The sequence below is a fragment of the Ziziphus jujuba genome, chromosome 5, assembly GCF_031755915.1.
Source record: "Ziziphus jujuba cultivar Dongzao chromosome 5, ASM3175591v1".
Classification (NCBI taxonomy): Eukaryota; Viridiplantae; Streptophyta; class Magnoliopsida; order Rosales; family Rhamnaceae; genus Ziziphus; species Ziziphus jujuba.
Genome location: NC_083383.1, coordinates 10080103 through 10356517, shown reverse-complemented (window position 1 = coordinate 10356517; position 276415 = coordinate 10080103). Strand labels below are relative to the sequence as shown.

General features: G+C 32.3%; 41 protein-coding genes, 1 long non-coding RNA gene, 1 other non-coding gene and 1 pseudogene across 86 annotated transcripts in view; 23 read left to right on the top strand and 21 right to left on the bottom strand.

Annotated features, from left to right (window-relative positions):
• Positions 1-3026, bottom strand: part of LOC112490554 (uncharacterized) — a 5866-nt gene extending 2840 nt beyond the window's left edge. For 2 of the 3 annotated variants that reach the window (XR_007241625.2, XM_048476263.2), the window contains exons 1-3: positions 2798-3026; positions 2555-2705; positions 630-726 (exon numbers count right to left, since the gene is read on the bottom strand). Coding sequence is in view for 2 of the 3 variants with exons in the window: in XM_048476263.2 (XP_048332220.2) it covers positions 630-701 (72 nt within the window). In the remaining variant the exon portion in view is untranslated. The remainder of the gene's footprint in view (positions 1-629; positions 727-2554; positions 2706-2797) is intronic. The other variant, XM_048476264.2, reaches the window with a different exon arrangement.
• Positions 3027-5608: 2582 nt separating this feature from the next.
• LOC107420770 (uncharacterized) lies at positions 5609-7494 on the top strand. Of its 2 annotated transcripts, none has more exons than XM_016029817.4 (4): positions 5609-5728; positions 6361-6456; positions 6583-6797; positions 6974-7494. In XM_016029817.4, the coding sequence occupies exons 2-4, from the start codon at positions 6367-6369 to the stop codon at positions 7239-7241; spliced, it is 573 nt and encodes a 190-aa protein (XP_015885303.2). In that variant the 5' UTR covers positions 5609-5728; positions 6361-6366; the 3' UTR covers positions 7242-7494. The 2 variants fall into 2 exon arrangements, with proteins under 2 accessions (XP_015885303.2, XP_024930997.2); XM_025075229.3 differs by having other exon boundaries at positions 5652-5728; positions 6336-6456.
• A 1085-nt stretch (positions 7495-8579) lies between these two features.
• Positions 8580-11483, top strand: LOC107420778 (uncharacterized). Its single transcript, XM_016029824.4, has 4 exons — positions 8580-8739; positions 9326-9443; positions 9834-10048; positions 10928-11483. The coding sequence occupies exons 2-4, from the start codon at positions 9354-9356 to the stop codon at positions 11226-11228; spliced, it is 606 nt and encodes a 201-aa protein (XP_015885310.1). The 5' UTR covers positions 8580-8739; positions 9326-9353; the 3' UTR covers positions 11229-11483.
• Positions 11484-13347: 1864 nt separating this feature from the next.
• On the top strand, positions 13348-16299 carry LOC125423074 (uncharacterized; annotated as a pseudogene).
• Positions 16300-16699: 400 nt separating this feature from the next.
• Positions 16700-25473, top strand: LOC107420807 (protein arginine N-methyltransferase 1.5). Of its 2 annotated transcripts, XM_048476015.2 has the most exons (23): positions 16704-17055; positions 18035-18152; positions 18282-18391; positions 19056-19145; positions 19250-19315; positions 19658-19737; positions 19872-19947; positions 20061-20147; positions 20644-20728; positions 21010-21101; positions 21185-21220; positions 21391-21459; positions 21790-21858; positions 21977-22030; positions 22157-22231; positions 22421-22513; positions 22605-22708; positions 23510-23558; positions 23644-23730; positions 23957-24062; positions 24357-24444; positions 24665-24758; positions 25035-25473. In XM_048476015.2, exons 1-23 carry the CDS (start codon positions 16918-16920, stop codon positions 25116-25118), a joined length of 1950 nt encoding a protein of 649 aa, XP_048331972.1. In that variant the 5' UTR covers positions 16704-16917; the 3' UTR covers positions 25119-25473. The 2 variants fall into 2 exon arrangements, 1 of the variants encoding a protein (XP_048331972.1); XR_007241549.2 differs by lacking the exons at positions 24357-24444; positions 24665-24758; positions 25035-25473 and adding an exon at positions 22967-23129 and having other exon boundaries at positions 16700-17055; positions 23957-24010.
• Positions 25474-27133: 1660 nt separating this feature from the next.
• On the top strand, positions 27134-31627 carry LOC107420773 (uncharacterized). 2 transcript variants are annotated; one of them, XM_048475920.2, is made up of 3 exons: positions 27134-27802; positions 28232-30712; positions 31306-31627. In XM_048475920.2, exons 1-3 carry the CDS (start codon positions 27447-27449, stop codon positions 31340-31342), a joined length of 2874 nt encoding a protein of 957 aa, XP_048331877.2. In that variant the 5' UTR covers positions 27134-27446; the 3' UTR covers positions 31343-31627. The 2 variants fall into 2 exon arrangements, with proteins under 2 accessions (XP_048331877.2, XP_048331878.2); XM_048475921.2 differs by having other exon boundaries at positions 27136-27802; positions 28232-30750.
• Positions 31628-31938: 311 nt separating this feature from the next.
• On the bottom strand, positions 31939-36096 carry LOC107420795 (uncharacterized). 9 transcript variants are annotated; one of them, XR_003056343.3, is made up of 10 exons: positions 35648-36094; positions 35285-35524; positions 35034-35111; positions 34696-34804; positions 34299-34344; positions 33802-33887; positions 33657-33715; positions 32776-32899; positions 32417-32540; positions 31939-32306 (listed from the first exon to the last, which is right to left on the bottom strand). XR_003056343.3 is itself a non-coding variant. In XM_025074783.3 (9 exons), exons 1-8 carry the CDS (start codon positions 35731-35733, stop codon positions 32797-32799), a joined length of 807 nt encoding a protein of 268 aa, XP_024930551.2. In that variant the 5' UTR covers positions 35734-36093; the 3' UTR covers positions 31939-32306; positions 32776-32796. The 9 variants fall into 9 exon arrangements, 6 of the variants coding, with proteins under 6 accessions (XP_024930551.2, XP_024930556.2, XP_024930550.2 ...); XR_003056346.3 differs by lacking the exon at positions 32417-32540 and having other exon boundaries at positions 33653-33715; positions 35648-36095; XM_025074783.3 differs by lacking the exon at positions 32417-32540 and having other exon boundaries at positions 35648-36093.
• A 1130-nt stretch (positions 36097-37226) lies between these two features.
• On the top strand, positions 37227-38181 carry LOC107420794 (germin-like protein subfamily 3 member 4). The gene has a single exon (XM_016029843.4). It carries the CDS (start codon positions 37235-37237, stop codon positions 37955-37957), a length of 723 nt encoding a protein of 240 aa, XP_015885329.2. The 5' UTR covers positions 37227-37234; the 3' UTR covers positions 37958-38181.
• Positions 38182-38413: 232 nt separating this feature from the next.
• LOC107420793 (uncharacterized) lies at positions 38414-41543 on the bottom strand. Its single transcript, XM_016029842.4, has 5 exons — positions 40799-41543; positions 40420-40674; positions 40062-40130; positions 39196-39391; positions 38414-38966 (listed from the first exon to the last, which is right to left on the bottom strand). Exons 1-5 carry the CDS (start codon positions 41219-41221, stop codon positions 38539-38541), a joined length of 1371 nt encoding a protein of 456 aa, XP_015885328.1. The 5' UTR covers positions 41222-41543; the 3' UTR covers positions 38414-38538.
• A 1180-nt stretch (positions 41544-42723) lies between these two features.
• LOC107420800 (guanine nucleotide-binding protein subunit gamma 1) lies at positions 42724-43865 on the top strand. Its single transcript, XM_016029859.4, has 4 exons — positions 42724-43193; positions 43319-43371; positions 43458-43502; positions 43593-43865. The coding sequence occupies exons 1-4, from the start codon at positions 42972-42974 to the stop codon at positions 43672-43674; spliced, it is 402 nt and encodes a 133-aa protein (XP_015885345.2). The 5' UTR covers positions 42724-42971; the 3' UTR covers positions 43675-43865.
• A 487-nt stretch (positions 43866-44352) lies between these two features.
• On the bottom strand, positions 44353-56581 carry LOC107420799 (ubiquitin carboxyl-terminal hydrolase 26). 3 transcript variants are annotated; one of them, XM_048475918.2, is made up of 17 exons: positions 56253-56581; positions 55215-55312; positions 54520-55116; positions 53780-54035; positions 52931-53679; positions 52701-52809; positions 51127-51305; positions 50571-50855; positions 50289-50496; positions 50101-50136; positions 49823-49894; positions 49331-49561; positions 48388-48651; positions 47683-47824; positions 46752-46949; positions 46231-46394; positions 44353-44750 (listed from the first exon to the last, which is right to left on the bottom strand). In XM_048475918.2, exons 2-15 carry the CDS (start codon positions 55292-55294, stop codon positions 46855-46857), a joined length of 3303 nt encoding a protein of 1100 aa, XP_048331875.1. In that variant the 5' UTR covers positions 55295-55312; positions 56253-56581; the 3' UTR covers positions 44353-44750; positions 46231-46394; positions 46752-46854. The 3 variants fall into 3 exon arrangements, with proteins under 3 accessions (XP_048331875.1, XP_048331874.1, XP_015885340.2); XM_048475917.2 differs by lacking the exon at positions 46231-46394; XM_016029854.4 differs by lacking the exons at positions 46231-46394; positions 50101-50136 and having other exon boundaries at positions 56253-56580.
• A 2103-nt stretch (positions 56582-58684) lies between these two features.
• On the bottom strand, positions 58685-64215 carry LOC107420798 (uncharacterized protein At2g24330). 2 transcript variants are annotated; one of them, XM_016029853.4, is made up of 6 exons: positions 63655-64215; positions 62916-63222; positions 62562-62706; positions 60952-61061; positions 59410-59827; positions 58685-59211 (listed from the first exon to the last, which is right to left on the bottom strand). In XM_016029853.4, the coding sequence occupies exons 2-6, from the start codon at positions 63180-63182 to the stop codon at positions 58898-58900; spliced, it is 1254 nt and encodes a 417-aa protein (XP_015885339.3). In that variant the 5' UTR covers positions 63183-63222; positions 63655-64215; the 3' UTR covers positions 58685-58897. The 2 variants fall into 2 exon arrangements, with proteins under 2 accessions (XP_015885339.3, XP_060673606.1); XM_060817623.1 differs by lacking the exon at positions 63655-64215 and having other exon boundaries at positions 62916-63636.
• A 654-nt stretch (positions 64216-64869) lies between these two features.
• Positions 64870-74652, bottom strand: LOC107420781 (cryptochrome DASH, chloroplastic/mitochondrial). Of its 5 annotated transcripts, none has more exons than XM_025075182.3 (17): positions 74188-74652; positions 73780-73919; positions 73464-73688; positions 73241-73366; positions 73074-73148; positions 72568-72684; positions 72422-72468; positions 72014-72090; positions 71739-71814; positions 71300-71369; positions 70970-71093; positions 70670-70719; positions 68654-68799; positions 67950-68144; positions 66031-67588; positions 65171-65312; positions 64870-65030 (listed from the first exon to the last, which is right to left on the bottom strand). In XM_025075182.3, the coding sequence occupies exons 1-15, from the start codon at positions 74633-74635 to the stop codon at positions 66160-66162; spliced, it is 3345 nt and encodes a 1114-aa protein (XP_024930950.3). In that variant the 5' UTR covers positions 74636-74652; the 3' UTR covers positions 64870-65030; positions 65171-65312; positions 66031-66159. The 5 variants fall into 5 exon arrangements, with proteins under 5 accessions (XP_024930950.3, XP_024930951.3, XP_048331872.2 ...); XM_025075183.3 differs by having other exon boundaries at positions 73241-73376; positions 73582-73688; XM_048475915.2 differs by having other exon boundaries at positions 74294-74432.
• Positions 74653-81638: 6986 nt separating this feature from the next.
• LOC107420787 (putative RNA methyltransferase At5g10620) lies at positions 81639-85130 on the bottom strand. 3 transcript variants are annotated; one of them, XM_048475993.2, is made up of 8 exons: positions 84933-85130; positions 84793-84824; positions 84517-84659; positions 84285-84351; positions 83781-83858; positions 83174-83319; positions 82608-82683; positions 81639-81994 (listed from the first exon to the last, which is right to left on the bottom strand). In XM_048475993.2, exons 1-7 carry the CDS (start codon positions 84991-84993, stop codon positions 82644-82646), a joined length of 567 nt encoding a protein of 188 aa, XP_048331950.2. In that variant the 5' UTR covers positions 84994-85130; the 3' UTR covers positions 81639-81994; positions 82608-82643. The 3 variants fall into 3 exon arrangements, with proteins under 3 accessions (XP_048331950.2, XP_015885321.3, XP_015885322.3); XM_016029835.4 differs by having other exon boundaries at positions 81639-81939; positions 84933-85129; XM_016029836.4 differs by having other exon boundaries at positions 81639-81926; positions 84933-85128.
• Positions 85131-85541: 411 nt separating this feature from the next.
• On the top strand, positions 85542-86469 carry LOC107420811 (uncharacterized). The gene is made up of 2 exons (XM_016029875.4): positions 85542-85837; positions 85944-86469. The coding sequence occupies exons 1-2, from the start codon at positions 85675-85677 to the stop codon at positions 86162-86164; spliced, it is 384 nt and encodes a 127-aa protein (XP_015885361.3). The 5' UTR covers positions 85542-85674; the 3' UTR covers positions 86165-86469.
• Positions 86322-88975, bottom strand: LOC107420810 (probable plastid-lipid-associated protein 8, chloroplastic). The gene is made up of 4 exons (XM_016029874.4): positions 88654-88975; positions 87519-87642; positions 86805-86984; positions 86322-86659 (listed from the first exon to the last, which is right to left on the bottom strand). The coding sequence occupies exons 1-4, from the start codon at positions 88888-88890 to the stop codon at positions 86460-86462; spliced, it is 741 nt and encodes a 246-aa protein (XP_015885360.3). The 5' UTR covers positions 88891-88975; the 3' UTR covers positions 86322-86459.
• Positions 88976-90284: 1309 nt separating this feature from the next.
• Positions 90285-95722, top strand: LOC107420809 (glycosyltransferase BC10). 2 transcript variants are annotated; one of them, XM_025075038.3, is made up of 12 exons: positions 90285-90564; positions 91432-91618; positions 91722-91912; positions 92308-92406; positions 92670-92770; positions 92882-92953; positions 93101-93191; positions 93825-93905; positions 94569-94628; positions 94724-94846; positions 94942-94980; positions 95133-95722. In XM_025075038.3, the coding sequence occupies exons 2-12, from the start codon at positions 91549-91551 to the stop codon at positions 95259-95261; spliced, it is 1056 nt and encodes a 351-aa protein (XP_024930806.1). In that variant the 5' UTR covers positions 90285-90564; positions 91432-91548; the 3' UTR covers positions 95262-95722. The 2 variants fall into 2 exon arrangements, with proteins under 2 accessions (XP_024930806.1, XP_015885359.3); XM_016029873.4 differs by having other exon boundaries at positions 90288-90564; positions 91432-91912.
• A 1564-nt stretch (positions 95723-97286) lies between these two features.
• Positions 97287-100608, top strand: LOC107420780 (uncharacterized). Its single transcript, XM_016029826.4, has 4 exons — positions 97287-97716; positions 98548-98644; positions 99147-99206; positions 100267-100608. The coding sequence occupies exons 1-4, from the start codon at positions 97436-97438 to the stop codon at positions 100348-100350; spliced, it is 522 nt and encodes a 173-aa protein (XP_015885312.1). The 5' UTR covers positions 97287-97435; the 3' UTR covers positions 100351-100608.
• Positions 100609-102861: 2253 nt separating this feature from the next.
• On the top strand, positions 102862-104222 carry LOC107420786 (fasciclin-like arabinogalactan protein 14). Its single transcript, XM_016029834.4, has one exon. The coding sequence runs from the start codon at positions 102950-102952 to the stop codon at positions 103868-103870; it is 921 nt and encodes a 306-aa protein (XP_015885320.3). The 5' UTR covers positions 102862-102949; the 3' UTR covers positions 103871-104222.
• An 8172-nt stretch (positions 104223-112394) lies between these two features.
• On the top strand, positions 112395-113165 carry LOC107420784 (flowering-promoting factor 1). The gene has a single exon (XM_016029831.4). The coding sequence runs from the start codon at positions 112529-112531 to the stop codon at positions 112835-112837; it is 309 nt and encodes a 102-aa protein (XP_015885317.1). The 5' UTR covers positions 112395-112528; the 3' UTR covers positions 112838-113165.
• Positions 113166-116071: 2906 nt separating this feature from the next.
• LOC107420782 (replication protein A 32 kDa subunit A) lies at positions 116072-120165 on the bottom strand. Of its 3 annotated transcripts, none has more exons than XM_016029828.4 (10): positions 119892-120161; positions 119425-119535; positions 119181-119278; positions 118842-118883; positions 118674-118751; positions 117528-117606; positions 117312-117413; positions 117140-117219; positions 116492-116560; positions 116072-116400 (listed from the first exon to the last, which is right to left on the bottom strand). In XM_016029828.4, the coding sequence occupies exons 1-10, from the start codon at positions 119985-119987 to the stop codon at positions 116316-116318; spliced, it is 840 nt and encodes a 279-aa protein (XP_015885314.1). In that variant the 5' UTR covers positions 119988-120161; the 3' UTR covers positions 116072-116315. The 3 variants fall into 3 exon arrangements, with proteins under 3 accessions (XP_015885314.1, XP_015885315.1, XP_048330941.1); XM_016029829.4 differs by having other exon boundaries at positions 117312-117410; positions 119892-120159; XM_048474984.2 differs by lacking the exon at positions 118842-118883 and having other exon boundaries at positions 119892-120165.
• A 6836-nt stretch (positions 120166-127001) lies between these two features.
• Positions 127002-133533, top strand: LOC107420803 (protein ACTIVITY OF BC1 COMPLEX KINASE 1, chloroplastic). Of its 3 annotated transcripts, XM_016029862.4 has the most exons (14): positions 127002-127532; positions 127907-128113; positions 128886-128975; positions 129091-129237; positions 129320-129484; positions 129829-129969; positions 130081-130260; positions 130811-131006; positions 131672-131799; positions 132104-132175; positions 132546-132658; positions 132748-132895; positions 132995-133064; positions 133191-133533. In XM_016029862.4, the coding sequence occupies exons 1-14, from the start codon at positions 127179-127181 to the stop codon at positions 133253-133255; spliced, it is 2076 nt and encodes a 691-aa protein (XP_015885348.1). In that variant the 5' UTR covers positions 127002-127178; the 3' UTR covers positions 133256-133533. The 3 variants fall into 3 exon arrangements, with proteins under 3 accessions (XP_015885348.1, XP_048331168.1, XP_048331169.1); XM_048475211.2 differs by lacking the exon at positions 132104-132175; XM_048475212.2 differs by lacking the exon at positions 127002-127532 and having other exon boundaries at positions 127973-128113; positions 128874-128975.
• An 850-nt stretch (positions 133534-134383) lies between these two features.
• LOC107420808 (uncharacterized) lies at positions 134384-141352 on the top strand. Of its 6 annotated transcripts, none has more exons than XM_025074882.3 (14): positions 134384-134642; positions 134902-134940; positions 135182-135375; positions 135483-135577; positions 136232-136390; positions 136725-136946; positions 137115-137195; positions 137990-138471; positions 138580-138690; positions 138774-139261; positions 139758-139926; positions 140429-140668; positions 140756-140890; positions 140997-141352. In XM_025074882.3, exons 4-14 carry the CDS (start codon positions 135487-135489, stop codon positions 141117-141119), a joined length of 2301 nt encoding a protein of 766 aa, XP_024930650.1. In that variant the 5' UTR covers positions 134384-134642; positions 134902-134940; positions 135182-135375; positions 135483-135486; the 3' UTR covers positions 141120-141352. The 6 variants fall into 6 exon arrangements, with proteins under 6 accessions (XP_024930650.1, XP_015885354.1, XP_015885355.1 ...); XM_016029868.4 differs by having other exon boundaries at positions 134902-135007; XM_016029869.4 differs by having other exon boundaries at positions 134823-134940.
• A 1780-nt stretch (positions 141353-143132) lies between these two features.
• On the bottom strand, positions 143133-144542 carry LOC132803749 (uncharacterized). Its single transcript, XM_060817261.1, has 3 exons — positions 144132-144542; positions 143395-143687; positions 143133-143226 (listed from the first exon to the last, which is right to left on the bottom strand). The coding sequence occupies exons 1-3, from the start codon at positions 144540-144542 to the stop codon at positions 143133-143135; spliced, it is 798 nt and encodes a 265-aa protein (XP_060673244.1).
• Positions 144543-145460: 918 nt separating this feature from the next.
• Positions 145461-147942, bottom strand: LOC132803869 (uncharacterized). The gene is made up of 3 exons (XR_009639115.1): positions 147187-147942; positions 145675-147092; positions 145461-145584 (listed from the first exon to the last, which is right to left on the bottom strand). It is a non-coding gene; the product is annotated as an uncharacterized LOC132803869 (long non-coding RNA).
• A 3922-nt stretch (positions 147943-151864) lies between these two features.
• LOC107420802 (uncharacterized) lies at positions 151865-155081 on the top strand. 3 transcript variants are annotated; one of them, XM_060817166.1, is made up of 4 exons: positions 151865-152035; positions 153083-154161; positions 154577-154613; positions 154734-155081. In XM_060817166.1, exons 2-3 carry the CDS (start codon positions 153263-153265, stop codon positions 154611-154613), a joined length of 936 nt encoding a protein of 311 aa, XP_060673149.1. In that variant the 5' UTR covers positions 151865-152035; positions 153083-153262; the 3' UTR covers positions 154734-155081. The 3 variants fall into 3 exon arrangements, with proteins under 3 accessions (XP_060673149.1, XP_048331380.2, XP_015885347.2); XM_048475423.2 differs by having other exon boundaries at positions 154706-155081; XM_016029861.4 differs by having other exon boundaries at positions 151867-152035; positions 154773-155081.
• Positions 155082-156029: 948 nt separating this feature from the next.
• Positions 156030-159168, bottom strand: LOC107420801 (cytoplasmic 60S subunit biogenesis factor REI1 homolog 1). Its single transcript, XM_016029860.4, has 5 exons — positions 158920-159168; positions 157138-157722; positions 156849-157018; positions 156504-156722; positions 156030-156422 (listed from the first exon to the last, which is right to left on the bottom strand). Exons 1-5 carry the CDS (start codon positions 159022-159024, stop codon positions 156263-156265), a joined length of 1239 nt encoding a protein of 412 aa, XP_015885346.1. The 5' UTR covers positions 159025-159168; the 3' UTR covers positions 156030-156262.
• A 1198-nt stretch (positions 159169-160366) lies between these two features.
• LOC107420805 (protein KAKU4) lies at positions 160367-166720 on the top strand. Of its 2 annotated transcripts, none has more exons than XM_016029864.4 (12): positions 160367-160837; positions 161768-161915; positions 162421-162533; positions 162618-162712; positions 163073-163255; positions 163862-164126; positions 164291-164370; positions 164583-164622; positions 164754-164835; positions 165245-165336; positions 165923-166013; positions 166138-166720. In XM_016029864.4, the coding sequence occupies exons 1-12, from the start codon at positions 160555-160557 to the stop codon at positions 166487-166489; spliced, it is 1824 nt and encodes a 607-aa protein (XP_015885350.3). In that variant the 5' UTR covers positions 160367-160554; the 3' UTR covers positions 166490-166720. The 2 variants fall into 2 exon arrangements, with proteins under 2 accessions (XP_015885350.3, XP_015885351.3); XM_016029865.4 differs by having other exon boundaries at positions 160369-160837; positions 164760-164835.
• A 521-nt stretch (positions 166721-167241) lies between these two features.
• On the top strand, positions 167242-171800 carry LOC107420777 (COP9 signalosome complex subunit 5a). The gene is made up of 6 exons (XM_016029823.4): positions 167242-167778; positions 168420-168701; positions 168795-168942; positions 169051-169133; positions 171361-171438; positions 171544-171800. Exons 1-6 carry the CDS (start codon positions 167365-167367, stop codon positions 171631-171633), a joined length of 1095 nt encoding a protein of 364 aa, XP_015885309.2. The 5' UTR covers positions 167242-167364; the 3' UTR covers positions 171634-171800.
• A 9970-nt stretch (positions 171801-181770) lies between these two features.
• Positions 181771-188955, top strand: LOC107420789 (plasma membrane ATPase 4). 2 transcript variants are annotated; one of them, XM_016029838.4, is made up of 16 exons: positions 181772-182161; positions 184271-184390; positions 184483-184719; positions 184811-185572; positions 185665-185787; positions 185875-185979; positions 186060-186204; positions 186316-186480; positions 186615-186853; positions 186960-186992; positions 187096-187177; positions 187271-187431; positions 187529-187702; positions 187916-188098; positions 188238-188419; positions 188572-188955. In XM_016029838.4, the coding sequence occupies exons 1-16, from the start codon at positions 182105-182107 to the stop codon at positions 188666-188668; spliced, it is 2865 nt and encodes a 954-aa protein (XP_015885324.2). In that variant the 5' UTR covers positions 181772-182104; the 3' UTR covers positions 188669-188955. The 2 variants fall into 2 exon arrangements, with proteins under 2 accessions (XP_048331084.1, XP_015885324.2); XM_048475127.2 differs by lacking the exon at positions 186960-186992 and having other exon boundaries at positions 181771-182161.
• Positions 188956-189219: 264 nt separating this feature from the next.
• On the bottom strand, positions 189220-191207 carry LOC107420792 (peroxidase 45). The gene is made up of 4 exons (XM_016029841.4): positions 190813-191207; positions 190504-190701; positions 190230-190395; positions 189220-189871 (listed from the first exon to the last, which is right to left on the bottom strand). The coding sequence occupies exons 1-4, from the start codon at positions 191065-191067 to the stop codon at positions 189465-189467; spliced, it is 1026 nt and encodes a 341-aa protein (XP_015885327.1). The 5' UTR covers positions 191068-191207; the 3' UTR covers positions 189220-189464.
• A 1456-nt stretch (positions 191208-192663) lies between these two features.
• LOC107420790 (uncharacterized) lies at positions 192664-198689 on the bottom strand. 3 transcript variants are annotated; one of them, XM_016029839.4, is made up of 13 exons: positions 198496-198689; positions 197985-198032; positions 197428-197476; positions 197275-197323; positions 196556-196626; positions 195858-195916; positions 195609-195707; positions 195352-195409; positions 194759-194895; positions 194609-194665; positions 193759-193856; positions 193382-193578; positions 192664-193077 (listed from the first exon to the last, which is right to left on the bottom strand). In XM_016029839.4, exons 1-13 carry the CDS (start codon positions 198568-198570, stop codon positions 193007-193009), a joined length of 1068 nt encoding a protein of 355 aa, XP_015885325.2. In that variant the 5' UTR covers positions 198571-198689; the 3' UTR covers positions 192664-193006. The 3 variants fall into 3 exon arrangements, with proteins under 3 accessions (XP_015885325.2, XP_015885326.2, XP_048331087.2); XM_016029840.4 differs by having other exon boundaries at positions 197985-198020; XM_048475130.2 differs by lacking the exon at positions 197985-198032.
• Positions 198690-201225: 2536 nt separating this feature from the next.
• Positions 201226-204188, top strand: LOC107420804 (uncharacterized). Its single transcript, XM_016029863.4, has 2 exons — positions 201226-201609; positions 201930-204188. Exon 2 carries the CDS (start codon positions 202414-202416, stop codon positions 203668-203670), a length of 1257 nt encoding a protein of 418 aa, XP_015885349.2. The 5' UTR covers positions 201226-201609; positions 201930-202413; the 3' UTR covers positions 203671-204188.
• Positions 204189-208354: 4166 nt separating this feature from the next.
• On the bottom strand, positions 208355-213165 carry LOC107420775 (probable E3 ubiquitin-protein ligase RHG1A). Of its 2 annotated transcripts, none has more exons than XM_048475128.2 (6): positions 212925-213165; positions 210037-211227; positions 209825-209875; positions 209634-209732; positions 209277-209441; positions 208355-208771 (listed from the first exon to the last, which is right to left on the bottom strand). In XM_048475128.2, the coding sequence occupies exons 2-6, from the start codon at positions 211198-211200 to the stop codon at positions 208610-208612; spliced, it is 1641 nt and encodes a 546-aa protein (XP_048331085.1). In that variant the 5' UTR covers positions 211201-211227; positions 212925-213165; the 3' UTR covers positions 208355-208609. The 2 variants fall into 2 exon arrangements, with proteins under 2 accessions (XP_048331085.1, XP_048331086.1); XM_048475129.2 differs by lacking the exon at positions 212925-213165 and adding an exon at positions 212346-212642.
• Positions 213166-218528: 5363 nt separating this feature from the next.
• LOC107420776 (protein SHORT ROOT IN SALT MEDIUM 1) lies at positions 218529-223014 on the top strand. The gene is made up of 2 exons (XM_048475311.2): positions 218529-218808; positions 221444-223014. Exon 2 carries the CDS (start codon positions 221464-221466, stop codon positions 222724-222726), a length of 1263 nt encoding a protein of 420 aa, XP_048331268.2. The 5' UTR covers positions 218529-218808; positions 221444-221463; the 3' UTR covers positions 222727-223014.
• A 476-nt stretch (positions 223015-223490) lies between these two features.
• LOC107420788 (uncharacterized) lies at positions 223491-224245 on the bottom strand. Its single transcript, XM_016029837.4, has one exon. It carries the CDS (start codon positions 224166-224168, stop codon positions 223731-223733), a length of 438 nt encoding a protein of 145 aa, XP_015885323.2. The 5' UTR covers positions 224169-224245; the 3' UTR covers positions 223491-223730.
• A 1492-nt stretch (positions 224246-225737) lies between these two features.
• LOC107420779 (large ribosomal subunit protein bL28m) lies at positions 225738-228258 on the bottom strand. Its single transcript, XM_016029825.4, has 2 exons — positions 227864-228258; positions 225738-226500 (listed from the first exon to the last, which is right to left on the bottom strand). The coding sequence occupies exons 1-2, from the start codon at positions 228058-228060 to the stop codon at positions 226023-226025; spliced, it is 675 nt and encodes a 224-aa protein (XP_015885311.1). The 5' UTR covers positions 228061-228258; the 3' UTR covers positions 225738-226022.
• Positions 228070-234440, bottom strand: LOC107408742 (pentatricopeptide repeat-containing protein At5g10690). Of its 2 annotated transcripts, none has more exons than XM_048476439.2 (12): positions 234116-234440; positions 233672-233854; positions 233425-233557; positions 233086-233183; positions 232796-232957; positions 232679-232690; positions 232356-232491; positions 231796-232025; positions 231390-231467; positions 230919-230987; positions 230400-230576; positions 228070-230110 (listed from the first exon to the last, which is right to left on the bottom strand). In XM_048476439.2, exons 1-12 carry the CDS (start codon positions 234317-234319, stop codon positions 229850-229852), a joined length of 1743 nt encoding a protein of 580 aa, XP_048332396.1. In that variant the 5' UTR covers positions 234320-234440; the 3' UTR covers positions 228070-229849. The 2 variants fall into 2 exon arrangements, with proteins under 2 accessions (XP_048332396.1, XP_048332395.1); XM_048476438.2 differs by having other exon boundaries at positions 232622-232690; positions 234116-234439.
• Positions 228822-228914, top strand: LOC112490045 (small nucleolar RNA Z161/Z228). The gene has a single exon (XR_003054334.1). It is a non-coding gene; the product is annotated as a small nucleolar RNA Z161/Z228 (small nucleolar RNA).
• Positions 234441-244655: 10215 nt separating the features above from the next.
• LOC107409357 (F-box protein AFR) lies at positions 244656-246726 on the top strand. The gene has a single exon (XM_016016793.4). It carries the CDS (start codon positions 245561-245563, stop codon positions 246674-246676), a length of 1116 nt encoding a protein of 371 aa, XP_015872279.3. The 5' UTR covers positions 244656-245560; the 3' UTR covers positions 246677-246726.
• Positions 246727-250177: 3451 nt separating this feature from the next.
• Positions 250178-251021, top strand: LOC107405842 (uncharacterized). Its single transcript, XM_016012935.4, has one exon. The coding sequence runs from the start codon at positions 250670-250672 to the stop codon at positions 250868-250870; it is 201 nt and encodes a 66-aa protein (XP_015868421.1). The 5' UTR covers positions 250178-250669; the 3' UTR covers positions 250871-251021.
• A 106-nt stretch (positions 251022-251127) lies between these two features.
• On the bottom strand, positions 251128-253592 carry LOC125422914 (uncharacterized). 2 transcript variants are annotated; one of them, XM_048475499.2, is made up of 3 exons: positions 253057-253592; positions 251718-251892; positions 251128-251326 (listed from the first exon to the last, which is right to left on the bottom strand). In XM_048475499.2, exons 1-3 carry the CDS (start codon positions 253465-253467, stop codon positions 251319-251321), a joined length of 594 nt encoding a protein of 197 aa, XP_048331456.2. In that variant the 5' UTR covers positions 253468-253592; the 3' UTR covers positions 251128-251318. The 2 variants fall into 2 exon arrangements, with proteins under 2 accessions (XP_048331456.2, XP_048331455.2); XM_048475498.2 differs by lacking the exon at positions 251128-251326 and having other exon boundaries at positions 251563-251892; positions 253057-253586.
• Positions 253593-255342: 1750 nt separating this feature from the next.
• LOC107404779 (protein OXIDATIVE STRESS 3 LIKE 4) lies at positions 255343-257085 on the bottom strand. Of its 2 annotated transcripts, none has more exons than XM_016011777.4 (2): positions 256249-257085; positions 255343-255970 (listed from the first exon to the last, which is right to left on the bottom strand). In XM_016011777.4, exons 1-2 carry the CDS (start codon positions 256611-256613, stop codon positions 255535-255537), a joined length of 801 nt encoding a protein of 266 aa, XP_015867263.2. In that variant the 5' UTR covers positions 256614-257085; the 3' UTR covers positions 255343-255534. The 2 variants fall into 2 exon arrangements, with proteins under 2 accessions (XP_015867263.2, XP_015867264.2); XM_016011778.3 differs by having other exon boundaries at positions 255343-255967; positions 256249-257082.
• Positions 257086-270275: 13190 nt separating this feature from the next.
• LOC107404777 (exocyst complex component EXO70A1) lies at positions 270276-273757 on the bottom strand. Of its 2 annotated transcripts, none has more exons than XM_016011775.4 (2): positions 273363-273757; positions 270276-272971 (listed from the first exon to the last, which is right to left on the bottom strand). In XM_016011775.4, the coding sequence occupies exon 2, from the start codon at positions 272961-272963 to the stop codon at positions 270927-270929; it is 2037 nt and encodes a 678-aa protein (XP_015867261.2). In that variant the 5' UTR covers positions 272964-272971; positions 273363-273757; the 3' UTR covers positions 270276-270926. The 2 variants fall into 2 exon arrangements, with proteins under 2 accessions (XP_015867261.2, XP_015867262.2); XM_016011776.4 differs by having other exon boundaries at positions 273537-273757.
• Between the last annotated feature and the right edge of the window lie 2658 nt (positions 273758-276415).

The following is a 276415-nucleotide window of genomic DNA, read 5'->3' as shown; positions in this document are numbered from 1 at the left end:
CATATTTAATATTTTTTTATATTTATGTTCTACTAATATTTTTCTTAACATTTGTTCATTTGTAATCATATAATATATTTCATAATTGTTATATTTAATATGTATTTTATATATTTTTATTTGTTTATAACATGTTTTAAATAAATAAGGCATCAATTTCATAACCTCATTTCCTGGATCGGCTCAATAGGGTGTGATTGATTTGTGTCAGAGAGGAGAATTTTTAGGTGACCTGGAATTAGTTTTATTAGGCCAACATATATAGATAGTATATTATTATATAAGGAATTTCATAAGAGTATTGTATAAGGTACAAACAACTAAATCCAATTTCAAATTAATGGCTCGAGTAGCATGCCAATGGAAAACTTCAACTGTAGCCAAACATCATCAATAGCAATCCAATGGAAAATACCAAATGAGCAAACATGAGAGATTTTCCCAAAGATAAACTGTAGCCAAACATCATCAATGAAAAATATCAAATGGAATTGTTTTCCACATCCAAGGAACACGAGATAGATTTTCTTCAACAAAATACAAAGAAAAAAGACTTAGCAGGAAAACCAACAAAGAGAAAATTAAAACATTTGATCAACACCACTTTAAATATGCACTTTTCGGCTAACCAAGTTTTTTTGGCTGTCAAGAACCGAAGTTTCCCAACCACTCGTAAGCTGCACTGCCTCATTGTTCAACATATCCAAATCACAAGATAAATCTAAACTACAGAAAAAGAAAGGCATTATTAATAACAGATAAGCTCTAAAGTACACAAAATAGAAAGGTCGTATGCATAAAAGATAAGCTCAATAATAATAATAATAATAAATGAACAAAAATAAAATAAAAAATTTAAACTACAAAGGAAAAGAATATCCATCCTAGGATGTATATATAAGAATCCCAAAAAGTTGCAATGACTATAAGAATCCCAAACACAATCATCTCAACATATCCTAAGCCACCCACCCACTACAATAACAAATATCCAGCACTTAAATAAAAGTGCCATCAAACAGTTAACTAAAAGCCACTCAGACACCAAGGTAAGCCCCAACTTCATCCTGTAATCCACGTGTCAGCTTAAGCATAATTTAGCATGCTAAAACTTAACAATAATGAAATCACAGGCAGCAGTTTCATTTCAAGCATATTGCACATTTGCACTACAGCATATTATAAGTAATAGCTGGAGGCATAAAGTTTATGTGATTGCTCATGCCATGTTGATGTAATCTTAAATATATATATATATATATATATATATAGATATATATTTCAACAGGGCAGGGCAAGGAAGTAAGAGAAGAGGATGAGGAGGGACGCTGGGAGAGAGTGTAGAAAAGAAATTTGACTAAAATAAAGATGGACAAATAATTGAAATTACGAACCTGCTCAGACAAGTTTTTCCTTACAACATTATGACCAAAAAACTTGCCTAATGCAACAATTAAACTAGTTTTCCCAACACTTGGGCTACCTTCCAATAGAACTGGAATGCATGAGCAAAATTAAGGGAGTCAAATATTGAGATTCAAGAATATATAAGCAGCAAAATTTTGAGCCAATTGAAACCATAGTATATGTTTTATGAACTGAAATAATATAGTAGTTGACATGAACAAAAAAGTAAAATAAAATCAATGGTTTTCTACTTTTTTGTTTTTTTTTCTTTTCCTATCTTCTCTATTTAACCTGAAAATTTGCTATAAAGGGTAATAAAAATTATGGGATCATATAATCTGTAAGGTTGAGATTGGACTTTTTACTTTTGAGGAATGACCATGATTGGATTATGATGGCCAAAAAACATGTATACAGGTTGAGTAATAGTAAACCATAAAGATATCCAAAGTGAGCCATACTGCCATATTTATCTTCTAATCAAGATCAGATAATTCTTTTTTTATTTTTTTCCCCCTTTAAACTTCGAATTATTGGATAAAGTGAATTTAATAAATAAAGATTTTTGAACGAAAGAATTTGCAACCAACTCTATGTTAACAAAGATTAGGCTTGTGTGCAACGACTACACACTTAAAACAAAATTCAACCCCAAATAAACGCAAAGACAAAAAAAGGAAGCGGAGTAAATGCATAAGAAGAGCAAGCCAATGAGAAATTTTATTGCGGGAAAGCTCAAGCACGCGAACCTTTTTGGCCTGAGAATCATCAGAGCAACCAATAACGGCTAGTATTCCACACATTTTGGTGGTTCAAAAACGATTCCAATAAAATATGATAGTTCCAAGTTGCAGAGCAGTGAGAAAAATAAATGGTTAGAGAAAGAAAGAAGGCATTTTTAAGGGTAATAAAAGAAAAAAAGAAAAAGAGATGGAGAGAAACATGCAGCAGAAAATTTGTTAAAATGTGTTCCATAGTAATACAAACTACAAAAATTGCCCAAACCGAAAGAACTAACATATTGCAAAAGAGCATATCAAACAAATTTTCCCATACCGTAATAAGTAAAAGGCACAGATCTAGTAAGATCGATTTTCATTTCAACAACAAAGACAAGAAGAAAGGTCAAGGAAGAAGAAGAATCTACAGATTCAGATATGCAGAGATGGAGGGTACTCATCGATCGTGTCTCTTTCTCCGAGAGATGCATATGTCTGGTGAGCTCCTTCAACTTTCCACCGCATTCCAGCGAGGTCCTTCGGCGAGAGAATAGAGTTATTTTCCAGATCTAGTCAAATCTGCTTTCATTTCAACAAATGACAAGAAGAACAGACAAGGAAGAAGTAGACTCAACAAATATAGAGATGCGAGATGGAGGGAACTCACGGACCGTATTTCTCTCTCCGAGAGATGCAGATGTCTGGCGAGCTCCTTCGATTTTCCACCAAGTTCCAACGAGCTCCTTCGGGCGAGAGAGTATATTAGGCTTTCGTTTTAGTTTGGGACAAAAATCACCCGGGGGGGACGGGTCAGATGAGTCCCAATCGTTTGAGATTAAATCACTGTTTGGGTTAAGTTGTCCCAAACTCAAAATTGCAAACCAAACACCATATTTGGGACACAATCCCATGAATCAAACACACACTAAGTGTTTGATTTGAACCTCAATATATATATATATATATATATATATATATATATATATATATATATATATATATGTATACATAATTGTCCCAAATCAATATTAGGCAGTTGTGTCTTGGGGAAAAAAGAAAAAGCAAACTATTTCTTTCTTTCTTAGGATCATTGCTACAAGGACAATAAATTAGGTAGTTTTTTTTTTTTTTCCTTCCTGTTAAATTATTGATAAATTAGGTAGTAATTTGTTTTTTTAAATGACTACCTTTTTTTTTTTTTTAATTGAATAAACCCATCCAAATTAACAATCTAACGTTATGTAGCTAATATTGCGAAGCAAAAAAGCAATTATATTCACTTTTACAACACTAGTTACACTACATTTTTAACAATTTGTTATATTCCAAAAATATCTATTGATAAAAGATCAAAAATATTTTTAAGCACTTAAAATAAATATAGTCCAGATTATACATGTTATATGTTTTATTGTTAATAACATATAAAAATATAAATCTTGGATTTTTTTAATAATAGATGAAAACATAAACTTAAATTGTATAAACCAAAATAATATATCTACTATATACTTGTGTCGAATGAGTCTATATTGTCCAGTTTATGTATACAATTTTCATAAGTAAAACTGACTTATTTTATTAATGTACGAAGCAAAAATAAAATTTAGTATGAGTGGTTCATAAAATATAAGAATAAAATAATCCAAAAAGTAAATGAAATTTTCTGTGGTATGTGCAAGACTAGTTTCGTCAACTTCATAAATTAAATTTGACTAGATTTCGTGGACAATAATTTTAAGTTCAAATCATTTATGTTGTCCAACCTAGACAATGTATACATGTACATATATATATATATATATATATATAAACTTCATTTAATTTGATCTTAAAGAATCATATAATTAACAAATTTGTTTTTTTTTTTTTTTGAAAAACAAAATTGTATGATATTAAGCTAAATTTTTATTTTAATTATTTTTATAGATTTAAAAAATAATTGGAAAACGTGGGATTTGAATTCACAATATAACATTTATTTATATCCACATAATCAATTTAAAATTGATAATTTTTACTAACAAATCAATTTACTTAATTCTAAGATGTTTTACATATTCAATTTCCTTTCAAGGAATATTTTTGTTTTAAGTTAAATATTTTTGAAAAACAATTAAGTTAAAAGCAAAAAGATGTAAAAAAAAAAATGTTAAAAACAAAAATGAAAATAAAAACAGATAAACATATATTAAAAAATTTATTTTGCATAACAGAAATATATATATATATATATATGTATTTTGTATAATACGTTTTTTTTTTTTTTGCTAGATGTATAATACCTACTTATGCGAAATAAAATTAACTTGGGCATTATATAATAAATATATTACATATATGTATTATATATAATACAAAAAGTTCAATTGTTATACAAAAAAACATGTATTTTATGCATGCAAAATATAATTTGATATAAATTTTTTATTTTAACTTTTTTTTTTCAACTCTTTAGTTTTTTTGTTTTTTTTTTGACAATAAAATGTTTAGATCAAAATAAAAGTGTTTCTTATAAGCAATTTTTTTTTGGGATAAAAATTCTTTATAAGGAAATTGAATATTGTAAACATATTAAAATTAAGCAAATTGATTTTTCAGTAAATTTTTTATCAATTTTAAATTAATTAGATAGATGATGTATTAAAACTTAATGAATTAAGTGGATCGGCCTATTATCTCAGTTATATTCCCGTTTTATTGAATAATTTTTCAGGAGAATATAAATTTTGGGTCATAATTATTCTTTCAATAGGCAAAAATACCATTTTCATTTAAAAAAAAAAAAAAAAACCTTAAATATCTTCCCTTTTGTCTTTCCCTACGAAAATGAATGCAGGGATAAACCAGCCTGGCGTAATTATGAACAAATATTGGAAAATATCCTTAAAAGGCTCTTTTTTATTTTCATAAACTGTGGTATCCAGCTGTCAAGATTTCTGTTTGAAGTAGCATTGAAGGGGAATGTTCATACCATAACCAACACACAAAAAAAAAATATATATATATATATATATATATAGAGAGAGAGAGAGAGAGAGAGAGAGATTGTCAAATTATTCGTCTAATACAAACTATTCAATAATTTTAAAAGTCAATTTTTTTTTCTTAGATTGATGATTTAATATTTAGGGAATATGACAGAGACTATGAATTTTCATCCAATTGGATCCTGGTAAGGTTGGTAACAAATAAAGCCTAAAATAGTTTTAAAAAAAAGAAAAGTTTAATTTATTCACCAAAGTCTAATTGATTTAGAAGGTTTAAACGTGATAACAATATGAATAATAAAGTCCCAAACAAGAATAAGCAAGCAAAAATAGAACTACAGAAGGAAACCAGAAGAAATTGCAGCAATAAAGAGTGAAATAATGGACTAACAGCTCAATGCCTAATGTACATATCCATTTTAGGACTTTTTTGCAACAAAATTCTGAATCTTTGCCACCAAAATGTCCAAATTCTTACCCACTCAATCCTCCAATCTCACAACTTCCCTCTTTGTTTCTATTATTTATATTTACTAACTCTTCTTCTACAATTTGCCCTACACAAACCCAAAAAGATTAAAAAAACAAAGAGCTGTTCTGCTCATAAACGAGGTTTGTGCTATTTTACAATTCCTTCTTTATTATTTGTTTAATCTTCGAGATTTAATTTGCCTTTTATGATTTGGATGTTCCTTTTTATTTTATTTTTTTCATTTGATTCTTGTAACTTATGTTTGAAGTTTGGTACCAATTAGGACCATGAGGAAATTTTAGCTTTTTTTTTTTTGGTCATCACTGTTGTATTGATTGGTTATAATGAAAAAATTGATAGAGAACGTAAAGCATTGAGCAAAATGAAAAGAACATGTATATATTTTTTAAAAATGATGTTTATCATAAAATTATTAATTTATATTTCTCCCCCTTGTATTTAAAAGTATTTTGCAGGCCAGATCATACCAATTTGACTTTTTGTGGAATCAGAAATCTTACCAAATTTTACTACTCATTTGATATATGAGTCACTTGCATCAAAAGAAATTCTAAAAAACTTGTACAAATTAGTATGATCAAACCTGCTTGGCTTATTTCTTGGATCAAATGAAATATATGAAATTTAAACCAAAAAAAAAAATCAAAATAATCAAAATTATGGATTCTGTTTCTGTCCAATGCAAAATTTATTCATTTCTGTACTTTTTTTTTTTTTCATTTGCAGATATTGAAATAATTTCCATTAGCAGGCAGCCATGGGTTTAACTGCCAAGCAGATGGCATTTGCGGTGGGTGCCTTTGGATTAGTGTCCTTCATACTTGGTATTCTAGCTGAAAATAAGAAGGTAAAAATATATTTTTTTTAAAAATAATATAGATTTTTATTTTTTAAATTATTATTCCATAACTAATATATATATATATATATATTTTTTTTTTTTAATAATTGGGTTTTATTCTTTTACGTGCAGCCTTCCTCTGGGACCCCAATTCCAGGAAAAGGTGTAGTGATATGCAACTATCCTTCGGATCCCACTGTTGTATTGGGTTCGCTGTCGATTGTGTTTCTTGCTGCTGCTACGGCAGTCGGTTTTATGTCGTTGTTTTACCCTTACAATGGCAGATCTATTCCACAGTACGTCATGTTCAAGGACAGCACTTTTGCTATCTTCTTCAACATTACTGTGTAAGTAATTCTCTCATATTCTTTAATTTCTCATTCTTTTATAAAACAAAAACAAACAACAACAAAAAAATGTTTCCAAATAATATGGACATATCAGATTCTGGATTCGATTTATTTTGTAATTCATTTATATATATATATATATATATTTTAATTGAGAATAAAATATTTTACAGGCTTGCTAGTGGACTTGGGGCAGCATTGCTATTGTGGTCGGTACTTCAAGAGCGACATCACCTAAACAACAAGGTTCATCACGATCCCAACACAACTTGCCCCACTGCCAAGACTGGTCTTCTTGGTGGTGGAGCTTTTGTTTCCCTTGATTCAGCGCTTATGTGGATTGTTAGCCTTATGTTAGCCACCAATGTTCGTGAAGACTACTTTGAAGATGCTCAATCAAATTACAATAATAAAGAAACCCAAGTTGTTACATTTGAGTGATACATTACAAAAAATAAAAATAAAAAAAATGTATCATTACTTTGGGATATGGATATTTATTATATTGATTGTGTATAAACTTTGTGATAAAATCAAGATTGATGAATTTATGTTGGATGGTTTTGTTCCAGAAGTACTTGGAATTCTTGGTATATCCCATAATGGAAGTTGTTCCAAGTTTCTCTTGTATTTATCAACAAAAAGAAAAAAAAAATTGTGAATATTGAACTTATTTGATTATGATTGCTTGTTTATTTAATTCTATTTGCTTATTATTATTATTATTTTTTGTTTCACTTAAGATTTATACCAAATATTATATGTTAATATTTTATTATTTAATATATTAATATCATATAGAGATGAGTAACTAAGAAGATTTTTTAACTAAATACTTGCAAATATCTTAAAATATTGACATATGATATAATATATATATTTTTTTGATCAAGATATTTTTCTTCATTAACATATGGCATTTGATATACATTTAGTATATTTTATTCGGTATTTTATCCTCTACAATATTAAAGTAGAATGCATACATTCACCTTTTTTTTTTTTTTTTTTTTTGATTTTCTAATCATTCACTTAAATTTTTTATTTGTTCATTTGTTCATGATGAATAAATAGAAATGATTCAATGCTTATAAAAAATCATCATTAGTGTTTTTTTTTTTTTTTTTTTTTTTTTTTTTTTTTTTTTGGTTCCGGTGAATATACTGCATACTTTTTCTTTGCTCAATTTAATGCTGTATAATATCATCGAGTAAGACGTATGTTCTGATAGTGACTTTTCCTTTATGGTTTTTGGTTAAAGTCAAATTTTGTATATCTACACAAAATAAAAAAGGACAAAATATAATTAATTAATTAATTGAACATATGATAACAGTATAATTGTAATTGTATTATATCTTAACTTCTTTTTCAATTTTTAATTTTAAAATAATAATAATGTTTTTAAATGGGGATCACATAGATAAAGGCCAAAAAAAAAAAAAAAAAAATATTGTATTGGAGTTTCAGACGGAGAGTATTGCATAGGGAATGAGTTTTTCACAAACTTCGTAAACGAAGCGGAATTTTTTGGTAAACAAAGCGCAATTGGTTGAATGATTGGTGGTGCAAAAATGTGACGGGTAATTATTGCCTGCGACTTTTTACAATACAATTTTTTTTTTCCCAAATAAATTAAATGTAGTGGGTCCCAAAAGCCCCTTGTCTCAATCCTACCATTGAATGGTAATTTGGCGGTTCAGATTAGCTAAATATAAAAGATAGCTTAACCAATAGCGAAGCAGAAAATTAATTGTTCAGCATCCAGCGGATAAGGAGAGATTCCAGGTTGACTTCCACGAATCCCGCACGTATCCACAAACCCGACCCGAATTCAAAGAAATTGCTGCATATACACTGTGAGAAACTGAAGAGAGAAAAAGCGAGGCGCATCGTCCATTTGGAAATTGGTTTAGAGCATATTCGTCTTGGAATCCAGGTAGATTTTTTTTTTTCTTTTTCTTTCTTTCTGTATTTTATTATTATTATTTTTTTCTGTTTGTTTTCAATTGAAAATATTGTTGTTTTCTGGAGAAATTCAGTAACGTTTAGTGAGTGCTTTAATTTTGGAATTTTTTTCAATTAACTTTTGATAAAACCGTATATGTACAAGGCTTTGTTTCAATAATATGATTTTTTTTTTTTCTTGAGAAAATTTCTGTATTTGTTTTAAGACTTTCCCGGGAATGTATTGCAGAGCCAGAGTTCTGTCTTATGACCTTGTTCAGGAAAACCTTGGACAGTTTTCTTCTTGTATGTGTGTGTGGAAATTATTGACTGAAATATTCGGAGCCTATACATTTTTTTTTTTTTTCCCGATCCGCGGCTTTGACTATTTGTGCTCTGTTTGATTATGGAGTCGAAGTAACTTCCTTACTTCTTCTTCTTCTTCTTCCTTTTTTTTTTTTTTTTTTTTTTCAAAAGAAATAATTATTTATAATCGGATTGAAAAAACATAGCATTTATTTTGTACGTTACTTTTTCTCTGGCAATAAACTCAGATGTTAAGGTTTTTATCTTTACAGGGAATTAGTAAAATTTTCTGCTGGGGCAATGGCCGTTACAGTGAAGCAGATGTCTTTGATAGTGGCCTTTTTTGGTGTATTGTCCTTCATATTTGGAGTTGTTGCTGAGAATAAGAAGGTGGTTTTACTTATACTATAGTCACTAATCAGTAGAAGATCTGAAACTACGTATTCGCTAAATTTATTCTTATGTTTTCAATTCATTATATAAAGAGATTGGCTGAAATAATAGAAGTATTATCATTAATTCTTATCAAGTTTCATACTCAATCCTGGTTCTTGCTTTTTGTAAGAGGTTGTTGATTAGAAAATTTTAATAGAAAGATTTTTGTAGAGTTTTCAAATAAAGGAAAAAAAAATTTATGTAAAAATTGAAGAAACAGTGACATGCAAATTTTTTTTTCCCTTTTCACGAGTTTCATTTATTGTAATATAAATCCCGATGAATCACGCAAAATTTTGTTCCTAGTACCTTGGTGTGTTAATTCAAGTTTGTTACTTTGTGCAGCCTGCTTCTGGAACTCCAATCACAGGAAAAGATGTTGTTATCTGCAAGTACCCTTCTGATCCAACAGTTGTTTTAGGATATCTGTCTTTTGCATTTCTCATTGCATCTTCACTGGCTGGATTTCTGTCATTGTTTTACCCCTACAAAGGAAAGTCCCTTCCACAAGGGGCTTTGTTCCGAAGCTCTAGCTTCATTGTATTCTTCAACATTTCTTTGTGAGTATTATTTATTATCTTTTCTTATGTTTCATTTGTTTCAATCTCTTGTTGATTCCAGCATTATCACGCTGGTAATTTTGCTGTTTTACTTTTCCTATCTGAAAACACTGATCCTTGCTGCAGTGATCTCTTATACTGGTAATCTATGTGTCACATTTTATGCATATATGGATGGTCTGTGTGAGATAGTTGAGAATAGAAGTGTACTTTGCAAGTCCAAACACCCTTAAAAGTATGGGGTTGTTGATATAGTAAGGGTGCAAAGCTGAGAGTTTTGGTAAAATAGATGCAATAAAATACCGAGGAAATTAAGATATAATGTTGAAGGTGCAAATTTGATATTTGCCAGTTTCGTCAACACTTAGTGTTTTTTTGTATGTGGTGATATTTTGTCATTGAAGTTAAATGTTAAGCTGGAAATGTGTTTATTTTGGAGACCTTAATCTACTAGAGTGTATTAAAGTAGAAAGCTATAGATCAAATTTTAGGAAAACTAGATGAGATTATTAGAACAAAGAACTGATGATCAACCAGCCAGTCCAATATTTAAATCGTAGTTGGACAGTTGAGAATCTCATGGTTTATGTGTAGATTAACTATTTAAAGAAACAGTAATACATAAAGGCGATCGTTTTTCTTCTTCTTCTTCTTTTTGTTCTTTTTTTTTTTTTTTTTTTTTTTTTTACTTCAAACAAGATAACTGCAATCCCATTGGCTAATCGGCTGCGAAATCTAATAAGATTGCTGCAATATTTTGTACTTAGTACTTTGTAGGCAATGTACAAGTATAGTTCTTAACTTGGTAGCCCATGGCTGTGCCCGTCTCCTTTCTAATTTTATTTTATTTTATTTTTTTGTGGTGGTGGAATTGGATAGGTTTACAGCCGGACTTGCTGCAGCACTGTTGTTGTGGCCAACAATTACAGAGCAACTCCACTTGAAAAACAACGTTCATCACAATCTTAAAACAGAATGTCCCACTGCTAAGACCGGTCTCCTTGGTGGTGGTGCTTTTGTGTCCCTTGATTCAGCCCTCTTCTGGTTGGTTGCCCTTATGTTGGCTGACAATGCTAGAGAGGACTACTTTGAGGAGGTAGAAAATGATACTAAGGGTGAATACGGGCAGATCACCACAGCTCAATATGATTCTCAGCTAAGTCTGAAGGGAAGTGCGTGAAGTTTATGATGTTCAGCAAGAACAACTTTAAAAGTTAAGATGTCTTTCTCTTTGCTGGTTCAGACTTCAAATTTTATACTTAAAAGTTATCAGCTACTGCTCTTTAAGTTTTTATGCAATGAAAATCGAATTTGTAATTAATATTCATGACCATTCTCTACTTTTCGTTTTCTTTGTTTAGGTGGTTTATTGGGTAAATGTAGCATGCTTAACACTTTAGTGTTGCCATTCAATAAGGCTACTTCATTTGACTTATTTCGCTTTGTTGTATGTTTGGCTCAGGTGTGCTATCTGATTGCTTTTTAAAATATGATGCTATGAAGCATATGATGCAAGAAAAACCATAAAGAGTGATCTTATTATGAGACTCGGTGTTGAAAACAGAATCAAAGGTTTTTTTTTTTTTTTTTTTTTAATTATATATAAATATTTTTTCTAGTCCTAAACTTTTTTTTTTAAAAAAAAAATTGGTACTTTATTCTAAAATTCTCTTTTGTGAATCAAATAGTGGTGATTGATCATGATTTTATGTTCTTTAAAACAAATCTATAAGAATATTTGAAACTTCAAATCGTATAGGATTTCTATTTATGGTGGTAGCTAAATCAAGTGGAGTGTCCATTTATCTCCTGAAATTTTCTCTCTAATTCTCACAAAATAAAAGTTGGAGTTGGCTTGATTAAGCATTTCTGTGGCAATAGATGTATTTTTCATTATGGTTTAATATTTGAGGAACTCTGTTATCGGTTAATACCTGAGCGTTGAGTTCTCATTTCATTAATGGCTGTGCTCTTTTTGCTTCTCATGCTGGTGCTCGCTGTATTATTAGACCAGACAAAAGTCCAGCCCAACTCGAAAGCGAAAAATTGCTCTGATTAAGAGCTTATATACTTTTCTCAAATGTGGGAGAAAATTGATTTTTGGGATTCAACTTTTTAGTAATCAGTTTAAAGTCTTGTTATTTGTAATGTTTGTTTAATGATAGAAACGTTAGGAGTAAGTAAATAAATAAAGTTTTGTGTAATAAATTAATTGTAAATTTGAATTTTTAAAAAATTTTAAAACTGGGTAGTCAGAATTTTTAAAATGACACTTTAATATAAGTGAGAATATAATTTTTTGGATTCATATATTTTCAATTCCTGATAAAGGTAAATTATGCATAACTTCTTCTGGTTTCAAGGGTTTTTATATACATCTTTAGTTTTTTAAAAATCGCACATATTCCCTTCGTAGTTTCATTTTATTTATATATTTATTTTTTATATATGCTTCTCTTTCTTTAGTTAAACTTTAAAATATGATGGTCAAGATGATTTAATATTTTATAATGAGAAAAACACCCTCAATGTAAAATATAAAAAATAAAAAATAATTATTCCATTTATTTTGAAGTTATTTTATAAACAAATTATTTTTTCAAAAAAAAGAGAATAAACTATAAATTGCCATTTGACAAAATAATATTTAAATTTATTTATTTTAAAATTTGTTTTTTTTGCATATTGTTAGACTTAAAAGCAAAGTACACAAATTTTATTGAATTTTTACTTTTAACATTTTATATTGAGGATGCTAAATCTGGTAATAAGTTGCGTTGAATTATATTACACCTTATCATATAGTACTTCTATGAAACTTGGTTTAAATACAATCTATTAAATTTTTGTATAAAACTAGATAAAAGAAATTTGTTTGTCAAATTAGATAAAATCAAATTCATTTATCAAATTATTGTGCAATCTGTTATCTAATTTGATAAATAATTAAAATTTTATAATTTATACTTAATTAATTAATTTTTGTTTAAAAATTGAGGGTAAAATTATTTTTTAATATAATACATAAATTAATTTTTTTAAAAATTCTAAAATGATATATTTTTTGAAAAAATTTATTTTCTACTACTTATTTTCCTGAAATTTAATTTTCTCTGCACTCACAATTTTATCTTTCTAAAAATCATTCAAATATAAAATATATGTATATATTTTCAAAAAATGTTAAATTTCCCATAATTTTAACACATTCCTAAAGTCTAAAAAAGAATATCTAAAGTCCAAACACATCATAATTTTCTAAAGAATTCACTGGGCCACTAACTTTACTGTTATCAAAGGGGCAGAGAGAGAAAGGGAAGGAGGGGCGGATCTTCCATTTGGAAATTGATTCAGAGCATATATTCCTTTTAGAATCCTTTTTCAAAAAAAAAAAAATATATATATATATATATATTCCTTTTAGAATCAATTTTGAGATCTTCCCCTGCCAGTAGATTTTTTTTTTTTTTTAATGGAAAATATCGTTGTTTTGCGGGGAAATTAAGTAACGCTTCGTGAGTGCTTGTAATTTTATATTTTATTCAGGAGTTTTTGTTAATTAATTTTTTCATAAAACAGTATCTCTTCAAGGCTATGTTTCCAGTATTGAAATTTTCTCGAGAAAATTTCCGTTAAGACTTTCCCAGGAATGTAACACAGAGTCGGGGCCCTGTCATGTTCATGAAATATGATGGGAACCTTGGACATTTTTATTTTTGTGTTTGTGTGTGTGTGTGTGGAATTATTGACTGGAATATTCGGTGCCTATACATTTTGATTATTTGTGCTCTGTTTATTATTATTATTATTATTAATTATTTATAATGGGATTGCATGGATCGTTTTCTATATGAATTGACATAGTATTTATTTTGTACATTATTTTCTCTCTGGCAATATATATCTCAGATGTTAACGTTTTTATTAGTAGAATTTTCAGCTGGGGCAATGGCTGTTACAGTGAAGCAGATGTCTTTGATAGTGGCCTTTTTTGGTGTCTTGTCTTTCACATTTGGAGTTGTTGCCGAAAATCAGAAGGTGGCTTTACTTATACTATAGTCCCTAGTCAGTAGAAAATTTGATACTAAGTATTCCGGTAATTTTATTCTTATGTTTTTAATTATTGGCTGAAATAATAAATTACTTGTATTTTTATTAATTCTTATCAAGTTGTATAATCCTGATTCTTGCTGTCTATAAGAGATTGTTGATTACTCGTTTTTTATGTCAAACTTGGAGAAATAGTGAAATGACAACTTTTTTGTTTTCTCATTTTTGTTTATTGCAATATAAATCCCGATGAATCATGCAAAAATTTTGTTTATATCTGTCTGTAGTCTGTACCGATAGATGAGATGAACACCTATAGGGTAACTCTTATAATTGGAGAAATAAAGCAGATATGAGTCTTAATTTTCTATGAAAACATATGTAGTGTACTTATGTTTGATGTGGAGAAATAAAAACGAATAGATTTCTATTCGCATACTGGCTAAATTCTAGTTTGTTCCTTTTTACAGCCTGCATCTGGAACTGCAATCACAGGAAAAGGTGTTGTTATCTGCAAGTACCCATCTGATCCAACAGTTGTTTTAGGATATCTGTCCTTGGCATTTCTAATCGTATTGGATTTCTATCATTGTTTTACCCATACAAAGGAAAGTCCCTTCCATAAGCGGCTTTGTTCCAAAGCTCTAGTTTCGTTGTATTCTTCAACATTTCTTTGTAAGTATGTATTTATCATCTTTTCTCATGTTTCATTTGTTTCAATCACTTGTCGGTTGCAGCATTATCAAGCTGTTAACTTTGCCGTTTACTTGTCGGTTTCAGCATTATCAAGCTGTTAAATTTGCCGTTTACTTTACCTATCTTAAAGCACTGAACCTTGTTACAGAGGTCTGTAATTCTGGTAATCTAGGTGTCATATTTTATGCATACATAGATGGTTTGTGGTTGATAGTTGAGAATATAAGCTTACCTATCTTAAAGTTTTATGTTTTAGCTAGTGGGCAGGAAATCATTGTCTATTTTGTATGTGGTGATATTTTGTTATTGAAGTTAAATGTTAAGGCTGGACGTGTGTGTTTATTTTTGGAGGCCTTATAAATGGGAGTGCACTGCACAAGATTGAGTAGAAAGCAATTAATCAAGTTTTAGGAAATCTAGATGTGATTAAAAGTTGTGTGGTTTCCATGAAGATAACTATTCTAAGACACACTGATACATTACGGACGCCTTTTTTTTTCTTTTTTTTCTTTTTATACTTCAAACTAGATATCTGCAATCTATTGGCTAAATGGCTAGCAATCTAATAATATTACTCGAGTACTTTGTACTTGTACCAACTTACAAGTATAATTCTTAACCTGGTAGCCACTCCTCTCACTAATTCTGTTTTTGTTCTTGTTTTTTTAATGGTGGAATTGTATAAGTTTACAGCCGGATTAGCTGGAGCACTGTTGTTATGGCCTGCAATTACAGAGCAACTCCACTTGAAAAACAACATCCATCACGATCTTGAAACAGGATGCCCACACTGCTGAGACCGGTCTCCTTGGTGGCGGTGCTTTTGTGTCGCTTGATTCAGCCCTCTTCTGGTTGGTTGCCCTTATGTTAGCTGACAATGCTCGAGAGGACCACTTTGAGGAGGTAGAAAATGATCCTAAGTGTGGGCAGGTCACCACAGCTCAATACGATTCTCAGCTAAGTGCGAAGGGTGGTGTGTGAAGTTTATAATGTTCGACAAGAATAACTTAGAAAGTTAAGGTGTCTTTCCCTTTGGTGGTTCAATTTCATACTTATCAGCTACTACTCTTTTAGGTATTTATGTAATGGAAGTTGAATCTGTAAGTAGCATTCCTGACCATTCTCCACTTTTCATGTTCTTTCTTTAGGTGGTTTGGTGGGTATTTTGTAGCATGCTTTAACATTTTCGGGTGGCCGTTCCTGTGGCTTCTTTATCTTTACCTATTTCCCTGTGTGATCTGTTTGGCTCAAGTGTGCTGTCTACTTGCTTTTGAAAACATGGTGCTATAATTTGATGATGCCTATGGAGCCTATGATGCAAGAAAAACCATAGCAGTGATCTCAATTTATGAGACTTAATGTTGAAAACAGAATTAAAGTTTTTATTTTTTTTATTTTTTTTCCTTTTTTCCTAAATCTATATTGTTTTGAAAAATTGTCGTACCAATGATACTCCTTATCAACAAAGAAATTAGATGTATCCCCGTTTCCAAAATTTTTGTGGTAGAAGATGTTGACCGCACCAAAAATACATACACATTTATTTATATATATATATATAATATTTATTAAATAATATATATTTATATATTGGTAGCTGATATATTTATACAATTTAAATATTAATAAATAAATTTTTAAACAGATAAATAAATAAGAAATAAATTAAATTTACTTAGTATTTTAGTAAATCTAATATTTATTAAAAATATATATATTATAGATAATCTTAAATTATTTTTATAAAATATCTATTTACTCTTGATTTTTAAAAAATATAAACTATTTTCGCACCTCCTTTTGATAATAAATGCTAAGAAAATGCCAATCTATAACCCATTCCATGAAAATTACCAGGAACCAGCGATTACTAATAAAAGAAAAAAAAAAAATTACAGAACAAATTTGGAATTAAAATGAAAAAAGGGCTATTCAAAACCCTAGTCATGCGCTCCTCAACTGGTATTTAAACAATGCAATCTTTGTTTCCGTTGATATCGATCAAAAACCCTCCCAAACCCCTGAACCATTCTCTCTCACTCTCAGAGCCAAAAAAATAGAAAGAAAAAAAAAAAAAAAACAAAAACAAAAAAAGGAAAAAGAAAGAAAAAGAAAAAACAAAAATGCCGCTTGGAGAAAGGCCGGGTGACAAAAGCGAATCTCGCTACTGCGGTGTTGAAACAGAGTTCGACGATGATATTCCTAACCTCTTGACTTCCAATCTCTCTTTCGGTGCATTCGATTTCGTCGTCGCTCCTATGGTTTGTTTCTAACATTTCTTTCTTTGTTGTTGTTGTTGTTGTTGTTGTTATTGGTTTCCTTCATTTCCCTTCGATCATTGCCCAATCGTGGTGGCCAATTAGCCAGTCACATATCAGCTCTGCGAGCTGTTGAATTTGTGTGAATGGTCAGTAAGCTCACCAATAGAAATGCTCTGTTCGTGGTCTTTAGTAGTGGAGCTGCTTCGACTATGTGGCTTCATTCGAGGGCTACTAACTACATTCATATGATATGAATTGGTTATGTTTGTTATCATTAATTCAAGTTATCCGAATTTCATCGGAAGTGGGTTCAGATGGGTTAGAGCTTTATCTCTCAGAAATGATTGATGCGGTGCTTCAATGGAGAAAAGTGTGATTTGAGCTGTATAGTATTAATGGCTAGAAATTACTTTATTTTGTTTTTTCGTTTGTTTGTTTGTTTGTCTGGGTTCTTTGTTGCGCTTTTTTTTTTTTTTTTTGGGGATTAATTTGTGGGCATGTCATGTATGGTTCAGTTCTGAAAATTTGTGCGTGTTGGAGAAGATCTTATGTTGGGTTTTGATGTTAGTGAATGTGATTTGATGCTATTGATTTTCCTTATATCTTGGTGTATTTTATTGCTATCTTAAATTGCTTATGTAAATAGGCTTCAGGTGGCTAATTAGCCAATCACATGTAGCCACGTGGCTGGTGCTTTATGTGAATGGTCAGTAAGCTCACCAAAAGTGTCCTAGTGTTGGCGGCCTCTAATAGTGAATTTACAATTCGTGTTTCACTTTGAGGCTGTTAACAACATTTTTAAATCTGAAATCACTATTCCATGGTTTTACCGTTAACCATTCAGTTTCCTTTCTGTTTTCTTTCACTTGAGGTCCGAATGCAATCTACTATATGATTGCAATTATATGTAGATCAATGTTAAAATAATGAAACATATAGCTGCATGTGTTAGTTATATTTTTTTAATCTTATGATGTAGATGGATCCTTCTTATCGGCCAAGCTTAGTACATAAAAACAGCAGCGGATCTGTTGCTTTGCCATTTGCTGGGTCAGACTTGGTTTTGAGCCCTTCTCAATGGAGCAGACATGTTGTAGGTGGGAAACTTTATGAATGTGGATTTTACAGAGTGGGCAGTAATATGCTTGCTTTACACTTGTATTTTGGGCTTTTTTTCGAACTCTCATTCCTGATTCCTCTTAGTTATTGGGTTTCAATTCATTCAGGAAAGATTAGCTCGTGGATTGACTTGGATTCAGAAGATGAAATTCTTCGGGCTGATTCTGAAACTACTTTGAAGCAAGAGATTTCATGGGCTTCTCATCTCTCCTTGCAGGTGTGCATTGGGTAGCATTGGAATGACTTTGCAGCTACATTTTGTTTTATAGTATTTTATATTTTTGGGACAATATAATATGTTCAAGTGAGCCTGTAATGAAATTTTGTGTATGAGTGAAATCACACTCAACAAAGTGGAACAGTGAATTTTGACTTTGTAATTAATACACTAGAAATTTATTTAGCTCATTGAATCTAAGTTGTTGTATTTTTGTCAGAAAACTTTCAAATTCTTTGTTAAAGAATACTTTTAAGCAGTTATGATTTATGATTAAATAATATTTTTAGCTAAATGTCTGCAGATAAAAACTTAGTGTCATTTAACCATTTTACAGTTTAAGGTTTTTTACCTCTCAATCTACTACCAATTGTGTACTAGGCTGAAAGGCTTAGCATCTACGACCTTTATCAATTTTTTTTCACTTTAAGAGCTCCTCTTGTTAAGCAGAAATACATCTAACATATTAGCTATTGATGAGTTCAGTTTTCTTTTGTCCAAATTAGCATTGACTGAATGTTGAGAAAGGACGAAAGAACTCTAACATGAAATATGTTGTTAAAGTGTCATATTCTATCTGTTTGTATGTAAAAGTCATTAGCGTTATTCATTTAAAGTTGCATTTGTTAAGATATGATGGTTTAAGTATGCACACATATTGCAGGCATGCCTTCTTCCTGCTCCTAAGGGAAAGTCCTGTGGAAATTATGCTAGATGTGTTAATCAGATCTTACAGAACCTAAACAATATGCAGGTACCATTCTTAGTTCAAATTCATAATCAGCAAACTATTCCACTTTTTGCCTTTTATACTTTTCCTTGCTCATTTATCTCCTTTGTCCTTATTTCATTGTTAAGTTGTGGCTTAGGATTCCATTGGTGAAGTCTGAGGATGACAGCATGGATGTAAACTCTGATAATTTGGTGAGCAAATCTTCTTTCACGTTTAGCTTTAATCTTAACTGTAGATGTATGCTTTTTATAGAATTCCAACTACTGAGGCATGTGACCTTCACTGACCCTGAAGAATGATGACCTTTCTGTTGTGATTCTTGTGTTTCCTTTATCGAGTTGTGAAGGAGTGGTTGGTAAATAAATGCTACGAAGCATATAGAGATATATTGGACGAGAGCTTCCCCTTTGCAAGTTGAAGAGTTTTCAAATTTTAATGCAATATTGTTTGGATAAACTTGAGGCTTTATGTGCACAAATTTCATGTCTTTGTGAACTAATCTAATTTTTTTTTTCTTTTTTTAATCAATGCAGATTGACTCTTGGGAGATTTGGAATTCATTCCGGTTACTTTGTGAACATCACAGTCATTTATCAATTGCCCTTGACATTCTGTGAGTTTGACAAACCTATGATTCATTCTCTTTTTTATAACTTAACTAATTCATAAGTATAGTTACTTTTGACAGCATCATATTCTTGAATTGCCATTTACAATCCTATTTTTTTTCAATAATTTTTTTATTAGGACTTCACTACCATCCGCAAACTCACTTGGACGTTGGTTTGGGGAGTCTGTTAGAGCAGCCATAATTAATACTGATGTAAGGAATAATATATAGGGGTGCATTGTGTGTTTTCAAAAGATTTAATTTGCTTGCTACATGATATTTCTGTCATTGCCTAAATTATGACATTGCTATTATCTATTTGCCAGGCCTTTCTAACAAATGCACGGGGTTATCCATGCTTGTCCAAGCGGCATCAGAAACTAATTACTGGTTTTTTCAATCATTCTGTACAGGTATTATTGGAGAAGTTTTTAGATGCATTATTATGTTTCTGATAACAGTTTCCCTTCCCTATACTTCTTTTACCCTCAAAAGTTTCCGTAAATAATTATTTTTGAATGTTATTGGCTACATTATACCAATTAAACTCTAGAGGTGTTCATATTGGCCTATCCTTATTTTTTCTGATGCAGAAGCCACTTTTTTTTTTCTTTTTTTTTTTTTTTTTTTTTTTTTGTGTGTCGTAAATTTTCCTTTGAACATTTTGTTTCTGTTCATTTGGTCATTGTGCCAAAGTTGAATATCATTAATGCTCTCTCTCTCCCTCTTTCTCTTTCTCTCCCTCCCTCTCTTTCTCTCTCTCTCTCTCTCTCTCTCCCTACAATTAAGTAATCGTTTTGGATTATGAAACTGTGTCTGCTTGTCATTATTATTTGGTGTTAATTTGGACATGATAGTTGCTCTTTACTTGAAAACTTTACCATTATTTGACACTGGAAATCTCTTCAGATTGTAATATCAGGAAAACTCGTACACAGGCTTCCCAAGGGAAACACAGCTGTAGCATCTAATTCTGATGGCAATAATGTTGATGGTAAGCAGGAATTTTTGGTTGAAATGCATGTCCATATTGCATAGGCAGTGATTGTTGCAAAAAAGTTTGCAATAGTTTGTCGAGAGGACTAAAACATTTATAAGTATTTTTGGTTCTTATTATAGATTTATGTGTCAATTGTGGTTCTGTATTTAACAACTTATTTTCTTATTAGCTGAAATGCTGAATCTCCTTTGATATATTTTCTTATTAGCTGAAATGCTGAATCTCTTTTGATACTTCTTTGTGTCGTTTTATATAGACTATCCTTGCCATTTCAGGTGGGCAGGGACATCCCTTGAGGCCATATTTGGATTACATTGCTTATCTCTATCAACGGATGGATCCTCTTCCTGAGCAAGAACGTTTTGAGGTAGGTTTTGTCTTCGTTATGTATCTCGCTGATAGTATGCTTATCCCTAGTACTCTTTTATAACCATCAGTCTTTTATGCCAGCTTGGTTACAGGGACTTTTTGCAGTCACCCTTACAGGTGCTTTCTCCAACCACTACCTTCTAATATAAACGTTTTAGTTGCAATTTTTCTCTGCAATTCTTCATCTTTGTTTGAATATTAAATGCTTTGTCGTTTCATTCTTGATACTGATTTCTTTCCTCTTTATCGTGATCACAAGTTGCATTGTTTTTGCAATTAAACTGCAGCCTCTCATGGATAATCTAGAGGCTCAAACCTACGAGACATTTGAGAAGGACACAGTGAAATACATTCAGGTATAAATATGCATCTGGTGAAATAGATGTGGAAGAGGATCGTTCTTCTTTTATCTACATTATATGTTTATCTGGGTTAAGTAATTTACACATCTTTTGTGTCAACCTTTATGAATGAAATGCATTTTTCTTTTCTTCTATATAAGGAAAAAGGAGTCAAATTGAAAGAATATTGTAATGTTATTTTATATTAATTTCTCTTGCTCATTTCTATTTTCCTCTTCCTACTGTGTTCATCATGAGGCACATTTTTTATCTAGTCCATTGATTCTCTAACGGTACTGATGTTCTTTATACATAAATTGTAATCACATGCTTTTATTTTGGTAGTACCAAAGAGCAGTTTGTAAAGCTTTACTGGACAAAGTTCCAGAGAAAGAGGCGTTGACAACAACTACTGTAAGCTGCTCAGTTTACTGTTGCCTTTTCCATCTATTTAACTGTTATTTAATAAGGTTAGACAAACTTTTTATATGAGGGATTGTAATTGTTTTTTTCTAAAATTTTATTTGGCTAGGTATTGATGGTTGTAGGAGCAGGACGTGGACCTCTTGTCAGGGCATCATTACAGGTCTATTCCTCTATCTTCTGCATGTTAAGTAGTAGACTGTATTATGCAACTTGAGGCAACAGTCTGCATGTTTTAGCACTGCAACTTTTTTTGCCTGCATTTCTAATCCCTCATGTTCTTTAATAGGCAGCTGAAGAAACAGGGCGCAAGCTTAGAGTCTATGCTGTTGAGAAAAATCCAAATGCTGTGGTTACCCTTCATGTGAGTACAGCTTCTTGTTATTATATTTGAAATGGTGAATCCATGGAAAGATATTTTGTTGAGAAGTAATGTTATATTTTCTTAAATAGTTTCATAAAGTGCTATATTGGTAACCGCTTGATTTTTGTCTTCTTGTTGGACTATCTTGCATATTTTAGAAATTAGCTAATGTTTTGTTTGTTGAAGCAGGGCTTGGTTAAACTAGAGGGGTGGGAAAACATTGTTACTATAATTTCCTGTGATATGCGTCATTGGGATGCTCCAGAGAAAGCTGACATTTTGGTATGATAGTACTCTTAGCATTAATTATTATTATTTTCTTGGGTACTTATATCCTGTAGTTTTCTGATTACTTTATTTCCTCTTGGTTTAGGTTAGTGAATTGTTGGGTTCTTTTGGTGACAATGAGCTGTCTCCAGAATGTCTTGATGGAGCCCAGAGATTTCTGAAGCAAGATGGAATCTCCATACCGTCGTCGTATGTGAATTTTTCCTTATTCAAGCATTTGTATGTTGTGCATATCTTCGGCCAAGTTTGAGTTGGCTACCTCTTGTGTCAACTGGAGGGTGGACCTTCTTATGTTGATGTGAGAGCTGTCTCTTTAGATAACTGAAGCGTTGAGATGTCTTGTGCCACTGGAATCTTGTCCATTTGATCTCTGAAATGAACGAGATTTACAATGTATCTTACTTTATAAAGTCTTCTTAAGGGTTGTTTGGTGACTACTGGTTTCAGGTTCGTTGAGGTCATTTCAATCCTTGAAGATTCTGTTAAACGCCAATTGCAGCCATTTAACCTAGTCCTATTTTTGATAATGGAAACTTTTGAAATGTCTTTTTGGCACAAGCCTTCATCTAATTTGCATGTCTCCTTACACATAGATTGCTTCAAAGATGAGGTTACTGAACTCTTTCCATATTCTGCAAGTCAAATCATATATCTATTAGTTCAATCCTTGGGTAATAGTTGCACCATAGTATCGCTTCATCAATTAGTAGCTGCTTCAAAGGTAGGGAGGTATTTACTGATGATCTAGACATCTGGTTGGGCACAACAAATTCCTTTTTGGGTAATTGTTGCACCATAGTGTTGCCCCATTAATTAGTATCTGTTCAAAGGTGAGGTGGTATTTGCTGATGATCTAGACATCTGGTTGGGCACCTCAAATTCCTTTGTAGTCTGGTCAACTATCATTCATGTATTGCTTTGGAAATCAGTTGTTTGATTTTAATTCCACATTAGTGGTTTTATTCAACATGTTAAATATGCTTTTTTCAGGTACACAAGTTTCATCCAACCAGTGACAGCTTCAAAGCTGTACAATGACGTATGTCTCTTGTGTTTTTTGGTGAAATCCACGGCTACATTCTGCTTCAAGCATTTCATAAGAACTTATCATGGTTATGTTACAGGTTAAGTCGCATAAAGATGTTGTACACTTTGAAACTGCATATGTTGTCAAACTACACAATGTTGCAAGGCTTGCCCCTACTCAACCTGTGAGTTCCCTCCTCTCCTATGGATGGTTTGTCCTAATTTGTTAAAATTACTAGGACTTTGCTTATCTGCTGATGCTAATTTTGCTTCATTTGTTAATACTGGCTGTATTTGCAAATCATCCTCATGGAACTATTATTTACAATTGCATATTCTGTCAAGGAATCTTGAGATTGAGATTAGTTGCTATCTGCAACTCATGTCTTTTTTTACTTTTTACTTGCACAGGTATTCACATTTACTCATCCAAACCACTCAACTGAGAGAAGCAATGACCGGCACAAGAAGCTGCGGTTTGAAATGCCTAATGATACTGGGTCAGCAATGGTTCATGGTATGTGCTGGGATGGTTATATTTTGCAAAATTTAATTGGAAATCTATCTGTAGCCTTTTTAATTTTGATGGTGCGAGGAAGGATCGAATTACCAGCTTTCTTTTCTTTCCTCACCCTATGCCATTCCTGATTTTCCATGTTTTCCACTTTTAAGTAATTTTCTGTGCATCAGAGATAGGGGTTTGGTAAGATTGTTTTAAATCAATGTCAGGCACAGCAATTAGAATCAGTAAGTCGTATAGTTAAGGGGTGAAAAATCAATCTTGTACTTAAACTCATTCATTCACTCGTAGGATTTGCTGGCTATTTTGATGCAACATTGTATAAAGACATACATCTTGGAATTGAACCATCAACAGCAACACCAAACATGTTCAGTTGGTAAGGCTTTTGATCTCCTTTTATTCTAAGCGTGCTGGTGAAGGCTTTTGTCCTTTATGTAAGATGCAGTCTCTCTGGTAGACGCTGCTTATGTGTTCAAAAACTTATTTGAGGTCCAGAGATTTTGTTCGGGTTTATTTCTGGCTTCTTCTTCCTGAACTATTAAAATGGGTCCTGTGTGTATTACTGAATTCCACTTCTGATTATTTATATCGGTCAGGTTTGCAATATTTTTCCCGCTAAGGACACCAATCTGTTTGCATCCTGGTTCTTCTCTTGAAGTACATTTTTGGCGTTGTTCTGGTCCTACTAAGGTAAACTTTTATCACTAAACCATTTGCTTTTTCCCATCAATTTCTTATTTAGCCTTTGCCAAAAAGGAAGATACCGTTGCAATGTTAATAAACAAAGGAAACATGGGAAATGAAGAGATTTCTTGCTTTCCATGAACGCACGCGGTGTGTCACAGTTTTTGAAATCCTACTCTTATCTCTGTGTCAACATTTTTGAGGTTCTTTCGCTTGCTTATTTTCCTTGTCTTTTTTTATTTGTATGGACTTATGATGCGTTTGTATGGAATTACGATGCAGGTTTGGTACGAGTGGGGTGTAACATCGCCCACCGCATCGCCCATTCACAACAGCAACGGACGCTCGTATTGGGTTGGCCTCTAGTTAATTTTACACGGTTGGGTCGTCTGAAAATGGGAGAAAATGATATCATGCATTCCCTTATGCAAGAAAGACGTTTTAATTTATGATCTTCCTAGCAAATCCATTACACATGATAGTTCTCTTCCCCACAGGGCCACAAGTGATGTTGGTGAATAGTTGTGGTGGTCCAGAGAGCTCGGTAAACTGTACCTAGTCGTGTGCTTTTACAATGTCAACCAATAGTGATGATGTATTTTAAAATGTTGAAAGATCATTTTTCTGCTTTTTTGTAGCCATAAAATGAAATTTTTGACACGGGATTTTGTACTTGCATTTACCACAGAAAAGGGTTAAAATGACCTCAGTTTTTTGTCAACCGGAGCTCGTTATTTATTTATTTATTTTTTTTAATCGGGGATTGGAGATTAGTTGGACTTTTTCCAATTTGGGCCTTGCATTTGGATGTAGTCATTATTTAACGAGCCTATTTGGGCGTGATGTTGCTACCCAATTGTATTAGGCTAAATGGTTTTTTTTTTTTTAGGTGAACGCTAAATCGGCTTCTATGATAGTAGCAATTAAAATGACAATCAATTTTAATGGGTTGAAAGTACTTTTAAGAATGTTTTTAATTTAGCAAATTAAAAAATTGATTGAAAATGCGTTCTTAAACGTGATTTGAAATTATAGTCGAGAAAAAACGAAAAAAGGTCATTTGAAATTTAAAATTATAGGATGATTGATTTATGGAATAAATATAGGAATAAAATGCATGTTTAATAGATATATTTTTTTTAATATTTAGTATGGTAAATATATTTACATTTAGAGAATAATAATTTTTTTTAATAAAATTTTAGAGTTTTTGTTTTTATATTTTAATTTAGTTAAACTTTAAAATATGTTATTATGTTTAAATTTATATTTATTATCATATATTAAAAATATATAAATAAATATAAAATTTAATTTTTGATTAATTTATATCAAATTTAAATATTTTTAAAAAAATATTTATAAAGGTTAAACTTTTATTTTAAATTAATATTTTCATTATATATATTTTCTTTTCCATTTTCTATTCCCTGTTTTTAAGAATTTTTATTAATTAATTTTTCTTTTCTTATTTAATTAGGTTTTTTATTATTTTAATTTTTTAATATTGTTTGGTATTGTTTTAGTTTATTAATATTGTTAGGTAGTTTTATTACAAATAAATGTATTGTAACTCTTTCAAATAATTAATTAATAATATAAGTATTTTTATGAAAGATATTTTTTTGATTTTATATTATGTCACTCTTGGAGTTTTTTTTTTTCTCCAGTCCAATTGACGAAGCTCGCTTGATGAGTTAGTGTATCGATGTCGCTATCTGGATCACACCAAAGATGCTGTTCAAATATGGGTTTGTTGTGTGGTGTTTTTCAAAACTTTACACCATATATCCATTTTTTAGCATTAGCATATTCAGTGCAATCATACCAAGATTAAGATTAATGCATTGAGATCTCATTACAATTTCGAAATTAAACATACCTGAAAGAAATAGAGTTTATCTTTTAATGCTTAAAACTAAAGTTAGATATAATGCTTAAAATTTCAAAAGAAAATAATTTCTATAATTGCTAATATAATAATAGAGTTTATCTTTTAATTTTTATTTTTTTTTCTTACCCATCTATCTTATACCATATTTAAATATTCAATTTTTAAATATTTAATTTTTAATTTTTTAAAGAAACTCTTCATTCAAATTTAATGAAATATTTGATAAATATAAAAAAATTGAAGAAAATAGGATCACAAATAATTAAATAAATTTACACATAAAAACTAAAATAATAAAATTATATTTAAAAAAATATAAAATTAATTTTTTAAAATATAATTATTAGATCTATTTTCCCTTTTAATTTTTTATATTATAATCTTTATTTTCTATGAGGACACATAAATTTCTTCTTTTAAAAAAACGAACAAAATTTTTTTATTAATTTTTTTCTACCTTACTACGAACTTTTAAATTCGTTACCACTACACAAACGCCCCGTGAATATTTATCACAGTACGGGTATATGAAAGAAAAAGAAACTCGGAATCAGGGACATAAATAGCAGACTAGGGATTCTATCTATTTCTTGAATTTGCTTTCTCGTTTTTCTTCATTAATTCTCTATAAGAACCTTCCCGATACCGAAATCCAAAAAATTCAGACGGTTCGTTCAAATTTTCGGAGTCGAAGTTGGGTTGAGATCGGGATTTTGGTTTGGCTGGTTGTGTTGTTTTTTCTAATCGGGAATTGAACGTCGGCGGCGTGGAAGGGAAAAGAGAGCGAGAGCGAGAGCGAGATGTACAACGGGATAGGATTGCAAACCCCAAGAGGGTCTGGTACGAACGGCTACATCCAGACCAACAAGTTCTTCATCAAGCACAAGACCGGCAAGGTCGCCATCAACACCAAGGGTTTCGATGAGGACCAGGGCACCGCCGGCGTGTCGAAGAAGCCCAACAAGGAGATTCTCGAGCACGACCGCAAGCGTCAGATCGAGCTCAAGCTTGTCGTGCTTGAGGACAAGTTGATCGATCAGGGTTTTACGGATTCAGAGATTGCCCAGAAGCTTCAGGAGGCTCGCGCAACTTTGGAAGCCGCTGCGGCTTCTGAGGAAACCGGTGTACCCACTGCGATTTTCGTCGGTGATAAGAAGTAATTTCTCTCTTGGTTTCTCATAAATTATGGAATTTGAAAAAGAAGAAAAAAATTATTAGTAATTTATCTGCGATATTGTGCTTGTTGTGGTTTGAATTTTATGGATTGGAATAAAAATTTTATTATTATTATTATTATTATTTTTTATTGTTTTTGTTATCGAACATAGCGAACAACAAATAATCTGATGGAAATTGAAGAATATGACCTGGAAAAGTGAGACACAATTTGAAATTGTAAGAATTAAATTTGAGTGGGTAATATTTTATAATGAATTTGGCGATCACCTAGGTGATTATAGATTTAACCATCTTGATAGAATAGATGTTTTGAGTGCTTTTATTCATTGGCTTTTTTAGGTTTCCATGCCTTTTGTATGACTTTGGAATATTAATTTTAATACCATATGGGTTTTTGCTCGATCAGGGTTTCAGACACACAAACGCATCAAATTGCTGCTAGAAAGGAGAAGCAGATGGAGACATTAAGAGCTGCTCTTGGAATACGTTCGTCTGAACCTGATGAACAAAACACTGATGAGATTGAGGATGGACCAAACAATGGTCGGAAGAATGATTTGGATTATAATGGCAAGCATCATGAGAGGTCTGAGCATGCTTTTTTGGATAGGGGCTACTCTAGGAAGAAGGGCATGCTTGAGAATCAAAAAGCTGAAAAGGATGATAAGAAAAAGAGTTCTAGGGAAGAAAGCAGGAAGAGGAGGCATGGTGATGATTCTTCCGATACAGATGGCAGTGCTAAGCATTCAAAAGCAGTTAGAAAAAAACACCACAGAAGTAGCCGGTTGAGTGATGATGAAGATGATTCTGATATTAGCATTGACAGAAAGCGCAAGGTTACAAAGAAGAACAAGAAAAGTAGGAGTGAGAGCGAGACAGAGAGTGAGAGTGATGGTTCTGATTCTGCTGCCAGTGATAGCAGCATGAGTGAGGAGAGTCCCAGAAGGGAACGCACGAAGTACAAAAGATCTCATAGGAGGAATGATTCAGATGATGGTTCTGATTCTGATTCTGAAGATGGCTCATTGAAGAACAGGACTCAACGGGGGAAGCAGCGCTCTAGAACAAGCAGAAAGCATGGTTCTGGTGATGATTCTGATTCAGATGAAGGCTTGTTGAGAGATAGGACTCAAAAAGGGAAACAACACAGTAAAAAAAGACATGATTCAGATGATGATTCTGATTCTGATTCTGAGGAAGGCTTAATTGAAAATAGGTCTCAAAAGGGGAAGCAGAACAGTAGAACAAGCAGACAACATGATTCTGATTCAGATGAAGGCTCACTGAGAAATAGAACTCAAAAGGGAAAGGAACACACTAGAACAAGCAGAAGGCGTGATTCTGGGGATGAATCTGATTCTGAAGATGGCTCATTTAGGAATAGGACTCAAAAGGGGAAGCAGCACACAAAAACAAGCAGAAGGCATGATTCTGAGGATGAATCTGATTCTGAAGAAGGCTCATTTGAAAATAGGACCCAAAAGGGGAACCAGCATGCAAGAACAAGCAGAAGGCATGATTCTGGGGATGAATCTGATACTGATAATGATCTGAAAAAGAAGACCAGTCGAGTTGTGGAACAGAGGAAAGATCGTGGTAGTTGCAGGACGGTGAGTGATGATTCTGATGCTGAGGATGACAGTAGATATGGAAAAGGAAGCAGAAGTGAAAAGTTGAGGAAAACAGATACTGAAATAACTGAGAGAAGTCGAAGAAGTAATAAGAATAATACTAAGGATGGATTTGGGGCTTACAATGAAGAGGAGAAACATAGAAGTAGGAGGCATGATACTGATGATGAGGAACTTGATTATGGTAATGGTGGGAAAGCCCGGAAGATAGATATGGAAAGATATAAACCAAATGAACGAGGTTCAGTTTCTCCAACTAATAACAGTGATAGCTACGATAGTGATTCTCGTGGAGGAGATGACAAGTATGATTTCAGTACTGGTGACTGTGACAGGGACTATAAATACAAAAAGGCTTACAAGAATAAGCCTATTATTGATAGCAGGAGTGGACATGGAGATAATATGAACAAAAGAAGGGAGCGAAGTAGCCATGGATCAAGTCCAGAAGAAAAGCAAATTAGTTCTAGTAAAGTTGGAGGTGATGAAATAAGGAAGGAAAGAAGCGGTTTAAATGAAGATAATGTGTACCGAAACAAGAATGATAAATATGCTGGATTGGATAGATTTGGAGGAGGGCATGATGATGTGACTGCTGAACCAGGGGGCAGAATTTATAGCAGGGAGGATGATTCATGTCATGGCAGTAAGAGGATTGATAGGGATTATGAAGAGCGTGGAGAAGGCAAGAGGCAAATCAGGAGTGAAGAGGAGCATAGAGGAAGAAAGCATGGAAGAGATGAAGCGGAGCATGGAGTGAGAAAGCGTAGAAGAGATGATGAGGAGCATAGAGAGAGAAAGGATGGAAAAGATGACAAGGAGCATAGAGAGATAAAGAATAGGAAAGATGAAGCGGATGATAAAGGAAGAAGAGATAGAAGAGATGAAGAGGATTACAGAGGGAGAAGAGATCAAGAGTACAGGGGGAGAAGAGATCAAGAGGAGTACGGGGGGAGGAGAGATAGAACAGATGAAGAGGAGTACAGAGTGAGAAGAGATGGAAGAGATGAAGATGATTACAGAAGGAGAAGAGATGGAAGAGATGAAGAGGAGCAGAGAGGGAGAAAGCATGGAAGAGATGAAGAGGATGATAAGTATCGAAGACATGGAAAAGATGATGAAGAGCGAGAGGGTGGAAGTAGAAGCCATGGAAGAAGAGAGGGAGAAAGGGGGTATAGAGGCGATGAGAGGGATAGACAACTGGATTACTCCAAAAGAGCAAGATATGATGATTCCAGGTCAAGTCAGAGGAAAAGGTAATTCTGCTTTCATAATGTAGCCGCTACGTATCAAGGTATGATACTTGCCTCTGCTTACTAAACATGCAGTGTCAAAAATCGGTTATTCTTTGTTCTGTTTGTAAGTTGTTTTAGTGTTTTTCCCTGCTTTTTTTGGTTTTAAGTTCACTATGCTGGTTGTGTATTTATTATGGACCTCTGTTTTTTTTTTTTTTTTTTTGGGGTCCTGTTAAAGCAAGTTTCCTTGCATTTATTTCAACGTCTTAAGGTACATATTTATGAGGGAGAGCTGGTGGTCGTCACTTCTTGTTAGTTATTGCCAACTTATGTATTTATACGAAATATAAAATCCTATAAAGAAGAAACTAAGACCTTATTGTTTCAATCCTGCCAAATGTGAGCGGTGGCATCCTCTTAATTTTCTTTTTTGTTTTGATTAATTAGATAGCATGAGTATCTGTATTTGAATTTTGTCCGTTTAAGTTTCATTTATCTGCTATTCAACTTTTTCTGTCACGGTTTTCTGAATTGAACGAACTACCTTGTGTTATCTTTCTATTATTCGCCTCAGAAATTTGGTGACTTTGCTGAAATTGAATGTGTTCTTGCAGTGTTCATCATGTCAAGAAGTGGTCGAGGAAATCGTGAAGCTGAACCATTTATGCCTACTACACCTACCAAGGATGATAACGACTATGATGATTGTGTGTCAAATTTTTTTTAAGTTTTTTTAGTAGAATCTTGTTTTTCAGATTGTATTTCAGTATTTGTAATGTGTGTTTTGATTTTCTTATGGAAGATGTTATATTTTCTAGCCTTAAAATGGAATTACTGAGATTTGCAGTTTCTACTTTCTGGGCGAAATCCAATTTTGGATGTAATACTTTTTCGGAATTTTAAAAATTGGAAACTACCGAAATAGCTATTTTAGAATCCCTGGTTGAACGTTCTTATGGCATCATGGTTCTTGTGGATTCTGTAAAAGTTTTATTCCCAGATTCATTTTAGCAACATCGCTGGAAATATTGGTGTCACTTCTTTTTTCCTTTTTATTTTGTTCATGCAATTCCAATTTTTATGTTTACTATTATTATTATTTTTCCAAAAGTAGCTTTGTACAGGTAAGATTTTGGCAACAATCCAATCTTGTCAAACCCAACAATTCGATTTTGTTAATTTACCACGGTTCTTGGGCCATGGTCTATCTGGTCAACAATAAGTCAAAAACTCTTTCCGCGCGAATGGAAAAATAATAATAATAATAATAATAAATAAAGTTCGTCTTTTTTGAAGTAAATATAATGGGAGGTTTAATTACAATAATACAGACAAGAAGCTTTGTTCAAGAACCTAAAAGGATGCCAACTTGACTGCATGTTACAATCAATGGTTTAATATTTAAAGACAATCTATGAACCAAAAAATTATGATAAAAGAATGCTAAACCATACAATGCCAAAACATAAACCGGTAAGAATCAGTGGCTTCAAGAATGCAAAAACTCCATGGCAATCAAGAAATTTGGGCATGGAAGTCATTCAGTAAATTACACTTGGGAGGTTCACAATGGTGCATAAATTCAGAGTCACCCTCCAATCCGTTGGCACCATAACTGCTAACAAGGTAAGGAACACAGGAAAGATCTTTAGAGACGGTAAAATATATATATATATATATATAGAGAGAGAGAGAGAGAGAGAGAGAGAGAGAAAATATAATGACATTGAAACCAGCTAAAATTTCAGAATGGTTAATTTCTGTCCAAATGTAAGGTAAATGATCTTCTTTCTTAACATATAATAACATATCTTCTTTCTTCTAGAGAGGTAAGGGGTTGGGGGTGTTCCTGTCAACGAACAAGTAAATTTTCTTAGTAGGAGTTTTGGAGCAACAAATATGAATACAAGGAGGGGATATTAAGACCAACCGATCAGCAAAGAATGTAAAGTTTAATACACTCAGATTTTAAGCACTATGAATGAGTTTTTGTTGATTCTAACAGGAAAAAGTAAGGACATCGATTATAGTTTAAAGAGCTTGCTAGAAAAATGAAATGTCCATAGGCTGAAGAATTTACTTACCACTGTATAAATGAAGAACCATCATGCCAAATGATCTAACTGCTGGTGAACCCATTTGCCATAATCTTGCAGTAATTGTTGCATAAGCAATGGTACTAGCCTATCCACCAAAGCTTGCATCATTCTGTATATCATTACATATCCACAGCTTGAATGAAGGTGCTAGTAGTAATTCTGGTCAAAGAGAATCATAAAATTCTAGAGGAACAAAAAGATGCAGCTTTAATACAATGATTTAATTTTTAATTTTTCAATTTTTCAGGCTGTTTTCTTAATGAAAACTCAGAATGAAGAAGCTGCTACTTGACCTTGGGATAATCCAATTACTTCACTCGAACATCATAGACATCATCATTTAATGGGCATTGTTATGTGATATTTTGTTCATGGTCAAGTTTTAGTGCAACAATATCAAGAAATGTAAGTGTTGTGGTTATAGTTATTTCTTGACCATCTAATCCTAGCATAGTCTGAGTGCTGACCAAACTACAAAAATATTCTAATGTATTGCTTTATAAGATTTTAGTTTTCATGCATCTTCTAGGTATCTGGGGAGAAGCAGAGGAACCAATTTATGAAAATAGTGGATTTTCCACAACTAGTAGGCTTACATACCAGCTATTCAATCTAACACGCTACCTAACAATACAGCACTCCAAACTATTAGTTTAGATTTCAAATACATACCCATAACAGAACTACAAATATGCTGATTATGGGAAGAAATTATGTTATGCAAAAGATAGCTTATGAGCAAACTTTTATTGCAGAGAGCTGTATGGTAGGCTATTATCCTAGCAATGAGATACACAAGGCGTCAAAAGATAGAATTCAGAAATGAGCTAATAAAACACAATTAATACAGTTATCAACTTACTTACAAATTTCCGGGACGCTCAACTGCTGATGCCGGCATCATGGTAAAAGGGCGTGTGTAGATCTGCAAATGACAGGAAACATTTTTAATATACTTAAGACAGCCTCTTCCCAGGCTAACACATATTCCTTTAGGGGAAGTCTTACAACCTCTAATGTCAGATTCAGTTTTACGTCAACCTCCAAATATGATTCCAAATCATCTCTGTCCCATGTCATGTGATTTACCATGAATGCTGCAAATGTAAAGAGAAAACTAAAATAAACTTTTATAAATGATCATAACGTGGTTATCAACAACAAGCACAATGCTTTGCAATGCACAAGATCTTCCGGAAAACATGTTGAAGTTCCAACGAGACTGAGTAACAAGAGCATTTTCCTTTATTTTATAATTTATTCCTCAGTGTAAAGACAACACATAGGTAATAGGTCAAAAGGCACTCAATCTAACATATTATTAATTGCTGGGAACAATGTTTGAGGACTGAAAAATCTCAACAATCCATGAGCATCTATTAGGTAAGAAAGTCAGTTTTTACTTTCCAAACCCAGTTTTGTTCAGATAAAGGTCATCACTCTAAAATCTAGACAAAAGTACAGCTAGTTACTCCTTTAAAGAAGCTTTCCGCGAGACTTATATGTACCTGAGAAATGGTTGTTTTGTTGTTCCAAGATTTCTGAACCCTCAAACTGCATATCATATTGTCAAAATTTCAAGAAATAAATATGAGATTGATCATCTTGAGGAGATTTTACTACAGGGAGTATATTCTAAAGCAAATTATGCAGCCATAGCCTGCAATATTAGGAATCTAAAATGATGGATACATGAACAACTTAGACAAAACTGGAGTGCATGGAATACAGGATAGCTGATCAAAGTTGTGGATGACTTTAAAGTCACTTATATGCAAATCTTCGTTAAAATTCATTATCAATTTTATGAAACTAAGAATTTGCTGCATAATAGTTTATGTTTTTCCTGGAAACTTTTATCTTCTCCATGTTATTCAACAATTTGAACTAGAGATGGCACTTCACCTTACAAGAAAGCATCTCAACAGTACAATTTTCTATTGTTTGGGTTACTCGTAAGTCCAGCACTGGGGCTGCTTCAAAGTTTAAAAATTGAACTTTTTGCAGAGTGCACCTACACAAGCAAGAAGTTCATGCTTTTAAACGAGATAACTTAATAAAAATGTATACTCACAAAACTCTCCCGAATAGAAGGCATTCTTCCCATGGAAACAAAGAAAAGGCCCCAGTAAAATCCCTTTCACTAAACACATCAAAATGAATCAAAGACTCAAACAGGAAATATTTTGGCATTTTCATTCAGTTTGTTGAAGAATAACAACAGCAATATTCATCCTACTTACATGGAAATCCAACAAAGAAGTAGGAAAGTACGAGGATCTGTAAGTGTTGGTATCCATGGAAAGCATTCTTCACATTTCCTTGTATTTAGTCAAGCAGGGAATTATTTTGGTATTTTCATCCAATTCCTTAAGGAATAACAACAACAATATTCATCCCACTTGCATGGATAACTAAAATATCGATACCTAATGATTAAATTAAGCAAAAAATAAACCAGAAACGAAACAAACGAGAAGGAAAATAGTAGGACCTGTAATTGTTAGCATCAATGGATTGGAAACTTTTCAAGGCACTAGTATTTAACATGGCCTCGATGCCAGATGGTTGGCTTAGAAATTCTCTAATATGAAATGTCTTATCCCCAAACCCATCTCCATAATTTGGCAGCTTAATCCTTTCTTTCCTTGCAGCTGAAAGATTTGCTTTCTTTGTTTTAGAATCTGAGACTGAATTTGTTGCCTTTTCTACTCTTATCACTTGTATTTTCTTCCTAGAAAAACAAAACCAACAACATTCTAAGCAAAAGGGCATTCTGTCACTCTCATATCAAATGCTTTCAGAATTCCGAAAACAAAAACAAAATTTGCAAAACAAAAAACAAAATGAAATCAACCTGGGTTTAAAAGTTGAAGTAGCAGAGGATGGAAAAGAAGCACACCCATGTCCTCCTCCACTCAAATTGATACTCAGAATCATCATTGTGCTTTAAAGATGTATAATTTTCTCAAAAAGGAAAGAACTTTTGTTTAAAAAAAAAAAAAAAACTTAAAGAAGAAAAGAAAAACCCATGAGCAAAAAAAAAAAAAAAAAAAACATATACTCTCAGTAACCAAACAATTCTTCTTCTTTTCCTTTCAGAGAAGGAAAAGAAAAGGCAAGGCACTGTAATTGACCGGCGTGGGTAAATTTATAGGCAGAAGGATAACCGGAGGAAGTTGGTGGTGGTTGAAGAAGAAGAAGAAGGATGAATGATGACGGTGAAAAGTGATGAGTAACGCAAGCATTGTCTGATTCATTTATTACGGAAATGCCACTGCCTTTTTGTTTGAGTATTGGAATGTCATCCTCCATCTTATCAAATACTAAATTATTTACGATAAGGTGGGCTTTCAAACATTGCCAAATAAGCGCCCACTGCCACCTGTACGCTCTTTTGCCCTTTCTCATTACAACATCAACAAGCAAAATATATATATATATGTATACATATTTTTTTATATTATGTAAAATTGAAAATTGAAATATATATATATATATATATATGTATTTTTTTTATATTATGTAAAATTGGACAGGTTTAGGTAGCAAAGTTACTTGATATATGATACGACTTTCTGGAAGAAACTATGGTAACTCCTTAACGTAGTCTTTTATCCTTTTTTGATTAACCATTTTAACATAATATGTTTTTTTTTTCTTTTGTCATTTTATTTCTTTCTACCATGATATGTAACTCTCTACCCAATTAAACTTCATCAAACATGTACTTATAATCATATATCATAACTACTAATTAAGATTTTGGTGAAAGAGGAAGGATCACAAAAAATTAAAGTGTTTTTTTTTTTTTTTTTTCCAAGCATCCCAGATCTTTCTTCTCCACACAAATGATTATTTCCTTATAATAAATGGATGGGACAAATAGATGATCATATTTACAGGTAAACTAAATTCGCGGTTTTGATGCAGAAGTGAGAGGCAAGAAAAAAGAGAAATTGGGAATAAGAAAATTGAGTGAGTCTTACGGGTGGTTCATATGAAAGTGGATCAGTAATGGCCCCTACAGCCCCTAATAATTGACAGCATACCATAAAAAAACTTTTTCTTGATGTTGGTCGTTAATTTAATGTGTTTTCAGGCTACACACACACACACAAAAACAAAAAAGAAAAAAAAAAAAAAAATCTGAAAGCCGTAATGCCAAGTTTGTCTGCGGGACCGCCAATCGAATTATAGGTTGCCAACCTGAGAAAATGTAGGATACTAAAATTCCTGGCAAATTCGGATGATCTTTCTTTTAAGCAATGCACAATTCTTACAATATAATCTATTTTCTATTCCAGCAGTGAACTCCAAGCCTCACTACTTACTTCCATTTCTTGCAACCTCAATTGGGTATTTACATTTATATAATATTTTCTCATTTATATATATATATATATATATATATATATATATATATATATATATATATATATACATGTATAAGTGTGACATTCATAAGTGGACTACCCCAAGACTCAGAGAGCAATTCAAGATGAATTCATCACCACCCTTCTGCATTTTCTTCTTGCTTGTCAACCTCGCTTGCATGAAAATCTGCTTGGCAGACCCTGATAATCTGCAGGACCTATGCCCTACATCACCCGAAAAACAAACCATCTTCATCAATGGATTCCCCTGCAAGGATCCAGCCACAGTCAATGCTTCTGATTTCAAGAATTCGAAAATGGGTGAACAAGGTGATACAGACAAGTTCTTCGGCTCCTCGGTGAATATTGTCACTGCTGCAGAATTTCTAGGACTGAACACACTTAGTCTCTCAGTTGCTAGAACAGACTTAGCTGTGGATGGCCTGGTAGCCCCTCATTCCCACCCAAGAGCTTCAGAAATATTTTTCCTAAGCAAAGGTAGAGTGTTTGTTGGATTCATTGATACCAACAACCAGCTGTTCCAAAAGGTTCTTTCGCCTGGAGATGTGTTTGTGTTCCCCCGAGGTCTTCTCCATTTCAGCTTGAATAATGGTTTCGATCTCGCTACTGGCTTCTCGGTGTTCAATAGTCAGAATCCAGGAAAGGTGAGCATCAATGGTGCCATGTTCCAACCTAATATTGAAATGATAGATAAGCTGAAGAAGACCATTATCTCTCTTTCCAAAATAGAGGCTAATCGCTTTAAAAATTTGACTTTGCCCTGGTTTTAAGTGCTCTAAAGTAAGCATTTGGTTTGTGTTTAGGGGTATATATCTAAATGAATTCAACTAGGTTTATCGGAGTCTGAATTCTACGATAAGTATTATACTTGTTTGATTTATATATTTTACATATATAAAGTAACTGAAAGGCTTTGTAGCCGCTTTTGTGGCATAAATAATATTCTATTTTCGCCATACATAATAGTTTGCAGTATGCATTTTGACTTTTGAGATATGCCTAGCCCTGGCAAATAAATGCCAGATTTTTGACACTGCTCTGACATGCATTTTTGTTACACATTTGACCTACATTATGAAAGCGAGTGCTCCTTTTCTTCAATGGTATAGATTCAAACCAAATCCAGAAGGTCCTGAAAAACTGCAGCAAAAACGAAGATCATTATACATGCGGCATAAGTTAGTTTTCCATTCTGTATCCCTTTTCATATTTCGCAAGTCAAAGCATTTCACAAAAATGATATGTTGTATTCTAAACTCCAACTCAATAAATATATGATGAATCAATGATAGATGGAAAATTAGAGATACACATATACAAAGATTACTGCTATAATTCTTGGACATAATTTTTAGTTCTTTTGAATCACCCTTAGCTTAGCACTCCTACTCCGCCTATTCAATTTCTCTTCCTCTTCGGATGGTGTTATTGGTCTCTTTGTGAGAATTGTTCCTTTGCATCCTTGTATTATCTGTTTGATCCATGCCTCCTTTTCATCATTATGGTCTTGGATCTTTGATAGATCTTTCTTACACTTGTCTTCATCCTCCACATCAATGGCTCCATCTATGTTGTCGCTGTCAATGATGTTGAGAAATGTTTGTTTCACAATTCTGTCCTCCAAACTGTGGAAAGATATGACAGCAAGCCTACCCCCAGGTGCAAGGCACTCGAAACAAGCATAGAGGGAATCCTCCAGTGTCTTCAGCTCATCGTTAACAGCTATCCTCAGAGCTTGGAACACCCTGGTTGCGGTTTTAATCCATCCTTGCCTCCCTCCTGTCGCAATTTAAGTCGCGTCATACATCGAGCAAGTACTTAATACATGCAAAACAACAATTTTCTAGTAACTAAAATTCCATGCAACAGTAATAATGATGTGATTGAAACCCTCCATGCAGAAAGATAAACATGGTAGGAAATCACTTGTGTGAGGACATCAACATCTAGAAGAAATATTAAAGCAAACGTAAAGTAAAACCTCAATGAGGAATTGAGGAAAACCTACCTCTATAATTCCCAGAGGTTGAATTTCGAATAAGATCTACAAGCTCCCCAGTGTAATGCAACCCACCATGTAATCGGGCTTTAACAATTTTGTTCTGAAGAGACCGCCAGTTACTTTCCTCTCCATACTCTCGCAGGATTCGTCCTACTTCAGTATCTGGCCAAGAATTTAAAATGTCTTCTGCTCTCAGACTTGCCTGTCATAGGCCTGCTCCAATCAGTGAAATAAAACAAAAACTTAAAATGATTCTGCAGCAAGTTAAAATGAGACGTCAATTTGCCTACAGAAGTTTCATTCACCCTACAAACTACTATATAAGATGCACTGAATAATATGTTGGCAGGGGTAAAAACCAGACTGATTTATATGTATTTAAAAAGATTACTGTCAAGGAGAATACTATTATATTGAGAGCGCAATCATGGATATTCTACCACTCAGGAATAATAAGGATTGAAATATGACCAACTTCTATGCAACTGGATATGTCTTCATCCATGGAAAATCCACTTAATAATTACTCACTTTTACCACTGTCTTCATCATACTTCCTTAGAATCAATTATTTTCTTTGTCATCTCTATCCTCTATTTCAACTAATAAGAGTACTTGGGTCTTGGTAACTTCCCGATTTTTGAAGTAAGACATGTGTCCAAATTGCTAAATATCAGTCATACGAACAAGACAAAAGTAGAAAATAAATATGATGGTCCTTAGTCACTAAATCAAGTGCATAAATAGAAAACAAATATGATGGTCCATAGTCACTGAATCAAGTGTTCTTCTTTTACAAGACTGGATTAATAGTCCAGCAACTAGAAGATAAAGAACAAAGAAACTTTTGAAAAGCCGAAAACAACTTTTACCTGAGGATCCATCCGCATATCAAGAGGTCCATGAGCAAGAACACTGAACCCTCTTTCAGGATTGTTAACCTGTAAAGTTTAAAAATGAGGCACTCGAATTAGGAAACCAATCCAAGATATCTACATATATATATATATATATTGAATTTCTTTCGGTGGATCATTCAATTGCAATTAGGCTGTCTAGCATTGCCTTCAGAAAGAATTCCATCATCAAGAAGCTATCATATGAATTTCACAACACAAGCGGATGACAAAATCACTCCCCTCCAAATGTTTATACTTCTTCTTTATAATCAACAATTGGCACAAATCACAAAGACTCGTGCCTTAAAGGGTATTTATTCAAAAAGCAAACCTGCATAGACGACATTCCCAGGTCCATCAAAATGCCATCAACTCCATTGCGTGGTAGCTCCTCATCAACCTCACTAAGCGCAGATTTGATGTATCTGAAATTCTTGACAAAGGTATGAACTTTGAGGTCAGAAGTAGAGCTACAACAAGAATCAGCATGCAACAGAGAATATATCTGAGCTCGAGCCTTCTGATGTGCCACTGGGTCGATATCCATTCCTATGTAAAGTCTCAATTCTGGGTGGCCCTGAATTATCTGTTGCCCAAAAAAATTTTAAAAAAGAAATTCACAATATTTCACAGCGAAACTCAAACTTCAATGCCAAAACGAAAAAAAAAAAAAAAAAAAAAAAAACACAACAACAACAACAGCAGCGGACCGCAGAAGAGTGTCCAGCAGCCCCGACGGTGCAATCGACAAATGAGCGAAGCGGCTTCGGCTTCGACGCCGAGAAAACGTCGACCACTTCACCGAGCATCACCGGAACGTGGGTGGCCATGTCTCCGAAACGCTGAATGGCGTCCATTTCAAACTCTCTATCCGAACGAGTCCGCCGCTTCTCCTTCACCGTCGCTGCTTTCGACTCCGACAATGCCTTTTTCTCTTCTTCCTCCTTCTTCTTCTTCCTCTTCGTCGTCTTCTTTATCTTCTTCTTATCATTGAACTTTGTGGAGGTAGTAATGGTGGAGAGAGCGAGAGTTCGTGGATTGGTGAAGCCTCGAAGACGGGATGAGAAAGAGAACGGAGAAATCGAGAAGAAGAGCTTCGCTCCTGAATCTGAAACTGCTGGTAATATTCTCATTTTGCTCTGATTTCCCTCCCTCCCTCCCTCCCTCCCTATCCTTGAGATTCAACTGCTAAAACCCTAACTTTCAGATTTGCAGGGGTTCTGCATTTTCTGGGGTACCAAACAGACTCAGTAGAGCTTGGTCCATCCAAGTCCAACCATTTTGCTTTGCAAGGTTCGGGTCATCCTCAATACGACATTTGTTTTGGTAGATTATCATTTTGTCACCATACGACGTGTCGTTTGCATGGCAAGGTAAAAAAAAATTAAAAAGGTATTTATTTGCATGATTCGTATTGTATGGGTTTTTATTATTTCTTAATGTTTCCTAAATAGCAAAGGCTGTCATGGTATGGTCCTTGATTGCCTTTTTGCTTCAAATCCAAACAAACACAAAATGTGTAAATAATACTACTAATAAAGAATGAATAATTGCTTCTCTTTTTTTTTTTTTTTTTTTTTTTGCTTTATTTTATTTGAAATGAATAGTTGGTCTTAATAATGCAAAAAGCAAGTGATGGGCCATTGATGTTTTTGCTTTTGATGAGGAAAGTTCAATTAAGCGCCCAAAACTCAATTTCCTTGATGATGTCCACGGTTTTTCTGTGCTCAAATTGGTACATTTCTTATGTCGACATCATTCTCAACCTTTTAATTTCAGCCATTCTTTTCGAAGAAAATATTTATGTCATGGATTATAATTTGGTCCAGAGATTCTTATCATATTTTGGTAGCACATGTTTCCATATCCATCATGTGCTTTGGGTTTGAGTGTAAAGATGTCCTAAATCCCTTTATTTTCAAAAGAAAAAAAAATTAAATAAATAAATAAAGCGTTGAAGATATAAATTATATTATCTCACTGTTACAAGAACAATTCGAATGAAGCTATAATAAAAGTAGCTTCAATGGACTTCAAAGTTCACACTCACCCAAAAAAACTCCATATAACTACAGATAAACACCCTTGAATCTTTTTATTATATTTTTTATTTATTCTATGTTTGATTAAAATTGCACGATACGAACAACCACAATAAATGGTATTTTATGGTCATTATGGTACATCTTTATATATAAAAATGTAGTATAATTTGAATGGGTGGTTAGGTTGTGAGCCCAAAAAGAAAAAAGGACATGAGCTAGCTGTTATGTCAAGGCATGCCAGTTCACATTTGAGTGAGATTTTTGACTTAGGAAGATCCATTAGGTATTCCACACCCTCAAAACACCTAATTGGGTCTTTACCCATTATGGTATTTGGCATTCTTTTTCTATATATAATATAATTAAGTATATTTTTTGTTAAATATGTAATATATATTTTTTTGGATAGAGATACAGAAGGGAACTCAAACCAATTACGCAAATGGAAATGGAGGTATGTGCTTTGGTATGCTTTTGCAAAGTTTTGATCTCATAGGCTGATAGTGATTGGCTGGCTGGCTGTCTGAGTCTCATAAAATCCTATATTCATTTTGGTGGTCTTTTTTGACTGACTACTTTTCTCTCTCTCTCTCTCTCTCTCTCTCAGTTTTATTTTAAAAAATACGTACTTTCGCTTTGGTGCACTTGGTTTTCATCATTTGTTTAATACTTGGTCCACTGCTTGCTGCTTTTAATCATGTTGGCAAGCCAGGTCCACTTTCTCATCCCCAACCTCCAACCTCTCTCCCTCTCTCTCTCTTCTTTTTTGACATAACTGAAAATATGGGTTTTTGAAAGCAGCTTGATGGGTCTGTGACTGTGAATGTGTTGAAAAGATATGGAACATCATGATCAAAATCAATCAAAGCCATCTTCTTCCTCCTCCTCATCATCTCCGGGAAGTGGAGGAGGAACAAAGAGGGAAGATGAAGAAGTGCCTCTTCCTCTCAAGTCTGAAGATAAAGCAAAAGCAGCTGCCGCAACATATCCCACTTTCTTTGGGAAGCATAGGATGACTGCTGCCATTTCTCATCTCCAAAACCAGATCAACATCATCCAGGTCCTCTCTCTTTCTATCTTTGGTTTCTTTGTTTCTTTCTTTTTATCTCTGTTTGTTTTTTGTTTGCCTGTCGGTTTTCCTGGAAAAGAAAAGGAAAGATAAATAAGAGTGAGGATGTGATGCAGGATGAACTGAATCAACTTGAAACCTTGGGAGTATCCTCCATTGTCTGCAAAGAGTAAGCAGACTTAGCTCTTTCATTAGTTTTTACACCTCACAATCCAAACCACCATCATTCTCTTTATCTTTCTTCATCTTTTACAGACTTGTCTCAAGCGTTGGAAATGTTCCGGATCCACTACTTCCAATGTAAGACTCAATTACGATTCTTAGTATTGTTAACGTTGTCAATATTATTTTGGTGCTGACAAATAGGTCAACTGTTGGCATATAACACAGGACTAAAGGACCACTAGATGTGGGTTGGGATCGTTGGTTCCGAGGATCCCATAACTCCCGGAACAACAAACGCTGGATCTAACTCCAAAATTTCCCACGAAATTTCTACCATTTCAATACGCAAAGAATCAAGAGAGACACAGAGAGAAGAGGAGAGGAGCTTATTGGTGTATTTTCATTTAACCATCATGGTTTGAATTCTTAAACCAATGTACTTATAATGCCTTAAAGAGCAAATGCATAAAAGACACACAAGGAAATTCATATTGGTTATTGCCCTTGATTCTTCTATTCGCTTTATCGTCTTCTAAGAATACATTGGTAGTGTTGTTTATTAACTAAATAAACCGCCCATCACACACAATATAATTTGCCTTCTTCAAAAGGTAACCTCTAGCTCAGTTGCCTTTGCCACAATATTTCCCCTAAGAAATAAAGCATATATATATAAAGACAGAAAAAAGAAAAATACATTTAACAACGTTTAGGGAACCATCGATGATTCATATTGTAGTGCTTATGATGATCCAATTCGCTAAATGAAAACCATTGGGTTTGTAAAGCATCCAACCTGTCATTTGCCCTTCCAGTCTTTCCAGTCGGAATGGGCAACGGAAACCATTACAAAAGGACATAACATTTCTCTAGCAACCAAGAAGAATATAACATAGAAATATTATCAAGAGCTTCAACTGTGCAAAATGGAGCCAAAATTGATAACATGATAACTCATTTAGGTGTTCCATTAGAAGCCTGTCGATAAAATATGAAAGAGGGAGAGAGATGTAAAATTTCATACATGTAACAATGTACATTGATTAACCACGCAAGTCATCAGGCCAAAGCATCACCTATTGAACTCTCAAAAACATCTACAACATACCACTGCCCTGATACAAAAACATGGTTAGACAAAAAAGAGTAAGCTATAACACCCCCATCAACTGCAACATGACCTGAAATGGTTGGATAAAAAAACAAAAGTTTTGACATGTCAGGACAGACATGCATCTCATTTCTCTATGAGTTAATCATAGCAATCCAAAACGTCACAAAATCGCATTTTGCCTCCGTGGGGTTGGTCTACATTACACACTGAACCAGTCTTGTAAAATGAAGAGTGCTCAAAATACTAGATACAGCAGCAACCAGTTCTACCTACAAGCAAAAAGAAACGCCGAGTAAATATTGCAATTGGCAGAATAAAATGTACATGCATACAAATGCATATAATCCCTGCAATAGGAAATTGATCTTCGGTTACCATGATGTACATACATAAAACCGTTGAGTGCTTTAGAAAATAGATTTGCCAACATTTCAAGAACATGCATTATAGGTCACTACCTAAAACTATGATGCAACAACAATGGAAGCTTTCATAACAAGTTATTACTTCTTTATGGTTCTCTGGGAAAATATATATATATATATATACATCCCTCCCCGAATTAGCAAAATCCCATAAAAATAATAATAATAATAATAACTAAATGGAAATGTGAACTATCAACAGGCTCTACAACATTAGGAACTAAGAATTGATGAGATGTTTGAGCTGTCATACTACATGTTTAATGCTATACCACACCTCATTTTTGGAGTGAGTGCGCAGTTGCACATTCAGCAAGCTACAAATTACATCCTATTAAATTAGCTGAAGGAATATATGCCGATAGAAGATTTGTGCACCAAGCATGACTTCAACAAAAAACTTTTAACATCCTCAAGAGTTATTTGGACATGAAGTGCATGAAAACAAGAAAACGAAAAAAGGAACATAACCATAAAGATCTAGTATTTATTCTCTCAGAAAATTTAATTGGTAGGTTACCAAATTGCAAAAATATACATTGAACAGTAAATTCATGTTCTCTACAAAAAAACTATACGGAAGTTACATTTGGTATTACATTTCACCTAAATCCAAGGGCACTAAGCAAGGAAATAGACATTTATCTTACAGCAGTTTTCTTTACCCTTTTATTTTTTTTAATTTTATTTGTTATTTTACAATGAGGCTTCTGGAAGGTTCAATAGTTTGCCACTTTTTTAACCCCAAAGGAAAGACATTTGTGTAATTTTAAAATGGACTTCACCTATTTTACTGATAATAAGCTTTTGTAATCGTGTGCCAGAGACAGAGCAAAAGAACTGTGGTTCAAGCAACAGTAGTGAAGGCAGTCAATCCAACTAAGAACTGTGGTTCAAGCAACAGTAGTGAAGGCAGTCAATCCAACTGAGAACTGTGGTTCAAGCAACAACTAGTGAAGGCAATCAATCTAACTGCAACTAGAAAAGGGAGAGGAAAAAAGAACCTCCACAATGTCTTAACGTCCAATCTAGAACAGTATCCTACTTGAATGAATTTTCTGGGAATTTTTACAAATGTACAAAAATGTCTCCCCAAAAAAAAAAAAAAAATCTTAAATTATTTTCAGAAGACAAATTATATAGCATTACAAGCACATTCCATTAAGACTATCCACTATGTATAACTTCTCTATCATCCACAGGCAATGACCAATTTTACCATCAAGAAAATGCCCATAATGATAAACCACTTCTACGGCAGACTGATACCTTAAAAGTTGACAGTCAAACAATGCATCGGAATATTAACTGCATCAACTCTTACCATATTCCACTAAGCTATCAGGAAGAAGGTAAGTGGCAGTTAATTTTTCTTTCAAGACTGCCTGTCTTTTCAAAACCAGCAGACACAATTATATAACTACGAGCCAATCTATCAGGTACTGGACTTGCCTTCTTCCCCATAAAAGGCAATCTTTCCATGGTGTCCTAACAACATAATAGTATCCAAAGTGGTCATCAGACAATTTTCCTTTTCATATTTTAAACAGCTCTTACATTTATAGCCATATTAGACATTAGAAACGAAATTGTGAATATTTAACATACCACATCAAAAGAATACATAAATACAATCCATTAGATTTTCTACTACATTACCAACAATTAATCACATTATATAATAGTCTCATAACTTTACCTAACTTATGAATAGATTAAAGGCCAAAATAAATAAATAAATACATAAAATTAATTGCACAAGTCAAGCATAAAGACCAACCTAGAACTTACAAATATAAAATACAAGAAGACAAAAACACGTAAGATAATGCAATAGCCACATACCTCCAAAATACAGGTTGCCAATGCAGTTGAAGACTGAAGTTTATACACTATCTACATAAGCCTGGATGTTAGAAGCAGATTTTAATTAGTGAAAAAATGCTTCTTAAACAGGTTCAGAAGACATATTCGCTGTCAAAAGTGTTCCACGAAACCCTTCCTCGGTATGTTGTATGTCCATCTTTTGGTCAGAAATCTCATCTGCGAAACATTGCCATATAAACTTCCATTATGGCTGTATTTTCCCAACCGATCAATGCATAAAAAATCATATCTCTAACCAAAATTTATTAAAACTTTTGATAGAACAATTTCAACCTCAAATTACGCAGAACTAAAGATTTTCATTTTTTTAAAAAATATAAGTCATAGTCAATACTCTATTTTGTTATCTCTATTTCATTAGAATCTTAAAACTATTTTCAAGGGCAAAAATAATTTTGTTTGAAACAAACATGAATTAGAGCTATTGCATTAGTCTTCAATTGATTTACCTTCTTTATTTCAAGCAAAGCAGAAAATATACATATAAATAAACTTTATATACGTTTTTGAGCAGCATGTAGTATCATGTATTTAAAGCATTTTTATTCCATTGTAAATTTTGTTGAGACACAAGGAAGGGGGAATTATGGATTTATCACCAACTTCAAAATTATGGAGGTGTTTATTGATTGCCAAACAAAAAATCTCTCCATATCTGAAAGCTTTGAAGTATTTTAAGAGGATATATTAATACATAATTTATGCCCTTCACTTTTATTTCAGAAGCCTGTAATGTAAATCCCACAGTTCCCTAGAGGCAGAACTGTCCAACATAATAGGTTTTAGAGAAGTGGAATTCTTCACCACAATATGCAGCTAGGAAAAACCAACGAGTAGAAGACAAGTCCTATTTATTTATATTATCTTGTCAAGCACCAATAGTAATTACCAGCAATATCTCGATTCTCATGGATTTCAGAATCAACCACCCAAAGCGTATCTCCAGGGAATATATTCATGTCTGCAAGAGTAGCACATTCTTTATCGATTATCCGGGTACCTTTGTGAAGTATCTGATTTTCCTTAACAATCTGCATACATCAAAACATTGTAGTGCATATTAAATATACATGAGAACCACATTTCACAAAGTGAATTCAAAAGTAAAGGCATTTGAAGGAAACTTAAAAAGAGGCATAGATAAGATCCAAAGACCTAATATGTCACTCAAATATATACTATTTGTGAGATAAGAGAGCAATTCTACTCTAGAAAATGCCCCAGATGAAATCTAGAGATTCCAATTTAAAATAAACAAAAGAAAAACACACTAAGGTCCAAAACTGTAGCATAGAAGGAAGCTATCTGATAAACTATTCTAACATATTGAAGTAGATACCACAAGGGATGCATATGTTACCCATTTTACATAAAATTAATGTACCATGAATCTAAATATTTTTATGTTCATTGCATTACCCAACATTTGCTCAACATTTCTGGGATAATTTCTATCTCAGAAAACAATTTATGTAAGATAAAAGTACAAGTCATAAAACACAACACATTCAAATCCAAAACTTATGCATGCCCATATTTGCATTAAAAACCCTGAAGTATGTATGCAGACAAGAATTTACTTCAAGCAGCATACCCCAAAGGATTCCCAAATCATCATCTTTAACTGGTATATTGAGGTGGAACCAGAAACTTTTAGACTCATTTGATTTCCAGAATTGGTCTTCCGAGAACGTTTCGAAACTCGACGATCTGGATCAAACGTGGTCTCAGATGCTTCTAAAACTGATTTTGGAGCTTCCTTTCCACGTACAAAATATACATATATGTCCTCATTACAATAATTCAGTTTCTGCATTAGCTCCAAGCTTTTTCGTTCCCCAATGCAATCTTCACACACCTAGCATAATTAAAACACCATGCTTGATGAAGAAATTTAAATAAAATGTTTTTCTTACAATTTTCACGGATTTATATATATAAGCACAACAGGGGAAAAAAAAAAAAAAAAAAAAAAAAAAGAAGAAGAAGAAAAAAGAAAAAAAAGAGTCATACCACCTTCACCATAGCAGGGTTACAAAAATCAACCAACATAGATCCTCATACATGAATAATACACATAGATAACAAACAAACAGACTATAAATGATACACATAAATAACAAACAAACTTATATTTATTTGGGAAATTCTGCACTCCTCATAGTATAAATATAAAATATCCACCACATGTTCCTGGCATCTCAGTTCATCATGAAGAATGCAGATTATGCAGACATGACCAACAAGTTCCAAACTTCAGAAGTATGAAAGAGGTAGTGATACCCACAATCTTTTATCTCTATCTCTCTTTTCATTTCTTCTTGTAATATATATACATCATATTAACATTTTTTAACTTAGATATCTCTTTTCAAAATCTATACAAAATGCATTTTCCAATATTACAAATCAGCAAAATAGTTTTTTAATTCAACATCGTTACTAACAAAAGGTCCTAAGGCAAAAGATAATCAATATGAATAGTGGTTGATGTGCACAAGCTTTAAACATTAAATAAATAAATAAAGTTCCAATACCTCTGGACAAGTCCTAATGTGAAGTTGTCTAGACTCAGCTTCATTATTAACTTCATCAAGAGCACCCATATCCTCCTCAGAAATTGGTATGTCTTCAGAGGATCCAACAAAATTACTTCCTCCAGTATTACTAAACTCAATCTCAGCAGATATGCCTTTATCCTCGACACCATCCCATTCTTCACAGAAGCATTTCCAATCAAACTCAGTAATAATTGTCAACCCATCTGTCTGAAAATTCATGAGAAAACATAAAGGGCAAAATTGTGGCATCAGGACAATATTACAAGCATAGATGACGAAATTTGCTTCCTGAACGGTTGTTTAAAATTAAAATTAATCACCTGATACTACAACTATTATTGTCATTTTCAAACAGAGATACCAACATAAATATAAAAGCAATAAGTGATTAAGAGGACTGCAAATAGTGTTCAACTCAAAACTAGCTGCAACTTCATCAGACTACATAGATTTCTTTCTTGTACTTACAGTAGAAGACTTTTGGAAAATGGAACCACGTTTGCAAACCAGATCAGGAGGCCTTTCTAACAGTCGTGAATGCTGTAGGAAAACATAATGACATAAGTATACTTACAAGATAAAGAGAGAAGTGCAGAAAGTCTTGAACATTGTAGAGGTAATGGAATAGGTCTAACGATGCCCATATCTTTGGCTTAGTTCTAATACATCAGTATAGGATTTGAACCAGTGGTCCGCATTTTTTTGTATTGAAACCAACGTTAAAAACAGAGGTCTTGATATCTTACAACACCAGTGCTAACTTCCCAAAACTCAACATACAACTGCATGCAATCCAAATTCATTTAAGCTAATGACAAGTAACAATTACTAAACATCATTAAATGAATTAAATTCATGGAAAGCACCAATGAATCTTTACGAGAGATTCAAGAACAAGATGTACATAAAAGAAGTGCCACAGATGAGCAAGTACCTTTTCACACTTCAGTGAACCAATGATGCTATCCAACATTTCGGGTTTCACCGATGATGAAACATTCTTGGCAGTTGCATTAATATAGTTTCTCCACTTTAAAATCCAGGAAGTAGGTACCAAGTAATATTTGCAATCTCGAAAAAGCGGATAACTCTTTCCAGTAGCTAATTTCTCATGATTCTGGCGCTGTTTGAGCCTGACCATTCTGCAGTAGGAATAATTGGAGTCAAGCTATTATACATGGATCAACTCTGCACTAATGAGGAATGTTAAATTGACCTTAGAGAATCCTCCATGCATGCCACTTCAGAGAGTTCATCGCTACATAGGGAACATTGTCTAGAGTCTGAAGGAAAAGTTGAACAACCCAAATCATCATCGGGTTTTACAGCAAAAGCATCTTCATAAAGGAAGAGCCACAGAGCCTCAGGAACAAGCAACCGCTTAGCTCCCACAGCTTGCTCAGGCATAAGTTCACCATGAGGACACCTAATTGAAGCTGTTGGCCCAGCATCAGCTTCAGTTGGGGCATCAAGTATTTTTCTTTTAAGCCACTGTTGCAACCTACAAACATGAATTAATTAGCATCAAATGTTCATTGGAAATATGCTATCATTCCAATTTTTAAAGAATGAAGGTGAACACATTTACATTTGAAATTTAATAACAGATGGAAACAGATATGAGGATAAGACAATCCAAAAAGGTTCAATGAAGATGAACCGGCTTTATTATTGGTTCATATAAAGGAAAGAGTAAAACAATCAACAAATTCCCAGCACAAGGATGTGGGGAAATGTTGGAGAGTTTAGAGCAATAAAAGTATTTATCATACCATGCCTTAGAAACATTATAGGTCCCATCTTGAGACCTCCCTGCAAGTGCATCTTCAGCAACTTGTTTCATTACTGTTCTGCGATCCCTATAGCTATCAGCAGAGACCAAATTGCGGGCTCCATCGATAAGGCAATCTACACAGTAGTCACTATTGGAAAGTTCCGGACCCCCATTATACTGAAATCACAAGCATTTAAGTTTTTTCTTAAGAAAATCATTAGTGATTTTGACAGCATACATGCATAGTAAAAAGGAAATAACATAAACAACTCATTTACCAGATAAAAACATGGACACACATAAGGTTGGCCAATCCCGGAAAGGAAAATCATTTAATTATACGGAAAATAATCTACAACACAGAAACGTATAAAACTGACAGAAGGATTGTCAAAGAACATTTCAGATAACATTTTGAGACATGCATCAAAAACATCGAGAAATGTATCCACCTTCTCTCCATAAACGGCACCCTTTCTTGCATTCCTCAGCTACTTAAACACAAACAAAGAGAAAGAGTACACTATTGTGCCAACTTTGCAGGTCATCGATTCACAGTAAGCATTCAAGAAAAATATCAGACTAACGTAGTACATTTTGACCAGCATCAGAATCAACCAAAATAAATAAAAAATAAAATAAATAAAAAATTGCACACACCAAGCAAGGAAGGCAGTTTAAAAGAACTGCCAACATCCATCAAGTGTCTCCCAGCAACTGAAAAATATAAGCATCTGGCAATATCAAATTTCCTCTTAATACAGTATTCCAGTCCATTCTACTTAAAAAATAATCAGAACTCCAATTTATAGTCTCCAACCTTTCATATACACATACAGGATAACACACTATTCATCTTCTCTAACAATCTGGGGTTGAACATCAAAAGCAGAAGCACATTTTAATTGAAATTTAGCAAATGTCTCACCATCAGATATTATATTCAAAGGATTCAACTAGAAAATAACTCCAATAGACAACATCTAGCAACAATGAAAAGTTTATTTTTCAATTAATACCAACATCTTCAAGGTGAAATCCTTTAGGTAAAGATTATCATCGTAACTCTAATTGTTCTGTAACTTCTGTTAACTTTTCAGTTCAGAAAAATGCTTTTCCATTCTGAAATTACTTAAAACTCTAATATTTCTGTAACTTCTGTTAACTTTTCAATTCAGAAAAATGCTTTTCCTCTAAAATTACCTAAGTTATTTACATCTGCGTCTCTTACAAACTTTTCTTGAGCGATTTCCCATCATCTAACTCCATATGAAAATGAATACAAATGTCTTAGTTTGCTATTCCCTTTCAATAAAGTTAACAGGTACTATCATAATAACAGCTCCTAACCTAGAGGTCTAATATTTCACAACATTCAACATAATGAAATCAAATGGCATACATTAAAGCAACAGGATAGGATAATAAAAAATTTCCAGTAAAATACTTCTGTGAAAATAGTTTAAACCCTCAAGAAATTTAATTAAAATCTGCAACAAAGTTAATGTCCAAAGACAAATAAAGCATGAGACAAAGTTAAGCAAAGTCAATACATATTACATGAATACGTACCTTAGAGAATAACATAGTCCAAGCTTTAGCTGACAACCGTTTCATGGAGGTAACCTTTGACACTGGTACTTTTCCATGCGGGCATTGGATGGAAGTGTTGTCAAGAACACTGCAGGTAAATACTATGTAAACCAATTGCAAAAAAGGAGAAAATAAATTAAAAACCAGTAGCCAAGATAGTATAGTTGCCAAGGGAAGCTAACATTGACGTTAACAAACTTTTTTCTTACGGTGGAGTAACATTGTCAGCCCACTGACGAAGCCAATCTGCCAAAATCCAATAAAAAGGATCTTCAAGTGATCGAACAGGAGCTTCAGACAAAACTGATCGTACTTCCTGTCTTCTTTCTGTGATACGTTTCAACTCCATTTCTTTCTTCAATGTGTATTTTTGGCAAGCATCAACATACGATTCATTAAAATTTTTCAACTCTTCTTCAAGATGAGAAGGTAGAGAAACATCATGTAAGGAAACCACATCACCTTCTATTTTCTTATTAACACATACTAAATTTCCTTTGGCATCATCTTTTCTGGAACCTCTGATATGATACATCAACATATATGCATCACTGGAAGAAAATATCTCTACATGGCTACAGGTACTAGGTTCTGAAAGGTGTTGCTGAACAGCATCTGTATGATCTCCATTGGCAACAACACCAATTGCTTCTATGCATGATGGGATAATATTTGACTCAGGTCTATCAGGTTTTGAAGTTGGACTTGAAGACCCTTCTCCAAATGGCTGAAAACCTAAGTTTGAAACATGCTCATCGTCAAATTCCCACCACTGCCCTGTATTCTCATCCTTAATATGAGCTATGTAATGGCCACTATTCACAGCAGTTCCCTTGTGAATCAGAACAGCTGACAAGTCATAGATTGATTCAACTTGAGAAGGCTCAGACAATCTCCTCCTCATATCTAGTTCTCCAGGGAAACAAAATGCAGAAGTAATTTTCTTCTTTGTAGTAGTCTACTGACACAAATTAATGCACAAATAAAAAATATTAGATAAATACAATACTCACACACACAACATAATATGGAACCTAGAAAATACAAGTTGATAGTACCTTTGGAAGGAACACACAACGCTTGAGCTGAAAATTAAGTACAGGTGGCAATGTGCGAAGCTTGATGCTCCTGGTAGCATCAACTCTAGTTTTACATGACTCACAGAAATATTGATTATCTCCATGAAGCTCTTCCACACTAAGATAATCGTCTAAACTCTCATCTAAACTTTTCAAGCCCTTTACATTCAGCTCCAGCTCATAAAAGTCTTCCATGTTTGAAGAAGCTTCAGAATCTTTTCCACATCGAGAGCACCTATATAACAGTCATAAAATAAAATTAGTGTATACACCATTCATCATGCAGACATCCAATTAAAAATAGGATAACAAACGCTGACATTCAGATTAGCTGAAAGCATGTTCTAAGAGTTACTTTGACAAGAAACATAGACATTTTCAATAAGTTGACACTTGATTGCAAAGCAAAATTTGAAACATTAAATGTAACTGATGACAAGTAACAATCTCCTATCCTACTTTTGCTTCACTCTCTCCACTTAAAAAATAAAAAATTAAAATTAAAAATAAAAAAGGGATTCACAGAAAACAAAAAAAAAAAACCTTTGTTTCATATATCAACTTTGACAGCACCAAGAATCCAATATCCGGGGGAAAAAAACGAAAGAAAAAAAAAAAAAAAAAAAAAAAAAAAAAAAAAGAAAGATTATAACAAGAATACTATTGAAACTACTAGTGCAACACACTAAATATTAGACTGTTACTGGATGCAAACTTACGTCGTCACATTAGACACACTTCCACGGAAAAGATCTTGGACAATAGTCCTTGCCTTTGAAACTTTAGAATGGCTCAGGCAATGCTCAAGCAAAGAAAGAAGCAATGTCAAAAACTCATGGCTATCCTGTTGAACTCCATTATCTAGCTCCAGGGTTTTTACAAAAGGAGATGAGTCTATAAAAGCCATTTTACTAGCATGCAACTGTGCAAAAAGGCGAGCAAGCTGATCCAAAACTGGCTGCTGTTTCAAAAGATCTGGTTCAACAGAAAAGATACCTCCACGAAAAGATTTATTCATGTACAATAACTGGAGTATGCTATTTGCATAGCATGTTGCACCTAAATTTGTAAGACCTGCAGGAGAGTCAGCAGAATCTCGAAGATCCTTTCCTGGATCTGGGCCAAGAGATTGTATAATATCTGATGTTTTCTGCCATAAGCCCGCTTTCCGGCTTCCACTGGGAGGTGGAGTTAACCCACAAAAGCAATTTGGATTATCTTTAGTATTCACACGGCATCCTTGACAAACAGGCTTACAGATTTTATAAAGCATATTAATATCATCATTGGTTATGTCACCGGTTGTATGGATTTTCCTACAGAAAAACAAAATAAAAGATAAATTAACAAATACAGACCATGCATAGCAAGCAAGAAAGGTTACTAAATCACAGAAAACAAAAAACAGATATACCTCAATATTTCAGAAGTGGTGTCACCGTTATCGCCTTGTTTGTGTCTTTTATTTTTACCACGTGTAGTTGGTCGGCTCATTTTAACAACCAACTGACCCTGCAGAGTGCCAGAATGAATATCCAGATTTCAAGGGCAATAAATGTAAAAGAAAATTGAACATATCAAATAGCAATGAATTAAAATTCTTAATCTCCAAGACCAAAGGATCAAAATTGTTGAAACTAATTTATACCTAATTTCCATTTGTTATTTATTTTTTTAACTCTATTTATATTGTTAAACAATATTCATTTAGGTCTGCTAGATTGTTTCACTAAAAGTAACCCACATCAAATATCTATGTCAAGGAAAGAATGAATAACTTCCAGTTCTTTGTTTAATGAATAACTTCCAGTTCTTTGTTTATTCCATTGACCTAAGGGCAAAAAAAAAAATGTAGTGATCCTGAGGAGAAACAAAATATAAGGTAGCATGAAGTTTTGCATAAATGACAAGAACGAAAAATAGATATAAAAGAGCACCCATAAATTTCAACCTCGAAGAGTATAGTAGATGGAGAAAACAAAAATACCAATAACTCGGAATTCCAAACAGCATTTGATACTGAATACTGAATGGAGAACAGACAAAAATGCCAACGTGCAAATCATGTCCATCCACCCAAAAAAAAAAAAAAAAATTCTGGGAAACTAAATATACAAAAGCGGCGCTGCTACAACCATGACAAAACACATTGCCCAACTTCTTTTTTCTCTTCTCTTTTGTTCCTTCAAAGAAAACTAAGCAATTAACACTAAACAACAACAAAAACCCCTCCACCCACACCCCCCAAAATAAAAACATTCAAAAAGAAAGCTACTTAATATAAATAAATAAATAAACAACGAAGCAAAACCCTAGAAACTCAAATCAAAATAAGGAATTACAACAATTGATATTCCGTACAGGCTATTAAAAAAATCACAAAAAAAAAAAAAAACAAACAAACAAACAAACAAAAAAACAAAAACAAAATGGATAGTGTCAAAAGCGATACCTGAGGAAGGAAGAAGCAAAACGAGAGCTTGGAAGATGGGGAAGAATAAGATCAAAACCAAGAAAGAAAGAAAAAAAAAAGAAATATATAGATATAAGAACTTGTTGTCACAAGTATTTCAACAATTACATTATACAATTCCTATGTGTATGTTCGTATAGATATTATACATATATATATATATATATATATAGCAATATAGGGATTTTTGTAATGATCGGAAATGAAGGGAAAGGTCAGAGAGAGAGAGAGTTAGGGAGGGAAAAGGGAGGAGAGAAGAGAGAGAGAAGTGTGGTCAGAGTCAGAGAGACAGACAGAGGGACACAACTTTTGATAGAAAATAAATAAAAATAAATAAAAAAATTACATATTTGATATTAATGGGTTTTAGTTTTTTAACCGAGATGATGAAGAGGAGGCCCGAAGTCGTCAAACATGGAGTCAGACCCTCTACAGTCTCCACATTTTTTTTATTTTTTATTTTTTATTTTTTAACTCGCCACGCTCTTTTTATTCTCTTTCTTTTATATATATATATATATATATATTTATATTTATATTTTTTTTCTTTATACTTACTAAATGTTAAAAATTACAATATTTGTTATGGAAAAAATTTCATTTATATATACTTTGTTATTATTTTATTTATATTTTATATTTTAAGAAATTATGATTTATTTTTTTATTTTTTAAATCTATCAAAACAAATTTACCTAATCTATTTTTATAGATATTTACTAATAAATATTAATAATTTACAATTAAAATTATATATTTATAATGTTATTCAATTATAAAAATTTTATTTTTAATTTATTTTTTATATTTAACTATTAAAATTATTTGATAAAAAATGATAAATAAGATTGTTTTAATAGATAAATAAAACTACAAAGAGGTGGAATTTTTTTTAAAAGAATATTGTCATTTGTTATTATTGATGGCGATTATTAATTTTTACGATACTTTTTTATTAAAATATTTATTTTTTTTATTTTTATACTAAAATTTTAATAATAAAGCGTTTAATAAAAATTATTTAAATTATTATATAATATGTAAGTTTTATGAGTAATTGTTCACAAATAATATTATTCTTTTGAAAAACATGAAATCTAACAAAGCACAAGTAGTATCGGAAAAGCTCTTATATTATTGAACAAAAATCAAGAATATATACACAATTACAGCCATAACAATCTTTACAGATAAGGGTTATAAGAATAGAGTTCGTTACACACACATCAACATAATAAATTATTAAATATTTAACATTATCTATAATATATTAAAATCTAAGTGAAATAATGACAAAACTAATAAGGTATAAACGAAATTTGTCCTCCATAATTTTGTAAATATATATATATATTTTTTTGGAGAGCCAATTTTCTGGAATATTTTCCACGCGAGACAGAAAATTAAAAATTTTATTTTAAATTATTTTTAAAAAAATTTAAAAATAAAATTATACTTTTCTATCCATTTAAATAAAACTTTTAAATCTTATTTTGTTATAAAAAGGTAATAAATATAGAGAGCAATGTTGTGCGCTGAGATTGCTTACCAAATTTTAGTTTCAATGCATTCTCACATTTATGTGACAGCAAAAGAAATATTAACACTTCGTTGTCGTTTTATCGATATTTTGATATTTATAATTAGTGATTTTATAGCAATACATCACTATCAATTTTAAATTGATGGTAACAAATTATATAATTTTTTGTTCGGTTATATTACTTGCAAAAGCAATAACCACATCAATAAAATTCCGCATTCGAAAAATAATAATAATAATAATAATAATAAAAGTTCTCTTTTCTAAATCAGGGAAAACTTATTCTGTATTGGACATGCTAATTAAATTTCAAATGTAATTTACCTTTTTGCTTAGCAATTTAATAAAAATGAAATTGCAAATACCAATCATATATTATTAGGCATTCTACCGCACAGTTATGATGAAAAGGAAGATGATAATGACGATCAAATTGTGGCAATTTACGTTCATATGCCTAATGGATCAAAGCTAATTTCAAAGTCATACAATGTTTTGGGCAAGAAATTGAAGAGGACCTAAGGCATATTTTGACAAAGAAGCTACTTCTCAGCAAATGTTGACAAAGACTAGCTTGGTAGGCCCTCAAATTCAATGTTGCACAAAGAAAACAATATGGGGTATGATTGTCCTCAACTCCAAATAGAAAACTCCCCCTCATCAATTTGGGTCAAAGAGCATTTCCATTTTACCAAAAACTAGCTAGGCTCTAGGCCCTCAAATTCAATGTTGCACAAAGAGAACGATATGGGGTATGATTGTCCTCAACTCCAAATAGAAAACTCCCCTTCATCAATTTGGATCAAAGAGGTTACTACAAAACCTTATCAACACAGATTGAAATTTCAAAATTCAAATAGCTGGCAAGTGAAACTCAATGACCCAACAAATTGGCCATTAATAAGATGATAAAATTGAATATTCAAACAAATGTACAGAGTAAAACAACAAGCCTTGTAATCTATGTATAAAGCACAAAAGTGATGAGTCTCAACATCTTGTTGTACAAACAAGCATGAAGCAAACCCATAAAATTCCATCCGGCACACTATAAGCTCCACACCGACACAGAGTCTGCTTCTCAACTATCTAAATCCGCCGATACAGGCCCTTCAGTTACTTCATGAATCTCTTTACCAGCTTCTGCAGAGCTGTTTCCTGTAAGTACACTATCACTTGCAGATCCACTAGGGCTGTTCGTTGGATCACCATTGCCCTCTGCTCTCACTGAGCCTGAGTTAGGGGCTTGATCACCATTGCCCCCTGCTCTGAAGGAGCCTGAGTTAGGGGTGCTAGAACCGGACATATGCTCTTCAGATTGTTTAGGTCTGTTTAGGGCATTGCAATGTGGGCAATAGTAAGTGATGTATGGGAAATCTTCCTTCCTAACAAGCCCTGTGCAGAGAAGAAAATAAAAAAACAATAATAATTAAAAAAAAAAAAAGTGAGTTCTTTCCCTTCACACCCACCACAAGAAATGAAAGTTTCAAACAGCTGAATGTCAGCAGATAATCATGTTACTGCAAGTCGGAACTTTCTTAGACTTTCTACACAGATAATGTATAACAAGGATGTTGAACCCAGATTACTCACCATTGTGCATGTGGCAGTTTCCACATATGAGTGCATATGACTGTGTCGGATCCTCACCGACAAGTAATGCTGCAATACGAGCAATCCATCCTCCGTCCTGGGTGGAAGATCCTTGAGGATAATGATTGACAGCCAATTGGTTATGCTCAGGAGTCTGAGGACCCTCACTCCCCAAAGAATGAGGTGTCCCTTCATTTGAATGATGCAAGGGAGTACTCCCTGCACTACTGGATGTGTGCTGTTGTTTCCTGTTTCGAAGTCCACCTGGTTGAACAACTTCAACATCATTGCTCTTCGCTATTGGGACATCAACCTTTGGCTCATCTCCCACAAACACTTTCAGACCTGAATCTGCACCCAACTTAGATGCTAGGACGGTTGCAGCAGCTGCCTTTGCTGCTGGGTCAGTGTCATATCTCTGCACAAAAGAGCTTAACCTAAGTACAAAAAACGGCAACATACAACTTTCTGTTTAACATCATGCAATTGCAAGATGCACTATTTTCTCTCAGGGGAGAGCTTGTGTGGAAACAATCATCTATTGTTTATAGCAACATTTAGGTATTTTCTCTCAGGGGAGAGCTCGTGTGGAAATAATCATCCATTGTTTATAGCAACACCTAGGTACAATATTTACCCAAAAAAAAAAAGGTATAACAGGAGCCTGTGTTTAAAAATCTCCAGCCCCTTTTTTAATAATTAATACATATCCAAGAAAAATGATCTAATGATAAGAAATACATAATGGAGTCAAGGCAAGGCTGTAAAGAAAAAAAAACAAACGAATTGAACAAGAAGGTCAACTTGAAGTATATCTACTTTTGTATTTAAAAAAAGAAGAAGCTGTTTTGGGGTCAACATATAAAATCATTAACATACCAGTTATCAATTCTAATTAAATCCTAAAAAAATCTATCTTCTGCAGACACTTCAATTTCTCAAAACCTTCACTTTTTATAACAGCATTCATAGTACTTCCTTTATTTCACTATAAGGAGTAATCCCGAACAAAAAATCATTTCATCAGAATTTTATTACTATTTAATGAAACAATTGAAGGTTGGAATTATGTTTTTTATTTTTTATTTTTTATGAAGGGTTATCTAAAACTTTATCACAACCAAGTCATAACCAAAATGTAGTGAATCCTTTGTTGGGCAGGCATTTTGTTGAACGGGACAGGATTGGATAACAGCACTGGATTGGGGTGGACAATTTTATGTATAACATAATTTGACTGGACAAGACTTGAAATAGTCCAGTCCATCCAGTCTAATCCCATTCAACAAATGGTTGTATGCTAAATGTTTATTGGAATGACTTCGTCTATTTTCTAAATAGTTGGGGCTAGCTTAAACTTTTGAATATAACTATAAACTAAAAGAAAAACAAAAAAGATATATGATGCATCAAGACCATGCATCAATCTTTCATATAATAAGATATGACAATCAACAGAATGCAAAAGTTCTATGTTAAGCAATGAGACATAGATTAGTATAATTAATGGACTTAAAAAACATGACTTGTTATCAACAATACCTGAATAAGCTGTTGAGTGCTGTAATAATTCGTTTTTTCTTTTAGCTCATCAATTTTTGCTTGCCTTTCAGCCCTTAGCCTTTCCAGAGTTTTTTGGTCTTTGCGATCACCTAAATAGTTGAGTAATACAATTTATATCAAAAAACACAATTAAATTTGCAATATGAATATTATGAGACACCTACAACAACAGGTTGAAGGGCTGGGAGACAAATTATTACGGAAGGGAATAAAGATAAGTTGGCCCCTCCACAATCTACAATGCTAGAAATGAAAACAAATTTCTACTTTAGCAAGGTTAAACTTTTTCATTCAAATTGTTTCTCAATAAATCAATAAAAAATCTCCAAAAATAAACCAATAATCCAAATATAATCAATCAGAATGCAATTTAAGATTTAGAAAGGTGAAAAACCAAAAAAGTAAACCTTACAAGTTAATCCATCTAGCAAACCTATCATCCATGACTAAGTTCTAGACACCTAAACCCTAGCCGTTAGGTCATTGTGTGTGAAGTGCACTTCCTAGAATATGGACAAGAACCGAAATCAAAAGCACAAGATCCCCAAAAAGAGAGGGAAAAAAAAAAAAAAAAAAGACACTTAATTATGATCAATAGTCTAAGAACTAGTACAACCACAAATTTTTACTGTTGTTCAAGAACGACTTGATAGAAACTAAGTTAAAAGGGCATCAACAACGATCAAAACATAAGAGCACTAAGAACTCTCGAGGAAATCACGAAAATATTGATCTTTGGCTATTTTTTTCCTATTAACACTGGCATGAAGTATGCACTCTTCCAAGAAACTTAGTTTCCAATTATTTGAAAATATTTATTCAACTTCTTCCACCTGACTTGAAAAGAGGAAAGTGGGTATTTCACATATCTTTACCTAATACAAATTTTCTTCTGCCCTAAAAGCATGGTCATATTTCCTGTATTTGCATAGAAAGGAAGGAAAAAGAAAAAAAAAAAAAATATATATATATATATATAGTGATGATTTTAAATTTCTCATGCAGAATAAGGAACCACAAGAATAAAATCAAACTCCAAGAATTTCTACAACACAGCCAGAAAATAACCGACCCTATTGATCTTTTGCTATTTTTTCCTATCAACATTGTGAAAGTGTGCACCACTCTCCAAGACATTTAATTTCCAATTATTTGAAAATATTTATCTTGAACTTCCTAAACCTGACTTGAAAAGAGGAAAATGGGTATTTCATATGTTTCCTCCACGATATTTTTCCTCTGTTCTTAAAAGCATCGTTTTGAATAGAGAAATAAAAAATAAAAAAATAAAAACAACAACAACAGGGATGAGCTTAAGTTTTTCAAGCAGAATACGGAAACACAAAAATAAAATCAAGCTCGGAAAATTCCTCCAACACAGCATGAAAAAACTGATCCGGTGACTAAAATAACATGTAAATAGATTCAAAACAAAAAATAGACTCAAAACAAAAGCACTCAGCCATATAAAGATAAAAGAAGGAAAAAGAAGGAGAGCAAGGAGAAATAGATCAACTGGAACTGCAACTTGAACATGAAAATATAAGCATATATCATTACAAGTTCAGCTATTGGATTGAAACACTTACACATCCTAATGAAGCTTACAGCTGTCGAATAAGCAAGAGAAGATAAAGCAGGCAAAAGAAACATTGGCAAAACCCGAAATGCTCTCGTCTTCCAATTCAAGTCTGTTGATCTTGTTGTCATGATAGCATAACCCACTGCGACAATCTGAAAATGGAAGCAACTTTCAGTAAAATCCCTAAGGAATAAATGAAGCTAAAACAAAAAACAAGGTGCAAAATACTAGCATCAGTTCAATTTTACCAATGCTAACAGGCATTTCTTAACCCATCCAAGAAAGTTACGCTAACAGTTCGCAACGCTTTCCACAGAATTATAATTATACAAGGGAATAGAAAAAGGAAAATAAAGGGTACCTCAAAAATGACAGAAAGTACAAGAAATTGCCTAATCGTACGCCTCCATGTTTGGGACCTGTTCTTCAATCTTGCTAGAACAGTGGCTTCTTCCTTAGAAATGTACTGAAGCCGCTTCTCAAAGTCATCACCATGTAATCTGAAGATCCCATTCCAAATTCGAGATATGAATCCCTTGCGCTTCTTCTTGGCAACCACAGTAGAAGTAGTAGCTGCTGTTGCACTGTCTTTCTTATCACCATCCCCAAAGCCTTTGTCATCGACCATTTCTCTCTCTCTCTCTCTCTCTCTCTCTCTCGCTCTCAACCTAAAATATACACAAGCAAAGAAAAACCATAATTTTAACAGCAAGATGAGAATTCGACACTCCATAAACAAACATACAAAATAGCTCTCTTCCTCTCGCCAATAATTCGCCATGCCTATAATTCCACACAATTTACCAGCAATCTCTACGTTTCCATACGATACCACATGACTTAAAGTTTCCAAAATGACCGATTGACAATCAATTCCCAATATATTGGAAAAAAAATAAAAAATTTAAAACCAATCTACCATGCACTGTACGGAAGAATCTCTAAGAGATTACAAATAAGAAAGAAGACAAAAACAAAAACACCCGCAAGCAGAAATCGTCGGAGAAAAGAGACAGAGAAATAAAAGGGCTGCGAAAATAACAGATCTAAGTAGGTCTAAAGAAAACGAAAATAGAAAGCGAAAGTGTAAAAATAACGACCTTTAAGAAGGAGAAGAAAAAAGAAAAATATGGCCGATCTTAGATGTTTCAATCAAATCAATCCCCCTCTTCTTGTTCTTCTACTCCACCTTTCGGATCTCAGTCAGAGACACAGAGAGAGCGAGAGAGAAGAAGAAAGCAATGATGAAAATAGAAAACGGAGTCCGTTGGGACAACGCAACAGCAGAAACAAACAGAGCTCGATTGGTTTTGAGAATACCAGAAAAGAGGAGTGAGAGTATATTCTAGATAGAGAAAGAGGGAAAAAAAAAAAAAATCAGAAACGGTGAAGAGGAAAACGAAAAAGTGAGGGTTTGGCTTCGAATTTGGGGTTTTTGGGGGCTTGTTTACTCCCAAAACACACGCAAAGCAAACGTAACACACGCCGCGACGTTCTTTGAACTTCACGTCCTCCCCAACCGCTTTTTCATTTCTTTCTTCTTCTTTTTTTCGTTTTTTCGGGGGTGTTGATTGACAAAATTCATGAACCCCCGCCCTTGTGTTTGCTTCGTTGTTACCGCGTCCAATTTCATTAAATTGTCTACATTTTTGTATTATTATTATTATTATTATGTTTTTATTTTTAATATTCTCGCCAATTTTGCAATTTGAATCATGCTTTAATAATATTTTTTTTTTTGGGTTTTGATGTAAAGAAACGATTCTATCTTTTTAGGAAAAGTTAAACAGAGAAACAAACATAAATTTTATCGCTTTGTACACTGTTATGTACGTTTCCGTTTTCACTTTACCTAAAGAAGGAGGAAAAGAAAAGAATATCCCACTATTCAGGTTTTCGCATCAAGTACAGAATCACTTGCATTCGTAATCCACTTTCTTAGTTTCCACTCTTTTTTCTCTTTTTCCACCTCAAAATCATCTTACTTTTTGGATGTAGAAAACTTGCGCGTTAAGGGGTCATTGTCCCTTTGACTTTGCCTCTGTGTTCGTATTCTATTATCTCTTCTAATTTTCTTTCTAAAACCAATGGCTCTCTTGAAAAAAATGTAAAATGGGGTCACAATTTTGTCAAACAATTATTGATGGCACTCAAAGCCATCCTATGTAACAGAAATATGACACGAGTGAGAATTTCTCCACCATTTTCCCTCAAATTTCCCCTTCCATTTGAAAGTTAAACAAACAGTCGGTTATTTAGGAAGTGTGAACCCAGTTTTGAACCTGCTTCTATGGAGGTTCAAGTAGGCAGTCATTCCAATTTGATGAACAGAACATGAAAGATGGGCAGTGTATCTCCCAGTTGCAAGTAGGCAGTCAATCCAATATCAACTATTGGCATACACGGTGTGTGGTGTTGGAATAAACTCCTGTTCAAAGGACCATCAAATTCTGACAACGATGGCCACAATCGACACCTGCCACGGCACAGTACATAAACCATACATAAGATGCCAAATGTCTACAAAATATGAAGAATAGAAAATTTTCACCGAAGAGCAGGAGAAAAATAGTCAGTTTATAGAAGATAATAAAACGACGAAAGTAATCTAGCAACCTGAATAATTTTAACCGGTGACCAACATCTCGTCATCCAGATTGTATGATACGTTCATCTGAGCTTCACAAGTATATTGAAGAATTCAACTTAGATGAATGGAATGACCAGATTCAAAAAGCACAGCTTTTATCTGCCCAAACTGCAAAAATCCAGCAAGATTTTAGCCTTTTACTTCCACAACTAATAAAGATAAAGTCAAATTTGAAGACCCAAATTGACAGTGAATATCAATAACTTCCTTCAGAATAACCAAAAGAAGACACCATTTTCGCATTTTCTAATCATGCTGAAAAGCTAACGAGCTAAATGGTATTCTTAAAAAATTAATAATAATAATAATGTAGCATAGCTTTCATGCTCATCTCCTCATGGAGATTAATTCCCATTCGTCAACTGATAAGGGTTCCATGGAATTAGAATTCATAGAAAAGGACTGCCACTACTAAGATCCTGTAGTCAATACAGTTATGCTACCAATAATTCAAGAAAGCTCAAGAATACAAGCTCACAAAATTGAAGTTATAACTATTTCTTCTAATTTCAAAACATAAAACAGGTAGAAACCATCTCATTTTACTGAAAAAACATATATATATATATATATATATAATAAGGATAACTGAGTTCAAGTTTCAGCACAAGAAGAAGAAGACATGTTTAGTATTTAGAATACATTGTCAATCTTAAGAATCAGCAAAAAACTACATCAAATATATCAGATACATATAACAAATGCAAGTTGGTTGCATCTCTACCTCTTACCTTGAACCCTAGAATTACCATAAGGTGCTAAATGATACTCAGATATTTTAGAAACCATCAAACAATGTAACACAGTTTTGGTAAGAAATAGATACCTCCTGGAAGAGTATATGAAAGATTCTCAGTTGCTACCAGCAGAAGAGTTTATCAAGTTCAGAAATAAGCAACATGTTATGCAACCAAGAACCAGCCCGGGCCTTCAAAAGGCGAAGATTCTGCTATGCTTATGCTCTTTTCCTTTCCATCCATTTATAGTAGAGGTCAAACACCTTGTCAGGCTTCCTCATTTTGCAGTATTTCTTGACAAGTATCTTATATGGAACATCATCAATTGGCATACCAGAATTATGCATCTTCCTAAGGAGCTCTTCCGCTTCCTTCATGTTATCTTTAATACAGTGCCCTCTGATCAATTCAGTGTAAGTTATTATATCCGGTTCACATCCCAGCATTAGCATTTCATCAAGTAAATGAAGTGCCCATTCAATATTCTGAGAGTTACAAGCAGCACCTATCAACAAATTATAAGTAACTACATCAGGAAGGAGACCATATGAATGCATCTCCTGTTTGAGGGAAACAGCGTTAGTGATATTCCCTTCTTTTACTTGTGCATAAATCAATGCATTGTAAGTATATACATTTGGCTTAACACCATAAATCAACATCTGATTCTTAGTGGAGAATGCCTTCCCAAGATTGCCACATCTTCCATAACAATCAATAATAAGGTTCCATATAAGGGGCTCAGGCACCATTGACTTCTCTAGCATACCAAGAAGAAGCTCATTAGCTCTGACAACAACTCCATTAATACACAGGCCTTGAATAAGCGATTTGTATGACATTTGATCAGGAATAATTCCAATTTTTGACATAATGCCATGGATATAAGAAGCCTCGTCGAATTTTCCTATTTTGCAAAGACCACTTATAAGTGTATTGTAAGTAAAAACATCAGGAAGCAACCCTCTCTTAATCATTTCACAAAAGTATCCAAAAGCAAGGTGTATCTCTTGACTTGAACAAAACCCATTGATAAGGACATTATATGCAACAACATCTACTTGGGTATCCATTTGGACCACGTTGTCCCAAACACTCTTAGCCTGAACCATTTTTCCATTTTTAAAATAACCATCCATGAGTATAGTTGAGGAGATAATTTTATCTGATGCTGTCTTATCATTATCATCATCTAATATCTCTTCCAGATGCTTCTTAGCATCCTCCAAATGGCCTTTCTTGCATAATGCATGCACAAGTATATTACAAGTAACTCTATTTGGTTTAATACCTTTGTTAGCCATAGTGGAGAACAGATCCAGAACTTTATCCACATTATTGATGAGGCAATAACCATTAATGAATGTGTTGTAAGTAGCACAGTTAGGAGAGGGACCCTGTTCTGACATCTCCTTTATAAGCTCATCTGCCTTGTCCAAGTCCCCAGTTTTGCATAGTCCATTTATTAGATAATTATGTGTAAATACATCAAAAACTACACCTTTCTGCATCAATTTTCTCCGAAGCCAAAGTGCGGTTCCCAATTTACCATACAAACATAAATCTTTAATTATTTCTGCAGTTTCTAGGTAATTAGCTTCAAAAGTCCACCCCTGACAGTTCATATTTGCCAAAGATATACTTTCCCTGTAAAATCATAATAAATAAAAGACATCATAATTTCAAAATTTATTCTTATCAATACGATTTCTGACTGTCAATATCAATGTTCATATAATACTTCAAATAGGTATGAACTAATGAAGAGCATCACTGAAAAATCCATGATGCTGTTTTTGAAAGAAGCAGTTACTAAATCCTCGTAAAGCACAAAAATTGACTCAGCCACTATATATAAGACAGAAAAGGAAGAAAATTCAAGTGTCAATAACCTATCATGCAGCATGCAAAATCATCCAACTAGCTCAATGCTCGATTATTACCCTCTCACTTATTAAAAAATATCGTGAACCTTCAAACTCAGAGGCATCAAAATAAAAGTGCTGACCTCATCATTTTCAAGCGCTCCAAATTGTCTTTCAGCATTACATCCAGCACATTGAAAACTGCATGTGGATCTTGCTTATCATTGAGATTCTTGTTTTCTGAGAACCAATCTTCAGCACTCAACTGGTATTTTTCCCCAAATTTTGTCATGAAATCTTCGAGCTTAAATGGGAGTAAATCCGCATTCCCACAAGTCCTAACACATATGTTATGAAGTAGATAAGCATATTAAACGAATTTCAAAGAAAAACTTAAAAAGAGAGCAAGCATAGGAAGAAGAGGGAAAATAACAAAATGAGAGATGCTATTCTAAATGATGCCTCCCTTTTGTTTCTTCAGTTTTAGCAACTAAACATGGGATAGATCAATACGCTACGGTTCTGCAGCCTCATTTGTGGTGCAGGCACATTAACTGAACTCTGATATCACCATGTCTATTGAGGTTTTCTAAATTTAGAGCAATAAATCATTCCAGTTTATAATACAAATGCATAATACATGCAAAAACGACATTACTTCAGCAAAAACAAATGGCATCTGAGCCTATCACCGTATTGACCCTTCATAAGTACATCACTAAATCATGACAAGATTTTCTTTTTCTTTTCTAATATCCTCAATTTTTCTCAGGAACGGGACAGCAACATAGAACAAAATTTTAAAGAATAATAAAAATAAAAATGAAAGAAAGCGAAAGAACATTACCTAGCGTCTACAGCATTGTTGGTTTGGGAACAGAAAACGTTAGCAAAGATCTGAGCAATATTGCGCTTGATGGAATCGAGGGTACGATTCACAAATCCAAGAAGAACAAGATGGGATGGCGATGATTCCCCACAAGCGATAGCCAACTGATTCACACAAAACACGAATAACAAAACAAATGTAAAGCCAACAAAAAAGGGGGAAAAAAATACCTAAAACAAAACGAGTTAGATTGGATAATAGACTCACCGCCATTGGAAGCTTTTCTCTAAGCTCTGATTTTAGATATAATACAAAACTGAAAGCTTTTGAAAAAGGAGTAGAAGAAGAATTAGGGGTTAGATTGAAGACTGAAGAGCTGTGAGAGTACTCGCAGTGGAGCGTCGGCGGGAGCGATGGGTTCTGGGGCTCCTTCGAGTTCTTCTTTCTTTATCACTCTCCGACTGCCTCCTCCCATCGCTCTGCCGTTCTAAAAATCATTTTCTTCACAGAGGAAATTTCCTTTCGATATGTAAACGACATGCCGTATATGTTTTCTGTCTCCTGTATTTTGTTAATTTATGTTTCATATTCGAGCAAACGTTGAGGGAAAATTTCAAATCGTTTGGAAATAAATCATTCTTTGAAGGTTATGTTAGTCTTTTTCTGTTAGTATGTAAATTTTATTTCATTTAGAATTTTAATAAATATGGGTGCATAGATGTGATAATAATATTATTATTATTATTTGATATTTGGGGTCGGGGGTTACTAATTGGCAATATTTTTTATAATTGTCTTCACAAATTATGATGATTACAATCATCGTTCCCATATTCTTAATTATAAAGTGACCTTGTAACATCAACAACAAAATGTAATAATAAAGTTTGAGAAACAAATAATATTTTCTCGTATTATGCCCTTAAAAAATTTTTAAAAAATAAATAAAAGAAAGAAGTTAGGGTATTGTGATTAAGCTATAGAATATTCTCACAAATGCCTGCTACCAGTGCAAAAGAGATGGCACTCAAACCATTATTACACCTCTTCCGTCATTAGCCAAACATTGCTTTTTGCCCAAAAGATTTTGTACCAACACCTCACAAAATCTTTGTTTACAGTTTCTGTATGTGTGCACCATTTGACCATAAAACAAGTCTCACATAAACTGGCATTACATGCAGAATTGCAAATAAAATGAGAAAAACAAAGTTTTCTTATATCGATGATTAACGGATGCTAAACATTTACTATGGAAACAAGATCATCATTAACTTAACCATTCCTCATTATCTCTTATCTATATAGTCTTATCTTCTTTGCCCTTTAGTTTGCCTATGGCCAAAATTGGTTTTTCTTGCAGGGAAGGCCCTCTGCTGATTCTGATTCCTATTAGTATTCCCAAACTTGAGAGGTACAACCTGCTCAATGTATGATTTTCCAGGGAAGTTCCTTTTATCCTTTGGAAGAGATTGCAGTTGCGGCAACCAATATGCTACATACTCGCCTTCGGGATCATATGTTTGTGCCTGGAAAATGTATAACAGTTATATTGAGTATTTTTTCAGTTCTAGTATTCTTTTCAAATCTCAAACTTTCTTTTCTACCAAGTTGTTTAAACTTCCATGCTCAAGGGAATATGCAACTGTCCTATAATCACAGTTTGCCAATTTCAAATTACAACATTTTGTTTCCATGTCAAGGCGCTTACTTGGATTTGTTAATCCTTTGGACAGAATATCACAGAGGAAGCTGGATGGTGCCTTCAATTTCAAATTTAGATTTTGGCAGCTAAAAATACGAAATGAGTTATATGCATGAGTAATGCGCATGAGTTAACAATATTATGTTTTTCCCGACTTGATCCATAAAAATCCAGATTATGTTTTTGTAATTGTTTTTAGTGCTCTTAATGTAAGAATCTCTTAGGTGAACATTTGTCAATCAAAGATGGATCCTACTACATTAATCTCTATGCCTAAGAGAAGTTCTTCACTTAAAAGATTAAAACAATAAAGGTATGAAAGTACTTACTTGTTTGGGGTTACTGAAATAACGATCTTCTCTAGGATCATTCCCAACTCCTAAATAGTGAAAAAAGACAATAAAATGTTGATTAATAAATTTGATTGACTGAAGATTATAAAGCAGCATATATATAGTTGTTCTATATTGCAAAAGTAAACAAATATTTCGAATTTGTTAATGTTTCGATAGGAATTTAAAAAATTTACTGTCAAATTGTCTATGGTTATGCTCAATGGTTGTCTATGTAAGCTAAATAGTACTCCAACCGCATCAATCTCAATGTAAATTAAACATAATGTGAATTACCTGCACCATATGTCCAATTCCCATAGTTGGAGCATGGATCATAATCCAAAAGGCATGTCTCAAACCATTCAGCTCCCATACGCCAGTCAATACCCATATCTCGAACAAGAAAGGAACATACAATCTGTATCAAAATGGGGGGAAAAAAAAAATCATCATTTTAAAATCCCCATGCAACATGCTGCAAGATCCATATGAGAAGAATGAGAAGATATGGGTTTACAAACTAACAAACAATATGATTTAAACAAGCAGTTTATAACGGTAATTGTTGAACCATAACATTTGCAATGAAACTAAAAGAAAGTGAAAGATTCACTTGGGGTTTACCTGCCGTCCTCGATTTGACATGAATCCAGTAGTTGACAACTCTATCATGTTGGCATCTATGAGAGGGTACCTAGATGTCCAACAAGTTTAGGTAAATTACAGACAATCAGTGACAGGAAAATGATTTATTTTCTTTAGGCTTCTGAAAAGTAGAAACTTATTATCATTCCTACAGTATGATCATCCACAATCATGCACATGAAAATCAAATCGAGAAAGGGTAAAGTTACGATTGAAGAAAAGAAAAGAAAAACCCAAATGAATAAAAAGGATGCTCCTATATCTAATACCTTGATATAAGTGAACAAAAATTATACAAAATTGTACCTAATGCTTATTTATATCCATGTGTCCATACTAAAATCACGCTGAAGAAACAAACAAATTATCACAGTACTGGAAAGAGACAAGGAGCAAAAAAACAAAAAAGAAGGTGTACCCTGTATGTCCATCTCTCCAGGATTCAAACAAATTCTTGTCTTGGCTCCATCTAAGCTCCACTTTTCTTGGGCCACCTAGGAAAATATAACCAAAAAGTTGACATGTCTACAATCAAAAGAAAAGAAATGTAAAGCAAAATCTTTAGATGGACTAAGTAAAACTCTGAAACACAAATCACCAGTCAACAACAAACTGTTCATACAACAAACCATAAATATCTTCTAATAATTAAAACATGACTGAACACAGTAATCAATCGAAATCGATACCTACCTAAATGAAAAAGGGAATTCCCATATTTGATTGACAAAAACCTGAAGTAGTCCCTCCATATCAGCTCGAACAAAACCCTGCCATGTTGAGCATTGATTAAAACATACTCTGTGATAAGTTTTACCCAGCTTGAAGATTGGTTTCTAACTAGTGCACTTGGATGAATCTAAGTCGCCAATGGCCCAAAACGAACTTATATTGACAATTCTGATAAACCCATACTATTTGTATCTCCAAATCCTTCAACTAAATTTAAATATACTATTAAAATGTTATCAACCACCAATGAATGAAAAGTTTACTGGAATTTCCTCATCCAAAATTTTCTCAATGCCACCCATGAAACTGGCAGAATATAGTAAATTGGAATTCTGCCAATGTGTCAATGTTGGAGTAAGAGAGCATTACCAGTATGTGGAATTATTTGCTAGCCTTTCACTTTCATATCTTTTTACCTGAAAATATCAATTGGACCCCTATCAGAAATTAGTCTCTTATTTCACTATCTCATGTTATCATGTAGTCAAGAAGCAAAATTTAAATAGCCATCCAACCTCTTCATGTATAAAACGAGGAGAGAGACTTCCTGATCCAAGCCATGTAGAAAATTTTGTAGAATAATCAGGTCCTAACATACCATTTCTGGTATCTTTATAAATCTTAAGCAAATCCTGAAAAAAAAAAAAAAAAAAAAACGTGGCATACTTTTCATAAACTATCAAATATGAAAAAAATGGTAGAATTGTATCAAATTTAATCTTAGATCAGCAGAGATAGGTTGATAAGCAATAGTGTCCTGGCCTGTTGGTTCTTCAACTGAATTCACATAGCTCTTTTTATTTGGTTTATGATTGTTTGCATGACATGTAATTAATTCAAAATTTAATGATGAAAGTTCTAAATTCCTGTCCAATTAACACTAGACTATCAAAAATTTTCAGCTGCTAAGAATATATATACATATTTTTTTCCCTTTCCAGTTGCAATATCTCTGGAACATCTCCAGCTTTATCTCCATACAAAATAAACAAATAATAATAATAAAAACAACAGAACATGCCTTCTTCCAGAAGTACTCATGTACTCTACTCAACGCAGCACTTTCCCCTCCGATGAACTTCATTCCTTTGCTTACCTGATCAAGACAAAAACAATTAATTCATAAGCTTGAGTTCAGAGTGTTTCTCATATTCAGTCAGAACATATAAGTTGTTCACAAATACCTACATTTTGCAAGTGAAGCCCAAACTGATCTACTGAAGGAATGCTCCCCCAATCATCAATGCTGGGAGGTGGCCCCAGAGATTTTGGAATTCTTACGCATCCACGGATCGTGCTCTTAGCTTCAACGGCCTGCAAGTTTCTGTTTCATTACAAAACATTGCTAACACATAAAAAAAGTACAAAATAAATCATCTAAACGAAGAAAAAGAAAGAGAGACCACCATGCCTTACGAAATTGAGTGAAGACATCGGGTAAGCTACTAGTATAAAATGGGAGGTCATCTATGTGATACAAAGTGGCACCCCAAATAAGTTGCAATTTTGGACTGAGAATTGAATTTGACCTGTTGGGTTGCTCTGGTGATGACTGTAAAACAACTTGTTTTAGACTTTTGCGGACCAACCTTTCAACATTCAGCTCCTCACTGCAAGTTTCTTTTTGGGCATATACCTGATTAGATTAGGATTAGAAAACCCACATTCTAATTGCTTTGAAAACTCAAAATACCACTGAAATCAAGTTAATAAGGAAATCACTTAACTGTATGGGCTCCAAAGGTTTTTGCTAGGGAAGGTAGAATTTCCTCAGGTTTCCCATGTTGAATGAGCAAGTTAAGACCATTTTTCATTAAATTCTTTTTCAAGTCAGCCAAGCATTCCATGAGAAATTGAGCTCTTAATGCTGCCATTAAAAAAAAAAATGTAAAATCCCAGTTCATACAATCCCAAGTTACAGAGATTAAAGAAACAGTATAAAACAGATCAAAAGGTTGAGATTTTTCTTAGAAGATCCTGAAATGTGCCAAATTATAAGTTACATTTTCCATGATATGTATGAAAAAAAAAATATATATATATATATATATATATGCAAAACAAAATCAATTCCAAATATATATATATATATATATGCAAAACAAAATCAATTCCAAATATATATATATATATACCTCCGGTTTTAGGGAAACCAAAGTAATAGGTAGTACCAAAAAGCCGAGGGTCGATGCAATACACAGGCAATACAGCCTGAGATGAAATCCACGCCTTATATAATACCTCATTGTCCAACACTCTCAGATCGTTCCTGAACCAAACAATGGCGACCCCATTGCCGCTCCGATTCGCAGACGACGAGGAGTACCTTTGAAATGCTTGCTCTGCAACGCGGTCCATTTGATCGGTTTCCATGTCCGGTACCTTGTAGACCGTAGAAGAGGCCGACCTGACCGGTTGTTGGGGTACGGAGCCAGAATTCATGGCTGGTAAACGGTTCAAATTCGCAGAGTAGATGAGGAAAGAAGAAAAAGAAGCAGAGGTGGGTTTTGGAGACGGGTTTATGAGCTTCTTCAGGGACAGAGAAAAGGAAGGGAAAGAGAAGGAAGAGTGGAGAGTGGCCATGAAGAAGAACCACGGTTTTGGATTTTGTAGGGAGAGAAATTATTAAGGCTGTTGGGAAGTTGACACGTGGCATTGTGGAGTTTGGTTTGCTACGTGGCAATTCGGTAGCCAAAGGACGCGAGTTTCTCCGATTTGTAAGAACTTGGGCCACTCAATGGAAAATTAGTAAGGAAAATTAAATAATTATCTATTTTCCTTAAACTTTTTGATGATCTGACAACAATGTAAATTATTTTGTGTGTTTTATTATATGCGAATTTTAAGTTAAATATAAATTCTTAAAAAAGAAATGAAATGAAAATTAATGGTTTAAGTGAATTTATTCGGTAACATAAAATTTTGTAACATCAGGTATAACTTATTTTATTTATTTTAATAGATAAAAAATTTCAACATTGATTTTGTAATTATTCAACTCTATCATTTTTTTTATAACAATTATGATTGTCTCATGTATAACTTTAACAGTTAAGCTTATTTTTATCATATACGTTTGAAATTATTTATTTTTTTAAAGAAAAAAAGTTAATTATAAATTTTATTATATTATTTTATTCATTAATTTTTATTATAATTTTATCTTTAAAATGGATTAAAAAAATCATTAAATAAAGGACAAATCAGTCAATTTTTAATGTTATTGTTATATGCAAATAAAATTGATATTTGAGAGGGTTATTATGATATTTTTCATAATGCAAATGTCATATTTAAAAAAATAATAAAATAAAAGAGCTATAATAATATTTAATAATAATAATAATAATAAAGGGTATAGTTAAAAGTTAACATGTGCGTATATAGAATCTTAAAAGTTAAAACATGCATACATAAATTAATATCCCCCACCAAAAAAATAAAAATAAAAAATACAAGTTATCAAGGAAAAAGGTACTTAATATACATTATAAACTTTTATATGTTATGTTTTATGCAATTAACCAATTATTAATCAATTAACCAATTATTAATTTAAATATTCATTAAATCCTAAAAGATTTTATAAAAAATTATTATCTTAAATTAAACAAAATTATTCATTTAATATATTAATCCAAATTAGAATCAAGAAATTTCATTATTTAAACGAAATTATTAATTTATCAAATATTCAATTATCGAAATTGTAAAGCATATCAATATGTATGTATGCATCAAATAAACAAGAAAAAGTATAATTATAACATATCAACAAATTATTCTTTTGACATAATTTTACATTTTCGAAATAATAAAACGAAGTGAGCTTATTTTATTTTATAGTTAGTGTCAATTTTAGTGTAACAAAATAAGAAATTGTGCATGTGAGATCATTTGAGAAAAAAAAAAAAAAGGTAAGAAATGTTCCTTGCGGGACTTAAGAGTTACTATTTTCTAGGAACATAACTTGAGTTTAAAAAAAAAAAAAAAAAAAAAAAAAAAGAGGAAGGTAAGAAGTATGTTTTTTGATTCTTGTGGAGTCCCGGTAATCAAAGTAATCCAAGGTTGAAATTCATACATTAATCATAGGCTACATGTATCATAATATGGCATATGGACGAGCGTAAAAACTTTTTCGAAAAGAACCAGTGAGCTATGACAAATCTACTATTAAAAATTTACAAAATAAGGGTAAGGACGGTGGACCAGTGAGCTATCACATATCTATTATTTAAAATTTACAAAGTCAGGGTATTTCAATAATGTTTTATTAAACAAATTTTGAAACAATTTTATGATAATGAAAATAATAAAATTGTATTTGGTATTTTTAATTATAATATATATCTTAATTAAAGAAAAAAGTTTGCAGTTAAAAATGATAAACATTATGCTATATATTTGTTTCTAAACTTTTCCAAATACATAGAATACATCTAATATGAGGGTGTATTCAATTAGGATTTTAATGTTTTTAAAAAATTTTAAAAATGTAAAGGTATTCGATTAAGATTTTTATAAAATCTATTAAAATTTTATGGTATTTAATTCAGAATTCTATAGAATCCATACAAGTTTGATGGTATTCAATTATGACTTTTTAAAAAGCTATAAAAGTATAGTAGTATTCAAAAAGCCATTAACTTAAAAGGATTTTACAAATTGATAGATTTGATTGGATTTTAAGATATTAGGTATAAATACTCGATGTTTTCACAAATCTAGCCTCCACCTTATAGATTTCATCGGACTTTAGAACCTAATACTGAAAGAGATACTGCATTGAAATAGAACGAACTGACAAACCCAACTCAACAGACGAACGGGCAGATGAAATAGATAGACCAATGGCAATCAAAACAGGCTCTCTCCATGTACTTCTTGCTTGATTTAGGCTTCTGAGTATGTTCAATTTTTTCTTCTTTTTTCTTTATGTTTTATATATGTCAGAACTTGTTGTTTTTCGGAAAAACATAAAGAAGAATAAACAAAAAATACGTGGTTTAACTTTATTTTAATATAATATATATACAAATTTGATTTGACTTCTTGGATATATGTAGAACATAAGTATAGGAAGCATTCAACCCATGTTAAAAGAAAAAGTAATTGATTAAATTTTATTTAATATAATATATATAAAAGATTGATTTGACTCATTATGCATAGAAAACGAAGATTATAGGAAGCCTCCAACCAGGTAGGATTCATTATTTGGTTGCTGCTGTGTAAGAAGAATATAGATTGGAAAAATGTTTTACTATATTCAGAATTTGAACCAAAATCAAAGTTTACTGTGCCTTCATATTCCACATCTATTATAACATCACCTGTAAAACCTTTTAGAAAACAAAAACATAAAAAAGCAAAAAGAAAAAATTGCATTATGGAAACTCTTCATTATTAATGATATTTCTCAAAAGCAAAATCCTAGTTCAAAATATACAATAATACTATTAATTGATATTATGCAAGAAATAATGAAAATAGAGTTCTCAACTTTCTAAAGAAATATGAATATTGTTGATATTGAAAATCAATTATCATTAATATCCTATAATACTATTTCTGCATACCAACAATTTATGAAATCTTGCAAAATAGTAAATGATTGAAAATTTTAGGATACCACCATACTAGCATCTTGAGACTCTGTTTATAAAAGATATTATATATGAAATTGAAACAAAATTTATTATTTATATCTCACACTTGGATTGCATTTTGTTCGAGATTGTTAAACAAAGAATAAAATATACATTAGGACTCCTCCTAGTAAGAACAAGGATGGTTCTATAAATATGGCTTCTAAGAAGCTATTTCTAATTTTTAAGGCTTAATACTATTTTTATAAATATTTGTTAATTTTTTGTAAATAGTACTTCAAGCCTCCTTCATAAAAGCTTTTAATAAAGATTAAAAAAAAATATAAAAATAAATAAAAGAAAGATAGTCAAAAAGCTCTTAACAGAACTATTTGAACCATTGCTTCGTGCAATCAACAATATGTATGTGTGGCTGCCAATATATATATATATATATATACAGACACACATTTAGATAGATATGTGTGACCACCAGTTACCCTTCAGACAATATAGCTAGATTAGTTGAGCTAACTTCCGTAGATACTTTTGGTGGGTACTTGGATTAGTTTGAGTTAGAATGTGAAGATCTTTATCTTATTTATTATATGCTTGATTTATAATATATATATAAACATGAGTTTCAACTATTCATGGGCTTTATATTTAGATATTCATTATTACAATCAGAGATTCACAACAAAAAATTAAAACTGCATATAACAGATGAACCTCGCAAGAAAGTAATATGTTGTTGGAACTGATAGTTGATGCTGCAAATTGTGGATGGCGTGACAGTAACGGTATACTTGGCAAGCTAACTGTGGAAAGTAAGATACTTCCTAAGCTTAATGAAGCACTTAGTGTAATAAGAATTATACTCAATAATAGAGTCAATTGAAATTGTTTAAAATGCGTTATCAAACATTTTTTCAACTTATGCGTTTCAACTCTGGTTTTGGATGGGACTAAGTCACACAAAGATTCACTACCATGGATGAAATATGGGATTGTATTGGAGCTATTAATAGCACACATATACCAGTAACAATAAAAGGTCGTGATGTAAGTAGCTACCGTAATCGCCATGGAAAAATTTCACAAAATGTACTAGCAGCTTGTAACTTTGATTTAGAGTTTATATACGTACTCAGTGGATGGGAGGATTTGGCTCATGATTCAAAATTGCTACATGATGCTTTATCAAGGAGGAATGAAATTAAAGTGCCATAAGGTATATATTATTTTATTTTATATATATATATATAATTTTTTTTTTCAATATGTACTAATTTTTACAAAAATAATATTTATGGATTAATTATTAATATCTTATATTTTTAGGTAAATATTTTCTTATGGATTGTGGATTTCCAAATCGTCAACAATTTTTAGCTCCATTATGAGAGGTTCGATATCATTTGTAAGATTTTTCTGGTCCAGGCCGTCATCCAGAAACTGCAGCTGAATTGTTCAATCTCTGTCACTCTTCATTAAGAAGTGTAATTGAGAAGATATTTGGTATATTCAAATCTAGATTCACAAATTTTAAGTCTACACCTCCAATTCCATTTAAGACACAAGCAGAACTAGTTTTAGCTTTTATAGGATTGCACAATTTTCTTCGCAAAGAATGTCACTTTAATGAGTTTTTGATAGAGCCAAATGATGAATCTCCATCACCATTACTAACACAAGAAACTAAAGGGAATAATTTTGAAGAGCTGTGTGAAAATCAAGAGCAATAACGAGGGAATGCTAACGAATGGAGAACTACAATTGCTTCAAATATGTGGATGGATGCCCAAAACGCAAGAAAACAAAGTAATGAGCAATGAGTTTTTTTTTTTTCCAAATAAAATTTTGCATATAATAATAAATAATAGAGATGATACAAGACTACTTGATATATTTATCTAATTTTATTATAATTTATCTTATCAGTGTTTTTCTTTTTTTTTTCTTTTTTTTTAATAATATTTCAAGAATGATATTATCAAATTTAATATTCATTTATATGTTGTTTACCTATTTATTAATATTTGTTAATTTGTCCGATATCATAAATGTTCAACGTTGCTAATGGTATGATAAAAATAAATAAATAAAAGTAATAAAAAAAAACTCTATTTATAGTATAATTGTTTTATTAAAATAAATTATATTATTAATCAAAGTAGTAAAATAAATTATATGAAAAATTAAAAATCATTATAATTCCATAAAAATCTGTTAAAGTTTATTATATAAATCTTATAAACTCTATTAAACTTCATATTGGATTATGATAAAATCCACATACAGTTTGTAGAAATCTATTAAAATTCATGAATTCCATCAAACATATTAATTCTTTTAAAATTCAATAAAATTATAATTGAATATACCTTTAGACTTTCATACTTTTTTTTTTTTAATAATTTTTATATCTATAAAATAAAAAAATATCTTTGGCCATTTTTTAATTTGCAAAAAAAATTAAAAACACGTTCATAAAATGGTACAAGATAGACCCTAACTTTTTTTTTTTTTAATGTTTTCTAGATGACATCTACATTTCATTACTGTTAAGCTCTAAATTTGTTTAATAGATGATAGATTTTGTTAAACTATAGTTTCCAAATTGAAATAATAAATGGCTCAAAAAAATAAGTATTAAAATTTCAAAGTTTTTTTTTTCATTTTTATTTTTTTAGAGAGAAGTATTTTAGTGCTAGAGAAGTTGAACCCAGAGCCTAAGAGTTACCAGTGGTAATAAATTTTAAAGGTTGCAAATTATATTAACAATACTTTTAGATTTAAAAATCATGATATATTTGGCACAAATTAAGAAAAGTAATACCATTTTAGTATAATTAAAATAATTTCCAAACTATAATTTGCATATATAGTAATTATCCCAATTAAATATATGACATAAGATAATCGAGCAAAATAAAATTATAATTCAATGGAAACAATAAAAAAATAATAATAATAATCTAGGTCTTAAAAAAAAAAAAAACAGTATACCTAAGCGAAAAAAAAGAAAAAAAAGAAAAAAGAAATAACTATACAGTTTTTAGAGTGATTCTTAAATTATAATATTAACACAAAATAAGAAATTTGAACCAGAGACCTTAACCCCAAAAAAAAAAAAAAAAAACAATTTCATGGAGTTTTTAACATTAACAATTAAATAAACTTAAATTTTGACACTCGGTTTAATTTTCACCCCAAAACTAAAACATGATTTTTACTTTGCCCTTAAACTTCAAATTTTATCACAATGCTTCCTAAACTATTAATTTTTATATCACTTTAGTACAATTAACCATTTTTACGGATAAAGTTGATGAAATTAAATATCCATAGCCCAAGTAACTTTGTTTATATAAAATTTTATCATACTTCATTTTGCTTTTGTGTACTGTTTAGGTGGATTTGACCCAATTCATTTGAGATGCATAGTTGACGAGATCCATCCCGAATTATCCTATCCCGAATCAAGGATGAATCTGCCTGTGTGATTAATATCAAGAAGTCAAGTTAGTTTACTGAACCAAACCAACTACAAAACCTCGAAGACCATTAACTAGATAATTAATTCAACAACAACTTAAATACAACAACAGCAAAAAACCATACAACTCTTCAACAACAGTTCAGAGTTCACAAATACATAAAAAATACTCCAAAAATTCACACAAGATCTAAGTACCTCGAATTAACCAAACTCTCCAAAACACACTCACAAATCTCCAGAATACACATTTTTAAGTCCAAGATAACTTAATACAACCACAAAATAAAAGTCACTAACATCTAGCACAAGTCGTCGGTGTCTTGTGATCCACCCTCAAAATACAACCCAGAACACAACAAAAACCTAAGGGAAAAAATAAATAGATAAACAAAAGGAGGAATGTATACAAAAATACTCGATGAGTGGGACATATACACATTTAGTAAATATAAATACATGATAATTACCAATAAAACTCAATAGTTCATCAAACTAAACTCAAATGAAAGAAATTGGATATCAATATTTGAAATCAATTTATCAAAGAATCATAAACCACAAAAATACTTTTAGTCTAGCCTTAATAAGAAAAGAATAATAGAAATTCAACAAAAAATATAAAATTAACAATAATGAAAACATATGTATATCCGCTAACAAAACTGGCTGCTCCTCAACCGAGCCCACAATGCCTTCCCCTTGAGGATTCTCAGACAACATCCTTTCCACGGAAGTAAGCAACCTAGCTTGGAACTGGCTTGGACCGACAGAGAATGTTATCCTGTTTTCAGTCACTACTATCAAAATATCAAGCACTTGGTGTATTCCAACAGATCATAGAGTACTAAACTGAAGAATATATGCACATAAGTTTGAAAGGAGAAAGAGAAAATAATAATAATCATTGGATATATAACTATATCTTCAATATCCAAAAGCCAGGTATGCGTTTTTAAGATTTTGCTAGAAATATCAGGCTTTCTCAAATTCGATAATCTCCAAATATGAACCCCATGCACAACTATAAAAATTCCCTTCCCTTAACCACCATACAAAAATTTTAAATATTCAAATAAAAAAAATGATGGAAGAATTGACCAACTTGCAACAACCTAGCTTTTCGGAAGGTTTCAAATTCTTAAGCATACAGTTACTATGTTTCTTATGAAGGTTAAGCTATCTAAAGCCTCTGCCTATAAGCAATAAAAAATTTCACCAAGCACTGACAAAGCTGCAAAAAATATATACAGAGCTAAACGAGAACAATCTTGGACAGACATGCCAAAACTTCTATTGGAAACAAATTCAGGCCTTGCATTATGTAATTACTGAAATCCATAGGTAAAATGATTTATCTAGTCTAAAAATTTCACATATGCAAACGATATCAAAAGCCTAAAAAGCATGTTAGCTCTCACATCTAACATAGATGATAGACAATCTATAAGAAAAGAAGAAATACCTGCATGGTGTGTTTCAGATTAGAAGGAAGAAAACGCTAATGATGGTACTTCTGTCCTTTCAGAATAGTCCATGACCTAAGTTGGAAAAAATCACATTACATTCCTAAAAGTGTAGAAAGCATCACAAAACAGCCTATGATGGTTATTAATGAAACTAGTTTTCACTGGTCATAGAAGCGAAAAATGCCAGCTGGCATCAACTGGGACGTTGATTTTGTTGCAAAAGCCATGACTGTAGTACTGTAACTGTTCAAACACTAAACGCAAAGCTCCACTTGGACCTGGGTATTCGCAAGAAGCAGTTCTTGAAACTCCTCCCAACAAAGGGTATGATACAGCCAAAAGTCCCAAAACCACCCCTCATAAGCATGCTCACTCTCATAAAGAAATGGCTGACAACTATATTCTTTTTATTTCCCTAAGCAGTATGCACTTGCAAAAGAAATGGCACACACATCATCACCCATCTAGACTGAATGCACTAAATACTTCAAAAGCCAACATTAAAGTAACCAAAACCTGCATCTTCTATGGAATTATTTGCAACAGGAATAAAAAATTATACCTATAAAGTTGTTCCACAAGCACAAGTAAAGCAATTTGATGGTTGAATACCATAGAAGACAACTTAATTGATTTGTTAGCACGTTCTCGCAACAGCCTTCCATGACCATAAGGCCCACCGATGCAAAAAGACAATCTTGAAGCCCCCTAAAAATTGAGTGAAACAAATGCAGGTAATGGTTAGAAACATTTAATTTGAAACATTTCAAACATTTGTCAGTAAGACTAATAAGTTTATAGAGCTAGCATGATATTGGTCATAAAAATGGTCCCAAGTTAAAGAGTTTGATTCAAAGTAACTCAAATGGGTTAGTTACCATTAGCAGCTAGCTGTTGATCATTGAGTCAACATTTGGTTAAGTTATTACCTTTATGGATGCAGAACCATGGTTTTAAAGTTTCCTCAAAGTCTCAAGTACATAAAGAAAGACACAATAATTAGATTTACCACCATAAATAGGTAGTCGGTATAAAAATTTGAATACTTCAAGTTTGTTAAATTAGACATTAAAAGGACATAAATGCATATATGTTCATACAAACTTAAAGAAGGAGAAGGAGAAGGATAATCCAAGTAAAAAAATAAACAAAATAGACATAGTTCATACTGTATTCCCAGCATCCCCCAACAATTCAGCCATCTGCTCAGATCTTATGTCTCGGCCCCCCTCATCCAGCAGCACAACCTACAAGCGCACGATTACAAAGTAGATGTAATTTACAACAGCTTTTAGATTTTCCATGGAAGACCTCTATGTACTTTGCTAATAAGAAAGCTACTTTTTACAAGTTCTTAATTAATGAATCCATGTATTAGATAGACCCATAATAGAAAGTAAAGCTGTCCAAATTATTATAGTATTTATAAGAATAAGAACAGGGATTATGATATTTCCCATGCAGCAAGGTATGAACATTTTAAGACCACAGGGTGTTTGAGCTCGAAATGTGTTTAGGTGATCCAATTTAGGCAGAGAAGCAGGTCCAGATTAAGAAAAGAATAACAAATAGCTAAAAAAAAAAAAAAGACGAAAAAATAAATAAATCAAGTAATACTTTCTTATTGAATGCTTTCGAGTATTGATAAAACCAAATGATGTTGGAGACTATACCCAATCATCAGACCTGATAAGATTCACGACAGCATTGTCTTCATCGTCAACCTGAGCTCTCCAATCACTATGCAACGATGGTTATATAACAGATTATCAATTTTCACCACGCCAAAACGAACCCACAAATTTTTTTTCCCCCCCAATTTTTAAGCTAAAGTTTTAATTTTTAAAAGCATGAAAATTACATGGAATAACCAAAAACCCAACAATAGCAGAAAAGAAACCATACCGTGCATTTTTGGGATTGGACCGAATTTGAACGTCTTCAACACTGCAATAGTGCTTGAGCTTGCCAATATATTCGTCGAACACCAATTGCACCCCTCGGGACCTCTTTTTCCCAACCCATAATATGCGTATGGGGACAGCTCTCTGCACAAATTACGAAAATCGCAAAATTTTGCTTCCAATTTCCAAAAATAATAACAAAATATATATATATATATATATTTATAAGAAAATTTTCATAAAAAAAAGAGATTAAAGCGGGGTGAAGATAGTTTACCACCGACTGACCGGCGTATTTACAGCGTCCACCTGAAAATTCAGAGCAAAAAATTAGGTTGAAGAAACTGGCATATTTAAGAATTGGAAAACTGTGACAGATTCGAAAGAGTTTTGATAAAGAAGAAGAAGAAGAAGAACCTGAGAGAGGAATAGGAGCGGAGCTATTGGCCAGCGAACTGACACTGAGTGTGAGAACCATTTTTACACAGAATAATGGCGCGCTTTAAACAGAATTAATTACTAATTTGTATTTGACCGTATTTGTTTTCTTTGCTATATTGTGCTGCCCTTCGAGGCTTTCACCCTTTTTACAGTTATGAAAATACCTTTATGGCCCCTATCCTCAAAATTGTATCATAGTGGCCTGAGATTTTTGACGCTTCCATCCTCTATGTTATAATTTTTCCCTTTAAAACTAAAGGGTAAAATGAGGAAAGCAACGCCGACGTTTCAAATTTTCCATTTTTGTCATATTTATTTTAATTTTGACAATTTTTATTTCAAATTTTTTGGTAACAAAAACAAAGAAATTAATACAAGGAGAAATATCTTCGAAATAACGGTCAGTATTCGCAAGAAAATTTATTAAAAAAAAAGGCAAAAAATAATAATAAAGCCACGTAGGCACCTGCTGAGTTGTACCACTCATCGAGTGTGCCAAATGGAATAGAGTGTTCCACTAGTTTCTAGAACATACGGAAAATAATAAAAATATTTATATATATTTTTAATTTTCTTTATTGATTTATACTATACTTCTCATCTCTCTGCAACCAAGATTCAAGCGAAGCTGAAAAATTTTGGGAACCAAAATCTCAATTCATTTTCTTTTGAAAAGATTAAGGTAGAATAGCAGCAGAATTGATTGGGGCCAGAGAAAATGTCGGACTACGAGAACGTCGTCGTTGGGAAGCTGAAGCTGAAAGGCAAACCTTTGAATGTAAAAGCTGCCGATGGAATTAATAAAAAGAAGAAAAAGAAACACAACAAGAAGAAGAACTCTTCTCATTTCTCACAATCCTTGACAACTCCCATCTCAAATGGTATGGTTTTGTTCATTGCCTCCCTGCAAATTTTCCTTCCAAACAAACAGTTTTCTAAACATGCTTAAAAGTTTGAAACTTTTTTTTTTTGTTTTTTCCATGGTAGGTGAAGAAACAATGGTGTCGATGGATCAAGCTGAGGATATGAAAAAAGACGATCATCTTACACCGGCAGAGAGGCGGTATCTCCAGCAGTGGGAGAAAATTGATCGCCAAAGGCTTGCAAAAATGGCCGCCAAGTCTCACCGAGTTCGGATTCAAGAATTCAATCAATACCTAGCCAATCTGAGTGAGCATTACGATATTCCTAAAGTTGGCCCTGGCTAGCGAAGCCTATGACTCTCTCTTTTCATTTTCATTCCTTTCTTGTAGAAGTTGGAAAAGCAGTTTTTTTTTTTTTTTTTTTTTTTTTTTTTTTTTTTTTTCCTTCGGCTAAAGGGCTAAGTGTATTGAAAATTAAAAAAACAATCTTCAAGAGTGGAGATTTGGAAATTTTCTGTTATGCTTTATTATTTACTTTTCTTTTCAGATGAAAATAGATTTAATCAAAGTAGAAGAAGAATATTTTACATAAGAGTACATAAACGTACATTGTCTTGAAATGACAAAGTGATAACTTTCTTTAAACAGAAGCGTTGCGTCTTTGGAAAACAAAGATAGAGCCTTTGGAGCCTTTCCCCAATCTGATCTTCTCGTCAATGTATGTGATCTGGAGTTTGACCTCACTTTCACCACCGTATCGAAATTCGAATGGACCAACCTTCAATTCGGGCGGTTCGAATATAACTTGAACCCATTCAGTATCCAGAACATTCAATTTCCCTGGCACAGGAACAAGATATTCAATACAAGCAAATATTCGATTCAACAGGGGAGATGTTATGTTACTCTGTAAAAACTGATAAAGTTGAAATTGGTGAACAAAGTTTTTAAACAATTCATACAGAAATATGCATGGTGGCTTCACCTTTCAGAATGACCTCTCCATCCAGGAACCCTAAAACCGAAAATGCAACCTTGTTTTTGACTGCATCGGGAGCTTCGATAACCTGAATCATTTCCTTCGTTTTAAAAACCAGCCGGCCTAGTGAACTCCGATAACCGCCTCCAGGTGATGTTGGTATGGAACAGTACAGCACATCCCATTCTGAAACAGCATTTGGATAAGTACTCATCATTTAAGGAACAATCATACTGAAAAGAATCAATGAGCAGAATATCATAAATGTTGCAGGAATGCGGAATGCTTAAAGGGTACATTCCAAATGAAGGATTACTGGTTATGATTATCTTCTGCACAACTTTGGTAAGTTTTAAACATCATGGCTTGGGATGGTGGAAACGGCAAATGTTAGTTCTTTCAAGGCTGAGATGGATTTCTTGGCATACCAACAGTAGGTGTTAACAACACACATGGCCATGCCTTGGCCACCAACTACAGCCTTCTCTCCCTAACTTAGAGAGCAGAGGAGCCATGAATAAGCATATCAAAGATGGCTAACCAAGAATTCATGGATGGAAAGCATACTTAACTTGATACTCGGGGGGAAAAAAAAAAGGCAAAAGTAATAAAATATCTCTATCCGAAAATTTTGTTGCAATCTCCATCTCTATGGTTGTAATTCATTCAGGTTCAAAGTGTTAACATCCAGAAAAACATGTTACTCCAGTAGGAGGTTACCTCCAAAAATAAGAGGGCACTTCACTGGCTCATTTACACAGTAGTTCTGCAATTCTTTAGCTGTATTAGCTACCTCTTCGTGTTCTTCCTTTTTCAGTAAAACTCCTCTATCTGTTTGTGTTACCTGATTTTGGAGTTACGAATCAGATTTCATATGGTCAAATGTCAAAAAGGGACAGCATGAAAATCCAAATAATATCATTCCCATATTATTCTCAGAGATAAAATAATAAAGGCTATATGAATTTGCAAACCCAAAAACATGACAGTTGAAAATATCAAGAATGAATCAATAGGATCAAGGCATGCCTAGATGGTATATAGGAATGGAAATCATCACTTGCCAAAACCAGTGACTGTTGGGTTTCAGGTTAATGCCACCAGTAACAGGCACTTTAAGGAATACCAAATGAATATTTCTATGGACCATAACTTAACAATAAAGAAAGGTTTTTACAACGCATGTACATAGTAAATCACAATATATCAAACTCCTTTCTTCAGCCCAAGTAATGCAGATTTTTCTCTGAGTCTTGGGCAGCTCTGATCCATCTAAGGTCTATCTTCCATAACATATAACTATTCTTGGATAAATTTAGTAGTACAAGCGATGTTTTCTAGTCTCCATTAGTTATCATGTTTTCTTGGTGCATACTACTCCTTTACTGGTCCCACTATGTCTAGGAATGGAAGGACAATAATAGCTGCACACTGGATTCCCACTTATTCATCTCAATCACTTCCTATTCTAAAAAACTGGTGGGTCTAGGAAACCAATCTCATTTGCATTTTGGTAAAATAGATATAGTATATTTTTTCCTTGTTCACTGAGAATGAGCCTGGTAATACTAATATCCAATTCCATTTTTTCTTGAAAAAGATAAACAAAAAAGACAGCTAAAAAGGCTTCATTTCCTCAATTATATATTCCTTTAAGATGCATCAATTGAGGTTAAAAAAAAAAAAAATGCAATACATCAAATCTTCCAATCCAACATTTAACTTTTATGCATTTTGTCACCAAACTAAAAATATTTACTAATTAAACTCTCTTCCCCACATTTTCTCAGCAACCAAACGCAGCCCACGTACCCAAACAAAAAAATAAATAAACAAATAAAAATTAAAAATTTACCTTCGAAAGAATAGATGCAACAAGATCATCAGGACCGGTCCGAACTTCAGGATTAGAAACCGAAACGGAAGCCAAAACTCTGAAGGTCTTGAGCTGACGACGGCACTGAGAAAGAGGCGAAACTGCTAATATGAAATTTGTGGGTTTTGGGCGGGAATTTAGGAGCTTTGGTTTGGAGGCCTCAGGGCCTCCTCTGAAACCAGAGGGCAATAGAGCTAATGGAGAAGTAGCAGCCATGGAAGTGGAAAATAAACCTTTTTTTTTATTTTTTTTTTTAAACTTGCGGAGAAAGATGACGAAGAAGTAGAAGAAAAAATCTGGATCTGCCTGGCAAATCTGTGCAAGTTATCGGATAATTGGTGATGGTGCCACGTAGAAGGAAAATCAATGTGGAGCCCGCTCGTTGTCTAACTATTGGCATTTCAGGTTCCACGTAGGGAAACTTTTTTTATTTGCCTTATCCTATAGGCTCATTGAGCTTAATATATTCTTTATATAATATAAATTTTTGATAAAATAAAAATAAAAATATTTACAATTGGCCAAGCCAGCCAAATTCTATAATCTATCTCAAATACGGTGCTCTTCAAGATTTCATAAGCAATGCACGTGGAAGATGGAGTTGCCAAAAAATGCACGTGGAAGATGGTGATACGTTTCTTAGTTTACACAAAAACATCAAAATATCCATAATTTTATTCATTTTATGAATACAAAAAAACTATATTGAATTAGTAATTAATATCAAAATCAACCTTTTAGTCTTTTTAGTCTTATAACTAAACTTAGATAATGAAAAAACATGTAAAATAAATATCATTTATAAATAATTAATAATTTCAGTGGAGTTTGGAGCACTAATATAATATATCATGTATTCAATTTCCTCTATCAATACTAAATTTTGTTTGTAGTTTCTACCTTTTTTTTTTTTTTTAAAAAAAAAAGAAGGAATATATACATTTTATGTTATAATTTTGTAATTCTTTTTTCATCTTCTTCATTAATCAATTTTAATCAAATATTATTTTTCTTCTCGGGTCTTAAAACTTATTTTATTTATGTGTATAACTAATATAAAATGTTATATACTGTATTCTGTATATGTTAAAACCAATAAAAATGATTTTCATGAAAATAAAAAATAAAAAAATGATAAAAATGTATAAGCTAACAGTAACTTGTTCAATGGAACACAAAGCTAATTCTTATTTCCTATATCAGCTCTTTATATCCAAGGGGTCAGGCTGTTCGTCGGTTTTTTACAGCCAAAAATAAATAAATAAATAAAAAGAAGAAAGGTACTGGTACATTTCTAGGGACATATATGTTGGATTGCTTGGTCAGTTTTGAAGTTGACATTATCAGCCAATCTCATTCTCTGGCTCCTTTTTCGTTCCCCTATTGATTATTCCATTTCCATTAATTGCATAAGAACAAAACAATGATAAATAATAACCATAATATAATTAGAAAAATTATATTATTTATTTCATTGCTTTACATGTAAACAAAGGAACAATGAGTTAAAAAAAAAAAAAAAAAGATCAGAACAAGAATAGATGCTAGAAAGTAAAAATAATAATCATAGATTATTTTATATCGATTATGGGTTATTTCTTATTTTCAAAATAAATGATTGACAATGGAAAAACACATAATATGTGCAAGAAGTTATAAATAAATAAATAAATAAAATGTGAAAAATTACGTGGGAATAATGCAGTGTTCTTCGCCAAAACCAGAGCCAAACCAACAAACCGAAAGCAAAGTCGTAAAGAGCCAGAGAGTGAACTCCACGTCCTTTTCCATTCTTTCATTTTTGCCCACTGCCCACACTCCCTTCTCTCTTCTCAGATCTCCCACTCATCTTCCTCTTTCACTTTCACTTCCTCTTTCCCATAACCACAGGTAAATCCCTCATTTTTCTCTGTTCTTCATTTTTAATTTTGATCGTTGATTCGTTTAAATTAAACAGAAACTAATTTCATAGCCTTCTTTTTTTCTTTTTTTTTTCTTTTTTTAATGGAGGTTGAATCGTCTTTGCTTGTGTTTGTTTTTCCCTTTTTTTTTTTTTTGTTTACTGCATTTTCTCTGTTTCCTCTGTTTTTCTGTTTCTGCCATTCAGTTGCGACATTTTTGCACATCTTGTATAATTTGAATTTTGTTTTTCGTTTTCATTTTTATCTGGTCATGTTTTCGCTTTGAAAAACTGTCTGTTTGTTTGGATGGTATAGTATAGAAGGTGGGGTCGATTGTTTATTATACAAGAATCAAGATATTGATGGATTTTTTATTATTACAATAATGCTTGGAAACTGCCAATGGAATGAGGATCACAAATCAAAGAGTGTTATACGGATTCTAATTCATAAAAAAAAAAAAAAAAAATTTACAGATTTTAATTTGTTCGAATTAATCAGAAATAAACCACAATGACATACACACACAAAGATTTACATTTACAAATGGGCTAAGCATTGGCGAAGTTGAAACTTTCTTAGATTTGTAGCTTTATATGGATTTGCCACTCTGGAGGACTTCGCCTTCGCTTTCCTATGCCTTTTACCTTAGTTCTATTTGTCTAATTTGGAATTTAAGCATTTTTTTTTAATTATGGATATTTAATCTGTCTGTTATTTCCATATTGCGTTGAAATATTAAAGTAGAGTTTAATTTTGTACGTAACGTGCTTTGAGATTTAATGCATGTAAATTTTGCTTTTTTTTTTTTTTTCTTTTTTTTTGGTTTGTTAAGTAATTTTTTTTGCTATGACAGACTAGGGTGGTACAGTACTAGTAGAAATCAAAAAGAGTTTTGTAAAAAAAGATGATTTGGGTGGTGATGCTATGATGCTGAAGAAAGTTGATCATCATAGATGAAGAAAGCTCGTGCATGGAGGCTAGGCATGAAAGATTTCCTTGTCATGCCTGGTCCTCGACAACGGCCTCAATTAAGAAGACCAGTATGGATAATTCTTTTGGTTTCATTTGTCAGCATTTTTCTCATTGGTGTCTATGTTTATCCTGCAAGCAGCTCTGCCTCTTGCTTTCTCTTTTCTTCAAAAGGTTGCAGGGCGTTTCGTCGGCCGCCACTTCTTCCTTCGAGGCCTTTAACAGATGATGAGATCGCATCCGAGGTTGTAATAAAGGAAATTCTCAAGTCACATCCTGTTCAGACAAAGACACCCAAAATTGCTTTCATGTTTTTGACTCCGGGTTCATTACCTTTCGAGAAGCTTTGGGAAAAGTTCTTTCATGTAAGCCCGCATTTCTTCTATTATTCACCAATTTATGCTTTTAGTATTGATATATTTGATAGATAGATATATGGACTATTTTGAATCTTAAAGTGAATGTTTGGGAGAGAATCTCAATGTGTAGCAAAAGGATTAGAAATTAAATATGTATCACTCACTAATGATACACTTTTGGTATCTAGTGCCTTTTCAGAGGCTGATTTTGTATATCTATTAGATACAATGATGGTTTTTCTAACATAAGATCATAAAGAATTATTTTAGATGTTAATTTGGATTTACATTGAGAAGAATAGAACCTGTGCTTCTTCTTAAATTTGTTTAAAACCTGTTTCAAATTGCCAGCTATTTCAAACTCTTAACCAAAAGCAGCATGGTATACTCTCTTCCTGCAGGGCCACGAGGACAGATTTACTGTTTATGTACATGCATCTAGGGAAAGACCAGGACATGTGAGCCGTTATTTTATCGGCCGAGATATACATAGTGAAAAGGTATATGAAACTTCTTATGGTATGTGCATATAGTTAGATATGAAATTTTGTCGGTTATTGCTTCATCTGTTTTACCTTTCAAAACGACACCATTCAAGTAAAATAGTGAAAATTTGATGTCTTATTTTATTAAGGTCCAATGTTGTGATTCAAATGGAGTGGTTTATGATCAAAGACTTTCTTTTTTTTCCTCTTTCACTGACCATATTAACGTTACTTTGTAAAGGGATCTGAGCTGAGGTTGTAAAATATTGTACTTGCAGGTTGGTTGGGGTAAGTTTAACATGGTTGAGGCAGAGAAGAGACTTTTGGCGAACGCACTAATAGACCCAGCAAACCAGCATTTTGTCTTGCTCTCTGATAGGTTATTTCCCACGATACCAAAGACGAATTTGCTTGATGTTTGTATGACGGGATTTCATTGGTGATATGCTGATACTTCCACTGATTGGTTGTATTCTATGTTTTGTCTCAGCTGTGTACCGGTGCATAACTTCGAATATGTGTATAATTATCTCATGTTTACAAATGTCAGCTTTATTGATTGGTAAGCATGCCATGCTTTGGAGAAGAAAAACCAATGCGAATTCATTGATTATTTTGCTGCTAGTTTTGTTAGAGCTCATACTCTGGGATGGTTGAAAATAGTATTATTACATTGTCCATCTAAATTAACCTTTTTCTTTGTCTCTAGTTTTGTCGACCCTGGTCCTCATGGAAATGGTCGGTATTCAGAGCATATGATGCCTGAGGTTAATAAACGGGATTTTCGGAAGGGTTCACAGGTAAAAATCCTTTTAATTTACTGATATAACATAAAAAGTAGAAACTTCAGAGGGGTTTGCAGCCATTAACACGTGGTGTCATCCTAGCTATCTTCTTACTCTGACATTGTCCAATAATATCCAGAATTACAAGTTCTTTTGTGTTTTTACCCATTTGAATTAAAGTATTCCTTATACAAAATTTCGCAAAAAGCTTCTAGATTCTTTGCCTTCTCCTAAAAGAGTTGGTGGATTTAATAAGGTGAACTTGATCTTCTCTAAGCCATTTCTATTTTTGAACGATATATGATGTCTTAGGTAGTTAACCATAATTGGTATATCGAATGGCACTTATGCCCCACAACGCTACACATCAAAGATATGATTTAGGTTGATGTTTTTCAGATTGGACTTATTTCAGATGTACATACATTTTCATCATCGATTTCACCTTAGTAACAAGGTGTTTCTATGAGTTTATGGCTTGGGAATGCGGGCTAGTCTTTTTGGTGCTTGGCTTTTTCCCAATTAAAACTCAGAAATGAAGCTGAATCGCTTGATAACATTCAGCATAATGAAAGTTGATAACCGTAGAGTGCAGAGACAATAGATGATTCTCAGCATATGGCTAATTCTTGTTCATGTTTAATGCAGTGGTTCTCTTTGAAACGGCAGCATGCAATTATCATTATGGCAGACAGTCTCTACCACACAAAGTTCAAGCTCTATTGCAAGGTAATCCATTCTAAATAATGATGTTCTTTGGATTTGATTTGTGGATGATATAATTTGTCTTGCTTTTCTGCGTGCTTTCTGGCTTCTTTCCCTATCCCCAGAACTCATATAACCTCAATGACATATCTTGTTCTTCCTGTACTTAAATTTTTTAAAATTCAGACGAGCACTAGACATTTCTTAAGGCTTTGCATTGCTTTGACACATAATGCAGCCACATTGGCACTTAATGTGATATCATTGCATGGTTGACTTGCAAAAAGTTTTTGGGACTTATCTGAAATGGAAGTTTGCCTTTTGGATTGGACAGTTGGTTCTGTTTTTTGGTAGTTTTCTTCGCCTTGGGATTATTCGACATCTTTGTTATGTTTAGTGTTTCATAGAGCTAGTTAATGGCATAGAAGTGTCTTCGATCTTTAGATCATGATGTGTTCAAACTGCAGATTCTGTAAGCAAAATTATTTCTTTTCCCTTATGCAAGAAGGCCTCCCTCTTGAAGCTTTAGAAGTTTTCTAAAGGAACAGTCGGTCTTACATGAAGTGTTTTTGAGCTCAAAATCTTAATCTTTCATAGATAATGAAATCTTAAGCTACCATAATAAAGGTATTAATTTATTGCATTTTGATATCACCATTACTGAGATAATGCATTCGACATTCTCAGCCAAACATGGATGGACGCAATTGCTACTCGGACGAGCATTATTTGCCAACATTTTTCCTGGTTAGTATATATATATATATATATTAAACCATGTCCTTCTAGTTTGCAAAATTTGTATGTAGATATCAACCATTGTTATCATTTGTGCTCTTCAGATGAAAGATCCTGAAGGAATCGCCAATTGGTCAGTGACTTATGTCGATTGGTCTGAAGGGAAGTGGCATCCAAGAGCATACAGAGCTCAAGATATCACTTATGATCTCCTCAAGAACATAACGGTATGCTGTAGAATCTAGCTGGTAATAAATATCACTTCATTTCCCTGGTGTTACATATTTACTCATTTGATGAGATTTTGGTATTGATTTTTCAGTCCATCGATGAGAGTGTGCATGTTACAAGCGATGCAGCGGTACATAAACATTTGCTTTCAATTTTTTTTTTCTTTTTTTTTTTTAAAAAAAGAAAAAAGTGGGCTTGAAGAAACTGGTTTGCTTTAAACATTGTTAATCTGTTTGATTCTTGGGAAAAAAGAAAGTGATTGATTTTCATTTACTGCTGCAGAAGATTACTGTGACCAAGCCTTGCATATGGAACGGGATGAAGAGACCCTGTTATTTATTTGCCAGAAAGTTTTATCCAGAAACTTTGAATAAACTGATTCACCTTTTTTCCAATTATACCACTGTTTAGCATTTTTTTTTTCCATATCATTATTTTTCTTTCCTGGTTGGATCAGCATAGCATTCTTGATTCACCACCAACCCACGTCTCAGTTCTCTTAGATATCGATTAGTAGATTATGCGATGACAATCAGAAACACCTGGAATTCTTAGCCGGATAAGAGCATTACCTGGCAGAGGGTGAGAAGGTTAAGGCAGTCAAGTTTCAGTTTTGGTATGGGGGCTTAAAAGTGCGGCCTTTTTTCCGAATGCTGCTTCCTCTGTTATCGTTACCAATTAGGTAGTTTTCTTGGTTTTTCTCTTTGTTGGGTTATATTATTATTTATGTATTCACATATATTTGAAACATAATCTTTTTGATTTTTTTTTTCATTGATTTTATGTAGAAAGATTGAAAATTTTGACACAGTTTTGATATGGATAGCAAGATCAAAAGGTCAATAAGCCATATTTTATTTTATTTTTTATCATTTACAGCAATCCACTTTTTCTTATGGTCTCCAAAGGGATATAATCTATCTCACTTGACAATAAACTTTTATATATATTTTTAAAATAATAATAATAATAATAATAAAATTCGAAAGTTTGGTTACTTTATTTTATTTTCCTTCTTCAAAATATGCTTGACACTTTTTCATGAAAAATAAATAGGTGGGAATATCCATACTTATGAGATTTTATAAATGTTTAACTGAATAAAATAAGGATTCTTGTATAGCAAGTACTAAAGGTTATCATATTTTATATGGAATTTTAAATTTAAATTCACATATTAATTATTATTTTATTTAATGGTTAAATTTTTACCATATAAACAGAATTGCTATTTTAATTAAATTAGGAATTTTTGATAAGAAACTTTACTACATATGCTCACACCTCCACCATGTTATAATAGGTAAAATTAATGGGAGTTTAAATCCTTAACAAATGTGTGTATGTGTGTTTGAATAGTTTTTAGTCAATGGGAAATGCGAGTTCATAAAATCAGATTCCAATTTTAAAGAAAATGAATAAGAATATATGTTATTTTAAAAAAAATTATGTATAATTAATTATGTGAATTTTATTAAAAAAATAACCTTAATTTATAATATAAAATTTAATTTAATTATTTTTAAACTATAAATTTTTTATTACAAATAAAAAATTGTAAAGAAAAACTATTAAAAATAAATTGACTATCAAAAAATTTTTTTTAATAAATTAATTTTTGAAAAACTAAATCATTAAAATCAATTTTCAAGAAACATTAAATACATTTTGGTAAATAAAACACGATATAAAACAACGTGAGAATGTTTTTTTAATCTCCAAGTTGAATATTAATAATATTCATAAAAAATGATAATCCGGTAATTAATGTTTTAGGTAAATAATAATAACTAGGTCCTTTCTTTTAAAAATGTAAAAAGATAATACAAATGATTAAATTCTATGCCGTAACCTTTTGGTCCTTTATTAAAAATTTTGTTTTGACATTTTATTCTTTAATTTAATTTATTTTAGATATTTCGCAAATTAAACTTTTGTTTATTTTGTTTGTTGTATTGAAAGGAGAATTTTAATTAATTTATGAAATGAACATACATATATATATATATATATATTTCTTTTTCCAATTTTAAATGAGCATTGACTTAGCATGCAGACAAATTCGTTCATGATTAAAAGGATAATATAAATGACACGGACATAATTTTTATGTAATAAAAATTATTATATTAATTTTGAAAATTTGAAATAGAGGTACAGTTTGGTAACAGTAGGCACATCTCACGGAGAATGGAGCCTAATTTGATGTTGATGGGCAATCACAATTCCACAAAGCTGGAAAAAAAGGCAGAATATGTGGACGTGGTACGAAAACCCATCATCCCCATTACACTCTCAATCAATCATGAGCGTCCTCCTAAAATCCACCGCCAATAAAAGCGCGGGAAATAAACAATTTTAGTAATGGATAAAAAACAAAATGAAGTAAAATAAATATTTTTTTTCCCCCTAAAAAAATATCTTTTAGTGGAAGTCAGCTACTAAAGAGACACGGACAGACAGATGGACAGACCAGCAAGAAGAAGCAGAGTGAGCGAGTGAGCGAGTTCATAAAACGCTATCGTTTTTGGCTGCTCTGCTCTGCTCTGCTTTTCGAAGCTTTTTTCTTTGTCTTCTTTTCTCAAATGGCTCCAAGGAAAAGATCTGCCAGCCAGGAAGAGCCGGCCAAGGCCACTACTGAGTCCGTCAGAGTCACTCGGAGCTCTACTCGACGGGTGGCGAATCCGAACTCGGCTGACTCGTTTCCGAATGAGTCGGTGAAGCCCGAGTTGCCTAAGAAGAAAAAGGTCAAAGTGGCTGAGACGAAGAAGAAGGAGAAAGTGAAGGAGGAGAGGAAGATGGAAGAGGAAACTTTGGAGATGGCCGATGGTGACGCGGCCCACAGAACTATTATCGTCGAGCACTGGTTGTTTTTTTTTTTTTTATATATACATATATATATTTTGCCTTATTTTCGTGTTTTTTGGTGTTTGGATGGCGAGAAAGTGTGGAAACAAGAAAGTAAAATATATATTTAGCAATATTGACTTTTTTTTTTCTTTTCTTGGAGAAAAAGGAAAATGAAAAATTGCTTAACGATTAGGGCAAGCTTTTTGCGGAAAGCATTTAGGTTTTGTCATTTACTGTATCTGGGTCTGTGTTTCATTTCAGGAAAGATAGTACAGTGGATTTTGGGGGAGTATAATCTTAAAAATGGGATATAGTTGACTGTTTTCTTGGGGTTTTGGTTGATTTTTCTTGTTTTTCATGGTTGTTGATTCTGTGGCTACTGCTATTTATACTCACAAGGGAATATTTCTTAATAATTAGGTAAAATGGAGGAAGAACTATGTTTTGACTTTTTGATTCAGTGTGCTATTGTAGGTTGTTTGGTATTGATGAGAGGGTTTCGTTGAAATTGTTTGCAAGAATAAAAGTAGTTGATGATGACTTTAATTGCATCTTTACGTGGATAGCAATACCTCGAAATTGAACTTTCGATTCTGGTTGAGCAAATTTCACTATTGCATTTGGACAAATTTTGACTTACTGCAGCTCTTCCAAATTCCAACCCCAAAGCTTCCTCTTTCCCTAAAAAGGGGGGGAAAAAAAGGGGAAAAAAAAGGAAAAGTGGATTACTTAAAATATGTTAGTTCATAAACGGTAATCCAATGTATTCCCTTGGCTACTGGTCATCGTTCTCTGCCGGCTTCTTTGCTAACAATTTGTCCTCTAACTGATTTGTTGTTTTCTCCAGCAAGCAGTGCAATTCATTCAAGACTAGGGCTTTGCAGGTGGAAAAGGGTTTACTCAAAGGTGTTCCTAACGTCAAAGTTGAGCTCAACCCTGATAAGGTATTATTTTTTCCCCCCTCCAAAAAGTCATAGCTTCCGCTTCGTGGGTTTAGTAAAATAATCATTCAGAGGCATGGGATACATTAAGTGGATTGTTCTTCATATTTGTTTCTCTGACTTCCTTTTGTCCTTTATGATAATATAATATTAAGTTGAGTTCTATATACATTTTACTGTTGGTGTTCTTGGAAAGCCAATGCACAAAACATAAACACTATGATCGTTGTCATCTAGATACAAACAGAGAACTATGTTGTCTAGATATATTCCAAATATAGAACAAACCTTTGCAAAAAGGGAATCTGTAGTAGCGATTCTTTGCTTGGGATCGATTCTATAAATTTTGAAGGCTAGGTTGCATGGTTAGTTTAATTTAAATGCTACTTTAATAGGATTTTTTCTTTGACAGAGATATATGTTTTATACATTTTGAGCATGCATTATGATTAGTGGTTTTGTACACCAAAGTGCTTATGAGATTTCATCTCTTTTCCTTCAACAGCCAAGAAGGGGTTGCTTTGAAATACGAGAGAAGGATGGCGAGATATTCATCAGTCTTTTGGTAATTCTCATTGTGTTATAGAATTTAAATTAACTGTAATTACATTTAATTATTTTTCAGTTTGTTGCTAAATTCTAAAGTCCTTGTACACCTTTTTCACATAGAGCCAATTTTTCATTGTGATCTGGTCTGTATGAAAATGGAGCCCCCTAAACTTGGCTTTTCTATAAATTAGAACTAACATTCAACATCTTAATGTGAATATCATGAATTGGGCCATGTACACCTTATATTACATTTTATAGAAAACTTTCATTCATTTTATTTTGTTTTTATGCCATGCACTTTAAAAAATTTCATCAAATTCATCTTATTGAAACTGTGTGATTGAACTATGCTTTTGTATTTAGCCCTGCATTCCATTTAATGTTGATCAAATGTTATTAATAATGGAACGTTTAAGTATTGGCAGGGGATTAAATGGAGAAACTAGAGTGGAGAGAGAAAATAGATGATAATATAGAAGACTAGGAAGCTTGGTTATATCAGGGCTGCTTTTATTATAGTTAGAGGTTATATATTTATTATGTATGTCAAGCTTATGTCTAACATACCCTTCACTTGTAGGCCATTCTGGTCCATACAAGTATCAATTCTTTAAATGTTAGGATTTTGAGCTTTGATACCATGTTAAATTATCACTGATTCCAAAAGCTTAAGCCATTAGGATGTGGTTTATAATGTATATCAAGCTTGTGTCCAACACCAATTTATCACGTGATTCTGTAATTCACCCCCAAAAAAAGTATAGGAGCTGTCTCATGGCCCCTTAATCATGTAGTTCAATTAGATCATATATATGCCATGCCATGGTACTCCTTGTATATACTTTAATTAAATTTATTTCAGTCTAGCATAAAAATGCCATATCTTATTGTAGACATCTTAGTCGGGCAATCAACTGTAAGAATATCGTAGTCTTTGAACTTCTGTTGCAACAACATTTTACTTTTTGCTACACACAAAATAACTGCACTAACAAGCATAAAATGAGTATGAATTATTCTTTTTCCCCTTTTTCCTTGTTGCATTCCCTCATATGCAAATCCGTTTTTTGCAGGACATGAAGCGGCCATTTAAGCCAATGAAAGATCTAGACATGGAGGAAGTCATTGCAGATATTATTAACAAGATCACAGGATAAACAGTTGCATGCAATTGGAGATTTATGATTGCATATTGTAACGGCCTTTTTGTAGCATTGACTAACATTGTCCAAGTTCAATTGCTTGCCTTTTGACGTAGAAATTTTGCATAGATCTCTTTGATGCTATTTGTAATTTTGTTGTTAGTTTTGATTTGACTATTAGGTATGGTAGTTAAAGATACCTGACGGTTGGGCAAGTCAATGTAGACATTTTGATAGGCATAAATGTGAGGGTCAAAACAATTGGATTCAGTATATTATGGCGTATTTTGATATTGTAGTACTATTAGCCCTTACGTTTGTTGGTTACAATGGCTGTATAAATTTGAAATTCCATTACCTTAATACTTGCATATCAAGGAGCTGGATTGATGAATGATTTCTGTTTCTCTGGATAACTAGAGGGTTTGCTAGTAGTGACAAATAGTAATTTTTTCGGTACTTAGTTAACATATATATATATATATATATATTTTAATTGGAATTAGAATTGGATGAGAGTTTTCTTGTTGTTAACCAGTCTATTGACATTCTTGGTGCCATGGTAGTCGAGCATTACATGGACCTTAAAAATATTAGTGATGGCGTCCAATGGTTTCCCAGAAATACTGAGACGGCATTTTTAAAGGGTGAGGATGGTGATGGTTTGGCCGTTATTGATTCAGTCGTAGATTTTGGTCTGGAATAGATAGCAGTTGAAAGTGCTGAACTATGGGAACTAGCCGAGGAGCTAGGTGATGTTGAGAGCCATGGTGTCAAGGTAAGAGGAGGAAGGTGGTGAATTAAAGCAAGGAAAAGGTTTTGACACTTTTTTAAAAATAAAATAAGAAATATAATAATAATAATAATAATAGTGAAAAGGTGGGGGTTGGGGGCTTAAAGAGGAAATTTTTGGATTACATGCAAATTTAGCATCACAAACCCTCCGGATGTTTCCAAAAGCAAAAAATTCTATAATACTTTGGGAGTATCAGAAATTTGTTGCAAGGATTCTTTAAGATATCAAAAAAAAAATATATAAATATATATATATATATATTTTTTTTTTTCATAATAAAAAATATTTTTTAAAATTGAGAGTGGAATTTCAAAAGCTTCTTCAATAACACTTTTTTTTATATATATATATATTTTTTTTTATTTTCAATCTATAAAAATTCTCTTTTCTTTTATCAAATTTTCTTTTAAATATTATAAGTGGTAGAAAATTTTTTAGTAGATTAAATTAAAATAATATAATATTGAAACAAAGAATATCAACATTTCACATAAAAATGCATTGTACAAAGCAATTTAGGTTGTGTGAAAATAAGCATTTCTATTTTATATCTAATCTAATCAGTTTTAAGAAATACCTGCTCTTTATTGGTTGAAATCTCCACTTCTTAAAAGACAAACTTTCCTTGGTTAATACGATTTTGCTTTGACATCTTACAATTCCCATTATGATGGAAATCTTCTAATTAAAGCATTTTTTCCATCTTAATTGAATAATTTGAATTTGATTCATGTATATTCACCAATCGTCATTAATCTTGTTAATAATATATTTGATTAAAAATGAATAATAAACCATTGTTACTCTAATTAATTACTTCAAGAACAATCTAGCTTTTTTTAAGCCTTCAATCACTCTAATTAATCAATACTAAACCATTGTTACTAAAAAAAAAATTGGTAAATTTATGGTCCAAACAGTTAATTTCTTACTTTTTTATTGTTCAAATACTTTTGTAAATAGAACACAGCTACTGTACTTTTTTTAATCAACTTTTGCGATGTTTTAAACTCACAACTTTATACATATGGGTGTATAAGATTAGCGAATGAATCAATATCACTTAATTATAAATTTCTCATATATATGCCACACAAAGGGTGTATATAAAACTAAACCTTTTTTTTTTTTTTTTTTCCACACATGGTTCTCTGTGCATATTTAGAAATGCATTTTAATAAGCGTTTATTTTTCAAAGCACTTATATTTTTTTTAGTGTTTTTATTAAGAAGTGCTTTATAAAATAAATGATAAAATATTTGGCTATGCATAATAAAATAATACTTTTAAATTTATTTTTGATATTTTAATTAATATATTTAATGACTATTTTTAAAAAAAAAAATCTTGAACATGTTTATTGATTATTTTGGTCAAAAAAGTACTTTAAATTGTTTTTTTTTTTTTAACTAAACACGATTACAAATCCAAACACGCCTTTTAAACTCAACTTATTAGAATTACACCAACACAACAAATTATAAAAAGTGTTTTAATTAATTAGTAATGCATTAACCAAAAAAAAAAAAAAAAACCATAGCTTTCATCATGTTTATCAACTAACAAAAAAAATCTATAATTAGAGAATAAAAATACCCGCAAGCACACAATGCAACAAAACGGATGGTAAAGAGAAATTTACTCCTATCCATCTAACTCTAACAATCCACGTTTAAAAACCCTCCAATTGCAAACACATGCTTTCCATTTCCTACCCTATATATATTCCCCTCCTAACCTCTCTTTTAAAACCAGGCTTTGCAACCATTTTATAAAAGCTAAGAAATACACAACACACTATTAAAATTTTTATAAAACATGGATCACAAAGCCTCTTCTCTCCTTTCCTTGGCGGTTTTCTTCCTCCTCTTCATCTCCTCTGCAACCGCCTTCAACATCACCAAGCTCCTCGGTACGTTCCCGGAATTCAGCAACCTCAACAGTCTCTTACTTCAAAACAAACTCAACGATGAGATCAACAGCCGCAGAACCATCACCGTCCTCGCCGTCGATAACAGCGCTCTCTCTTCTCTTTCCGGGAAGCCAAACGACCTCATCAAGAAAGTGTTGAGCGCTCACGTAATCCTCGATTACTACGACGTCGAGAAATTGACGAAGGCTGGAACCTCCAACAAGACGACGATGCTGACGACGCTTTTTCAGGCCTCCGGTCAAGCGGTCGCTCAGGAAGGTTTCATCAATGTAGGTTTGATTAACGAGGGCGAGATCGCTTTCGGATCGGCGGTTAAGGGCGCGAATCTTGATTCGAAGCTCGTGAAATCTGTGGCCGCTCAGCCTTTTAATATCTCTGTTCTTCAAATCACTAAACCGATTGCCATTCCTGGAATCGACTCTTCTGCCTCTCAGAGTCCCTCTTCTGCTCCTGTTCCAGCTCCCAAGAGTGCTCCTCCAGCGAAATCTCCAGTTCCGTCTACTCCTAAGAAGGCTCCGGCAGCTGCTCCTGTCCCGGCGAAGTCCAAAGCTCCTGCACCTTCAGCCGAAACTCCGGTGGCTGAGTCGCCTGCTGATACTCCGGTTGAGGCACCGGAGAGCGATGCACCATCTGCTGATGCGCCGACGAGCGATGCACCGGTGAGTGATGCACCGAGCGATGCCCCGGGGCCAGCAGGCTCCGACGTTGCTGATGGACCGAAAAAATCAGGTGGTTCTCGAACCGAGATGATGGTGGGTGCTGCTGGGGTTTTGACGGCTTTGGTATCTTACTTTGTGGCTTTGTAATATTGCTATTTTTTCCTTTTTTTTTAATAAATAAGTTGGATTATAATGCGTAAAATGGAGAAGGAATGAAGAAAACGAATAAGAAGAAGAAGAAGATCATGATTAGCAGATAATCGGGCGGGAAAATGAGGGTAAATTGAATTGGGTTGAAATGTGTGAATTTGATTGTTTAAAAAAAAAAAAAAAGGGACAAATTTGAATTTTGCAAATGTTATATATCATTATCATACACCCAATTAATATTTCTACGTATATAAATATATCTTATGTATGATATTATGATTCATTTCATAAACTAACTTCGAATTCTGTAGTGGCCATTTTATAATATGGGTTGATTTGAATATTCAAATTATTTTTTATAATTTACAGATTGATGAACTATTCGTATACATATTAAATTAACAGGGTTGCTAATAGTGTTGCCTATTTAATTTGTTATATTGTAACGTATAAAATTTCAAGTAACATTTATTTTGCTCGATTGCTGAATCACTCACTCATATTTATATCTGAATGGGAAGTGAAGGGGATTATTGTATCATAAGAAACATTTTTTATACTAAGTTTAAAAAATTAACATTAATTCATTGTATATAATATACTACATTTTTAAATTAATTTGATAATTTATTAGTATAATATTATTAGATCTACTCGGTAAAAGTATAAAAGAAAATATTTAACCAATCTTTGATAGAATGGATATAATAATATTACATTTTTATCACAATATTTAGATTTTTTTTAAAAAAATTTCTTTTGAATCTAAAGTCTTAGAATTGATCAATATAAACATATAATAATTCTCTCATTCATAAATCATTTAAATTCATATTTATTGGTAATTAAGATGCCTTTTAGTGTTCTATTACCCATGATAGGATGAATCTTATAGTCAGGAAAAAAAAAATTATATACATATATATTATATAATTTTATCATACTAATCGTGTCAAAGCTAATGATATATATATATATATATATATATTTATGTATGTATCTCAAAAGAACAAAAACATAAAAAAGCTGATCGACTAACATATGAGCTAAGCTCGGCATCCTTTGTCTTTTGATAGTTATGAATCATCAATGGAAGATAATCCCTGGTTGTCTCCATTTTTTACAAAATGATATATGTGCTTTTTTTCTTAATGAAAAATCCTACTTTCTTTTTCTTCCTCTCTAAAAAAATAAATAAATAAAAACTTTTATTGACTTGATATAATGGTAATATCATTCAAAAGACACTTCCAAATTCACTCTCGGGTTCTAGATTCAATTTTTGGTCTAGCTGAGATCTCTAATTACAATTGTTATGTTGACAAAAGAAAAAGAGAAAAAAAAAAAAAAAGAAAGAAAAAGTTAATGCAATTCTCTTTACATTGTTATTGCAATTCTCTCATTTACTATAAAACAAAAACAAAACAAAAACAAAAACAAAACAAAAAATCAAAACAAAACAACAATTTTTCCTCAGAATTCGGGCTCTGCCCGTATGCTACTGGTTTGAGTCCTCGAACCTGGACTCCGGCCGGGTAAATTTACTACGTGGATCATATTGGCCCAAACTTAAATAGCCCGAAGTCTGTCTAGGCCCAAATTTACAAACCTGCAAATACGTGAGGGTATATTATACATATATATATATATATATATACATATAAATATATATATATATATATATATGTATGTACTTCGTATTCTGTTTTTGGTAATGGTTAATAGATATGAATTATATATAATATATATTTTTAGAAAAAGAAACATCTCTATCCAAACCAATATAAATCAAACACGTGCTTGTTTGGCTTTGTCAGACCCCAAAAAAAAAAAAAAAAAAAAAAATAGGCTCTAATAGCTTCAAGAAGAAGGCCATCTATACCATAGGACTTGGTTAATATTTGACCCAAATCCAATTAATTATTAAGTGTTAGCAATAATTGTAAAGAAAAGCTTAACAAAGACACATTCTTCAATTAGGCTGCCAATATTTGTTATTTGCAATGTACGAAAATCCACCTGAAAGAGATGTTTTCAATTATTATAGCTGTAGTTATAAATAATTAGAGGAATTTATGCTGCTAATGCATGCTCATTTTTATTCTAATTACCATCTATTTGTTCTTTTTAATAGGAATAAGGCATCCCCAAAAACTAATCTATGAAAAAACAAATAAATATCTGGGTTAACAACTATTTATAGCCTTTTTGTTTTAACTTTTGCAATATTCTCGATTGATTAGGCTAATATTATCTTAAAGTATACACATATATAACTAAATTCCAACTTATGCCTAACTTAAAGCAAACTTAAGAAGTCTTAGCTAGTAATATTCCCTATCTTTACTTTGTTGGCACATAAAATACATATGGAGTATATATACCGCCATAAGGGTTTAATTTATAATTATGAAAAGCTATAATTTGTTTAGGGTTGCTTTTTCTGTTTTTTATAATTATGAAAAGCTATAATTTGTTTAGGGTTGCTTTTTCTGTTTAAAAATTAGGTAATTTTATCATTATGGGGAGCGTATCCCTTAAACAAAGGACAGATCAATAAAAAACTCAAAGGACGAAAATATAAATCAAACGCATAAAAAAAAAAAAAAAAAAAGAAGAAAGACAAACCAAAGATGTCAAATCTGTATATATATATATATATATATATATTTTTTTTTTCCACAATAAATCTAAGGTAGACAACTAAACATTGAAGCAACTTTTGCAACCTATCTCTATGTCGCTATAGACAGATTCAATCCATTTCTTGCATATTGTGTCTGTTCTATATAGTATATGAAATTGAACTAGAAAAATAAATGCATAAAGAAATAAAGCAAAATTAATTAATTAGAGCAAAAGGGGTTCTTGTGGTGATCTATTATATTTTTGAAGTTTTTTCTGCTTCTTCTTCTGTTTTTATTTATTTTTATTTTTACTTCTTCTTTTTTTTTTTTTTTTTTTTTTTTTGTTTGGGGCTTAGATAGATAGGGATGAACATGATGACACATTCTAGACTTCTAGTGGAGACTTACCTTTCCCTTGATTCTCAGCTTAAAGAAAATGAGATAAAAGCTAAAACCCTAGTGATAAAACTTTTATGGTGTATGATGGAGCTTGTGGTCGGTTTCCCCCTTTTTTTGGGCTGAGAAGAAAATATATTATATTTATTGTTATTATATAAAAATATTATATGTTTTGAGTATTGGATTTAAAAGAATAATTAAAAGAAGAAGAGGAAGAAAAGAAAAGGAAAATCATGCTGAGCTGGATTTGTCCTCCAAGATCCAAGCAAACCACTAGAAAATGACAAATTTAATCATTGGCATCCTACTTGGACAAAACAAGAGATGAATGAATTATTTTGGATTAAAAAAGAAAGGAATGAACAAAAATCGGGTGCCAGCTATGGACCTTTCACCATCATACACGTAAGAAGGTATTCCCATTCTGCTTCCAATATCCATACTGTTACTGCGAAGCTTCTAGTCTAGGAATTGTAAATATGCTTGGCTGTATGTCATAAACTTCACAGCAAAGGGGCTCATCACTCATATACTTGTCTTTTTGTCTACGCCAATAAAAAGGGGTTGAAGATTTTCAAACTTTTTAAAATATTTATTTTTTTATTTTTCTTATTTTTTGTTGGTTTCATGCAGAATGATTGAAACATGCTACAAGTTTGTTAATATTTTCATAATGTAATTCTCTGAAACAATAAACTCCCAATTATATAATTTCTGAAATTGAAAGAATTATCTAAAATTAATTACTACATGTGGATGAGTTGAGTGTATATATTTTTTGTATAATTGGAATTCAGGAATTGAAATGCGATGCAGATATGGTTTTGGAGACAATTTAATGGCAAGTATTTTATTTTCTTAAATAATAATTTGGAATTCAAATCTGTCAATTTCTAGCTAGGTATAACGTAAAGTTGATGTGTATGTGATCATCTTTTTCAGCAAGAAGATAATAAAAAATAAAAAAGAAGAAGTTATATTTGGAGGTTTTAAGAACTGGGGGAGTAAGAGATTGGTATGAAACTTAGTGGGTGGCTAGGAGATGGATTTCCCAAAATCCTAGGGTTTGTGAAGGGTCTGTGTCATTTGGACCCCTAAGGCATGCATAAAGAGGAACATGATGAAGCAGAACTGCAATTCTACTCGAGGCTTGGATGTTAAAAGGCATACATACCTTGTAACAACTTCATCCATTTGTGCCTTCTACATCCCACTATAGGGGACACTGGAATCAACTAATTCTCTCTACTCAGGACCACCACCATTGACTTGGATTTCTTCAACATTAGTTTTCCATTTTGGGGAAATCAAAATAAATTAGCTACTCATATGATTTCAATTTCAAATTATTGCTTTAATTAATTATATATGCTGTCTTTATATACAATGTCATAACTCTTTATTAAATAATATTTGAAAAATACAATTGGACATGAAATAAACCATGGTTTAGAATGAACTTTAAGTTGTACATATGCATCAAGTTTTTTTTATTAGGTTGACCTGATATATTACACTAAGATTTCTTATCATTACTGTTCGATTTTGTTGGACTTGTTTAATTGAGTTTGATCTATTTTTTTAAAATTCAATTTAAAAGATTTTTAGTATTTTATCTGACAAACGACTAACTACATATATATAATTTCATTATTATTATTATTATTATTTTAATTTTAGAACAAGATAGACATTTGGATTATAGAGTAGCTCGTGACTAGTGAGTGAAGTTGTGAATCATTGGTCCAAATTGGATTTGGGAATAGAAAGGGAACAATAATTGATGAAGAAGATGATATATATGATATGTTCATCAAAAAAGATGATATATATGAAAAAGAAATTGAGGCCCTAGTTTTCTTCCGCATTATATACAGGTGTCAAAAAATGGCTAAACAAAAATATCCCACAATTTTAGTTTGTAATCATGGATTTGACAAGACAGGGAGCTAAAAGAGCCTTAAAGTGCAGGACCATATAGCCCATGTGATATCATGTGGGCAATAAGGCATTTTGAAGCACATTTACCATTCAGAGTTTGTGTGCTGATTGTGGGAAGAGGTGGGGAAAGCTTAGTAGGGCATTGGGATAATTTTTTTCCTTCTTTCGATGACGACAATGATAATTGATGAAGTGATGTCAATATGGTCCTTAATTTTGAAAATTTACATGATTAGGACTCACTTTACATATATTTATTTATATATATTTGAATTGACCATGATATCAAGGAGATTTATGATTTCATTTTGTGTGGTTGGGAGACCTGGAGACCCACTCTCAATCATCAAATGTTTATTTACAATAATTGTATATGTGTCTCTCAACTATAAACATACTTTATTAGTAGTGAATGATTAAGATCCATTGTTTTGTAGCAAATATTTCACATCTTATCGATATTTATTTACATGATTAATTAGTGAGCAGTGTTCAAAATTATGATGAACGAACATGAATGATATATATTGATCCCATATCGTCAATTTCAAATATTTAACTAGGATTCTTCTATTCAGAGACACTTGAATTGCAAAATTCCAAATTTATCAAAAAACAAAAATAATAGAAAAAAAAATAGGTTTAATACGTTTATGTGGGTTACAAGTAGAATAACTTTTATAAATATGATAATAAATTAGGTTAATACTGGTTTGATGTGATAATTACTCAACTCATCTTACTCGAACTGCCTTAAAAGTGGACTAGCTAGCACAATTAACATTTCAGAGAAGCTCGATTGAAATTTTTGTGCAAAGAAAAAAGAAAAAAATCTAGACTAAAATTGTGTAATAAATAACAAAATATTTTACATAAAATTTGTTTATCATTCAAGGTGTTTGTAATTGGCATGTATACATAGGTGCATGGTTGGTACGTTATTCGTGGAATATTAGATAATTTCTCTCTTAAGAAATTGAACTAGGAAATTTCGTTTGATTTCCCAAGGAATAAATGTCCCTTGTCATTTTGACTCGACTTTACTACTACTATTATTATTATTATTATTATTATTTAACTTGCCAAGAAAATTTTAAATCAAAGTTCTGATATATTACTAAAGTAATGATTTTATCATTTGTCCTACGACTGGTATGAGGGTACTACATATTATTAATGCATGTAAATGTAATATTTACTAAATTTTATTTTCAAAATTTTTTGGGTCCAAAAAAAAATAAAAACAAGTATTTATTGAGAATAAATCCATGTACGGTCCAAAAAAAATAAAAATAAGTATTTATTGAGAATAAATCCATGTACTATAAACAAGTAACATCTTGACCAGTTTCGGACGTTCCTCTAAATTAAACATAATAAGAGTACCTTCTTGACAACCAGACAAAATATCTTACTAACACAAATATGTGATCATTTTTGTTTGGTACTCTATTAACATTGAATAAAATTAACTACATTTTCCATTCAACCGTCATATATAACTTTATCAAATGGTATAAATTAAATTAATGACGATAAGATTATTAGCTGATGATCAAGATGTGGCAATATTTTTGTTAGATAAAGTATATGCTAAAAAAATAATAAATTGTTTATTATACACTACATTTTCATTTCTTGATGGTGCTCTTCATTATATATGCACATTGTATATACAATAATTTTAGAATTATCAAAATACTTATCAAATTTAATTGTTTACTAAACTATATGATAAATGATGTGATAATATTTAACTGATTCATTTTTTTTTTATTTATCCATATTTAAGTTATACTAACATATTAACATATGTCACTTGGTAAATGTTTTTAATAAACAATTTGGTACATATAATACTACTATTTTATATAAGATTAATTACATTTTGATACCATTAACATTTAGAGTTTTACAATTTAGATCCTCAATTTTTTAATGTTTTACTATTTAGATATTGTTTAACTCTTAACTATTCGGTTTAACTGCCATTTCATGTGACCGATATTAAAATATATTAATTTTCAAATGAAATATATTAAAGTGATAAAATATTAAACCTATTTATGAAATTGTGCCTTTGGTATTGTTATAATTAATACTAACATATTAAAAAATATTAAAAATGTAAATTTTTATAATTAATTTTTGAAATATTATATTTTAAAATTTTTATAATTTAAATTTGATACAATTTAATATGGATCAGATAAAATAATTATTGAAGTATGTCTATTAAAAGTTAAAAAAATCTAAATTATAATAAATTAAAATTTTAAATTGCTGAAAAAAATTTAAATTATAAAATTTTAAATATTAAAAATATTAAAATACAATTAAATGATTTATATATATATATATATATATATGCATTTGAAAGTACACTGACTTAAAAATCCTTGTCCCACCTTTTTTTTTTTTTTTTTTCTCTTTTTCGGTAGAATCCTTGTCCCACTTCTTAATTGCACGCGTTTACTCTTTTTTTAATCTGATATGGAATCGATTCTTTTGATAATATATGAAGGGTAATTAAATTGATTAAGGATTTGACATTTTGATGTGACAATTAATTGATTCGTTCGTTAATCTTTTTTTCATGGAAATGATATAATTCTGGTACAAAACCACCTAACCAAACCGAGTATTACTACTCTATTATCAAATATTTTAAAAAAAAATAAAATCGAGTAGTATACTTTTCTTAAACTTTTAAAGAGGATGCACCAAATTAATTAGCCGCCAAAAAACAATACATAAAGGATTTGACAAATGCACACATGCAACTTTAAGGTTTCAATTTTTTTGGGTATATTTAAATCCCTCAAAATGATAGATGGAATAGGTATCCAACAAAAATAAAAAACAAAAAACAAATTAAAAACGAAGTTCCAACACAAAAAAAAAAAAAAAACAAAAAAGAAATTAAAAACGTAGTACTATGTGTCTAGCTAAACTGTATAGCTGCCCCTTTCAATTACCAAACCCACCAAAAGGCATATATAATTTTCAAGAACCTCAGACGACATATGTGACCCAATCTCTCACACTCCCTTCACGTGGACGTCTCGTGATGTAAGTGGGTACAACTTCTTTTAAACAAGAACACAATGCACACACATTCTTTCTCTCTCTCTCTCTCTCTCTCTAACATATTTGACTTTTTGAATCATTTTTTATTTGGATTCCCTTAGCATTAATATTTGCAAAAAATATATTATTTTTCACCCACAAAAACACAAATCAAAATAAAAATTAAAAAGGACCTTATGATTCCCCCTCCTAAACCCACAGCCCACGGATGGTACCTGTGCCCTAAAATCCATACCCTATCAGCATCCATGTAGGCTAATATTTAAACCTACATGGACCCACAATATCTAGATTCTTATACCGAAGCCAAAAACATGCTCTCATTTCTCATTCATCCTCTCCCTCCCTTCTTCCTTCCTGCCTTTGGCTTTTAACAAGTATTTTCAACTTGTTTTATCTGCCTTTCACATCCCTATAAATACCTCTCCTCCTATTCCCCAACACACCACCAAACCAAAAAACCATTAATATTTCTTCTACAGCACACACACATCCTATATCATTCCCTTTGTGATCAATCCCAAAACCCTACTTGAACTACAACTTCTAGGCTAAGTAGTGTAATTTTTTCAAAAAAAACAACTTAGAAAAGGTGAAAATGTCAGGTGTTTGGGTGTTCAATCCGAAAGGTGTAATGCGCCAGGCGGAGAGCAGTGGTTCACGTCGAAAGAGTCTGGTTTACCTGCCAACGGGTCAGGTGGTCTCGTCCTATTCGGCGCTCGAGCAGATACTGACTGGTTTAGGTTGGGAGAGGTATTACGGTGGTGGCCCGGACCTCTTCCAATTCCACAAGCATTCCTCCAATGACTTGATATCTCTTCCAAAAGATTTCTCCAAGTTCAACTCCGTTTACATGTACGACATCGTCATTAAAAACCCAAATGTCTTCCACGTCAAAGATATTTAGTGAGTGAATCATGATATTCCCCCACTCATATGTCTATCTCTATATTAATCTAATACATACATACATATATATATATATATATGTATGTATTTATGTATGTATGTGTTTCTAATTTATTTCCTTTCGTGTTTTTAGGGTGTCTGTATTGTTGGTCTTTTAGGTTTGGTACTGTCTCTTCCTAATCGATTTACTTGTTTGTTTTCTTTTAGAATAAAAGGGTAGGATTTAATTGTGGTGGTGTGTTTGATTTTATGTAGCTTTAATCGTGTACTATTGCTTTGTAAGCAGCTTTGTGAGTGAAAATATGGCTTTTGTTGTATCATGCAATGATAATAATAATAATGTTGCATATCCATTTGTCATATTGGTAATTTGCTCTTCAGCATATAAATATATAAATATATATCCGATCTAATCACATACTTAATTTAACCATAAATTTTTGCTACACATGCAATTGATCCTCTAACAACATGGATGACAAGAATCATCAGAATAAAGCTATATATATATAAATATATACATATATATGTGATATATATATATATATATATACCCATATATATTTATACCTTTGTCCCATGTAAGGTGAAGTTGGATATTAATTATTGAATAGAGGTTTCAAGTGGGAGACACAGTGGCAGTTTGGCAAATACATTCACTTTCTCTCACTCTCCCACACTCTCCCTCAGTATATATGACATTGGCAAGCTTTGATAGTTACTACTATATATAGCTTTTAAGGAAACAGAAGTCCATCGGGAAGGGTTGCCGTGCATGGCGTATATATATATATATATATATATATATATAAATATATCTTAATTTTAAATGTCTATGTAATACATAATTTTCATTTTTGATCCATTAATTATCTCTGGAAAATTACAGTAATCATGCAATAGAGAGAGTAAAAAATTAAAAAAATAGAAAGTAAAAAACAGAGACAGAGACTAAAAGCTTTCTGAGAGAGATCATTATGAGAAGGAAAGTCATGCATAGACTCTCTTTAATTTGTATATCCAATGATGTAGCACAGACACTTTATAAAAGGAAATATTACTATTTAAATATTATTAAATTTTGTCTATGTGACAGATTCTATTTATACATACATATATATATATATATATATAAAAAGAAAAGAAAAAACAATGTAGCTAGGGCATTATAAGCTGAAATGAGGTCCCCCAGTGAGAGGGTGAAGAGAAAACGAGAACAGATGGATTTCACGTGAAGCAGATTGTGACAGTAGATCATTGCCTAGGTGTGGAATGCCACTTGTCCAGATGGGATGCGTCAGTTCACCTAGATGTTTTAAATAAAATAAAAGGATATATATATATATATATATATATAACATGCAATATGTATATATAATATATATATATATATAGTCCTGCCAGCAACATCAGCATCGTCCAGCAAATGCTCCATTTGAAGTATGTGTAATCAGACTCATGTAATTAGACATCTATTATCAAGTTTATGTTGGACGACAATGTCTAGTAATATAAAATTTATTATAATATAATATGATGTTTTTATTTAAACAGCTCTGTTGAAATACATATTAAATATATATATCTTTGTTAGATAGTATGTTGTCTAATATTAGACATGCATATTATGTTACATAGATAGTATGCACTATGAAAGAATTATTAATTTATATAAAGATATATATATATATATATATATGTTATATATTGTTTATGTGAAGAATATTATTTTTGAACATATATGTACCAATCACCAAAGCTTTTGCTGGGTGACCACTTTCCTTTTTGTGTTTTTTGACATCTTGATAAGAACATCGACTAAAGTCGCTACAGGTTAGCAGTTTTATGAGTATTTCTTGCCTTGCCGACATCATTTCAGTGATATTTCAATTGTGGGCCTTTTATTATTATTATTATCTTGATGTGGGTTTCTCAACATACGTAGCAGAATAATAAAGTGATTCTGAAAGGAGACACGTAGCAGAATAATAAAGTGATTCTGAAAGGAGACACGTGGCAGAATAATAACAAAGTTTTGGTTTTCGACTATGAGGATGTCATGCAGTTGCAATATGTGAAGAAGAAGAAGAACAAAGAGGAAAGAAAGAAAGATGGCAAACAGAATTAGATGTGGAGAATGACAGATGTAAGTTCTTTCTCTAAGCTTTGCAAAAACCAACTACAATAGGATTTGGGAATCTGTTTTTGAAATTTTTAAAATCTATAATAAAAGGTTATCATGTCAAAAACTATGTTGAATTAAAAAGGGAAAAAAAATTTTAAAAAAAAAAAAAAAAAAACAGCCGTAGGATATGAGGGGTGAAAGAACTTGTAGTGTTGAATTATGGTCGTTCCATTTAGAAAAATAAATTATACATATATATATATAGATATATTTTTAAATTTATACATTTTCACATTTAAAATGATATGAAATTTAGATTTAATAGCTAATTATCTTCTAGGTGGAACAATCAAATTAATGTAAAATTAAGATTTACAACGTACATCTTCTTGTGGATTCTTTGCATAGGAATAATTTCTTTTTATTGTTTAGTTTTTTATGTGTTATTAACATTAGATTATACAAGTTATTTCTTAGCATTTATTGGACAAAACTTCGAGCTCTACCCGGTAGCCGGCAACCTTTTTGTAATTTTTTGAAATAATTAAATCTCAAATCAATGGGTTTGTAGTTTTTGATTTTCACTTTTTGAAGATTTTTTAAAAATCCTTGGGTTGTACGGATCCACTTTTTAAAACATGATTATCGTTTTCGCATCATCTTTATTCATTGCCAGAATATATATATATATATATTTCTCAAATGGTTGATGAATTATTATTCGTCCGTACAAATTTCAGTATACACCATTACAGTTGTACGGACTTCTCCAATTTTCATGAAAAGCATCAGAATTTGAAACCATATGAATGGGTCTGATATATCATGTTATTTTCTGATCAAACAAATAATATAGATAAGATCTTGAGGTAAAGATTCAATATTACTATGAGAAAAATCCTAACTGATATCTATTTAATAATAATAAATTACACATGAAAAACCGTTTTGGTAACAAAAAAATTGATTTCCAAACTCATTCTGAAATCTACCTATAACTAATGTCTTTAAAAATCACTTCTGACACAGAAAGAACTATCATGAAGCACAAAAATAAATAAATAAATAAATCTTCCAACAAAATTTATATATTTTAAAACTGTAAACTAATCCTTAGAACACCAAAAATTTACTTCATAAAAACTAGCAATACATGTAGGCGTAGCTTGTAAGTTTACCAAAGACATCAAATGAGTAATTGCAGCACTTCGCAAAATATCTACTACTAGAACAACCAAAACAAACTAAATACTGTAGAAGGTTGGGGGGGGGGGAAGGCAAACTTAATTTACACTAACAGCATTCCTATATATAGGTCTGTTTGTCTAGGTGAAGTTAAATTTTGAAATACTCAACCATATTGAGCTGACTTGTAGTGAAACTCATCGATTGTCGAATATATCAAACCTTCCTCTTCAAGTGCTCTGATGGCTTCCCTGTTATGGAAAAGTTAAGGATTTAGCATTTGAACATGAAATACAATGCATAAGTTCATGCACTTTTAACTGAAAAAGAAAAAACAATTACGTAATCTTTGCCATAGGAACTTTTAGCTGTTGGGAAAGTTCATCTTTATGAATCCCCTTTTCCTTCCCACTGCGATCAAAAACAGATTAGAAAAGTTAAAGACTAGGTGATAACAAGAAATAAAGATCAGCAAATTCCATGGTGCATAAACTCATTATAGACAACAATCCTGTGTAATTGTTATCACACGGTTCACACCACCTTAACCTAGAACTGAGTATTTTATGACTCCAGTCTAGCAGTAGAAAAATAGCTTATTAAGTGTTTTGTTCTTCATTTCCTAGTAAAACAATAAAATAATCCTCATCAGAACAAATTCCATGAGCATAACTGGCTAAACCCAACCCACCATTGCTAAAAGAAAGAAGTTTAATAGGGAGTTTTGAGCTAGAATTCTTAAAAGAACCTTAAGAAAAAAAAAAAAAAAAAAAAAACTGCAGCGTCTAGGACACAAGCTGCAGATGAATAGACAGATGAAAGATTATGCAAATGGCATATATTTCTTAATTATGAAACTACTTTATAGAAGAATACACAGCAAAGCCATGTTACCATGTACGTTTGAGGGCGCACTAACAGAACCAAAACTAAAGAGAGAGAGAGAGAGAGAGAGCACATAATAAAGGAAAAAGTTCATTATAAACTCACATGCTTGAAGGCTGCTGTAGATAGTCAAGAACCAACTGATCGCAGCTCTTTACTCCATCGGTATTAAATTGACCAGAGAACTATAAAATAAGGATATTAAATTTTTTTATGCCAAGCATATACATCAACAAGTACATTTTGACATGAAACTCTAATTGACTATATCTCATACTTGACTAGATGAGGCTGTCTGATATCCATTAGATCCACTACTCACAGGAGTGCTCAGAGATGAGTCTTTAGACTGAGAATGAGTTGTATCACTTCCTTGCTGCTTTTACCAGAACAAAGAAATCAATAAACAGAAGACAGTGTATATTATTCACATTTAAAGATAAGGAATACACATTAATCACACCAAAATTTCACCAGTCAAAATTATCAATACCCGTATTTTAGAACTCTGCAAATGGTTATGTATGCATTCAATAAAGTGAAACGCAATTTCATCAAAGTTTGTCACAGGCCTGTAATAAATGGAAAAATTCGTCATATATAATCCATTAATCCATCAACTATAAAAGGAAGTATAGGCAAGTAAGAAATGCAGAAAACATCCACTACTTAGACTGGATGCATCCATGATCCAACTACGCTATTATTTTGTGATTCTCTATGCACATCAACTGGGAAGTTATTACCCGGGAAGAAAAAAAAAAAAATATATATATATATATATATTTATATATATAAAATACACAGGGGATAACAATTATGCATAAAGATGCAGCATTAAAAAATAAATAAATACAAAATTAAACAATATCTTTTATCATAAAAATAAATTGTCACTTTCAAGAGTGTACTTCTCTGATTTTGGCCAAATATACAACTTCCATGTTTATCATCATCTTCTAGACAAATATGCTCCAAGTTTAAAGCTCAACAATTAGATTTAAGATCCTATCACTAACTATCAAATACTTGCTCTAAATAATTAAATTAATTATACACTACCCATGCACATTTTATCTATCTTCCATGGATCCATAGTAGAGCTACAAAGCCAAACATAGGTTGAAAAAAATTCAACATTTAATAACCCATCCATGCACAAAGCAAAGCAATTCTTCCAGCCTACTCTTGAGCGGGTTTCTCTCCACTTCAATGTTCTAAAAATGAGGACCAAAACAGAACATAAAAGACCAGTAGGCCAGTGAATCTACTACTGCTCCACGCAAGACTTCATGTGCATGCTAATATTATTATTATTATAGCTGACACATGTCAATAAATTATTAAATTTGTTTTCCACAAGTTAAAAATGTTATTGTGCCAGTTTCAAAGCTGAACCATTTGTAATTACAGAAAACCAAAAATTACATCGAACATGGACTGAATAATATACATGATCAGAAGTTCAATATCCCACTATCTATTTACTTATGGGAGGACCATTCATGAAATGACAATATATCTATCAAGACGTGAAGATACAACTTCATGACCTCATGCTTGCATAGCCAAACACAATGGAAGAAGAAATCTACATGGTTAACCTAATAATCAGTAAGGAAACTCTTATGTTCTTTACCTTACGGAGAAGGCAACCAGTTGGCGATTGCCTTGAAATATCTTCAAGTGCCCATTAACACGAACATACATGCCATCCCTGTTGCAAAATAATTTAAATAAAACCACATAACATTGTAATGCATCGTTAATTCAGTACATAAGAGACTAGAAATGACTGAAGACTTACTGTACTTCCTCCATTTCCCTTGTATCAAATACCTCATTCACCCTGATAAAGAATTAAAAATAGTTTGAAACTAATATAAAGTTGCAAATAGCCTAGGGGTGTAAATCGTAACTGAATGGTAAAAAATTTCTAGCCATTCACCTAGGTTAAGAAGATGTATTATTATAATTATGTATTTATGCATGTTTCTGATAACAGGTATGCCTGTCCATACAGAATCATTAGGTTATATAAGCATACTTTGCATTTTAAACACTAACAAACTAGGCAAAAAAAATCACTGCCATCATATTCTATAAAATTCTATAAATTGCATGCGAAAAGAAATTAAGAACATACCATCTTCTACATCCAATCCGTCCAGTTCCATCATCCAGAGTGAAATTGACGTCAGTGTTTCTTTCAGTCTTGTTAAACACCATTCCAACCAAAGTAACCTAAAAGCAACCATATACAAAATCCCAGTTAGGAATGCAACCATAACAAACAAACAAAGCGCCATATGTTAACCAAATCTAGTTTCTTATGTTGATATCACAATATTTGTGCATTGATCTCTAAGCAAATGCCGATGGAATTTTACATTGGAAATGTCAACACCGTTGATCTCGAAATTTGATTTTTCGTCGCCAGATTGATAAGCCTCGCTTATCTGCTTCACCGTCACGGGAACCAGGCCATGAGTTTCGCGACTCTACAAGAACAACGAAAACATTAATAAACCACAGAAAACCCCTAGTTTGCGATTAAAACAGAAGAAATTTTTTTTTTTTTTTTTCAGAACTCATTCGCAGAAGCCAAACACGGAAATGGGTCTTAAACAACAAAAGCCACCAAAAACCCAAAAAACTCACCAGTTGTACTCATAAGATTCTCACTCACGGCAATCGATTTCATCTATTTTTTTCCCCTTTAGACTCGTTTCGAACTAAAAATCAGATGGTATAAGACACCATCACAGTCCCTTTCTCATTTCTACCATTTTCAGAGACTATAAGTTTCCGAGAAGCCAAACAAGAGGTCAAAGAAGGGAGAAGATGAGGGGCTTACCTTTGCAGCAGAAGGGGTGGAATCGGTGAGCTGAGATGACATAAATCCACCCCCAGAAAATGCATTGGTGGCGTCGAATTGGCTCGCGGAGAACATCTCTAATCTGATAGATATCCCCAAGATCTATCGCTCTTTTTGGGTGGAGATTTTGATTTTAATTTGGGGATGAGCGGCCGTAGCAGATTTGATTTTATAGCCCCTCGCTTCGAACACTAAATGACTTCCCGCCATTAAGTTTCCTTTTCCCGCTATTGCTTTTTTTTTTTTTTTTTTTTCCCTCTTCCAGTCTAGTTTACCAGCGAACCAAATATTTTAAAAAATGCTTAAGAAGTTTTTATTCTCAAAATATTTAATTTAAATTTCTTTGTTTGTGATGTTGTAAATAAATAAATAAATAAATAAATAAAAATATATATATATATATATGTAACTGCAGTATTAATTACGGTTTTTTATAGTATTAACAATAATTTTTTAGAAAATTATCACCAATTATATAAAAAATTACCATCACTGTTATATCCGGTCCAAAAAATGTGCAAAACAATATTGCCCTTGGATGAAAACGGATGGTTCAGATTACACGCTTCCTTTTCTCCTCCCAAAACTCTCTCACGTGCCTTCCTTTCCTCTTCTCCTCGCCTTCCACCTTTCCCCTTCTCCTCGCTTCCACCCTTCCAGCAGCTGCTCTCTCATGTGCCTTCCCTTCCTAGAGATTTATGCAATTTTAAATTTTGGCACATGAAAATGCCGTTTAATGCTTAGAAAACGGAATCTCGATCGTCTTCCTCTGCTTGTCATCTTAACCTGGGGTCTAATGAAAAATCTCACTTCTCTATGTGTAGTCCGTTCAGATCTCTCGCTACTGGCTTATCAGAATTTATTTTTTTTTAAAACAATTTCAGATCTCTCTAGAAATTCTCCATTTGAAGTTGAAATCCCCATTGTTGAAGCTTGTTTTAGGTCATCTAATGTGCAGCGAGGTCGACAACAATAGACTTCCAAATTTTCAAAGTGCAGGCAACTTGGAGATAGAGGCTGACACAAATTCTACATTATTTCCAAAATCTTCCAATTAGTTTATTGTAATATGGGATGCTATATGATTGTCAGGGAATTTTCAATTTTCCTTTTTTTTATTTATTTATTATTTCTTTTATTTTTTGAAGTTGTGTAAAATATTCTAAACGTGATGAACAAATTGTTTTAGCACCTAAATGGCAATCGATGTAATGAATGAGCATCGCAAGCAAGACCACAATCTGAGTTGTTCTTTACATATGTAATTGATCTGGGCTCTTTTTCTTGCTTCTAGAAAATAAATCTTTTATAATACCAAAGAAACTGAAAAAAATAAAAAGCCCAGAGTGACTAGGCTCGTTTAAAGAAGTTATGGCATAAACCATGAAGCATCGTTACTACATTCAGAATCAAAAATTTTGAGAATAACAGGAATGAATTGTTAGCGTTAATGCTTTATTTCGAGAATCATTTTTTTTTCTTTTTTTTTTGTCCTTATGATTTCCGACGGCCAGGAGTACTGGAGTTTTTCCTCTTAGGCAGAGAGCGGCTGCTGGAAGGTGGATGGAGAGGAGAAGAGGAAGGGAAGGCACGTGATAGAGCTTTGGGAGGAGAAAAGGAAGGTGTAATCTGAGCCATCCGTTTTCATCTAAGGGCATATTTTTTTGCACATTTTTGGACCGTCCGACCTATATATATATATATATATATATATTCTATGTTCAAATCCACTCTGACAAAAAATGATCCGGTCCAAAAATGTGAAAAAATAATCCGATCATTAGATTTTAACTTATTTAATAGACAGTTTAGATATTTTCTTATCACACATAAGAAAATTAAAAAATTATAACTTCAAAAAAATTTTCTTCAACCTTCACGCTTCAAAATATTATTTCCTTTCCCACTCGCACCACTGTTTCACACAAACTTTACCATTTCAAATTTTCCAAATAAAATCTACCATCTCTCACCATTTCAAAATTTCCAAATAAAATCCACCATCTCCACCGTTTCAACCCTAGATATCCTTCTATTGCTTCCACCACCTGGATCTTCTTCTCGACAATCCACTATCTATTTAGAGCCTGGGTTAAAGGTTAGTATTTTTGAGCCATTGGTTTTTTTTTTTTTAAGCGCCTTTGGTGTTTTTTTTTTTCTTTTTAATAAGTGTAAAAAAAAACCAAAAAAAAAAAATGACATCGATAACCTGCAAAACGTCACCGGCTTATATACCAAACAAGTGTGCATTTTCCTTTAGATTAAAAGCTGCTATTTCTCGGTGGTCCAAAGTAGTCTCGACGTGGGCAAGAGCAAAGTCCCAACGGCGACTGCATCGCAATCCCAAGAAGAAAGGGCGTCTATGGCCTTGATAATCGAGTCTCGTTTGGCGGAGTTCTTTTGAGTCTTAGGGCTTCCATCTTAATCGAATATGAGATTGAGGAGTTTCTATTTTGAGAGTTTTGATTAAGCTGTGAGGGATGAGCAGGCGATCATAGAGGAGTTAGAGTGGTGGGGTTTCAGAGAACAATAATTCAAATGGTGCTGTTGTGGGTTGAATTAAATATTGGAAAGAAAGAGGTTTGAGGACGTAAGGTTTTAGAAATTTTATTTTTCTAATTCCTTTGTAACTTTTTTATATTTCTGCAAGTAAAATTCAAACTTAACAAAAAAATTTGAAAACCAATTGAAAAGATAATAACAAAATTTAGGGGATCAAAGCCAACACCATTACATCCCAGCAGCGTTAGCTTCGGTCTCTCAATTTTTTTTTTTTAATTCCTTTATAATTTTTTTATATTTTTGCAAGTATCATTCAAAATAATAAAATTCAAACTTAACAAAAATTATCAAAGACCAATTGAAAATTATAAAATTGAAAAGATAATTAAAAAAAAAATTCGAGGGACCAAAGCCAACGCTATTACATCCCAGCAGCATTGGCTTTATTCTTCCAATTTTTTATTATTATTATTTTTTAATTCCATTGTAATTTTTTTTCTATATTTTTACAAATATCATTCAAAGTAATAAAATTCAAACTTAACAAAAAAATTAAAGACCAATTGAAAATTACAAAATTGAAAAGATAATAAAAAAAAAATTAGGAGACCAAAGCTAACGCTATTACACCCCATCAGTGTTGGCTTTGGTCTCCCAATTTTTAAAATATTATTATTATTATTATTATTATTTTAATTTCTTTGGTAATTTTTTTATATTTTTGCAAGTATAATTCAAAATAATAAAATTCAAACATAATAAAAAAAATTGAGAACCAATTGAAAATTACAAAATTGAAAAAATAATAAAAAAAAATTGGGGGATCAATGCCAACGCTATTACATCCCTTCATTGTATTTTTTTTTTTAATATTTTTGCAAGTATCATTCAAAATAATCAAATTCAAACTTAACAAAAAAAATTAAGAACCAATTGAAAATTACAAAATTGTAAAAATAATAATAAAAAATTAGAGGACCAAAGCCAACACTATTACATCCCAACAACATTAGCTTTGGTCCCCAATTTTTTAAATTTTTTTATTATTTTCTATTTTTTAATTTCTTTTGTAATTTTTTTTTATATTTTTGCAAGTATCATTCAAAATAATAAAATTCAAACTTAACAAAACAAAATTGAAGACCAATTGATAATTACAAAATTGAAAAGATAATAAAAAAAATTTGGACACCAAAACCAACACTATTACATCCCAGCAGTGTTGGCTTTGGTCCCCTAATTTTTTTATTATTTTCTTTTTTATTTTTCTTTGTAATTTTTTTTATATTTTTGCAAATATCATTTAAAATAATAAAATTCAAACTTAACAAAAAAATTGAGGACTAATTGATAATTACAAAATTAAAAAAATAACAAAAATAAAATTGGGGAACCAAAGCCAATGCTTTTACATCTTAAAAGCCTTGGGTTTGGTCCTACAATTTTTAAAATTTGTTATTATTTTCTTTCTTTTAATTTCTTTAATGAAAATATGATAATGAAAAAACAAAAAAAAAGGGTTTGTGTTTAAAATTGGACCAAAAAAAAAAGAGGAAAAAAACTTTTGATAAAAATATGATAATGAACAAAAAAACAAAAGAGGGTTTGTCTTCAAAATTGTACCAAAAAAAAGAGGAAATTTATTTTGATGAAAATATGATAAAAAAAAAGAAAGTTTGTGCTTAAAATCGGACTAGAAATGAAGAAAAAAAAAAAACTGTCATAAAAGGAGCAAAACTGACGCTATTTTCAATTTTAAAGAGAATCCTTTTTTTTTTTTGCCCTCTTTTTTATTTTTTGTTCATTATCTTATTTTCTTCAAAAGTTTTTTTTCTCTTTTTTTTGTCCGATTTTCATCAGATGAATTAAAAAAAGAAATAAAAAATAAAATTATAAAATATTTTAAAAATTAGGAGACCAACGTCAAGGCTTATAGGATGTAAAGCATTGCCTTTGGTTCCTTTTTTTTTTTTTTTAATCTTTTCAATTTGTAACTTTCAATTGATTCTTAATTTTTTTTTATTAAGTTTGAATTTTATTATTTTGAATGATACTTGTAAAAATATAAAAAAATAAAAATTACAAAGGAATTAAAAAAATAAAAAAGAAAATAATAAAAAAACTTAAAAAATTAGGGGATCAAAGCCAACGCTGTTGGGATGTAATAGCGTTGGCTTTAGCTCCTCAATTATTTTTTATTATCTTTTCAATTTTGTAATTTTTAATTGGTTCTTAATTTATTTTATTAAGTTTGAATTTTATTATTTCAAATGATATTTGCAAAAATATAAAAAAATTACAAAGGAATTAAAAAATAAAAATAAAAAAGAAAATAGTAAAAAATTTGGGGATCAAAGCCAACTCTGCTAGTATGTAATAGTGTTGGCTTTGGTTCTCCAATTTTTTTTAATTATCTTTTCAATTTAGTAATTTTTATTTGATCTTCAATTTTTTTTTGTTAAATTTAAATTTTATTATTTTGAATGATACTTACAAAAATATAAAAAAATTAAAAATAATAATAAAAAAATTAAAAATTGAGGGACCAAAGCCAACGCTGCTAGAATGTAATAGCGTTGGCTTTGGTCCCCTAATTTTTTTTATTATCTTTTCAATTTAGTAGTTTTCAATTAGTCCTCGATTTTTTTTATTAAATTTGAATTTTATTATTTTGAATAATGCTTATAAAAATATAAAAAAATTATAAAGGAATTAAAAAAAAATAAAAAATAAAAATAAAAATTGAGGGACCAAAGCAAACGCTGCTTGAATGTAATAGCGTTGGCTTTGGTCCTTCATTTTTTTTTAATTATCTTTTCAATTTTATAATTCTCAATTGGTTCTCTATTTTTTTTGTTAGGTTTGAATTTTATTATTTTGAATGATACTTGTAAAAATATAAAAAAAAAATTACAAAAGAAATTAAAAAAAAGAAAATAATAAAAAAAATTTAAAAATTTGGGGACCAAAGCCAACGCTGCTGGGATTTAATAATGTTGGCTTTGGTCCTCCAATTTTTTTTATTATCTTTTTAATTTTGTAATTTTCAATTGGTTCTCAATTTTTTTTGTCAAGTTTGAATTTTATTATTTTGAATGATACTTGCAAAAATATAAAAATAAAAATAAAAATTACAATAGAATCAAAAAAAAGAAAATAATAAAAAAATTTAAAAAATTGAAGTACCAAAGCCAACACTGCTAGAATATAATAGCATTGGCTTTGGTCCCCCAATTTTTTTTTTTTTGGTTATCTTTTCAATTTTGTAATTTTCAATTGGTCCTCAATTTTTTTGGTTAAGTTTGAATTTTATTATTTTGAATGATATTTGTAAAAATATAAAAAAAATTACAAAGGAATTAAGAAAAGAAAATTTCCAAAACTCTACATCCTTAAACCGTCTTCTTTCCAATATTCATTTCAACCCACAACACCACTGTTTCAATTCTTGTTCTCTGAAACCCCACCATGCTAACTCTTCTGTGATCGCCTGCTCATCCCTCACAGCTCAATCAAAACTCTTCAGGTAGGAACTCCTCAACCTTATATTTGATCAAGATCAGAGCCTTAAGACTCAAAATAACTCAACCAAACGAGACTCAATTATCAAGGCCGTAGGCGCCCTTTCTTCCCTGGACAGCGATACACTCATTACCGGGACTTCGCTCTCGACCACGATAAGACTACTCTGGATCACCAAGAAAGAGCATCCCTTAATCTGCAGGAAAATGGCCATTTGTTTGGTACTTAAGCTGGTGATGTTTTGCAAGTCATCGATATTATTGTTTTTTTTTTAATCACACTTAAAAAAAAAAAAAAAAAAACAATGGCTCATAAATATTAACATTTAACCGAAGCTGGAACAATGAATTTTATTTGGGAATGTTGAAATGGTGAGAGATAGAGGATTTTATTTAAGAATTTTAAAATGGTAAAGTCTGTATGAAACAGTGATGCTAACGGGAAAGAAAATGATATTTTAAAGTGGAAAGGTTGAAGAAAATTTTTTAAAATTGTAATCTTCTTACGTGTAACAGAAAAATATCTGAGCCGTTAAATGGATAAGTTGAAATCTAATGACTGATTATTTTTTCATGTTTCTGGATCGCATCATTTTCATCAGATTGGTCATGATCATAGAAAAACTCTCTCTCTCTCTCTCTCTATATATATATAATATCCATCTGTTGTTTTTATTTTTTATTTTTTGAGTTTTTAAGTTAAATTTAATCAAATGCAATTTATTTTCACATCCTTACGTTAAAATGAAATTATCACTTAGTAAAATTGAAATTCTTTATAATTTCTTTAAAATTGTTTTTCTTTTCAAAATATAACCAAAATATATTTTTACTGTGAAACTGGGATTCTACCCCAAAAAAAAAAAAAAAAAAAATAACGAACATTTTGGGGCAAATATTGTAAAAATCATAATACGTAACGAAAGCATAGAAAAACGACAAAAGTCTACAGTGAAGAAGACCATTTGATAGAGCGCTTTTGAGTGTGTTGACCGAATTTCATCTACAAAATTGAGATGGTTTAGTGGCTCTCCATTTTCCATTTTATTTCCCCTTTTTTTTTTATTTTTTTTAAATATCAAAAACTGCTTTTTAAAAAAAATGGGTGCTTCTTTCTTCCAACAGCTCTTCTTTCCAGCTCCAAAATCCACCATCCAAAGCTCTTCCACGTCTCCTTCTTTCGTCTTTGTCACCTTCAATTTTTCTCTCTAGGGTTTCAACTTCCGGAAAATAGCAGAAATTCATGGACTTCGTATATGTAAATTGCACTTATACTTCTCCATGTCCCCTCCAAAATCTCAAACCCCACATAAGCCATAAGAAAAATGTGCCAATGCAAGCTCCAACTTCTTTGTATCCTATCTTACATAGAAGAAGAATAAAAAGAAGCAAGAAATGCTTGCCGGTACGAATCTCGAATTTCGCGGCTTCAGCAACCGAAAGGTCTGCTAATGGTACCGTAACGAGGAGAAGCTTGACAGCCACGGTTAGGGATGAGAGCCGTGCTTTGCCGGTTGGTAAGTCCAGCGATGCCATGGAACAGCTCGATATCGAGCGCGGAGTTTGCATACCGTTTCGCAAGTACACTCCTGATACAGTATGAAATTTATACATATTCTCTAGTGTTTTGATGAAAATACTAATTTTTTTTTTTTTTTTTTGTGCGCGTTTATTATCATGGTTAGCTATTGTTGATAATATCGATGTTGATTGAGATAGTGATACATATAGGTGTAAACTCTGTTTTGTTTGTCATGGTTTTCACTTGATTCTTTGGGAATTTCATTTCATAAAGGCATTGGCGATATACATGCACTTGAAGATGCTCGTACAATTTTATTAAAAATAAAATAAAATATGTGTTTTGACTTACTTTGGCATAGAATTCATAATTGGTTTCTATGACTAGGTGATTAATAGAGTGTTGGAATGATGAAATTCATATTGCTATAATTGTTTTATTGTAACTAGGTGAGAAATAGAGTTTTGGAATCAAGAGGGGCTATTTTATCACTGATTTTGCGAGGTGTTGAGATAGTGTGGAACTTGGGGTTGTACTGGTCTACCTTGATGTATGATTTCATGGTTGGAAGAGACGAAGAGGTTGTTCCATTTCGTGCTCGGCAGCTTAGGAACCTACTGTGTGATCTGGGGCCTTCTTTTATCAAAGCTGGTCAGGTGTGCCTTTCAATCATATTTTTGTTTTTTGTTTTTTGTTTTTTTTCTTTTTTTCCCCCCCATATCTGTAAGGGTGCTGTTAGGGTATTTAAATTTGTAAATTGGGTCATGAATCGTTTCTGAGATGTTATTATTATTTTTCTAGGATATGAATATATAGAACAGGTCTTAGAATGCCATGACTTTTTTCATGATTTTTCAATCTAGCATTGAAATTTAATTCTTTAGAATTTAAGAAGTCACTCTGATATGAAACTATGCTGTACACTTTTTTAAGGGTCAAAATGTATAGCGAAAAAGGAATAGCTTTTGACTAATTTGCATGGAGAAAACTTAGACATATCGGATTTGCTTGAAATTTAGCATACTAAATACATTAGGATTTTACCATACAACATGGTATAGAAGTTAATAAGTTTATTATATAGCCATTTGTGGTTGTCAAATATGGATCCATTTGATTTTGCCAATTTCTTCTTCTTTTTTTTTTTTTTTTTTTTTTTGGGGGGGGCTTTTTTGTTTTGTTTTTTGTTGTTTTAAAGAAGTAATAAATGAGTTTAATTTTTCTAGTATGAGTAAATTTTTGGAAAACCTTCAAATTCTGTGATGGCAAGTTTTGAGCGCATTGTAAAGGATCAAAAGAACTCTCCAAATTTGAATATAACAAATTGATTATAATCAGTCATTTTGTTTTTCCATTTGCATGTTGTACCTCTGGCATGCACATGCCTTAAATTTTGTGTTTGATTGGAATTCATAGAAGTGTTGACAGGTGCTTGCAAACAGACCTGATATCATCAGAGAAGATTATATGAATGAACTTTGCATTCTTCAAGATGATGTTCCTTCTTTTCCGAATCAGGTAAATACTCATCTGCCAAAACTTAACAATAGCCTAAACACTTGTGTTTGTGATCGTCCTTATTCTTTGTGCTTCAAATATACTAAAATGGCCTATGGCTTGACCAATTATTTAGGTTGCTTTCAACATCATAGAAGAGGAATTATGCCAACCCCTTGAAGCTGTTTTCAGTAAAATATCATCGCAGACAATAGCAGCTGCAAGTTTAGGCCAAGTTTACCGAGCTACATTACGTACTACTGGTGAGGATGTTGCTATCAAGGTATGAAGCTAATCTGATGGCTTTAAAAGATTGCTCTTGCTGGATGAATTTCCAAATCAGTCTATTTCTCTAATACTTTCAGGTGCAAAGGCCAGAAATAGAACCTATAATATATAGGGATCTTTTTCTTTTCCGTACTCTTGCTTCATTCTTGAATGGAATCAGTCTCCAGAAACTCGGGTGCAATGCTGAGCTTATAGTTGATGAATTTGGTGAGAAGCTTCTGGAGGAGCTCGATTACACTTTGGTAACTTTCAGATCAGCCCTTTGGTTAGCGTAAAAATTGATTTACATGATAATAGCCTGAACTTAAAAACTAAATAAATGTGTATAACCCGCACTTTTCCAAGTCACCTGGCATGTGCCTCAGCCTTCACCTGAAAGGACACCAATTATGCCTTGACTACATTAAAGGCAAATTGGGGCTGCTACCATATTAGGCCAAGAAAGATGAAACATTTTTGTCTGGCATGATTATATGCCCATGGCTGGTGGCTAAAGTGCTTGTGTACAGTTAAACTCCCAATATGGGTGCTTTTGATAAATTGATAATTGCATTTTAATAATTTGTTTTTGTTTCCTGCATTTCAGGAAGCTCGTAATATTGAAGATTTTATTGAGAACTTCAAAAATGATCCTACTGTCAAAATCCCTCGGGTATACAAAAACCTATCTGGTCCACGAGTTTTAGTAATGGAATGGATTGATGGTATCCGGTGCACTGACCCACAGGTATGCTTGTAACTTTTCACAATCGAAAGGTGCTATTTCAGTATTCATTTTTGGTGAAGCAACAGTATGAAAATCACCTTTGGTAATGATAATCTGTCCCTTGCATTTCAGGCTATCAAAGAAGCTGGCATTGACTTAGATGGGTTTTTAACAGTTGGAGTGAGTGCTGCTTTGCGGCAATTGCTAGAATTTGGGTTATTTCATGGAGATCCACATCCTGGAAACATTTTTGCTATGCGTGATGGACGCATTGCATATGTTGATTTTGGGAATGTTGCCGTGCTTAGTCAGGTAATAATATGCATTTGAAAGATATTCAATGTAAAGATGATACTCAGACAACGTCTCTATTATTATTATTATTATTATTTATTTATTTATTTTTGTATATACGAGGACTTTATTTTCTATGTTGTTTGATTATTTGTTAATGCTAGAAATCAATTTACTAGAAGTGGAAAGAGTTATCTTCATATTATTTCTTTCAAAGTATAAGAAGTATTGGAGAAACTGTTATACCAAGCTTATATTTGGCCAACATGATAATTTAAAATTCAGTTTATCAATTCTTGTAGTGTAGGTTTTTGTTTAATTGAAAATCTTCTGTGTAGTGTTCTCATAGGTCTAAAGGTTACCATGGTATGTTGTTATCGTGTTCGATTGTACAAGGACTACCCACTTGCCAAAACTAACAGTTTAATATACAAGAATAGCAATAGTTGTATTTTTGTTTTTTATAGTATAATTTATTTTGTTAATCTGACTTTACAAAGATAATCTTATTGTTTTCCTCTCTCTCACTCTCTCTGTGTCTCTCTCTGGGATACTTTCTATGTTTCAGCAAAACAAGCAGATTCTGATTGATGCTGTTGTCCATGCTGTAAATGAGGACTATGCTGAGATGGCAAATGATTTCACCCGGCTTGGCTTCTTGGCTCCTGGGACTGATGTCTCCCCTATCATCCCAGCTCTAGAGGCAATCTGGCAGAACTCTTCTGGAAAAGGACTGTCTGACTTCAATTTCCGAAGTGTTACTGGTAATCAAGTTCTACAATATTGGTACTCGTGAAATCTTTTTCTTTTTTAATGTCATAAGGTGTGCTTGAAAATGTCTGGTTTAAGAGAATAGTCATAGATTTCAAAGTAGAGTTATTGGGAGTTGGTACAGCAAGAATCACAAAAAGCAGTGGATTCATACTTGCGGAAATGCTTAGATTATTTCTTTGTTAAGTTATACACTCTGCTTGGAAATGTCTTCCAAATGCAACACTCAAAATCTCAAAGTACGATGCTTCGGAGCATAAGAATCACCAGAAGCAATTGATTTCTTTTATCAGCAATAGTAAGATGAACTAGATGGCTACCTTGCTCGTAAGGTGGCATTTGCAACGACCATGAGATTTCACAAATTGACAACCTTGCACATTCATGATAGAACATATTTTCTTCTCATGATAGAATATATTTTCTAAGTCATTGTGATTGTCAGATGACATAGGTATTCATGATATCAGAATCACTCCAATTAAAAATTACAACCTGTTTCAGGTCTGATTAGATTCCTAAATCTGTCTAAATTTTTAATCTTAGGTGGGAAAGAATAAATTCCATTGTGCTTTAATTAGGTCTGCAAATTAGTTCCAATTGCTCTAGACTTTCTTTTTTATGCATGTGCATAAAATGTATGCTATCTGTGCTGCAGGAAAATTTAATCAATTGGTATATAATTATCCCATCCGTATTCCAGAGAGGTTTTCCCTCGTTATACGTTCTTTATTGACTCAAGAGGGTATCTGTTTTACTCTGAAGCCAGACTTTAAATTTCTTGAGGTACGAACATATTTTTTCCTTTTTTTCGTTCACTTTGTGGTACCATATCTTCAATTTATGAAATTAGCCACATGGGAAAATTTTTTTAATACTAATAGTCATATTTATAGAAAGTTATAATTTAGGGTCTACCATGAAAATTGTTTACTAATTGCTTCAAGAAGGGTCCTACCATATTATTGTCTTCATGAATTAGAAATCATACAACCTCAAAGGTAAAAAGATTTTAGCTGTAATGATGTGTCCTATGATATATGATGTTTTTCCGGTTCCTTGCAATTACTGACATTGATTAATCAAATAGGTGGCTTACCCATATGTGGCAAAGCGTCTCCTGACAGATCCAAACCCTGCTTTGCGCGAACGCCTTATACAGGTCCATTCAAGACTGTTCTTCAAAAGCCCATCTAATCAATATTATCTAAAACTAGAGGATCCTGTCCACATCAATTTTTGTAGTAGAATGATTTGAGGACCTATATCTCTCTTTCATTCATTAGGAAGGCCATTAAATATTTTTATTTTAAAGCTATTATTTTTTCTTATTGTATGTTAATGTTTATTTTTATCATCACAATCTAACTCTGCAAGCCTTATCTGTTCTTTGATGATTGTACGTACATATTTTTTTGGTTGTGCTTCTGTCTTCATTTTTCCAGTTGGCCCTGTCCAAAGTCATCAATCATCACGCATAGATGGTTTCTCATGCCATATGTCTTAGTAGTGACTGACTGCCTATCTTGCAGGTTCTATTTAAAGATGGTCTTTTCCAATGGAAGCGGCTAGAAAACCTTATTGTTCTTGCAAAGGAAAATGTGGCCAAGATGAGCAGCAATCCTGCATTGCAGGCAAAGGACATGTCTGTACCTTGCTGTGACTTGCTAAATTTGTATATTATTCTGTTGGGAGTTTTGAAGAGCCTATATTTACTTAGGTCTTTTTGCGCAGGCAAAAGTCAAGAAGTTTGCAAGTTGAAAGAAAATTAGATCTCACAGACACCATTAAAGATGGAGCTCGTCTTTTCCTAATTGACGCAAGTATTCGTAGACAGCTTATTTTGGCTTTGACCGAAGATTCAAAGCTTCATGTTCGAGAGGTTAGAAAATCTTTTCCATTTTCCTCCTTTTGTTGGAGAGGGATGGGGTTGTTCAAAATACTTTATAAGACCACTAATTATCAAAAATGTTTTCTGTAGCTTGTGGATGTATATAGACTACTTGAAGATCAGATAGACATACCATCAGTAGCTTTAGAAGTAGCACGAGGTAAAAATCTTCATTGATCTCTTTTTTAACTCAAGGGACAAAGTTAACTTGATAACTCAAAATATTTATCTTGCTCTCCAACTTCTCTACCTTTTGCTTCACAAACTTTGATGCTGTGACTTGCAGACTTTCCAACTGTTGTTCGAGATCTCATGCTTTCTTGGAGCGAGTCAGTCTTATCGGATAGATAGTTTAAGCATCGGAAAAGCTGCAAAAAACAATACCGGTTTTACCACACAGGAATACTATACTATGCCTACCTCTCACTGAATTATCATCGAACCAGAGCCTGCTTTTTCAAATTGTCAATATTTATCAAGTTGTAAAATTAACAAAGATTCATTGCTTTTTGTATCGGAATGCTTGTTAGTTACACTCGTATATAAGAATGTATAGATAGAAGTGTAGATTTTTTGGGAAGAATTGTGAGGGAGATTAATCAAATTTGCATTACTATATTGGACTACAATACCATGCCTACCTTTCACTGAACCTGCCACCAAAAAAAAAAAAAGTTTCAAGTTGTCAAATCTATCAAATTGTAAATTTGACATCTATTGTTATACATGGACCATCGTTTTTGTTTTTTTCTTTTTTTAAAAATTATTTTAGTTAGGAAAATTCAAATTCAATATTATTGCACGAGAAAAGCCACTACAGAAGTTAGAAACCATTGTTTGTTACGCATAAGAGTGTAGAAGCGATTTTCAGCCAAAAAAACATAAAAAACTAAACAAAAAATGTATAGATGATATTTGTAGTTTTTTTTTTTTTTTTTTTTTTTTTTTGGGTCCCTTTACACATGACTACTATATATTTAATTTCAGGTAAAAATGTAGAGAAAATCGTATGACAATGATGCCAAACATGCTCATGATAACAGTCATACTCTGTTTTTGGAGGCTGTAGCTATCAATGCCACCATTTTTAATAAATAAATTTTCTGTCTGCATGCTTTATTCTAAATTTTCTTTCTTGTCTCTCAATGTCAAAATAAAACAAATTTTGTCTAACATTTTATCATAAAATATAATATATATATATATGTATGGAAATTCTATGCTGAGTACGGTCCGTATGAGAACCGCAGTATTAGTGACGATTTTTTATAATATTAACAATAATTTTTTAGAAAATCATCACCACTATTATGAAAAACCATCATCAATACTGTAATCCGTATAAAGACCGTCCGCACTATAAATGGATTATGTATATGTATATATATGCGCCACTTGTAATGAGCGTATAATTTATTTTTTATTTGTCTGCAATATTTTCTTTATTGAAATGTATTTCTTTATTTATTTTTTTCTCTAGCAAAGTTTAAACTCTAACCGCTAATTTCCTTCTTTTTTTTTTTCTTTTTTTTTTTCAGGGAATTTTTCTTTATAAAACATTTTCATTATTATCGTTGTGTTAAACAAAAACGTATAATAAACTGTCTATAAAAAGAAAAGTTTTCTGGCCACCGGCGAGGTCTAATCTTATTTACCGATTCACATCCTGTAGAGAGATAGAGAGAAAGGGAAGCAGAAAGAAGAAAGTAGAAGCATCGTCTTCGATGCTCGTGCCCTGGTAAACCCTAATTTCTTTTGCTTTTCTTAGTTTTCCGACGAAGTCTTGCATTTCCATTAGAATTCCTGCCTAGATACTGTTTTTCTGTTTATCATGCTTTCTGTTGGTTATGGAGAGGCATGTGGATTAACTGATTTTTTATTTTTTATTTTTTTGTATCTGTTGCTATATTCTGATTAGTCGGAAGTTGCATTTTCGCAAGCCTTTTGTCGGGAATTTCATCCTCTTATAGTGTTTCAATTGTTGTTTGGCTGCTCAGATGGCTTGGGCACAGAGAAGAAGAAAACTCTTCGTTTAGGTTATTAGCTAATTTTGGTCTTCATTAGATGACAATCTCTGATTAGTCTGTTAATTGGACTTTGCAGGTAGCTTATTTTTTTAAATTTTATTAATTGCCTGAATTACTCATTTTCGGTGCTGAACATTTAAATTCAAGAGTTTGGTTTATTTAAAATGAAGAACCTGAGCTTCAATTTGGTGCCGGTAGCTGCACTTTTGTTCAAAAACTGATTTGATCTATTTGCAATTTATGTTTGCAGCTATCTTAATTCGTGTGGAAGTCAGAGAAAGCGATAGATTCTGGAGCAAATAGTTATAACTACTACTGTTTCTTTTCAACTGTTAATGGCTATGATGTTGTGTTAAATTAAGGTCATTTAGTCAACTCCATAGGAGGGTTGATCGGGCTATTTGGTTGTTAAATTATTGACTCCGGATACGCCACATTTTCTGGGTATGTAGTTCTTCACACTGTTCCATTTCAGGTTCATTTGAGACGCTATATGTGAGTTTTATGCATTTGTGATTTAGCCATTTCTTTCCTGATTTATTGTCCATCAGAACCATGCCTCGCAAAGTAAACTATGGAGTTGATTATGATGAAGACTATGATGACTTTGAAGGTTATGATTATGATTATGAAGAGGAAGAGAGTGGTTAGTAGCTATACAAATTCTGAATTTATTGTTTATTGGTTCTTTCTTGCTCTTTCCTGTAACTAAGAATAGTATCAATAACAGATGACAGGTATCAGATGTGCATCCAAGCTCTATAATTGTATAATTTTACATTTAGGGAGACTATTTTGCCCACTCTAGATTGTAGTCATGTCTCCAAATATTTTTAACTTTTTCGTCTCACTGGGCTTTTCTTCTTCCTTTCTCTCCTTTTTGAGTCTTCACTTTTTTCCACCAAAGACTAGGAAGATATTATTCATCTGTAACGTGAAGGTGTTTATGAGCGGAGAATGGTATTGGGAGTGGTAGTGAATAATATATATAAAAATAATCCATTCTGAAAATACTGCATTCAACAATGCTAAGTTCTTTTTATTTCCTTTTTAATTTTGGTTATTTTATTTATTTATTCTTTTTGGGCATATGTTAAATTGGGGGAAGGGGATTATTTTAGCTCCAGGCCAGATCGAACTAGGACCTAGGGGTTAACAATGGTGATTATTGTCATTTTGGCTGTTTCCAAGGGGACATTTTGGTTATGTTATTGAATTGTTTTTCATTGATATTGGTTGTTGTGCTGATATACATTTAACATGATAGAATGACTTCTCAGTTTGCTTTTGCTATGGACAGTCGATACACCTCAATCAAGGCAAGAAACTGCAATACCTGGGATTTGGCGTTGTTCCATTTGCACATATGATAATGATGAGAGCATGACTGCTTGTGATATTTGTGGGGTTCTTCGCAATCCTTTGGTTAACAGTGGCAGCAATAGTGATAAGAAAGCAGGTAGTTACATGTAACTTATTGATTCAACTTTTTGTGATTTTCACTTCAAAGAATTCCTTTGTTGTATGGTTTGACCTCCATTGCATATTTTACATTGTGTGATGAGGACACTTTTTTTCAGCCCCCTCCCTTTTGCTGTTTTAAACAATTACCTAGCATTTCCGTTAGGCTCAATTTCTAGACAAGGGTGCCAAGTTTTATCTCATTTTATTTGAGATCAATTTGTAGGGAGACCTCATATGCTTTTGGCATCAACTTCCATGTTAGTGTCCTCGTCATACAGGTTTGATTTCAGGTTCATTGCCCTTTTACAGAGTAGATCTCTTTCATGCAGTTGAAGGCAAATGCAAAGATTCTGGAGTATCCATAACAGCCAAATCTCTTTTTGCATCACTGCCGCGTCAGATACCAAAAATAGCTGTGTTCATTCAACCGCAGAAAGATGGTTTTATAACTGAGGAGGGCAATAATTTCCACAAGCTTGGGAATATCCAAGGACATATTCATGAATTCCATAAGGCCTTTAATACTCATAAACATGATCAGATTAATATAGGTCTGCACATGTTTAATGGAGGATGTGGATCTGTAGAACTAGATAACCATCCCTTTTGTAGTCAGATGCTTCATATACAAGCAGTCAACATATTTATTCAAATTATTAACAGATATATGATTGTGATCTGTATTTGGAGTTCTAACCAAACTTAAACTGATGTAACAGCTCCCTTCAAGTTTGATGTTCCATCCCCAGATGATATGGTCTCAAACGGATTGAATCGTTCCTCCAAAACGGGCGCAAAAGGTATCCTTTTTTTTTTTTTTTTTTTTTTCCTTAATAAAAATAAGTAGTGGTTGTGAATTTGATCTGCCATCTATTTTTTATTGACAAAAATGCTGATGTTTTAATCATATCTAATCAAAGGAGCCAGTGTTGTGAAATGAAATTTTTTTCTTCCATGCTGTATGGACCAATACGATATTTACTTAAATGATGCTTTCTTGTTGGTCAAGTGATAAATTTCTTATGGTATCTTGTATCTTTTAGTTATGCATTAATACAGAGGCCATCATTCTGAAAAAGATATAGCAATTCTCACATAACATATCATTATTATCAAATTAACATCATCCCTAAAGTATAAGCTGTTATGAAGTGAACCCAACGATACATATAGGCATAACAGGCATAATAGACTCTTAATACTCCTATTCCTAACTTGTGGGCCATCTAAAAACTGAAAGTGTACCTTGTGCGTGCACAATAGTTAATTAACACGTTGGAGTTAGTAAGATTTATGAGCTGATTTTTGGTTCATCAAGTAATGTACCGGGTTTCAACCCTAGTTGACTAGTTATCCCCTTTTTGTTGGTTATTAAATACCTGTCAAATAAAAAATGAAAGGTGGTTGATTCTGAATTGAGATACCCAAACCAAGTTTCTATCTCTGAGTTGCAAATTGCCCTTTGTTTTTGGCACCTAGTAATCTCATTAATCATACATTTTGCCTAAAAGAAAAAAAAATGTAGCGATGTTAATTGGTTCTTTTATATATGCCTAGGCTTAAAAAGTTATCTTTGCTGTCTTGTGGCATGCAGCCAATTTTAGGGATTTGAAGTCTCAAAAAGTTTCGTCAAGCGTCACTGAGAAGAATGGTGCTGTTGATGTACAGTCAAGTAATGAAAGCTCAAGTAGCTTATCAACATTGACAGATAAGAGCAGTCAGTCAAAGAATGGGGCAGTTAATATACGAGGAAGTTCGGATGTCTCATCATCTAGGGTGCCAAAAAGTAGCCGTGATAAGGTGGAGCAGAGTAGCGGTCAAAGGTCAGATAGCTTATCAGCATCAGAACCAAAAGGCATACATGATGCTCTCGATGGGGCTACTAATTCTTCTGCAGCAAAGGGAAAGGCACAAAGTATTAGCAATAGTTTAAACAATATGGCTTTGGATGTTAGATATGGAAATCAAAATAATGTCAACAGTCAAAAAGCTAATTCAAAAGTACAGTATAAACATGAAAAATGGATGCTTCCTGATCAGGCTGAAGATACACTGATCCAACTGAGTCTTGCAATTGTGAGCCTTTTAGTTGTCATCTTATGATCCATGCACTAGGATATGTAGATCCTTCTTTTAGTTTATATTGTCTACACATTGTTGATGTCATTTAAAATGTCCTTATAGGTTGGTCATGTTGATTCTGGAAAATCCACCCTCTCAGGTAGATTGCTACATCTTTTGGGACGTATTTCTAAAAAGGAAATGCACAAATATGAAAAAGAGGCAAAGCAACAGGTAATGTGATTGCAATATTGCAGGTGAATGGTTGTGAAGTATGAATTTTGTTGTGATTTACTTCATGTTCATAATTCAATCAGGGAAAAGGATCCTTTTCTTATGCTTGGGCACTGGATGAGAGCACAGAAGAAAGGGAAAGGGGAATAACTATGACAGTGGCTGTTGCTTACTTTGATTCCAAAAGATATCATGTTGTCGTGCTTGACTCACCTGGTCATAAAGATTTTGTTCCAAATATGATATCTGGAGCAACACAAGCTGATGCTGCAATTCTTGTAATAGATGCCTCAGTTGGTGCATTTGAAGCTGGTATGGATGTTGCCAAGGGACAGACAAAAGAGCATGCACAACTTATTAGAAGTTTTGGTGTTGAACAAATTATAGTTGCTGTTAATAAAATGGATATTGTTGAGTACTCCAAGGAACGGTTTGATTTAATCAGGCAACAACTAGGAATATTTCTCCGTTCTTGTAGATTTAAAGACTCTTCCATTTGTTGGATTCCATTGAGTGCCATGGAAAATCAGAATTTGGTAGCAGCTCCTTCTGATGTTCGTCTTTTGTCCTGGTGAGTTTGTTCATTCATTTCAAGATCACGACACTCTTTTGCTATTCCAGGATTTTCACCTTTTCTACTTATGGCAACTTCTATAATTTGGAAGAAGAACCAAGTTTAGTTAGAATTTAATCAAAATATCCTAAAAGTAAGGTAAAACTAAAAATGATAACTAGAGGTCCAAATATACTGTGGTAAACCCAATGTTATTTGTCTTTTGCTATATGGTTTTGAATCCTTCTGGTGAAGCATAATTAGTACATGCTTAGGTTGACATTGTTGGTTGCATAATAAATATTTGTTACCCTTGGACTAAAAAATATTATCATCTGAAAAAGAAGACTACTTTTGTGCTCAAGATGAGTTTGGAAGTCATCATTGTTTACCCATTCATGTGTTTGATGTGTTAGCTGTTTTCTTTTGCTTTTTGGCTTCTGTTACCCTTTCTAGGAAATACACACATGGTATGACAAATAAAGTAAATTTACTGAACGTACCTGAACTGCAGGTACCAAGGACCTCACCTGTTGGATGCAATCGATTCCCTTCAACCTCCAGCAAGAGATTTTTCTAAGCCTCTTCTCATGCCAATATGTGATGTGGTTAAGTCAGCATCCCTTGGACAGGTTTCTGCGTGTGGTAAATTGGAAGCTGGAGCTCTTCGTAGTGGATTGAAGGTATGATTGGCTGACTATAGTGGTCTTTGACCAATAAATTTGGTTGATCGTGTCTTAATAATTTTTAAAATCGTTGTTTATTGTCATATAGCCATGCTAGGAGTCTTCTATACTTCTCTAGGAGCTATCATGTTTCTATTATACCATCTTTTCAGATGTAGTGCTGGCATCATTTTCATGTTTATTACACGAGAGAGAGATGGATTCAGAGCATTGAACATGTAGTAGTTGCTTTGGAAGTGATTGTTTATAAATGTGTATAATCTATAATCTAGTGTCCCCTTGCTGATTGGGTGTTGATTGACAGATTTAATAGGCACTCTGCATTTCTTTTTCTTTGTTTTTTCCTTTCCTGGACTAAGATTACCCTAATGGTTGGATAACAGGTGATGCATGTCTAGTCTTCATATGTATGTTTTATATGTAAATATGTAATAGATATTTCAGTTTTGTTCCTTAATCATGTTGTAATATGGGTGTAACTTTAATGGTCAAATTCTAGGTTATGGTTATGCCTTCAGGTGATGTAGGGACAGTACGCTCCTTGGAACGTGACTCTCAGGCTTGTGCCATTGCAAGATCTGGAGACAATGTGGCTGTTAGTCTTCAAGGCATTGATGGAAATAATGTCATGGCTGGAGGTGTGCTCTGTCACCCTGATTTTCCAGTGGCTTTTGCCAAACATTTAGAAGTGAAGGTGGTTGTTTTGGATATTACAACTCCGATTTTAATTGGCTCTCAGGTGAGTATTACATATGGATCACAATTCAGTTTCTTTTGCTCACTATTTTTATTTAATCAAAGTGTATTCGGTAACTGGAATGAGCAGTTGGAATTTCATATACACCATGCAAAAGAAGCTGCTAGAGTAGTAAAAATTGTGTCGTCGCTCGATCCAAAAACCGGAAAGGTGGCTAAAAAGGCTCCTCGCTGTCTGACTGCAAGGCAGAATGCTGTTATTGAGGTAAATTATGATAGTGACTGCTCTTACAAATTTGCAGATCAGGTTTTTACTGTTCAAGCATGGTACAGGATCAGTTTGTTCTAATATGTGCCTTCTCTAAATTCAGGTGATTTTGCAAGGACCAGTTTGTGTGGAAGAGTTTTCGAGTTGTAGAGCTCTTGGGAGGGTGTTTCTAAGAGCAATGGGAAGAACTGTGGCTGTTGGTATTGTAACCAAAGTTATGGAGTAAAGCAATAGTTCTTGTTACCATCCTGACATGTCTCAAAAATTCAACTCGGCATATTTTTGGTTTCGGAAAAGGGTTTGTTTTCCAAAGTGTTCAACAGTTGTGCTACAGAGAGTATCTACAGCAATTTTGTATAACGCTGGTGGGGATTTATTGTATATAAGTCCTCTGGGTTCATGTACATGTACATTAGAAGATTTGTAGTTTATATAATATTTTATTGATTCTTTTCTGCATACACACTTAGTTAGAAGCTCTAAATACGTAAGTTGAGTTAGGGTAATACTTCTAATACCAAATTTATTTGCCAAATTATGTGATTGTTTATTAATGATTAGAAATTAATAATAGTCTAAAATCAACAGTAGACAAATTGATAATAGTTTAAAATTAAGGTAAACCTGATAAAATTATGTCAAAAGTCTTTGGCAGCCAAAATTTTATTTTAAAATTTTGATTGGTTAGAATGGCTTAGGCAACCAAAATTTTATGCCAAAATTTTGATTGGTTTAGAATGGCTTAGGCAACCAAAATTTTATGCCAAAATTTTGATTGGTTTAGAGGTACTAGATGAGTTAATTAGATACAAATTTGGCATTTTTCTTAAAAAGCTAGCAATGACCATCTAAAGAAAGTATGTTGTTCTGTTCTTGAGTTATTTATGGGATTTATATGTCAGATGACCCTTAACCGCTACAAGAAGAGAAGTGTTTTCATGAGAGAATTTGGAGTTTTGAACTGATGATATAAGAAGAAATGGGTTCCATAATTTTTTTTATTTTTTGATTAATGGGTCCCATATGCTCTAGCGAATGCTAATGGCATATGTGGCAAAAGTTCAAATACTCTTGGCAGAAGTAGAGCAGGTACTAGGTGATAATGGGCTCTTAGGTTGCAAATGTGGATGTGGAATTAATGTAGATGTAAGCAAAAAGGTGTGCTAAACTTGGCTAAGTATGGGCATCTTTTAATCTACAATACATTTTATTTTATTTTTTTGGCTAATAAGGGTGTGTTATATTAACTAAAACAAGCAATCATATATAAATAATATGATGCTAGGGAATCAGTCTGTGGTGTGCACACCTCCACAGTCCTGTTCCAAAATGTTTAAAAAGTAAGAGGAATAAGACAAAGCAAACACAGACCTACTTGAAGACTCATACCCCATTTAGCTATGTAATAGGCCAACTTTTAGGTTTCTTAGGGTCCACGCAAAACACACATTAGGATAACTTGAGCAAAAATCTACAATTTTCCTAATAAAGTAAGAGGTGGTCTAATGAACTAAGGACATATTTGGATTTGTGATGCTTTGGATGACAGCTTTGGAGTCGCTTTCACACATGACATGTGGGTATCCCTCTTCAGCAGCAATATGTACAGCATGGAGAATCGCAACTGCCTCAACTGCTTTTGGGCTATGAATCTGTTCTCGCACCACTTTAACCTTTACTCACTTCCCTAAATGGTCTTTGGCAACCAATCCAAGGCTCGCTTCTCCATCTCGAAGTGCCACATCTATATTGATCTTGATGAAACCTTACAAGGGTGGAGACCAAGAATAGGAATTCAATGTTGGAGGGGAAAGGTGGTTGCCGTCAGACTGTAAGCATAAGAATTCCCAAAACCTGTTAAACAAAGCATTGACTTCATCCTCTAAAGCAAGAGGTTTACCTTCAAAGACAACCTTATTACGAATCTTCCACAGAGTGTCAAGAGTTAGGGAGGCAAAAAGAACTTGTGTTGATCTTCCTGGTGAATTGGAAGCTTCCCCACAGGTTTGGCTAGAATCTTAAGATAGTCTTCCAAGTTATGCAATTAAATAGTATCCCATCGGACAGACCAAGGAGAGGCTAACCAGATTGCCTTTGCAATGTGGCACTAAAAAAATAGGTGCATTTCTTCCTCCGTGACACCAATGGGGGTAAAATGGCATGTCAATTGGGCAATGACACTGGACTAAGGAAGCTCGGAGAGGTAGACCACGGACTGAGAGCTTCCACATGAAAAACTTTAGTCTGCTATGTAGGTTGCTAGCCCATAGATGCTTCCACTAGCTCGAGTTTTCCCTACCAGCTTCACACATGAATTTGTAAATAGATTTAACCTGAAAGGTGCCAGCAGTGCTACCTGTCCATATAAGTTCATCTTCGGCTTCACAATCAGCTTAGAAGATTCTCAGGATGTTTTTGACTGAGCCACTGTCAAAAAAAGTGTTCAACCGTGTCGTATCCCATCCCCCATTAGGAGAAAGCAACGACTCCACCATACCAACCTCAGAGAAGAAGGCGTTCGGATTGGGAAATGGCTTGAAGTTCGGATTATTAAGAATCCATGGGTCTTCCCAGAAGTTAATCTTGTTCCTTTGCCAACCCGAAAGCACATTTCTTTTGCCAACACAGGCCTTGTATCAAGAAGGCTCTTCCATTGCCAAGAGGCATTCTTCTTTTGGCCACACCTCATGAAGGAGGAGTGGGGGAAATATTTGCCTTTAACTGCCTTAACCCATAGCAGATCAATGTTAGTCTCCAGCGTCCATCCCAACTTGCATAACATAGCCTTGTTAACCTGTTCCAGTTTTCGAATACCCAGGCCTCCAAGATTTTTAGGTGCGCAAACTAAACTCCAAGAAAAGGTATTGAATTTAGATATTTGCTGGCTATTGTTTCTCCAAAGGAAATTGCTGGCCATTTTATCAATGGTCCTACACCAACTGAGAGGGAGTTTACAAGTCGATAAGGAGTAAACCAGCATGGCAGTGACAACAGATTTGACCAAAGTGTACCGGCCAACCTAAGACAATAGGTTAGCTTTCCAACTCTGAAGCCTTATTTCTATCTCCTTCCTTAGTTCTTCGTAAGACTTGGTCTTGCTTCTCCCTAAGAAAAACGGGTTACCCAAATATTTAGCATCTGCAGAGAGTTCTTTAAGATTTAGAACAGATTTGATGCTCGTTTTCATCCTTGAGGAAACATTTTTGGAGAAGAAGCATCCTGACTGGGCAAAATTTACCATCTGGCCGGTCCATTTGGAATAGTGTTCTAAGCAGCGGGCCACAGCAAGGGCTTCTTTCCTAGTCGCTCGACAGAAGATGAGGATGTCATCAGTGAAGAAAAGATGAGAGATTGTGGGGCTGATTCGACCAAGCCTTATGCCATGAATCTTTCCCTCCCTTTCCAATGAGAAGAGAAGTCTAGACAGAAATTCTACAAAGATAATAAAAAGGTACGGAGATATTGGATTGCCTTGCCTTAAGCGCCATTCCAATTTAACATTTCCATAAATGCTACCCTTGAGTAAAATTGAAGCTTGCCCTAGTGAATAACATTGGCTTAATAGACCCAACACTCTTGCAGAAAATCCAAACCTGATGAGGATTTCATTCAGCATATTCCAATTAACCCGATCATAGGCTTTGTGCATGTCTATTTTGATCCCTAGGAAATCGGTTGCATCCTTAGCCTTCTTCATTGAGTGAATGATTTCGTTGGCCAAAATGGAATGCTCTCCTATCCACCGCCACATTATGAAAGTCGTTTGGTTGGGTGAGATCAGTTTCGAGAGTAAAGGGCGAAGGTGATTGGCTAAAATTTTGGAGATGAGCTTGTACACCGTATTGCAGAGGCTAATTGGCCGGATGTGGTTAAAGTGAAAGATTGGATTTGTCTTCGGAACCAGCACAAGAGTTATCCTGCTAATCGCTACTGGTATGAATCCTGAGATGAAGGCATTTTGGATGGTACGTACTATATCATTCCCTATAACATGCCAATATCTTTGGAAAAATAAAACGGGCATTTCATCCAAATTGGAAGCTTTGGTCAGGTTTATATTTTTCAAAATTTCCATAATTTCCAATTCTGAAAGCAAAGCTGCAATGAAGTTGTTTTCCTCTCTCGTGACCACCAATTGAATTGAATCTTCTAAAAAAAGAACACGCAGCCAGGATATATGAGCATGTGGCTACAATACTCCTTTTTCTTATGAATAATTTATAATATTTCTCGGATGTAGATAGGGATGTCAACGGGGCGGGGCGGGGCCGGTTTTTAAAATTCCGTCCCCATCCCCGTATGGGATTTTTCATCCCATCCCCGCAATTTTCCCCGTTTTTTTAGAAGCGGGGCGGGGACGGGGATTCCCCAATCGGTGGCGGTGCGGGGACGGTTTCCCCATTTGTTTTTTTTCATATAATTGATATAATTTCTTTTGATAAATTTATATTAAAAAAATTTCTTCTATAAGCAAAATATAAATAAAATGACCAAAAATATAATAAAAATACAATAAAAGATATCAAAGTTCAAATTTATAATTTTAATAACATACATTCTCAAAAAATACAATATAATATAATCTAAATACATAAACATAAAATTTATAAAAATACACATGCACACATAATAAAGTTTTACTTCTCATTTCCTTAAGTCTCCATGAAAGAATGTTCCGTAAGAGTTGATTGCTACAAAAATAGACAAAAATATTAAATAATATCAAAAAATTTTAAACAATTTAATATAAACATTTTTTGTAATAAATAAATTCAATTTACCTCCTCATCAATTTCTATGTCACTCATAGTAGAAGAACAAGCTCCAACATACGGTGAAGAAGATGAAGCTAACAAAAATGAGATTAATTAGTTAACAATAAATACAAAAATTATTTAACACAAAAAAATATAAAATTTAATTTTTCATACCATTAATTTCAGCCCATAACCAATCTTGTGCACACATCAAAGCTTCTAAAGTTTTAGGATGAAGTCTACTTCAATGTGGACTCACAATTCTTCCACTGGTACTGAATGCAGACTCAGATGCAACAGTTGATACTGGAATGGCTAAAATATCTCTTGCAATATTATGCAAAGTAGGATACTTCATTGCATTTACTTTCCACCATGCCAATATGTCAAAGTCATTAGATCTAGGCAAAACCGGCTCCTCCAAATAACGATCAAGTTCAGATTTTACATTATCAAGATTAGTAGTGCTAGAAACAAACAAATCAAATTTTGCCAAACGATCTTTTTTTCCAGATGGAGTCATATTGGATTGAGAAGATAAAACATTTGGAACATTTGCACTCAAATTGCGTTTTGATTGATACTCCTTCACTAAATCATAGCAAATTTGACGTATAATGGCTATCTTATGCACACTTTCATCCCCATAAATCAAAGGAAAATAATATTCTATCACTTTCATTTTATACCTTGGATCTAAAAGAGTTGCTACAGCCATTATTCCATGTGTTTCACTCCAATATTTTTTAAATTTAGATATCATACCCGCGGCCATCAATCTAATTTCCTCACAAGAAGATGTTAGCCAATCACAAATTGACATCCTAATCTCACAAATGTGTGGGAAAAAAAGATTAGCTGTAGGATACTTTGTTCCTGAAAATATTTCAGTCATTTCATAAAACAACTCTAGCCTTTCACAAACCTCTTTGGCTAAATCCCAATCTTGATCACTAGGCAAACATTTATATAGTGACTCTCGTTGTTTCAAACGAGGAAAAACAGTCCTATATTTCAAAGCAGTAGCAAGCATCAAATATGTAGAATTTCACCTAGTTTTACAATCAAGAACCAACTTCTTATCACAAGAAATTTTCAATTGACGAACACATTCTAAGAATTTTTCCTCTCTTTTTGGTGTTGATGTCAAAAAATAAACACTTTCACGAATTTTTTCAATACTTCCACAAATTATTTCCAAACCATCTTTCACAATCAAATTCAATATATGTGCACCACACCGCATATGAAAAAATTGACCTTTTAACAAAAATGAAGAATTAGGAAGCTTATCCAAAAGAAGATTGACCAAAGCATCATTTGTGCTACAATTGTCTAAGGTCAAAGTAGAAAGCTTACCATCTATATTCCAATCCAATATGCAATCCATAAAAACATTGCAAAGAACCTCAGAAGTATGTGGACAAGGCACATATACAAACCTACAAAAAATAATAATAATAAATAGTTATAATAAACTAAATACATAAAACAATCCAATAAATATGAAATTTAATATATAAACTTATAAAGTACCTTATAATTCGACTTTGAAGTATCCAACCATCATCAATGAAATGTGCCGTAATAGCCATGAATCCTCTATTTTGGTTAGATGTCCACATATCCGTAGTAATTGCAACTCTACCATAATTCTTCTCTAACAACTCCATTGTTTTGGATTTTTCGTAATCATATAATTTAAAAATATCATTTCTAATTGTATTACGAGAAACCGCTTTAAACAATGGTTGAACCGTATTTATAAACCTCCTAAACCCATAATGTTCCACTATTGAAAGAGGGTATTCATGCAAAACAATCATGTTTGCAAGCTCTTTTCTGGCATTCTCTTGGTCAAACGTATATGTACTAACTTTAACTTTCCCACCGACATCTTTAGTAGGATTCAAAATTGCTTGCCTAATATCCTTTTGTGTTCGAAGAGGACACCTTTTAAAATGATCATGCAAATGTCTTGTTCCATTTCTCTTGTTCCATTTCTACTCCCTCCTCCTAGTTTCTTACTACAATAGTTACATACGGCCTTATCCACCCCATCTATCTTTACCTTTTTAAAATGATTCCACACAACCGAAATCAATTTTCTTTTTCCAATTACTTGACTACTATCCTCGTCACATACCTCTATCGAAGTTTGGTTTATATCTTCTTGACTAGGTATTTCTTGAGGAGTACTAATTGGAGTCGAATTGTCGCTAAAAGGTGTTGATGATGATTGATCCTTGTCATGTGGAGTGCTTCCAATTGTCGAACCACTAGCTTCTGCCATAATTTACCTTAAAAAAAATAAAAAAAGTAAAAAAAAACAAAAATTGAAAGACAAGACAATTAGATTAATGTGTTGATACCATTAAAATATAAATATATATATATATATATATATGTATATAAATAAATAGAAACAGAAGATGGTGAGAGTTAATCCATGTTTTCAGCAATTAATATCTACACATAGGGGAATGCCTTTAAAATAAGACCTTCAAAGGATGGAAGCAGAAACAAAAATATGTTTTAGTTTAATCTAAAGAAAAACTTTCAGAAACTTTCCATAATTTAAGTTAATTTGAAACTATGATTGAATAGCCTATTTAAGGAATTTTGTCCAAGTTTTCAATCCTTAAGATAATTGCTATATACAATGCAATAACGCAGAGGTTTTGTTCATAAGAGGCATGCAATAAAAGGCGTACGTGGGAGAGATGAAGACAAAAAGAAAGTCAATTTTTTTACATAAAAAATAAAGCTAAAGTTAAAATAGGAAAAAGTCAAATAAAATGCATTTTTGAAATTGAATGATGGGTATACGTGGTGATTTATTGCGGTGCCACATTTTATCCCATATAAATTTTTCTCATAATGCATGGCAATTTAATATGGTGTTTGTTTCTATTGGTGGGTCATCAGCTTCTTCACTTTTCATTTGCCAAAAACAATATACATATATATATATATAATATTATTATTAGGCTATTTCTGTATAGTTTTTTCTTAATTTTTTTTTAGCCAATAGCCATACAACATTTATCTTTTGTGTTTGCATTTGACCAGAACAAGATGACGAGAACGGAAGTCCTCCCAACTGACAAAATTTTGGAAGAATAATTAACTAGGGAAGTATCAGATTTTCATCTTATCCAGTGGGGAGCAGTATTTACAGAACAAAGCTTTTTTATGAACTGGTTGAAGAGAATGGGTGCTTATGTACCGCATACTCTTAAAAGCTGCGTGAAAGTAACAAGCCACTTAAGCAAGTTTGAGGGAAAAATTTTGCATCAATCCAAACAAAGGCTTTAGCAATGCAATTTCACCTTCTAAAATCACATCCATAACCAGCAAAAAGAAAATAAAAAAACCCATTGCAATTCATATCAGTTTCGACCTTTCTTCAATATTTCTCAGCAATAAAGCCTATGCAATTTCACCTTCTAAAATCACATCCATAACCAGCAAAAAGAAAATGGAAAAACCCATTGCAATTCATATCAGTTTCGACCTTTCCTCAATATTTCTCAGCAATAAAGCCTATGCAATTTCACCTTCTAAAATCACACCATAACCAGCAAAAAGAAAATGGAAAAACCCATTGCAATTCATATCAGTTTCGACCTTTCCTCAATATTTCTCAGCAATCAAACAACACGTAAGGAAGCAAAAAAAAAAAAATGGCAAACCTTCGGTGGTGGCCGTGGCTGTAAAGAAGAATCGGCTGAGAGAGCTGAGGGAGACCGGAGATGGTGGTGGCGGCACTGCTGGAGCTGACTGCTAAGGGAGATCGGAGATGGACTGTCGGCAGCACTACAACTACTGGAGCTGGACTAACTAAGCAGAGAGATGAGAGAGCTGAGGGAGATGGTGGTGGATGCTTGAGCTGAGTTTGTGTGAGACAGTGAGAGGAATGTGTTTGTGTGTGTTTAGGGTCGGCTCGGGCTAGGAGAAAGGAAGGAATAATTAAATGAGTTTAATTTTAATTTTCAAAATATTAAAAAAAAAAAGATAATATATACGGGCCGGGTTCGGGCCGGAGTCTTTAATACCCGGTCCCGGCCCATCCCCGCTTCGGGTCTAAGAGAGTAAGCCCAAATCCACCCCGTCACTCCGTTTTTGCGGGGAAAAACCGCCCCATTAGGGACGGTGCACCGCGATTTCGGGGATGGGCGGGACAAATTGACATCCCTAGATGTAGAGTATAAGAGCATAGATTTGGTCTTCTTGCTCGTGGAACACGTGGTCATGATATATCCACATAACTCACCACTTCGGGAACCATAAGAGTTCCACCTCTCTTTCTCTCTCTAAAAATCATGATTTTGGATCAAATATTTGAAGTTTGAAAAGTTCTTCGTACAGTAAAAATTCATCATTTTGAAGCAAAAAAAAAAAAAAAAAAAAAAAGTAAATATTCATCATTTTATTTTGGATATTTTAGATCAAACTTAGAGATCTGAACTATTAGAGTTTATGCTTTTTTTTTTTTTTTTTTCCTGGTTTTTCGATGACACGATTTTTCAGTGTATGATTAAACTAGTATGGTATATTAACTTTCTTTTTTTCCTTGTCTAAACAGAAGTGCAATTATTTAAGTAAAATAACAAGGAAAATCAGTAGTTGACATCATGCCAATAAAGTAACTTGACTTTTTTTTTTCTTTTTTTTTCTTTTTTTGACTTTTCCAAATAATCGGCTGTTTATTTTAATGTTACATTTAATGTAAGGAATAATTATTTCTAAAGAAATAAAAATAGTTATTTTAAAAAATAAAATATAAATAAAAGAAATCACTAATTATTTTTTATTTGCTTGGTTATGTTAATGACTTTGATTTAATGGTTAGAAAAAAAAAATTAATTATGTTTCTTTATATTTTATTTAAAAATTTTGTTTATGTTTAACTAAATATATAATTTATTATTTTAAAATTTAATCTATTATATATTTCTATTTTTATGTGATTTTTAAAATTTTGTTATTTACATATTTTAAATAGATAATACATCAAATTAAAGATTTTTAAGAATTAACAATTTTATAGTTACCATATTTACTTTACAATAAAACATTTACTATATTTGGATTCAGTAATGATTATTTCTTAAGTTTTGATAAGAAATAGAGATCCTTTAAAATAAAAAAATAATAATTGGTCTCTATAAAATATATATTATTTAATATATAATCTTATTAAATATAAATTTATTTAATCTTATGGAATAGTTATTACATTCCTTCTCCTATTTCTATCTACCAAATATACTTTAAAAGAAATTAAAAAAAAAATTTAAAAATAAAAGGTTGTATGACCAAAAACACTGTACTCAATTGACAATCACCCTTCATTTTATTTTTCATTGTTTAAACGGATATTTTTGTTTTGGCGGTAGATTAACTAATTTTTTTTTTCTGCTGAAAATTAATTAAAAATTATTTTATGCATAGCTCAGTCTATTTTATTCATTTATTATTCTGTACAACGATGATATCAGATATGAGGATCTGCTAACCAATTATATAGTTATATAATGATTTTCCTACCAAAATTTCATAACTTAAGATCTGCCGTCCAAATCATGATTTTCTCACTTTTAACACATTTATCAGATTATTTAAAAGTTTAATTTATTAATGTGCCATTAACTAAAAACTTATACAAACGATCCATTAGAAAAATAATAATAATAAAAGATAAAAAAAATAAAAAAACTAAATATTAATTATTTATTGTCAGAAATTATTATTTGATTCATGCTAATCAAACTCTATGCTTTCTCCAAAATGTGGCCTGTGGGATTGAGGGGTTCAGTGGGAGGGAAAAAAAAAAAAAAAAAAAATCCTGAATGTTGAATTTTAATAACATTCAATTTAAAAAAAATCTTTTTGACATAAAAAGTTACTAAAAAGCTCAATATCATAATTTTTATTCATGCAAAGGAACATAATAATGCAAAGTCCTGGAGGGAGGCATTGAAAGAATTTCTCGATCAAGCACAGCAAACCAGCCATGGCACTTCCCATTTCCCACATACCAGAAATGAAGGCTTTCTCACATACAGGCGTATGGTCAATGGTGAAGGGCATTTTAGTCATTTTGGGTATCACATAGTAGTCCTTAACCTTTTCTCTGTATCCTTTTTTGGAAAAGAAAAAAAGTAAAATAAAAGAAAAGAGTAGAGGTATATAGTGGACCTACCTACTCCTGAGAAACTGACCTCACCAATCCCCCATCACAAACACAAACATAACAAAGAGAGAGACCAAAAGTAAAAAACCTCTCTCAAACTCTCACAGCTAAAAGTCTCTCCTTTCTGTTAGGTCTTATCTTCCACCTGGGTTTACAATTGTTCCAGACCAAGATTTTCATATTTGGGTGAGCTAGACTCTGTTTTGCATACTTTCAGTTTGTGGGTTTTTGCTGGAAAGATTTGATCTTTGGTTGATTTATATGGTCTTTGTTGATTCTACAGAATACCCATGTTTGAAATTTCTTTCTTTTCGTTTTCTAAACCAATTTTTATTGTCTATATGTCGTTTATTAGGTGATGTCATGTATTAGATGTTTTACTGATTACTTTGATTTTTTTTACTTAATAACCAGGATTGTGAATTGATCAATTTTTTATTTTTTATTTTTTATTTTTTTTATGTTCTTGTCGATGTTGATGCACCTTTGCTCATAGTATGTATCTCTTGTATTCTTTAATGATGCTCCTTGGGGCTTAGGGTGATAATTTTTGGGACTAGAAATGATAGTTCTGAAGCAGCTAGAATCTATCGATTCTTGTATACAGTATATTTCTATATGATCCCTCTTTGTGTTTGTTGACTTTTTTTTTTTTCTTTTTTTTTTTCTCCATTCGTCTTAATCAAAAAGTTGACCAGATAACCCTAACATTTTTTTGGCTGCTGAAAACTAACTGTGAGAAGAGGAGGACATGGGACTCTGTATTTATGTTTTATGTTCTGTTCGTTTATTAGTTCATCCAAGTCATTAGTTATCTCCAGTAATCAAGCAGAACATCGAATTTTATTGTCCAATAAGGTATAAAGAGGATTGGAGGATAAGAGTTTTCATTAAATTGTTGGAGCAGCTTGATTAGACTTTCTTCTGATAATGGTAGCATTTCTTGTCTGGTCAATAAGAAAGAATGGGTTACTTCCTTGTTTACAGTTGAATAATGGATCTACTATTTACCTTTTTTATTATTATTATTTTTGTTTCTTTTCTTGGATTATGTTTTTCCTCTTAAGTGTACTATAATTGGCCCAAATATTGTATCTCTTTGGAAGTTTTGCTCTTGGTTTTCACGCTCTCGCAAAAGGTGTATCAAGAACAACAATTTATATTTTCTTTATTTATAACTTCTTTTCCATCATTTCTATACTTGACATTATTTTTATCTTCTACCATCTGCAGACTTGTGTGCTGTTGTGGAATGCTATACAGGATCAAAGGCTTGTTGCATCTCTTTCTAAACTAGAAGATTGGTTAGTTTGTGTATGGTATTAACAACTTTTAATTGGTGTTTCTAATCTAAGAATCTAAGTGCAAGGTGCATGCCATGTTCTTGTACTCTTTTTAAGTAACAGCCCTGTCATGGCCTTAGATCCTTTTGGTGAAAGAGGGCATCAAGCCAGTATATCCAACATGGATGATTTTGAATTGATTACCAATTGGGATGATGTAATCTGTCCTATATGTTTGGATTTCCCTCATAATGGTGTACTCCTTCAGTGCTCATCTTATGATAAAGGATGCCGTCCTTTTGTCTGCGATACAAATCACTTGCACTCAAATTGCTTGGATCGTTTCAGAAATGCATACAATTTATCATTATCCTCATCATCAGAAGTGAGTCATACGATAAACACTGAGCCAATGGCATCAGAAGACAACTGCAAACCAAGTTGTCCTTTATGTAGGGGAGACGTTACTGGTTGGGTTATAATTGACAACGCCCGAATACATCTGGATGAGAAGAAACGTTCTTGCGAGGAGGAACAGTGTACATTTATGGGAACCTACACGGAACTACAAAAGCATGCTCAAATAGAGCATCCACATGCACGTCCTTCAAAAATTGATCCTGCTCGGCAGCTTGACTGGGAGAATTTCCAGCAGTCCTCTGATATCATAGATGTTCTGAGCACTATTCACTCAGAAGTCCCACGTGGTGTGGTTTTGGGAGACTATGTTATAGAATACGGTGATGAGGAGACTGGAGATGAGTTTGAAGACTTCCCTGGTGATGAAGGTAACTGGTGGACATCTTGCATCTTGTATCAGATGTTTGATAATTTCAGAAATTCTAGAAACAGAAGACGGACAAGAGTTGGTGATACAAGAAGAGGAAGCCGCAGATCAAGTTATGATAATTCGAATTCTGATGAGGGTTCTGTGACATCTGTAGAATTTCCAGAATATAGGGTAGATGAAACTGATGATGAGTTTGTGGGCTCAAGTGGCCCATCGAGGGGTAGCTCCAGCCATCGAAGGTCTTAATTTTTCTTCTTGCATTTTATTTTCCTTGTGAAAAGCTATGTCTTTTGGCTTCTTCATTACTTTAATAGTTTTACTTTTTAAGTTTTCTATTTTCGGTTGCTTTTGTACATGAATTATTTCTGATGTTGATAACATCAAATAGGGTGCAACTGTGCAAGTGCAACCTTATTACCCAAAAAAAAAAAAAAGTCGAATATAACTTCCTTATGCCATAAAATCTGCTTCTATACCCTTATAGAGTAATGTGTTTAGATGAGAGCATTGGCTGAAGTATACCTATTTCACTTTGATTAACCTTAACAAGTGCCTATTCTTTATACTCAATGTGGTTTACAGTGCCGGTAAGAACCTGTTCACTGGTTTATTTACTTCAGCGATAATTTATTACTGATATCCTTGTGTTTTCAGTTCCCGAAGACGGCGTTCCCGCTTCTATGACAATTAGGTATGCTTTTTCCATGGACCGCCTGCATTCTTTCTATTTTGAGAAGGCTTTGTTATTCTGTACAGCAGTAAACGTTTTTTGAACTTGTATAGGTCTTAATATATAAAATTACATTTCAAGGTAATATATCTGCTCTCATCATTGAGTTTTCAACTGTAGTTCACCTTTGGAGAGCAGTGTCTTGAGACGATTTCTTCGTAATTTGTGCCAGCCAAATACAAGACATTGCATAAAATCTGCTGGCAGTGAATAGAAGTAGGGAAAGCAAGACATAGAAGAAGAAGAGTTCCTGTGGCAGTGAAGTAACTGGAATGTGTGCTTCAGATCTCTTAAAAGACATTTTAGAAGCTGACATCTGGATTATGACTTTGATAAGTCTGTACTTCAATGTCCAGATTAGACATGAATTTGTGGACTTGATATTCAGTGCCCCTGTGTTTTATATGGTGACTGCTTTGGTTCCTTGTACTTTTTTTTTTTTTTTTCATTTTTTATTTTTATATTTATGCTCACTATAAAAATGGTCTTGTTTTACCGCTTAGGGAAGATAGTTAACCATGAAAAATATTACAGCAATTTGAAATGCAGTTGTTAGATGGTGAAAGTTGCTGTTTTTCCTATTTGAGTATTTTCTTCATGGATCTCCTAATCTGCTCCTTAATGGGTATTGTCCTGGAAATCATACCAGGCTCTGCTTAAATTCGCCAAAATAGCATTTTTGTTGAAAAATGTTTTCATTGCCCTCGATTAGTTTTCAACCGATTGGATCACCAAAGTTAAAATTTTGTCAAGAAGACCACAAGAAGGGATCGTAAAGTCAAATGGGCAAACTAATGTTTATCTATCCTAGAGGGATTGTAAAGTCAAATGGGCAAACTAATGTTTATCTATCCTAGATGAACACAGTGCTAAAGCTATTACATGGGCGTTAAAGATCTGAATCATACATTCCACTGGTTTTCAATACCCGTTCAGGTTTGGCATATATATTTGTACTAGATATTTCTGCGGACTAGGATTTATATTTTATATGAAAAAAATATTTATTTGTTATCTGGGTCCTAAGTGGAATGGAAAAGACTGGCAGACAAATTCAATAGCATGTTGCCAATTTGCCATATTCTCTAATAGCAGATGCTTATGGATTGGATTTCTAAAATCTCATTTTGTCGAGTTCACACTTGGTTGACATTGCCTGAAACCCACTTCAGTTTTGTTGTTTAGTCCATGTTTCTTCACCCAAAAAGAACATTAGTTCATGTTTCCATCAAATTCCAATTCTTTGCATCTGATGTCAGAAGGGTTGTCAGACTCAGCCGACGTTCGTTGAATAGACTTTTCGATTGGACTGAAAGAGCCCATATAAAACCTAGAGCCCACCAGCCCAGCTCAACCTAGTCAGATTGATAGGCCAAGTTTAGATTGTAAGCCGCTTCAAAATATTATAATGTAGAAATACATAGCCTCAGTTCCAGGGTAAAGTAGGAATTTAACAAAGTTACAAAGGATAGCTAGAGATGAGTCCCGTCTCACACCAAAAGCATTTGCAAATTATCTATAGGATGCTAATGATGCTAGAAACCACCCCGGTGAAACATAAAACTAAAATTTCAGAAAATCACTTCCCTCTCATATACTAATATGGAGAACTAATATGGGACATTCTTGGGTAGATTCCTGATGACATTGCTCTTCATTCCTATCTTGGAGCGCATGGCCTCAACCCCTGTTCTATTCATTTCCTTGATCACTTTCATCCTTACCATCCGCTCCCTCGACTCAACAGTTGCCAACCCCATGCTCCTGTACCTGAAAATCAAAGATCCAGAGTTTCATTTTTGTTTATCTTTTATTACAAATTAAGCCTCTATGTAAGATTTAAATATATACCTCGAAGCCAATGCAGCTGTAATGGCTCCATTATTCATGGGTGATGGCCGCGGTTTCTGCCGGTAATAACGCAAGAATTCCCGGGAACCAAGCATTTTGGTTGATATTCCATTATTAGATCTTGTAGTGATTATGAGCTCAGACCCACCACTACCAAGTTCAACAGCACCAGTCATATCACCTGATACCACTAATTGTTTACCATCCTCATCCACATAACTGTAAGCAAAGATAAACAGTGCTCAGCTTTTGATACACTAACACGTATGTGATAACAAATTGTATTTTTTAGTACCAAGAAAACAAAGATATTAGCAGAACTGAATCCACATTAAGGAGAAAAACCTGCTGCTATAATCATAAAATTCTTCCAATTCTGCTTCCTCATCATCGTCACCATCACCATAGTGTACTTTACAATGGCTTTTTGCCACCATATGTTTCCTAACTGCCTCCAAGCTGCTAAAGGGGTGACACCTATAGTTGCAGTACAGACACATGAAATCCCTTTTAACCTGACAATAACAGATAGCAGTAAAATCAAACCATCTTTTAAGAAAATTATTTAAAAAAAAAAAAAAATTATAAGGAGAAACAAGTACATAACACTGAAAGATAGTGAAATTGACACTACCTTAAGGCCAAGAAAAGTAAGAAGGCCTTTTGGATCTTTCAAATACTCCACATCAGGAATGAAAAAACCATGCTGCTTATGCATGTGAACCATGCAGCTCTCAATGCTATCATGGTCTAGATCACACATAAAGCAGCAGGAAGGATCCAACTCCTCATAGTCGTCATCGTCGTCGTCATCCATGTCATCATTAGAAGCATGCCCATCCACATCTAAATTGGTCAAGGACTGTGTTGCCTCACTAACTAATTCTTCTTCAGGATCTACCTCCTCCCACTCATCTTCACTTTCTTCACTTTCTTCATTATCAGCCTCTCTTTGTGGGGGAACCCTATTCACATGACGTCGTGGAAGTGGCTTAATTATTGCTTTCTCATCCTCCTGACGATCTGTGCCTTGAGAAGCCCTAATAATGTGACTACGAGACTTGAGATGCTCAGCATGGGCCTTGGAACTTCTATATCCTTTCCCACAAAGACCACAGCTGTAAAGCATGGGAGTTTCACTAATCTTATTTTTATCCTGAGCAAGGGCAGATTGTCTAGCTAGAAATAATGCTTCTGTAACTCCAGGTACCCCAGCTACCTGATTATTTGAGGAGAACAATCACAAGTTATTCAAGCTCAACAAGCATCTATGTCAACATTACCCCAGTTACCCAATTTGTTAAGAAGAATAGTTCATAATTTATTCAAGCTCAACAAACATGTTGGAAAAAATTCAAGGAATGTTAAACAGATTACATAGAGCTCTAACATCAATTAATCATAAAAACAAACGAAGAAAAATAAATAACATCACAGGTATTCAATTTAAATTTAACATCATTAATGGTACAGAGAAGGGTCTGCAAAAGAATATTCAATAGATAATGAGATTTTTACTAGAGGGAAAGAAATGAAAAAGAAAATTATTCCGATTGTTCTCCACTTTTTTTACCTTCCCATTTCATTATCCAAACTTGTTTGAGACATCAAACGTTTTTCTCTACCAAAACATATACGATCTATAAAACTAATCTCTATTTCCATGGATCCATAAATTCAAAAATCAATCAGGATTCATATCATATTCAGATATCACAACATGTTGTTCACATCCTAATATATTATTCTGCAACAAAAAAGGTCATCATCAATGGTACCCTTGTCTATCGATATATCAAAGAAGTGCCCGAGCATAAAGAATTATCTCATGAGTACACATGGTGGTCTAGGACCTTAAATATACAGAAGGAACCAACTCAACTTCATTACAGATGCACATGAATAAGGATGCCCTCAAAGTATATATCTCACATTAAAACAAGCTCTTCTTTGAACTAAGGTATTGAGAAACAATGAAACCAGAAGATTTAAATCAGATATCAGACTTTCTATTTCTTTTTTCTATTTATTTATTTATTTTTTATTTTTTTATTTTTGGCCTGAGAAGGTTAAGTCTAACACAGGAGAGGATTAACAATTTTGTTATTTTAGAGCAGAACCATAACATCTTCTTGGCATAAAAAATCCAAGACCATCTTCTAACTTCCAAGATAATGGAATTCACAAATTTTATCAAAACTTAAAATTCATTAACTTTTCCAGGGAAACAAAACGAAAGCCCACAAGCCAAATAAATAAATAATAACCAGAAAATCGACCTAAAAACCTCGTCAAAATTAAGATCAAAGACACTGATAACTTCATAGAAATATCAAACCCTAACACCGAAAAATATCAAAAGCTGCTATTATTATGATTTTTTTTTAAAAAAAAAAAGGAAAAAAAAGAAAAAAACCTTGCGCTTGAGATTGTAACGGTGCCATTCGGACTTGTAATGGAGCTTTTGCTCCGAATCATCCTTGAACTCTTTGTTGCAAGCGTTACAGGTTAGCCCCGGCATTTTCTTTTATTATTGTTATTTTTCTTTTTCTTTTTGTGTCCTTGTTTTGAGCAAAATTAATTCAAAGAACCAAAAAGCTCCTTCGAATTTGGACGCAGAGAGAGGAGGCTAAACTCTGCGTTTCTTTCTTTTATATGGGAATGGAAAGGGAATATACGACGGCTCGTAGATTGTAGTCGGTTTGAAACGGCGTAAAATATATCGACCATCCAAAGGGCACTTCGAGCTTGCGCAAGCCAATGCGTCAGGCACGCTTTCCTTTCTCATGGGCCTCAAGGCCTAATGGGTTCTAATTAAAAGATCCACCACTCAATATAGGCCTTGGCTCAAGTATTACTGTGCTGGGCTTCAAAAGAAAAAAAAAAAAATTATGATTGGCTTAGAATAAATAACTTTCTGTTTTTTAAATTTAAAATTTGATTAATGCCTAAAATTATCAAACATGGAAAAAGTAGTGGCTACAATGATAGCAGCGTTTTAATGTGGCATTGGAAGGGAATGTGGAAAGAAGAAAAAGCGAGAGATTGTCTCATGTGATAAGTGTTTTACTTTCCCAATTATTGTTACTTTATCATAAAAGGTACCTACAAGATAATCCATGACAAACCTATTAATTGTTTGGATAATGTCTCAAATTTAAATGCCATTTGTTTAGGCAATTAATTTGTAATAGTTTTTTAAACATCTTGAATAATTATATATTTTCTCTAAGAAAAAAATAAAAACAACAACTAAAATTATAAATAAAAAAATTGTATTTAATTTGATGTTTATATCTATTTTTTAAAATTTATAATTATTTTACATGTTAATAAACTCTGATTATTACAAACTAAGCTTCCAAAAACTTAATTACCCAATTAGGTAGACAAAACTTAAAAACCAACCACATAACAAACAGAAACCCATATTTGCAATTTAATGTTAAAACAAAAGTTTATTTTGCAATTTGATGTTAAAAAAAAAAAAGTTAATAAAAAAGTAATTACAACGAGGGCAGCTCAAATAAATAAAGTTCCACTTTTGCAATATTTTAGCAAAATTTATGTTATTTTTATATTATTATTTTCCCCTCTCTTTTTTTAAGAAAGAATACTTTTTCGCAATTATTTGTAGTGTTATTATATTTTGAAAAATGATTTATCTAAATAATGCAAATGCTCCCTCAAAAAAGAAAAAAAAAATGCATGTTTGAATATTATATAAAAATAGTGAAATATATTTCCAGCTAAAAGAATTAGTTTATCATCAGAATATATGACGTATCACTAATCCAACGAGTTCGAGCCGTTTATTCCTCCGCTAAACGGAAAAAAAAATTAAATAAATAACCGCTAGACGCCCCAACGGATCTCTCTGGGCTCTCTCTCTCTCTCTCTCTCTCTCTCTCTCGTATAAATCCGCAGCCTCTTTTTCTCTCACTCTCTCTATTTCCAAACAGGACAGAGATGGGAAATACCCTGTTCCTTTGCAACTAACTCTCTTGCTTCTCTCTCTCTCTCTCTCTCGCACTTCCACTCGCAAATCGCCATGGACACCATTTCTAGATCCCGCCAAGCCATCGAACCCCGATCGGGTGGAAAAATTGTCCGAGCCAGGCGAACCGCCGCTGCAAGAACTCCGTACGACAGGCCCAGACGCCACAATCCGCCTCCTGAAAACCCTAATTGGCTCTCCAGGCTTATATTTTCTCCTACTCGAATGATTACTAGTGGTGCTGGGAAGCTTATGTCCTCTGTGTTCTCCGCTGATTCTTCTTCCGGTTCTTCTTCTTCTTCTTCTTCTTCTTCTTCGAGTGGTGATTCCGATTCAGGTTAGAACTCATTTATGCTCTCTGTTTTTTTTTTTTTTTTAATCAATTTCTTGTGCATGTGGAAGTACCTAGAGAAGGGTTGGAAAGGGGGAAAAAATAATAATAATAATAATAATAGCAGTGTTAGATGTGGTCGTTCTGAAAATTAGTGTTACCGCTTAGGGTAGACATAAAAGTGTACGAGAGAACGGTGAGTTTTGTTTAATCATTAATATGTATTGGAAATTTGGCAGAAGGAATGCTTATAGTAAAGTTACTCGGAGAATTTAGGGTTATGCTGCTGTTGTGAAGAGTAAATTAGAAACACTTTTTTTTTTTCTTTTTTGTGTGTATACAAAAAGCTGTCTTTACTTTTCTTGTTCCACCGAAATATTGGCTTTGTATTCAGTCCAGTATTTTTTAACTATGTCCATGAATCTTCGTATTCGATTAAAGGCTTAATTTTAGAAAATGTGCGTTCTGATATATATATATATATATATATATTTTAAAGGCTAGGAAAAATGGTATAGAAGTGGGTTCAAGCTCTAGTGAGAGAACATAATATAAAAGCAAACAAGATTGTCTTACTGCTCTAAGTAATTATTGTGTTTATATATGAGCTTACTTGGTTGTTTTTGTAGTTTACTGCTGCGTTGTATGCCATAATATCTTTATCCTGAAAATCGATATACTGGGAAAAATTTAAGTGTTCTCAATCCTTCCATCTAGTAGAACTTTTGGTTTGAGGCATTTCAACTTTTACAATACACAATCACATTTTCTTGATCGGAATCAATTCTTAACTATTGACGCATTAATGTCTTCTGTCGGTTTGGTAAAGTTATTTACTTTATAGTTTTTAGCACTTAAGTAAAGAGGACAAAAATATGGCTCTGCTTTCGAGTCTTACACACTTTTTTACAACATTATTCGTCTCCAATTCCACAGAGGATAATACTGATGACAACTGTAACAATAAGGAGATCTCAACTCAAGGCACTATCAATTGCTTTCAGAAGGACGCCCAACCAACTGTAGAGAAGAGTGAAACCAAGCGTCTAATTGAGCAGCTGGTTATGCAGGAGACGTTCACAAGGTAAGTGATGATTGCATACTTTAATTTTTATTTTAGGCTTTTGGCTTTATCCCTAGTTGTTACTTCCTTTCAATTCTTCAATTTTTGTTTTCCATGCTAGTTCTGTAATTTTTTGTTTATTATTTTCAATTTTTTGTCTCTTCTATGTCATTTTATGTGCTAAATATGAATTTGTAAAAGACTCTGCTATCTTCTTCTTCTCCCCCCTACCACACCCACACACACACACACCAAAAAAAAAAAAAAAAAACCACAGTTAGTTTGCTGAAAATTTCTTCTAGTTCCATGAAATGCCTTTTTTTTTTTTTTTTTTTTTTTTAATTCTGTGGACTTCAATTAATTCATATTAGGGAAAAACCTTCACTCTGAGACTCACAGTTCAAGCTTAGATGCGTAGTGATATTTTTAAAGCTTTCAATAAATGTTATTTGACTCTCTGCAGATGATTTTCATTATTTTCTTGGTAATGAATTCCTAGTTTTGAAGGGTTCTTTCCTTTTTTCAGGGAAGAATACATTAAGTTAACAAAGATTATTGAAGCAAGAGTTGTAGATTATTGCACCACTGAAGATGTGGAGAATCAAAGGCTAATTGAGACGCCTAAAAAAACCATTGGAGGTGGAGTTGATTACACCCAATTGATTTATTTAATGTGTTCACCCCCCATATTTGGCTAATGGTGGTAGCATGTTGCACATGCAGATAACGCTATTCTTTGCAGTACAGCCGTTATGGAGGCTAGAAAATGGTTAACGCAGAAGAAATTAGGTTCAGCTTCAAAATCAGATATAAATCATGTAATGTTCACTTTGAATTCCTGTATTTTTCTGCAAGTTAGTGGTTTTCATGCTATCACATGAATTCTCTCTCGTGATTATGATTAGATCAGGTAGACAATTTATATTAAAATTTTGATGTTATTATGCATTAATAATGTCAATTCCATTTCATTGATGAAAATATAATGTGTCAAGAGGTAAATGGTATTGCATCATTTGGTTGCCGTACTGAATTAATAATTCCAAACTCATAATGTGTTGTATTTTAGCTATTAAGTTTTACTATTAGTTTTCTCTAAAATAGGAAAGGCAATGTTTAGCATGTTTGTACCGTATAACACTGCTTGGGGCATTTGGAAACTGATTCTATTATTGCAGGTAACTGAAGATGAAGGGAGTTCGCCGGTGGATATGGCTAAATTGTACATGAAGGCACGCCCTTTGTGGGCATCTCCTTCATTTAAGCAAGAAGAACTCAAATCACCATCGTCAATAAATGCTCAGCTTTTCGTTGAAGAAACACCAGGTTCACTTGGTGGTAATGTTGTGTCCTCATCTAAGGTACCTTTCAAATATTTCAATACATTTTATATTTCTTAGAAGTTAGAAGAAAATGTACTCATTTCCATCAAATGGGGTGGGTCAAGGTTTCATAGATGGGATTTTTACTTCGATAAGGTTAATGTGGAAAGCTGTTACCCTAGTGGTCAGGAATTTTTTGATGGCCAGATTTTGACAGAGTCATGAGATACTAATAAATGTCAGAAAGTTAGGATAGCAGGTGTCATAGCTAAAATGATAAAACGAAGTAAGATTGGTTGGCCTCAGGTTATATGAATAGAAATGCTAGAATTAAATAGAAAATGATATAAGTTGGCCTGTGGTTGCTTTTTCCAGTGAGGATAGTTCAAAAGGTCTAGATTGTAAATGTGGCAAAACAATTTTATTATGGAAGTGAATATATTTTTTATGCAAACTTTATTTTGGAAGAACTGTGTGTATGAAGTGTAGCAGATGCATACTTACTCACCCATGTGTTAAGAGAGTGGCGTAAAACCAAATAACAGGAATCAAGACACGTGTAGAAATATTTAGGGCTTCCTTACATTTGGATGAAGAAGGACCTTTTCATTTTGGTTTCAATAACTTGTGCTGAATTGCATGCAGCTAAAAAAGGACACCCCATCCATTGGGTCTTGGAATATCCAGGAGGAGATACAAAGAGTGAGATCTAAGGCAACAGAAGAGATGCTAAGGACTTTACCTTCTAAAAGAATTGATTGGTCTGGCCTTGGTTTAGAAAATGAAGGTAGCCCAAATGCTTTTATGTCTGGAGACAGAGAGGCTAATATGGGAAATAAGATGCACAATTCTTTAGAATCTATAAATGCATCATTGGCCACAGGAAAATCTACTTCTCATGGATTCAAAGGTATGTTTCTTTAGTGCTATAACGTAAATCTGTTGGTTAAGTCTGGTAATTCATTTTCACTATATAGATTTTTTTTAATTGCCAATATCATTTTTATTTTCAGAATATAAAGAAATTAAATTGTAGAAATCTAAGACATGGAACCTCATTTTCTGCCCCTTCAGTTTTGGAGATGACACAAGATGGGTTGCAAATTGAAGCCTCATCCCCCGATCAAATCCATACGGATCCCGAGCAAAATCAGGTTCCTACTAGCAGAATTTGAGTGCAGAAAAAAATTATTTATTCTTTTGTCAAACTTATTTTGCAAATAGCAAATTCTTTGAAGGAAAAAAGAAAAAAAAGAAAAAAAAAAAAAAGAACTAGCAAATTTCTCTTAAGAGTGGAATTCTACTTGTTTGTGTTGTAAATTGAATCCATAATCATTCTAATATAGTTTGTGATTTTGTTGTGAAGGATTTGGAAGCCATTCAGACAAAGACAGTTGATGGAAAAGGTAGTGGTGCTTTAGTTTTATAGCTCAAGTGTGTTCAATTTTGTCCTAAACCACCCTAATGCACTTTGATAGTACTTAAATTATGTACTTCATTGTAGTGTTTTGCGCACAAACTAAAGTCAATCTGATAGTTTCAGATGATTGCCTGGTAGATACACTAAACACTCAACAAACGGTGAAGTTATCTCAGGATGCAAAGAATTTACCTCTCAGGTTTGTGGCTCTCTCTATAGTAGTCTTTATAGACAGCCAAAAGCGTCTGTAAGCTATCCTCTTTATTGTGTATGGAAAACTTCTTCTTGTTTATTCAGCATTTAGAAATCTCTCTCTCTGTGTTGTCATTTAACCTCACGTCACTGTCACCATGTAATATGATCTCTTTATATGAATGAGAATGTCACTGTATGAAAGGAGTGTATGATACTAGTTAAAAATATTATAACATGTATTTGTATTCTAGTACTCTGTATCTGTAATTGTTGATGATATTTGTGATGAAAGCCTAATTATGCCAAACTAATGATTAATATGTACCGATATAATTTAGGAGGTTTTTGTCCCTTTGTCCTGATGGGATCCATAGTTACATTTTGTCATGTTTTATTGTCATTGCATGCAATAGCGATGCTGCTGCTGCTGCTGGAGTTCATGGCCACAAGGACACTAGTGCCGATGACAAGCACCTAAGCCACATGGTGGAAGGAAACTTAGAAGGTAAGATTGTTTTAAACACCATTTCATGTATGGCTTTTTATCTTATCAGTTGGTGAAGATGATATATAGGTTAATGTGATACCTATATATGTCCTATACAAGTCGAGCTCATCTTTCACCCTACTAAATTGCTATCACTAGCGTGTCTTGTTTATAAACTGATGGACTCATATACATAATTGTACTGAGAATTTAGACACTGGATGACGAATCTGAGTGTGCATATAATGTGGCATTCAATTAGCATTAAACTTCTAAAATTTCAATTTTTGAAATATTGTAGGAGGTATTAAGTTGGTTATTTGTTATCTGAACTTTTGTACTTTTGATGTAGATGTGGCATTTGCCTGTTTTAATATGGTTCCTCTACTTTTGATGGGTTTTTCTGGATTAGAATTTTCACCACACACTCTCTTATGGATAGTGATTTTCTTCTGCACCTTAAAAAAGGAACACTATTATGCTCGTTCCTGTGTTGTTTCTCTCTCCTGTCATTTGTCTCATGTATGTATTTGTTAATAAGTATGCCCTATATTTCATATGCAAATTTTTATTACATATTTGCTTTCTGCATGCAAAATTCTAGAGCCAAGATCACAGGAGGAAAATTGTTCAACATCAAAAGAAGCTGCGGGAACAAGAAGTCATTACAAGACAAATGGTTTCCCACCACCAAGGTAGTATGGGTCAAAGAGTTTTAGTTGTCATTGTTTTTGGAGTTGCATATATGTATATATATATATATATTTTTTTTTTTTGGTATTATGTAAATCTTTTCAAATCTTGTTGTCTACTTTTCAGTTTGTCCGCAGAGGGGTTTACAGAACAAAATGTTATTTTAGAAGATGAGGGGCACAATGCCGTAAGTTCAAGTTTTGACAAGATAGTAACTGATGTGTTTGTGGATCAAACCTGTGAGATTTTGAGTGAAACTTCTATGGAGATCCCGAACAATGTAAATGATAGCATGAATGAGAATGATAGTGCCGTTGATGGCTCTCAAGGCAGTCTGGGCATATACAATGAGTCATCACCGAGCCAAACTCGGTCAAGCTCGAAACGCAGACCGGCAGCAAATACTGGTGTTGAGATTCAACAGCGGGGAAAGAGACTGACAAGATACAACAGGAGAGGCAGGGGACGTGATAAATGACCTAGTGTTGGCTTTTTTTTTTTTTTCTGTATAATGTACTGTAGTGTTAACCACCCTAGAGAGTTACTGAAGGGAATTTCTACGTATTGACACAATGACACTGCCTGCTTAAGGAGACCAATTGTTTTTATTTTTATTTATTTTTACTTATGTAATGTATTTTTTTGTTAAAAAAAGAAATTGCATTATGTAAACTTTCTACTGGAAATATAAGACTTATTTATTTTAGCATTTAGAAAACATAAAAACTAAATATTAATTTTTTATTGTTAAGGTTTTCAACAAAGTTTAAATCTTCTTTCTACTTTCTCTTTTTTTTTTTTTTTTTTTCTTTTTTTTTTAAATATAATAGTCAATTTTCATTTTTTTATTTTTTTTTTACTTTCATTCATCTTTCAGCGGTACTATATGCACCAACTAGGTTTCTCGTCGGAAGCCCCCTAGCATTATTTTTCATCTTTTAATTAACTGAAAATGCATTGATCATTTTTTATACTCTTATAAAGTTATTATGTATGATTTTTTTTTAAAAATCTAGTATTTATTTATTTCTACATAAATAATTGATCAATATGCTTATTATGTATAATTGGAATGGATATATGTAAAAAGGACTTCAATTTTTTCCAAATATTGTAGTCTTATATTAGGAAAATGAATACTCTAATAATATTATAATTTTAAATTTCAAAATTTTGTGAAAATTTTATGAAAAACCCCTTCGACTCGTATAACCCCATAAAAGGCTAAAAGCCCAACACCGCTGATTGCTTAGCTTTACTTCTCTTTTTCCTTGTTCCACCAGACTCCCAATTATATCAGAGAGTGGTTGTGTTGGTGCTCTTCTTTGCGAGTGAGACAAAGACACAAACACAATGGAGTCGTTTCCTTCATCAGCGCAAATAGCCCAGCAAACATGGGAGCTAGAGAACAACATCATGCCCGACTCGCCGTCGACGGCGACCACAAGGACGGACGCATCCTCCGACGCCATATTCTACTACGACGACGCTGCTCAGGCCAAGTCCCAGCAGGAGAAGCCTTGGGCCAATGATCCCCACTATTTCAAGCGCGTCAAAATCTCTGCCCTCGCTCTCCTCAAGATGGTCGTCCACGCCCGCTCCGGCGGCACCATTGAGGTCATGGGTCTCATGCAGGGCAAGACCGACGGCGATGCTATCATCGTCATGGATGCTTTCGCTTTGCCCGTTGAAGGGACTGAGACTAGGGTTAATGCCCAGGCTGATGCCTATGAGTATATGGTCGACTATTCTCAGATCAATAAGCAGGTTTTTCTTTTCTCGGATTCTTTATATATATATATATATATATAGATATATTTTTGCTTTTTTGTTTTTTAGGGAAAAAGGAAATTTCAATATCTGTTTTTTTGAATATATTCAATAACTGTAAGAGACAGTAATTGCAAACTTTGGGTTATTGCTTTGTGGAATTGCTGCATTTGCTGAAAATCTATTTTAACATTCTGAAAAACCCTAGTGTGACGTCATTCTCAGTTTATGTTTACTATGGCATTGAGGTTGTGATCTTTTAAATTTTAATTTTAGTTTATTCAAATCCTAATTCAAGCACCTTGTATTACTTAAATGATGGGATATGGTGTCTTTTGTGATGAAGATAGGATTATAGCGCTTTTTTTTCTTTTTTCTTTTTTCTGGTAGATAGGATTATAGTGCCTTAGATAGGATTATAGCGCTTTTTTTTTTTTTTTTTGGTAAATAGGATTATAGTGCCTTAGTTTAGAGAGTGAAAGTATTATGAATTACTAATGTTAGAAATTTTCGTGAGTTTTCTGACGCTGATGATTTGTGTTTCATAGTATTTTATGCTGCTTAAATTTTTATTTGCCATTTGTCTATTTAAATCGTCATTGAATTAATTCTGAACAATGAAGCATGTTGTGGTGTAGGCTGGGCGGTTGGAGAATGTGGTTGGGTGGTACCATTCTCATCCTGGTTATGGATGCTGGCTATCAGGTATTGATGTTTCAACACAAATGTTGAACCAGCAATATCAGGAGCCATTTTTAGCGGTTGTTATAGATCCAACAAGAACCGTTTCTGCTGGAAAAGTTGAGATTGGGGCATTCAGAACATATCCAGAAGGATATAAACCTACAGATGATCCTGTCTCTGAGTATCAGACCATCCCTCTGAATAAGATTGAAGACTTTGGTGTGCATTGTAAACAGGTTATCATTTTATATCCATGCTTCTTTAATATGCTTGTGGACTTGTGATTCATGGTTGTCTAACACTTCATATCTCCTTTTCTTTTTTGTCAGTATTATGCATTGGATATAACCTATTTCAAGTCTTCTCTGGACAGCCACCTATTGGATCTGCTTTGGAACAAGTATTGGGTAAATACCCTTTCATCCTCACCTCTATTGGGTAATGGGGATTATGTTGCTGGACAAATCTCAGATCTAGGTACTTTCCAAGTTGTTGGTGGTCAGATCTTTCAAAATTTGTTCTCATTTGTGATGTATAATGATTTAAAAGCACATATTAAGTAGGTATATCTTTTGCATCGTGCAGCTGAAAAGTTGGAGCAAGCAGAGAATCAATTGGCTCATTCCCGCCTTGGGCCACTACTAGCCCCCCCTCAAAGAAAGAAAGAGGTATGTGCTTTCTTTTCTTTTTTTCTTTTTTTCTTTTTCTTTTTTTTTTTTTTTTTTTGGTACTTTTGTACACAAGAAGAGTATGCTATATCTGATGCAGATACTTTGATCCTTGTATGGTGTATTGGCGTGTTTCTTATAAATTGGTTCAGAATCACAAACTATTTTAGTTATTTTTTGATTTCTTGCCTAGATAGAACTGCAGTTTCTTTAGTCAAGAAGGAAGCCACGAGCTATTATTCAATATATGTATATCTTTGTGTGTATCTGTTATAGTTAATGGTTATGCATGCTGTGTTCATGGAGAAGTTCACAGCTATTTTTCAGTACTAAAATTAGAGAAATTTCTATGATGTGCTTGCTCTGCTGCCTTTCTTCACTGGTTATTGATCTAAAATTTTATTATGGGGTCATGATATAAGGTTTGTCCCACTTAAACATGGTTCTTGGTGTGCGGATACAGATAGAGTTGTAACTTCAAATAAAGACACTTTCATTATCACTTCCATGGAAAGGATATTTTATGTGGTCATCATACATAAATTTTCAATAAATTTGCAGCATCTTCTTTTAGAAATGACAATATGCATATTTTCTTTGCTAATCCAGCGTAGTATATGATTTGTTAAGAACTTGACATTAAGTCAAGCAGTCATAAATTCTCAAATTTATTATGTCTAATAACCAGTGGAACGTTGGTGGCCCTCTTTCAAACAACATGACACTGAATGAGGATGTCAGAATGATATATCTATGAATTTTGTTAAGAGCATAGCATGTAATCATTCTAGAATGGGTTGAGCAAAAGATTTCATTGCCCAGCTAATCAAACACATATGATGAAACCTGAGTATCCTCCTACTTTTCATAGAAGTTCCCTAAACTTATAAATGTATTGGAAAATATTTGCACTTCTTCATATTACTGGTCTTTATGACGCGGAGAATGAATATGGTAATACTCCTACTTTTCAAAGAAGTTCCCTAAACTTATAAATGTATTGGAAAATATTTGCACTTCTTCATATTACTGATCTTTATGACGTGGAGAATGAATATGGTAATAGTTTTAGATAGGTTGCGACATCATTAGGAGATATGCTATTGAATTGCATTGACATAAGATATATTAGTCTGAAAGTTTAGTAATAACTGCTTGAGACATGTTAACCCCACGCATTGTCTTCATTTGCTTTGATAATGTCAGTCTACTTCACTAAATTTAGGATCTGCTACAGGCAGATTTATTGAGTATTTCAGTTTGCATTTTCATGGTTCATGCTGTATCGGTGGATGGAGATTGAATCTTTGTTTTGCTGGGTTGCTTACTTTTTCCTTACTTTTTACTTTGTATTTATTTTTAGTTTTCCATGGACTCTGTTGATTAAATAGGTTAAATCATTAGCATATACTTTATTGACACACACATGGAAAATTCCTTAGATATAGTGTGTCTAATAGTTTATTTATGTTGACTTGCCATCCTTTCCTAATTTAGATACATATGAATCATCATTCTGTTGATTGAATAGGATACATCATTAGCATATATTTTACGCACAAAAAAAGAATTCTTTACATGTAGGGTATCTAATTGTTTATATATATGTTGGCTTCATAACTAGCTAAGAGCTTTTTCTTTTTTTTAAGTACATTCATCCACCAACACCTGATCCTCTAGTTTGCGTGGTAACATGTACATAAACTTACAAGTAGTGTGGTATACAACGAAGGGATGAATAGATTGGAAATCTGCTTATTAAACTTGTAATTTAGCCAATTACGTGTTATGGTGTAGCTGTGTAGGTATATTTGGGCACTGGCCTTCTAGTTCGTTTAGATGGAATACGCCCTTCTTTTTCCTATTTGAAATTTAGCATACTGTATAACTTTCAGTACTCCATGAATTATTCTATTGGAAAAACTTTTATATTCTGAATTCTGATTGAGAGGGAAAATTTGAGAAGGCTTTCCCTGTCCGCCGGTCCCATTATCTCACTGGCTTATGTCTCTGAGACTCTGATTGTGCTTGACTCCAAAAAAAGTTAGCATTGTGCTTAAATTTTCCTTTTCCCCGTTTCAGAACTATACGAGAACGAAGAAAGTTAATAGTAGTATATATCCTGCTACGTGTGTTTAGTTTGGCTATCAGTTTAGTCACAAATCAACTCTCTATCTCTCTCTACTTGGACTCTTCTAACATAACTCTATATGTTCATGAAATGCAGGAAGAGTCACCCCTTGCTAAAATTACTCGTGACAGTGCAAAGATAACTGTGGAGCAGGTGCATGGTCTAATGTCACAGGTAATTATTAGCCAAGTCTAATACGTTTTTGGGTCTCTGTGTTTGTCTAGTAAAAAATTATTGGGGCATGATGATTTATGTATGCATATTATTGTTCATTCTCAGGTCATTAAGGACATCCTCTTCAACTCTGTCCGTCAAGCCAACGGATCTCGAACAGAGCCATCCGGCCCCGAACCAATGATCGAAAGTTGATTTTAATTTTTACCACTTTACCTTCTGGCGGTTTTGCTGTTGCTGTTATATGGGCTAAATCTAGGGCCGGCCCAACTTCATTTGTGGTCTTAGGGGAGATTTAAAAAAAAAAAAAGAATGATGGGCCTTTTAATTACACATATATATATTTTTTATTTTCTTGATTAGTGAGAATGTTTAAACGGTTTCCAGAACGCCTCTTCCCGGCTTGTACAATTCTTAAGAGGGATGTCGATAATTATGAATTTTTTTTTATTTTTTATTTTTAATGAAGGAATAGATTTTCATATGTAAAAAATTAAATTAAATTAAATTTAAAAAAAAAAAGCAAAGAAACAAACCTTTTTTTGGGCCCAAAAAATAAAAAAAATAAATAAAAACAAAGAGTGCAATATTTGAAGGTTTTTGATCATTTAAAATTTAAAAATAAGTGTTTGCATTGTTTTGAGTGTAGAAAAACTCTTTTAGTTTGTTTAAGAAAGGGCTTTAAAAGATATGACAAAAAATAATAAAAATTAAAAGAAGATAACAAATTTTAGAAGACTATGAAGACGCTTAAAACTTTGAAGTTGTAAACATTTTTGTCTTCATTATTTGAGTAGTCTTTTCACTTTCGTATTCCTTTAGCAAAGTAATACTATTGTTGTTCCACTTGTTTATTATCTTCATTTAAGCCTTGAGTCATGACTCACTTGGTTGAAAATCAAAGAGGGTAGTGACTAGTGAATAACTTAATTCCACAGGAGCTAGTTTTTTCCATAACTCGGAGGAAACATAGCGAAGATAGGCTTCTTGTAGATTTTGTTTATTTATTTATTTTATTTTTTTAATGTTAGGCTTCTAGTAGCTGGTAAATCAATTTGTCTTGAACACGTTTAGAAAATTTGAGGTAGGTTTTCTCAAGCTTTTTCCTCTACAACTTTCTTTCTTTCTATCACAATGACCTCTTGGGGTTTTTGTTTTCTTCTTTAGTGGGTATACTAAGACCAAACAAACCCAGATACCATTCGAGTCTGATGATGTTGAAAATCAGTAAATCAAATCAACAGTAATCATTGCAAGACTTGAAACAATAATTCCTGACATAAAGAATCATTAGGAGGCAGAAAGGAATATGATTTTGTGGATTCCTTCAACCACAGCATTTTTTTATTTTATTTTTTTTTTGTGGGAAAAAATTCAAACATGGAATTTTGCTTCGAAAGAATCTGCACGTCCGAAAGGATGGAATTAAAAGCATGTATATGATATATGAATTTGAAGGATGGTTGGGTTGGATGAATCATATAAAAAGGTAAAGTGCATCAATAAGAGTGGGAAGAATTAAATGAATGTAACATTTTGAAGTCTTTTTCAGTATGATATACAAACAGACACACACACACACACATATATATATATATATATATATGTATATATATTAGAAAAATGGGACCGTTTGTGCACCAGTGGTATTCACATGCAAAGAAGCAAAAACCTCGTGGGTCTTTTTCTTTTATAGGTATTTTACAGATTATAATCATGTAGATGCCGCAAAGGTGAAAGAGCTCTTAGAGGCCTTAGCCATCCCTTTCATCCATCACCACCCCCACTAAAGAAAATCTCCCGAAAAGTGTATATATATATATATATTATGATAAAATTATTTTAAAAAATATGAAAAAAAAAAAAAAAAAAAGCCAAAACAAATCTGAAATCTTCCACTTTTTTATATCTTTAGTGGGTTTTCTGTGGACTGTCTAAAAAATCATGTCTTTCCTGACTTTCCCAACTTCTCTTTCTTTCTCTCATCATTTTGCGAGATTAGATTCTTAGAAGATAACAAAAAGGGATGTTATCACAGGCAAAGGTCCTCTACGTAGGGCTTGACCTCTTGCACAATATGTAACTTTAAGCTGCTTGTGACAACTTCACATGGCATTAACCCTCCTCCACTATTCTCTCTCTCTCTCTCTCTCTCTCTCTCTCTCTCTTCCCGTGCAATTCATTTTTGTTCTTTATTTGGCTTCTTATGTGTTTTGTAGCATAATACTTGGAAACATACGAGAATAACTACTTGAAAAGCCAAGACTATTTCCATATACCAAGATGCTTTATCTATATCAGCTTCATATAACTTAGATGGTCTAAACATGACAACTTTTTTTTTTTATTAGTATTTGAATCGTTTTGAAAACTTAAATTTAAAAATGAATTAATCTTTTTATATGGATTTGATAAAATTGAAAATTTTATTTGTACAAAATGGAAAACTATATAATAATTAATATATTTTTAAATATCAAATTTTACAATGAGTCAAAAATTGATAAAAAAAATAATAATAAAAAATCGCAATGCTAGCTATTTGTATGTAATCTAACTTGATACATACATCGTAGTACCATTTGATATATATTATTTTCTTGGTAATTACATTGGATGTATATTATATTATGCAAATATCGTAAAGAATCTAATGACCACTTGCCGTGCTATTAGACAGATTACGGACATCTTATTCATCAATATCAGGAGCTGTGACCCATTATTCTAACCAATTTAAAAGCTTTTATGTATTTTTTTTTTCTGTGATTAATTTGCTTATTGACTTCATTATCTTCCCGTGATATATACTAGCAGTTCTATCTCCATGACCCTCTTTTATCTCCCAATTTAATGTCTTGCTTTCAGTCTATTCACGCTTCGAGTTTTCGAGAAATTACTTTTAGCTTTTCTTCTCTGCTTCTGGAAATCAAAACACCCTTTTTCTAATTGACTTTTTAGGCTATTAAACTAAGCAATTCGAGTATTGAAGCATTGACAATAATTTTACTCTATTGGGTTCCGTTTTCCATTGATTTATTACACTTTTAAATATTATAATAATATAACATATTATACATAAAAGAGTCTAATTTTGATATCAAGTGCATAAACAAGAAAAGTTACTAACAATATAAAACACTATTATCCAAACCCAGGTCCTAAATGGCAACTAAATTCAATAACTACCACTTATACTATGTTTTTACTATATAGACAGAACTTACAACATGTGAAATGGGAATTTAAAAAAATAATAAATAAATAAAAATGTACGAAAGCTGTTCAAACTGATCCGGGTCCTATTACAAGGTCAAAATTCAAGATATGCGGACCCAAATTGATTTTGCCTACTCTTCTCATGCTCCAATGAAAGGTCACAAAGTGTGTTTTAATTCTATGCATAATTTTCTATTCCTACCACCACCACAAAAAAATAACAAAAACAAAAACAGAAAAGCGAAAAACATTTATATAATAATAACAAAAATGAAAAATAGGGTCAATAAGATTTGCTTTTCAACAAGCCCATTCAATTTCTATGCACATATTTTCTCCTTTCAATTCAAAAAATAAAAATAAAAATAAATGAAAAGAGAAAAATATAAAAACAAAAAACTATATGTGATTATTACACAAATAACCAGTGGAACAAACTATTTATAATCAAACATTAAATAATTATTCATAAATTGTACAAATTTAAAAATTATTCACATATAGTTAATCAACGCTACGGATAATATTCTTTACATATAATTTTTCATGGAAGAGTAATTATCCGGCCCGGCTATATGTTGAAGAAGGACTTTACATCCTTCAGAAATGATAGATTGGAGATATTGTTCAAAGGGAATAAGCAAAATAAAATAAATAAATAAATAATGGTGAATCCACTTTCTTTAGTGGGTTGTCTACTCCACGATCAACTCTTGTAGGTTTTAAAACAAGTGGAATTGGCTCTTTCACTATTCCAACAAATGCCTAACCAAACACCATTGTTGGTGAAGGGATTTGAGGGAATTCTTAGGTTCACTTTTGGGTCTCACAAAACCCAATTGAAGACCCATGAAGTTTTAAGTACTCAAAGACAACAAACTACCCTATTCATTAAGAATCTTCTTCTTCCTTATGATGTAAAATAAAGCACTGGTACCTATAGATTTGGAGGTACAAGTGTTCATCTTTATCAACAATTATTCCCCCATAGGCATCTTTCTTATCTGCCTCTACTTCTTCCTTTTGTCTACTTTACACTTCTTATGTTAATTTAATTTATTTTATTTTTATTTTCCTTTTTTTAGTGGTTCAACGGGGTTATTTCTTTATAGGCCCCCCTAAATGAAGTAGGTGAGCCAAGTGGAAGCCTAATTATGGACCACTTTTTTTTTTTTTTTTTCCTTGGACATTGTATGTACAATAATAGTTCAACTTGAATAATAATAATAATAATAATAGTAGTAGTGTTTAACAGTACAAGTGTACGAATGTGAATTTATTTGCTTTAAATGTCAAAGAATAATATAATAAATATATTATCATCGATTAATTCGTTTTTCAGTGTATCTGGACAAGTGTGTTTCTGCTAATATTTTTGCATCCCTAAGACAAAACTTTTTTTTTATAAATATTATATTATTCTCAAACAGGTATTAATACCCATATTGTGTCAGTGCCTTTTGTATTGAACTTTAGCCACTAATTGTTAGTACCCAATTGAAATTCCATTTATGGGTATTACATTCTTGTGAGCGATAGAGAAGTTCAAGTACCAACTTCCTGTGGCTATAATTCAATGTCCAATGGATATCATTTGAGTTGGACTTGAAGAAATTTGAAATGTATACAACACCCATTGAAAAATAAAATATTTTTTATTTTAAAAAAAGAAGAAGATTATTTTGAGGCTTCATATGAAGGATCAAAATGCACAATTGGGTCAGTCTATTTGGGTGGTGGAAAGGACGAGGCAAACCAGTCCTTTGCTCCTGTTACAGAATATAACACTAAAAATTTTGTACACCTTAAGAGAATCTCCTTTTATAATCACAGTACTCTCCTCCAAAATTTATTCTGTTTTACTTGAACTCAAACACTTCTTATATTTGGAATTTTGTGGGATTCACAATTTATCCCCTACATTATGCGATGGAATAGAAGGGGGGGAAAAAAATTCAATTTGGATTTTTATAATTAGTGGATAGAAAAAGAAATGAGAGGATTAGATTATATCTATTTTAATGAATTTAACTTTCTACTCAAATTTAATAACCAAAAAAAAAAAAAAAAGTTCAATGAAACTTTTAAATATTTCAAATTATTTTTAGTAATTAGAAGCTAAATAATTGAGATATTTTTATATAAGTTATTTTTGAAAATAACATAAATTGCATTAGTTATTTTCTTTCATTTTCATGAAACAACAATTATTATAAATACTTATTTTTCTTTTCATTCGTTTCGCAATGTTTAATCATTCAAATAATAAATATTTTATTTTTTTTTCCATATTAAACTTATCATATCTTTTCCTTGTCTCTCTTCAATCAAAACATAGTGTTAGTTTCTTTTTCTTTTTTTTTTTCTTTTTTTTCTTTTTTAGATTTTATCCCTTAGGTTATGGACCAGTTGATGAGACATCCTTATTTCTTAGTCAAAAACCTCCACATAGTTGTATAATTTTGACCAAAAAAACCTTTTCAAATGTTTTTATTTAATTACAAAGAAAGAGTTATTTATTTGGTTAATAATTTCCTCCTTTCGGTTGGTCTGTCAGAATCTTACCTTAATTGCAGAATTGATACTATTGAAAAGGTAGGACTACAAAAATCTTTACCTTAATTTTCAGTATAGATGCTATTAGAAAGTTAGGACTACAAAACACTTACGCCAAGGCACTTCTCAGTTTTGGTAAAGAGGTCTATTTAAAAAAAAAAATATATAAGATTTGAGAAAGAAAAAAAAAATAATAATAATAATCTTGTCCAATAATTAAAAATCTAAAGTCAACACATTGGAAAAAAAAATTGTTATTTATTTTAAGGAGATAAAGAAATATTTTGCATTTAAAATTTTGATGGAGATATAATTCCTAATAAAATTCAATTAGAATTAGATTGGGAAATAATTAAAATTTGGTATGGTGATAGTCTCTAAATTGCCAACACCTCCGGGTTATAAGCCGAACATGTCGAGGAGGCAATCGAAGGATAGGCTGAAGATATTGAGGGGCAAAATCGAAGGGCTAAAAAGGATGAGATGGACCCACACACGTGTGATTGGCAAGAAGAGTCAGATGCTCCGACTTTTTTAGAGCGAAGACCGGCATTCGTTTTCTGTGGATGTGGGTCCCGCCACTTTCTGAGGTCAATTAGGCCTTGAAATCTCTTCCCACCTCCACCTCCACCTCCACCTCCGCATCCATCTCCACCACCCAGCATTTTTAACTTGAAAATCCAAACACGGCAATTATCCATTTGGTCCACCCCCTCTCTCTTCCTCTCTTTTCTTATTATTATACAGCTTTTTTTTTTTTCTTTTTTTTTTTCCAATTTTTGGATTTCTAATTATATTTCGAAAATAATATTGTACATAAATTATTAATAATATACAATACATCTATAAAATAAAATAAAAAAATCATTGTATAGTTTGATGTTTGAATTGTTTGGATCATTGTCTCTTTCAAACAGTTCAAAGGCGAAATTGCTATTTTTTTTAAACAATCGTCTCAGAAGTTGAATTTCATATCCCTAATGGTGGAAAAGTAGAAAACAACAAGCTACTTGATAATTCAACCCTTTGTCGTCCATCAAAAATTAATATAATATTTTAATCCTATTGCATTTGCCACGAGGCCTATTCATTATTTTTCTTGTTTTAAACATTTTGTTTTCTTGAAAAGAAAAAAAAAAAGCTTTCGTGTTCCGGACATCCTAATAGTAAAAAGTCTTTGATCCACCCTCAATATATTTTTCTAAAAAAATATATATTGGTTACCTTGAACCATATAGGAACAATTAGAAGATCACGGTCTGCTATTGAAAGTATCCCAAAAAGACAAAGTAGGACATTTTTTGGTGCCAAATTACCAATTTTTAATGTCAAATTGGTTCATAATTTATAAATTACGCATAATTTTATATATACATTTTTACAATTATTTTATTATTATGCAAATGATATTTTAATTTAACAATGGTCAAAATAAAACCATTTAAATTTCACGAGACAACATTCCTCAATGGAGATATTAATAAATTGCGACATAATAATCGATTAAACACCAACTTAGAATAAGATTTAATTTGTCATGTTATGTTAGTAGTATATCAAATTCGACATTAACACCACAATTGAATATTAAAGATTATTATTTAATATACGCAACAATAAATATATATTCAAAAAAGTCCTGAAACAACAAATTTTATATTAGTTATACATTTAATTTAAAAAACAAACTTAGGATAGTAAAAGTAAAACTATCAAATTAAAAAGCTGGACTTTAATCAATGCCTTTTTAATTCGTCCCCAATAACAAACTTTTTGTACCGATACAAAAGGACTGCTATAGCGAGAATTATTATACTTTAGTCAAACTTTTTTGCTTAAAAAATTTATATTTTTATTAAAAATAATACTATAATCACTTATTAAAAAAACATATGATATTGTTTAATTAATTTATATTTAATAATGTTTATTTTTTAAAAAGTTTATTTATCTATTTATAAATTATATAATCAATCAAATAATAATAAATATATTTTTAAAAATATATATTAATAGACTTTTTGGTAGTCGATTAAACTAATCTTTTATCAAATGTTGTGGGGACACAAAAAGCAAACACCCTCCTCCCTCCGTTAAGGACTTGGAGAGAGTACGGAAGAATCGTAACCTCGAGCCACCAGATTCTGACACGTAATCTTTTTAAAGACTAAAATAAGAAAGTTGTGATAAAGAAAGATTGCGATGCTCACCACCCCCCGTGAGCACGTTATGGCGCGTGCTTGTCAGTCTCCGGAATCTATTCCCCCTCTACTAAATTAAACATAGTAGCGGATTCAATTTTTGTTTTCACCATCATCCAATCACCGGACTACACGTCGGATATTACAGGTCAAATGCACTCTGCAATTGCAATTGCGTTTCGATTTTTATGGTTTTTTTTGGACGATCTGTATTTTTTATGTTTTTAATTGTTCAAAAAACGGGAAAAAAGTGATTTTATCGGTTTCTTCTTTTTTATTTTTTATGGTTCAACAATTATTGGTTTGTTTTCGTTTTCCTTTTTTTATTTTTAAAGACATTCTTCTTTTAGAATAGTATAATTCAGTTTTAAATTAAAATTAAATAGTAAAATAATTAAATATGATTTTGTCTCGTGGATGCTTAACTTAATAATTAGAACCATTATAAGGTGAGCTTTATTCTTGATACAAAACACGACGCGTCGTCTTTTAGATAATATAATTAATGAATTAAAATTTAAAACCCTAAACAAAGTATTATTTTATTTTATTTTTTTGAAATGAAAGAACCCAAAAAAAAAAAAAAACAAAACTAAAAAGTTTAGTGAAAATGAATAGGATAAAGTAAAGTACAATTTTGAAAAAGTACAGTTCCAAGACTCTGTGGTTACTTCCCAAGCTTTTCTAACCAAAACTAATAAAAGTATTATTCCACGAGCAGTTAAGTCAAAATTCCACCAAAAATAGACATATTAAATAACAATGTTTTCAGACAAATAAAATTGATTTAATTGGTATATTCATTTACATTATAAAAAATTGTAAGTTTAAATTATTAACGTAAAATTATTATAAATGATAAAAAAAAATATTTGAAAAGGTTAAAGAAAAAAGTGAAATAAAAAAAAAAATGATAACCCACTTAAAATACATGAAATATGCCATGAAAATAACCATGTAAGCCTGATCATGTTCTGTGAATGAGAAATTTAATAGAAATAGTTAATTGAATAGAATGGAAATACCAAACGCAACCAACACAAGGAGCGCTGATTGGCTGGTACGGCTACTCCTTTCATGACGATGGAAGTCTGGCTCTGGTTGACGTGGGATTGCCAAATTATGTAGGCCCTACTTGATAAGATTTTGGAAACCCTTTGGTTTTTGGTTCATATTTTTCCACATTCAATTTATGCTAAAATCACGTCCTCAATTTATTCACCCCAAAAAAAAAAAAATATATATATATATATATATATCGCGTCCTCAATTAAAGCTCAAAATGTTAACCAAACATCGGAGTAATTGCTAGTTTGACTCATAATTACGTTGTTTTGGTTCATTTAGTTCTGTGACCAACCTTCACAACATTCACTATATTAGGTTTGTCTCCCTTTTTAGTATGGTTCAAAAAGGGTAAAAAAATAAAAATAAAAAAAGCGTCCTTTTTTAAAAAAAAAAAAAATTCAGTGAAGAGTTTTTTTTTTTTTCTTTTGTTATTTTTATATACCAATGAGATATAAATATATAGGCCTACAGAATAGTTTCTCATAATTTTTTTTTCAATTTGAATTTTTTTTAATTTCCTAAATACATATAACAAAACTTCGGTTTTCTTACTTTTTTAATTCTACTTTAGGATTTTGCCTAATTACCTAAAACATTGCTGTATAGAAAGCATTATATTAGCATGCAAAAATGACATGATTCTAACCTTTTATTATGTTAGAGCTATATTTACCTTACAAAATTTTCTATTATTGCATTATACAGTTCGAGTAATACTAAGAAAAAGCTAAATTATATAGTTTTCCGAATTTTAGTAAATCAACTATGCCAGAAATATTTCTTCAAAAAAAAAAAAGAAAAAAAAGCCACAAAATATGACCGTAAAAGCAATAAAATAAATTGATTACTCTAAGTTACCCCAATTTATGATTATCAAATTGACTTTTGCACATATATCTATATATATTAAATGAAGTTTTGTCTCTATATACGAGAAAAAATTCAATTTGACAACGAAAGAATAAGAGACCCTTCTAAGTAATTTATTACCCCTTGCATGCATACGCAAAGGCAAATAAGAAAAATCAGAATGTCCCTATCCAATGAACAGAAATTCATAACAAAGAGTTATCTCCTTCGTTGTAATGCACCGGATCACCGCTCCCACCCAAAAAAAAAAAGCCAATCTGACGGCGTCTGTACACGAGTCGAGAGAGCATATTAAAAAGAGCGCGTGGCGGGTAAGAGAGCATATTAAAAACTGCCCAAGTCGACTGCGGGTCCCAACCAAACAGCGTCTAAGAGCTGCAGTCTTTGGTATAAAATAGAGTTTCCTTCCAATGCATTTACACACCCAGTTTTTCTCACGACCCAAACCAAAAAAACACACACACAAAAAAAAAAAAAAGAAAAAGAAAAAAAAGACCAAAACGATTTCTCACTCTCTCTCTCTTTTTTTATTTTATTATTATCTTTTGCGACTTTTCGTCACTATAATCTTTCTATCAAGTGGTTCGGTTTGGCGCTAAGTTTTCTTCGACCATGACTCTCTAGGGCTCCTTAATTTCTTAATCCTCTCTCTATTTTTATTGTTATATAAATCTTATATTTTCAGTAGGCACTCGCACAATTTTGGTTTCCTTCTTCTTCTTCTTCTTCATAGCTGAATTCAGCTCCCAACTATGGGGGGCGACAAAGGCATCAGTCTCGAGGAGATTAAAAACGAGTCCGTCGATCTGGTAAAAACCTTCTCTCTCTCTCTCTCTCTCTCTCTCTCTCTCTGTGTTTTGGACACTCTTTTATCTGTTTCTTGGCTGCTGAGGAAGGTGGACGGTAAAACATTGATGGAAAACAGAATGAAATTTGGATCTAAATTTTTCACGTTTTTCCAATTCCTTTTTTTTCTTTTTTTCCGATTTTTTTTTCTCGTTGTTAATAGAAATTCTGAGAATGATTAGTAAACAGTTCGTTCGAGTTCTTATTTGTTTTATTATTGTAAATTTTTTTTCGATTTGGAAGTCATATATTTTGTGTTTTAGCTTTAATTTTCTTTTTGAGTTTTCTCACTAACCAAACGTGTTCCGTAACGTTTGGTGTGTGTGTGTGTGTGGCCTTTGAAAGCAAAAGAGATCTCTCAATCGCCGTAATCACTACTACTACACCTTTAGCAGAAAAAAAAAAAAAAAAAAAAAAAAAACGTAAAAGCAATAAAATTGAAAATTTAAATTTGGATTTTTTGCAATGAGAATCGTCGTTTTATTTTACTATTATTATTTTTTTCATTTTTGTTGGATTGAAGTTTCCGAAAATTGTGAAAATACCGGTGTGTGTGTAACTTTTCGTATCTGTCATTTCGCCGATGATCATGATCATGTCAACGCTGGGACAGATAATTACCTTTTTGAGGCCACAGTAAATTGCAATCGAACCGCTTTGAGACATCTGGGCCCACAGAGTGGGTCCATGATTTTGCATTGACGGCCAAGATGCCATATTTTTTCTTTTCGCTTAAAATTTAAGCATTGGTATTGAAAATTTTAATTTTAATTTTTTTAAAAAAATTTGTATCATCCCTTTTCAACATTTTCGTAATTAAAACTTTTTTATTTTTATTATTATTATTATCTTTTGCGTGGAGTATATGAATAAAATACGCACTAAATCACATGGAATCAGCGGCTTGACAACGCACGCTTCTTTATAGAACGTGGCTGACAAGCGAATAATTAAAGACAAAAGGATTTTTTTATTTTTTTATTTATTTAATTTTTTTACTTCCCTTGATATCACGCCCCTTTTAAAGGGGTGAGTGAAACGTTTTTATTTTTTTATTTTTTCACCTATTCGTTTTTTTTATTTTTATTTTTTTGGAGAATTTTTTTTTATTTTTTTAAATATATAAAAAAAACTATTTCATTAAATTGACCTTCGTAAAATGTAAGCCATATTTCCATTTAAGACCTGATTTGGTGGTTTATTCATTTTCCTATTTTTTATTTGACAAATTTGCAGATTTTATTTTTTAATTTCTTTTCTTTATTTTGGGATTTGTGCGTGTGGAGTACTTTCCGTGGTACTTGATATTAATAATAAAAGATTCTTCAGCAGTTGTAAGTTGATGTTTAATCAACTGCGAAATTCTCTCTACATGTACTTAATATTGAATATTTATTTTTTAAAACAAAAAGTAATAACGTGTATATTACTCTATATATACATAATCTGCGAGTCAAACGCTATTAATTTTAAACATGCTTCTGTACTAATCAAATTAGATTGATTAATTTATTATCTGCACTTTATGTTGGAGACAGATAGAGAGTGACTATATAAAATAACATCACACATAATACATAAAATATGTTGTTAGTTACCAAATATATATATATATATATATACGTTGTCAGTTGTTGTCAAGTTAGATCTAATCTGTTGACGTAAGTATCCCGTGAATCTTCTAATGACTGTCCGGTGAAAATTAGGTAGTTTGCTGTGATATGGGTATGCTTAAATATTTCTATTTACCAGTAAAAATTAATAGATTTGATTTAACGTTGTGGCGGTTGCTAACATTAACAAGATTTCATGATTGAACTAATAATGAGTTAAGAGGCGAAGCATTGACTTGGTTTTGAGCTTTAATCGTACGAAAAACATATGCTTGACTATCATCTAGTGCATTGTAATCTTCCTCTGGAGTGAAGCCTTAGTGGGATCATTTCTTAATTTTAGCAGAAAAGAAGTTATATAATGTCATTTTTAACTAAACGTAATTCCTTGTATTGGTTGCATTAAATACGGAAAAAAGATTTTGATGGTTTACTCCACTGTAACTTCTTTGTTTGCAGGAACGGATTCCTATTGAGGAAGTGTTCGAGCAGTTGAAATGTTCGAGAGAAGGGCTAACAGCGGACGAAGGAGCCAACCGGCTTCAAGTTTTTGGACCAAACAAATTGGAAGAGAAAAAGGTTAATTTCATAGCTTGTTATAAAAATTTGTTCTTCCCCACTTCATTTCATGTTCGAATTACGTTATGAGGACTGTGTGTTTTGCGTAACAGGAAAGCAAAATTCTCAAGTTCCTAGGCTTTATGTGGAACCCTTTGTCCTGGGTCATGGAAGCTGCTGCTTTGATGGCTATTGCCTTGGCAAATGGTGGTGGAAGGCCTCCGGACTGGCAGGACTTCGTTGGAATTATAGTTCTGCTCCTTATCAACTCTACCATCAGTTTTATCGAAGAAAACAATGCTGGTAACGCAGCGGCAGCTCTCATGGCTGGTCTTGCTCCCAAGACCAAGGTGAGAGAACAGTCCCCGACTTTCTTGCTTAGTTTACTTTTGCCGCAACTATGTTGAATGCCTTCTTACGTTTAGCGGCCATATAATACAGGTTCTCAGAGATGGTCGATGGACTGAACAAGATGCTTCAATTTTGGTTCCAGGAGACATAATCAGCATTAAGTTGGGAGATATTATACCTGCCGATGCCCGACTTCTTGAGGGTGATCCTTTAAAAATTGATCAATCTGCTCTAACAGGGGAGTCTCTTCCTGTCACTAAGAATCCCTCAGATGAAGTATTTTCTGGCTCGACATGTAAACAGGGTGAAATTGAAGCAGTTGTGATTGCCACCGGTGTGCACACCTTTTTCGGCAAAGCTGCCCATCTGGTGGACAGTACCAACCAAGTTGGACACTTTCAGAAAGTTCTTACTGCTATTGGAAACTTCTGCATTTGTTCAATTGCTGTTGGGATAGTAATTGAGATTATAGTAATGTACCCAATACAACACCGCCAGTACAGGGATGGGATTGACAATTTGCTGGTTCTCTTGATTGGAGGAATTCCAATTGCCATGCCTACTGTTTTGTCCGTCACCATGGCTATTGGGTCCCATAGGCTTTCTCAACAAGGTGCTATTACCAAGAGAATGACTGCCATTGAGGAAATGGCTGGCATGGACGTCCTTTGCAGTGATAAGACAGGAACCCTGACCCTGAACAAGTTGACTGTAGACAGAAACCTGATTGAAGTGTTTGCCAAAGGTGTGGAGAAAGAACATGTAGTTCTACTAGCAGCTAGGGCTTCTAGGACTGAAAATCAGGATGCAATTGATGCTGCAATTGTAGGAATGCTTGCAGATCCAAAGGAGGTATAATTTATTACTTCATTTTTTTTTTTTTTTTTTGGCTAAATTTTGGTCTGCCCTTATGGATCATTTTCTATGGTTATTGACTTGGGCAGGCACGGGCCGGTGTAAGAGAGATCCATTTCTTACCATTCAACCCTGTGGACAAGAGGACTGCTCTGACCTACATTGATTCGGATGGAAACTGGCATAGAGCTAGCAAAGGGGCCCCTGAACAGGTAACCTAAACTACATAATTTGATTTGTGGAGTAGAAACCTTATCGAATAAAGGTAATTTATTTAATTTTATCGTTCTTTGGAACAGATACTAACCCTCTGCAACTGCAAAGAGGATGTTAAGAAAAAGGTCCATTCGGTGATTGACAAGTTTGCTGAACGTGGACTTCGTTCTTTGGCCGTTGCACGACAGGTTGGAACTCGTAAATCATCATGTACTTGGTGCAGAGTCAACTGATTACCTAACTATTATTACCTTGTTGATGTCTGTAGGTAATACCTGAGAAGTCGAAAGATAGTCCAGGAGCACCATGGCAATTTGTTGGTTTGTTGCCTCTATTTGATCCTCCTAGGCATGACAGTGCTGAAACCATTCGAAGAGCCCTTAATCTTGGTGTTAACGTGAAGATGATTACAGGTTAGTCCCACTAAACCAACATGCCCCTCAATGATATTATACTTTTCTTTGGCCAGGGACTTTTAACTCTTAGATTAAAGTGCAAGATCCATAACTTTTTCTCATTGACAGGGGATCAACTTGCCATTGCCAAGGAAACTGGCCGAAGGCTAGGAATGGGAACAAACATGTACCCATCTTCATCATTACTTGGTCAAGACAAGGATGCATCAATTGCAGCACTCCCTGTAGATGAGTTGATTGAGAAGGCTGATGGATTTGCTGGAGTGTTTCCAGGTGCATTGGAACTTCATCTCCCTAAATATTGCCCACCCATTTTTTTCCTTCCAAATTAAATACAGAATAATGAAAATTCCTGCCCCTTGTTTCTGATGTCTTTGTTGTTCTAACACACCTTTTCAATATGACAGAACACAAATATGAAATTGTGAAGAGGCTTCAGGAGAGGAAGCACATTTGTGGAATGACAGGAGATGGTGTTAATGATGCCCCTGCTTTAAAGAAGGCAGATATTGGAATTGCTGTTGCTGATGCTACTGATGCTGCTCGAAGTGCTTCAGACATTGTCCTTACTGAACCTGGGTTGAGTGTTATTATTAGTGCAGTGCTAACCAGCAGGGCCATCTTCCAAAGAATGAAGAACTATACTGTTAGTTAATTTTAAATTCATTCATTTGAAAGTTAAAAGTTTATATTCTCAGTTTGTAGAATGCCCAAGCTCACTCCATTTTTATTTATTTATTTTTATCTTGCAGATCTATGCTGTTTCTATTACTATTAGGATAGTGGTAAGTGTAGCATAAAGTGGTCTAAAGATGATATTGCTACTGATTATCCTTTCTTATATTTAGGATGCGTCTATCATGTTCTCATCTGTTTAATTTTTTGCAGTTTGGTTTCTTGTTCATTGCTTTAATATGGAAGTTTGACTTTGCGCCATTCATGGTTCTGATAATTGCCATCCTAAATGATGGTGAGACTATATTTACTAAACTTTGCGTTAATATCCACCTTTTGATTTTTTGGCCTTTACATAGTTTGAACACAAATCTGTTCGTGCTTCTAGGAACCATAATGACAATATCAAAGGATCGAGTGAAGCCATCTCCACAGCCAGATAGCTGGAAGCTAAAAGAGATTTTTGCTACTGGTGTTGTGCTTGGTGGTTACTTGGCTCTGATGACAGTAATATTCTTCTGGGCAATGAAAGATACTAACTTCTTCTCAGTATGTCTATTTCTTATGTATTGCTCTAATGTTAAAATTAGCTTTGTTGACCATATCTTACCCTTCAGCATTTATTTATCTACCCTTTCTAATGCAGGACACATTTCATGTAAAACCTTTGAGGGAGAGCCCTGAGGAAATGATGGCAGCCTTGTACCTACAAGTGAGTATTGTGAGCCAGGCCCTTATTTTTGTCACGAGATCTCGTAGCTGGTCCTTCATCGAACGTCCTGGACTTCTTTTAGTCAGTGCCTTCATAATTGCTCAGCTGGTAAGGAACATTTTTTTATTATTTTATTTTATAAATAGAATATAAAAACTAAAATGTTATAAATTGTCGTGATTTAAGTTGTTTAGTATTGCAGAGGTCTTAAGAGGTTATGGTTTTTATTATGAATGCAATGCCTGTTTATTTGTAGAAGGAATAATTACCTTTTAAATTATTAAAGAAGAAAAATGTAGTAACCCATCCTGTAATTAACAGGTAGCAACTCTCATAGCAGTCTATGCAAATTGGGGTTTTGCACGGATTAACGGAGCAGGATGGGGTTGGGCTGGTGTAATCTGGTTATACAGTGTGGTAACATATATCCCTCTTGATATCCTCAAATTTGCAATCCGCTATGCCCAGAGTGGGAAAGCTTGGGATACGCTTTTGGAGAACAAGGTATGCTTTTGTTTACCATTCTTCGTCTGATAATCATCTTTGGAAGGAGAGAAGAAGCATTGCAGTGTCAAGTCAATTGTTTGAACTTTTTACATGGGTCTAAATTTAATTGTGGTTTCTCTGCCATTCCTTGTGACAGACTGCCTTCACTACAAAGAAAGACTATGGAAAAGAAGAGAGGGAAGCACAATGGGCTGCTGCACAGAGGACTCTACATGGTCTTCAACCACCCGAAACATCTAACCTTTTCAATGACAAGAATAGCTACAGGGAGCTTTCTGAGATTGCAGAACAAGCCAAGAGGCGAGCTGAGGTTGCAAGGTAAGCAATTAAATAAGCATTACTCATCTACAATATAAAACAAAACCAACCTTAATATATAGCAAAATTGTTATGCAGTTACTCTCACTAGAGTCATAACTGATAGTCTCTTAGAATCTTTGTTAAGAAAATGTATATGATTATGATTGCAGGCTCCGTGAGCTGCATACGCTGAAAGGTCACGTGGAGTCGGTGGTGAAGCTGAAAGGGCTTGATATTGATACAATTCAACAACATTATACAGTTTAAAAGAGCAAGCTATATTTTCTTTTAAGTGGAGCAAACTAGGCTGATGTCCTACCCCTGAAGGAGAAGAGAAGGGCTTAAAATTATGATGACGATGAAGATCTTCGTAAAAAAACAACAAAAATAAACCGAAAGAAAAAAAAAAAATGTAGCTTTTTTAAATCTAGATTAGGGTTGGTATTACTCTTGTTGGAAATTTTATTTAGTTTTTTATCGTTACCAATTGGTAAAGTTACTGTTCTCTTTAATTAACAAACTATAGTAATTACATATCTTCTCCTTGTGCTGTACTTGTTGTCTTCTTGTGTTTCTTTCCCATGAAGCATTTATTGCCATATTAGGAACATACAGTTCTTATTTCGATTTGATGCTTTTTTTTCTTTTTCTTTTTTTACATTGATATTGGAAATTTGGGGATTTGGATTCCGGATTATTGTTCTTGGACGGTGCTTTGCAATGGTTCAAGATTGTAATTTGTAATCAATCCCAATCAATTTTGTAAATTTGAGTCAACAAAAGTCTTTAAAAAAAAAAAAAAAAAATTCCCCAATATCATTATACTAAAGGAAATAAAATAAATATTTTTAAGTTTCTGGCATACATAGCGAGATCCACAACACCCTTGTGAATCTTTTATTTATATGTATATTCCAACTCTGCTATCCAAATAGCTTTAGCTTGATTGTCAAACTCATGTCCAGCTGATAATTACTTTGTTTAATCCAACCCCTAATCTCCCACCCTCCCAAAGAAAAAAGAAAAGAAGAGACTCAATGTAAATAGTAGCTAGAATTATAACCTAATTAACAAGTGTGCAATCATGTCTAATCTCTCCCTCGTTGCCAGTTTTGACACCCACTCTACCAAGCTTAGTAATGGCAGCAACAAAAGCATGTTCAAAAGCAGTGGAGTTGGAAGCGAATCGGTTGACAATTTTTCTTGAAGTGGGGTCAATGAACAGAGCTTGGTCAGATGTAAAAAGGCCCTTCCCTTGCTGGAGGTTCTTGAAGTATGCATTGTCGAATGTATGAGGTGTCGTTGGGTCCATGTTTATTGCAATCCTTGGATCTACATTTCTCGGACACAATTGTTTGAGTTGCTTTGCGTATGCCAGATTCAATGTTGGATCTATTCTGGTTTTGCTTTGGAAATTGTATACCCGTTTGGAGAATCTGCTGCAGTGGGAGAATCCAATTGTATGTGCTCCTAAACTCAGATTAAATTATCCATCCTTGATTAGAATAATTATACCCCAGATTTAGGATAAAATATTAAACTTTATAGCAGTGTTTTCCGTCCTATATAAAGTGAATCTCACCTGGAAACCAAATGGAATCTAAGTGTGCATACAGTTTTTCTTTTTTTTTTCTTTTTTTTTCTTTTTTTTTTTTCCTTTTAATTTATGTTTAATCGTACAATATGCATATGCAGATATAATATAAAAACTTATATTGGTACAAAAGCAGACCACTTACTAAGGACTGTCATGGTGAACAACTGGAATAAAGTAATTAAAGTTAGTAATTAAAGTAAAACTAAGGAAAACAAAATAATAATAAGGTACCCGAGAGTGCAACGAGGTGGGTTAGAGTAAGACCATGGGAAGCAAACATCGTCTTAAGTTGGTTCAATCTATGATCAGGATGAGGAAGATGGTTTCCAACACTGGCTTTTGTAGAGATCCTCCCATCTAATCTTCCCAGCTCTACTGAATAAGATGGTCCTCCTGTCTGCATTACCACACTTAATTTTAGATTAATTACTACTTTTAATTAATTGTGAGCTAAGTTTTGTTTCTTTCTGATACATTTAAGAACTGGGTTATAGTGATTTTTTACCAAGGCAATGACATCCCTAGCGGCCATGGCCAAAATATCAGCACAAGAAACTTTGTTCCTGCAGCCAGAAACACTGTCCACAGCTTCTTTGGCTTTGATCACAGTGTCGAAACCGTCTCCGGCCAGTGAAAGATTATCTGAGTTCTCCTTTTCTGCTGTGTTCTTCCTTGAACTTAGCATTATTGAAGCATCGCATCCCTATATATATGTGTTTGTGTGTGTCAAATATCTAATTAGTATATGAATTTACATATAAAAAGCAAGCAAACAAGCATTGGATTATGAAGTATATATGTATATAAAACTAACCCTCACAAAACAGTCATGGAAGAAGAGCCTAAGAGTGGCTGGAGCTGTCACAAATGTCTGCCGGAACTTCTTCTCTACTGCAGCTCGAACGATGGACTCGACATTTGGGCATGTATTATGGTAATAATGCAGACGGAGTTTAGCATAAGTTGTACAAGGAAGAAGAAGAAGAAGAAGAAATAGGAAAAAAAGAGATACTAGAACACCCCTTGGAGAAGACATTGATTGTATTTTTTTTGTGTTGATCATCGGCATTTGTTTCCTGGTAATTCCATTATTAACTTATATAATCAAACTTGGAGATGATTGGTTTGCTTTTTCATTCTTAGCTGTCAAGAATCTGTATCTGGACCAAAAAGACAATTGAGAAGGAGATGATGGATAAAAAAACAAACCATATGAAGAATGCTGGGTTAAAAAGGTAAAGCACATTAGAGCAGATTGATAATGATGTTTGTTTTGGGTTTTGAGACTGTCACAGAATTATTATTAATATAATTTATTTATTTTTTTTTTATTAAAGAGAGATTGTACCAGAATTGGCTTATAAAATATGTGATATGATAAATAAATGCAACTAGTATAAAACAATAAAAAATGAAAAATAAAACCACTAATATGAAGTATTGGGACATGACAAAGAAGTAACTTCAACCACTCCCTCGGATTTATGGATGAATCCGACTTCTGTTCATGACTAATGTTATACTAATTAAGTTAAACTAGGCTCTCTCAGATCCTACCTCAAAAAGGAGAATATATATATATATATATACACAACTTTTTTTTTTTTTTTTCATTCCGAATATTCAAGATTACATGTAATCCAATGTGGATTACAGATAATCCAAGACCTCCGAATGATATTCATCTGGAATTTTCTTGATGAAAGAATTACTGTGTATACATATTATCTATATTTTTTTGGAAATCATTATCTATATTAACTTGGTCAGCCAAAGAGAATATATGTATACACGTGCGTTTGCAATGCCTTCAATAATTAATAATGCTAATGCTACTCTCTCTTTCTAGGCAAATTCTAGGCATCCTAAGTTGAAAAGTTCTCAATTATTTTGTTGGATCAACAGAACCCGCTCCATGTTAAACAATGAGTTTCTCATGCTTAGTTTTACTTTTCTAAATTGATATTATTATTCCATGTCTTACCTGCTTTTTTTTTTTTTTTTTTTTTTTGTTGCTTAAACCATGTATTAACTGCTTTGTTTGATATTATTGGGCAATGTGAATAGTAAAAATACCTTCACAAAGCGAAATCATATCATCCCAACAAGACAACTAGGATAGGCATGCCTTGTCAAATTCAAAAGGTAAAAGCTATTATCACACCAACCTCCTCAAAATCCAAATCTATAAAGCAAACAGTATAAAATCTGTGCGAATGTGATATCACAGTAAACTTATGAAAGACACTATATTTCGAGAAGGAAACTGATTGCAATTTAAAAAATAATAATAATAAAAAAATAAAAAAATCTTTACGTTAACCTTTTGATTTTCACTTGAATTTTGAGATTAAGAAAAAATATTAGTAGTTTCATAAATCATCAAATAATCTTTTGTAGTTTCAAATAAATAAACAGAATCATAAAAAAATAAATATAAGTGTGTTCTATGACTTATATAATTCAACCATCTATGAATAACATCATAAATCCAGAGTCCAAACAGAATATGTCAGACTCTTCATATAAAAAGACTCAGTAAGATCGAGAAGCATATGAGAATCAAGATTTCTTTATCCGCAGAATAACTTTTATGTACCAAATTCTGTAAATTTTAAATGTTCATTTTTTGCTAAAACATTTTTCAACATTTGCCATGTTGACATTGATTTCAAGCACTGTAATGTTATTCATTAATAAATAAATAAAATAGAAATAAAAATGTAGAACGCTATCAAGTAATATTTGAGCTCCACCAGATCTCTCTAATTGATTGAAGTGATAACATGATCTGAGAAGCTCCAACAGTAAAATACAAATCTTTCATGACAACTAGAAACTGACAAAAGAAACTACGGAAACTACGTATGCAATACTAATATACAAAATGATCAAAAGAAAATCTACTTCGGACTTTAGCTTTGTAACAATCAAAGCTAGAGCCACGGCAGCACCAACTCTGCAATACCTTTGTACAGATACAGATGTTTGTTATATGAGATGAAATGCTAAGTGGGGACCCTCTGCTGAAAAATTTGCTGAAGAGCTCGCGGCAAATTCAAAACAATCTCTGCATATGCTGGAACATGAAACCCAAAAAGGAAATCAGAAAGATTGTAAAATATCCGCAGAAAGTGAAAACAGACACAGATGAATTTGCAACATGAACAAAAAAGCCTTATTATTGTAGTCTTTATATTGATTTCAGCTACAAGATTTTCCCTCTATGCATGAAGGCATGGTTATCCCACTATCTGAAGCAAATTGATACATACTTTTGTTGTGAAAATGTAAGGAATTCAATATAGTTTAGGATTCGAATATCAATTTGTAATCTTAACCAAGATAACTAAACAAAGTCATCATTTAGAGAGAAAGAAGACCTTCAGGCAAGCTCATGGTTCGCAACGCATCCTCCGCATAGGTCAGGCGAGCTGGAATGGGTTGACCTGATGCATTTCCATTTTCCTTCCTGTTCATAGTAAATTTCTTGGATTGATGCACAGGCCATGCTAGCACTCTGATTCGAGTTGGAAGAACAGAGATCAGATCTGCGTATCTGAGTGTAACCGTTACTTTGCTGCAACAAGAAGACTACTTTTTTCAGCTTGGTGAAAACATAATACAAAGAAACCAATCAGAACTCGTACTACAGTGAAATCTGTGTGGACCAAGTTCTTATTACTAATTCCACATCCATCAGCAAAACTGAGAAAAGGATATCAAAGGTAATAATAAAAGAAAAAAAAAATGCACCAACCACTCAAAATCATCTAGCACAAATTCGATCATGTGGTAGGGAAGACTATGATACAATTCTCCAATCTGATTTCCGTACAACTCCTTGATAAGCCGAACCTGCAGAAGAATAAGAAAATTTGAAAAAGTGAACTTTAAGCATGTTAATATAGAATACATAATCAATAAAGAATGGGTGTAATCCAAGCCCCAGTAAGCACTAGGGAGAGCATAGTTAACAACAATTTTCACATATGTTCCTGTAAAACAGAACAGTAGAGAGTAGCGGAAAATATGCCTGAAATTTGAGAGATTGGTTCCTTGCAGTAATTAGTCCTAACAAAGAATGCCCAAAAGCTAGTTGGAATTAACCACATAGGAAATAGAAACCTCAATTCTAATTTCTACATTTCAATGGTCAAACTTAAAATGCAATCTTGTGAGGAAATTGGATGAAGAACTTTGGGTCCTATCTAACCCTGCTAAAAATAAGTATCTTCTGTAATGTCCCAAATATTAATGGTACATTATTTTTAATGGTGTTTGTATTTACTTTTGCTTTTGCTTTTCTTTTTATTTATTTATTTGGGGCTGTGGACAGAGATTGACATGAAACCAGATGGTGGTATGCAAGTGGCATCTAAGCCTTATATGCATAAGATTTTTTATAATCAATTATTGAGTTCATAGAAACTGCAACACATTTTAAATCACCTCTTTCTCCTGATATATATCTTCCTCCTTTGGTAACACTTATTGTAATTGTAAAACACATGGAACAGTCATGGAAAGGAAAGGGCCAAAAAAAAAAAAAAAAGAAAAAAAGGTACATCCTTGGATCTTAGTTATATTCACAAATGCTAGTATCGTACCTGCTCCCGCCTATCCACATAAGCCTGCAAAAGTTCTCCAACGTGATCTATAAATTTCTGAAAGGAGATAATTGAGGTACAATATTGAGAACTGGTTCAATATAATGGTAATAACAAGTTGACAAAGCCGATGCAGGAAACCAACCTTACCATAGCATTTGAGGAAAGAAGATCATTTTCTGCTTCTCGTACGGGCAGAAAAAATGGAATTGTGTGTTCACGGACAGTCATCTTTTCAAGAAATGACTTGCTTTCAAGCACACAATGGTACAGCTCACAAGGTTCTCCTATGACGTTACAAATATAGATTGGTCAGCCTCCCCATTGCTAAAGGTCATTATTATGCTCAGAACCTTAGGATTCTGTCTATATATGCAACAAAATAGACCCTATTAGGCCAAGAAAAAGCAGTATCAATACCCTTTAATCTGGTTTATCCCATCCTTAAACTGAGGACACAGAGACAATCACTGTGCCAAACAGACAGTTTTTGTTTACATTCAAGTGGTAAAACTAGTAAAATTATGCATAACTACTAATGAGTGACATCTCTTAGCAAAGAAAATGCCTCCAGATTCCACCCATTCAAATAAACTGCTACCATTAAACATATTTGTTCCAATGGAAGACCATATGCACAGTATTTAGTAGTTGTCAATGAGAAATAAGATGTAGAATTGTAAATATAGCACCATGACTTAAATATAAAGTAAATAACTTAAATTCAGTCACTTCAATTGTACCTGCAAAAGATGTCTCATACTGAATGCCAATCCTTGCCCCTTCCAAACAACAAATCACCTAACACAACAATTAAGCTGAGTAACAACACTTCTGTATCAACATACTTTTAGGCACAAAATAAGCCTAATATCATTTATACTAGCATCGAATAAGATCCCAAGTGGGGACTTCTCGATCTCTGTTCCATCCAGGCTATAGATATGGCATCATGGCATAACCATTTAATATTCATAAAACAAACATGTCCAAAAATTACCTTACTTCCAACTTTATATGTGATTTTTTCCTGAAAATGAGGGGCTGCCAGAATGTTTGCATCTCCAGGCATTGCCTTTCTGTCTGCCTCCATGTGCACCTGATGAAACAATAATCAACAATCTTAGGCCTTTACACATGTGCATCATGAAACATGGAATGTGAGACTCCACAATAGAAATGTTCCCATTAGATTTCAACAGCCCCAACAACTTAAACTGAATCACTTCAAAGAACTATAAAGCCATACCCGCTCTCTTATGGTAGCTAATAGCCCATCATTCCATTGTTCACCATCTAAAAAAATCTCTAAAATGAAAGAAAAATAAATATTAATCAAAACAGAAGAAAATCAGACTAAATCAACATAAATAAATGAGACATTAAACAAATCATAGCCGAATAGAAAAATATGGTAAGGCAATATTTAGAAAATAAAACATTTGAATATGCATTTCGGTTAATTTTATCTGGACAGTATCTACAGCATTGGCACCCAAAGAAATCCAAATCAGGTGAGCATCCGAAGCACAAGTAAAAATTTGAGCAATACATAGAGCAGCTTATATGACCTAGGGTATGGAAAGGGAAGTCTGGATGGGAGAACTGGTGATGTATTATTGATGCTCAAAAGTTCCTCAATAAATAAAATAAAATGAGCTAATGAGCAACAACCTTCCACTCTTGCTCAAATTTTATTTGTCCATATTCATTATTACTAGAAGAACATCAAGTGATTTCCAAATATAACTAGTATTATAATTCGAATTGGTTAATTTCTCCATATTTAACCAATTCAAAACACAGAAGACAAAAAAAGAAACTTGTGTATAGGAAAACTAGGATGTTATAGTTGCATATCACATGAAGCACTAAACAGAACATGTAACAGCCATATGACTGACCATAAAGAAAAATAAATCATTAAAGTACAATGTCCAAACCTACCTTGAGTTTGAGAAGCTCTCGCAGCATCAAATTCCTTTTGCAGGCGTTCAAAAACCATCTTGTCGGAGTCCCTATTGAGATATATAAATGATGAAAACAAGTATTAATAAAACATATACAAGCATTTGCATTGAGGATACAGCACTCCATAAATATATTACAGTTAGTGCACATTTTTAACATATGATCAGAATCTACACATTAAACACATGAATTAAGAAAAGTAGAGTAACAGAGATGAAATAACAGTGCGCAAATGGTCTTCGCCTTTCCCAGTGGGGGTACATGCACAGAATTCTCATTAAAGAGTTCAGCCTATCTAACGCATAAAGGTGAGCACACTACCAATCACCAAGCATTGACCACTATATATATATATATATATATATATATATACAAAGCTGCTTATGGATATTTAAGACATCTCTATGCAAATTCTAAAAAAGTATGCTGGAAAGTAAAAATATATATATTTGCATCCTTAACAAAGCTTTATCCATTATCTTAAGACTGAATATATTTAAATACGAATTTCAAATGGTTTTTCTAAACCACACATCATTCCAAGAAATCCTTTAACAAATTCTCAAAATGCAATTCACTTTGGGATACTAACATTCACAACTTGAAGAAAGAATGATAGAAAGAGAATACCATTTCTCCTAAATACCCAAAAACTAGTAAAATAAAAAGATAAAAATCCAACAAAATTGTTTTACCTGGAAAGACGCTCTGTTAACTCGCTATGCCTTTTAAGAACATTTGAAACTGTCAGGTACAAAAGACGATTTACTCCCTTTAAAAATAGTAAGCATTTATATATAGATGCAATCTAGGACAAAGATATAGAAGGATGGAAAGAGACTGGTTACATCTAGCTCGTGTGGTCTCTAACCGAATATCTTCCTCTTGCATAAAATTCTGTCACAAAACAAGACACAGTTACAATTAACAGAAAGAAACAAAATTGTCTAAAGAATTTATAAATGATAAAAAACAACAACGATAATAGTTGAGAGTAATGTTCTATATAATTTTCAATTTGTTGAAGTGGGTTTTAGTTAACTAATGAATATCAAGTCCAACTTTTCCTTTCAGCGCACCTGTAGTTGTAAACCATCTAACAGGATTAAAATATCCCTTTCAAATGCAATTATTGGCTCTTGAACATTTCACCTCCCTAAAGTTCACATACTAGACTTAGAAGTTTATGCCGCTTAAAATAAAATTTTTTTTCCCCCCATTTAGATCTAATATTTTGTGGAGCTGCTGCTCAAACTAAACCAGGTATTAAAAGAATAATAAATAAAATCTATAAAATTTTAGAGAAGTTAAAATAAATAAATAAATAAAAGATTAGCCCGTGATGATGCTTAACTTTTTATTTATCAAGAATAAGTACAGCACACATAAGAATACAAATAATTACCACTTCGCCCATTACAGCATATGCACGTCCAGAGAGCTGTTCAAGTTGCTGCATTAGTTCCAAAGATAAGTATATTTTATACCAAGTGCATAATAATTCGGATTAGCTTATTTACAAGTGCAAATAACACCAAACGAAGCAAAAGGTGAAGAAAAATTAAAATAACAAAAATAAATAAATAAATAAATAAATCCATCCATTTCACGATTAACAAGAAGCACCTCTTCTTAATGATTAATGATAAAGCAAAAAAATGCAAAATTTCCTTTAGCATAAGCATAATTAAGGTTTGGCAGCTAATTATTTTCCAGTTAATTAAACAAAAAATAAATAAAACAAAGAATTAACACTTATTCGCACGCATATATAAATTCATACGCAAGAGCATTGAAAAATAAATAAATAAATAGATAATTAATTAATTAATTCCAGTTTTTATTCAACAAAAATTAATAATAAATTTTTTTTTTTTTTTAAAGCAGGAATTTGAAAAATTAGGTAAGAAACTGACTTTACGCGAAGAGTCGAGGGGGAAATTGCTCTTTCTGAGCCTCTTCTTTAGCGATTCTTCAATGTCGCTTTCCATTGCTCAGCGATTGACGAAGAGAGAGAGAGAGAGAGAGAGAGAGAGTTGCAGAGGTAAAAAAGTGAAGCTAAGAGAGAGCGCTCTCTGTGTTGGTCCGCCGGTATACCCGAAATCAAATGATATAGGGCTCAAGTTTCTCGGGTTTTAAATTGCTCGGTCCAAACTCCGGATCCGGCTGTATTGACCCTCAAGTCCAAACACCATATTTGCTAAAAAAATAAAAATAAAAATAAAAATTATCCGAACACCATAATTTTGCGCATGTCAAAACATTCTACCCAAATTTATATATATATCAGAAAAATTATTTATTTTCAGATAACAAAAGAAAAATAATAGTATGCATATATACAAATTTATCATTATTGTAATCTATAAGCTCTCGTATGTATACTTATGTTTATAATTCATCGATTTATTATTATTATTATTTTTTTAGTATCATATTCATATCTAACATTTGAAATATAACATGGTGATTTTATATCTTTGTTGTATTCAATAATATTGATAATTCAATATCACAAAATCCATATAAAATGGATTAAATATAACATAGTGATTTTATATCTTTGTTGTATTCAATAATATTGATAATTCAACATAACAAAAGCCATATAAAATGGATTATTCAGCAATCTAGCGTAAAATGCAATATATGTAACATAGTAATGTATGTACTGATCACTTTAAATTTTTAACACTAATTAAGATAATAATTTAGTGTTTTGCTTAAAAAAACAAAATGATAAAAAGAGAGAGAAGAAGAAGAAGAAGATAAGCTTCTAGTTTTGATCCACATACAAAATCATTTTTTTCCACCAAAAATAACCCATACACAAAATAAATTAAATTAAATTAAATTAGTACCATAAAAATTAACTCTAAATATCGTGAACTTCACTATGGCCTAGTGGGAAATATTATCTTTCTTCTCACTCAACACCAATTAAATTAATGAAATCTTGATCGTGCAAAGTAAATATATTTACTGAATTGACAAAGTCAATTTGAGATTAATTTATATGAATCATATCTCATTTAGGAAGTGAATTTTTTTTTAAATTACTTAATGAATGTTTCTTCTAAAACATAGATATGTGATTTTCCAAAAGCAAACATCATAAATGATTTTACATATTTTTGAAAGTTGTACAATTTTAAAATTATCTTCAAATGGATAGTAATACAAATACATACATGAATTTATACATGTATATATTTATGAATGGAAATTTTATGGTGAGGACGGTCCGCATGAGGATCGCAGTATTAGTGATGGTTTTTCATAGTATTAACGACGATTTTTTAGAAAATCATCACCAATACTATAAAAAACTGTCATCAATATTGTAGTTCGCATAAGAACCATTCGCGCCATAGACGAACTGTATTTATGAATATGCGACTAATAATAAAGAATACAATTAATTGATAGACAAAACTATTAGAAACACTTCTTGTAATGGTATAAAATAGATGGAAAAAATAAAAATAAAATCAAGAGATGAAATTGCTTCTCAACTTTGAGAAAAAAGCTCTCTTTCTAAGATTTTTAGTTTTAGTCCAATTATTTTACAACTTGCGTTGACCAACCAATCAGTCAACTTGTTTGCTTTCTTTGGTTGGGATACATAACATTTGCGGATTGATTTTCAATATGTAAAAGCTGCATGACATGCTCAACAAAAATGGACATGTTCCAATTCACCCAAAAAATAAAAAAAAATGAATGAACATGTTCCATGAAAGAAAGTAGTTTGGAGAGCTTATGCTCTCTGTAAGTTCTTTGCAATCTCCATCAAAATTGACTTAGCTCCGGGTTTTTTATCAGCTACTCAATTACAAATACATTATAATTATAAGTTATTATATAAATTTAACAACACAGTTTAAAGTTTAAACGACATTTGAGTAATAAATTTATTATTTGTACGATAATTTTAAACTCTAACATATTCATTCTTAACATTAAAAAAAAAAGAAAAAAAAAAGAATTACTTAGATATTTTTAATAAATTTTAATGGCAAAAATATTTATTATATATATTTTCAACATAATTGCAAATCGAGTCCCTATTAAAGAATAAACCAAATCCTATTATTCCATGTTTATTTGAAAAAAACCTTTGAGCCCCATATCTTTGGGCACAGCAAAACACAAGTAGCACGGATGTCCTGTCTTATATTTACTAAATCTAGGATATTACACAAATTTCATAAAAGAATTCCTCACACACGTTTGTATTTTTTATTTTTTATTTTTTCAAAGAATTTTATCAACAAACATAAAAAATCATTCATATATGTTGATGTAAGTAAATCAAATTTTTATTATCAAACTAACAATAAAATCCATGAACTAACAAAATTTTCTTATTGTTACAAATCAAAAGTCTGACGTTATTATTACTAATAAATTTGCACTATAAATGTCAATGATATGGACGACACTAAATTTGAGGAAAGGAAAAAAAAAAAAAAAGCAATTGAATTTTGAAACAAAACATGTCAATTATTATTTTTATATCGAAATTTCAATAATTTTTAACCAACTAATAATAAAAATAAATAAATTAGCAAAAATTAAAAAATTGAAAACACGTTTGCACTTAAGAAAATAAAAAAATAAAAAAACACAAGGAAGCGAGAGGCGAGAGCAACCGAGAAAGAAAGAGAGCGAAGAGAGAGAGAGAGAGAGAGAGAGAGAGAGAGAGAGAGAGAGATATAAAAAAAAAGAAAAAAAAAAGAGCGAAGGAATTAGCAGCGATCGAGCTAACACACAGCAAAAGCTCAAATATTATATATCCGCAGCGCCCAAATAAAAAAAAGCCAAAAAAAAAAAATTGCACTGAAATATTTTTTTAAAAATAATAATAGTAAAAAGAAAAAAAAGGAAAGGAAAAGAGAGAGAAAGAGAGAGAGAGAGAGAGAGAGAGAGAAAGAGGTAGTGCGAAAGGCCAAGCTTCGAAGGCTTCGAAGGACCCAGTGAGTGAGGTTTTCGATTATCTCAGCGATTTTCCTCAACTTGGTTTTAAGGTCAGAGTTCAATCAATCTTAAACCCTCTCTCACACACACTTATAAAGTTGTAATTTTTTAATTTTTGTTGTCTTTTTTTTTTTTGGCGCTTTTCAATGGCGCTGATTTTTTTTTTTTTGCAATTCGATTTCTCTGAAATTCTTACTCTGCCTTCTAAAGCTTCAATCTTTTCAAACTCGCGGATCTCATTCCCTTCACTTTAAATTTTTAGTTTTTTAATTTTTTAAATTTTTTCAAAGTATAAGAGCTTTTGAATTTTGTGAATGAATGGGCGGGTTTTAATTGGCGTGGTGGTGTAATTTTTTGCGGGTTGTTGCAGTTTGGACGAAGAAAGCAACGGTGTGTTTTGGACCCGGGTTTTGTGATTCAAGCTTTAGGGTTTTGTGATTTATCATGGTTTCCAATAAATTGAGCTTGGCTTATGCGTTATTTTGGTGGGATTTAGCGAGCTCTTTGCTGGGTTTGATCGCTAGGGTTTTGGTTTCGAGAAGATGAGATTTGTGGTTTGCATTGTATGGTTTTTGGGTGTGGAGAATTTTTGCGGTTGTTTGGAAACAAGGGTGATTGCAATCTAAGTTCGAGATAAAAGGGGTTTTTGGGGGTTCTTGTGATTTTGGGTGCATGGTTTGCGTAGCCGTTCGTTTGGGTTTGTGCAAAAAAGATTCGCGAATTGATGTTGTAATGAATGATATGTGGGATTGTACGGTTGTCTGGAAACAGAAATAACTGTTATTTGGCTTTGACTTGGGGATTAGTGGGGGGGGTTTTGTGATTCTTGTGGATGGTTTGAATCTGTTTGAGAAATGCAACCACAGCAGTACTCTAGAATTGATTTGGCAGACTTGAAAGCTCAGATAGTGAAGAGAATTGGTGCAGAGAGGTCGAAGCGGTATTTTATTTACTTGAATAAGTTGTTAAGTCAGAAGCTGAGCAAGAAAGAATTCGATAAGTTCTGTTACAGAGTGTTCGGCAGCGAGAATATTTCATTGCACAATCAGTTGATACGATCAATCTTAAAGAATGCATGCCAGGCCAAGACCCCGCCACCGATTCATCTATCAGCTGTCCCAAAACTTGGGGTACAAGCAGCAAATAGTTCTCCTAGCAGAGAAGATGGACATGAACAAAGTGGAACTGTTTTCCAAAATCAAAATCAGAATGTACCCATCTGGTCAAATGGAGTTTTGCCAGTGTCCCCGCGTAAGGGTAGGTCTGCTATACGTGATCGGAAGCTCAAGGATAGACCAAGCCCACTTGGACCAAATGGAAAGGTGGATAGTGTCTTGCATGCATCCATGGGTTCAGAGGATAGTGGAAGTAAGGTTGTTATGGAAAATGGGGATGTGACTCCATGTGATTATCAGAGACCAGTGCAGCATCTTCAACCAGTTGCTGAGCTACCTGAGAGTGAAAGGGCAGTTCAGCGATCCATAGAAAAAATAAGGATGCACAATAAAGATCAGGCTGGAGTAGATGTCGTGGAAGATGGAGAAGAGATCGAGCAGTTAAATCGCTTGAGTTTCTCTAGAAGTCCTTTAGTTGCACCACTTGGGATTCCACTTTGCCCAGCTAGTGTTGGTGGGCCCCGCAAAGCTGCATCTTTAAGTAGCAGTGGTGATGTGGTTGGCTATTATGACAGTGGTGGGTTGTCTGACACCGAGACATTGAGAAAACGCATGGAGCAGATTGCTGCAGCACAGGGTCTAGGAAGCGTTTCTATGGAATGTGCCAATATGTTGAATAACATGTTGGATGTGTACCTGAAGCGATTGATCAGGTCTTGTGTTGAGTTGGTTGGAGCAAGGTCTACATATGAGCAAAAAAGGCAGCCCGTCCAGAAGCAGCAGATTCAAGGCAAGGTTATTAATGGCATGTGGCCAAGTAATCATATGCATATGTCAAGTGGCAACGGCCCCATGGAACCTATGCAAGAACAGAGACCGCGGTGTTCAATATCTATGCTTGATTTTAAGGTTGCCATGGAGCTAAATCCACAGCAACTTGGAGAAGATTGGCCATTGCTGCTTGAGAAGATTTGTATGCATGCGTTTGAGGAATGAAACATCCTACAAATATTTATTTTTCCCGGAGATGTGGTTGGGTCTTTAGATGGCCTGACAGATGCTCGAGGTCATTGATCCACATAGCTCTCTTCTCATTGCCAGGATGGACCAGATGGCTCCCAATTGGTAAAGATCCAGCCGTTAAGACAATACTGTTGTGACTTTGAGCATCAAAATGTCTGTATCTGTCAACTGCAGAGCCAGGCTCGGCTGGGAATTATTTAACTGCAACCGATTATGGGTTATTTCAAATTGAGTACTCATATTTGGTTGTTCTGTTGTACGTTTAGCGTTGACGTTGGCTGTATTGCTATTGCTTCGGTCTAAGTCTTGGTGTAACTGACAGCCAATGGAGGGAAAATATAAGAAAGTTTTGCAGGGACACTGTCATGTAACTTGGTCAAAGGTAAAATCACCTGTGTAAGAGCTGCAGTATTGCACTGTATGTATTTCTAAAATCTGATAATTAATTGGAATTCAGTATCAATAACACATTAACATCCATTGAACTGTCCTTCAATGTGAATTTACTGTTTCAATTAATAGGACTCTGAGATATCCACTGCTGTTCATATTATTAAGTTACTCATGTATTGAAGGAAATTTATGACTCTGATATGTAACTATTCATCACGCAAATAAGCTGTGGCTTTTATTCAAAGAAACTTAACATGTTCATATATTTGAAATTATATATTGTCATTTGGATTCTATAGGCTGCTTCTTTACTTAATTGTATTAAAACTATAGAAAGGAAATTCCTTTTTCCTTGGATTGCTGGAGCATAGTCTGATTCAGATTCCAAATACCATCTTCAGTGGCACACCCGAGCTTATTGAGGTCATGCTGATGGATGAGTTATGATATCTCAATTTGTCATCCAGGAAAATAATTGAATTCAAGAACCAGAGAGAAACAGACAAAAAATATGCGGAAAGAATTGTTGTTTTGATTAGTGCTATGTTTAATACTTTTACTGGTTTCTAAATCATGTGGTATTTAATCTGCTGTGGAATGATATTAGGCTGTATATAGGTGTATTTGCTTGACATATGTGAGTATTGATGCATAAATAAGCATCATATTATGTGCTCGTCGCGGAAAACTTGAAAACAAGTTGCATTATTCTAATAGTCGGGCTTGTCATGTCAAGTTTAACTAAGATAATTGTCTTCTTAATTTGTTATGGTATTAGTTTTACAAGGAACCTCCTATTATTTTCAACGACTGGTCTTTTCAATGTTTTAGTCTTATACTGTATGAGTTCCTATATGAAGATATAATCAATTCCCTTTCGTTTGGACAAAGATGTTGTGGTGAGTAGTGCATATAAGTTGATCATGTTAATTTGTAAACTTATTGATCTATGGCTGGCAGAACATTCATGTGCAAGTCTTATGCAGATGTTTAATTTGTTCATTTCCTTTGTGCTATACATCATAAATTTTGGTCATATCTATATTATATGTTTTGCTTTCATTGAAAAATATGTAAATTGTAATGTAAAAGCTTTAGGTCTTCCAGCAATATAGTCTTCCAAAATCTAGTTGTAAGACTCGTTTTTTTCCATGAACCTGTTTCAGGCTTTAGCCCTTTCATAGATATTGGGAGGCTCAGCTTTCTCCAGCTTCTGTATTCATCATTCCTCTCTACTTTCAATTTTCTAAAGGTCCCTGTAAAATAAAAGCTACCAAATATCTATTAGTTTGTTGTCCAAACACTGTTTGAGGTGAAGCTTCTGGTCTGCCAACATAGCCTGGTTAAGTGCTTTTATTCTCCTGGACTGTGAGAACGCATATTTATGCTCTTGCCATCCAATAGCAAATTAATGAACTTTCAATGTTGCATTTTAACGCTAGTGTAGCATAATAAGGATGTATGCTTGAGAATGAAAACAGTAGTTATTTGCAAATGGACTGTGTTCCTATAGTGAATTATATTCTTATTTCTAGAACTTGAATTTCTTTTGGAGAAGTGTTAGTAATGTCCACAAGGAGCAGAGTCATGACAAGCTTCTGTTGAAGTCAGGGATTTTAGAACTGGATGACTTCTAGTACCTGCAAAATTATGATTATACTAACACCAATGAGTCATGAGCTGGTGTCTTCTTTTATGTTTAACAAAGCATTTGTATTTGGTAATATCTTCTACAGTCCAGAGTTACCGTTCTTCTCCAGTCGTTTCCTGACCTTGAAGAGGTAATAATCTATGGTAGTTTGAAGTTAAACTGTCGTGTCATTTTTCAGGTGTATATATGTCTATAGAAATGAAAATTGATCTGTTACCATTATTAGCAACATTTTATTTATTTATATATTTATTTTTATGAATACCCAATAAACTGGACATCAAATGGCCAACCTTCTGGTCAGGAAATGGGTATTTGTGTGCTCTTCTTGTCCAATGGACGAGGCAGAGATAATAATCAGGATGTTTCGCTTTTGGGATCATAATCTGCAGTTTTTACTGACTAAAACAACATACTGAAGCAGCTTGTGACCCAGAGAAGGAAAACCAAGTACAAATAGAATTTGAAGTACTCTCTTATTCAATCTGAAAAAACCAAGATGTTTGCTTTTGGGGTCTTAGGATATTCTTCGTTGATCGATATTATATATGAATTCCACTTTATATCCTCTACAAGTCATGTAATCTTGTTTAACTATTTTGATGGTGGTAGGGGAAAAACATCTGGAGCAGATATAAGCAGTTCAATGCCTTCGTTGGCTCAATGGAAGGAGCAATGGTGGTATCACCAAAATTGCTTGATTATGCATACGAGCTTTCTTGGAGTTTCTTGTGGAGCCAAATCTCAATCTCTGCATTAACTTGAACAGGATGAGCTGCAAACTGCTGCGGGGAAAAATCTGTGTGTATACCGTGCCACGCTCTAAATCTTGGAAATGTTAAAATTTGCTCCAAGTTTAATTACAAAAATTGTGCTAAAGTTGGATGGTGCTTCATTAATGATCCAATTTTTTTTTAATAAAAAACAGCCCCAGTTCTTAACAAAAAGAAAGTGATATGTTCCGATGTGCCGTCTGTACATTTCTGTCAAAAGTAACGGGCAAAAATCTAATTGAATATTCAGGGGGTCAACTTAGACATTTATGAATTATGAATTTGGCAATGTGAATTGTATGATACAGAAATAGAAGCGCAATGTGAATGTGAAAACGATGCTTATGATCTATTTGAGTCCACCAACTTTATTGGTTTCTCATTTCGATTTTACCTTTTGCTTTTTGGCTTCATTGAAGTAATATATTGCCATAAATAACAATATCTAAAGAGAATAATAATAATATATAAAAAAATAAAAACGCGCACACACAGATTGCTAGCTATATAATGGAGGCTATGTTCTGCTTTCAAACTGGTTTCTTTAAAGGGGATTTGGTCAGCAATTCCAAGGATGCTATTCGCCCTGTACATGACCCTGGTTTTTATTTTGCGTGTGGAGTGTTTCTTGATGTAAGAAATTAAGATTAGATTAGCTTATCATAGTAATTTTGCTCCTAAGGAAGTAAACAAAGTGGCACATGTATTAGCTCTCTACTCTTTATCATTGTCTTCTTTTGAAACCTGGATGGAGGGAGGACCAAATTGATCCTATAATTCAAGGTGGGTAATGTTTGTAACTTTGTATTGTTGTTTTTTTCTTATTAAGTCTCAGATTTATTTGAAAAAGGGGAAAAAAAAAAAAAATCCTTCCTGATTTGATAGGAACAAAAGCAGGATGTGAGAAGTGAAGATAGGAAAGCTTAGAAATTGCTGATGGTATTTGGAATTTCAACAGTCCACTTTTCAAAATCTTGGTCAAAATTGGTAAGTAATGTATACATACCATATCATATTTTTACCCAAAAAAATAAAATACAATACCATTAGTAGAACCGTGATTAATTATTTCTAGATTAAAAAATAAAAATTATTCAAAAGTCAGAACTTTCTTGTTTCCAATAAGGCTTCGTCAAAGGGCAAGAGCTTGGTGTGCTCTCTATGGAATGGACAAGGAAGGTTATGGTTACAACTTATTCAAAACGATTTGGCGTGCCTTCGTTCCCTTCTTTTTGTCACTGAGATTTTTAGCTTTTTACCTTGCTTTAACGAATAATTCTATCTAGTCCTTTTTTTTTTTTCTTTTTTTTTTCCAGACAAAAGGAAAAACCGTCCTCTTTTTTTCATTAAAAAAAAATTAAAAAATGAAGGAATAACTATTTATACTATATTGAAACTAAAATTACAATTTTTTTTTTTTTTTTTAAACATTAAAAGGATTGGACCACTGCCGATTGTTTGCCTTACCACAAAAAGCCTATATGAACCTATTAATAACATTGCGGACCACTTCATCACCTCTCACATTCAATTTTAATACCGGATAAATAATAATACTAATCATGACATGAATATGGCAAAATAAAATTTGCTAGATTTAATTCCGCTTATATTTAGTTAAATATTAATTTTTTAACCGATATAAGTCAGGATAAACAATTTGAAGCGGAGAGAACCGCCCCTCAATTTTCTTTTGTGAATTTGTATGCAATACAAATTAACATGAATGCCAACAATAAATAACTGGTAAATGACCGACCAACACCAACAATCCCAAATTAACTCCATCGAAATCAAAAAGGAATTTCAAAAAGCACACATCAGAAGAAGAGGTAAAAGATATTCCAAAAGAACCAATTTGTGAGTATTCACAATTTTATAATCGACTTGACTGCAGAGTTTCCCGCTGTAGCACCAACAGCTACGGCTTATTAGTTAATTGGGATGAAGAGAATCGATATGTACATCAAAAGGGTAAGGAGTTAAAAGAAGAGAGAGAGAGAGAGAGAGAGAGAGAGAGAGAGAGAGAGAGATGAAGAGAAACCACTTAATTTGTACATAATGGAAGTGTTTCCACACAATTGAAGTGAATGAATTATGTGGTGGGTAGGGTTGTTGAAGGTGAGGCTGCTTCCGCTGCCGCCTTCTTGCATATCGGGCACCAATTCTTTAGGCATAGCCACTGATGTATGCAAACCACATGATATCTATGCTCACACTGCAATCTTCCAACTTCATCTCCAACCAAATATTCTTCCTGGCAAACACTCACCCATTAATACCAATAATAATCATCATCATCATAATTACAAAATGAAGCTAAATCAGTTTGTAAGTAAATCTGGTTAAACCCACACGGAATGACCCTTTTAAGAAGGTCATGAGCTACTTGGTAGTTTCACCAAGAACCTGACTTGGATTTGGGTGAACTTCTGGTAGCAATTTCATTTGTCTATTTTGGCATGATAAAGGCCCACCAAGTATAATTTTCATTAAAACGGTATGTACTCTCCATGCCTCTTAAAACTGAAACTAAAGATTTTTTTTGATGAAATAAAACTGAAACTAAACTTTTCCAACTTCAGTTGGAATCAGAAACTACCATGTACGGGGTAGCTTAATTTTGATGTTAACGCTGCCATTTGCTGACAGATTAAAACAGACCTCAAGTCTCTGCTTTTTCGAGCATAAAGCCAAGGCTTAAAAAAATGGTGATATAGAACTAATAATCAAGATAATGCTTTCAGAGTTATGGGCAGAACCTGGCAGATACTGCATTTGACATCATCACTGACCCCATCACTGCCTATGCACACATCTTCTGGAGGCACAGACTCATAAATGCTTCTCTTAATGCATTCCGCCAGTGCTTCTTCAGTCAGTGCAGTGCTCACAGATCCCATTCTTTCTTCTAGAGCCAATAATTCCTGTCATTATAGCAAAACACAATAAAAATCCCGGAACTTTTCTCTTATTTTTTGTTTGAACCACCACAGATTCATAACCTTACTAATTACTGTGTTGGATGGCTTTCATATCATTTTAAATATGCAGTATGAAGTAGACAACAAATTAGATGGTATTTACACAAACAGGAAGAAGGATATGAGGATAACAACCTCATATGACATGTTATCAATATCCAGTCTCATGTCTCTGTGCTGATCATAGACATTTAGGCCATTTAAAAACAAATTGGTCTCCAGGAGAAGTATTTGCTGCAATAAAAATGATTAAAAAAAAAAAAAAAAAAAAACTTTAAAACAAATAGAAATATTAAAAAAAAAAAAAAATTCACAAAATTAACTACCTCAAATGTTAGCTCCTCATCATGTTCAATCCTATCAAGCGCCAATAATACCTGAACAATTTAGCAAAACCCACATGAACAAATACCCAACATGAAAATTAGACTCAACAATTCCATTGTCATTTGGAAGCTTCTTCTCTTTCCCTTTCCAATCAATGTCGTCAGACCAAAGAGATGTACTAGAAAATTTTATATCAATAAAATCATAATACCTCTGCAATCCCATCCATGGTGTAGCGCCGCAGACTCTCCCGATTCATGCGGGTAAAGGCCCCATCTGCAGGACTGGATGGCAAAATTCTACGTAAATTCTCACCACTACTACCTGGTCTACTATGAGAATTTAGCCGAACCAAGGGAGCTTCAGTGGATAACTGCCGTGATGAACCAGAAGCATTTATGTCAATAGGTATTTCAGGTTGAGATGACCCTGGCATTACCTCAGAGGACTCGTTGCATGACAAACTGTTTACACTTCCTTGATTAGAAAGCCTTGCCCTTGAATGACCACTGATTGATCTACGAGTCCTAACTGATGCAACACCGTTATCCCTGTTAGGAGGTGCATTTCTAGCCCTTCTTGAATCTGAAATGGTGATTCCATGGTTGGAACTGGCATTGTGTACTGATGGTGACCCATTGATCTTCTTCCCTCTGGCAGAGGAGCTGCTTTCTCCTTCAGAATTTCTCTTTTTCACTGTTTCCCTCCTCCTACCAAGATCTGACGAACAATTTGATGGGACAACATCAGATATTGAATTGCACCTTAGATTTTTCAATCCATACCTGTTTGCACTAGCATTTGTTGCATTGCTTGTGCTTTTAGATCCCAAAGGAACAGAGGGACCCACTAAATTATTATCTTGGTTGCGCAATCCAGATTTCTGATGAAAATTCCTTCGAGATCTTGTATTTGCCGCCACACTAGAGCTTCCTGCGTCTACCACATTCGACTTGGCATTTTTTGATTCAATATGAAGCCCTCTTTGAATCTTTCCGGGTGGAGGTATGACTTCTGAAACTTCTGGCTCATCCTGAACACTACTAGTTTCAGATGAATCTGTTTCTAAATGAGTAGACAGCTTTTTACAAGGTTCTGTGAAAGATTTTCTTGGATTGCCTACTGTAGGGCAAGTCCTAGAGGAACTTCCATTCATCTCCTTGCTACTTGAAGGCGAATGCAATGAAGACCTTGAAGGTTTGCCTTTTTCAATTTGAGCACCTCTCACGGAGTTTAGTCTTCCATTGCATCCAATTCTGTTGCAGAATTGAGAGTTGTTATCCCTGCTGTTAGGTGTTTCTTTCAAAACAAGACTTGATGCCTTTCTAGAGACAACAAGCCCGTCAACAGCTCGTTTACCAGAATATTCATCCATTTAGATGGACGTATACTCTCTTCAAATCTGTAATGACAGTTTTATTAAAAAAGTATTAGAGAGAGAGAGAGAGAGAGAGAGAGAGAGAGAGAGAGGGAGAGAGTAAATAATATTGCAGAAATCTCACTATTACTTGTGTAAAAATGATAAGATTGTTATAACAATAGGTAATACACACACACACACACACACACACATATTTGGTTTCTAAGATGTATCAAGAATACTAAACAGTGCTAATTCCCCCCCCCCCCCCCCCCCCCCCCCCAATTAGAAGCCAATTTCAATACATGGAATCTTAACCAAGAAAATTCATAGTGCAGGACAATGACGAAGTATGAAAAGTCAAATACAAAATAGAAAAAGAGAAAGTCAAGAAGAAGGTTCTCATATGGGTAAAAACTTTGAATCTTCCACCTAGCCCATCGAACCAACCTGAATTATTGATCCAGTCACTTAGTAAGAACCAATCATGATCTATTTTCACAAGGCTGCTCCGATATATGCTTAGACTTAAAACTCTAAAACCTTTTAAAAAACCATGACATAGTTTTACTTTAATCAAAATATTTCTTCTATATTTCAGCCTCAAATTCCACTGTAAAGCCAGTAAAGTGCCCCAATTTCTCTTATATATATATTCTCCATTAAAGAGGGAAACCTCGTATGTTAATTATTTAAAAGATAGTTTCCTAAGACTGACCATGGATACAAACCCAATAGCAACAAAAAAAATAAAATAAAATTATAAAAAAATAAAAATCCCCTATTCCTCCAAAGTCAGAGACTCGTGAACATCAATTGCAGAGTTCAAAACAATACTAGCATACAATCAAGCCAAACAGAAGAAACCCAAATCCTAATAATCAAAACTCTAATTAGGAAATCAACATAAACACCTAGATAAGTGCAAGTACAATAATAGCAACAACAAACAAGAAAGGAACAATAACGAATTAGAAGCAAAGTTGTATGATAAATTCATCAAGGAAAGAATTACAGATGCACAAGGAAGTATTGGAACACCTTTGTTAACAATCGTTGAATCATTCCTAGAAAATACAAAAAAAGAGAACCCAACATTCTGATTCTCTGAAAACATAAAAAGGAAACAAATAAAGGAGGAAAAAAAGGATCTAAATCACCATTTGCCCATATTTCATCCCAAAAAAAGTGGGTCGCTCTTATTTATTTTCTTTTCTTTTTTGAGGATGAAGCTCTTTTGCTTGAATTAGTCTCCACACACGGTTCCTATTCTTCTCTATTTATAAGAGACTTTCTCCGTGATTTAAGGACATCAAAAGATTGAATTTCCTGATAAAGGAAAGACTGCCATTGCTCCTCCATATTTTCCAAGAAACCAAACAGAATTTCACTAAAAAATAATCGAAAATACACTAATATTTCGAGTTTAATCAACACCAGTCGATAGCGAACTAATCACAAACACCCAAAAAAAAAAAAAAAAAAAAAAAAAAAAACGTAGAAACAATCTACCAAAACCAAAATTCCAAAAATATGATAAGTCCTTTCTATTATCCTATAATCCAAAAAGAAAACTACTAGGACAGCAAAACCGATATTTGCCAAAACAAACTGATACCACAAAAAAAAAAAGTAATTCCCAGCTATCCCATACCAAAAGTGAAAAAAAAAAAAAAAAAAATCACGAAAGCTAATGTTCAAAAACATATTGAAATCAGAGAATAAAATCGTGATTCTACCTTTTTATTTTTTGTTTTTTTACTTTTTGCTCTCTCTCTCTCTCTCTCTCTCTCTGTGTTTTCTTCTTCCGTTGAATACAGACGAGTTGAGTTTCAGAGCTTTTTCAGAGAAAGCTTTAGAGAGAGAAAGGCGTTCTTCTTAAGAGAGAGAAAAAAAATTTAAAAAAAAAAACAACAACAACAACAAAGAGTCGCAAAACAACGTGTATGAAAGAAAGATCCGAGGGCGAGGTTCAGCCAAGTTTTATTGTTATCGAATTTGCCTTTTTTATTATTATTGTTATTATTTTAATCGGCCTTTTTTTTTTTTTTTTTTTTAAGCTTTAACTCTGAAAATTATAAATAAAAGTAATTAATTAAAAACGAGCTTATTAGAGCCGTCCCGATTGCAAAAGCGAGTTTTGATTCTGATAATACCTCAACCGTTGGATCGAAGAGCCTCAAATAGTATCAAAGATCGACGGATGCTGATGATTATGACGTCATGTTCAAATTTCCTTATATTTGTGGACCGAAAGGAATCCATTAGCTCCTACCCCACTTTACCAGCTTAGCCGCCTAACCTCTTCATTTTAACCCTTTTTTTTTTCCCATTAATTATTTTTATTTTTTATTTTTCAATAAAAAATAAAATAATCGTAATTGAAAATTTATTTTTGTGGTCGATCTGCTAGTCCGTAATTCTAGTCCACCGTTAGATTGAAGCGCGTGGAAATCATGTGCTTATAAAGATAGGATGTCTTTTACTTATTAATAGGTGCATTGACTTATGGCCTACAAAACATAAACAATGCGAAATTGCTTTTTCACTTTTGGGTTTTCCTTTTGTCTATTCTTTCTTGTAATGTATAAAATCTGTTTTATACATGTATACAGTCTCTACTCCTTAGAATTAAACAACTTCTTATTGTAGATTGGTCAACATTTTTTATTTATTGCGACCCACCTTGCAATATATATATATATATTATATTATAAATAATAATAATTTGAAATTGTATTAAGTTTTTTTTTTCTTCAATTAAATCAATTTCAAGAGAGAAAGGGATAATGAGTTGAATTTTGTATTTTTAATGTGAAATGTTAATCATCCTTAAGTAATGAGTGTCAATCATTCACCAAAATATAACATAGATGTTAATAGTGCATGTTCTTAGTTCGGTAATATTTAAAAAAAAAAAAAAGGGTTTAATTGGGTTGAATAGTAAAGATCTTTCTTCACAAAAAAAAAAAAAAAAAAAAATCAGGGGGACTTCAAATTTAATAATATGAGTTTACCTCAAATAATATATTATATCACTACTCGGTATTTTCCTACAGAATAGATAACAAAAAGTTTTCTTTTTTCATATAAATATATATTAAAAATGAAGAGATTCAAACATAGATAATTATTTCAAAATACAATAATTTTATAATTACAACAATAAATAACAAGAGTCAAGGAAAACATATTTTACAACTTTATATTATTTGAACTTATAAAATCTTCATGATTTGGCTAAAAATAAAAAATGTTCTCAATAAATATTAAAATTCAATTATACAAAATCATGTTTTATATGTCTAAATTATACAACCCCTACCATAAATATAAAGTAAACACATATGAATGAAAAAATGAATCAAATTTATGGATTAGATTTCTCAAAAGGAAAAAAAAAAAAAAAATTCATGAATTATCTCCACGTTCTATCCATGTGCATAAATTATGTGGATTTGGCAAGCCGTACGCTTGAGTTCATGAATTTGTAGGAAGGCCAACGGACAATTTGGAGTTGGTGAGGGCGACGAGCTTAAGGGGCGGGTTCACCGTCCCTTTCTTCATTAATCAAAAGAAAAATTACAAAAATCCTTCCATATTTTTATTTTTTTATTTTTTAATAAAATGTGTATAATAATAAAAAAATATATGTATTATATTTAATACCCGGTTAAAATCAAGACAACCGTCACAAAATCGTGATAGAAAGCAACCAAACCCCCCTCCCCCCCCCCCCCCCCCCCCCCCCAAAAAAAAAAAAAAAAAAATTGGGTTTTCGATTGGACGTTTTCATTGCATATGTCTCTCATTTTGCTTTTATCTCTTTTTCCATGGTAATAATTCTGGATTAATGGAAACACTTGTCTAATCGTGTATTGGTCATCAATCTCTATTACCTCAAAAATTCATATAATTTCATCTCAATTATCACCCTCCTCTTTATCTATTACATCATGTTTCAAAATTATTTATTTTATTGCAAAAAATCATGTCATGTTTACATCTACTAGTTAATATTTAAAGTTTTCAATCTTAGTGGGGATATTAATCCCTTATATAATGGTTAATAATTTGATTCTTCTATTTTCTTTTTTTTTTCTTTTTTTAAATTTTTGGTCGACAAAGTTGGAGTGCCAAATCATAAACCACCTAAGCTTTAACATATAATTACAATAATTCCTAACAAAATAGAAAAAAAAAAAAGAAAAGAAAGAAGAATAGTTATCATTTTCAGGTGCCATAAAAATGGCCCAAAAAGCTAATTTTGGGCTACTGGTGCACCCTACCTGTCCTACAGTTAAAGCATCACCGTTTCATATAAAATTAGGCAGAGGTTGTCATGTAATTGACCAAAAGTCTAATACATTTTTTTAAGAAAATAAACCAAATCCCATAAAAACAGGGATACTTTACCTTCAAAATCTCTATTAAATTTTTTGAGAGAAATATTTCCTAAACTATATATAAAAAAAAAAATTTGTTCCGATCATCATCATAAAATCTATTTATCAAAATTTTAATATAGAATGAAATAATATTCTGTCAAAATGAAGCTTTCATTAACCATATATAATACAATTATTACATTTGCTTGATGAATGGGATTTTAGAAAGGACATTTGTAGTGGTATCAAATTTTTCTTAGAAAACAAAAACGGATAATGATTTTAAAAAATACATTAAATAAAATAAGTATTTTTTAATTAATATTACATTTTTGAGCAGCTACACTTTTGCCACATGTAAACATAAAAAGAAAGGATGAAGATGCCAGAACCCACCACCACTATGGAACTTTTTGTGTACACCTCTTCTTTGTTTGTTAGTAATATATAATAAATAAAAACATAATTATTATCCATGAAAAAATATAAAATAAGTTTTTTGAAAAATAAATGTGGAGGGGTGGAAAGGAAAATGAAAGCAAAAAACTGAACCACAAAGTGTATTCTACAGCTTGGCTTCTACCACTAAAAGAGGCCAAATCATGTTTTTGATGACGTGTCGTTCGGGTAAAGCCTCATGAAACACAATAAATGGAGCCCACCAAAAGCTCTTTATCTACCTCAAAATAAATAAAATAATTCACAAAAAAAGTAATAAAATAAAACAATAATAGAAAAAGCTCTCTAACTAGTTTAAGCTAACCAGAAAGAACACCAACATGTTGTCCAAGTTGGTGTGTTCCAACACCAAAACTGCTCCACCACCACCACCACCACCGTCTAATTTTTTTTTAATATTTTTTTTATTAATTTTTGAAAGAAATTAAAGCTGACGATCCAAAAAGCCAAAATACTTTCCCAACTTAGGTATTAGTAATATAATATATCTTCAAACTCCGGCGAAGATGTGTTATATAGATATAGCTGGTATATATCCCCAAAAGTTTCTTTTATCTTTTATTATTGCACGAATGGCTCGCTTTTTATGATTATTTTGGGTTTTTTTTTCCCTAAATTTTTTACAATTATTTTGTTGAGCATATATTATTCGGAAGAATGGTACATTACTAATTAAAATATAGATCGAAGAGTAACCGAAATCCATTGATTGTTAGTAGGAATAATCGTGGTGATTCGGTTTCCTGCTCGATTGAGATTTGAGAATTGGTTTGAAATGGAATTTTAAAAGCTAATCGAAACAATTAAATATTTTTTTAATGATTTAAAAAAACAAATAATATGAGTAATTGTATAATATTTGCTTGATGGACAAATCATATATATTAAAATATTTAAATTTGCATATATTAGGTTTGTCATCATTATTATTAATTGGGAAGAGGGATTTATATGGCTGGTTGCCAAATGAGCTATCTCAAAGGGCAATTTGCATAAATGATTGTGTCTCAAAGGAAGGTTTTTAAACCTGTTTAATTTGTTTAGAATTAACTTATTTAATTAATTAATTATTAAATTATAATTTAAAAAATATTGAATGTGTATTTTATTTATCTTGGGTGATAGATTTATAGTTAGTGTTAATCAATATATATTTTTAATAAAAAATGCAAAAAAAAAAGAAGATATTTATTAAGATTATTTTTAATTAAGATATCTAATACGTCTATTATAATTATATTATGATTCATGAATACTATTTTAATACTACTTAAAAATCTTTGATTGTTAAAACTATTGCCTTCTTTATCATTTTCATCTCTAGATTTTGCAATATGAGAAGTAATCAGCAAAATACTATATCTCTTAATAATTAATTTTTATCAAAATATTATATTCTATCTTTTAAACTTTAGTAAAAGCATCTTTAATAGTTTTTTTTTTATTGTTCTTTTTTTACGATATTAAAAAAATAGACAGTTATTTGAAAAAAAAAAAACATTTTCAATAAGTTTGTCTAAATATTATATGAAACTAATATGACAAAAAAAATAGATACTACTAAAGTGATACTCTACTTCTAGAAATCTATTAGACATCATAAAATTTCATAAAATATAAAATTTTTCTTAAAATTTTAGTTCTTTCAAAAAAAAAAAAAGAAAATAAAATAAAGTATTAAAATATTAATTAATAAATAGCCATATATAATTTCTATGCACATCACCATTAAAGAACAATTTTAAAATTAACTATATATTTATGCCATCTATATTTAAATGACAATTTTAAAATTGTTTGTATATTTAGAGCATTTTTAATGGCTTTGTCTAGATAACCAATTACTTTTATTTTTTTTTCCAATAGATCTTTCTAAACACTATATTAAATTGATATAATAAATAGCCATATTAATTATTGGAGATGTTCTAAATATTAATAAAATTTCTAAATGTTTTGATTAAGAAAACAAATTTAATAAATATTTCTATGGAAATATTGTTGATTATTATGCAAATTTTGACCAAAATGTAAAGAAATGGATATGGACATCTATAATGGAAAGTTTTGGAAAAATATCAAAGGTTTTATTTGTTTTGTTTTAAAATCTAAATTATCTATCAATCTATTAAAAAAATTAAATATTGTCCAATTATTGATGTTTTTAAACCATAATTTGCACCGGATATGGGAAAAAAAAATATTATTACATATAACTGCGGTATTTGTTTTGTGCAATATTAAAATAAAATATGTGAAACTTATAAAAAAAATTTATTTCAAAAAAAAAAACAACTTACAAAATAATTACAACCAAAGATAATAACAGTTGTCATTCAAACTTTTTTAAACTCAAGACAAGAAGACGGTGATAAAATAATAATAATAATAATAATAAACATGGAGGAGAAAATATATTTTCACAAGAAAAAAACAAGGAGGAAAACATATATTTTTTATTTATATAATTGGTTGGGATTTATAAAGTAAATAATTAATCAGATTAGAAAAGGTCAACCAAAAACCAAAACCCTCTATCTCTCCAACAGAAATGGGTTTCAATTTTATGGCGGCCAAAAGCAGTCTCGTTTTAGAGCAGTGCGAAACTTGCGCTCCTTTAATCAAAATTAATATCCAAAATAAACCCTCTTTTTATGTTTTCTCTTCCAACCATATATCCTTCCTTATTTTCTTCCTTCTTATATCCCATCTCTGATTCTTTTTCTTTTTCTCACTTCCCAAACAACCTATCTATTTTATTTTTTTTCAATCCAAGGTACGTTACATAATTCTCTCTCTTTCTCTCACAAGCATTTTATTATGCTATGCTGCTTCTTAATTACGCAAATTCAAATTGCATATCTTCCACGCATACATTTCTCTCAAATTTATGAAAAGGAAAAAAAAAAAAAAAATCTCTCTTTTGCTTGCAATTCTTGTTCTTGCTTCATTTCATTGCCATTGACGTATACATTATTCTTTTGTTTAACGTTTTCTTCTATTTTCCTATCTATAGCTTGCATTTGTGAATATTATTAATTGTGAATTAATTGTATTTATGGATTAATTGACGCTAAATTTTTATCCATCAATGTCATCATAATCTGATGAAAATCTGATGGGGATCGAATGCTTTTCAGAAATAAGTATATTTCTGTATTTTGTTGTTTTTTTGTTTTCTTTGGTTTTTTTTTGCTCTGCATTTCTCATCCGAGTACTTATCGAAAAATTTTATTACTTGTCAATGGAGGATAAACATGCAACGTGACGACATTGACGATAAGAGCAAAGAACATAATGCTAAGTATTTTAATAACAATAATATATTATATAATAATTAAAGAGCGAAAGCAAATATGTTAATTATTTATGATAGGGGCAAAACCTAAGCAACAATAATCGTTTAGCAAACTTTTGGTCTAAAAAATAATGAATCATGTCGTACAGAAGAACATGTAGGCCAGGCTACAAAAGCTAAACTGGGACCCATATTGAATTGTACACTCCCCACACATCACCATCTCGACCATGGATTTTCTTCTTCTTCTTCTTCCCTTAATTATGCATGTCAGGGAGACTAAATGAGGTATTATATGTAAATTATTTTTATTATTTGATTTTAGAGATGAGAGGATTTAAATTTTGGTTAGAATACAATGGTTTTGTCATTAAATTATCCATAAAAAGTATTTAACTCAATTATTATCTCCATTATCTTTTTAGGGATGGTTTTAATAAAAATTCAATGTTCAAATCATTAACCTCCATATCAAAAAATTCTCCCATTACTTATAATTTAGTTTTAATGTGGAATATGGAGGTTTGTATATACATAAGTTGTTATGTCTGTTACTTCCATAGTTTATCCTAATGAGTTGGATTTGGAATATAAAAGAACCTCTATATTTATGCAAGTTCAAAACTCACATATGACATACTTTATTTTACTTGTATATGTTGTATACTTTCTGGATCATATATCAACCCAGGTTTGTGCCAAGTCATACAAGGCCACTGGGAGCAAGAAATATGATTTCTGATTAGCCAGCCTTTACCTAGGCTCCATCACATTTAATGGCTTAGCTATGCGCCAGTCTGAAACTCCATAATTACTATATATATGATGAATTGCTCTGATAGATTTCAAATCTATAATTCAGATCTTTTAACAAAAAAAAAATAAAATAAAATAAAAAATTCAATAATTCAGATCAAAGGCTTTTATGCATATATGTGCAAGTGGTATGCTGGACCACTTCCCATCATTTTCTCTGCGTTGGTTTGGCTCTACCTAATCAAAACCATTGAGCAAATATATAGGAAAAAAAAAAAAAGAGAAAACAACAACAACAACAACAACATCAACAAATGACGACAAATATATTGTATGGTTTTAAAATATATACATAAAATATTATTTGTCATCACACATGAATGAAATTTCTACATTGTAATTGTCCATGTGATAATCATCATGCAAATTGATATCACTTATATTTGTCACAAAAATTGGTGATATATATGTTAATCTTTTCTTTTTGTTTTTTTAATTTTCTTTTTATATATGCTTTTATTCACAAAATTTACCTACTCTTTAGGTTTTTCAGCAGTAAAATTATCCTACTTCTTTGTGAAATGTAAAACCTATATGGATTTGTGAAGAAAACTTGGGCCTTCATAGTTATTAGCCTATATTATTGTAAAGGGTGAATCTCAAGCTAGTAGCCACACAGGCCACATGGGTTAGTCCAAATGTAATGAGTAGTTTTATCTCCTAATTGCGACTTGCAAGAGAGTTTTTTTCAAAGATCATAGACTACATAATTAATCAATGTATTCTGGCACTAGTTTCATTGCAGCTAGTCCAAATGAATTTTATTGCACGTCACGTTGGTTTAGAACTAGTTATGAGGATAATGACGCACAAAGTTTGGCAATTGTGAGACAAGGCAAATGTAATTCTGTCATTGAAAAGCATAGTCTATGTGCATTAATTCAACATCATATCATCACCTTAATGATACTAGTGCATACTTATTATTGGCAATTGCACTCAATATATATCTCAATTATATATGGTTGACAATAATAATTTGGAGGTGAAGTGGACCAAATCATAGGTCACTAGTACTTGAAATAATGACCAATTATTTATGTCTTTTTGCTTTTGCTTCAATCACACCAAATTTGTACATGAATGAATTCTGTCTTTTCTTAGTAGCAGTTGAAAGTTGATATACATATTACTTGTTTCATTTTCTTTTTCTTTTCTGCTTGATAAATGATTTTTGAAGAACATCTTGGGATTAGATGTTTGAAACAATATGATATTTAAGATATTTGGGGAAAGATATTGTTTCAATTTTAAGAAATGAATTATTGTTTTTTTTACTATTTGGCAAATAATGCAGGTTCTAATTGATCATACTTTATGGCAACAAAACCAAAAGAGAGCAGTAGTGTAGGGAAGGAGAAGAAAGTCCCACTATCTTCAAGTACTCACACTACTCCAACTAGAAGTGGTACTAAACTATCCCCCAATTCATCTTCTACTCCTAAACCTTCTTCTTCAACCTCCACAGAAAAACCACTACCAAACTATCTCAAACCCACCATAAGCTCACGCCATGATGAAGCTTTCAAACCCATCAAAAAACATGGATCTGATCATGATCCAAATCACAAAGCGACACTCAATAGAAGAAGATCTTTCGACAAACCACCCTCTTCTTCTCGAGTTCAAAGTGCATTGGTCTCACCAGGTCCTAAAGAGAGAAGGACAGCAGGTAGATCTTCCTCTTTTTCCTGTAAAACCACCACTTCTTCGAAACCCATTTCAGATAATAAGCCTTTAAGAAGCCCCAAGCCTGCAAAACCGCATCCTACGTTCGCGAAGACTGTGAAGAGCACTGTTCCGAAGAAGGAAGCTTCTAATGCTTCTGCTTCAAACAGAATTCCGAAAAGTCCTTCTGATCAAACACAGACAGTAGTACACAATGTTGAAGCTAAGCAAGAAGCTACAACAGAGTTTTTGGTTCATGAGGTAGCAGAGGTTGAAAGTGAGGTTAAAGCCTGTCCGGAAGAACCAAAACCAGAAGGTAATGATCAGCATTCCAATGCTGTAGATGGTGAAGCTAATAGTGATGAGAATGAGGACAAAAAGGAATGTGAAGAAGCAAAAGCTGGTATTACGGATGTTGGTTTGGAAGAAACTGATAACAAATCACAAGAAGGAAGCCAAGTCAACGATAGTACTGAATTTGAAGGAGAAGATGATCAGAATAAGAAAAGCGACGAAGGCAATGAGAGTCACAGAGAAGAAGGCAGTGCAAGTGAGGCAAAAGAGGATCATGTGGAAGAAGATAAAGTAAATGAGGCAGCTGTAGAAGAAACAAAGGTCGTTGAAGCAAACAAGAATGAGGAGAAGACGGTGGATAATGAAAAGGAAGAGGCTGCTTGTGAAGGAAGTAATGTAGATAAGGATGGAAAAGATGTGGAAGAAGGAAAATCAGAGGCAGAAGCAGAGGTAACGGTGAAACGACAAGGTGGGGGAGGACAAGGAAAGAAGGATAATGCTCCAGCATACAATGATGTGATCGAGGAAACTGCGAGCAAGCTTTTGGAGAAGAGGAAGAACAAGGTGAAAGCGCTTGTTGGAGCATTTGAGACTGTTATAGATTATGAATCCAAATGAACCATTCAACTCATTAACTGTTGTTTCACAAAGATTTTCGTTGAAGACTCATGTTGTAAAAAGTTTTAAAAAAATCAAAAAAGAAAGAAAAAAATTACAACCAAACTGCAGTGAAATGCTGCAATGGTGATTTATATGGGTTATAAAGTATAAACTCCTGATAAACAGCGTCATTTGGATGGGGAGGTTACAATTTGTTGATATTTTAATTTGCATTGTTGACTACAAATTTAGTGAAGTATATATAATGCATTCAGGGTCTAATCTTTGAAATCTTTTTCTTCTCATCTTTTTCGATTGGTTGGTAGGAAATAATCCATTGGAAAGGATGGGCAATTTCTTAGATATTTCCTAGCAAAATGAATCTGTTAGCGCGATGTGTTACACCTGTTTGATCCTTTTTCTATAAATATCGATTTAGTTCTGTACATGGTTATTTAGACTGGGTAAGAGTAGATCTTTCACACTTTGAGAATATACTTTGAAGGCCCCTCACTTGGATAATATTTGGACTATTTATAAAGAATCTCAACCTGTGCAGAAATCTATCCATACATTTACATGATCAGTAATGTTAGAATCATCAAATAATTTACAAAATAACATGAGAAATCTATCCATACATTTATATTAATTTGTCAACAATTTAACACTTTACTGCATCTGTTGCCGTTTCATTTGGTGAATTCATTTTGTAACTATATACTCGTGTATGATATATCAATTCAAATGTTTTTTAGTATGGTCTTTTAAGACCAAACAAATTAAAAATGAAACTCCAAACATCCAAATATAAGCAAATGTAAAACCAGAACAGCCCAAAAAAAGAAAAAAAAAAATCTATATTTGTTAGAACATTTCCTCTTTAGTAAGTAGTATACAGATCGAACTGCCATTACCAGAGCTGCAGGTGCATTTAGATTATTTCTTCCTCAAGAATATATATAATATATCAATCCCAAAATATATATATATATATATCATCCTAACATTTTTGGACCAAATCAAAGTTCTGAAAACAGTGAATTCCCTTCATTTCCAATATTGGAACTATTCTCTTCTAGGTACCTTAGCCTCAAAGAAACTTGTCTTTCTAACCGGAGCTGAGAACGAAAATTGGCAATAAAAATCTCAGCTCTCTGATCAACATCTTCAACATCATATTCGCAACCATAACTTGTCGTCCTTTGAAAACTTTTCACCGTAAACTTCTCAGTACCAGAACATTTTCCATGTTCTAAGGAACCATAAAGTCCCAACAATCGATCATTGAAACTCCACCTTCTCAATCTATAACTAGTACCAGCAGAACCAGACTTTGTATTGGCAATCAATCGCCGCCAATATTGCCTCCATTTCAAGCTAAGTACAATGAATTTCATTTTCTTCACTGCTGTCTTCATGAGGTGGCGTAGAAGTGACAGTTTCTCTCTACTACCCATTTTTTTTCTCTCTTTTTTTTTTTTTTTTTTTGGGTTTGTTAATTTGCAATGACAAATATGCTGATCATGCTAACTAAAAATGTTTGAGTTGACGGGCTTTTTATAGGGGTGATATTATAAGAAGCTGCTTGGGAAGTGAGAAAATTCTGAAGCAAGGAACGTTCTAAATACCGTGTTAGAAAATAATTGGGTGTTGAAAATGAAGTTTACAGCCATACGCGTTGGAGTTTCATGGAAGGGAGAAGGTTAGGAACTTTAGGAAGGCTGACTAATCTGACAGAGCTGTCATGCTAACAGTGGTTTTTTTTTTTTTTTTTTAAACTTTTGGACCAAGTGAATTATCTGTCAACTTAGTTTTCTTGATTGAAAGAACATCATCATATGGTACTATATGATTGATTAGATATAAAATATATATATTTTTTTGCTGTTGAATGTCCGCGAGTCAATGGGCGGCACAGCACAACGATATTATACTTGTTTAATGGGCCAATGCTTGTCTGCTAAGTTTTACTTTGAATGGAAGATTGATGAAAATTATTTTCGTTGACTAATTTCTAAGCTAAATAAGAAATTCTTTTGTAATATACCTGGAAATTGATTTTATTCATATATGTTTGAAGCAATAGAATTTCACTAGCTCTAGAAATGACATAAAATACATCTCATTATAATTTATTTATTTAAATTTCAGTGTGATTTTGTTAGAAATTGGTATTATTATCACAAAAGCAATTATTTAGAAGACTTGTAGATCTAGAATATATTCGATTATGATGTTTCGTATTTGCTTTTGTAAAGGATCGGAAACCATCATAACTTGGACTGTCAATAAAGCTACCTGTGCAGTGAAAAAAAAAAAAAAAATTCGCTTTACATAAATTTCTCGATTTTAAAATGAATATTTTTTTTTTCTTAATAAAAAATTACATATTTAAATCATTAACTATTCTGTTGATTGCGTAACGAAATCGAAACCCATGAAACATCAAGGTCTTTGTTTCTTTTGCCAGAAGAAACACGTAGATGAGAGACAAAAACAGAAAGAAACACAAAAATGAAAGCAGAAAGGTATTCAAATCAAAAGGCATTAAGCAAAAACAACAGGGGATCTTAGATCACCTTTCTCAAAGACCATAAATTTTACTTTTTAACTGGTGAAAGTTACAAACTTTAACTGGTGAATGTTGCAACTTTTCGACCTATTATAGTGACCCAAATAAAAATTAAAAACTTCGACTGTAGATTAGTCACTTTACAAGCAAAAAGTTTGCATCTCCCACTGGGTACAACCAATATTAAACCCACTTCTTTTGGGTTCAATTAGGTCTAAACTAAAAAAAAATCTCCATCCCAAAATTAAAACAGCTAGGGGGAAAGGAAAAAAAAAAGTTTGCATGAAAATACCCTATTTGTAAAATTCTCTTATTAGGTCTTGAAAAAACAATAACATTAGTAATAGTAACATTCAAATGCAAAAATTACTACTCTGGCTTACGTGGTTGAACTTGCATCACATTATTTTCTCAATGCCAGAATAAGCTGCAATTGATAAAATTGTTCACCAAATTTCGCAAACTAACTTTGTCAGCATTGTAATTTAAATATTTTTGACAAAAGATAACAATAATTTTACATCATGTAGTCGTTCCAATATCGCTTTTGTTTACTGATTCCGCATTTTATTCCCAACATTTTTGGATCTCCTAGAACCAGGGGATAGTAAAGGAACCAACAAATTTGAATGCTGTTCAGGCTCATCAGGATGAATTAACAGTAAAGAAAAAATCTGAAACGGTGGCAGTCATAAAACAAAATCGTTAACAACATTTGAGCTGGTGAAGAGTTCTAAACTCAGAAGTTATAAACTTTATGTCCAGGAACAACACGCGAGGCTGCTGGAATGTATGTTACTGGGCAGTATTCTGTTGCTTCCTCCTTGGTTTCTTCATTCTTTGCTTCTCCTTCCTCCATTTGCTTCAGTTTGCCCGACCAACCAAACATCTGTTTCCTGGCTTCCTTTTGAGCTGCCTTCTCATTTAGTCTCAGTTCTTTGAATTCCTGTTCGAACTTGGTTTCATCCTCAGGTGAAAAGAAAACCACCTCTTTCTGCCCAAGCTCTTCATACAGCTTTTCAATCTTGGCTTTCCAAAAGAGGCCCATTTCTGTGTCCATCTTGCTGTAAGGAGTCTTCAGCAGGTACTCGTCAATCCCACCAGCCTTGTCTATGCAACGGAGGGCATGGGTGGTGACTTTTACTCGAATATGTCTGTCTAGGATGTAACTGAAGAGCCGCTTCTCCTGTACATTTGGCTTCCATGATCTCCTTGTCCTATCATTACAAAGAACAACATAGTTCTGGTGAACTAACTTCCCTATTTTATACAAGGCAAATAATTTAATAAGACAAAAATGGAAGAAATGGAAGAAGTATATCCAGTTTATTTTGCACAACAATTTAGACATCTCTGTTCTACCAGTCACATAAACATAACCTATGCAACAACAGAACCTGTTATCAGTTTATAGGCGCAAGAACAGAGACCGGACCAACCTACAAAAATGAAACAGTCCCTCTGTAACCAGTCATATAATACAAAACATGCCGATTTATACCACTCAGCTCATATCCATTTTGGCCAAATCACATATAATCAACATGAGAAGAAATCTGAAGAAGTTTACCATACAGCAAACCATATAAATGAAAAAGTACAGCAATCTGAATAAGCTAATCACTTGCCTCAGAGAGCTCTACAGGATGATCAGCCTATAAAAATGCTTACTTTTAACAATTCTTAAAAGTTGAAGTCCATCAAGGTGCACACCTTAAGTTCCAACAGTTCACAAGATTAATAGAATGCTTTCAAGTCTTAATCACTTCTCTACTCAATAGTTTATCATACGTTACTATTGACATCTCCATCTATTACAATACCTTTAGAAAATTTTACACAGAAAAAATGCAGAGTTTGGTGGAAGAACCATAACACTTGCGACAAAGTAACCACATCTAAATCCACAACCTATATACTATGATAAATATAAATCATGTTAGGGCATTAGATCCCCGTTCCATTTGAGATGGATTACACCGTGCCACTCATATACATGAATACTGATTGCTCGACATTTCTAAGTTATCATAGTCACCCAATTATAATACAGGTTTCGAGGATTATTCACAGTTTTCCACAGTTTTCTGTTCTAATTTGAGAAACATTCTGAGATGTGTAACATCCACCAAATTCACGAATACAATTTAGCTTTGGAGGCTAAAATATAAGACAGAATCCCAAAAGACAATGTTGGTATAATTACATTTTTGCTTTGATTGAGCAAAACTGAAGACTAAAGATTTACAATGAATCACTGATATGAAATATGAAACATTCAGGACATTTCAGAAATTTTTCATCTTTTTCAAAAAATTAGACTATAGCACAAAGCAGATGATAATGCTAGGCATTATTGTCTAATTCTCATGGCGGAGACGATTGTGCACATAAAGTAAAAGTTTCCAATTTTCACTTCCTTTTTTAAACCACTCATAAATTACAACCTTCAGTATTAACAGCAAAAAAATAAAAAAAAGAAATTCCAGTACCAAAAAAAAAAAAAAAGAAGAAGCGAATTTGAGCAGAACCCAGATGCAGAAATAAGAAAAAGATAAGAGAGAGATTGGAAACACAAACTTGTTGCCGCCGTCTTCACTGACGCGATTACCGAACCGGATGTGGCGGCCAGCGAAGATGCCCCGCTTGGCCCGATTCATCACGATTTTGGAGTCCGGTATGCATTTCTTCAGTGACTCTTTCACTCCCGGTGCCATGTTCTTCTCCCCCACTTTCTTCATTATGTTCTTCATCATCTCCTTCCCTCTAAACGCCATTTTCTTCTCTCTCTCTCTCTCTCTCTCTCTCTGTAGCTCAGCTAGCCAGGGTTTTATAGCTTTGATTTCTAGATTAGTGATATGAAAGAAACAGCCAAGCTCAAATCTGTTTCCAATTTTCTTCAAATTACACTAATAGTGACCCGTTCATCATTTTCTTCTTCCCCATCGAGAATCCGCACGGTTGGTTCAGTTACTGTTCAGCTCCTCTATGCTATAAACGATGTATATAGTTGCTCGAATAGGGTTAATTCAATTTATTTTATTTTAAAGAAAATATCAATTTTTTTTTCCTTTGAATTTTGATAAAAGACTGCGCGCAATTGAAATTATAATATATATATATATATATTTTTTTTTTTCAGTCAATATAAAAATAATACCATTTATAAATAATAATAATAATAATTTAGCGAAAAAAAATTTAATAATAATAATTAAAATAATTTAATTTATGCAATATCCTTGATAGGAACAGGGATGAGATTAGTTGGCACATGGGGAAGAAAAAGACAAACACTGGAGTTCGGATAACCAAGTAGCCAAACAGGGGTGCCAACTTTACCGCGCAAATCCCAGCGTCAGTAATATTACTAGGTATATCATCACAGCCGTTGGATTATAATAAAATTTCAGTATATAAAGGTAGGCTTAAGAAGAGCATGAAACCAAGCTAACCATCTTCTTCGCGAGCCTCCATTGTTCTCATCTCTCTGTCTGTGTATGTTTTTTTTGTTTTTTTTTTTAATGAAATTTCAGTGAAATCAAATGATGAGTATGGATTTAATTTTTTCTCACGACGGTCGTCTGAGATTCAAACTGTGATGTAAATAATCCAAATGCTTCTGATGATTATTCATATAATTTTATTTTATTTTTCTGTTTTTTCTCATCTTCTAAAGTTGTGTGTTTTCTTTCTGGTTTAAGGTTGTAAGATTAGGAATATGGTTTAAAGTAAATTTGGGGATCGGTTGAGGATGATTCCAAAAACGGCTTAATTGTTTATTTATCCGAAATATTAATCTTCGTGACCACTATTATTAGTTTATTTATTTATTTTCGTGTTTACTAATCTTATGGTTTTTTTTTTTTTTTTTTTTTTTCCTCGTTGGCATTTTTGATGAACTGTTTTCTAAATAACACCGGCACTGTGAGGAAATGTTTGTTGAGATTCAAAGATCAATGAAATTCTTACCCAAAAAATTAGTCCTTTTCATTCTGAGTGCCTTGTTTTGATTTTGTGTTGCAGGAAATATTTTGTTAGTTTGTTCTTTTTATTTTTGGTTTAATATTGAGTTTCAATAAATTGTAAACAAAAAGTTTTCTTCTATTTTTCTTTTTCTTCGACTTTTTCGCATATAGGAATGCTTATAAGTTGACAAAAATTAAGTTTTGTACGTGTGGTTTTTTCACTGAGCTGTTCTAACAGTAATCTGCATCTTGTGCTTTTTATGGGTAATCTTGAATTATATGTCAAAATTATATGTTAATGTTTTATTATGCATAAAAAGTAATGATTTTTTTTTTTTTTTTATTTTCTTAAAACTTCAATAAAATTAGATGTTCTTTTTCTTAAGAGTTGAGCTGACATAAAGAAACATATCATTCACCCAAATGAACACGAAGTAGCTATTTGACACTAAAAAGGCTTCCAAAAGAAACTGAAAAAACAGAAAGAACAATAATAGTGCATCTGTAACCATTTAAAGACAATAGTTTCACCAAAAAAAAAAAAAGAACAAAAATTTAATTACAATAGTTTTTGGCTGCAATCAATCTATTTTTGCATTTAGATTTTACAGAGAGATGATGTTCGTGATTGCAACTTAGATTGAATTGTAAGAAAGTTGCGTAATTGAGCAGAAGTGAAAACACCAACAGCCTTTAAACTGGAGTTGTAACCAGCAGTACCATCCAATTCATTGGGATTTACCACAATAATAATTGGATACCTCTTCTCTATGATTAGATCAACAACATAGGCAATAGATTTGGTTGTGGTAACATAAGGAGGTGGCCTTCTCATCATTGTCGAAAGTTGGGCTTGCAACTAGAAAAGAACACCATGCAAACTCATGTTAGAGATACCAGATTGATACCTCAACCTTGTATAATCTTTCGGCATAATATCAATAACAACATTCTCAAACTGCATGGCAAAGCGAACCCTTTCATTCTGAATTAAAGCAAAGTAGGATTCGAGTTACCAGTTTTCATCTGGTTCATGTTTTTTAGACTACAAAATGGATTTAACGTTGCAGACTTAAAATAACTAAAAGAGTACTTTACAATGGCTAGAAATGGGAATTTGGATTAAAACTTTTCAAAAATCGAATTACCTCTGTGCAATCTTCACGGTGCAATAGTCCTATGCAGCCACCCCAGTCGTCTATGATTGGCACAACTGGATCCCGAAAGAAACGCATAATCACTTTCTCCAACCTTACGGTTCCGTGAAGTGGCCTAGTTGCTTCGAATGGCATCATGATACTTTCAATTGGGTCTCCTGGAAATAGCTAAAATTTAAAATTTTGGTCGTTAGTAAACCCCTAAAGCAAAAGATCTAGGCAAATAATTTTCATGTCGCATGTTCACATTAAGTGGCTCAAAATATAAACGCAAGTGGAATGATTTTACAGGAACAGATAATTTCGAGTATATCTTTTGTACCGTTATACATGCTATACAAGAAACTGGTGTTTCATGCCCATCAAACAACTAGAAAAACATAATATACTGAATAGTGGAATAATTTGATCTTATGTTAGTACCACTCATGGTAGGTCTATTAGCAAAAAAACCTAGCACTCAATGGGACCTGAACTAGAGGAATGTGAATGACAAAGAAACATCGAAACCTGAGGAAGTAGATAAGGAGTCAACATTGATTTGGTGAATCCCAACAAAGCTTCTATGCGTAGAGCAACCTGCATTATCAAGGGCATAACAAAGGTCAAAATTTGACATTTTGTAATGTAAAACAGCAAGAATAAAATCCTGTTAAGGCAAATACATCAGGAACAACTGAAAATTAGGACTAAGAACACTTAAAATGAACTTTTTCCACAATTTGAACAAAAAGGTGAAAAAAAAAAAAAATCCTCAACTTTTTTCTAGTGTCAGTTAAAACCCTGGGGAGTTGAACAGTTTCAAGCCATTACTTGATAGGCCAAGACATTTTTAGGATATCTTTAACACTATTATAAATAAATAATCTCGTCATCAATGCCCAGCATTTACAAAAGATGGAACTAATCATCTTTACTTTTGCAGTCATAGAAGCTTTTAAATAAAAAAAATAAAAAAACAAATGAAAGAAAGGTACATACCATGCCACCTCTACTTGCCCATGATATTCCATTCCATTTTATAATGATATTTGAAAGCAAATCTATAGCTAGATCTACCTGAGGAAAAAAAAAAAAAAAGGAAAAAAAGAAAAGAAAAAACATATAGTTCAGGAAGTGCAAGGCAGTTAATTTGCTATACTAATCAAATTGAAAACTGAGTTAAAATATTAAAATCATAGGGGAAAAGTGCAAAATATAGTATTACCTATCCTATGCAATTGTACTATTAGCACAAGCACAGAAGATATAGAAAACATTATTTGATTTGGGGAGCCAAAAAAAAAAAAAAAAGCTCTAGTTTATGGCATTATCTAGTTTATCAGCGCCCAAAACACCCAAAACTACAATTCTCAAACAAGCAAACAGTAGCCGAAGTGGCAAATACCTGACCATCATTTAAAGCTGCTTCCATGAGAAGATGATCAGCTTCTGCCTGAACTGCTGGGTAAATAGTTCCAGCAGTATCCGGCCACATTCGTTTATGCAGAGTTTCCACAATATCAAAGTCTCCGCTACCAGCAAAAGCACGCATCATAGAAACATACAGGTGAGGTTTGGGTCGCAAATCTGGATTCCCAGCCTGCTTTATTATTTCTCCAAAGATGCATAAAGCACCTAAGCGTCATAGAAAAGCATTTGATTCATATAAGCTTTACATGAATTAGTTTTATATACTATTGACTTCAAAATCTAATAGTCTTGATGCAGCATAATGAGAGCATCAAACATAAGTTAAATGCATAAAAAAAGTGCAGAGTGGACAAGTAACTGAACTATAATATAAACTTATAATTATATGCCTAGAAGACTCAACTATTGCAAAGGTGCAACGTCAAAATTCAGACCAGGAAGTATAAGTGGATCCACTTATTCTACACAGAGTGCCAAACACAATGCTAAAATTTAAGAAGGAAAGAAAAAGCTAGGTTGAATCACTTGGCATACCTTTTGCTGATCCACAATTTAGCAACGCATCAACAATTGCAGTGTATGCTGTCCGATCTATAAACAAGCCAAGATATGTTTTCATTTCCAATACAATCTTCTGAACTGATATAAAGTCTTTTGATTTGCCAAGACCCTGCCAAAAATAAACAGAAAGAAAAGAGAAACACATTGTTCAACATGGACTATATCTCCCCATGACAATCTAGTTTTGTGCATCCACAAAAACAAGTTGAACAAGTAGTCTGAAAGAAAAACTACCAAACCTTAAGTAATGTAGTGTATGTGACAATATCTGGGAAAAGATCACTTTGGCCAAATACCTGGGCTTTGTCCTGAAAAGAGAAAGGTATCATAATTCTTAATATCTGGGAAATTCTCTGGAACAATGAAGACACTATTTCAGGCTCTAACTAGCCTTTCAGATGCATTCTTGGGACCTTCATTTCCTCGAAGAACTTCATTGCCATGTCCAACTTTTTGCTCTCAACACACGCAGAGATGAGAGTATTATAGGTTAGCCTATCAGGTTTTGATCCTAGACGCAACATTTCATTATGCATGCCTATTGCACGCTGAGGAAATCCCGTGCTTATATATCCCTGAAATTAAAAGAAGCAAACACTTGAGTGCGAAAAGCATTCCTCGCTAGTAGATAAGCATCTCTCATAAAAATAATCACCACAAAATATATACTTTATCTCTAAGGAAAATAAAGTCAGTGGAGAACCTTCATTATCAAGTTATACACTGCGATTGAAAGGCTACCACGCTCACGGAGAAAAAACCCATATTGTGCAAGAAGCCCATAAGCACGGCGTAAATCTCCTGCACTACAAAAACGCAAGTAGGCGCACAGTAGTCAGCATGAATCGGAGACTTATCACAGAACTTAAAAAGCGAGAAGTTTCCAGAAATAAATTTCATCAAAATATTTAGTCAGGTTGGAATTCAATCTAACATATGCAAATAAAAAACAAATAGGAACATCAACTTGTTCAATACTACGGTTTTGGTGTTGAAATTAAGATAACAGAATATTTCGTTTCTTTGAATTTGTGAAACAGACCTGCTTCAACTAGAGCATTTAGCAATCCATAGATAAGAGGTAATGACAACTTAGGACTACCAACAGCAGTTCCTCGTTCCACAGACTCAAGCAACTGAAATGCTTCATCAATTCTTCGTGCCTTCCCCAAACCCTTCATTAAATGTAAACAATATTAACAGAAAGAAAAGAAAAAAAAAAAAAACCAGACTTTTTCAATTGAAAAGACGAAATAAAAGGGCTTAACAAGAAGAAACGTTTGAAGTACCTTCAACAAGGTACCATACGTGATAGTATCAACGCCACATCCATGTGGCTTTATCATTTCGTCGAAAACCTTAAGCGCAGAATCAATATCACCGCAATGGACGCATGCCTCCAAGACTGCGTTCATGATTATGGTGTTCAGCTGCCCATATCGTTGTTTGGCTATCTCTACCTCCTCCAATATCTACCAACAAACAAGAAAAATTTCCAATTAGACTTACTTATTAAAATGCAGAGTTTCAAATACCCAGAAAGCACACACACACACACACACACATATATATATATATATATATATAGAATATACAGAAAGAAACTCCAGATATTTGATATCTTTCTCTTTGAATGATATAATATATATATATATATATATATATATATATTTTAAAAAAAGAAACTTAGTTTCTACCATGAATAGACAAAAAAAGGCAAAAACAGCACAAACCTGACGAAGCTGTCTACGGCGAGTAAGTTGGACGACGCGAGAGGTGAGGCGCTTGAGATCGTGTTTGTGAGGAGATTTGGTCGTGAGCCCTCGACGTCTCATCGGAACATAAGAAGATGAAGAAGTAAATAAAAATAAAGAGTGAGATGGTGATGGAGAGAGCGAAGAAATACAGTGCATTGTTGAAGAAGTAGCAACAGGCATTGGCCACACCTACGTCCCAGAACTAGAGTTGCCCATCCGATATATTGAGACACTCACTCTCTCTGCTTGCCTTTGTGGATAAAACTTTAAAAAAGTAACAGAAGAAGCAGAGCCATTATCATTTTATCATATCGTTGTTGTATGTACTGAACTCTGAATGGAAGGTGGGATTTTGGCGGATAATGTCACTAATGGGCCTCTTTTATTTTATTTTTTTTGTAAGGCCTGTCTTCAATGTTGGACTATAAAATACATTAGAATATGGCCCTTAAATTGCCCAAACCAGTTCAGTAATCTGTTCATCCCCTCTCACAACCATCCTTTCGAGGTGGGTTCGAGTCATGTCACACTTTCTTTAAAATTTTAGGAGGACTAACATTTTATGGTAAAAACATTTTATTTGGCAACTTACACCATCTGCATTATTAACATTTAATATATATATATATATATATTATAGAACATTTTCAACAGTGATTATAGATTGTTGTTTGTATGGTATAAATATTAATATTGTATTTAGATGGTATAAATATATAATTAATTTTAAAATTATTTTCTAATGGCAATTATTTATACTTGTTGATTAATTAATATATTTTATTAAAATTTCTTTTTTTAAAAATTTATTTTTAAAGAAACTTTATAATGTTTGGCAGATTCTTCAAAATATAATTAATATATACTTTTAAAGATATAGATAATTAATCAATACAGATGGTAGAAGAAACATTCATTATAATTATAATTAATTATAATAAAAATATTTAAAAGATTATATATGTATAATTATAGTTAATTTGGTCAATTTATGTTAAAAATTAACCAAATTGAGCCAAACTGACCATACATAAAAAATCGAATCGAATTAGTTTAGTTTAATTAGTTTGGCGGTCCAATTTGATTTACGTCCACCCTTACTCTTTTTTTTTTTTTTTCCTTGTGTTAAATATCCATTGTTTTTTTTTTTTTTTTTTTAAAATCATAACTCTAATGATTTTTATTGTCATTAATCTACGAGGTTTTTCCATTGTTCTTTTTGCAATTAAAAACACTAATGGTTTTTGTAATCTACAGGGAAGAATTGTCTTCAGATTCGACCTAAATAAGAGGTAGGGTGTGTATTGCGTCAATGATCACCCTTGAAATACAGATGCTATTTAAATTCTAATCAGTGTGATAGAATTTTCAAATTCTGATTTACTTTATTTATAATAGTACTCTTACATTCTTTTTTAAATCCTTTTTTGCACTTGATACATATTTTAAATCTTGCCTGACTTAAAAAAAAAAAATATATATATATATATATATATATATATATATATTGTAAGGTTTTACTCTTTTTCTAATTTGGTTGAAATCATTGCCCAGTTTCCATTTTACACTCTTGGCTTCAAATAATAGAAATTCAAAAGAATTGTACTAGGGCTGGTTAACCGAATTCGAATTTTCAACCCTAAAAAAGAAGGAAAAAAAAAAAATTGGTACTGAAGTCAATCATGCTACTTTACAGGCCATATTCCGAAATGTTCTAGTCCAATAGCCACACCTTAAAATAGGCAGCCCATTGGACACATTACCCGCTGTAGTCCCTCCTTCTATTCTATGTTCCCAGAAGGATATGATATGGCTCTGGCTCTGCTACTTCAGGTACAGACGAACAATAAGAGACTGACTTAGTCTCTGTTTGTGTGTGGTCTCTGTGTTTGTTGTTATGTCGGATTAGCAACTCTGGCCTAGTTCTTCAACAATGAATCAGTAAATCCAATAGAGACGAAGTTGTAGAAAAAGCAGAAAAGGATTTAGTAGTTGCGAAAAGAACTGCAAAGACAGTGATTTTTGGAATCTAAGATGAGCATACACACCTGGGATGACCACTTCTCGTTTGTTGCTCCTGTTAGTGTCATCTTAGTTGACTCATTTATTCTTGGATCTCTTTAGGTAAAAGAATATATAGGTGGCAGCTGCAACATCCTGTAAATGCTAACTTGTTGCCACTCAGTGATTCATCCTCTTGGACCATATCTCTTGGGGTAATTTACTGAATTTTAAATTTCACTGATGATCAATATTGTCCAATAAAGGGTGTTGTGGTAAATATGCACCTGGAAAATGTAAAGAGCCAATATAAATGAATTGCTATTCTTAATTAATTAAAATAGTGAATTTGGTGTTTAAATTTACTATTTGGATTGCATTTTCAAACAATTGAAAGATTGATTAGTACTTGTGAGAAAACATATACTTGCTTACATACTTACAATATCCAATAATGTGCCTCTTAACACACACAAATAATAGACATGGATATATTCCGAAGGAGTGTAAAATGTTATTGTGCAGCTTGCCAATTTGACTTGAGAGCTGATAAGATTGGCAATTGATCAAATATCAGATTCATTAGTACAGGAAGCTGATGCTTGTAGCCCCACATGGATGACAGTTTTGATGTGAAGGCAAAAATAGATATACAATGCTTTCAAGTGTTATAAAGATAAGAGAATGGTAATTTTCTGATCATTAGTCATAACTAGGGAAGAATAAAAATAATTTTTTGAAGCTATAAGACACTAAAGTCAACAGTTTTAAAATCAGAGGTTTTAATGGGTATATATATTTGTAGGACTTGTATTTTTCAAATCTTGAGCGTTAAATTGCTCACATTTTTGAGTACATGAGTGAGTGTTCAATCAGAGCTAGCTTTTGATTTTTACCAAAAGAATATTACCCCTTCATGTTTGTTCTCCAACATAGTCAGGATCAGTGAAGAAAATATCGATGTCGATGAAAATATCGAAAGTATGAATTTACAGAAATATCGATGGAAATATCGATAAGGTTACGAAAACTGTAAATTTTTAATTTAGAATACAAATTTTGAGATATAAAATAATTAATATAATAAAATAATATAAAAATTCAATAATTAGAATACAATAATAATAAAATATAATAAAATACTCATCCAATTAAACATATATACTAAAATTTTATATAATATATAACAAAAAAATTAACAATGTTCTTTATTTATTTTTAAATAGATAAAATCAAATTTATTAAAAAAATAAATAAAATTAAATTAAACACTAAGATAAAAAAATAAAAAAAATAAATAGATATGTATTAAAATACTACATATAAAAATATTATATATTATCCTTTATATAATATAATATTATCATATTATTATTTTATTATAAAATATTATCCTATTTTATTTATTTATTTATTTTTCTCTTTCTCTTTCCTTCCCCCCCCCACGTGGAAATTTATTTCCTATCCTTTCTTCTTCTTCCTCTCTTTCCTTCGTCTTCTTCCTCCCTCTCTTCTCTGGCAGATCACAGCCAACTCACATTACAGCCGCCGACATCTTCTCAAAAAATCCATTGAAACGACTTCTCGCCAACTTTTCCACCGGAATTTCCATCATATCCATCCAAAAAATGAAATCCCGACCGACTCCTGCGTTTCCAGGCGAAACCCATCGAATCCGACGACATTCTGGCAACACCCATGACAGAAACTCTTCCTCCCCCCTTTCGGTGTCGGAGGTGGTTGACAACCGACAGAATTGGCGACTTTTCACCGGTGTCGTCGACATTTGCTTCACTGGTTAGGTTCACCTTCCTTGGTTCAAGAGTAAATCATTCAATGCCATATTTGTGATGTACTCTTTTGAAATTTCCTAATTAGTCTACCTCAAACAAGTATTTTTTTATGTTCGTACATGTTTTTTGACATTTTGTTTTTAAAAAGTTACTCATATAAAAGTCACTTTTTCTGACAATATAAATTTTGAAAAAATAGTAATTATAAATAACATTCAATTCTTAAAATTAAACTATGATATCACGAATTTAACAACGACATATATACAAATATTTGGTTGTCTTGTAAACCAAATCGTATATATATATATAAAATAGTATTGTTATGCAAGACAAAAAAAAATTATATTTTCTCTTACGTGGACCTTGCATTGCATATTAATTGTGTCTCATTGCTTCAAACAAAACAAGATGTAGATCTTTCATCTATATTCTATAACAAGTTAGAAGTTAAACATACCCACCAAAAATATTTGGACGAAGATAATATGCTTCTTCTGAGCGCAATTTGTGAAAAATAAATTATTTACCAGCTTTTTAACCATATACAAAAAAAAAAAAAATAATAATAATAATAATCCTTTCATAATAATTATAATAAGTGTACCAATAACATAGTCATATTTAATTAGAAATAATGATAATAACATTAACATTGCTGAATTGTGATAGTAGAGCTATGAAAGAATCTAGGAAGAACCCAAAATTTATCCACCAACTCAGGTGGTCTCTCGTAATACTTATGTGTGCTTTGCCACTTTAGTCGAAATAATAGAATGAACCACCCAAATATACAGCTGCTCTAAGTTCATAAAAAAAAGGGTAAATAGCCATAGCTGTATCTATATGTAACTCAACTGTCCTGGCCACGATGGAGCAAATTAACATCCTCGTAATAGTTGTTAATACGACTCACCACGAACACAATGCAATCTTTTTGCGATTATCGAAGTCGAGGAAAGAGCATTTTGAAGTGGAATTTTGGCCGTAAAGAAGAAACCATGGTAGGGATTTCGATCTCGGCAGTAGCTGTAGAAGAAGCGGAAAAGAAATCTTTGCAGACGACTCGGAAACTAAGAAGATCAATTAGGCCTAAACTAGTGACAGAATTTCAAGAGGAAGAATTAGTGCCTCGATGTTGTACTTATAATGCAGTAATTTAGTCTGTATCTCAAACCCAATGGGTTCACTTGGTATGCAGAGAGGACAGGCCTAGGACTATTGTTTGGGACATGATATTTGGATAAGACAAGAGATGATTAATTTTAGTCATGTTTCATATTTGATACATATAAGAATGGATTATATTTATATATATATATATATATAAATAAAGATATTATACCGTGTAGACCGTATCAAAAATCGGTATTTTTTGGAAAAAAAAAAAAACGTTAGCTTTGCTATGTATATATATACAGCAAAACCAAAACATCGATTTTTTATGCGGTCTGTACCGTAAAACTAGTCTACATATATATATATAAAATATAGTACAAAAATATATTTAATTTATTAATAAATGCTTATATCACACTTTCATACATTTAGAGAAATAATTTTTTTTTTAATAAAAAGGGGGAAAACAATTAAGTTTAAATTGCATATGTTCTTATTTAGTCTTGTCTCATAGTGGGTAGGTATAGGATGTACAGTATTTAATATATAAATTCTAGTGCAAAAATATGTTTAATTTATTAAAAAAATGCTTATATCACAATTTAATGCATTTATAGAAATAGATTTTTTATTTTTTAAAAAAAAAAGAAGGAAAAGCAATTAAATTTAATTGCATATGTTCATATGATTAACTTTATTTCCATAATTTGATTTTAAAAAAAAATTGTTTCCATAATAATAACAATAATAAATTTGGTTTCCACAACTCAATGCCATGTTAGCTTCATCGCCATTCCCCTGCCAGACACATAATGAAAAAAAAAAAAAAAAAAAAACACACACACACACACACGCACACACAAAATAAGACGAATAAAAAATTAGCAGGGATCAAAAAAAGAACAAAGGAAAGATAAAAGAAAAATACAAAATGTAACCGGTGTAACTGGGGTAGACAATAAATAAAAGGGATAAATGCAGTTCAATATTCTGTATAATCACAAATATTTGAATTAAAATCTCTAAAAGTAATTGTATTATATTGATATTTTATATTTTCAAAATCATTGCAAATTGATCGAATTTGAATTAATTTTAACAGATTCTGTTAATTAATTTGGGATCATGTGTGTCTTACATGACCTCCAAATAATTTTCTATTTTTTTGTAATTTTTAAGAAAAAAAATACATTTTAGTACCATCTAAAATCATTGAATTTCATTTTGAGATCTTTAAAATCAATTTTTTCATATTGATAAAAAAAATATTAGATGTTTAACAAAATCTAAGAGCTCGAAAAAAAAAATTAAATGCTAAAAAAATTTTGAGAACAGGATAAAAATATCAGATAGAAAAAAAAAATTTGATAGCCTTAAAAAAATATCATATGTTCAAAAAAGTCTAAAAACCCAAAAAAATACTAGATGGTAAAAATATTTAAAAAGTATGATAAAAAAATCAAATATTCAAAAAAAAATTCTAAGAGTATGATAAAAATATTAGATATTCAAACAATTTTGAAAGTAAAAAAAACTATAAGTTTTTTAAATAGAATCCAAATGTTAGAAAAGAATACTAGATATTTAAAAAAAATTCCCAAGAACCCAAAAATATACTAGATGTTAAAAAAATTTAAGAGTAAAAAGATCAGATGGTAAAAAAATACTAGACGTGTGAACATTTGATATTTTTATGAGACTCGTAGAAATTTTTTTGAATATTTGTTACTTTTTATTATGCTTTCAAAATTTTTTTTATCATTTAGTATTTTTTGTTTTTTGGATTTCAATTTTTTTTTTCAACATCTGGTTTTTTTGTTTAAGATTGTCAAAATTTTTTTACTATTTAGTATTTTTATTATGCTCTCAAATTTTTTTAGCATCTAATTTTTTTTAGCTATTAGATTTTATTAAACATCTAGTATTTTTTATCAATGTGGAAAAATTGATTTTAGAAATCTAGAACGAAATTCAATAATTTTAGAAGATATTAGAATGCAATTATTTTCTTCTCTTTTCTTTCCCCTAAAAATTATAAAAAAAAAATAGAAAATTATTTTTACCTCACGTAACCCCAAATCGATAGGTTCTGTTAAAATTAATTTCAATTGGACCATTTGAAATGATTTTGAAAACATAAAATATCAATATATTATAATTGATTTTAGAGATTCCAATTCAAATAACTATAATCATACAATGTAATGAAATGCATTCATCCTTAAATAAAACAAAAACTTATAAAAATAATATTAAAAAAGACAAATGCTTCAAATAAATTAATGAATTTTAAAAGCTATTTGAAGCATTTGCCTTTTCAATAAATTCAACAACATCTAAAATCCATTAATTTATTTGTAATAAAAAAAGTTATAAACTTGCGTGCCAAGATGAATGAATGTGAAAGATAAACTAACCTCTCTTTCTTTTTTTCTTTTTTTTTTTTGGGGGGGGGGGGGGGGTTGGTGAAGAAAGATAAACTAACCTGTTCAATAAATTGAATAATCATAAAATATTATACTTTATATATATACACAACGATAAAACCAAAATTATTATTAAAAAATATAAAACCAAAATTATTATTAAAAATTATGTAAAAAATAATTTTAGGATGGAAAGCGCATGCCTCCCTGGTCCCTAATGTACTTTGCCATTGATAGTCACATAGCACCTATTGATTTTTTAATAAAGATAGCATTGAATCATGGTAAGGTTATTGAAATACATCCTTTTTCTCTTTGTTCTCTCTCACTCTCTCGGACCAAAATATTAAACGAAAGAAGTATAAAGAAATTTGTAGCCAAGAAACTTGGTCCATATAAGTTAGAAAAACAACAACTATAATTAAAAAAAAATTAAAATTAAAAAAGAAGAAGACAAAAGTCAAGTCATCGCGTATTATAATCAAAATAGTCTTAGCACTACAACAAGGCATGTATTATAATATGATGGAAAGGTGGCCCAAATTGGTTTAGAAGAGAAACCAAAAACAAACTAGACCTTCTTTTCAATCATAAAGCCAAAGGAATAATTTATTTATTTATTTATTTTTTTAACGACGGATATAGCAACTCGAATTTGAAATTGTTGTTAAAATGGTAACTTTATCATTGTATACTATTTTAAAAAAGATTTAAAGCAACAAATTGTAATTACTATTCACAAAGAATGTTTCATCTTTGTTTTTCTTTTTTTTCTTTTTCTTTTTTTTTTTCTTTTAATCATTGCTTTTACCCTTTTCCATAAAAAAGAAAACATAATTATTCAACATCTTATCTTTGATTAAAGATGAAGAAAACCAACCGTGCACCATCATCTTTTTGAGTTTCACGCTCGTCCCTTCAATCCCGGGAAAAGCTACTTTCCACTTCTAGCCAGCATTAAACTGCAAGTGGGCTGAAAACAAAATTAAAAAAATTCCAAAAAAAAAAAAAAAAAAAAAGGTACTTCCACTATTTCCACTAATATTTCTCATAAACATCTGTCAAACTATAGTAAAACCAAGCCAAAAGTGCTTCTGGATACTGTGTTTATTAGATTCTTTATGCATATATCACATTCATTAAATTAAGCAGCACTTGTTTACCCTTTATTATTATTTTTTTTCCTATTTTTGTTCTGAGTTGTTTGCCTAACATGATTTTTATGTTTCTTAATTCAACTGTTTTGGAAAAAATTTCCCAACGGTGGTACAGAATTTGAAATTTCAAATTCTGATTCAGCTTATTTACCTAATTGTTCTTTGTTTAGCTCATTTCCCTCTGATCGATTGAATCACGTACTTTAAAATAATTATTTATTCCATATGGTTTTATTTATATATAAATAAAATATTTATGCACATTAATTAACACGCTACTTAGTTAGTTAGGTTACAACTTCAACAATCCATCTTATATTAATTTAATATATGTACCACCACAAAAATTAAAATATGGCCCCAAAAAAAAAAATTCATAATTCTAACCAACACAAAATGATGAGACCGAATAATATCCTATAAAGACATGACATTATAAGTGGAGAATCACTTCGACCCTACTTCAACGAGTAAAGCAAAAAATTAAAAAGTAATAATAATAAAAAAATATATATATTCAAAATCTATAGTTTATTAATATTTGAAATCAATCATAGAAATCTTATCAGTTTTATACTAGCCCAATAATAACCAGAGTTTGTCTTTGCATGCAAGGTTAAATGCCTTCTTTAATTGATTTCCAAAGACGAAAAAGAAAAAGAAAATTATATGCATTTTGATAAATTTGGCAAAATTTCAATCACACAAAGTCAATGAAATATTGTTTGGGGACTGATGTTTTAATTATAAGGAAAATGACGTTCGCAAAAAATATGGACCACCGTAGTATGTGGTTGTAAACTTGTAATCGAATGGGTCGTCATATAAGTCCTAAGTCCTGGAAACAAAAGCAAAAAAATATTAATTTGTGTATATGTGGCAATTCCTACACTATGCAAATAGTGTCAACCTTCTTATGGCCACTCACAAATATATACATATATATATATATATATATATATATATATATAAGATTATTCTTGCTATTTTAGCAATTTAAAACTTTAATTATTTGTAATTGATATCAATATTATAATTATCCATAAAACCACCATTTTAATATCTTTAAATTCAGTACTTTCTTTATTCAAACTTTCCATCCTTTATAAAATATTCAGAGTACTACATACGTGTTCAATTGAAAAAGTAGTTTTGTTATATTTATATGGATAATAACAAACTAAGAACCTGTTTCTTATAAGGTCATCAATTTATCGTACAGTTGATATTAGCTTTTAAATCCCATCGCTAATAAAAAAAAATAATAATTCCTTGCTAATTATTTTTTTCTATTATGTAAACTTTACAAACATTTTAACCTAAAACATAAAGTATTTAATATATCTTACAATAACTGTATCATGTTGATTTATATTTATGTTATGTCACATCATGTTTATGTGAAATTTAATCAATTTGATAAAATAATTTATATGGAAATAGATAAAATACAACATATTCATTAAATTAATATATAGCTCAATACCTGATTCATTAATATTTGATATAAATTTAAAAATTCAAATTTGATGTAAATTTCAAATAAACATATTTTTTTAAAAATAAAAAACAAATAAACTTGTATGTTTTTTTTTTTTCAAAAAAAATAAAATTTAAAAATTAATATATATTTAAATAATAAAATAGATATTTTTAATATTATAAATTTTGTATAACTACAAAAATATTTATTTTTAATAGATTTAATAAATTTACTGTTTATTATTATGTTTCATTTGTTAATCCATTAATTTATTATATTTTATTAAATAACATTGATAAGGATATAATATAATATTATCAATTTAAATTTATAAATTATTATATGATTCTTGATGTAATGAAAGTTTGCCATTTTAATACTAAAAAAAATAAAATAGAATAAATAGGAAGAATAGCAATTCTATAAATATTGATTAATGGTAATACATAAATTTAAAAAAAAAAAAAAAAAGGTACTAAAAAATAGTATAGAATGTAAAACAAAGAAAAAGAGGTGGGCGCATGGTATAATAATTACAAGTAAGGTGGGGATGTGTGTGATAGTAAAGGATTATTATGAATATTTTTTTCTCTTCTCTCTCAATCGGAGCGAGCGACTGATCATCATATCAGTTGTTGGTTTGGTGGGGTTTGGGATTGGGTTTGCCAACCCCGCAATCCTAACACCCTCTTTCTTTCTCTCTCCTCCTGATTTTTATATTCCTTCAAATTCAATATCCAATCTCGCTAGCTACTGTGCTTGGATCTACCTCTTCTACCATCCCCACCCTAACCCACAGCCAAATCCAATCCCTTTTTTCTTCTTTATTTATTTATTTCTTTATTATTATTAATCTAAAATCAAAAGTAGATCCATACGACCAATCGTATTTCGTCAAAGTTTATAGTACTACTTCCGGTGGTTCACCACCGGTTGTATCTTGTCGTTGTGTAGCTCGACCTACGTCAGCTACGCCTGATTCCCTGTAAATTTTCATTTTCTTCCTATTTCTTTAATACCCCTCCCAAGTCTTTGTTTTATCGGATTTGCCGGTCTTTTATTCTCTCACTCAATTCAATTCCTAGCCCCCATATATTCCGGCTTCTAGATTTCCTTCTTTTTTGTATATTATATAATAAAATTCTCTCTCTCTCTTTTTATTATTTTTATTTATTGGAATTTGTATACACAGAAAAAGCGCAAACACTCTCTTAAGTAACTAATATTCCTTTAGAATATTTTTATCAGTCGTAAATTTTGACGACTCAATTATTGCTACAAACTATATATTTATTCTCTCTCTATATAAATAGGGTATAGCAAAACTTAGCAAGCCCACGACTACTTTCTTCAACTTCAACTTCAATTTTTTTTTTTTTTTTTTTTTTGGGTTTCTATACAGTTAGTTACTAGATCGATCGGCCACTGCATGAATTTGAAGAATGACAATTCCCAATTCTTCATCGAGAACAGAAAATTCCCAAGAAACAGCCAAAACACACGCCGAGCCGTTGATACCGGGACTACCAGACGACATAGCCGAGCTCTGTCTTCTCCACCTTCCATATCCGTACCAAGCACTGGTACGTTCCGTCTCGGCTTCCTGGAACAGAGCCATTATGGACCCTAGCTTCCTTCTCTCCAGGAAAACTCTCTCCCTCTCCCTTCCTTACCTTTTCATCTTCGCTTTCAAGAAATCAACGGCCAGGATGCAGTGGCAGGCACTCGACCCCCGATCCGGCCGTTGGTTTGTTTTACCTCCTATGCCGTGTCCCAAACCCGTGTGCCCACCGAGTTTTGCATGCGCTTCACTGCCACGTCACGGGAAGCTTCTGGTTTTAGGTGGTATGCTGTCCGACACCGAATGTCCCATGCAGACCACCATCGTCTACCGTACATCAACCAATCAATGGTCCTTAGCCAATCCCATGCCCACACCAAGATCGTTTTTCGAAGCCGGGAATATCAACGGCAAGATCATAGCCGTTGGTGGAAGCGGGACGTCAGACAGCGATTCGATCAGGACGGTAGAATGCTACGACCACGAAAACGACACGTGGAAATCAGTTTCGAAGATGCCGACGGCATTAGCCAGATACGACTCGGCAGTGGTGGGGAACAAGATGTACGTGACCGAAGGGTGGACGTGGCCTTTCATGTTTTCACCGAGAGGTGGGGTCTACGACCCTGATAAAGACACGTGGCAGGAGATGAGGCCGGGGATGAGAGAAGGATGGACGGGGATAAGCGTGGTGTTGGGGGACAGGCTGTTTGTGATATCGGAGCACGGGGACTGTCCGATGAAAGTGTACGATCCAGATGAGGACACGTGGAGGTACGTGGGAGGGGAAAGATTCCCATGTGAAGCGCTGAAAAGGCCATTCGCTGCGAGTGGGTTGGAAGGGAGGATATATGTGGTGGCATGTGGATTGAATGTGGGGATAGGAAGGGTGTATGAGGCAGCAAGGAGTGATTTAAAGGTCGAATGGCAGGTTTTGCCTGCTCCTAATGCTTTCCATGGTTTTTCTCCTTCTAGTTGTCAATTGCTTTTTGCTTAATAATAATCATTATTAAATTTTCTCTCTCTCTATATACAAATATTTCTTTTTCTTTTTCTTTTTTTTTTTTTTTTGGTATTCAACTTCTCAGTTTGTACTTTTCTCAAAAATCCATAGTGGAGTCACATCTGTTCTTTTTCCTAATTTTTGTTTTTATTGTTTTCCCTAACTTTTTTTTTCTTTTCTTTTTTTCGTTTGGTGTTTATTTAGCAGTGTTAGGCAATTTCAATATATTACTACTAGACCTTTTTGAATTTTATTTATATGTATCAAATCCACATCTAGCTCCCCTTGTTGGTGATTCAGAGATTGGTGTCTTTTTGCAGCTGTGTGTAAGCTGTTTTTATTTTCCTAATTTGCTAAAATTTTCACAATCATATTAGTTTTTCATATCCTTATTGTATATTAGAATGCTTAAAATAAGTACCCATCAATAATTTCTTACAGATTAGGTATTGAAGACTACAACCTAATCTCTGGTCAAGTGCGTTTATTGAAAAAGTAATTCTTTTTATGGTTTTTTTTTTTTTTTTCACTCCAATCACCTCCTAGAATAGTAGGTATTTTATTTATTTATTTATTTTTGGTTGAATGATGTGTGGATGATTTTTGGCCAAGGGACAAGAACGAATGCTTTTCTTCCGTTTTGCCCCTAAGCAATTTTATTGGTAACTAACCAAATAGACGAAATCCAATTAATTTGGATTCGGTTTGTTAATGTTAAGGTCTTTCAAATCCCAGAACTGGGATCAATTTTACAGATGAAGGATTATAAATGAAAATGGACATTATTAGCGAACAAAGGCTTTTGAAACAAATATTTCCAGAAGGAAAAACTAAAATTGATCATTTTCTTAAAAACATTATTCAGAGTTTGAGTCGACCAGCAAATGATTGTAACAAATTTTTGTTCAATAGAGACAGAATTTCACATTCTCTGAACTCAGGTTTATATCAGAAAGGTCATATTAGTTTCTGCACCAATATAAAAGAAGACGTTTAAGACATATTTGAACTACTCCCAAATTTTACTCATGTACCACGTTATAAATTAGTTTATTACAGCAAAGCCCATCATCTCCTAGTCAAGAAATGTTTTAAATATAGAATATTATTTTGGTCAAGTGGTTGATTTTTTGGACATATATTGAAGTGGAAGAGGAGGAATGGAGGATTAAAATTTTAAAGATCAAAATCGTAGTGATTACAAGATCTGCATATATCAATAATGGGATATTTTACTACTATAGTTGTCCCCTTCATATGTCATAGCCAACAAACGCTTAAAACGATAGATTCTAATTTTGAAACAATACGTGTAAGCAGCACAAGAAACTTTTTGATGCATTTGCCCTTAAAAAGAAAGAACTCGCATTTGTGAATGTACCTAGACACTCCATCAAGTAAACCTTTCACTTAAAATTAAATATTTATTCATATATAAACATATATATATATATATATATATATAGTCCGTCTATGCTGCAGACGGTTCTTATGTGGATCACAGTATTGGTGACAGTTTTTCATAGTATTGATGACGATTTTCTAAAAAACCATCTTTAATAGTATGAAAAATCGTCACTAATACTGCAGTCCTCATTTGGATCATTCTTGCCATAGAATTTCCGTATATATATATATATATATATATATATATATATATATATATATATATATATATATAAAGAAAATTAAATCACTTTAAGAAACTTCAGTTTCTTTCTGGTAACAATTTATTCCATATATGATAATAGTACGTTTCTTTCACAAAGTCACGAGGTAAGTATTAGACTTTTGTTTTTTTCTTCTTTTTATAATGAAAGAAGTGTTAGACCCCTGAGGAGCTAATTTAAAAAGCTCTCACAACTTTTTTGTCTACATATCTGGGCAATTTGGAATGCCAAAATGAATACAAACATAAAAGTGCAAGCAAGAAAACAAAGTATCGTCCCAAAAAAAAAAAAAAAATGCAAGAAAGCAAATCCAAAAAAAAGAAAAGAAAAAAGATGATAATTTAAAATGGAAACAAGGAAAGCGATTGGAAGGAATTAAGGAGAGGAAGGAATACTGAAAATGAATGTGAATGGAGCAAACATCAAGAAAATCAAAAGAGAAGTGGTTTATAATTGAAGTGGGAAATAGAAAATAAAACTGCCCAGTGCAATACGTTTGAACCCAATTACTTTTTCTTTTGTGTGTGCAAAATTGAACCCTTTACTATTGAAACAACAGCTTTGACTGAACTAATCGACCATCACTATTGCATGGAAAAGAGCTGAAATGCGTCGGAAACATGGATATGAAATGTCTTTTTACTTATCCCTACAACGAAGAAGTGTATTCCCTTCAGGATGGACCTTCTTGCCTGGTTCAAATTGTAGTCAACAACGACTTGGTACAAGATAATAAACGAAATGATTTTGTTGCTTTAAAAAACCAAAAAGCAAAAATTTGATGCGTAGTCCATGTATATGTATATAGATATAAAGGAGTGCTAGTTTTAAAAGTCAACATTCCATTTCCGACGAGGCAGTGTATTTATCATAATATATGATGGAGAAATTGCACCCTAAAAGATATATTTATCAAATAGTCCTCTTAATAAAGACATTGATTGGATGAAAATGTTATGTAATGGAGGGTCTAGCTGAAACTGCATCGAAGTTGAAAGGGTTAATTACACTTCAGCCTCCCAAGCTACATTGTTTTTCACTTTGCCCCCAATAAAAAATATCACATTGCACCCTAAATTATCATTTCTCACTTTGGTACATTTTGGATGGAAATGCCCTATGTGCAAGTTATATTGCCTTGCAATTAGGCATATTTTAGAAAAAAAATTAAGTTAGGGATAAAAATAGGTAAAATAAATAAATAATTTTTTTTACTAATTGAAAAACATAATATTTATTATTTTATTTTAGTCGAAACACATAATAATATTTGCTTATACATAAGTTCTTTTTAGGGAAAAAAAAAAATTCAATATCATAAATTAGTAGCCCTTGAACAAAAGTGTGGTTTTATTTAGAGGCATGTGATTTATACATGAGGTATGTTTTATCCATATTTTGGATGGTATTAATTATTGTGCTATATTAATAGAAAGATAATAGTTTAAGGTTTAATATGAAATTTTTTAAAGTTTGTGGGCAAAGTCAAAAGCGACTTATAGTTTGAGGATGCATAGTGCAATTAATTCAAATTGAAAATAATAAATGCATTATTAAATACAATTTTTTTTTTTTTTAAAAGTAATCAGATATATATAAAAATAAATAAAAGAAATGGTGAGGGCAAAAAAGATCCTTTTCCTTTTTTCTTTTTTCTTTTTTTCTTTTTTTTTTTTTTTGCTCTTTTATTACTATTATCATTATTTATTTTTGTTTCTTTTATTACTATTATCATTATTTATTTTTGTGGAGATTAAGGTTTAAGGAAACAGGGAGTAGAAACATGTACACCCCACCAAACATAAAAAAAAGAAGTATAAACGTGTTGGTGGTATAAAAGCGGGTAAAAGTAAAATACACGTAGAGGTAGGTTTCAACGCGGGTATATATTATTATAGACGTAATAAGGTAATGACATGACATGATGAGAATCGAATTCTTCGGGCAAAGGCTGAAGTTTTCATCCTTGTCCTCATTCTTTAGAAGAATATTCTAGAAACGCGCTTTTTACACAACCATTCCACAATCAACATCCTTTACTTTGTCCAGTCTCCAGACATTGCTATACTCTTCCAGACCTCCCAATCCTTTAAAACTTTCATCACCACCTCTCTCTCTTCCCCTATAAATTCTTTCCTTTGTTCTAAAAATTTTACTCCCAAACAAGAAACCAAACCACAGAAATCACAAAGATTTTGGAAAGATCACGAGGTAAAAGACTTTACCATTTCGATTTCTATTAAACAGAGACAGAGAAATAGATTAGATTACCTGGAAAAGCTTGAGCTGAAGAATTGATTTGAGGAAGAGGAAGAAGATGTGTTTGGTGTTTGTATGCGACGAGGACGAGAGGGTTGTATCGAGGCAACCTGCACCGGGGGCGTGTCCTTACTGTGGAGGAATGGTGCAAGCCATGGATGTTGAGAGTCAGTGGAGGTTCTGTTTCCTCCCTCTCTACTGGAAGACCAAGCGCAAGTTCTACTGCTCCTTGTGTACCAGACGCTTAGTCGTGCAATGATGGAATTATACTCGTTTCTCACATCTACACATAGATTTTTATTTTTATTTTTTTAATTTTTTTGTTATTACTGGCTACATGTATATGGTGGATTCAGAATATAGTGTAAAAATTGCAAAAAATTAAAGGATTTCTTCACCCTTTTGTGTAATCAAGTTCCATAATCATACTTTTGGTTTTCTGCCATCTCTCATATATCAATATGTGTATTAAGGATTGCAGACAGAAAGAATTTTTCAATTTTCTCACATCTTTCCTTCTTTTTTTGTTTTGTTTTTTGTTTTCCTTTTTTTTCGTTTTTTTCTCTTTTTTTGGGTCTAAAGATGATATGGAAAAAGGATTCTTTCTCAGTGGTGCAGAATAAATAGGACACTTATAGCCCTCCCCGAAAATGAATCATTTAATTGATTTTCACTTTCTTCCCTGCAGTGTTTATTTTGTTTACAATTCAACCATCTGCAATCATCATAACTATGAATTGATTAAGCAACTGCCTAACAAAATCATTCTTGAGCATCTACAATTGCAGAATCTTAAGTTAATCCAATCCATTTAAAGGCTCTCCTCCAAACCAAAATGAATAACCCATGATTAACTCAATTTGAGAGTCCTAACCCACAATTAAGGGGGACTAATAGAAAATCTTTTAAATGGTTAAAGAGAAGTTGGTACAAAATTATGAGACCTAAATCTAAAGAGAAAATAAATATATGTTACTTAAGAGACCTAAATTTCCAAGAAGTTGGTACAAAATTTCAAATGTTTAAAGAGAAAATAGAAAATATTTTGGACACAGTCTATCAAATTACAGTTATGAGATGATGAGATTGAAAATTGCATCACTTACAGAGTTTCAACTTTTTGAAATAGGATGATACTGAGGACTTGGGGTAAGGTTTTGTAGCAAGACATGTCAGGATGTTTTCAGGTTGTTCAATCCACAATTTATGTGCTATTCCACCGGCTTTGAGCTTTTCTGACAAGTTCAAGATTTGGGTTTCTCCTTTCACCTCAAGAGTAACCTATATCAACATGTTCAAAAATAGAAAAACTGTGTCAGGAAGCAAGTTATGCAAGGCAATCATGTGGTTATAACTCAAGATTACCACACGATGAGCTTCAAAATTAACACGGGTTAAAAACAGAGTACCAAACCACCTTAGTGTTAAAACAGATCACTGAAGGTTATCTCAGCAAGCATTGCTTGGAACTTAGTTATCAATTGCTTCTTTCTCAACAAATATGTTATTAACTGCTTGGAACTTCGTTCCCCAACAAAAATTTAACCTATTCACCTCCACAATTATAATTAAGATATCCATAACATGCCATTTATCATAACTCCAGTTTTCTTTCAGACCAGTGCATCAACTTTTGCCCCCTTTTTTTTTTTTTTTTTTTTTTTTTTTTTTCGGTTCTTCAATTTGGAACCAAAAGGAATATGATTAACCGATTGCGAAACTTTGTGCTCTTGCAATCTTTGTAAAGACAGATATCTACCTAGGCACAGAAAAATTTATGCATAAATTCGTTCCAAAAGAAAATGCAGACGAACCCAGTGATCCTATAGAAGAAAATGGGAGAGAACAAAATTGCATTACCACTAAAAAGATTGGAATTGAAGCTTTAGAAACAAATGTTGAGAACAAAATCCCAAAGCAATTAAATAGCGCAAAGGTAAGCTTATAAGTTGGGATTGGAAATTTGATAGCGTGAACCAATTCATGGTCAGTAAAAAACCCAATATTTGGAAAAAAAAGAGAACCAAATCAAACCAAATAAAAGTTAGGTTCTTGTTAACTTAAGAGAAAATGTTGGGTTCTGATTCCTCGAGATCATAAACAAAAAACAATTTCAGCATCATAATCCTATTACTTTACTTCATAAGAAAGAAACCCTAAGAATAACAAAGCAACTTAATCTCCATTTTTTTTTTCAATCCCCAAATCAAAATGATTTCAAAGGCGCCAGAAAAATCTCAGAAATTACAGCCCGACAAAATACCAAACAATAAAGTCCACATTTTTCAACATTACCAAAGAATTAAATTTCACAGAACAGATAATGAAATTTTAAAAAAACATTGCAGCCAAAGTTGGAATGCGAAAGCAAATGGAAGTGGATTCCAAAGAGAAATTGTTACTCGTTATATTCTATTTCGAAATTCAAAGGCTTTTTATTTTTACCTTATGCATTGAATCTATATTCTGAGGGCTACAATACTGGACGGTGTCAGGATCATCTCTGTGTGACCAAACGGCAGACACGGAGGCATGGCAGCCCTGAGTCACCACGCTTCCCAGCGGCCACGAATCGATCAGGTCTCGCCTAAGAACCACGTACTGTACCACAACGTCAGAGCTCTCGGCCTTCGCGACGTCGTCGTTTTGTGAAGGAAGGGGATTGGAATCGGAAGCCGAGGAGGCGGGTTGACTCATTGAGTAGACCACGCCGAGTCTGAGTCGACTCCGCGCGGGTGGTCGGAAGAGAGAGAGAGTAGTGGGAGAGAGCGTAGACCTAATTGGCGTGGTCGAGAGTGTGAGGTGGAATTGGAATTGGGAGGTAGTGCATCGAAATGGTGCGATTAGAAACGCCATCTCATATAATATTCTTTGCACAACACAGACACGTAACCAAATCTCTCACACTGGATCTCTCTCTACTTTCTTATAATTCTTTCTGAAATTTTTCAGACTTTTTTTCTTTTTTGTAATTTTGTTGTCCCAAAAATATTGTCAACTCACTATGAGACTTCTTTTTTTTTTTTTTTTTTTTTCAGTCCATAAATTAAATATCTCAGAAATATATATTTTTTTTTTGATGAAAAGGAATATCCCAGAAAATTAATACACAAATCTCTATGTTTAACATATTCAATCCAATTCATTTTGGTCATAACTGAAACAACCAAATTACTTCTTTTTATTATTATTATTATTATTATTATTATTACTTTCCAATGTGAGTTTAAGTTTGTTTAATAATTATTGATTTTGAAGTCTAATATTACTTAACTTTGCCAGTTTGGGCATATAAATTAACAATTTCAATAGATTATTTTTGTTAGTATTATTGAATATGCATGTGAAGTATAAATTTAAACTTTTTAACTATTATTATTTTATTTATTTTTTTATAAAATACAACGAGAACTGCAGAAGTTAAACTTTTTTATAAATGACAAATGTTGTTTATATCTTGTAACATCCTTAATTGATTCAATAATTGTCTTATCGAATTATTTGTTACTCAAATAAGTCAATTTTCTCATCCAATTAGATTTTCTTTTCAATAAGATTTTCTTTTTATTTGTCTTTCATCTAACCGGAACCTATTCGACCATTAGATTAGTCAAAATTAATTGATTTATCTAGGTATTTGCAAACGCCTATATTTTTCTTCCTTTTTTTTTTTTTTCCCCTTTTGGTGCTTTTTCAGCCCCTTTTATCTTTTCTTTCTTTCCCATTTTCTAAAATAATCTTTTTTTTTTTTTTTATTTCGTTCTTGATTACATATTTATTATTTGCTCAACATACAACAAGAATAAAATCATTCAACAGTACACCTCAAATAGAAGATTATCGAACAAGATTTTTATGGTCACCTTTTAAAGAATTCTCGACTAAAAAAAGAATTAAATAATTTTCACCATGTCAAAACAACCACACAAATAGATGTTTTAAATGAAAAAGATTAAATGGTAAGGAAAATAAAGTTTAGGGAAAGAATCTTCAATTATTATTATAGGTTAAGTACAATGTCCTGGTTAAAGCTTATCTTATCTCATCCATAAATTCATTGAGTCGTAATAAATTAGATCAGCTCTAAAACAAACAATTGTAATAAATGTATAGCTTGACTTTCGTAGTCCGTTTGGCGCAACACAAAATATGATTTTGCTTCGAAATTTATCAGACCAGAAACGTGTCTTCAACTTATTATCAACCCCCCCCACAAAAAAAAAAAAAAAAAAAAAAAAAAAAAAAAAAAAAACTAAACTAAATCTCACAATCACCAACACTAATTTTCAAATGCCTTTTTTCTTGAAAGTTAAATACAACCTGCTCAAAGATACCAAATGACAAAACGCTTTCAATTCAAACAAATTCATAAAAAACGTGACCGATTTATTTTGCTCTTACCCAAGAAAAATGACCATAGAAAAACTATTTAAAAAATAAAAATGGTATTATTATATACAATGTTAAAGATTGGCATTTGCTTCACAGACTGTATTACCGTACAGCTCTATCCAGCAAAACTAATTTTAACTTATTTTCTCTTCTCCTTCACCATCCCATAATGAGATGAGATTGAAAGCAATCAGACAAAGTTTGGTTCGTCTAATCTGTCCCAAAGTTCATGTACCAAAAGATAAGAGGGTATAATGGCCATTATACTACACCCTCATGGAAGAGAAGGAAAATAAAAATAAAAATTAAAAAGAAAAAAAATCTAGCCCACCTTACGAGTTCATGTATATCCATATCCATTACCATTAAAATATTCAATAAAAGAAAATGAAGAGGTTGTCCTTAGCATTGCATTTCACTAATTTTTCCTTTTTGTTTTTGAGTGGAATAAAACCCAAAAATAAAATAGATAAAAGAAAATAAAAGAAAAAAAAAAAAAAAGAGAAAAGAAAAACTGAAAACTATTTGGAGTTATGATTGGGTATGTTCTTGCAGATCAGTGAGAGAGAAACAACTTTTTGATTTGAAGCTGTTGAGCTTCCTGGTCTCACGCAATTTTGCAAGTCCTTCAGTTTCTTCTTCATGATGTTCATCATCATCACCATCATGATCTTCATGTTCATGTTGTTGTCGTTTCTGTTCTTTATCCGCGAAAGAAGATTGGGGGGCTTGTTGTTCACCATCATCATCTTCTTCATTGAGAGCCAAAAGGGGCATGGATTTTGGGTTTGGCCAATTGTAGAAAGATGATTTTCTTGACCACTTCGCCGCAATTAAGACTCTTCTCCTTTTGTTAAATGGGTTCTCTGCTTTCTCAACTTGTTTGACATTATTAACTGCGCTCACGTCTGATAGATTTGCAAACGACTTCGATTTTCCAGAGAAGTAGTTGGATAATCCTCTCCTGCTGGAAACAAAAAGCTTAGATTAGTTTCAATTTCATATTTAAAAAAAAAAATTATTTTTTTATAATTACAATTGCAGAGAAAGAAATAGAGATTCTCTGCAAACTTTTAAAAGGCGAAAAGTCTTCATTTTTGTTTCTTAAAAATTGGAAATAAAAATAAAAATAATAAAAGATCACATACCCAGAAACGTATATCAGATCTATTCTGAAGAAAAATATTTTTAAAAAAAATTTGCATAAAATTATTATTATTATTATTTTTTTTTTTTAAATCTTACTTGATTGGAAGAGTCTCTTCCAGTGAACTCAGAGAACCCAGAGAACCAAACCCTCCTCCTCTACTGAACTTGCTCTGGACCTCATCACTACCTCCATCGCCTTTAGACGACGCATCATCTTCTTCATCACTGTCGTCCGGAACACCGATCGTCGACGAGCTATCCGACGACTCGTCGTCCGAGCGAGGCTTCTCCTTGCCGCTGATCCTAATATCCGAACCGACGACACCGTCGTCCTTGAGAAACAAGCAGGAAGCAACGGCGGCGTGCTTCTCCTGAGCAGTAGCAGCTCCTCCTCTATCCCTAGCGTAAGCCGGAGAGGAAGAAACATCTATGGTAAAGGTGGGACCCAACAAGACCTCCATGAGAGCACAGGGCTTTTCTCGTTCTAATTAGGTACAGAAAAGAAGTATTAAAGAAATTTTCGGATTTAGCCTTCGCCGCTTCGTCTTCTCCTCCGCTTGAGCTTCCAAATCAAGGGGGTTGTTGTCATCAATTGGCGGTATAAACCAAAAACCCAAAAAAAAAAAAAAAAAAAAAAAAAGAAGAAGTTGTTCAAATAACGAAGAGACAGAGTAAAGACAGAGAAAAGAGAGAGATTAAAAGGGGGGCTGTGGGTATGATAAGAAAGATAATAGAAGAAGAAGCAGATATAGATAAAAATGGTGGGTTTTTTCCTTTTTTTTTTTTTGGGTTGTCAAAATAAGAAAGATAAAAAGTTTTGTGAGACTATTAGTGTCCTTTCTTCTAATCTTCTTCTTCTTCTTTTAGAGAGAGAGAGAGAGAGAGAGAGGGAAAGATAGAGAGAGAAAGACAAAATAGTTTTCAGATAGGGAAAGGCATAGATATATGTAATATATATAAATAAGAAATATATACACAGAGATAGACGGAGGAACGTTATAATAGACGGAGAGAGATGTGAGGTGTCTGGCGGGAGTTAACGTTCAGCGGCGGCGAAATAGGCAAACCTCCAGGGCAACGCGCTTTGACACGTTCGTGATGACGTGGCTGGGACAATGACCAGAAAAATCCATCCCTTTGCTTATCCTGTTTCCTTTGTTTAGATCACTTGAGGGCCCTTGGATAGGTCCCCCAGCTTTTGCACAACAATGCTTTTTCTTTTTTTCTTTTTTTTTTTTTTGTGGATATTTTGCTGCTTCCTTCTAAATTCCTTATAATTTGAACATTTACTTGTCAATGTTTATCTTGATAACTATTCACCGACAAAAGAATAAATAAATAAATAAATGTTTTATCTTGGTATCTTCTCAGCTCAACCTCTCTGTCTTTGTCTTCATTGTACTTCTTCCTTATCCTTCTCAGCCTGCGTGCATTTGCTGTTGTTGTTTTTTGGTATATTTATGGCATATACACGCACATCTTTTATTTAATTTAATTCTATCAATATTATTATATAATAAAATGTTAAAAAAAAAAAAGAGTTGTAATGGATAATGCATTTTGGGGATTATTAAATGCAAGGTTATCCTTTTGGACACAAAGATATGTGTAATAACGATGTCCAATGTTTGTATGATCTTTAAAATTGTATCCGCCGACCAAACACCACAAATATTATTGATTTGGTAGTTGATGAGCTTGGGTTTTATTTTATTTTATTTTATTTATAGTGGATAGAATATATCCATCCATCTTAATCTACGAATATTTTTATTTACTTATATAAGATCCATTTATATTCTATTATTATTCAATCTTCCTTGTCAAATTTCTCAGCCAAACTCAATATAAGATTCTATTTGAAAAATATCAATTGAGAAATTGATTCTTAAAACTATTTTATCTGTTTATCTGGGAATCTAATTTTCGGACCATACTCTTCCAAAAAAAATTATTATTTTTTAAAATTAGATTCCCATCTTTACCCATATATACCATAAATGGTAAAATCTCTTTCTGATTTCGCAATCGTATCAAGGGTTAGGCCACTACTATGCACTGACAAAAGCAAAGAAGATTTCTCAATTGGAGAGGAAAAAAAATAAATAATAAAAAATCATCCTTATCCTTTTGACATATTACCAAAATCCGTGAAATATATGAATTGATACTCCTGGATCTATTATCCATTGTTGCTATAAAAATAATTTGATTTTGTGTGTAGATGGAGTGCGTACTAAATTTAGAATTACCAACATTAAACTATTAGTATCGTTATTTGTATATTACCTTTATTTATATTCATTGTGTCGATTATTAATAATTGGATATATTTAAATTAAAATCTAATATGAAAAAGTGAATACATTTTATAGCATAAATTTATTAATGATAAACATATTAGCATGTATTCTACTAGTGGTGATTAATTGTTATGACAAATAACAATTTTTTTTAATTTATATACAAATAAAGAGTATGTGATTTTGCCTTTCCAGTCCAATTCTTTGTTTTTATTTTTTTATTTTTTTTCACATGCAAATAATGATAATCAATTTTTTTTTTTTTTGCATGACATCCAAAAAAATTGATCCTAATACTGGTTACATATCGCTAAAAAAGCAATAATTTCAAAACTTTTCCAAGCCCGAAGGCATTAAGAACTCGGTATCTTCATTTACAGATTGTTAATCACTTATTAAGCACTTAAAAGCACTTCATAAGTCATACTCGTAACATAATCTTTCTAGCTTTAAAGCTTTATGTTAACCCCATTTTTTGTATTTAATAAACTCAAGATTTGTATCTTAGCATTTATAATACGTGAAAAAAAAATTACAATTAATGTGTTTTAAAAAAAAAAACGAAAAAAGTGTTTGTGGAAATTTTACTTTGTTCTTATTTGTGCTCTTATCTTAAAATAGAGGAAATTTAAAGGCATGATATTTAAAATATGCCATATCCTTCAGACTTCAAAGAATGATTTGAGCATTTGATAATTAATTAATTATCCAATATAAAATATATATATATATACATATATTTGCTTATACTAATGCTCAAAGTATTTAATTATTGGCACATTACCAAAAAAACAAAAAATTATTTAATTATTGGCAAGGAAAACCAATATTTGCATGATCATCAAAACATTATTATTGAATTCACTGCATGCTATCCTTGTCTTTTGGTAAATAGAATTGTTTCATAAATAATATATATTGTATTTTTAATAATAATGATGACGATGATGATGATAACAACCCAATTCATAAGAGACTAAACTTAACTCTTTTATTATTATTTTTCTTTCTTGAAATTGAGTTCGAAATTTCCCAACCATTTTTAGAATCTTTATGCAGAATATTTTACCCTTTTTTTTATCTGAAGGAAAGATTTTATTAAAACAAAAAATCAGAATATTTTACCCTTTTGCTAAATAATAAAACTCAATATTATTTATTTTCCTGTTTGCCAATAGTCAGATACTATTTAACTTAAGAGGAATAAACATGTTTCGTAATTGACATTTCAATTCGTTATTCAAAATTATCCATATAGTAAAGATGATTCATGGCCAAACAAAGATATTTTATATATTTACACAAAAAAAAAATTTAAATAAAAAGTGAAGAATATTAATTAGATTACCTATCTTGCACACTGGCGGACCGCGCATGCACAGAGAAATGGACATACTAATTTATAAATAAAGGAGACGACTTTCATTTCATTGCTCGCAACTTCATTGCAAATGAGAATATATATGTACGTATACATATATCCTTTCGCATCTTCATAGAATTTATTTCCAATTTTCTGATTCAATTTTTAAATCTCTTTACGATTCATTAGAAAATGACACAAACCACTTAGAAATTCAAATTTTTACCCGTGACCCATCAACTCTACTATTAATTTCCTATGAGTTCCACAAAATAATCAAAATTAAATAATAAACAAAACCAAACTTCCAATATTTACTTAAATTTAATATTTCATCTAAAATGGTTTCTTTGCCGGCCACCTCTTGGTCCCAGTGACCGAATCCTTGGGTCGCCGATCGTCGAGTGTGCTTTGAAACTTTGCCAAAAGTCACCACATTTTGTTATGTTTTTGGATTATTTTTTTTTTCTACTTTTTAAAGGAATTATTTATTTTTTTATTCCATTCTAAAGGAAACAATTAATGAAAGAAAAGTTATGATAAATGGTAGGTTGGGTCATATATGCACCTATTTTAAACCGTACGGCCGACTAATTTTCTTAACAATGTTTTAATTTCATTTAAAATAATGCAACAAGTTGTTAATTATTCTACCATTTTTTATAAAAAAGAAAAAGAAAAAGAAAAGAAAAAAAGCCACAAATGCATATATATATATATATATATATATATATATATTTCATGATACAGACTGTTTAAATAAGTATCACATCAAAAAATATCGATTTTATTCTGTATATATATACAGTAAAATTAATATTTTTTTTTCAAAAAATATATATTTTTTGTGCAATTCGTATCTAAAACTACTCTATATATATATATATATATATATATATATATGAAGAAAAAATATATATATACAGCTCTTAATTATATGGACAACATGATGTAATAAGTTTTATATATAAATAAATATATAAAAACTTTTGGTTCAGTTTATATGATGATAGAAAACTCTATGAATGATACCATGTCAAACATTATATAAAATATTGTGACATTATATAATATATTTTCTCAAAAGAGATTCCCGAAAGCAAAAATGAGATGGAATTTTGGATTTGTTTGAGGAACCTAGATATGGCCATTAACACCACTTTGACAAGAAATGGGCAATAAAAAAAATAAATAAATAGACAGATAAATAAAGAGAAGGGCTTAGTTGAGCATGGTGGACTTTGGCTTATTGGCAGACAGATATTCTAACCTAGGGTTGATAAACAATTAATAAAATATTATAGAATTCAAAAATGTTTGATTGGAGGAATCTAGGTCAAGGTGAGGAGTGACCAATGGTTGCTTTTGTACTCTTAGCCATTTGCAAATCTGCCTTATCTCTTTAGATAAAGTAATTAAATCACAAAGATAAATACATTAATATTATTTTTGTTAGAGATCTGTTTATGTTATGGACTCCTTCATACGTGCACAAGAGGCTCTTGTGCGTAGGATTGCTAAGAGACCTAGGGATTTGAAACCCCTTTTGAGATCCCAAAACACTTTTATTTATATATTATTCTATTGAGCAATATAGTTTATCGACAATTTGTAATAAACAATGGTTATTAATTCAAACAAAACTCTTAAGTGCAAAGAAAATCTTATATATAGTTTATTTTATTTTTTTGGTGAATTATAAATGGTTTAATTGTGGGTGTGCCAATATGACCAAAGAATTAGGGGTTGTTATGTCTTTGGAATTTATCATCTAAATATATATATATAAATTATATATAGTTAGTCTTGTATTAGAGGATGATTTAATTTTGAAAGCCAGATTTTCAAAGCTAGTTTTCTAGAAAAAAAAATTACAAAATAGGCTTAACTTAATCAAACAAATTCGAAAAAATCTAACGGCTGTGATAAAAGCTATTGGTATAACATTATAGTAATGTTAATTAAGGTACAAAAAATCCTACTAACATCTTAACCAAAATAATAGCAAGGGGATAGATAAGTGCATTCATAGGTTTGATTAGGCGGAAAAAATAATTAAAAATATACCATAGATCTTGGATTCAACTAAATTTGGGTTAAATTTTTCTCCTTTTTACTTTATCATATGTTGTATCCTTGCCAATAAAAAAGGTGATAGATAATATGGCAAAGTTTTATTAAAATATTAATATAACTTAAATATAAATAAGTGGATATTAATGAACAAAATAGTCTCTATAAATTAATAAAATGATAACACTTTATCAATTGGTAAATATATTGACAAACTTTTTAGTATCTTTAATATTATCATACCTTTGTTGATCTTCCATTCAATATGAAAACAACCTTCAAAATTTTCAAATTTGAATTTATCAGGATAAAGCCAAATATAAACATCTTTAATGTTGAAGGATGTTTTCATGCTAAATGAAAGATCAATAAAACTATAAAAGCAAAATAAAGAAAATTCAAATGACAAAAGGAAAAACCATATTTTTCTTGGATTAAACTTAAATGACAAGTGATGCTCATCACAAAAAGCCTATTATAACAAATCTTTACTTATATACACTAAAGGCATATTTGGTTTATGGAATAAACATAAGAATGAAATTTCTATTTTATAGATTTCATTTTTTCTATATTTGATAAGTTTTTTAAATTTGATAATAGCTATTTTATAGGAATAGATATTCGTTCATTTGAAGAAATAGTAATTCATTTTTAAAACCTCAAAATTTATATTTCTATGTTTTAATTTGGATAAATTTTGAAATATCTTTATTATATTTATATTTAAATTGATTATTACATACTAAAAATATATAAATAAATATAATTTTTAATTTTTAATTGATTTTTACAAAATTTGAATATTTTTTTAAAAAAATATATTTATAAAAGTTAAATCTTAATTTTAAATCAATATTTTTACTAAATATATAAATAGGAATTAGTCATTTTTTTATTTTATTTTTTATTCCAATAAATAACTATTTTTATTTTTAAAAAAATAGTTATCCTATATACCAAACATAGCTTAAGATTTTTTTATAATGAAATGGGCATAACTTGCAATGACCTAACAATCCTTGATTTTTAGTTGGAGAGAATGACTTAGAAAGAATAGATTTTGATAGAGCCGACATTCTGATGCCAATAGTTTCACCTTTTTGGGCATGACATTGCTATATCTTTCCATTTTGTACCTAGTGATGTACCTCACATGAACACTCTCTAGAAACAATGAAAGAAGATCTCCTCCTTATCTTGAAGAGTAGAGTTGCTATAGCTGAATTTGTTTCAGTTTTTGAAGGCTTGGGTTTGTCTGGTGGTCGATCCCGTTGCCAGTCAAATGGATTTAACAAAGCTTCCACATGACATCCTCAAGTTAGTTTTATGCTTTGTCTTATCGAAAATGAAAAGCAAGCCGATAACTTTTAAAGGTTTCTATTTTCCTTTACTTTTCCATGTGATATTAGGCCTTAACTAGTTCGATCGATTCATTCAAGATAGACTGACTATTTTACATTGGAATAACCTTCACGTAGTCATAAAAAATTTTGATTCTAACTTGAACCAATTATAATAAGTTATAATTTTTCTAGATCTGGTTTTGACTAACATGCCTTAAAAAATATATGCTATTCTACATTAAATATTTAGGATGAAATAAAATTATTTAAAATTGTTTAGGATAATGTATTTACAGAATTTATATACATTAAAAGAAAAACATTAAAGAGAAAGCAAAATTTTAAACTTGTAAGATGATTTTGCATATTTTCAACACTATCAATACATGTATACTTTCTTTTCTTTTTTTTTTTTAAATATATCTACCTCTTTTATTTATATCTATACATTGAATTTAATATGCTCTATTAATTAATTATTAATGTAGCACCATTTTTTTTTTCTCTCTATATAACTAACATTAAAAATAACTAAGTCAAAAGAAAGAACCTCATCATAATAAGATATTAGTTCAGTTTTATCAAATAAAAAAAAAATTATTTGATCCCAACCTTATAACTATAGAAAGGTTTTGTTATATATTGCGATTTATACCATCCTCCTTTCCCAAGTACATTTGAAAATAATAATAAGAATAATAACAAATAGAAAACAAAACAGGAAAACGCAAGAATTGTTCCCTTTTTCAAGATATGTACAAAAATATTGCAACAATTAATATATAATCCTAAAAGGAAATTATTTTTTTAGTAGAAAATCATAAAAGGAAATTGTTACTAATTAAGATAGTTTCAATTTCCTGATAATTATAAAAAAGAAAAAAAAAAGTTAGTTTCAATTTCATGGGTAGGAAATAGGAACTTTATAAAAAAAAATAAAAAAATAAAAGTCATCAGTGCGAACTGTCCGACCATTTTATACAAATAAACAACAAACCCAAATTAGGACTCAACGTAAATCCTGACCGAAGTAAATGAGTAATTTAATTAAAAAACAAAGATAAAAAATAAAAAAATAAAATAAAAAAGTCAACAAAGTCTATCTACACCCTCCTCCAAGAAAATTCGATTTATAGAAAATATAGAGAAAAAAACAAATAATTACCAAAAATAAAAAATAAAAGAAACTGGATGACTTAAAAAAAGAAAAAAATGAATAATAAAGAATTTAAAAGGAGAATATAAATTTCATTATCACTGAAAGATTTATGGTCAATTTGTTGGTCTCCATCACCCATATTTTCAGGATTCTGCAACAACATGAGCCGCGTAGCCTAACTTTTGAGACAATAAATTTTATGCGTGAAGATTTCGCAGAATTTGATGGTGTTGGCCATCGCTGATATGCATAGGGTTGACCGCTACCAACTCACTTCCAATCTAAAACCACATAATACAAACTAATTTATATTTTATTTGTTTTATTTTTTGTATATGAATTAGATAAATTTTCTTACCAAAATTTTTATAAAGAGTGAATTATGGCTAGTTTCAAATCTCAATGCTTTGAGACCTTTTAGCTCTAGAAAAGTTAATTAAGTAATTAACCCTTTTGGTAATTTCCCTTCTTCTTTTTTTTTTTTTTTTCCCACTCATTTGTGGGGCAGGGGGGAAGGAGGGATTGCATTTGTCTATAATTTGGTTCAATTTCAATTTTCAACCTCGCATATAAATCAAAGATCAGATAAGATATAAGGATATATATATGTTGAAATTTGATTCACTATAAGGGATTGAATTTGGACAATATCAAAGTGATCTTCTTGATTGACATTGACTAGTCAATTTTTATAAATGTATGCGTATAAATTGGTTATAAATGTATGCGTATAAATTGGTTTCTTTCAAAGAACAATAAATAGCGTTGCTAATTGTAATTTGTTTAAGAAAACTGGTAGAGAGAGAGAGAAAGAGAGAGAGAGAGAGAGAGAGAGATATTCTACTCATATTTTCTTGCGAACCAAACCGATAGGAAGGTTTTGATTTAAAAACAAAAGAAAAACAGATAGGAAGGTGCTTCACAATATATTCGTATAAATTAAACTATTCAACACCATTACATACATTTGCTAGTAAAACAAGTAATTTATTTTGAGAGAAATAATTGCTTTCGGTCAAAATAAATATTTTGAAAGTGAAAACAAGTTAATAAATTAAAAAGATCAAATTCAATATTTAGAATCTAGATCATCCATATAATTCCGAATGTCATCATTAGACTGTCCATAATTTGGTGTAATTTTCTTGTTCTTTTCTTAACGAAGACGGCCTGTGAAGAATATGTTTGTAGTCCATATTCGGTACCACCTACGAATATTCCTTTGGATGTTAGTCTCCTAAGTAACATCTGTCTAATAGTATTTATCATGAATGAGTATCCAAAGTAGACTTACGTACTCAATTTTGTATCACCAATCCCTAAGTAAGAATTATTGATTAAAGAAAAAAGGGTTTAATTGGAATAAAAAAGAGAATGGTTGTGTTGTTCTAATATATTACCTGAAATATTCATAAAAAAGAAAAAAAAAATATATATATATATATATATTATCTGAAATTTTGAAGCAAATATATATATATAGAATTGAGTGGGTTAGCTTTAATGGTAGAGCATCCCTATTTATGTCCATGAAAGCACAAGTTCGAATCATACGGAAGACAAAAAAAATGAATAGTTTGTATTTAGATAATTTATTCAAAAAAAATATATGTATATATATATATATATATATATGTATTAAAAATTAATGAAAAGGGTTACACTATCAAGAGTATTGTTATGATCACCTAATTTTTATTTTTATTTTTGAAGATTATGATCACCTAATTTGTATATCAAATTTTGATTGCTAAGGTGCGATTTTGTTAAGTTGTTTAATTTTATTTTATTTTATTTGTGTGTGTGTGTGTGTATTTTTTCCTTTTAAATTATGTATTGTTTGTTTGCTTCAATAAAAATCTACGTTAACTATAAAATTAAGGAGACAAAAAAAAAAAAAACAAAACAAAACAAAAAACATTGAAATACAATTTGAAATCGTGTTGCTTTTTTTTTTTTCCCTTTTTTTTTTCCTTCTTACTTCACATTTGTAATTAATTGATATGTTTAACTAACATTAACACTAATAAACAATTAAACTAAATAAATTACAAAAAATTTAAAAGAAAAAATAAGAAAAAAAACAAAAACTAAATACGTTAGCAAATAAAATCTAAATAAATTTACAAAATTATGTGATAATATATTAATGGTTTACATAAATTACATCTTTAATAAAAGTGTGAATTGTAAAAATAGGCATATCATATAAATAATATAGACGGTGTTCTAAAAAATTTACTATCCAACTTGATGTGATTTATACTTATTAATGTAAATGCATATTTTTTGAAGTTCTATAAAATATTGTAAAAATTTTTTAAAAATAAAATTTTTAAAAAGTCAGTTTCAAACAAAGAAATAAAAAATTTTAATAAAATATATAATTAATTAATATGCATTAATAATTTTTATGCATATTACAATTGAATAACAAATCTTAAATTGGCAATACCAATTATCATTGAAGATTTTTCTAAATTCATAAAAAACGAACCCAATAAAACTCAACCACATTATTTGATTAACTCAACAAATCCTGATCTAGAATCAATTTTAACATGGGAGTAGCAAGTGAGGAGATCATGAAAAGAGAAAGAAGCACAACTTAGTTAACAAATTCCAAACAAAAGTTGGAAGATTAAGGAATAGAATATTAATCCTTTTTTATGGGTTTGAGGGTGCTTTCGTTGATACTATTTCAATAAGCACATGACCAGTGTATGAGTTAGCTTGTTATCAAAAGTTGAGATTTTGTTTTTTTTTTTTTTTTTAACATCTTGATTTGCAAAATGTAGGATTAATTATTATGTTAGAGGAGACATTTGGTATATCATGGTTATTTTTAAAATCAAGTTTAACAAGAAGCCCAATGTATCAAATCTAAAGTCAAACAAAAAGGGATGGTAGTGGGGTCCGGTACAGAACCTCAAGGATTGAAGAAGCTTTTCATACTCAAATAAATATAATTCATTATTTCAGACGCCAATAACTAATTAAACATGTTGGAGATTTGAACTTCTTGGCTTTATCTACTTGTCTAATGTAAAAGTTCTTTCTTCTACGACAAGTGGTTCATAAATTGAAACACTCCTACTTCTCTCAAAAATTCTACTCATCCCATGTTCGGTAGTAGAAAATTAATAGAACAATAAAACAAAAACAAAACTTGATCCATTTTAACTTACATGGGTTAAGGCTTTGTTTGGTTAGGTGGAAGAGTGGAAGGAAAGAAAGGGAGTGATGGAAAAATGAATAGAGGGGAAGCAAATATATTCTTTGGTTAAAATGGAAAATAGGAAGGATGGAAATGAGAAGGGATACATTTTCATCCAAAGCAATCTCTCTATAAATGAAGGAATTAGTAAAAGAATAAACTATACCCATGAATAAAATAATTAAAATTATTTTTTTACTATCCATTTATTGAAACTATTTTTGGTTATTGGTAATTATTTTTTTGGGTTTGAATCAAGTTTTTTTTTTTTTTTTTTTTTTTGATTTTGCAAGAACCTTAAATAAATATTTATCGTTAATCATATAGTATAGTATATGCCACTTGTGCCCTCCCTCATAAAAAGAAAAAACTTATAGCTGAAAAAGAGAAACAGAAACGTAATTCTAGAAAAAATAATTTTAAAAAAAGAACATTGAGTACCAATATATATATATTGCAAATCAACACATATTTATAAAGCCCCCCAAAAAAAATAAAGGGAAATAAATTTTTTTGGTTATTTTTATATTAATAATATTCTTTTAAATAATATAATATTCATATAAAATTATAATGTAATTAGGTAATAAAGGTTAATATAGTTATTTGATATCTAAAATATTTTCTTTTGAAATCTAAAATATTTTCTTTTTCTTTCATTTCTCAAACAAAGGATGCAAATGTACTTTCCATCCTTCTTTATTATGCCAAACAAAACAAAAAGAGGGATAGATTGGAATCCTTCCATCCCTCCATTTCCCCATCCTTTTTATTTTTCATCCCTCCTACCAAATGGAGGCTAAATATAGTTATAAAATAAATGGTATATGATTGAACTACAAGAAAAAAATGTTTACCATCTAACTATATATAGAAAAGAAGATAAGATGTACACTATATATTCAAAAAAGATAAATAAAAAAGAAAATTGTATTCTAATCATCTATCTGTAGAAAAAAAGTACGAAATTCTGTCTTTCTTTTTTTTCTTTTTTTTCTTTTTTCTCCATTCCTTTTTAGAATCCTTAGACTCCTTTCAGGTTTGCTGCCTCAATTCTCACTCCCATATTCATTTTTGTTTTTCATTTCCTTTCTTCTATGTTCCCCAAAGGGCAGCAAATTGAATTTTATTTCTGTTCTTTCTTTGTTTATCTTATTTGCTTTTCTCAAATGGTCCTCTACTATCTAGTAAAGTAGACGCCGGGATGTAACATCATAGAAAACCATAGATGAATACAACCGATTTCTACCAGCAATCTTATCCAAAAAGAAGGTTTGAAAGCGGCTAAGACCTAATCTTCTGGACTGATTCTACCAAGTTTGTGATAGATACATTAAATCAACATGTCAATCCTTAAGAGATATAACTTTTACATTAAAAAAAGAGCATTCATCATTATGGTCAGCTTGGTGGTACAAGAAATATCACAATTTTAACCCAATGAATTACCAACCAGAAGTCAAATAAGTTGGGCTATCAATTTGGGTAGGGCGGCTTTCATGATAAAGTTTCAAAGGGTACTAAAGAAGCTTAGATATGATGCATTTGCTTTGTCTTAAACACATATGAAGGCCACATCGGCACTAAGCCAACTTTGAATTTTTTGCTTTTTACAATAATGCAGGCAAATTGAGCAGACGATAAGGTACCTGTGAAAACAGGAAAAACAATATAAAAGGTACTAAAAACAAATATAGCACCTTTAGCTAAGCCAAAAACACACCCCACAATTCCTCCAACCTCACCTAATTTATTTACTTTATAAAAGTCAGCATGAATTATCAATTTCCTACAAGTCATCCTATTTTATGTAGAAAAGTAGCAGAGAATGGAATCTATTCCTTGATCAACCAACTTGCCAGTTACAGGAACCAGTAAACTGGAACATCTTTTCCCTCACAAAACCTACTTATTAACCCAGTTCACATAAGGAGAGAGACAATAAGATGACAAATATAGCCAACAGGACGATAAGACATCACGAAACCGTATATAACTGACTAAAGAGCAACTCAACCATCAGACAACGCAAGTTAGGGTTCTATGTTAGTTTTTTATAACATCTAACACCAACCAGTATGTATACCTAGGTTAAGAGAGAAACTAACAGGGCCATATAACATGAAAGTTAGTATGTAAAATAGGAATAGGATATAGTGGCAAATCTTTCTTGTTCAGGTCGGATGGAGAAGCAGGGACTCCTTCAGACACTCATAGGTACAACTGATGAGAGTTTCCAATCTCAGGATCCACCTGCATCCGTTGTCTTACAAACCTCACGACTGCCATAAGCAAATTGCTGCTTGGTCATAAACCACCATTTACAAAATGATTTCAGAATGTAAGTAGCTGAATGGTTAGGGCTTGTGTTAACAAACTCACATCATCCAAAGTAAATTACTCTATTTCTGATCAGAACTTCTAGAATACCAAATGGCGCCTTAACAAGCAACATACAAATATTAGTACACACCCAGCAACCACTAAATAAGATACCAAAAGGAAAGGAGTGGAAACAAAAGGAAAAAAGAAAAAACAAGAAAAGCTAGAAATAAAATATGCTCTGCTCTCCAACCAAATGAAGATAGTGGAATCACCAATATGAATGAGTCAAAAGTTCATACAGCCACGACAAAAGGACATTCCACATAAACCCAAAGAATTAAAGGACCAAAATTTAATAGATAATTTATTTGTCACCAGAATTTCAATACACATAGCTGTAATACATCTGTAAGATCTTAAAAATGTCAGCCATTTAGAACAAGAACAAGGATCTAATTAAGGCCCCAGCCCTAGATACCAATACCTTCTTGAAATTTCTAACAAGTAAATACTTCAATCACAGCTAGACCTCTTGATGCACTTTATATCAAAGAATTGTACATTAAATCTGGCAAGCTATAAGGTTTTTCCTGCTTCCTATCTAGCAACTGAATCATTGAGTTGACATGAAAGAAAAATTGATAACTATATCTGAATATATTAATATACGAACTTTGGGTCATATACTCGCTTGCAATTTATGCAATGAAAGTCTAAGGGACCCCATCATTTTGCACAATTATCAAGGCAGTGGATTCAATCTTCATGACATTCAGCCACAGTTTTCAAAATTTCCACCTCATGAAGAAGCCACATGTGTAGATGACAATACTTAAGAGAAGAACTTCATGGCCCAAAAACCATAAGAAGACAACTAATATGTAATAGTTTCAGGCCCCTGAGGATGTAGATATATACAGGGTGAAAGACTAACCACCCAAGAGGGTTAATTCTGGCATGTGGCTCCTCAAGAAAAAAGGTAAGATAATCACACAACTGCTGAGGCAGTTCGACGATGATCTGGCACACCATTATTGAACTTTCCAGCAGGTGACCTACCTTTGAAGCTGCCATATCTCCCTGGCTTTGGCTGAAAAAGAGACATGATCATGTTTTCCAAAGTCTGCACTGAATATTTTGCATACTTGCCGGAACTTGAATCTTGCTCAACCAAGGGCCCATAGTTCTGCATGTAGCTTCGATAAACAGGAACAACTGCCTGCACTATAAGCTGGCATGTCTTCTCTCTCAGATCTTTCTCCAAGACAACCCACATAGACTGCTTCGTATACATTTCATCAAAAGATTCATTGAACTTTTTCAGCCTTTTCTTGACAAGATCACGTGCAGTAGCTCGCCCACCTGAGAAAAGAATGAGGCCCTCCCGACTTAAATGACTAGGAAGCTTACCCCAGCTCTCTTTCAAAAAGATTGCAGCATAATAGTCCTTGTACTGTTCATGTTCTCTTAACCAAGAATCTCCCAAAAGATCCCCAAGTTTAGTTCCCCTTAGGTGCTTGAACAAGTGCCAATGATTGTTCATTGCAAAGAAGGAAGATAGGGCGGTGTCCTCATAAGCCTTCATCCAAGTCTCTAAATTTATTTCAATGGCTTTAACTATCTTCAAAACCTCATTGATAAGGAGCCTCTCTTGAAAGTTTTTATGTTTCCAACTTCGATGAATGACCAGAACCTGGGTTAGGACGGGCTTATAATTATCACCAAGCAGTTTATTACAATAATCCGTAAGGATGCTCACCAATCTTGGTACTCCCCCATCTTGAGGAGGCGGAGTCTGCCTTTGTAACTCCACCTGAACCAGAAGCTCCCCGAAAATCTCGGCTGCTCCATCAATTACCCTCTTGATGAGATCCCTTGTTAGGTTTTGGATTTCAATGCATGCTGCTCCACCAAAAAGCCGGTTGAAGTCCAGCCTCAACCTGTTCAAGGATGCAAATATATCCAACAACTTCAGAAGCTTTACAGGGTCTTTCTTACTTTCCGTAACAGTCTTCCCAAATTGAAGAAATGCAAGAATACCAGCTTGAGCAGCTATCTTTGCAAAGCAACCCATCCATACATCCAATCCAATCCTCTCAAAAACATCGTTACAGAGCTTATACTCCACCTCAAACAAGTGTTTCACTGCAAACTCCAAATGCTTTCCCCATTTCTCTATATAGCCTTCTATGCTCTGGACGTCATTAAACTCTGAAATAGATATTTCAAGATAATCCAAATCAAGAGCCTGCAAACTAGCCCTAACATTTGAACTCCTAACTTCGACATAAATAGATATGCACTTCTCTAGCCTATTATTAGCGATCAACCTCCCAAGAATTGCCTGCAATTTCTGAATGACAGTAACAGGCAATGGTGATGGTGCAATGCAGGCTTGCTCTCCAATTGACGATGACATAGGAAGTGGCACGCTATGTTCAATGAGGAGTTGGCGGAACTCATTTTCTAATTTGTCCAATGCGGCTTCTAGAAGGCCACCATCGAGCCGGGCCCTCTCCTCATCGTTTTGCAATTCTCTAAGATTTTTCAGCGACTTCTTTAGATTTGAAAGGTACCGGTTATCCGCAACCGCATTATCCTCCAAGTACTCCACTATATCCTCCAACCACTGAATAGCCAATCCACAGTTATCACCCAAAAACCTCAAAGCCTCTTCCAGACGTTTCAACACCGATAAATAGCCAGGAAGATCATTCCGCGGATCCGATAACAGAGACTTTTCGAGCCCATGAACTGCATCAAACACCTTAAGCACAGCTGCTGCTGGGCCAACAGCACGGTTAATATGACCACCAACGGCAACAAGAGCTTCCTTATCAGCTCGAATGGGTCTGACAGCAGCTTCAAGGGAAGGCAATCTCTGGTTAATCTCTTCGAATCTCGGTCCTGCTCTTTCAAGAGCTAACCCTAGAGCCTTAGATTTCTCTAAGCTAAGTCTCAGCGACTTGCTTGCAGCTATCAAATTTTCAATGCGACTGTTATTCACCGACGATGAAGACGCCATTCAACTTCCTAATCAAAACAATTTTTTTAATTTTAAAGATCAAATCTTTGAACTCCGAATCTCACTGGAAATCCAAAAGAGTACAAATTTTGAGCAGCTAAATGCCTAAAAATTTCTAAATTGGGTTTTCGATTTTTCTTCCTCTCTGACCGGGTCAAATTTATCAATGTCTCTCGGAATCATCGAAAAATTACAGCGCAAATCAACCAGGACAGATATAATTACAAAACCCCATTATGAGTTCCACCAAACTTGCACCAAATTCAAACCGAACCCCAAAACCAAACAATAAGAAATTCACACTCTCAAGCGGCAACTACCTAGTATACCCAGATTTTTCCTGAGGGAGTAGAAAATTCAAGAAAGAGAAAAGGAAAAAAAAAAAAAAAAAAAACTCACTTTGAATTGTACATAGATCGAGTCAGACCGAGCGAGTCGAAAGCAAGTGGGGATTCTGGATCAGCTTTAGTGGATTCGAAACAAAGAGAAAAAAAAATATTTTTCCAAAAAAAAACCCTAATAAAGAAAATGCACAAATGAGAAGAGAGAAGAAGCACTTTTACGAACTCTTACTTTTTGCAATTTCCGACGAGTAGCGCCAAAGTGCATGACAGTGAGGCTCTCTCTCTCTCTCTCTCTCTCTCTCTCTCTCTCTTTTCTAATTGGGTTCGTATTCGTTTTCTCAGAGCTGTAAAAACTTGACAAATTAACTTTTTCTTTCCCCTTTTTTTTTTTTTTTTTTTTTTTTGAATTTCCTTTTTTCTTCTTCAATATTACCTTCCTGGTGGCTCCCCTCTGATGGACCTTGAAATTACGTGCAGACAGCGAGAATCTGATTTGGAATAAAACTGAATTTTTGATGATAAAATATCTGAAAACACTTAAAAATAATAATAATAATAATAAATAAATAAATATTTCTGTTGAATGCATGTTAATGCTTGCTTAGGAATGAAGGTTTGAGTACACGTGGCTTACATTGATGTCGGTCGGATTTCATCAACTCATATAGTTGGGAAAGTTTTTGATTTTTATTTCCGTTGTTTTCCAACTATTTTGTGGATTTTGAAATCCAAATCCAATTAAAATTAATAATAATAAAAAAAAAAGATATATTACTCTGTGATTTTGATATTTTTATTAATTATAATTCTATATTTTCATAAAATTATAAAAATATAAATACAAAAATATTCAATTATAATAAAAAAAATTTTGAAAGTATGAAGTGTAATATTTCCTAATAATTAAAGATAACAAGATAACGAAACAGCACCAGTTAACCTCTATTTTATTCTTCATTGCCTAAAGTCTTTTGTTTGATTTTTTTTTTTTTGTTTTTTGTGCATATTATTAATTGTTTGAATATTATATGTCAACAAATAAAAAGATATATAAACAATGCAAATCAAAATTACAAAATAAGGTAAGTACCTTTTTGTTGGTAATAATATAAGGCAAGTAACATGTATCATTTGACATTTGGGTTTCTATAATATGTTAATAATAGGCATTTCTAGAGTTGGTGTACGAAATTAATAACAAAATCACATGTAATGCCTTGGGACTAATGGCACTTCTAACATCAATTTAACAGTTGGATGCCAAGGTCACTTTGAGAGGAACTTCCTTCTTTTAATATTCATTTATTCCCTTCTACCAAAACCACATGAAAAAAACTATGAGTTGCCACCATGCCAACTATATTTATAAATTTGAGTTGACAATCAATTATTGTGAGAGTCTACAATATAAGATCTCTAGCCGTTTTTTAATATGTTTACCGCTGCAAGGCTAGAGATTTAATAATATTTAGCAAATCTTGTTTATCAAAAAAAATATAGTAAAAATAAAAAATTAATTGTACTTCAGTATATTTTAATTTTGAAAAATTGCATTTACAACTCTTGAATTTAAAAGTTTTAATTTAGATTCTTAATATTTTAATTTCTATAATTTGGATTAAATTGAATTTTTAACAAAGGATGGTTAATGGTTTAAGGATATTAAAAGGCAATTTTTTTTTTTTTGGTTAAATTAAAGGCCTCAATTGCAGTTCATTGTGTTTTAATATTTGATTAAATATGACAAAATCATTCGTTAAAAATATAATTGGACCAAAAACATAATAAATTGAACTTAAAAGCCAAAGTTAAGATTTTAGATTTGAAAATCAAAAAGTGTAATTTTTTTAAATTATATAATATCAAAACATAATTAACTTTAAGAATACTACAAAAGTACCAATAAATCTTTAAAAAATCAGGGAAATGATGCATTATTAATTGATAAACAATTTAACAGGAATAGCTGCCAAAACAATAAATAAATAAATAAATTACTACGCCACTTGGTTTTGATGTGACGTAAATAATTTAACTAAGTGGGGACACTTTATTTCCTTATAAACTTTTTTGTACCCATGCTCTTGGGTTATCCTCATTAACAAAGTATGGTCTGAGTCAGATGAAAGCAACTACCCATATCTTTCAAAAATGATGGTTTGCTTATTTACCAAAACAAAAATGATGGTTTGCTTTATTTTATTTTATTCGTTATCATCATCTTAATTAAATAAATACAGCTTATCAAAACACAATAATAAGGAGCTGCTCTGTTTCACCTGAAAAACAAAAAATTAACTAATTAAAATAAAAAAATAAAAATAGGGATCTCTTCAATTACGGGCCTTAGAAAGAGTCCTTAATCTAGCCCACTGCTCTGTTGAAAACATTGGATCAAGTCCATGCCTAATCTTGTTCTATTTACATTAAGGCCCACATGGTCACCAAACTACTTCATGGTTGGGCATAAGCATGACCCTAAACCAAATAGATCGTACAATTTGCAAAAGATGTTTAATCTTTTCCTTTTTCTTTTTTTCTTTTTTCGTTTTGAAACACAAAAGAAGTTTAATCTGCATAAATAAAATTTGTAACTATATTTACTAAGTAGTAATTCTATAATTGTTTTCAATGCTGTAAATATGAATTTATTTAAATTAGTTTCAACCAATTTTTATTATAAAATATCTCATAATTAACTTCGTAATTAGAAAACATATTAACATTGAACAAATTGTCAATTTTATGTGGTATACTATGCCTACTTTGGTTTGATGCACAACAATTACAACATAGAACTACTAAAGCTTCAATAATTTTTCTTTCTCAAGTTGTTTGATGTTTTGGAGATTTAAAATTGTTTTCAAATTATGTACTAAATGCATTTTACATTTTATAAGTTGCATTGAAACCGTCTTATTTTTTAAAATTCGAAAAACATATATATAAAGAAAAAGAAAGTGCTGCCAAATCCTTAACCACATGCAACTAAAAAACAATCTGCTCCTGTTGGTAGATATTAGACAAACAACCATTGATAAAGGCATAAAATGATTTTAAATTTGTGTCCATTAATTCATAATGTAAATTTCGAACCTTTTTTTAACA

Bases quoted from the DNA above. Each gene is read 5' to 3' on its own strand.
- LOC107420773 (XM_048475920.2), top strand. From the start codon at position 27,447: ATGTACAACGGGATAGGATTGCAAACCCCAAGAGGGTCTGGTACGAAC. The intron at 27,803-28,231 runs GTAATTTCTCTC...TTGCTCGATCAG, and splicing joins ATTTTCGTCGGTGATAAGAA to GGTTTCAGACACACAAACGC. The intron at 30,713-31,305 runs GTAATTCTGCTT...GTGTTCTTGCAG, and splicing joins AGGTCAAGTCAGAGGAAAAG to TGTTCATCATGTCAAGAAGT.
- LOC107420786 (XM_016029834.4), top strand. From the start codon at position 102,950: ATGGATCACAAAGCCTCTTCTCTCCTTTCCTTGGCGGTTTTCTTCCTC.
- LOC107420793 (XM_016029842.4), bottom strand. From the start codon at position 41,221: ATGAGAATATTACCAGCAGTTTCAGATTCAGGAGCGAAGCTCTTCTTC. The intron at 40,675-40,798 runs GTCCGCTGCTGT...TTTGGGCAACAG, and splicing joins CTGCTGGACACTCTTCTGCG to ATAATTCAGGGCCACCCAGA. The intron at 40,131-40,419 runs GTTTGCTTTTTG...TAAACTTTACAG, and splicing joins TGGGAATGTCGTCTATGCAG to GTTAACAATCCTGAAAGAGG.
- LOC107409357 (XM_016016793.4), top strand. From the start codon at position 245,561: ATGACAATTCCCAATTCTTCATCGAGAACAGAAAATTCCCAAGAAACA.
- LOC107420784 (XM_016029831.4), top strand. From the start codon at position 112,529: ATGTCAGGTGTTTGGGTGTTCAATCCGAAAGGTGTAATGCGCCAGGCG.
- LOC107420787 (XM_048475993.2), bottom strand. From the start codon at position 84,993: ATGGTTCTCACACTCAGTGTCAGTTCGCTGGCCAATAGCTCCGCTCCT. The intron at 84,825-84,932 runs GTTCTTCTTCTT...CTGAATTTTCAG, and splicing joins CGCTCCTATTCCTCTCTCAG to GTGGACGCTGTAAATACGCC. The intron at 83,859-84,284 runs GTATAGTCTCCA...GTGCGCTTGTAG, and splicing joins TTATCAGGTCTGATGATTGG to GTTGTGCTGCTGGATGAGGG.
- LOC107404777 (XM_016011775.4), bottom strand. From the start codon at position 272,963: ATGGCGTCTTCATCGTCGGTGAATAACAGTCGCATTGAAAATTTGATA.
- LOC107408742 (XM_048476438.2), bottom strand. From the start codon at position 234,319: ATGCCTGTTGCTACTTCTTCAACAATGCACTGTATTTCTTCGCTCTCT. The intron at 233,184-233,424 runs GTCTGTTTCACA...TTTGTAGTGCAG, and splicing joins AAATGCTCTAGTTGAAGCAG to GAGATTTACGCCGTGCTTAT. The intron at 232,492-232,621 runs GTTTGGTAGTTT...TATTTTTGGCAG, and splicing joins CATACACTACATTACTTAAG to GGTCTTGGCAAATCAAAAGA.
- LOC107420781 (XM_025075182.3), bottom strand. From the start codon at position 74,635: ATGGCCACTCTCCACTCTTCCTTCTCTTTCCCTTCCTTTTCTCTGTCC. The intron at 72,685-73,073 runs GCATGTTCTGTT...TTTTTTTTTCAG, and splicing joins ATGAGTACTTCTGGAAGAAG to GATTTGCTTAAGATTTATAA. The intron at 70,720-70,969 runs GTAATTCACATT...TTCACTATTTAG, and splicing joins GAATTGGACATATGGTGCAG to GAGTTGGGAATGATCCTAGA.
- LOC107420777 (XM_016029823.4), top strand. From the start codon at position 167,365: ATGGAGTCGTTTCCTTCATCAGCGCAAATAGCCCAGCAAACATGGGAG. The intron at 168,943-169,050 runs GTACTTTCCAAG...TGCATCGTGCAG, and splicing joins TGGACAAATCTCAGATCTAG to CTGAAAAGTTGGAGCAAGCA. The intron at 169,134-171,360 runs GTATGTGCTTTC...CATGAAATGCAG, and splicing joins CCCCTCAAAGAAAGAAAGAG to GAAGAGTCACCCCTTGCTAA.
- LOC107420775 (XM_048475128.2), bottom strand. From the start codon at position 211,200: ATGGATGAATATTCTGGTAAACGAGCTGTTGACGGGCTTGTTGTCTCT. The intron at 209,733-209,824 runs GTAGTTAATTTT...TTTTTATTGCAG, and splicing joins ATGAGGAGCTAACATTTGAG to CAAATACTTCTCCTGGAGAC. The intron at 209,442-209,633 runs GTTGTTATCCTC...CTATAATGACAG, and splicing joins TTGATAACATGTCATATGAG to GAATTATTGGCTCTAGAAGA.
- LOC107420795 (XM_025074782.3), bottom strand. From the start codon at position 35,733: ATGATGATTCTGAGTATCAATTTGAGTGGAGGAGGACATGGGTGTGCT. The intron at 33,888-34,298 runs GTACATATAAGT...TTACATTTGCAG, and splicing joins ACAAAACAACCATTTCTCAG to CATTCATGGTAAATCACATG. The intron at 33,716-33,801 runs GTTGTAAGACTT...TGTCATTTGCAG, and splicing joins AACTGAATCTGACATTAGAG to ATCTACACACGCCCTTTTAC.
- LOC107420792 (XM_016029841.4), bottom strand. From the start codon at position 191,067: ATGCCGATGATCAACACAAAAAAAATACAATCAATGTCTTCTCCAAGG. The intron at 190,702-190,812 runs GTTAGTTTTATA...ACATATATATAG, and splicing joins TCCATGACTGTTTTGTGAGG to GGATGCGATGCTTCAATAAT. The intron at 189,872-190,229 runs GTACCTTATTAT...ATCTGAGTTTAG, and splicing joins CCACCTCGTTGCACTCTCGG to GAGCACATACAATTGGATTC.
- LOC107420799 (XM_048475918.2), bottom strand. From the start codon at position 55,294: ATGAGCCGACCAACTACACGTGGTAAAAATAAAAGACACAAACAAGGC. The intron at 54,036-54,519 runs GTAAGTTTGCAT...ACTGTTATATAG, and splicing joins AGTGTGTCTAATGTGACGAC to GTGCTCTCGATGTGGAAAAG. The intron at 50,497-50,570 runs GTCAATTTAACA...TTCCTACTGCAG, and splicing joins TGCATGGAGGATTCTCTAAG to AATGGTCAGGCTCAAACAGC.
- LOC132803749 (XM_060817261.1), bottom strand. From the start codon at position 144,542: ATGCACAAAGCCTATGATCGGGTTAATTGGAATATGCTGAATGAAATC. The intron at 143,688-144,131 runs GTAAATTTTGCC...AAACTGGAACAG, and splicing joins CCAAATGGACCGGCCAGATG to GTTAACAAGGCTATGTTATG. The intron at 143,227-143,394 runs GTTGGTATGGTG...GGCACCTTTCAG, and splicing joins CGAACGCCTTCTTCTCTGAG to GTTAAATCTATTTACAAATT.
- LOC107420782 (XM_016029828.4), bottom strand. From the start codon at position 119,987: ATGTTCTCCGCGAGCCAATTCGACGCCACCAATGCATTTTCTGGGGGT. The intron at 118,884-119,180 runs GTATGTTCTTAA...ATTCTTTATCAG, and splicing joins CGGATTGGATGTAGAAGATG to GGTGAATGAGGTATTTGATA. The intron at 117,607-118,673 runs GTAAAGAACATA...CATTTATTACAG, and splicing joins CTGGTTGCCTTCTCCGTAAG to GCCTGTGACAAACTTTGATG.
- LOC107420776 (XM_048475311.2), top strand. From the start codon at position 221,464: ATGGCAACAAAACCAAAAGAGAGCAGTAGTGTAGGGAAGGAGAAGAAA.
- LOC107405842 (XM_016012935.4), top strand. From the start codon at position 250,670: ATGTGTTTGGTGTTTGTATGCGACGAGGACGAGAGGGTTGTATCGAGG.
- LOC107420801 (XM_016029860.4), bottom strand. From the start codon at position 159,024: ATGCCGGGGCTAACCTGTAACGCTTGCAACAAAGAGTTCAAGGATGAT. The intron at 157,019-157,137 runs GTAGTGTCAATT...TGTTATTGTCAG, and splicing joins TTACTTTTCTTGGCCTTAAG to GTTAAAAGGGATTTCATGTG. The intron at 156,423-156,503 runs GTATATATTTAA...TTTGATTTTCAG, and splicing joins ACAGCTGCATTGGCTTCGAG to GTACAGGAGCATGGGGTTGG.
- LOC125422914 (XM_048475499.2), bottom strand. From the start codon at position 253,467: ATGGCGTTTCTAATCGCACCATTTCGATGCACTACCTCCCAATTCCAA. The intron at 251,893-253,056 runs GTAAAAATAAAA...ATGTTGATATAG, and splicing joins ATATAGATTCAATGCATAAG to GTTACTCTTGAGGTGAAAGG.
- LOC107420803 (XM_016029862.4), top strand. From the start codon at position 127,179: ATGGACTTCGTATATGTAAATTGCACTTATACTTCTCCATGTCCCCTC. The intron at 129,485-129,828 runs GTAACTTTCAGA...CCTGCATTTCAG, and splicing joins AGGAGCTCGATTACACTTTG to GAAGCTCGTAATATTGAAGA. The intron at 130,261-130,810 runs GTAATAATATGC...TCTATGTTTCAG, and splicing joins ATGTTGCCGTGCTTAGTCAG to CAAAACAAGCAGATTCTGAT.
- LOC107420794 (XM_016029843.4), top strand. From the start codon at position 37,235: ATGTATAAGTGTGACATTCATAAGTGGACTACCCCAAGACTCAGAGAG.
- LOC107420805 (XM_016029864.4), top strand. From the start codon at position 160,555: ATGGACACCATTTCTAGATCCCGCCAAGCCATCGAACCCCGATCGGGT. The intron at 161,916-162,420 runs GTAAGTGATGAT...TCCTTTTTTCAG, and splicing joins ATGCAGGAGACGTTCACAAG to GGAAGAATACATTAAGTTAA. The intron at 162,713-163,072 runs GTAATGTTCACT...CTATTATTGCAG, and splicing joins CAAAATCAGATATAAATCAT to GTAACTGAAGATGAAGGGAG.
- LOC107420807 (XM_048476015.2), top strand. From the start codon at position 16,918: ATGCCGCTTGGAGAAAGGCCGGGTGACAAAAGCGAATCTCGCTACTGC. The intron at 19,146-19,249 runs GTACCATTCTTA...TTCATTGTTAAG, and splicing joins AGAACCTAAACAATATGCAG to TTGTGGCTTAGGATTCCATT. The intron at 22,232-22,420 runs GTGAGTACAGCT...TTGTTGAAGCAG, and splicing joins ATGCTGTGGTTACCCTTCAT to GGCTTGGTTAAACTAGAGGG.
- LOC107420780 (XM_016029826.4), top strand. From the start codon at position 97,436: ATGGCTCCAAGGAAAAGATCTGCCAGCCAGGAAGAGCCGGCCAAGGCC. The intron at 97,717-98,547 runs GTTGTTTTTTTT...TGTTTTCTCCAG, and splicing joins ACTATTATCGTCGAGCACTG to CAAGCAGTGCAATTCATTCA. The intron at 98,645-99,146 runs GTATTATTTTTT...TTCCTTCAACAG, and splicing joins TTGAGCTCAACCCTGATAAG to CCAAGAAGGGGTTGCTTTGA.
- LOC107420800 (XM_016029859.4), top strand. From the start codon at position 42,972: ATGGAACATCATGATCAAAATCAATCAAAGCCATCTTCTTCCTCCTCC. The intron at 43,194-43,318 runs GTCCTCTCTCTT...GATGTGATGCAG, and splicing joins ACCAGATCAACATCATCCAG to GATGAACTGAATCAACTTGA. The intron at 43,372-43,457 runs GTAAGCAGACTT...CATCTTTTACAG, and splicing joins TCCTCCATTGTCTGCAAAGA to ACTTGTCTCAAGCGTTGGAA.
- LOC107420779 (XM_016029825.4), bottom strand. From the start codon at position 228,060: ATGGCGTTTAGAGGGAAGGAGATGATGAAGAACATAATGAAGAAAGTG. The intron at 226,501-227,863 runs GTTTGTGTTTCC...TTGTAATGATAG, and splicing joins AGTGAAGACGGCGGCAACAA to GACAAGGAGATCATGGAAGC.
- LOC107420788 (XM_016029837.4), bottom strand. From the start codon at position 224,168: ATGGGTAGTAGAGAGAAACTGTCACTTCTACGCCACCTCATGAAGACA.
- LOC107420808 (XM_016029871.4), top strand. From the start codon at position 135,487: ATGCCTCGCAAAGTAAACTATGGAGTTGATTATGATGAAGACTATGAT. The intron at 136,391-136,724 runs GTAGTTACATGT...TCTTTCATGCAG, and splicing joins CAATAGTGATAAGAAAGCAG to TTGAAGGCAAATGCAAAGAT. The intron at 140,891-140,996 runs GTAAATTATGAT...CTCTAAATTCAG, and splicing joins GGCAGAATGCTGTTATTGAG to GTGATTTTGCAAGGACCAGT.
- LOC107420798 (XM_060817623.1), bottom strand. From the start codon at position 63,335: ATGGCGAATTATTGGCGAGAGGAAGAGAGCTATTTTGTATGTTTGTTT. The intron at 62,707-62,915 runs GTACCCTTTATT...TTCCATTTTCAG, and splicing joins TACTTTCTGTCATTTTTGAG to ATTGTCGCAGTGGGTTATGC. The intron at 59,212-59,409 runs GTGAGTAATCTG...TTCTCTGCACAG, and splicing joins AAACTGCCACATGCACAATG to GGCTTGTTAGGAAGGAAGAT.
- LOC107420810 (XM_016029874.4), bottom strand. From the start codon at position 88,890: ATGGCTGCTACTTCTCCATTAGCTCTATTGCCCTCTGGTTTCAGAGGA. The intron at 87,643-88,653 runs GTAAATTTTTAA...CTCCAAAATCAG, and splicing joins TTGCATCTATTCTTTCGAAG to GTAACACAAACAGATAGAGG. The intron at 86,985-87,518 runs GTAACCTCCTAC...ATGCTGTTTCAG, and splicing joins GTGCCCTCTTATTTTTGGAG to AATGGGATGTGCTGTACTGT.
- LOC107420778 (XM_016029824.4), top strand. From the start codon at position 9,354: ATGGCCGTTACAGTGAAGCAGATGTCTTTGATAGTGGCCTTTTTTGGT. The intron at 9,444-9,833 runs GTGGTTTTACTT...TACTTTGTGCAG, and splicing joins TTGTTGCTGAGAATAAGAAG to CCTGCTTCTGGAACTCCAAT. The intron at 10,049-10,927 runs GTGAGTATTATT...GGAATTGGATAG, and splicing joins GTATTCTTCAACATTTCTTT to GTTTACAGCCGGACTTGCTG.
- LOC107420802 (XM_060817166.1), top strand. From the start codon at position 153,263: ATGGCCTTAGATCCTTTTGGTGAAAGAGGGCATCAAGCCAGTATATCC. The intron at 154,162-154,576 runs GTCTTAATTTTT...TTGTGTTTTCAG, and splicing joins GGTAGCTCCAGCCATCGAAG to TTCCCGAAGACGGCGTTCCC.
- LOC107420770 (XM_016029817.4), top strand. From the start codon at position 6,367: ATGGGTTTAACTGCCAAGCAGATGGCATTTGCGGTGGGTGCCTTTGGA. The intron at 6,457-6,582 runs GTAAAAATATAT...TTTTACGTGCAG, and splicing joins TTCTAGCTGAAAATAAGAAG to CCTTCCTCTGGGACCCCAAT. The intron at 6,798-6,973 runs GTAAGTAATTCT...AATATTTTACAG, and splicing joins ATCTTCTTCAACATTACTGT to GCTTGCTAGTGGACTTGGGG.
- LOC107420811 (XM_016029875.4), top strand. From the start codon at position 85,675: ATGTCGGACTACGAGAACGTCGTCGTTGGGAAGCTGAAGCTGAAAGGC. The intron at 85,838-85,943 runs GTATGGTTTTGT...TTTCCATGGTAG, and splicing joins GACAACTCCCATCTCAAATG to GTGAAGAAACAATGGTGTCG.
- LOC107420790 (XM_016029839.4), bottom strand. From the start codon at position 198,570: ATGGAAAGCGACATTGAAGAATCGCTAAAGAAGAGGCTCAGAAAGAGC. The intron at 196,627-197,274 runs GTAAAACAATTT...ATATCTCAATAG, and splicing joins TTAACAGAGCGTCTTTCCAG to GGACTCCGACAAGATGGTTT. The intron at 193,579-193,758 runs GTTGGTGCATTT...TTCTTGTTGCAG, and splicing joins GTGCTAGATGATTTTGAGTG to CAAAGTAACGGTTACACTCA.
- LOC107420789 (XM_016029838.4), top strand. From the start codon at position 182,105: ATGGGGGGCGACAAAGGCATCAGTCTCGAGGAGATTAAAAACGAGTCC. The intron at 182,162-184,270 runs GTAAAAACCTTC...CTTTGTTTGCAG, and splicing joins AAAACGAGTCCGTCGATCTG to GAACGGATTCCTATTGAGGA. The intron at 188,420-188,571 runs GTAAGCAATTAA...TTATGATTGCAG, and splicing joins AGGCGAGCTGAGGTTGCAAG to GCTCCGTGAGCTGCATACGC.
- LOC107420809 (XM_016029873.4), top strand. From the start codon at position 91,532: ATGAAGAAAGCTCGTGCATGGAGGCTAGGCATGAAAGATTTCCTTGTC. The intron at 91,913-92,307 runs GTAAGCCCGCAT...CTCTTCCTGCAG, and splicing joins TTTGGGAAAAGTTCTTTCAT to GGCCACGAGGACAGATTTAC. The intron at 92,954-93,100 runs GTAAGCATGCCA...CTTTGTCTCTAG, and splicing joins AATGTCAGCTTTATTGATTG to TTTTGTCGACCCTGGTCCTC.
- LOC107420804 (XM_016029863.4), top strand. From the start codon at position 202,414: ATGCAACCACAGCAGTACTCTAGAATTGATTTGGCAGACTTGAAAGCT.
- LOC107404779 (XM_016011777.4), bottom strand. From the start codon at position 256,613: ATGGAGGTCTTGTTGGGTCCCACCTTTACCATAGATGTTTCTTCCTCT. The intron at 255,971-256,248 runs GTAAGATTTAAA...TTTTGTTTCCAG, and splicing joins GAAGAGACTCTTCCAATCAA to CAGGAGAGGATTATCCAACT.